This window comes from Panthera onca, chromosome C1 (assembly GCF_046562875.1).
Source record: "Panthera onca isolate mPanOnc1 chromosome C1, mPanOnc1 haplotype 2, whole genome shotgun sequence".
In the NCBI taxonomy this organism is placed as follows: Eukaryota; Metazoa; Chordata; class Mammalia; order Carnivora; family Felidae; genus Panthera; species Panthera onca.
This window is the reverse complement of record NC_138346.1, coordinates 148,104,237-148,392,594: the sequence shown is the minus strand read 5'-3', so window position 1 is coordinate 148,392,594 and position 288,358 is coordinate 148,104,237. Positions and strand designations below refer to the sequence as shown.

Genomic DNA, 288,358 nt, shown 5'->3' with positions numbered 1-288,358 from the left:
CCAACTGTTGGCGAGGATGTGGAAGAATTGGAACCTTCAAACACTGCTGATGGGAATGTAAAATATTGCAACCCCTTTGGAAAGCAGTCTGGCAGTTTCTTTAAAAGTTGAATGTACCCATACCACAGGACCCAACCATTCCATTCCTAGGTATTTACTCGAGAGAAACTAAAGTATGTGTCCACATTCAGACTTGTACACAAATGGTTGTAGTAGCTTTATTTGTACTAATCCAAAACTGGAAACAACCAAATGTCTATCAATTGGCAAATATACAAATTGTGGTTTAGCCAGATGGGATACTATGTAACAATAAAGAGAATGAACTACTGATATACACAGCAAGATGGATAATGTGCGGAGTGAAAGAAGCCAGGGTTTTTTTTTAATTTTTTTTTTTTAATGTTTATTTATTTTTGAGACAGAGAGAGGAAGGCCAGAGAGAGAGGGAGACACAGAATCCGAAGCAGGCTCCAGGCTCCAAGCTGTCAGCACAGAGCCCAATGCGGGCCTCGAACTCACAACCGCGAGATCATGACCTGAGCCGAAATCGGATGCTTAACTGACTGAGCCACACAGGGGCCCTGAAAGAAGCCAGGTTTTAAAAAGAGTATACAATGTATAACTCTACTTATATAAAGCTCTTGGAAGTCCAAAATAGTGACACAAAGCTATGTCACCCAGATGTGGTCACCTGGGATGGGGATAGGGGAGTGTGGAAAGGCCAGCCATGGAAAGGAGGGCTTACAGAGAGGAAACTTTTGGGGGTGATGATCCTGACCGAGATGATTGATATGTAAAAACTTACCAAATTGTACACTTTAATCATGTCTAGTTTATGTCCATTATATCTCAGTAAAACTGTTTTTAAGAAAGAAAAATTGGGCACCTCAGTGGCTCAGTTGGTTGAGTGGCTGACTTTGACTCAGGTCATTATGTCTCAGTTCATAATTTTGAGCCCAGCATCCGGCTCTCTACTGTCAGCACAGAGCCAGCTTTGGACTCTCTCTGCCCCTCCCCCGCTCGATTTCCCTCTCTCTCTCTCTCTCTTTCCTTCTCCCTCTCTCTCTTCCTCTCTCTCTCCCTCTCAAAATAAATAAACTTTAAAAAAGAAAAAGAAAATTTTCAGAAGGCTTACACTATTTCTATTGGAGAATGGTCTTCTCTGTGTTTTTCTCCATACTCAACCTTTTTGCCTAATATATAATTTACTAGGTACCACAAGCAGAAATCAACCACTCCCCTTTTTCTCTTCTTCTATTGTTGGTATTGCCCTCAGTAGTTAGTAACCAGACTTCCGGAGATCTGCCTCCACTCTTAGAATGTATCTAACAGCTGCCAGTGGGTGGAGACCACTTGAGCCCTCAGCAACTGCTCAGACAGCTGAGGGAAGCTGCCCGGTGGGGGCTGGGTGCAGGAGTTAGTGAGGGGCAGAGGGGCTGGGGAGCAAGGAGAATGGCACACACCTGCCACTGGATGCTGGGCTGAAATCCAGCCCCTCCCTCAGGGTCAGATAGGGATGACTTATGTGCCATAGTACCATAGTAAGGAGGCAGAAAACCCATCTTTGATGGCATTTCAGCTCCCTCTTTTTCCGGTCTGATTGACCTCTCAGACTTTATAACCTTTTGGGGGAGCCTGTGTATTTATCTGTCTGCCATTGTCTGAAACTTGCTCCCGGACAAGGGCTGGTTAGCAAGCCTGTCCCTTTGTTTCTTAAAGCCAGAGAAAGAGGATCTTTGACCTCTGTTTCCAAGCACTGTAAACAAAGACCTTCTTGGCTGCCAGTAAGCTCAAAGTGCTCATTAAGCAAGAAGTTTTCTGGCCAGTGGTTGAAATGACATCATGCTTCCTCCTGGAATCCAACTAGAGATAAAAATCAGGTCATTCAATTTACAATGAGAAAATGCTCCCTTCTCCTGACAGCATTCAGAGGTTGCTGGCTTTCAAAGAGATCAAGGAAGAGCAAAGCCTGTTTGAACTCCGGCTTTGAGAATGTCTCCTGAACTACCTCCATTTAATTCCTCATAATATGCAAAAGTTTTCCACTATAAATTGCCTGGTGTCAGAGAGCAGGTGATGCTCCTCACTTATCTTTTCTGAGTTTTCAAACTGAGTGTTTAACCAGACTCGGCAGTGGGCAGGTGGGTTTCATTAGCTGATAATGGGACAATCCTTCAGCGCTCTCTAACGAAGTACCTAGGAGGGCAGGAATTCATTATCTTCATCTTTTTACATCATTGATCACCATATGACACAAGGAAGAAAAATACATTGTGATCTTAAAGAAGTCCATTCAGATTCCTTTAAGATTCAAACAAAAAAAGTACAATTTTCAGAGGATGGTGATATATGTCCTGTGATATTTACTTTTTAGACCACTATAGAGATCTTACTGGCTTTACTCAATTTATGAATCAAATTGCATACAATCTGGCAGATAGAAAGGAACACTGAGGAACTGTACAAAATGAAAGACTTCTTCTACAGGCAGAAAGGAGCAGAACAAAGAAGTTATTAGAGGCAAAAAAAATAGGCTGGTTATTGCAAGGTTAACTTCCTTTAGAGGATGGCAGGGATCTATCAGCCAGATGACCTAACTAGTGCTGATCGGATGATTCCTGATTGACTGGTTTAAGATTTCATTTCTGGGAAAGTCAAAACTGTAATTTAAATCTTGATTTGGTGATGTGGGGCAACTTAGCATAAGTGACTGCATTTGGGTCTTGTCGTCTTGTTTTTAACACTGGTATAAATTGATATTTTTCCAAAGGCTTTTTGCCAATAAGGGAAATCTGAAGATGATACATCTGTAACCAGTTTCCTGATCTAGAATTTACAGATAATTTAACCAAAATACTAGATACACTTAAAAATTAAAACAGAAAACCCAAAACACCTACATGGTAAGAGAAGTTTGTTTTTGTTAGTCTATGTTACATTTTTTTATTCTATGTTAAAATGTGCAGCATTGATTTTTAAAAAGTCTTCAAAACATATTTTGGTTCCAAATAAGTAAAATTATTATTTTAAAATACAACAGGAGGCTTTTTGCAATTCCTCAAAAAATTAAAAATAGAAATACCATATGATCTAGCAATTCCATTTCTGGGTATTTCCCTGAAGAAAGCAAAAACAATTCAAAAAAATTTTTAATGTTTATTTTTTTGAGAGAGAAAGAGAGAGAGAGCGCAAGCAGGGGAGGGGCAGAGAGGGAGACACAGAATCTGAAGCAGGTTCCAGGCTCTGAGCTGTCAGCATAGAGCCTGATGCCAGGCTCAAACTCACGAACTTTGAGATCATGATCTGACCGAAGTCAGATGCTTAACTGACTGAGCCCCCAAAAACCTTAACCCAGGTGCCCCCAAAAACACTAATTCAAAAAGATATATGCACCCCTATGTTTATTGCAGCTTTATTTACCACAGCCAAGATATGGAAGCAACCCAAATGTCCACTGATAGATGAGTGGATAAGGAAAATTCAGTATCTATATATAATGTAATATTACTCAGCCATAAAAAAGAAATTTATTTAGGCAAAAATTGATTTGAAATAGGCATCACCAAATCAGTAGTTAGGAGTACTCCGCATATAGGAGCTAGGGGAAAGACTTATAGAGAAGAGGCAGAAACACAGTGAAGGAATTATTTGACTAGTAGCTTAGGTAGTTGCATTATTTGGGAAACCCAAGTCAACTATTTGTGATTGGCTGTCCTTAGTTTTGTATTCTTAGGCTTGAAGCATTACAGGCTTAGGTTTTAGTTTGCTTATGTAGGTCACTAAAGTGTTAGAATCACCTCAGTCTAATGGCCTCCTTGTTTAATTAGAGGGGGTCATATAGCCTACTACCATTGTGAGTGACATTGGAGTTTAATCCCATAAGGAAACTGCAAGAAACATTATAAAACACACATGTCAGAGTTATCCTAACCAAGGAGGGTCAAGCTGTGGTATTTACACCCCAATTCCTTTCAATCATTTATTGAGGACTATTCCTGGGTAGTATTAATTCTTCAGTACTTCTAGCCTGCTAAATGGCAGTTTTCCTCAGTTCTGGAAAAAGTTCACAAGCTTGAAAAGACCAACACAGGCAGTTAGAAATCTTGGAGTTTATTGAATTGGTAGAGTCCGAGGTTTTGGACAGGGCGCTTAGAACTTTTTCTTTTTCTTTTTTTTTATTAAGCATTTCCACTGGGGCACCTGGGTGGCTTAGTTGGTTGAGCGTTCAACTTCAGCTCAGGTCATGATCTCCTGGTTCGGGGTTCGTGAGTTCTAGCCTCATGTGGGCTCGCTGCTGTCAGTGGGGAACTAGCTTCAGATCCTCTGTCCTCTCCCTCTGTCCCTCCCCTGCTCATGCTTTCTGTCTCAAAAATTAGTAAAAACATTAATAATAATAAAAAAAATAAAGCATGTCCACTTATCAAGAAATAATGTCATCCTCGAGGTAATAGAACACAAGATAAATGCACCAACTTCATCATAAGACAGAAGAGCTTTTATTCTGTGGCAAAATATCCAGATTTGAATCTCTTCATCAAAGGAATTTGCCTCAAGATTAGTCAGATTCAAAGTACTCAGAGCACAATACAGTTGATTTTCTAAAAGAAGCCTCTATTCCCAAACCATTGAGGATTTTCATGTAGTACATTTGCCATCAGAAGTAAATTTAACTACACAAAATGGTAAATGATCTTTTGTAACATGAATGGAAATTTTTTGATCAAATATTTCATTATCAGTTTTTTATGGAGTATATTTAGAATTTCCCATAAGTAAACAAAGACATTTATAAAATATTGTCCCAAATTATTAAAAAACATTTTTTAATGTTTATTTATTTTTGAGAGAGAGAGAGAGAAAGTATGAGCAGGGGAGGGGCAGAAAGAGAGATACAGATTCTGAAGCAGGCTCTAGGCTCTGAGCTGTCAGCACAGAACCTGATGCGAGGTTCGAACCCACAGACCATGAGATCATGACCGGAACCGAAGTCAGATGCTTAACCAGCTGAGTCACCCAGACGCCCCCAAAATTACTTTTTTTTTTTACTTTTTTTTTTTTAACGTTTATTTATTTTTGAGACAGAGAGAGACAGAACATGAACGGGGGAGGGGCAGAGAGAGAGACACAGAATCGGAAGCAGGCTCCAGGCTCTGAGCCATCAGCCCAGAGCCCGACGCGGGGCTCGAACTCACGGACCGCGAGATCGTGACCTGAGCTGAAGTCGGACGCTTAACCGACTGCGCCACCCAGGCGCCCCCAAAATTACTGTTTAAAATTATTAATTTAGTGTGTCTTTAAAAAAAATCTAACAAATATCATTCACCCTAAAAAAGGTCTTCTAGATACTACTTCTAGTTTTATAAAAAGAAACTTCCTGTCTTGTCTGATTGGTAGAAAATGCCCTTGTGAGGTTGTGGAAACTTTACCTGTGGTCCAGCTCAGCTGCACTAGTCTGAGGCTTTTGGAAAATCCCCAGTGAGGCCAACTGGCATGGTAATGTGTCCCATGGACCCAGAGAGTTAGGAAAAATACCCCCACTCAAGTGACATGGGAACAAAATAATACTTAAATCCTGGCCCAGTATGTTTCTGTTTGTTTCCTTGACACCAGATTGGTTCAGAGACCAGGCCTCCAGCCCATAACTACAAAATGAGATTTCTTTACAGTTCTGCCCAAATTATAAGGGCCCGCTGGGACTTCTACCGCACACCCCTTGCATTCACACACACACACACACACACACACACACACACACACACACAAGTAGGAGCTCAGCTCTTCCCCTAAGTCCCTTCCCCCTCTCCCCAAGTATTTCTTTTTTTTTTTTTAATGTTTTATTTATTTTTGAGAGAGAGAGACAGAGCAGGAGCAGGGGAGGGGCAGAGGGAGAGGGAGACACAGAACCTGAAGCAGTCTCCAGGCTCCGAGATGTCAGTGCAGAGCCCAACACGGGGCTTGAACCCATGAACCATGAGATCGTGACCTGAGCCGAAGTCAGACGCTTAACCGACTAGCCAGCCAGGCACCCCTCTCCCCAAGTATTTCTAAAAGAGGGTTCATGTGCTCCATGAAACACTCTATGAGCTGTATCACCCACAGCAGCCACCATGTTCTTATTTTCTTGCTTGGATCCCACACTATTTCCTGTGAACATCTGTCCTCTGGCCTTTATCCCCCTCCCAAGCCTCACAGACACTGGCTGGAAAATAATTCCTTCAATTTCTTTCAACCAAAGAGACCAGCTGGGAAGGAGATCTCTACCATCCATCTTTCCTCCTACTTCACCTCTTCCTTCCCCCTTCTCCTCCTCATCAGCTTCTCCTCTTTTCCTCCAATTGCCTGTTCACTATTCTGTATCCTTCATCAGAGTTATAACTTCTTAAAGGCAAAGATTATGTTTTATTCATTGTTGTCCTATTCCACATAGAGTGTTTGATATAGGTATTCAAAAACTATTCTTTGAATCATGATAAAAGCTGTACTTACTGTACATTTTATACCCTAAGAAGTAATTACTATTTTATGTCCATTTTAGAGACCAGAAAATTAAGGTGCAGAAAGGGTAAGTTATTAACCAAGATCACACAGGTAGTAATGGCTAAGCCAGAAGTTAAGTCTCTACAATCTGGCTCCAGGGACCACGCTCTCAATCATTGGGCCACAAGTCCTCACCATGGTTACCATAAATAAGACAGGAAGGAAACAAAACACAGCCCCTATTCCTGAGTAGCTTACAGAATTATTTTCAGTTTTTCCTGTGGTTTTTCATGTTTTGGGTAATACCCATTTGGTACTTTATCTCCTGCAGTCTCATCTGATATCTCTTCTATTCCTATCCTGTATTTGTTCTATTTATCCTGTAAATGTCTCATCTCCCCATTCATATTGGAAGCTCTTTGCAGGCAGGGGCTAAGACTTACCCTTCTTATTAGTGCCCATGCATTGATCAACACAGTTTTATTTGCAAATAAGAGAAAATCCACCTAAAACTGGGTTAAACAATCAAGGGATTTTTGTTGATTCATAGCACAGAAGGCTCAGAGGTAGGTCTGACTTCCCATAAGGCTTGATTCAAGACAACAATGTCACCAAGGTCCCTGTGTCTTTCCTTTCCCCATCTCTACCTTTTTCTTACAGACGGCTTTTGTAGTGGTCCCAAATATCTGCCAATAGCAACTAGGATTTCTTGCTTCCTTAGTCACATGTAGCAGAGAAAAGAAAGTATTTGTTTTAATAACCCTAGAAAATTCTTGTAACTTAATCTACAGGGACATGCCCAGTAAAGACTGGATTAATCATAGGTGTGTGTGTGTGTGTGTGTGTGCACACGCGCGCACATGTGTGTGATGAGCTAACTGGCATAGTCCAGGTCACCCACTGGCTCACGCAGAATGAGCTCCCAGAATCGTGCGGGGCGTCCAAACCAAACTGGGGGTTGCTGAGAAGAGAAAGGAAGGAAACGGAGCAGCAGCACCTCTCTGCTGTGTTCTTCACACAATTTCAAGATTGGAAGGGACTTTGAAAGTGGACCAATACAATGTCCCTGATGATGCTTCTACTTCCTAAAATAGCCCTTTCCTTTGAACAAGTCAGCCGTTTAGAATACAGATATCTGATTTTAGACCCTGGTGGTTAGATCCACCCCATGGTGCAGGTTCACTCGGAACAAACCTAATCTCTCTTGACCGTAATGACACTCTTCACCTTAGAGGACCGCTGTTCTACTTGCCTTCAGGAGTTTCAGGTGGCAGGGTTTTATGTTCCTTCGACACCTGCTTGCTTTTCTGGGAAGCCCTTAGGAAGCCCTTATGCTGGGAATACTGGAGCCTCCGTTGGAATGAGCTTTGTCACCTCCGCCCCCGCACCACTGCTTTGGGTCCTGCTCTTGGTGGCAGGGAGAATCATTTCTCATCGTTTCTCACCACTGCGGCCCACGAGGTTCTCACTGGGGTTGTTGATATCCCTACTAAAACATGTCAGGGCCGGCAAGTGTCAAGCTTTCAAAAGCATATCTGTGGCTATTTTCCCCTCTAACTCATTTTTTCACTCTCTGGACAAAAGGGAAAATGTGACCACAGTTCTCTCTTCTGTTGGTGTCTGGAACAAACAGAAACGTCTAGCTGTTACAGAGAGTACTCAGAGGAAAGAAATCCATTTGTGGTTTTAGGAGCCGTTTGCAGAGGGCATGAGGGTAAACACGCATTGCTTATGTTCAGAGGGCCAACTTGGTCCTCGATTTTTCTCAAAACTGTTCCCCTCCCTTGAGCTTTCCCTTGGCTGCAGTCAGGGGGAAGGGGGGCAAGTGAGAATACAGATGTGAGTGAAGTGCAGTGCAGGGAAAGCAATGGATCACCTGGGGAGGGGACAGCTGTGTTCTGTGCCTGGGGCCACTGGGACTTGCAGGTGAGATTCCGCTGCTGGGTGCTGAAATTCTTTTGGATGCCAAAGCAGGCAAGAAGAGGGAAGAATCAGCCTTTATCAGATGAAAGGAGACAGCAGAGAAGGTTTTTTGTTTGTTTGTTTTTTTAAACATCCTCATTCCTGACTTGCTTTTTAAAAACTGTAATATCACTGCTGAAGAACCAGGTTCTAGCTTAAAAACTGGGTGACAACAGTGAGGATTCCTCCCATCTTCACAGCCTGGAAAGCAATGGAATACAGCCTTGCCTCTTGGCCCTAAGCATAATCTGCTTATACTGGCTTTTTGAAGGGGACAGTGCAGACTATTGTACCAGTCAGCCTGCTGCTTGGGATTCAATAAGATTCATAACCCCAATTGTTCCATCATGAAGGAAACGATGACTGGGCTTTGGACGGAGTCCTGCTCTCTAGGAAGCACGAGTGCCCAAACTTAGGCCCCTCCCTCACTGATGAGTAGAAAATTGAATGGATTTCTGGATTTATGGTTGATACATTCTCATCAGCTCTGTTGAGACCCTTCCTTCAGGCGCCTTTACTCAACATTCTAGACACACCTATTTCTCTCTGCCCTTGATTATATTTAGCATCTTAGCATTTGAACCATCTGTTCTAATTATTTCTGTCCTCAAAATCTGTAAACTCTCTGAAGGAAAGGGGGAAATATTCATTGAGCCCTCGCTATGGACCAGGCACAGGGCTTGACATGTTTACATCCATTGTCTCTGTTTTACAACACCTCTGTGAGACATTTCCTCTTATCCCTATTTCACAGAAGAGAAAATTTTAAGTTGTTCACCCCAAATCCCAGAGTGAATGGGTATAGAGTCAGGATTTTAACCTAGTCCCCAGGGCCTCTCTCCCCACTCCACCAGCAGGATGATCTCATGTTTTTAAAATTCTCTTCAGCATGTCTTAGGTATGGAGTAATATTTAATCACTGTTTATTAACGACACATTTAGCATGCCTATTTGAAAATTCTGAGTTGTGGTTAGGAATATTTATAAATGAAAGAGGGTAAGAAATAATCTTTTTAGTATCTAAGGAGGTCTTAGAACTCATTTCACATTATTTACTTGTCTAGGTAAGTTTTTGTTCATATCCATGAATTCTACCCACTTCGTCTACTTCCGGGAACCATAGAGGTAGATAACAACCTTGATGACTTCCACTTCCAATCTCTGCATTCTCTTACGCTTTTATTCTAGTTGTTCCTGTGAGGAATAAAAATGGCTCTCAACTCTCCTAACCCTAAAGATGAAGGATGAACAGTTACTTCACCACAATGTCAACAGACTATAGTATTTTCTGTGTGTGTGTTTGTGTGTGTGCGTGCACGCACATGTGCACATATATGTGCCTCTACAATTTAGAAAGCAGTTACTATGGACCATGCTAGGGTCTTCACTTTGACCTTTACCTGTGAGGTAGGTACTGTTGCCCAGTTTAACAGTTGTAGAATCTGATGCTCAGAAGATTTTAACTTATTTAAGGTCCCATAGCTAGGAGGAGGCCATGGTGACTCAGACCCTGGCCTGCCCGATTCCAAAGCCATCTCTTAATTGCTGTTTATATAGCTACCTCATTTCCCACAGGTGGTAGTCATCAACCCCTTCAGACAAGATTGGGTACGTTCAGGGTGGTACGGCCGTAGACTGCCATCAACCCCTTCAGATTAAAGACACTGAGAAGAGTCAAAGATAAAGCAAAATATAACGAAGAGGTTGACAGCATATTGAAGACTAAGAGTATAGGAAAACATTTCCCATGTGTAAAAATATAAAATTACTTTCTGAATATTAAGCCTTGTACAAATAGTTTTGTGAAACCAGTGACTGATAAAAAACACATTAACATGGAGAACAGGCAGCAGGTTAATAATCTGCATTTTAAAGAGGCTTTTTTTCTGACAGCTCAGAATTGTTTTATAAATTTTTAAGAAATGTTAATAGGTGTCTGACATGAACGATTAAAGGGGAACTATTTAGTATTGCAAAATGAATTAAAGCTTTAAAATGTCTCTACACAATTATGAGTAGAAGCAAACTGCTAAAATTGAAATAATGAATTGGGAAATTTGCCACTTCAAAAAAGAAAAAAAGAAAGATCTGATCGTTATCCCTCTGCAAATAAAACACTCTTAACTGGGATGGGCCCGGAAGATGTGGAGTTTATAAACCTTAACAGGAGACACTGATAGAAAATGGAGCCCAACTCTGCTGACAGCTCAGAGCCTGGAGCCCGTTTCAGATTCTGTGCCCCCCTCTCTCTCTGTCCCTCCCCTGTTCACGCTCTGTCTCTGTCTCAAGAATAAATAAACATTCAAAAAAAAAAATTAAGAAAAAAAAGAAAGAAAATGGAGCCCAAGCCTCAGTGTGGTGAGGCACTGTGACTTGTGTAAAGGATCAGGGACGGCATCTTGACCCAATGCCACAGGCTCCTCTTTCTCTTTCTCCTCCCCTGGCTCTTCGGCCTTTCTCTCCCTTCTAGCAGTGCACGAGAGCATTCACTGCTTCTCACAGGCTTGATGACTCCTTCCTCATATATGTAATACTGTTTTCCAAAATTGTCACTTCATAAATGTAGTGCTTTTGGAATCATAGTTCTCCGTTGAAAAGTATTCATGACAGTACATACTCCATAATAACTTCATTCTTCAGGGAACATGAAATGAGCTTGGGAAAATGGTTATAACACAGGATGTGTGTCTTCTTCATGTGTAACCATAAAATATAGAAGTATCACTGACACCAACAACTTTGTTCTGTAATTTAGAACAGGTTAAAAACAAAAAACAAAAAAACAAAAAAATGACCTCCCAACTCTCTGTGTTTCTTAGGAGAACATCTTAGAATTGTTCACTCTCTGTCTTTGGAAGGAACCTAGGAGTTCATCCACAGCTCTGAACTCAGGAGGAGCCCAAATGGCAGTTATTCATTAAATGTCACCCTTTTTCTTTGCTCAAGTGGTTATTTTTCGTGGTCGTGAATTTAATAAAATATTTGATGGAGAAAGACACTGAGCTATTTATAGGACCAAAGGTCTTCAGGAGTCTTTGGGAACTGAAGAATTTTGGATTTAATTCTAGTAAAATAAATGTGACAGTGACTGAGAGAGTGAAAACTCTCTCGACTGATTACCTCTAACTGCCCTTTCCCAGATACGTCTCTGAAGACAGACCTTGTCTAATTTGGGGTGGATAGTTTAACAAATCGTGACCCATCTATATACTATGAAGCCATTAGAAATTAAGATGCAGAACGGTTGTTTTCATGTCTTTTTAAAGCAGCTTTAAAACTGTTAGGGTCAGGCATAAAGCAGGGTAAAGATAGGAGTCACAGGCTAAAAAAATTTAACAGTCAAAGGCTTTATTTGGGAACTAAGGTCTCAGGCGATGTTCCATGACTGGGAGGGGGTTGGGGGGCGGGGGGGAGACAGAGGAGTCAGGGAAGTCGCCCCCTGTGGTGGGGTGGGGTTTTTAAGCTGCAGCGGTTCCGGGTTTAGGTCCGGGTGGGCCTTTTTCGCGTCAGGTCGTGCTGTCGCTGGGTGATTGGTTGACCTCCAATTCCTTCTGGCAGCTACTAGGGGCTTTTCGATGGGTTGCGCTGGCAAGATGGCCGTCCCCTCTACTGTGGTTCCAAGGACATCCTAACAAAAACATCTCACACAGAACCCTAAATCCTACTAGAAACTAAAGGGAAGAGCTCTAGTGTAACCCAAGTGGGGAATCTGGAACACTGTCCATGTGTTCTCTTGGGTGCTGGGAACTAGACATGCCCATATGCCAAGGAGTTCTCTCCAGCAATTTGAAAATCATATTCTACAACAAAATGCAATTAATGGTTACCCATGAAAAATGAGATTAAAGGTGATATTATTTATTTCACTTTTTTCTCTACATCTTTTTTTCAATTCCCACAAAATGTATTTTTATCAAAAAACACTTAATTTAAAAAACATATATAAGGAAACAAAGAAGTATAGGACTCAAGCTTTTGCCTCTTATTAGAAGACACGTAAGTGACAAAATAAAGGTCTCATTCTGATCACTTTAGGGCCACTTGACAAAGAAGAATGTAAAAGAAGCGTGGTCCCCCCATGCTCAAAGGCTCATGGTTTCTTTTCCTTCACCTGGAGATGTGAGTGGTAAATAGACAATGTTTACTTTGACTCTGGTCTGGGTGCCCTGTAGTGGCCAAGTCCACTCTTCTGCTCTTTAAAATCCAAGCACAAGTCTGACTTCACTCTGGGAACTCCAGAACTCTTGTTACTTAGCCTTCTAGGCACTGAAGGAAGACACTTGGGGAGTGTGATGCAAACTGCCTGCAGCTTTTTCCACTTGAAGTGGTTCTGCCCTTTCTTTTGTCAAGACGCTACCATTGTCTCTTAAACTCTGACTCTCTGCCAACCCCTTTGTTGAATCAGAACTATCTCATCTCAGTGCTGCTTCCTGTGCTGTTTTGCCCTTGTCCTGATTTCCCAGCATGCTCCAGCCCAACCACATCTATCACTTGATGGGGTTTGGGTTGACAGTAAGCTTAAAGAGTCAATAGAGTGTTGAGGTCATCCCAAGAGCAAATAACTGAGTAGTGACAAAAGTAGTAGCTTTGGAGTCAAACAGTCAGACAAAAATTCCTGCTCTGCTGTTTACCTGCTGCATGACTTCTACTGGATAACTTAATCTCTGTAATATTCAGATCTTTCATTTTTAAAATGAGGATAATATATAATACCTGCCTCACAGTATTGCTTCAGGGCCTTGCTCTAAGGATTAAGTGAGATCATTTATGTAAAACACTTAGCATGTTGTTTGGCTTATAAGAAAAATTCAAATGGAATTATTACCATTATTATTATTATTACGTGTTTAATATTTAGATTCTAGGGGCACCTGGCAGGCTCAGTGGGCAGGGCATGCAACTCTTGATCTCAGCATTGTGGGTTTGAGCCCCACATCGGGTATAGAGATTGCTTAAAAATAAAATATTAAAAAAATAGTTACCTTCTAGATTCCAGAGCAAGAAAAAGATGATAGTGTGGTGGAAAGAGCACTGGACTAGTCCAGGACACATGGGTCCTAGCTGCTGGAAAGTGAAGACACAGTACAAGAAGAGGATCTCATCACACAGGGTCCCAGCAAGACCCTGATGGTGCACTCACAGGGTGAATGAAAGAGAGTTTAATCAGGGGATTATTTACAGGAGTATGAGCAGGATAACGTGAACCAGCAATAGAGAGAAGCATCCAGGGACTCACAGCAGCAGGAAGTTGTTACCACCAGCAGCCCGAAAGGGGCAAGAGTAGGGGACGATGTTACTAGAAGCTGAGGAGAGCTGGAGCCCTGGAAGAGAGGCCAGCCCACAGGAGGTATGGTATAGAGGAACTCAGGCACTACCAAACCCCAGCCCAACAGGACGGAGCTAAGGAAAACGTTCCAGACTTCTCTTTCCTCGTCACTCCAATCTCCTGCTGGTGCCTCATGTTACTAAATCCAACAGGAACCCACAGGGCATGGAAGCCACTATGATGCACAGAGAGGACAGAGAAGGGTAGATAATGAATGTAGAGGAGAAAACAGAATAATCAGCCCAGCAGGTTTGTAAATCCACAAGTGTCAGAAAGTCCTTCTCTGCACTGGCCAGATCAACCTGGGCTGGAGTGAAGTGATGCAGTAGGCTGAGGCTGGATGCTCTAACCCCACCAGGAAAAGTAAAATCCGAGTTGCTGATCTGTAGTCAGGAAAGGAGGATCACACATCCTTGGGATGAGGACTATGACTAAGAATGACCAGAGAGGCAGTTTCAAAAAAGCAAAACCCAAACTACAAACAAGGCAGATCGTCACGCAAAGGTGTCAGCCTGAAGGAGCTGAGCAGAGAGTCAGAATCCTAGGAAAAGAAAAAAGAAGAGCCCTTAGCAGCTGGATTGATGATGACCTTTGAATGGCCATACTAGCTGGGACTGGTGACTTTCTGAGATGCTGAAATTCAATCTTCAGGGGTCTTCTGGGACTTCTGTGGTTCAGGCATGGATGGCACGGGATTTATTTGCTGCCTCATCAATCCATTCAGTCAACAAGTGTGTATTGATTACCTTGCCTGTGCTAGGCAGAGTGCCAGGTACTGAGGATAGGACGATGAGTAAGACACAAACCCTGTCCCGGAGGAGTTCAGGGCTGGTAGGGTCAACAGCCAATCAAAACGCAGTATGTATGCCAAGCGGTCTGGGATGATGCCCTGACTCCAATTCAAGAGTAGGTCAGAGGCTTAACCCACCGAGCCACCCAGGCGCCCCTGGCTTGTTTTTTTATGTCTGCTTTTTAAATTTAATTTTTCTAGTGATGCATTTTTATTGTATTTTACAAAATTATCAGCAGTTAAAATTTTAAAAAAAGCGAGTCTTTCATCACAGTGGAGAAGCACCGTTTCAGAAGACACTGGGAACCACACAAGCTCAATGGCTGTCAAACTCTGCTGCCCATTTTAATCTCCTGAGGAGCTTTAAAAAAATACAGATCCTGGATCCCATCCCCAGAGATTATGATATAATTCCCCTGGGGAATTATTCCCCTGGGCGCTGGGATTTTAGAAAGATCCCTAGGTGATTCTAATGTGTGTCAAGGTAGAGAAGCACTGTGCTGAGGGAAAACTTATGCTCCCTGGTGTTCTCAGTTTCATTCTCCCACACCTAGGCAAGAACCCAACATGGGGATGGTGGTTCTCAGCCCTGACTGCTCCCAGGAATCACAGAGCCACTTTTTTTTTTTAATATAATTTATTGTCAAGTTGGCTAACATACGGTGTATACAGTGTGCTCTTGGTTTTGGGGGTAGATTCCCATGATTCATTGCTTACATACAACACCCAGTGCTCATCCCAGCTAGTGCCCTCCTCAATGCCCAGCACCCATTTTCCCTTCTCCCCGACCCCTCCCATCAACCCTCAGTTTGTTCTCTGTATTTAAGAGTCTCTTATGGTTTGCCTCCCCCACCTCTCTGTTTGAAACTATTTTTCCCCTTCCCTTCCCCCTGTCTTCTGTTAAGTTTCTCAGGATCCACATATGACTGAAAACATATGATATCTGTCTTTCTCTGATTGACTTATTTCACTTAGCATAATACCCTCCAGTTCCATCCATGTTGTTGCAAATGGCAGGATTTCATTCTTTCTCATTGCCAGGTAGTATTCCATTATATATATAAACCACATCTTCTTTATGCATTCATCATGTGATGGACATTTTGGCTCTTTTCATAGCTTGGCTATTGTTGAAAGTGCTCACAGAGCCACTTTTGAACGGACTTGTGCCTGAGCCCGACCTGAACCAATGAAATCAAAATCAGTGGTGGTGGTTCCTGGACACTGGAATCTCAATACAATTATTCTAGGCCAGAGTTGAGAACCACTGGTTTGGGAAATATGGTTGCAAATGAGACAGATAAAAGCGGGAGGTCAGTTCATTGCTTTCCCCAAGACCTAGAGCCAGAAGTAGCCCTTGGGATTTCTAATCCTTTACTTTTTATCAGTCTACACAGGCAGGCAGCCATGGCTGTAGCCGGGGACACTGGGGCGTGGGGGTGGGGTTCACCACAGAGACGAGGGAGAGGCTGAGGGGTTCTGGCATCAAAAGCATCCTGAGTTCTTGCTCTCGGCCCCCATTCTCCTCCTCACTGGTGCTACAAGTTCTGGGAGGCACTACCACATATGTTTTTTTTCCACTGAACCAGAGTGACCCAGAAAGGTAGATTTTCTGAAAGAGGGAAAACTGTATGGCTCTTTATGCCCAAAGTCGTAGCCCTTTGTGCTGAGCAACCACTTTGAGCTCTTGCAACAGCTGTGTGTCAGCCTGTTCCATCATTTCCTGACATGCCCTCTGAGAGGGTCCAGCTGTTTATTCCTGTCAGTCACTGAAAAGGATGCCCGTTAACTCTGGGAAAGCACAAATGCATTAGGACTTTGCATCTGAGAGGAAAACAGGGGGCGAAAAGGGAGGCACTATATATAAAGACTGACTTTGACATTGGCTGGTAGAAGCTGGGGGAAAATAATTACAGTTATTTTTACAAATGCTTGTAGGAGAATGATGGGACAGGCCTGGCATAAAAGAATACACCCAGTTTGTTGTCGCACTGGTAGGTGTGATATTTCTCACAATGAATCTCTGGATTCATAGGCATCATCTTGGCTATGTGGCCAACATCAATCCTACCAAATGCGGCAGGACAGTGATTCTTTTTCATTGTCTTGAAATACAACTTTGTATTGAAATTCTTGTTTAAAAAATCTGTTTGAAATAACATTAGACTCCAAAACCAAAGAAATGTTTAATAACAGTAAGACTCAATAAATGAGATCTCTTTACCCCAGGCACTTAGCCTTGGAAAAAACTCTAAGAAGCAAATTTATTTAAGGTATCAAAATTTGGTTTCTAGTTGAAAAAGGTCACAGGTGGTTTGGGCTATGTAGACACTGCTAACTGTTTAGGTGGTGACCCCTTGGTTGTGTTAAAAACTGTCTAATAGTTGTAATTTTGCTATTCTTGCTTACACGATTTACTCATTTATTTTAAAATATGTTAAGTACCTACTATGTGCTAGACATTGTGCTAGGCCCCAGGGGTTCAATCCACAATGAGCAAGGCATACATGGTCAATGTCTCCGTGGAGTTTAAATTTTAATGGAGAAAAGAATATTTAAACAAATAATTATAATAGTGATAGAGAGCAGAGGTCCATTAAAAATGTGTAGGACTGTCTTTTCCTCTTTCCTTTCCCTCCCTTCCCTTAAAAAAAGGGGTGGGGGTTGGCACCTGGGTGGCTCAATCGGTTAAGCGTCCAACTTCAGTTCAGGTCATGATCTCACAGTTTGTGAGTTTGAGCCCCACATCGGGCTCCACAGTGCCACTGCTCAAGATCCTCTCTCTCCCTCTCTCTGCCCCTCCTCAGCTTGCGCTCTCTCTCTCTCAAAATAAATAAATAAACTTAAAAAAAATTTTTTTGGGGCGCCTGGGTGGCGCAGTCGGTTAAGCGTCCGACTTCAGCCAGGTCACAATCTCGCGGTCCGTGGGTTCGAGCCCCGCGTCAGGCTCTGGGCTGATGGCTCGGAGCCTGGAGCCTGTTTCCGATTCTGTATCTCCCTCTCTCTCTGCCCCTCCCCAGTTCATGCTCTGTCTCTCTCTGTCCCAAAAATAAATAAAAAACGTTGAAAAAAAAAAATTTTTTTTTTTAAATTTTTTTAAACCTGCCTGTCTGCTTTCTTTTTTTCCTTCCTTCCTCAAGGCAGGGCCAGACAAGGTAGGCAGGCTGAGTGGAGGAGGCAAGCCTGAGCAGGGACTGTATTCTGCATGAAATGGGGACAGCACTGCAGCAGGTTCAGGAGATCAACTGCATACAGAAGACTGAGCAAATAATGACATAGACTGAGGGTAACTCTGAGTCAGTTTTCTCACAAAGGCAACACAAATATGCAAAAAAAGAAAACCTAAAATATATCCTGTGGTGGTAAATTAGAACTGTTGACGTCATTATGAACTCCTGTTTTTCATTATGTACAGTAGATAGAGAAATGTAAATTTCCTGGCCCTGTCACCTGAGAGGAACTGGACTCTCTGTGATACCCTAGTAGCAATGAGCACACGCACTGCCCGGATCTTGGTTTCCAAATATCCCTCTCCACCAAAAGGAACCAGGGCTCCTTGGAGAAATGGCTGATTCCAGGGTTGGAGCAAAGAAATGACAAGATAAGCCTGGACTACCTTTTAACAGGAAGTTAGGGGGGCGCCTGGGTGGCGCAGTCGGTTAAGCGTCCGACTTCAGCCAGGTCACGATCTCACGGTCCATGAGTTCGAGCCCCGCGTCAGGCTCTGGGCTGATGGCTCAGAGCCTGGAGCCTGTTTCTGATTCTGTGTCTCCCTCTCTCTCTGCCCCTCCCCCGTTCATGCTATGTCTCTCTCTGTCCCAAAAATAAATAAAAAACGTTGAAAAAAAAATTAAAAAAAAAAAAAAAAAAAAACAAAAAAAAAAACAGGAAGTTAGGAAGAGCTCAAAGAATGACAGGGAATGTTAAAAGGACACAAAAGGCAACTTCAAAAGGTTCCCACTGACCAAATCTGGGATGATTTAAGCATCAAAATAACTAGCAATAATAATGAATCGTAGTCTATGGAACAAAATAAAGAATATCTGAAGTCCACAGTGATATAAATAAGTGAATGAATGAATGGATCGACAAATGGAGAGAAGAGAAAGCCTCCCCTTACAGAAAGCCAATTAATAAATGTAGAAAGAAAGAATGATAGAATTAGAAAATCACCATTTGGTATCAGTAATAACAATAGTAATAATTATTCAGGCAAGAAACATCAATGGATGCTAAACCTCATAGGTAAAAGTGGGATAAGTAACAGAAGTTTCCATAGTCTCAAGTATCTCTCCACAAAACTTTTATTAATTACCATGGGAGGCAGCATAACAGCCCCTCAAAGATGTTCACATACTATCCCAGAACCTGTGAACAGGTACTTAGCAGATGTGATTAGATTAATGGTCTTGCCATGGGGAGTTTATCCAGGTGGACCCAATGGAATCACAAGGGTCCTGATAAATGAAAGAGAGGTGGGAAGGGGAGACAGAGAAAGAGATGTGAGAGCAGGCGCGGGTGGGGGTCGGAGTCAGAGAAAGACTTGAAGATGCTTCCCTGCTGGCTTTGAAGATGGAAGGAAAGTCCGTGAGATAAGGATTTCAGGTGGCCTATAGATGTTGGGAAAAGTGAAGAAACAGATCCTCCCCTCCGGCTTCCATTAGTGACACAGCCCTACTGACATTCTGGTTTTAGATCAGTGAGACCCATCAGATTTGTGATGTCCAGAACGGTAAGATAACAAATTTGTGTTGTTTTAAATCTCTAAGTTTGCAGCAATTTGTTACAGAAGCAACAAGACACTAATACAATTACAGAAAAAGAATAATTTCACAGTAATCTGACAGATATTCTTTATGAAAGTGATCAAAACTAACGCTATCAGGGGCGCCTGGGTGGCTCAGTTGGTTAAGTGTCCGACTTCAGCTCAGGTCATGATCTCACAGTTTGTGGGTTCAAGCCCCATGTCAGGCTTTGTGCTGACAGCTTGCTCAGAGCCTGGAGGCTGCTCCGGATTCTGTCTTCCTTTCTCTCTGCCCCTCCCCCGCTCACACTCTGTCTCTGTCTCTCTCAAAAATAAATAAACATTTTTTAAAAATTTTAATAAAAATAAAAATAAATAAATAAGAACTAATACCATCAGAAACAGCCAAGTAGACATTTTGTACCAGCAGATAGGATACAACGAAAAGACATAGCATATGTTATATTTTAGCTCAAAATGCATAAACTGGGTTTTATCATGAGACAGTATCAGACAAATGCCAAATTGAAGGACATTCTACAAAAATCTATTAAAAAATGCCAAGATTATGGAAGTAAGTCATAATAGATCTTCAAGGAAAAAAGATGAATGTTCCAGATTGAACGATACTAGAAAAACATGACAAATGGAACAACGTGTGATCGTGGATTGACTCCTTTGCTGTGAAGGAGCTACTAGAACGATTGGGAACACTTGGGTGAGGACTCTTCAGGAAGGATACAGGGGACTTCTTTTACTATTCTGACAACTTTTCCAGTGGTATTGTTTACCAAAAAAAATTCATAGTCCTAGACGCTTGTCATGGTAATCTGAGTTTTGTGCAAGTCCTTAGTGTGGATGGAAGAATGGCAGGGAGGTTGGTGGCAGACGGGATTTGGGGCATAGGAGGAAGGAGGTGAAACACCTGACTCCAGGCAAGATGGCACCCTAGGAGAACGGGAGGAGGATTAGTTTAGGTATAATGGTTTGAGAGGTCCCCTGATTTCACTTGGGAGGTGACATGGAAATTCACCTCTGTGTTCCTCAATGGAAATCAGCTGCCAGCCACGTTTGTCTGAGCCCTTTACCCTTGAACCAAGGCCTACAGACTCTCTGGGTTGGTCTGTCTGCTCACACTGCCTCTGGGGCAGTTACTGAAGACGCCCAGGAGGCAGTGCTGAGAAACAGCTGGAGGTTCCTTTGGAAACTTGGAAAACATCAATGTGATCATTCTAACTTAATTTGGCCAGCAGATGGCAGCAGGCAATTCAGGGAAAAAAAAAAAAACACCCGAGAGTTTTCTGAAACTAGGAGTTCCAACGTTGCTGCCTCAAAGTCAGCCAGGAGAGGGCAAGGGCCTGGCTGGCTCATTGAGTTGTTGGCGGTCTTTGAATTAAAGGGCTCCTGCCAGACAAAACCTCAGGCAGTCCAACCTCACTCCCAGGAAATAATGGGGGAAGGAGGAGGAGGAGGAACAGAGAAAGTCTTCATTGTGTTCTTAAAGAAAGAAGCTTTTATTTCTTCCTCATAATGCAAAGAGAAAAAAGAGACGCCCTCATTTAACAGACCCTGAATTAGACATTTTGAGGGTCCCAAACCTTAAAAAGAAATGAAAGCGTTGGACTCACAAGTCATGGGGCCTAAAGTAGCATCAAGTATTTGGATAGATGAATTGCAGTCCTATTTTTATTATTATCCATAAAATAGGGAAAGGGGGAGAGTTGAGAATCAGGTGAATGAATTTATGTAGAGCATTGAGAACAGTGCCAAATGGTAAGCATTCAATAAAAATCAGCTGCAAATATTATTTACTGAGAACCTACTATGGGCCAGGCATTGAGCTAAGTGTCTCATGTGCTCTTTCATTCCTTACAACAGTCTTGTATATGATCTCAAAATTAAGTTTTCTAAGCCTGAATTAAAAATAAAGTCATATGCTTAAATTCATTCAAGCATTTACTGCCTGCCATTATAGATTCAGCAGGAATAAGGACAGGCATGGTCCCTGCTATCCTGAAACTTACTGTATAGCTGGGATCATATAGCTACTTAGGAGCAGAGTTAGGATTTGAACCCAGGTCTGTCTGATTCAAAAGCCTTGCTTCCAGAACCCTCCAGAAGAAAGAGCTTTTACTGAATGCTTATTGCGTGCCAGGAACCCATGTTATTTTTCTCACATTGACCCAATGAGGTGGGAATTATTATCAGCATTTTACAAATGAAGAAAATTTACATGACTTGCCCAGTGGCCATACTGTTAAGGAGTGTAGTCAACAGTTCTTTCCATGGTGACACACTCCAGATGCTTCCTACGATCAGAAAAGACCAGCATCCCCTTATTCTGTCCAAAAGTTACATCAGTTACAACACAGGTAGATCATGAAATCAGAAAGGTTTCTTTGTGGTTGTGAATCCTCCTCAGGTCTTCAGATTCAGCACTTTGTGTATGTTGGTGAGACAGCTTTTGTATCAGCATCATCGATTCAAAATCAAAGATCCAAGTTGAGGCTTTGCTCTCTCTTTCATGAGCTGCATGACTTTAAACAAGCCATGTAGCCTTTCTGGGACTCCAATTCCTTGCTCATGAATTGCAAATAATATGTACTGCATTGGGTAACTAAAGATGCAATGAGATAATTTGTATGAAAGTGCTTTGTACACCCTAAAGGAAATTCTAAGAATTATGTCAGTCCTTGCAAAAATTCCTGCTGTTGAATCCAGTTCAAAATCTGGTTATTCAAGGTCTTTTGTGCTCTGGTTTCAAACTATTTATCTAGTCTTATCACTGTTTTCTTCTACATGTAAACCTAGAAATCCCAACTGAAACTGGCTTAGGAAACATAAGAGGTTGTATTGATAAATGTAATAATTGGTTCATGGAACACTCAAGGATTGCTTCAGCTTCAGCAGTTAGATAAGAAACCAGTTTCTCTCTCTCTCCATCTTTAAGATGACTTTCCTCTATGCTGGCTTCATTCTTAGATTTCTCCCTCCCTGTCACAAGCTGGCTACAGTAGCTTCTGCCTCTACATCCTCTTCATCCTCTTAACTCTTAAAGTTGAATTCCCACTAGATCTCTGCCACATTCCAATAGAAGTCCTGTATCTGATTTTCATTGGTCTAAACTGGGTTACAAACCTATCACTGAACCGATCACTTTGGCCTGTGGGCTAGACTATGCTGATTGAGACCAATTGAGGTCCACCCACAACCTACCTGTCTCACATCTAATCTGACACTAGCGAGGGGTTACTCTTGATGGACAATATGTAGTTTCATTATATACTAGAAGAGGATGAATAGTTGTAGTTGTTGAGTGGTAAAAATAATAGATGTCTGCCACACAGGCATTATAGTCAAATTGAACTATTTATAGTGTCTGAAGCACATTCTATGATTTCCTCCTAGTGGGACTGGTGAATGAAATTCTTCTCGATCTGAAACACTCATCTCCCTCTTCTAAGCTCTACCAACCAATCCTTCCTGGACCTACAATTTAAATATTATCTCCTTACTGTGTTTCTTTCTCTGAGCGTAATTCTTCTCACATTTCTCCTATTGCTCCATTATTTTTAAATAATTTATATCTTTATCTTAATCCAACTAACCCTAAATTTTGTATTGAATTTCTTATGTTAATGAAAAGGCTCTGATAATCTGCAGAGGCAGGAATTACCATACTTAGAAATTCCAATCAGTTGTGAAGATGAATATTTTAATGAATTAAAATCTAAATCGGTAGAATCCAAATGAATGAGAATTCATTTTAGAAACCTATTATATTTTAACAGTAAAATTTATATTCAGAGTAACTAAAGTTAACCAGACACATTTTCATTGCGATCCTTATTGAAAGATTGATTCTGAACTGTCTTTGATGCTGCAGGATATCTCTGCAAGTCTGAAAGAGAATCATGAGTATGATAGGTAAATTTACTTGTCTTTCCCTCATGGGTCTGTAAAATCCTTGACATTAGTGCTGGACCTATATCTCCAGAGTCAATCCAAATGCCTAGAACACGGGTACTCCATGATGTTTGTTCAACAGAGAAGTAACAAAATAAAAGCAACAACAATCGGGGAAAAGTATGTGCTTATTCTTTTAGATATTTGGGGTGAAAATACCTAGATGTCAGTTTTTTGTTCTATCTTTTGCCTACTTTTGCTTTACAAAGAAATTCTGATAAAGGGTTTTGAGTCAAAGGCTGAAAGAATGTTGGAGCTGAAAGAACTATCCACTGTCAAGTGTACCTGGCATTTAGCAGACATTTAAGTAATATGAGAATGGATATGGGGTAGGTGAACCTATGTTTATTATGCATGGAATCATAGATCCTGAAATCCTAATAGATCATACAGCAGGGTTCTGATGGCCCACTCAAAATGGACAAAGGACAACGATTTAAAGAAGGGACAATTTACAAAAGTATAGACCTAAACTAGACACATTTTCAATGCAACAAGTTTCCAAAGGATAATTATGCACCCCAGGGCTAGCAACAGCAGTGAGCCATTACCACCTCTAGACCAGATGGGGCCACAGAATGTCACATTCTCCTAAACCTGAAGAGGGCCACCCAATAGGAGCTGTAGTCTTTGAACTTAGCCACTGAGAATTAATAACCCAACCTCTATCTCCTTCCCTCCTTTGTGTTTCTGGTACTCTCTTCTATTGACCAAACCAAAAGGAAGCCATAGGACAGGGAACATGTTGATGCAGTCCATACAGGTGAGCTTCCCAGGACATAGAGCAAAGTGGAGAAAAGCAAAGGTTTTGTAAGAATAAGCAGAGCATATTGGTAGAGATCTTGGAGACCTACAGGTCTCATGGTTAATTTTTTTTTTTCAATAGAAACATGTTTTGTTTTGTTTTGTTTTGTATATTAGACTTAAGAAAGCAATGGAAAGGATGCCATGGAATGAGATGGAGGGAGTACTTGTTGGGTGTCCCTTCAGTCATCAGGGCAGACTCTTAAGACCCTGCTGTACGAGCTCTTATGCTCTGTAGACCGTAGTTCTATGTGGTTCTAGTAATTTAAGCTTTTCATTACAGATGAGGAAACTGAGATTCCAAACTTTCAGAAAGTAACTTGTTAAAAGTCTCCCAGTGAGTTAGTGACAGAGCTGTTCATTAGAACTAGGCCTCCTGGTCCCCAGTTCAGTGCTCAAGCATTATTCAGGCACTGAGGGTGTGGTAGGAGATTCTCAGAAATGTGAGGCTCTACCAGGTTGGGGAAGGAAGTCAGCACAATTCAAGTGCAGAGTTAAATCAATCTAGGCTCCAATTCTGCTGCTGGGACTTTTAACTTTTAACAAGTTGTTAAACCTCTCATCCTTCATTAGTACTTCATTAGTTACTTCATTAGTAAAAATGGAAATAAAAATACCTAACTTTTAAGAGCTGTTGGGAAGATAAATGAGATAATGTTTATTAAGTGCTCAGAATAGTGTTTGGCCCTGAAACATCATCAATAACAACTGATTATTATTAATAGTAATTCCTTAAGGGTCTATGAAATCACATGAAGTTCTCATTGACAGACCTTGAGAAATGTGACCAACCATTTGTGGGTTTTGCCTTCCTAGCATGCTTCCCCCTGGAAAGCCTGCCCCTTATTTTCAGTCCCTGCAGGTTGGAGGTGCCTGACCCAACCCCAGCAACAGGGCTAATGGTGTGACACAGGCCCAAGCCAATCCGTGTAAATCCATCCTCCTAGCGACAAGGCATCAGTCCAAGGATGGGAATCTCACCCAGGTTGTCAGTTGAGAGTAAATCCTAGAACTTTTGCAAGAGTTACTGGAGACACATATGAAGCCAACAAGTGAAACCATCTCAGACAACTGTCATAGCCAAGAGCTAGAGAACCCTAACGATCTTATTTGAGCCCCAAGGCCAGAGACTGGCAAGCCTTTCTAGAAAGGGCTGCTTAGTAACTAAATTTTGCAGGCTATCAGATCTCTCTTACAAGTACTCAAGACTGCTGTTATAGCTTGACAGCAGTTGTAGACCATACATAATGTCAGTTAAACTTTATTTACAATAGCAGACAATGGTCTACAGTTTGCCAACTCCTGCACTGTGGCCATGCCTAAAGTTGGACAACATTGGGGCTTCTCAGTTAGGTTTGCCATTGAATTCTGTTTTTGGCTTAGGCTAGTTTGAATTAGGTTTATGGCAATTAAATGGAGAGTCCTGATAAAAGCTTCCATTTGATCAAATATGACCTTAATCAATCTTGTATGTCATAGATTGATTGCCTAATGGTAGAGAAATTGGTCATTTCTCTCAAGTGGAAACTTCTTTGGTGGGGGTGGGGAGGGTGGGCAGGGGAATTCCCTACGTCCATTCTGCAATTGCTAGTTGTTTAAGGTCATGTGTCTTTGCCTCTAAAATTGGGTTTTAACTGGTGTTTATCTCCTTCATGTCACGAAAGAGGAACAAGTATCCCCATGAGGCTTTGCCTTAGAGCAGGAAATCCACAAGAGACCAAAATATGCCTTTGAATGATCCCAGAGGGTGCCATCTGCAAACACTAATAACCCCATAGAAGGGTTCTTATTCTGTCCATGTCAAAATGGGAGTGGGGGGTGGGCATTGTGTGGAGGGAAAGAATTGAATCTTTAGGAAAGACCTAATATTCCTGTCAAGGAAATTTATCACACTTCCTAGGAAATGACTCTCCTATGAGGAGGATCTTATGGTCCTTAGATCGGGGTTGCTTGTTCTATCCTTTCTGACTCCTTTCTTGCAGTTACTCAGACTTTCCTGGAATTAAGTAGACTTATTTGAAAGCTAAACTGCAGTCTTGATCCTCAAACATAAATGGAGTTCCTCCTGGCAAGTTGCAGATATTATAAATAAGTGTCTACTTAAGGGTGCAGTGTGCACTAAGCAACCTATTGTGTTAGGAGCAGCAAACACTTAACATCAACCACGTCTTTACCTGAAAACTGAAGGGATATCATCCTTGTGGGATATATTCAAACACTAAATTGTACACAACAAACTTGACATGTCATCCCCCTTCAGAGAATGAGATTGTCTTTGTTCAGCTGGCTGCTATAACAAAATACCGTAGACCAGGTGGCTTAGTAAACAACAAACATCTATTTCTCACAGTTCTGGAGGCTGGGAAGTTCAAGATCAAGGTAGATTTGGTATCTGGTGAGAGCTTGCTTCCTGGTTCCTAGATAACCATCTTCCTGCTGTGACCTCACATAGGTGGAGGGGTAGGAGAGCTCTCTGTGCTCCCTTTTATAGGGCACTAACTTCATTCGTGAGGGTTCCACTTAAATGACCTAAACATCTCCTAAAGGCTTCACACCCTGATACCATTACGTTGAGGGTTAAGTTTTCAACATATGATTTTTTTGGAGAGAGGAGGAGGACACAAACATCCAGTCCATGCAGAGATGAATGCGGGCTTGAGAATTTGGAGATGAAAAGTCATTCTTGATAGAATTATTGGGACAAAGACCTGACACTGTGAATGACCATTTACTCTGACAAGTACTTATGAAGGACTTCCTTTGTGCCTGACACTGGACACAGCCCTGCAAATACCATGCCAATAAGAGGAACCAGGTCCCTTCCCTTGCGGCTCCTATACTCTAGCGGGGTAATGCAGGGAACACTTGGGTAAGAAACAAAGTTGTATCGATTGTCACAGAATAGTTGGAGAGAAAGAGCAAGCAGATTAGCCCGCAAAGGATAGACCTGAAGTAACTGCTTCAAGAAAGGACTTGATGAAAATGCATGGTATTTTAATCTTTGGTATGCAGAGGGATTTAGATAGGGGACACAGAGGAATGCAGTGTGGGAGGACGTGGGAAGCCTGAACTTTGCCCTTAAGCTTCTTCCTGTGTGTGTTTTTGTCTGTTAGCTCGTTAACCTGGGTCCTCTTTTATGTCAGACTAAGGTTGGCTTATTCAGAACCTTGAAGAATGAGGAGCAGCCAAACCAAACTGGCCCTGCTGAGCTGGCAATCACACATTATGGAAAAGCAGCAGTATCTTTTTATTCTCACGTCCATAGAATGATCCCTCTGGTGTACATGTAGCAGCATCAGCAAGCATGAAAACTATTTAAGACTGAATCATTTCAAGAACTCTCTCAAAATAGTCTATGTTTTTCAATGTCTAGTTGGTTTAAGAATAAAACACCTTCCGATGTAGGATTTTCATGCAGATTCTTCTTTGAACATTTTCTCAGAGAAAATTGAACTTCAAGGAGAAAACATGTTAAACACCTAATCATAATGCTAAGCCCAGGAAGATAGGATCTTCCAACACTGCACAGGCAGAGCATCAAAAACTATATCTAGATAAACAAGGTGAATTCTTCCCTTGTTATGAACTATGATGTTCCCTCATGAGCTCTGCCCAAGTGTCACAAGTACAGTATAAGTGAACTCTGAGTGGGTGACACCGAGGACCTCAGGGTACATGGAGGTGACACTTCTATGTTACAAAAGTAGAAAGGGCCCTTTGGAAAACTTTTAAGATGTAAATGATGTCACTGCCACTTAGTAAAAGGTCATTTACATCATGTCAAACAAATTTAAGTGAGCCTCCAGAGAAGTCTGTTTTGTAGACTAAAAGTAAATCCCTGTTGGGCAACTTACCCAAAGCCCCTAAACTCAAAGTCAGGAATGATTGGTCTTTAATTATACAGGGGTTAAGTGGTCTACAAAACCCCCTATAAATGGGTTCTGTCCTCAGAATCCTGGACAGGAAGGCTGGGGGCCTGAGAACAGCTCTCACTAAACAGCTGTGCAATCTAATGCAGTCCATGAAAGGGCTTTTGGCCAAGGTGGTGTTTAAGTTTTCAATTATGGGTGTTCTTATATGGGTATGTATGTTCTCTTTGCCAGAATTCTTATCACTTCCTCTTAATTATATCTGACCTGCGTGTGGCCCACCTGGCCTGGACCCTGCTGTCATTGGAATCTCTGACACCTGCCAGAGGGTGGGCAATGGAGGGAATCTGTAGGGTAGGCAGAGGAGAAGTAACCAATGACGGATAGAAGAGAACTAGGAAAAGTGTGCTGGAAGCAAAAGGTGTTCAAGACGCAAGTGAAATTGGTATGAGAAGATCAAGTAGAATGAGAACTGGGATTGGCAGGGAAGAATTACTGTTGGAGGCAAGAACCTAGACTAGGTTGTAACTGGGTTAAACAATGGAGTAATTGAACTAGTTCTAATAGCTAGTGGAACTTTGACTGAAAAAATCATGAATCAGACTTGGATTCCAACCTGCTCACTGATCCGCAGCAGGCAGCATAGAATAAAATAAATTCTCACTGATGAATCTTAGCTACATTATCATACTAACTCTGTGGCTGATGGAAGGACCTTAACTAAGGTCACTGGAGAATATGAAAGAGCTGCCAAGTAGAAAACAGGTTAATTTCTTAGCACAAGGAAGCATGAGGTCTTCTAGAAGCCACTAATGCATTTTACATGATTGCTTAATTTCAGGAAATCCTGACTCACTGCCCCTATAGAGTAAGCAGCAAAGACTGGTCTCAATTTACAATCCTGTAAACCAGCTTTGAGTAGAGCAGAGGTTATTCTTGGCAGAAATATGTCTGTTCGGTGCCTATTTTAATTTGAAAATGTTTTGGTCCGTGTGGCTTTTATTTTCTTTGAGAAAAGGCAGGCTTTATTCGGGATGTTCTGGATATAGTTAAGACTACATGGGCAGGCTTAACTTTTGAATGAAAAATGGGAATGCCATTATCAAACCTATACAATCAAACAAATGTGCCCTTGATAAATGGCCCGGGTGAAGCTTGAATAAAGAAAAATGAGAAGTTAGAACTAGTTAGCTAAACCAGAGTGCTAGTGTTGAGTAATACAAGAAACAGAATGCTTTTTTTTTTTTTAATTTTTTTTTTTAACGTTTATTTATTTTTGAGACAGAGAGAGACAGAGCATGAACGGGGGAGGGGCAGAGAGAGAGGGAGACACAGAATCGGAAGCAGGCTCCAGGCCCTGGGCAATCAGCCCAGAGCCCAACGCGGGGCTTGAACTTGCGGACCGCGAGATCGTGACCTGAGCTGAAGTCAGACGCTTAACCGACTGAGCCACCCAGGCGCCCCAAGAAACAGAATGCTTTTAACATCATTGAAAATTAAACCATTTTTAGGGCATGTGGGTGGCTCAGTCGGTTAAGCATCTGACTTCAGCTCAGGTCATGATCTCCTGGTTCATGGGTTTGAGCCCCACACTGAGCTTTGTGCTGACAGCTCAGAGCCTGGAACCTGCTACAGATTCTGTGTCTCCGTCTCTCTCTGCCCCTCCCCCACTTGTGCGCAGGCTCTCTCTCTCTCTCTCTCTCTCTCTCTCTCTTTCTCTCTCTCTCTCTCAAAAATAATTAAAATGTAAAAAAAAAAAAAGAAAAGAAAATTAAACCATTTTCTTATTTGATCCTCATGGTAGCATGGAGTGCTTACAGTAGCTATCATTAACCCTATTTCACAGATGAGAATAACATGAAAAATAATCAGATCATTTAGCCAAACTCACATAGGAGGTTAGTGAAGATACAGGGTTAGACTCAAGTAGGAAAGATCAATGTGACTCTAGATCTGTCCTCCATCTACCTCTTCTCTGCTTTCCTCAGCAACTATTCTAAGCCAATTAAAAAAAAAAAAATTTAATGTTTATTTTTGACAGAGAGAGACAGAGCATGAGCAGGGGAGGGGCAAAGAGAGAGGGAGACACAGAATCCAAAGCAGGCTCCAGGCTCCGAGCTGTCAGCACAGAGCCTGACGCGGGGCTCGAACTCACAAGCCACGAGATCATGACCTGAGCCGAAGTTGGGTGCTCAATATCTCTTCAACTCCCTTCTTTCCTTACTCCCTTGAAAATACGTTTCTGGCAGTGTTATGGGCTGAATTGTGTTCCCTCTTCCTAACTTCTTTTTTTTTAAATATTGATTTTTGAGAGAGGGAAAATTGGAAAAGAGAAGAGAGAGGGGGACAGAGGTTCCAAAGCAGGCTCTGCACTGACAGGCTGACAGCAGAGAGCCCAATGTGGGGCTCAAACTCACCAACCTTGAGATCATGACCTGAGCCACTCAAATGACTGAGCCACCCAGGTGCCCCTTCCCCTTCCTAACTTCTATGTTGAGGTCCCAACCCTCAGTACTCCAAAATGTATGAGCGCATGGAGGAGACAAAGCTCTTACGTAGCCAGCAATTGAGAAAAATCAGTATGATGCCAAATATTAAGAGGGCAGAGGGACTACTTTATAGATGACTGGCACCAAGGAGTGTGAAACTGGAGCAAATTTGTAGACTAGGCCAGGGGAAGTCACAGGGAGGGCAAACAAAAGTCAGATACCAATGGAAAAAATGACAGGGAGTAAGGGACTCTCCAACTGTCTGTACAGGTTTTCCCACTCTGTTGAGTAACAGGATTCTAGCAAATCACATCCTAATGAAAATCTGAAGATGGCCCTTGCTTTGCTCTATCTTGATGATGAATTGAAAATTTTGGAAGTATTCATACTTTTCTCAAATGGACACACATAAAATCTAAGAGAACTAAGGGATTAGATCAAATTTTTTCTACTTCACAAATAACCATATAATGTCAGACAAACTAAGATCTCTGGCTATCCTGAGGACCTCTCAATCACCCACCGACTTACCAAACACCGATTAATTACCAGTCCTACCATCACCTATCATTTGATAGTACAGTTCTAGGAACTGACTCATTTGATGTGCAGTTCAGAAAGTTTAAAATGTATATGGTAGTACATCAGGTAAAAAATTCGGTTAAGTGTTGATGCTCTCTTGGGTCTAAACCCATGGATAGCATCAGTAGACTAAAAACATGGGATTTCTGTGTTATAGTCCTTTCTTGATTGATTATTGAGACAAAATATTATTATTTTTTTTAATTTTTTTTTTATTTATTCTTGAGACAGAGAAAGAACATGAATGGGGGAGGGGCAGAGAGAGGGAGACACAGAATCTGAAACAGGCTCCAGGCTCTGAGCTGTCAGCACAGAGCCCGACGCGGGGCTCGAACTCACGGACCGTGAGATCATGACCTGAGCCGAAGTCGGACGCTTAACCGACTGAGCCACCCAGGCGCCCCAATATTATTTTGATTAAGGTAAACAACACAGTGAATAACAAGTCTTTACATAATGATAACTTCACCAGAAGCATAGCTACCGTCTGTCCCGATACCACACTATTACAATAATATTGGCTATATTCCCCATGCTGTGCCTTTTCTTGCCATGATCAGTTGATTCCATCAGGGGAAAATCCTGTATCTCCTATTCTGCTTCATTCACTTTGCCCATCTCACCACCCCTCTGGGTGGTCTGGCAGCTATCGCTTTGTTCTCTGCACTTAGAGGGTGTGCTTGGCTTTTTTGTTGGTTTGTGTCTTCACTGGTTTTGTGTTTTAGATTCCACAAGAGGAGTGAAGTCCTAGGATATTTATCTTTCTCAGTCTGACTTCTTTCACTGAGCACAGTGCCTTCTGGGTCCATGTTTGTTGTTGCTGATGGCATGGGCTCATCTGGTGTGTGTGTGTGTGTGTGTGTGTGTGTGTGTGTGTGTGTGTGTGTCTATATCTCATACCACTGTGTGTAGATAGGTACTGCATCTTCTGTAGCCATTTCAGCTATCGATGGGCACTTGAAGGACTTCTACATCTTGGCTATTGAGAATAATGCTGCAGTTATCACTGGAGGGGGGTGGGATATCTTTTCAAATTAGTGTTTTTCAAATTTTTGAAATGAGTGCTTTTGTTTTCTTGGGCAAATATGCAATAGTGGTGTTACTGGATCCTATGCTCTATTTGTTATATTTTGAGGGCTCTCCACACTGTGTTCCACAGTGGCTGTGCCAACCGACACTCTTAACCGACAGTGCGTGAAGGTTCTCTTTTCTCTGCCTCAGAGCCAACTCTTGTGATTTCTTTTGATTCCAGCCATTCTGACAGGGGTCAGGTGGTATCTTATGGCGGTTCTAATTTGTATTTCTGAGACAATTGCTGCTGCTAAACATCTTTTCTTGTGTCTGTCGGCCGTTTGTACATCTTCTTTGGGACAATGTCTATTCATGTCCTCTGACCATTTTTTAATTGGATTGTTTGTCTTTTTGGTGTCAAGGTGTACAGGTTCTTTACATATTGGAGACAGAAGACCTTATCACATATGTCCTTTGCATTTATCTACTCTCATTTGGTCAGTTGCCTTTTCATATCATTGATGGTTTCCTTGTTGTGTCAAAGCTTTTTTACATTGTTGTAGCCCAGATATTTTAGTTTGGTTTTGCTTTGCTCTGCCTTGCCTGAGGAGCCACAGCTAGTAACCTGTTGCTAAGGCTCATGTCAACAGGTGTTATTGCAAGATATTGTGCCAAGGTGTTGTGTGTTCTTGCAAGAGTCTTCTGATTTCTGGTCTCACATTTAGATCTTGAATCCATCTTGAGTTTATTTTTGTGTTTCATGTAAGAAAATGGTCCCATTTCATTCTTTTGGATGTCTCTGTCCAGTTTTCCCAGCACCGTTTATTGTGACGACTGTTTTCTTCCCCTAGTATATTCTCACCTTTGTCAGAGATTAATTGATCATGTAAGCATGGGTTTATTTCTGGTCTCTCTGTCCTGTTTTGATTCTTGTCACTCTGTGGGATTTGGGATGAGGATACGTCCAGCTTTGGTTTTTGTTCACATCCCTGGAATAGATTCCACTTGGTTGTGGTGAGTGATCCTTATAATGTGTTGTTACATGTATTTTACTAATATTTGGTTGAGGCTTTTTGTGTCTGTGTTCATTGGGGATAGGGGCCCATAGTTTTCTTGTTTCGTGTGAGGGTAATGCTGGCCTTGCAGAATGTATTTGGAAGCTTTCCTTCTGCTTCTGTTTTGGAGTTATTTGAGGAGAATAGGGTAATAAGTCTTTTTTTTTTTTTTTTTTTTTTTTTAATCTTGGGTAGAATTCACCTGTGATGTCATCTGCTTTTAGAATTTTGTTTAGTTTTGAGTTTTTTGATTACTGACTCAATTTTGTTACCAGGAATTAGACTGTTCAGAGGTTTTACTTCTTCCTGGTTCAGTTTTGAAAGATTGTATGTTTACTGAAAGTTATTCATTTCTTCTGGTGTTCTAATTGGTTTGTCTGTAATTTTTTGTAATAATCTTTTATAACCATCTTTGTCTCTGTGGTGTCATTTGCTGCTTCTCCTTTTTCCTGTCATAGTGTATTCATTTAGATGTTGTCTTTTTTTTTTTTTTTTTTTCTTGACTAGTCTGGCAAGAGAGTCGTCAATTTTGGTCCCTTTTTAGAGAACCAGTTTCTGGTTTAATTGATTCCCCCTCCTCCCCCCATTTTCATTGTTGTTGTTGTTGTTGTTATTATCTTTTTCCCTTTTTTGATTTTTTTTTTCCTTAGTGTCTACTTTTTTTGTGTTTTGTTTTGTTTTTTTGTCTATTTCTTTTTTGGTGTCAGCACAGAGCCTGACTCAGGGCTCGAATTCACAAGCCATGAGATCATGACCTTAGCCAAAGTTTGACACTTAACCGACTGAGCCACACGGGCACCCTGAGATTTTCTTTTTAAATTTTCTCTACACCTAATATGGGGCCTGGACCCACAACCCCAAGATCAAGAGTCTCATGTTCTACTGACTGAGCCAGACAGACACCCCCCATTTATTAATTTAAATTTCCTCTTGACCTGCTTCTTGTTAGTAGCATGTTCTTTAATTTCTACTGTTTTGGGTATTTTTTAGCTTTTTTTACTCTAATTTATTTCTAGTTTCATATCACTGTGTTCAGAATAGATTCATATATCCCTCAATATTAAAATGTACTGACACTTGTTTATAGCCTTGTTTGATCTCTTCTGGGGAATGTTTTGTGTGCACATGAATAGAATGCATATTTTGTTATTCGTCAATGGAATGTTCTATATATGTTTGTTAATTGAGTCTGGTCTAATGTGTTCTTCAAAAACATTGCTTCTGCCTGGATGATATATCCTGTGGTGTATGTGAAGTGTTAACGTCTGCTACTATTACTGTATTACTGCGTTTCTCCCTTTAGGTCTGTTAATGTTTGCCTATGTATTTTTGGTGCTAACATATTGGGTCCATATTTATTTACAGTTATTAAATCTCCTTTTTGTTTTGAGAACTTTACCAGTATGTAATGCCCTTTATCGTCTCTTGTTACAGCCTGTTTTGGAAAGTCAATTTTGTCTGACATAAGTATTGCAACCTGTTTTTGTTTTGTTTTCTGCTTCTATTTGCATGGAATATTTTTTCACATCCCTTCACTTGTATATGTGTCCTTAGTTTTGACACGAGCTCGTTGTATGCAGCATATAGATGGGTTGTTTTTATTTTTGTTCATATCCTCATCCTATGTGTTTTGGAGCATTTAGACCATTTACATTTAAAGTAATTTTTGGTAAGTTTCTGCTTATTGCCATTTTATTAATTGCTTTTGGTTAGTTTTGTTCTCTGTTCCTTTATTTTTCTCTCTCTTGTAATTGAATTTCTGTAGTCTTACACTTGGCTTTATTATATATGGATCAATTATAGGTTTTTGATTTGTGATTATTGTGAAGTCCATATATAACATTTAAGTATATAGCAGTCTGTATTAAATTGATGATTATTTAAGTTCAATCTTATTCTTTTAAAAATTTTTTTACGTTTATTTTTGAGAGGGACACACACTGTGAGTAGGGGAGGGGCAGAGAGAGAGGGAGACACAGAATCCGAAGCAGGCTTCAGGCTCCATGCTGTCAGCACAGAGCCCAATGTGAGGCTCGAATTCACAGTTGTGAGATCATGATCTGAGCCGAAGTTGGATGCTTAATCACTGAGCGACCCAGGCACCCCTCAACCTCATTCATAATGTTATTTTTACTGTTTCCTCTGTTTTATGCATATTTTTTATATTCATCTTTTTATTTTGTGATTAATCTTAACTAAATTTTTAGGTATACTTAATTTTACTTTGTCTTTTAACATTTATACTAGCTTTATAAGTGATTTTGCTGCTACTTATTCTGTAATGCTTGCTTTCACTCGTGAAAGTTAGCATTTGCTTCTAACTATGGTCTTTTCTACTTAAAGAGGTTCCTTTAACATTTCTTGTAAGATTGGTTTAGTGGTGATGAATTCTTTTAACTTCTGTTTGTCTGGGAAAGTCTTTTTTTCTATCTCTCTATTTCTAAATGATAACCTTGCCAGGTGGAGTATTGTTGGTTGTAGTTTTTTTTTTCTTTCAGCACTTTGCAGGCCCGAAGAGAGTGGAAAGATAGTCAAAGTTTATGCTGGAAAAAATCAGCTCAAAGCCTTACGAGGTTTCCCTTGCATGTTACTAGTTGCTTCTCACTGCTTTTAAAATTCTCACTTTATCTTTAATCATTGACATTTTAATTATTATGAGTTGTGGTGTAGAACTCCTAGGGTTTATCTTGCTTGGAACTCTCTGTGCTTTCTCAAGCTGAATGGCTTTCCTTCCCTAGCTTAAGGAAGGTTTCAGCTATTATTATTATTTTTTTAAATACATTTTCTGTCCTTTTCTCTCTCTCTCTCCTCTTTCTGGGACCTTTTCATGTTAATGTTTCTTCATTTGATGATGTTGCCCAAGAGATCCTTCAACCTCTCCTCATTAAAAAAAAAATTTTGGGGGGCGCCTGGGTGGCTCAGTCGGTTAAGTGGCGGACTTCAGCTCAGGTCATGATCTCACGGTCCGTGAGTTCGAGCCCCGCGTCGGGCTCTGTGCTGACAGCTCAGAGCCTGGAGCCTGTTTCAGATTCTGTGTCTCCCTCTCTCTGACCCTCCCCTGTTCATGTTCTGTCTCTCCCTGTCTCAAAAATAAATAAAATGTCAAAAAAAAAAATTAAAAAAAAAAATTTGGGGGGTTGCTGGGTGGCTTGGTTGGTTAAGCGACCAATTCTTGATTTTAGCTCTGGCTAAATGATGTCATGCACTGTTTGTTAGATCAAGCTCCGCATTGGGCTCCACGCTGACAGCGTGCAGCCTGCTTGGGATTCTTTCTCCCTCTCTCTCTGCCCCTCCCCTGCTCACTCACTCTCCCTTTCAAAATAAATAAACTTAAAATAAAAATAAAAATAAAAATAATTTTCTTTTTCCTGTTCAGCCTGGCTGCTTTCCATTACCCTGTCTTCCCAATCGCTGATCCCTTCTTCTGCATCCTCTAATCTCCTGTTGATTCCCTCTAGTGTATTTCTTATTTCTTTAACTCTGATTGGTTCTTTTTTATATTTTGCATCTCTTTGTTGAAGTTATTCTCTTCAGTCCAATGAGCATCTTTACGACCATTACTTTGAACTCTTTATCAGGTAAGTTGGTTATCTCCATTTCCTTTAGTTCTTTCACTGAGGTTTTGTGGTTTTCTTTTGTTTGGAGAATATTCTCGTTTCTGATTTTGCTTGACTTTCTGTGTTTCCATGAATTAGGTGGAATAACTACTTCTAAAATTGAAAGTGGTCTGTGTATGGTTGTCCCCTGTGTAGACGGTCTGTGCTTAGTGACTGCTGTTGTCTGCCTGAGCTGTGGCTGGTTGGACTGGGGGTCCTGGGGCACTCTCTGCTGGGGCTGCCAAGATGGGATGGTCAGAGCTGAAGTGGGCATGGGATAGCATAGAACCAGGGCTCTCCACTGAGGGTTCCCTGGCAGGACAGCTGAAATCTGAAACAGGTGCATGTCAGGGGCCTACAGGGCTCTCTGTGCAGAGGATGCTCTGGCAGGACAAGTGAAGCTGAAGTGAGTATAAGCCAGTGGGTCCTGGGGCTGTCTGCACTGAGGATGTTTTGACAGGATAGCTGAAGTTGGTGCAAGTCAGGTTGTCCTGGGGTGTTTAGTGCAGGAGCACCCTGCTGGGGTGCCTGGAGCAGAATTGGATATGGTGCAGGGGGTCCCAGGGCGCTCTACACAGGGGGTGTCCTGGCAAGGTGGCAGGAGCCAAGGCAGGCTTGGGCCGGGGAGTCCCAGGGCACTTTGTAAAGAAGGCACCCTGGTGGGATAGTTAGAATAGAAATAGCTATGAGCAGGGAGTTCCTGGGGTGCTATGTGCCAATATTGTCCTGGCAAGTTGTCTGGAGGCAAAGTGATGTGGGCCTGGAGTGTTCCAGGATGCTTTGTATTTGGGTCACCTTAGCAAGACAACTGGAGCTGTAGTGAGCGCTGACCAGGATTGTCCTGGTGTGCACTTTTCTGGAACTCCTTGGTGGGATGGCTTGGGCTGGTGTGGGCTGGGGCCGAGTTTACTGAGATGGTAGGTTGGCCAGGGGATCCAGACCCTGCTCCTGTATGCACTGTCACGGTGGAGGGGAAAGGTAATTTTGGTGCTTGCCAGCCCTTCCGACCTAGAGTTCCAGCAGCTCCTCAGCCATTTGGTGGAGTTCTAGGGCTGGATTCTTTCTTTATGTTCTCATTGCCTTTTAAAACCACAGCTTTTTTCTCTGTGCCCTGGAGTGTCCAGGGCTTGCCGAGGCAACAGGTGCCCAGAGTTAGCTCCCATCTGTACTATCAAGGTGAAGGGGAGAGGTAAACTACGGTGCTCACTAGCCCCTCTGACCTGGACAGAGTTCTAGCGTCTCCCCCACTGTTTGATAGGGTTCTAGGCTCATTCCTTTATAATTTAGTTGCCGTTTTAAACTGTGCCTTTTTTCCTGTGCCCCAGGGCAGATGAATCTGTTCGTGGTCCCTCCGTACTGTCTCTCCCCACTGCAGTTTACAGAATCAGGTGTTGGGGTCTCTTTGTTACTCTGTTCTCTGTCTCCCTTGGCCTTCTCTATATGGTCTATCTTTTATTGTGCAGAAGCTGCAGTCGGCAATTATTTAGGACAAACTGCTCTATAATGAGGTGTAGATTCGGTGTGTCCATGGAGGATGTGAGTTCAGGGTCTTCCTATGTTGCCACCTTGGACTGGAGAACTATCTGTGTTGCTCTATTGAGGCAGAATTCCTTCTACTTCAGGAAACCTCAGTCTTTGTTGTTAGGGCCTTCAAATGAAGGCCCTATTCATTTGAACTATTAATCATATTTGAACTATTTGAATCATATTTGAACTATTAATCATATTTAATAGTACCTTTTATAGCAACATCTAGACTAGAGTTTGACTAAACAACTGGGTACCATATCCCGGCCATTTTGACCCATCACAGGAAGAAATGTTGGCGATTTAAAACAAATCATCATTCTTGGGGCGCCTGGGTGGCGCAGTCAGTTAAGCGTCCGACTTCAGCCAGGTCACGATCTCGCGGTCCGTGAGTTCGAGCCCCGCGTCAGGCTCTGGGCTGATGGCTCGGAGCCTGGAGCCTGTTTCCGATTCTGTGTCTCCCTCTCTCTCTGCCCCTCCCCCGTTCATGTTCTGTCTCTCTCTGTCCCAAAAATAAATAAAAAACGTTGAAAAAAAAATTAAAAAAAAAAACCAAATCATCATTCATATTCATGAATACGAAGTTTATTTCTACCAATTACAGATAAGGTGACCAGATAAACAGAATTATTGAATTGTGCTGGCAGAGTGGGCAGGTATCCTACATCAGGTCTGCTTTAAGGTTGGGAGTGTCCTGTGTGACACTAACTTAGAGATGTTCATGTTGCTTTGAAAATTAGCAGTTCAAAACTGACAAAGTTGCTTTGCTCTAATTAGAAGTCCAAGAGGCAAGTTTTAATATTTTATAAGTGTCTTTATTTAAAGAGAGAGTGTGTGTGCCGGGGAGGAACAGCTAGAAAGGGAGAGAGGGAGAGAGGGAGGGAGGGAGAGGGGGAGAATCCCGAGCAGGCTCCACGCTGTCAACATGGAGCCCAACACAGGGCTCAAACTCTCAAACTGTGAGAACATGACCTGAGTGGAAATTGAGTGGGATGCTTAACCGACTGAGCCATCTAGGTGCCCCAAGAGGCAAGTTTTAGACCTAGAACCACATGTAGCAACTAAGAATTTCTCAAACAGTGCTAAAAGCAAGTCTGCAATGAGAAAAATGCCCCTTAAGGCAAAATAAAAACATACTAAAAAGAGGAGGGGGGGGGGGCAGAAAGAAAAGATCGCCTAAATGCACTGGGCTGTAGGTGAGCAGGTGTGGTGGTTTTAAACATGGCTCCAAAAATCCAAAAAATCATGGCTCTAAAACATGACACTCCTCCACTGAGTTTACGTCTCCTTCCCCTCAATCTAAGCTCTGTGACTGCTTGACTCATAGAATATGGTGAAAGTGACATCATGTCATTTTGGGGCCCAGGCCTTGAGAAATAGGGCTTCACTTCCTGCTTCTTAGAAAGATGCTTGCTTTTGGAACCCAGGCACCATGCTGTGAGAAAGCCTACACTGCCTAACGGAATAGAATTTACAGTCAGTGGCAGTTTGCCAGCTCCGAGTGGCCCATCTTGGAAGTGGATCCTCTTGTCCCAGTTGAGCTAGTTCAGTTGATGCCTGATGGAGCAGAAATGAGCTGACCTCACTGAGCCCTGCCCAAAGTATATATCTGTGAGCAAAATAATTAGGGTTTAAACCACTTAAAGTTTTGGTGTGATTTGTTATGCAGTAAAAGAAACTAGACTAGATGGTTGGCTGGGGTCTGGCTGGGCCTGTGGAGTAAGATGTAGCTAATACCAAGTGGGTAGGCAAAGGGTAGAGATGGACAGAGATGTCATTCCATATGGGAAAGAACTGAGAATTCTGTATTGTTGGACTAAGATGCAGAGATAAAATACCCACTTTAAAGTGGAGGAGTTAGGAAAACACAGAAATCAGATCAGCCTCAGTATCCAGATGTTCAAGCCGGGAAAGAAGAAATGGAAGCACAATTCAGGCCAGGATAATGGATTTCAAAATCTTGAGTGGCAAACAGGATAGTCTAGTTTGGTATTCATGGGCATATGGGCATTCAGGCAACTGGAAAGATCAGGCAACTGGAACCAGGGACTTAGGTGAAAAGTCTGAGTATCGGAGGAGATTGAACCAGTCCCAAGAACTCTGGTAACCGTTACAATGGAGGTGGTGACAGAAAAGGCTTGGATGTTGAGTCAAATAGTTCCAAGACTAGAGCTCCACGGTCTTTTCACTGGAGCTAGAATTGAGATTTGTGCTTAGCTTAAAGATAGCAAGGAGGAATGCCTGAGTGTAGTGTGAACTAAGACACTTCCTCTTAGTTCACATAAGTAGTGAATATTTTAAAAATCCTTTTAGTATGCGCACAAATGAATATTGGACTCAAAGCAAGTTGTATACTAAAGGTTCCCGAAGAGGTTATTAGTCCTTGGTGAAAGCTAAGTGTTTACGCAGGCATAAATATTTGTTGATTGTTTATGACCTTTAGAGTTGGCCTTATTGGATTTTGTCATTCCCCGGCTCAAGGTTTTATTCTGAAAGCAACTTAGAATACAGCTGAATTCTTAGATGACATGTATTGGATCCTCCCTGCCTACCCTCATGACCTCATTTCCTACTACCCTTTCCTCTGGTTAACTTGTTTCCAGACACACTGGCCTTCTTTCAGGTATGTGGCTTCCAAACTTTCTACTAAGCCAGGATCTTTGCACATGCTCTCCCTTCTGACTGGAAGACATTTTAATTCACTCCTTACCTGGAGAGCTTCTATTCATATTTTAGACCTCAGTTTAAATATCACATCCTTCAGAGCTCCCTAAGCTCATTAGTTTCCTTTGTAGTTCTTTTCTAGTAACTTTTTCTTCTTTACTTTTACCATAATTGTTATATTTGTGCTTTTATTTAATTGTTAGCTCTCATTAGAATGTGACCTCTACTAGATGTGGGTACATTAGTTTAAAAAAAAAAAAAATTTTTTTTTAGCGTTTATTTTTGAGACAGAGAGAGACAGAGCATGAATGGGGGAGGGTCAGAGAGAGAGGGAGACACAGAATCTGAAACAGGCTCCAGGCTCTGAGCAGTCAGCACAGAGCCCGACATGGGGCTCGAACTCACTGACCGTGAGATCATGACCTGAGCCGAAGTCGGACGCTTAACCGACTGAGCCACCCGGGACATTAGGGTGCCCCGGGACATTAGTTTTTTTAATGACTGAGGTTGGGAAAGAGAGTAAAGTGACAGTAGGGCAGGTAAAATTGAGAGAATAAAGAACTGAAATAATTAGTCTGAAGACGGGTTAATGGGGGGCAAAGCATTTAACACATCTCAGTAGCCCCTGATGATGAGACTATAAAATGAGTACTCTTAATGAGAGATCAAGAAATTTAGGACCTACAGAAAGTGGAACCCTGTACATTTGCTGGTGGGAACGTAAAATGGTGTAGTCACTTTGGAAGTTTGGCTGTGCCTCAAAAAGTTAAACATAGATAGTATGATTCAGCAGTTCCCTTCCTAGTAATAGATGTAAGAGAAATGAAAGTTAATTCTATACACAAACTTGTACATGAGTACATATAGCTGCATTATTCATAACAGCCCCAAAGTGGAAACAATCAAAATGTCTACCAAATAATGGATAAAATATGGTATAGTCATACAAAGGAATATTAGCCATAAAAAGGAATGAAGCACTGATGACACATGCTGTAATATGGATGAGCCTTGAGGACATACTAAATGAAAGACGTGAGCCAGGTAACCACATATTGGATGATTCCATTTATATGAAATATCCAGAATAGGAAAACCCACTTGGACAGAAAAGCAGGATTAGTGGTTGTCAGGGCTGGGGGTAGGTGGGTGTGGGAGTCACTGCCAATAGGTATAGGAATTCTTTTTGAGATGATGAAAATGTTCTAAATTTAGTGGATGATGATTGCACAATTCTGTGAATATACTAAAAAAACACTGAATTGCATACTCTAAGTGGGTAATGTGAATTGCATCTCAATAAAAATGTACAGTAACAGTCCATTTCCAGTACTTATGGTAGTTCTATAAAGTTGCTGCAAAGCTGAATTTACAGGTAACAGACCCTTGCTCTCAAGGGACATACAGGCAGGGTTAAGTTCCTGGAAACTGTTGGTCACAAAATTTTTGTCAACCTATTTGTGTTACTATTTGAAGACACTTGAAGCATACGGTTGATTTTATCACCACTGAACTCACGGCCCCTAGCACTGTAACTCATGCCTCAACAAAACTCTAAAATGCCTCTTTTCCATAAGGTGCATTGTAGCCTTTTTGCTCGTATTAGGAACACTAGACAGCACTTTAGTGCTCAGCTTGGGGGCCATTTTAAAAGGCTAAATCAACCAAAAGCACAAAAATACAAAAAACGTGGCATTAAATAGACTATGAAAAGGCTATTTGTCTACAGCATGAGAGCTGAAATAAGGCAGTGTCACTTGTTTGACTTTAGCTAGGAATGTGTGCATTGGGGGATTCAAATTTTTTGCTGCTCTGCACACATCTGTGAATGACTTTAAAACTGCCTTGGGTATTAGGATTGTGGGGTTATAGACAGTTTTATTACTTTTTTATTACATTTTTAAAAAATGCTTAATTTTGACAGCGAGAGAGCGAGCAAGCATGCCTGAGAGCGGAGGAAAGGCAGAGAGAGAGAGCCAGAGACAGAACCCAAAGCAGGCTCCAGGCTCTGAGCTGTCAGCACAGAGCCCGATGCAGGGCATGAACTCACGAACCACGAGATCATGACCTGAGCTGAAGTCAGACGCTTAACCAACTGAATCACCCAGGCACCCCTAAAATGCTTATATTTAATCAGCAAAAGTCTAGTCTGAATTTTTGGGCACAAATGCAGGCCTTCTCCCAGAACAAGTCCTCTGTCACCACAGAATGTAATTAGAATGCACTTTAGAATTCTCAAGTAAAAGAACTACTTACCTAGCTGTGCTCCTATCTGGAACCTGTACCCCCTCTCTCCATGTATTTGCTTTCACGTACAAGGTAAGGCTGATTTTACTTTCCAAAGTTTTGCAGTATTTGCTTTCAAAAGCATTTTCTGCATTTTAGTATCTTTTAATTTTAGATTAGCTTTTAAACCTCAAATCCTCTTAAAACAAGAAATGCTAGTTTTTGTTCGTAGTTCCTTTTATGAGGCTTTTGCCAAATTCAGGAATTTAGAGATAAACTGTTTTAGGTTTATGTACCACTTTGGCAGGGGGAACAAATTTATAAGTATCAAGTATTACATATTCATATTTGTGAACATAAATAAGCTTAATCAAATGTCAGAACTGGGCTACAAAATGACACTTTTGGATCAGGATTTTTCTCTTTCCTGGTAATCATTTTTTTTAAAAAGGGCTTTCAGGTATCCTTTGGTCGGAACTGGTGAAAAAGTCAGAATTGGCTGATTCAGTGAACCTCACAGTTAAAATAGTGGAGCTTGGTAGAAACACGGCTATTCATCAACTCAAGAACTTCAAGTTCTAAGATCCTGTGGGGTTCTTTAGCCTTTTTTGATCTCTCATAATAACTTGAATATAATAACTTAAAAGGACTTCTTAAACTTCTCGTCACTGTTTTTTTTTTTAAACCAATGCCAGATACTCATTTAATTGGCTCTCCCTGCCCAGACAGCAGTCCAATTAGTGTCCTGTGCCAATCCAGAAGTTTTGAAATGTCACCCCTTCTACTGTTCATCTGTATGTGGCAGCACCTCCTTGTGCTTTTCCCACTGTCCATGACTGCTTCCCCTGCCTCTTGTTCTGAAGTAACAATAGCCACTGGGAATTAGTGCCACACTATCCAGGGTCTTGTACTATCACAATGATCGTTCTTCCCATTACTCTAAATGATCAAAGGTAGATCACAGTCTGTTTGTCAAGACTTCTCGTATATTGATTAACCAACTTGCCTAGGGTTTATTCTCTTCATGGCTTTAATAAACATACTTAATTTAAAATAGGACAGGATACAAAATGCTAGTAAAAATTAACCAATCTCTATTAAAATATTCTATATACAGTTTTCTGGTAGAGTTGTCTTTAAAGACTTCCAAATATCCTTCATTTAGATGGTTTAATTCTCGATTTATTTTTAAAGTTTCCAGATTAAAATAATTTATCCTAAGATTAAGCTGACATAAGATTAGACCAATTTGATAAGTTAGTAAGAGGTTTAAATGACCTAAATTCATTTGGATGAATGTTGTTCTGAGTGGACCATCAAACAGAGGGTCAAGCAACAAAAATCATTTTTTAAAAATGAATGTTTATTTCTGTGAGAGCATGCACACACATGTGGATATGGGGGAGCGAAAGGGGGAGAGAGAATCCCAAGCAGGCTCCATGCTCAGCCCAGAGCCTGATGTGGAGTTTGAATTCACAAACTGTGAGATGAGGACCTGAGCCGAAGCTTAACCAATTGAGCCACTCAGGTGCCCCAAGAAAAATCATTTTTAATAGTGCATAAAAATTCTGTCTTTTGAAATATTCCTTATAGAAGGTATCAATAAAAATGTGTTCACGGATGAAAGCAATTTAGAGAAATAAAAAAATTGCAAATATAAAGCAACATTACCCACAATAAATTATAAGTTTCAAGCAGTGTAGCCATTTTAATAATCTGGATAAAAAAGGGAGGGCTTCTACGAAAAGAACATAAAAAAAACACTGAGAAATGTATCATTTTTTAGACATGAAAGAACAAATCAGAATTTCAAATTCTCATTGATTTTTGAAACTTTATTTATATTTTGGTCTTAAAAACGATCATTTCTAAATTGGCTTTTCTGTAAGAAGGTAAAGCACAAAAATTTGCTAAATATCATCAGATCCACACAAATCCTCATGAAGGTTTTCTGTGTAGTCTTCATTAATGCAAATCGTTGTGAATGCTTCCCTCTTACTGTAGATCTTGAATCTGTTTTACAATAATGAAGCCATAAAGTTTTAACGCAACACATTCATTATAAACTATAACATTTCTATTCAAAGGAAAGCTGGGTATTACAAAAATATGAGAGAATCTGAGAATCAGGCAATCTGTTGAGGCTCAGTCTATCTTATTTGCTTTGTAGTTTTTTGTTATTACTTTCAAAGAGCACACAGTGCATGGATGAGGCACAGCAATCCTCTCCCTTATTAACCTCCCTGATTTAAAAATCTGTCCTTTGTAAAACTGGACCAATTATTACAAACCATCATTTGCCTAATTGACCACAGGTCTATTACAAAGCATTTTGTTAGTGGTCCCAACAACTATAGGAGGATGGAACTTTATTAAAAATGAGTTTTGTTAAGCGTGCCAAATCCCTGGGTAACGTGAGCTGTGCTGCCACTTCAACTGTTAATTAGATGTTTAATGCCTCACGGAAAAAGAGAAGGAAGCAAAACTACAATATTCTCTAGGTACTATAATATTTCATTTGATAAAGTCACAAAAGGATAGGACAAAATTGAAGCAAGATTTATATGCGTTCCAACTTTTCACTCAGGAATTCCTCTACACTGTCTGTGTTCCACTTGAGGATGCTTAGTTCTTCAGCAATGTTCCCATTGTCGTCCAAAAGCTTTAATACAGGGTCTGAACCACGAACATACTACAAAAAAGAAGGACAATAATGAATCATTATTATCTGCTTGGAAGAGGCTTCTCAGCCTCAACCCAAACCCAAACCAATTCAATCCAGCTTAACTCAATAAAAATAAGGCTTACAGGACATCACAACAGGTCTTCCGGGATTTCAAAAAAAAAAAAAAAAAAAAAAAAAAAAAAGGGAAAATCACATTTACCTCTAAAAAGAAAAACACCTGTTGGTAGCAAGATCATTTGAGATTTAAGATTAAATGTAACATATTTATTGCATACACTTAAACTCTAGATGAGCTTAAAACTTAGAGGAGGAGGCAGACAAGTTCCAAATGAGAATGACTGGAAGTAGGCTGTGCACACAAATTATCAGAATTCTGTATTGGATTTTAAATTTTCTTTAAGAAATCCAATGATTTTGTTGTTGTTATAATTAGTTGACTAATATTTTGACAGAATGGAGAAATTCTAACTCTGGCTAAATGTGATCAACACCATCAACAAACATATCCCAATTCATTTCAAAATCAATCTTCATTGCTAAATTAAGTAGAACTACATAACTAAAGATGTAGCAGTGATGATGAAAGCAGCTCTTAGACCTTTCAGCAATTTATGCTTTAGTTTTTCTAGATTGTGAACTCTAGAGCTGGAGACAAGCTCTGATGTGATTACCAGCATTTGGTATATTCTCAACCCATATAGGCCCTCTAGGTTAATGAATCAATAACAATACTATGTAACCATTTTTGATTAATTATCTACAAAGTAAAAGATTTGACTATTCAAAACCTCATTTTAGTCTACAAGAGATAAACATGTAGAATGTAGTTGTAAAAATCCTCAACCAGGTATTGTCAAATCTAACAATGTATAAAGGAATTATATGCCATGGTCAATTTAGATTTATTCCAGGTATACAAGCCTGGCACAACATTTGAGAATCAATGGATGTAATATATCGTCCCCAATAGGCTAAATAGGAAAAATACATCAGTAGATGCAGAAAAAGACATCCAGTTGCATGCTTCAACCTGGATGCTAAGTGAATTAAGTCAGCCATGAAAGGACAAATACTGCATGATTCAACTCCTATAAGGTATCTAAAGTAGTGAAAATCACATAAACAAAGCAGAAGGGTGGTTGGCCAAGGGCTGGGAGGAGGAGAGGGGGAATTAGTGTTTTATGGGTATAGAGTTTGTTTTGCCAGATGAAAAAAGTCTACAGATTTGTTGCACAAGGTGAATATACTTAATACTACTGAACTGTATTTTTATAGTTAAGATGATAAACTTAATGTATCACAAAATTTTAAAAAGTAGGCTAAAGATCAACAGATATACCAAAGAAGATAAATAGATGGCAAATAAGCTTATGAAAAGATGCTCAATTAGGGAACTGCAAATTAAAACTATGAGATAATACTATGTACTTATTAGAATGGCTAAAATGCAAGGCACTGACTATACTTGATGCTGGTGAGGATGTGGAGTCACAGAAACTCTCATCCTAACTAGTGGAATGCAACATGATACACCCAATTTAGAAGACAGTTTGGGGATTTCTTATAAAGCTAAACAGGCTTACTATGTGACCCAGCAACTGTGCTTCTAGGTAATTATCTAAACAAGTTGAAAAGTTATGTCAATACAAAAATGTGTATGGTGGCTTTATTTGTAATTGCCAAAAATTGGAAGTGACCCAAATGTTCTTCCATTGGTGAATATAAAAACAAATGATGGTACAACAGAATATTAATAATATTTATTGTTAAAAAGAAATGAGCTATCCAGCTACAAGAAGATATGGGATCCAATCTGAAAAGGCTACATACTGTATGATTCCAACCATATGACATTCTGGAAAATGAAAAAACTACAGAGGTGGTAAGATCAGTGGTCACCAAGGGTGACCAAGGGTTTGGGGTGGGGCAGGGAGGAGGTATGAATAGGTACAGCACAGGAGATTTTTAGGGCAATGAAACTATTCTGTAGGCTACTGTAATGGTACATACATGATATTATATATATTTGGCAAAACTCCTAGAACTACACAATATAAAAAAACCCTAATACAAACTACAGAATTTATGAATACTGTATCAATATTGGTTCATCAATTATACCACATCAATGTAAGATGTTAATAAGGGAAGTGGGGATGAAGTAAGGTGAGAGTAGGGAGGGAGTATATATAGGAGCAGTGTACTTTTGGATCAGTTTTTCTGCAAACCTAAAATTGCTCTAAGGTATTAAAAAAAGTATTCAAATATTTTAATTCAGAAAACAATACTGAAGGAAAAAAAAAAGGATTCCATTAAAATCCTCTTACCTTGATTTGTAGTCCTCTGAATAGTTTGGGTTTATCACTCCTGACGAAAGCTTAAGAAAAAAGAAAAAGATTCAAATTGTTCACTTCCAAACTGAAGCTAGCTACAAAGATTAATACGAAAAGTATAAATAAGCTCAACAAAACATTAGATCTTCTACAAAAAAAAAAAAAAACTAAGGAAATTAAAATACATAAATAAGTGGAAAGGCATCATATTATTCAATGGGAAGAATAAATATTTTAAGATGTTGTTTCAAACTAATCAAAATCCCAAATTCCAATGGGATTCTAAGGGCTTGACAAAATGGCAGTAAAGTTCTGTGAGAAGAGTAAATGTGTAAGAAGTCAGGGTAGTTTAGAAAAAGTGAAATATGGGAGAATTTGTTCCATTGTTAACATACTATGTGATACCGATACTAGAATAGTAAAACAGATTATGAAATCTGGAGAAATTCAAATATCTGCATAAGTTGTTTAATATGGTAAAACTATCAAATCAGAGAGGGAAGGAGAGAAAGATTGTGTGTGTGTGCGAATTATTCAAAACACTGGAGGGGTGCCTCCCACCCTTGATTTTGGCTCAGGTCATAATCTCATGGTTCATGAGATTGAGCCCTGTCTTGGGCTCTGTGCTGACAGCACAGAGCCTGCTTGGGATTCTCTCTCTGCCCCTCCCCTGCTTGTGTGCCTGTGATCTCTCTCTGGGAAACAAACAAACAAACAAACAAACAAAAACAAAACACTGGAGAAAACTGTCAAACTATTTGGGGAAAAAAAATGGATACAGGCACCTGTTTTTCTATCTTATATCTAATGTAAGATATATAATCTATTATGTATTATTCTATTATCATATATATCTCAATCCACATGGATTAACATTTTCAGTTCATTCAACAAATATTTATTGCATATCTAACTGTATGCCAGACAACAGAGATAAAGCTATACAAAACATGATTCCTGCTCTTATGGAGTTTACAGTCTGGTGAGGAAGAAAGATGCTAAATAGGTAATCACACTAATAATTTCAACTGTGAGAAGCATTACAAGTTTAGAATACTGCCATAGTATTTAAAATAGATGACTTGAATGTGGAATATAAAATTCCTTTCCTAATCATGACCATAAAGGAAATACTTTATTGATATGCCTCTATAAAAATGAAAACTTCAGGATAGCTAACACCACTAGAAACAAAATTAAAACACTAATATACCTAGGAAAATAATGCCCACCATGTAATGTAGGGAAGAGTTCTTATTAAGTTAAGAAATGCATACTAGATGGAGAAATGGGCTAGGGACAGGAGCATGTAATGTACAAATATACAGATGGTCGTAAACATTTGAAATAAATGTTCAACCTCACTAAAAATCAAATGTCAAAACAATGAAGTGCCTCATTCAGAGTGACAAAAGTTAAACACATTTAGGGTTAGAGAGGGGGTGGAGAGAAGGATTTTTCTGGGGGTTGTGGGAGAAATATAAATGGACACATATTTCCAGACAGGTACTTAACAAAATGAACCTGAAGTCCTAAAATGTACATATTCTTTAAATCTGAAAGTCCCCTTCTAGGTATTGATTCTGAGGAAATAATTGTACAGTAATGCAAAGATCTATAATATATAAGGTCCTGCTAACCAAATCTAGAAACTTGGGGGAAAAAAATATAAACTTGTAACAAAAACTACAGGTTAATAAGTATGTTAATAACATGGACTACATTATAGAATGCATCCAATCATTAAAAATTAATCTGTTTAGTGACATAGAAGCAAACTCATATTTGTAAATAAAGGCCAGAAGCACTATACAAAATCTTAAATTAACCCAGCATATATAAAATACCTGGTATAATACACAGAACCATTTAAAACAAATGTTAACTATTATTTTAATAGGGGGTTGGTTATATCTGGAGTACAGGGTTTGGGGAAGTTTCAAATGAATGCTTTTCCTTTTTAGGGTCTATATTTTATCAATTTTTTAGTAATGATCACGTTAAATTGTTCAAGTGAGATGTTTCACTTAGATACTTGAGAGTTCTTAGATTTTATGGTGACATACATGCTTTTGAGAACTTACTTTTTAAACTTACAATTAACTAGCAATAACAAGCACTATACACATTTCATTACGAAGGTCTTTTATTGTCCTAAACGCAAGTATATAAAACGAAGAGCGGTAAATAGTTTTTCTTTTTAAGGTTAAGAACTTGTCGGAAAAGACCCATATCTGTATTTTCCCTACAAAATTTAGTTCAAAATAAAATTGGTCATTAGTCTGCTTATTAGGATTTCTTCTCTATCAACTTCATCCTTGTCCAAATACTCTGCAGATTCCTGAATCCCCAAAAATGATCTCATGATATCCTGTTGCATTTTATACCATCCCTTTGGCAAAGGCTATATGCACACCTGTGCAAAACACTGCTTAACTTGAAGTGTGTTCTCTACTGCCTAAGAAATCTCTCTGGGGAAAAAGACTACTCTTTTTTTGTTCTAAAGTTGTTGTTGTTGTTGTTTTTTTAAAGTTCATTTATTCATTTTGAGAGAGAGTGTGAGCAGGGGAGGAGCAGAGAGAGAGAATCCCAAGCAGAGTCCCTGCAGTCTGCATGGGGCTCGATCCCACAAACCATGAGATCACGACCTGACCTGAAATCAAGCTGGACACGAAATCAAGGTGCCTGGGGAAAAGGACTATTCTTATATATATTTTTTGTATCCATTTAATAGAGCCTAGTGCATTTAATAGTGTTCATTCATTTATTCAATAGATTTTTAATAGGCTGAAATAAATGAACAAATTTAAATTTAATGTCACTAATGACTATTTTCACTAGTTCTTTGCTCTTTGCTAAGCACAGATCTATAAAGCCTCCTAATTTTGAATGAGGGGAATATCTGTTAAATACTCGGTAGTAGCAACTCACATTTTACAAGCTGGGAAGTAATCTTTTAACAGATAAACTTGACTACTTTTATGTACATACGGCACTAGGATGGGCTATATGACAGTATAAGTAGGCTCCATGCTCTGAGTAGAGCCCCACAGGGTGCTCAATCCTACAGTCCTGGGACCAGGACCTGAGCCAAAAATCCAGAGTTGGATGCTCTACCTACTGAGCCACTCAGGCACCCCCAGAAAATGTTCCTATGCCAACTTATTTGTCAGTTATAAAGGCAGTTTTAGGAATAATCCTTTAAAGTGATCAAATATACAGAAGTGATTAGACAACACATGAAATTTTAGCTTTTCACTCTGGATTCTTATCAGCATGTCATTTATGCAGCAACCCTGTAAAAATAAGAGCTTAGCTGTGCTATACATTATTTCTTGGGAAACTTGCAGAACTCCTGTAATTCAGACTCTTGAGAGTTAAATATAAACAAAAATTAAAAAAAAAATCTATCCTCGTTTCAAAAAGAAGATAAAATTGAGGATGATGGGATAATAGGAAGGACAGTCTCGAAGTTAAAGAAACATGTTTGAATTAATGTAGTTTCAAAGTAAGTAAAAATATAAGTGAAAAAAGACAATATACTTGACTACCTGTAATGATAGGCTTTTGATCACATCACAAGTAGTCATACAATGTACTGGTTTTAAGATTTGAGTATAAGGGCGTATAGCAAGTATGGTTAAAACTTGTGGCTATCACATGAAATTATAAGGAATGACAATTTGATGTTTTCCTGTTAGTAAAAACACCTATTTGAATCAGAATGTATTCTAAGTAAAAATGTTGCATCATATGCAGAAACAACAATACAACAACAGCAACAACAACAAACAGTAGAACTGAATTCTCAACTTTGCTCAAGACAGCTTCTGGGTACCTAAAAGAGTATATCTAAAATAAAGAAAAGATACTATTGTATACAAACCATCTGGAGTGTAGAATTAGGAGTCATGTGGGTCCTCCCAACAAGACAATGTTTTTTTAATTTGTTTTATTTTTTTAAATTTACATCCAAATTAGTTAGCATATAGTGCAACAATGATTTCAGGAGTAGATTCCTTAGTGCCACTTACCCATTTAGTCCATCCCTCCTCCCACAACCCTCCCAGTAACCCTCTGTTTGTTCTCCATATTTAAGAGTCTTTTACATTTTGTTCCCCTTCCTGTTTTTATATTATTTTTGTTTCCCTTCCCTTATCCTCATCTGTTTTGTCTCTTAAAGTCCTCATATGAGTGAAGTCATAAGATTTTTGTCTTTCTCTGACTAATTTCACTTAGCATAATAACCTCCAGTTCCATCCACGTAGTTGCAAACAGCAAAATTTCATTCTTTTTGATTGCCGGGTAATACTCCATTGTGTGTATGTATCTATGTATGTATGTATGTATGTATGTGTGTGTGTGTGTGTGTATACATATATATGGACATTTGGGCTCTTTCCATACTTTGGCTATTGTTGATAGTGCTGCTAGAAACATGGGGGTGCATGTGTCCCTTCGAAACAGCACACCTGTATCCCTTGGATAAATGCCTAGTAGTGCAATTGCTGGGTCATAGGGTAGTTTTATTTTTAGTTTTTTGAGGAACCTCCATACTGTTTTCCAGAATGGCTGCACCAGCTTGCATTTCCACCAACAAAACAATTTAAAAGCACTTAAAAATATCCAGAGAAGAGCAACTTAAATAATTGAAAGAACTTGAGGAGACTGGAGGTACAATAATGAAGACAAACTAAATATATGACTTCTTAGTCCAGAATGATAAAGTCAGAAAAAGAATGTTTGAAGACTATAAATTCATCAGGAATATATCAGCCAATGTACACACAAGCTTTTCACTTGAATTCCACCTGTCAAAAGTGGGGCACCCTTAAATTAGGTAAGTTTCATAAATCCATTCATCCACTCAATAAATATTTGAATTCTTCTTAATACGAGGAACAGTATTAGATAGATTCTGGGCATATTAATGACCAAAAACATTAAAACTCTGTGCTTTAAGGAGTTCCTAGTTTGGTAGAGGCAGAAGACCAACAAAGCAAATAAATACATTATAAAATTAAATAATGGAAACTGTGGAAGATAAAGGAGTGAAAAATTTTGTCTAAAGGCCGCACAAAAACAATGTTTGAATGAAGAGCAGTCTGCCAGAAGAACTGAGAAGGGGCCTAAGTCAGGAGAAACATGCAGTGTGTGCAAAGACTTAAGAGGTCAGAGTTCAGAGAACTGCAAAGAACTAGAGACATGAACTAGAAAAGAGAAAGCACGTTGTGGTGGGTCTTCTACATGATGTTATGGATTTGACATTTATTCTGTATGTGATGGGTAAACTATAAAGGCTTTTAAGCAAGAGGGCCACAGAAACCAAATATGTCTAATGGGAAAGGTCTTTTTGGTAGTTGTGTAGAAGATGCAATAGAAGAAAGAAAAGGGAACAGTGATACCTAGACCAGATAACAAGTAACTAATCCTTCTGGAGAAAGATGCCAAAGGCTTGATTAAATTCCTAGAGAAGGCCAAGGGAGTGAGATTTGAAAGTTCTTGAGGAGGAGAAGAGACAATTTGGTGATTAACTGCATATAACGTGTAAAAGAAGTGAAAGAAAGGTTAATCATGATTATTTTATGCTTTTGCTTGGTGATACTGACATCTGTAGAAAGAGGACAGAAGATAGTACACTTTCAGAAGAGGATTAATTCAGTTTTTGGACATGCTGGGTTTAAGGCCTTTTTACCAAAAATGTGGGCTGCAGGGGCACCTGGGTGGCTCAGCTGGTTAAGCATCTGACTTCAGCTGTGCTGACAGCTCAGAGCCTGGAGCCTGTTCCGGATTCGGTCTCCCTTTCTCTCTGCCCCTGCCTTGCTCACACTCTGTCTCTGTATCTCTCAAAAATAAATAAACATTAAAAATTTTTTTCTTAAAAAATGTGGCCTGCAGCCTGTAGGATATTAGCAAGAAGAATCTCAGGATCCACCCCAAATATACATTCTACATTTAACAAGATCTGATGATTCATATGTAAATAGGCTTAAGGTACCCATGAGATCATACAAACAAAATTGTTCATTTGCAGTCAGAAATGTGATTTCTGAGGCACCTGGGTGGCTCAATTGGTCACACATTGAACTTCGGCTCAGGTCATGACTCGTGGGTTTGAGCTCCCCCCCACCTTGGGCTCTGTGTTAACAGCTCAGAGCCTGCAGGCTGCTTCCAATTCTGTGCCTCTCTCTCTCTCTGCCCCTTCCCGCTTGTGCTGTTTCTCTCAAAAATAAACATTTAAAAATTTTTTTAAAAATGTGATTTGTAACAGCAGAAAGGTGTGACCTAAAAATACAGATTAGGAGTCATTAGGTAAATACTGTAATTGGGACTGAGGGAGTGGGACATTCAAGGGAGTAAGAAAATAAAATATAAAGTTAGACCTTGACTGCAACTAGTATTTGAAAGGTGGGTGGTAGATGAGATGCCAGGAAAGGAGAATGGAAAGGCTGTTAGATGTAGGAGAAACTAGGAGGTAAGAAATTCAAACAAATGAAAGGAAAAGTTTCAAATGCTGGAGTTAAGACAATACCTACCATTTAATATCCTCAGTACTGAACTAGTGCTTGACACACAGTAAGCACTCAGTTAAGTACTCACAGAATTAGTGAATGGTTTACTCTGTATTTGTTGGTGCCACACATACTAAGTAATTTATGTGTGATACTTAATCCTCAAAACAATCTTATTATATAGGTATTATAATTTTATACCATCTATTACCCATTTTAGAAATGAGAAAAACTGATGAAGCTAATACTAAAGAATGATACTGCTAGCAAAACTCCAACGTAGCACCATAATCCTAGCCATCACTACCAATCAATCACAGTTAGTATGAGAAGTGAAAGCCTATGTCCTATCTCAGTTCTGTATTACTTTAAATTTTTTTCTGCCTCCAAAGGTATATCCTTTTTCTAAAAAATTAATTTTGAGAGCGAGAGAGAGAGAAGCAGAGATGATCCCAAGCAGGCTCCACACTGCCACCATGGAGCACACAGGGCTCAAACTCATGAACCACGAGATCATGACCTGAGCTGAAATCAACAGTTGGGACGCTCAACTGACTGAGCCACCAGGTGCCCCTAAAGGTATCTGATTCTAATATGGAACTGGCAAACTATGGTCTGAGGGCCAAAGTCTAGCCTGTTGCTTTAATAAATACAGTTTTACTGGAACAAAGCCACACTTACTCATTTAAATACTGTAGTATGGCTGTTTCCATACTACAAAAGAGTTCAATACTTGTAGCAGAGAACTTGTTGCTGGTAAAGCTGAAAATTTTTATTTAACTTTTCACAACAAGTCTGCCGAGACCTGCAAAATTTGGGAAAATTGATTTTTTTTTTTGAGACACAGATACGTTTAACATTGCAAGACTCATGCTTGAGAAGGAATTATTATTAGTTATGCTACCACAAGTGATAAATCATTAGGTCGACAGGGCCACTCCAAAGTGACTCCTATGCTGGGGAAGGGGAGAGATAACCCCTCACACCAGCATGCCTGTAGTTCATGAAGATGAGCCTCTTAGTGGTTGAACAGGCAGGAAGCCCTGTTCTTCAGTGTGCTTGTAGCTGTGGCAGAGAGGCTAACTGCACACAAGTAGGATGACTGCTGGCCCCACCCACCAATGAGGCCACATCAGCTATAGAGGGACCTCTAATAGCACAGGGAACAAATCTTGTTCCGGTGCGCCCACAGTGGGCAAAGTGGGTGACTGCGATCAGCTGAATGGAAGGCAATCACAGCTCAACCATAATAAGGAGGGCACATGCAGCCCACAGAGGAGACACCCATGGAGCACCTGATTCTGGTGAAAAGAATGGACTGCACCATAGGGCACTGCAATACCACTTCTACACAAGGTTACTGCTTTCCAAGACCAAAAGCTATAGCTGACATACCTAATATACACAAATACAGAGTAAGACAAAATGAGGAGACCGAGGCATATGTCCTAAATGAAAGAACAGAACAAAAATCACAGTGAAAGAGCTAAATGAAACAAATAAACAATATGTCTGATGAAGCTTTAAAGTAATGGTCATAAAGATACTACTTGAGAAGAGTAGACGAAGACAGTGAGAACTTCAACAAAGAGAAAATATAAAAACCAGTCAGAATCGAAGAATTCAATAACTAAAATGAAAAATATACTAGAAGGAATCAACAGATAACAGAATGAAGAAGAATGGATCAGTAATCAGGAAGACAAGGTAATGGAAAGCAACAAAACTGAACATCAAAAGAAGAAATGAGAACTGGTTAAAGGAAATTTTCATTGTCATCCACTGTAACACATTCATATTATAGGGATGCCAGAAAAAGAAAAGAAAAACAAGGGGTCAGAAAACTTCTTAAAAAAATTATAGTTGAAAACTTCCCTAACCTGGGAAAGGAAAGAAACAGCCAGATCCAGGAAGCATGCAGAGCCCCTAACAAGGTAAATCTAAGGAGGTCTGCACCAAGACCTATAATAATTAAAGTATCAAAGACTAAAGATAAAGAGAGAATCTTAGAAGCAGCAAGAGAAAACAGTTATGATCAGGGAAATCCCATTTTTCACAAGAAAATTTGAGGCCCGAAGGAAGTGGCATGATATACTCAACGTACTGAAAGGGAACAACCTTCAATCAAGAATAGGCAGTAAGGTTATCATTTAGAAACAGAAATAATTTCCCAGACAAAAGTTAAAGGAGTTCACCAGTTAACTAGTCTCACAAAAAATGATAGAGATTTCCTTAAGCAGAAAGAAAAGGCCACAATGAGAAGAAAACTAGGAAAGGAAAAATTCTCAAAGGTAAAAGCAAACATATAGTAAAGGTAGTAGATTAAATACTTTAAAGCCAGTATGGAGATTAAAACACAGAAGTAGTAAAATCAATTACATCTACAAAAATTAGTCAAGGGAAGGGTGTCTGGGTGGCTCAGTCAGATAACATCCAACTTTGGTTCAGGTCATGATCTTGTGGTTCGTGAGTTGGAGCGTCACATCTACATCCACATCAGGTTCTCTGCTATCAAGACAAAGCCTTCTTTGGACCCTCTGTCCTTCTCCCTCCCCAACTCGTGCTCTCTCTCTTACTCTCAAAAATAAATAAACATTAAAAAAAATTAGTCAAGGGATACACAAAAAGATGTAAAATATGAAATCATACACACGAAATGTGGAAAGGGAGGTTAAAAACAGTGCTTTTAGTGCTTTTGAATGCTTTTGAGCACATGTTCAAATATAAGTGGTCATCAACTTTACACAGAATGCTATACACAGAGAATGTTATATATGAATCCAATGGTACCTAAAAATAAATCTGTGATATACATACAAAATCAAAAGGAATCCAAGCATAACACTAAAGCCATTAAACCAAAAAGCGACAGAGAACAGAGAACTACAAAACGCAAAGCAATTAACAAAGAAAATACATACCTATGAATAATTAATTTAAATGTAAATGGATTAAATGCTCCAATCAAAAGACACAGGGTGACTGAATGGGGGGGCGGGGCGGGGGGGGGGGGGGAAGACCGATCTATATGTGGTTTACAAGAGACTCTTCAGACCTAAGGACATACAGAGTGAAAGTGAAGGTAAGAGTAAAGATATTCTATGCAAATGCAAGGGGAAAAAAAAGTCGGGGTAGCAATACTTTTGTCAAAGACTGCAGCAAGAGACAAAGGGAATTACATAATGATAAAATAATCACTTCAACAAGAGAATTTAAGAATTACAAATATCTCTGCACCCAAAATAGGAGCACCTAAATACATAAAACAAATATTAACAGGCATAAAGTAAGAAATTGGTAATAATATGATAGGTGACTTAAACACCCCACTTATATCAATTCATAAAACATTTGGACATAAAATCAACAAGGAAAAAGTGGCTTTGAATGACACATTAGACCAGATAGACCTAACAAATATACACAGAATATTCTACCTCAAAACTGCAGAATATACATTCAAGTGCACATGTTACATTCTCCTGGCGGATCATCTTAGGCCACAAACAGGTTTAAATAATTTTAGAAGTCTGAAATCATATCCTGAATCTTTTCTGACAATAAAAGTATGAAACTAGAAATGAACTACAAGAAAAAAAAAACTTGAAAAAGCAAAATACATGGAGGTTAAAAAACATGCTATTAAACAACCAATGGGGTCAACTAAAAAAAAAAAAAAAAAAAAAAATCCAGGAAATAAAAAATACACGGAGACAAATAAAAATGGAAATGCAATGGTCCAAAATCTTTGGGATTGAGCAAAAGCCGTACTCAGTGGGAAATTTAGAGATCTAGGCCTATCTCAAGAAACAAGAAAAATCTCTAAAAACCTAACATTACACCTAAAGGAACTAGAGAAAGAGGAACACACAAAGCCCAAAGTCAGTGAAGGGGAATAAAGGTTAGAGTAGAAATACATGAGATAGAAACACGAAAACAATAGGAAAAAAAAACAAACCCAAAACACCAATGAAACCAAAAGCTGGTACTCTGAAAAGATAAATAAAATTAACAAACCTTTAGCCAGACTCATCAAGAAAGAGAGGACTTAAGTAAAATTTATAAATAAAGGACAAAAAACAACTGACACCACAGAAATACAAAGAATTGTAAGAGAATATTATGAAAAATAACTAACTTCCCAGCAACACACAATGTTCCAAAATAGAATTAGGGAGAAAAGAGAGTATGTATTTTAACGGACCAATCATGTGTGATGAGACTGAATAATTTAAAAACACCCAATGAACAACAAAAAAGTCCAGAACCAGACGGACTCACAAGTGAATTCTATCAAACATGTAAGGAAGATTTAATACCTATTCTCAAACGTTGCCAAAAAATAGAGGAGGAAGGAAAGCTTCCAAATACCGTATATTCTGAGGCCAGCACTGCCCTCACATGAAACAAGGAAACTACAGGCTCATATTCCTGATGAACACAGATGCAAATATCCCCACCAAAATATTAGTAAACCACATGCAACAATACATTAAAAGGATCACTCATTATGATCAAATGGGATTTGTTCCAAGGATGCAAGAGCAGCTCAATTTTCACAAATCAATGTGATATATCACATTAATAAGAAGGATACAAACCTTGTGATCATCTCAATAGATGCAGAAAAGGCATTTGACAAAATTCCACATCCATTCATGATACAAACTCAAAACAAAGTGGGTTTTAGAGGGAAAATACTTCAACATAATATAGACCATATATGAAAAAGTCACAGCTAACATCACACTCAATGGTGAAACACTGAAAGCTTTTACTCTAAGATCAAGACAAGGATGTCCACACTCACAACTTTTTTTTTTTTTTTTAACGTTTATTTATTTTTGAGACAGAGACATAGCATGAACAGGGGAGGGGCAGAGAGAGAGGAAGACACAGAATCTGAAGCAGGCTCCAGGCTCTGAGCTCTCAGCACAGAGCCCGACGTGGGGATCGAACTCATAGACCGTGAGATCATGACCTGAGCCGAAGTCAGACACTTAACCGACAAAGCCACCCAGGCGCCCCACACTCACAACTTTTACTCAACATAGAACTGGAAGTCATAGCTGTAGCAATCAGACCAAAAAATGGACGGCAACCAAATTCATAAAGAAGTAAAACTGTCACTATCTACAGATGACAGGATACCTTATTTAATAAAAATTTTCTTTTGAAAGAGAGAGAGAATGCATGAATGGGGGAAGGGTAGAAGAAGAGGGAAAGAGAGAGAGAATCATAAGCAGACTCCATGCTCAGGGCAGCGCCTAACCCGGGGCTTGATCTCATGACCTGAGCCAAAATCAAGAGGTGGATGCTGAGCCATGCAGGTGTCCTGACATGATACTTTATATAGAAAACACTAAAGACTGGGGCGCCTGGGTGCATCAGGTGGTTAAGCGTCTGACTTCGGCTCAGGTCATGATCTCCTGGTTTGTGAGTTGGAGCCCCACGTTGAGCTCTGTGCTGACAGCTCTGAGCCTGGAGCCTACTTCTGATTCTGTCTCCCTCTCTCTGCCCCTCCCCCACTCAGGCACGCGCGCTCTCTCAAAAATAAACAAACATTAAAAACAAAACAAAACAAAAAACACTAAAGACTACCCAAAACAATTTGAACAGATAAATTCAGCAAACTTTCAGGATACAAAATTAATACACAGAAAGAGAATTAAGAAAACAATCCCATTTAAATTGAACCAAAAATAATAAAATACCTAGGAATAATTTAACCACTGAAGTGAAACACCTATATTGTATTCTGAAAACTATAGGACACTGATGAAAGAAACTGAACATGACAAAAACACATGGAAAGATATTTTGTGCTCTAGAAACTTGGAAGAACTACTATTGTTAAAAATGTCCATACTACCCAAAACAATCTATAGATTCAATGGGATCCCTATTAAATACCAATAGCATTTTTCACAGAAATAGAACAAATAATCCTAAAATTTTCAGAACCGTAACAGACCTTTAATAGCCAAAGCAATCTTCAGAAGGAAAAACAAAACTAGAGGTAACACTATCCCAGATTTCAAGATAAAGCTGTTAGTAATCAAAACAGTATGGTACTGGCACAAAAACAGACACATAGATCATGGAACAGGACAGAGAACCCAGAAATAAACCCATGCTTACACAGTGAATTAATCTATAACAAAGGAGGCAAAACATACAATGGGAAAAGTATCTTCAATAAATGGTACTGGGAAAACTAGACACATATATGCAAAAGAATTAATAAACTGGACCAGTTTCTTACACCATTCATAGGGAAAAACTCAAAATGGACTAAGGACCTAAATGTGAGACCCAAAATCATTAAACTCCTAAAAGAAAACGCTGACTATAATCTCTCAGATATTGGCCATAGCAACATATTTATGGAAATGTCTCCTCAGGTGAAGGAAAGAAAAATAAATTGTTAGGACTACACTAAAACAAAAAGTCTTTGCACAGCATAGAAAACTATCTATAAAACAAAAGGGCAACCTAGTGAACAGGAGATCTGCAAATGACATACATGAGAAGGGGTTACTATCCAAATTATATAAAGCAATTACACTACTCAACACCAAAAATCAAACAATCTGATTAAAAAACGGGCAGAGGACCTAAACAGGCATTTTGCCAAAGAAGACATACGCAGGGCAAACACATATAAAAGATGCTGAATATCACTAATCACGAGGGAAATGCAAAATCAAATCCATAATGACATCACCTCACACCAGAGTGCCTAATATGAAAATGGTAAGAAATAACTGTTGGCTATGATGTGAAGAAAAGGGAACTTTCCACTCATGCACTGCTGATGGGAAAACAGTATGGAGGTTCCTCAAAAAATTAAACAGAAACACCATACGATCCAGTTATTCCACTACAGGGTATTTACTCAAAGAAACAAAACACTATTTTGAAAAGATATATATGCACTCTCTTTGTTTACTGCAACGTTACTTATCATAGCCTAGATGCGGAAGCTACCCAAGTGTCCACTGATAAATGAATGGATAAAGTAAATATGGTACAGGAAGAGTTCTGGTCCAAGATGGCGACTCCGGAAGATCCTGAACTCACCTTCACCATGGCCATGGACACAACAAAAAGAACTGAGGGCTGAAAAGAACAGCTTCTGCAGAACACAAGATAGAGACCACATAGAGAATGGCAGGAGAAGAGACACTAAGGAACTGCAGTGGGGAGGGATAGTACTGAGGGTTAAGTAGATTCATCTGCCCTGTGGATAGCCTGCTGCACTGGCCCCTAGCCCACGGTAGCCCCGGATCCCTTGAGGCACAGAAAAAGAGCCAAGGTTTAAAACAGCAACTAGAACTTCAAGGAACTAGCTCCAGAACCTTGCCAAACAGTGAGGAAGCTGCTGGAACTCTGTCTGGGTCAAAATAGGGGGTGAGCGCCATGGTTTACATTCCCTTTCCACTGTGACAGTGCAAACAAGACCAGGGCTCCCATCCCACACCAGCCACAGAAACCCTGGGGTATAGACAAAAAATGGGTTTAAAGGTTTACCAGAATTTCAAGATCCAGCACTAGAACACTGCCAAATGGTAGGATTGCTGCTGGTACTCTCTCCAGGCTGGAGGGGCTGGGCAGTACCATGGTTTATGTTCTCCTTCAACTTGGATAGCTTGGATGGGAAGAGGGTCCAGGTACCCTAACCAGCCTGCTGCTTCAGTGAGCCCCAGAGCCCACATCAGCCCCAACCACCCCACCAAGCAGCTCTAGCACAGTGCACTCTGGGACACCCCTAGCTGATGTTCACTATAGATCTAGCAGTTGTGCCAAGGTGATGCAGCACTCTGGGCCCACAACCTCTTTGGCTTCAAATGGCTTCCTAGAGCACCCCCAGCACACAGTGCACTGGGGACGCCTGGCTCTCACCTGCTTCAGCTCTTGGAACCCCCAGCGCATGCTGGCCCAGATCCAGTCCTCTGCCAGGACACTCCCTGCACTGAACATTCTGGGACACTCTGGCTTACACCCGCTTCAGCTTCAGCTGTCTTACCAGGATACTTTCTACCTGGAGAGCCCTGGGATAGCAACAACCAACACCCACTGTGGTTTCAGATCTCCTTCCAGGGCACCCTCTACACAGAGAGCTCCAGGACCACCTTGACCAAGCCCACTTCACCTACAAATGTCTTACCAAAATGCCATGTACACAGAATACCATGGGACCCCCAGGCACATGCCCCACCTTGAATCAAGCTGCTTTGCCAGGGCACCCTCTGGAGGGCCCCAGGACACCTCAGCATGCATTTGATCAGCTTCACAGTCTACACAGGGGATGACAATACACAAGACCGTTCTTGCAAGTTAAGAAGTAGCTGTTCTGCCTAATCCACAGAAACAAGCACAGAAAGTAAAGCAAAGTGGAGAGACAGAAGAATATGCTCCCAATGAAAGAATAAGACAGAACATCAGGGAAAGACTAAATGAAACACAGACAAGCCTTGTGGCTGACAGAGTTTAATCATAAAGATGCTTACTGGATTGCAGAGAAGAATGGAAGAACTGAGAACTTCAAAAAGGAGAAAATGTAAGAACCAATTAGAGTTGAAGAATACAATAACTGAAATGAAAAATACATTAGGAGGCATCAACAGTAGGTTGGCAGATGCAGAAGAATGGTTTAATGATCTGGAAGACCTTAACTGCTACAGAAAGCAACTGAGCTGAATAGCAAAAGGAAAAGAATTTTATTTTTTTAAATTATTATTTTTTAATGTTTTATTTTTAAGAGAGAGAGAGAGGGAGGGAGGGGGGGAGAGAGGGAGAGGGAGAGGCAGAGATAGAAGAAGACACAGAATCTGAAGCAGACTCCAGGGTCTGAGCTGTCAGCACAGAGCCTGATGCAGGGCTCGAACCTACAGACCATGAGATCATGACCTGAGCTGAAGTGGGATGCTTAACTGACTGAGCCACTCAGGTGCCCCAAAAAAGAATTTTAAAAGTGCATAGAGCGGTGCCTGGCTGGCTCAGTCTGAAAAGAGTATGACTCTTGATCTTGGGGTTGTGAGTTCAGGCCTCATGTTGGGTGTAGAGAGTACTTAAATAAATAAAACTTAAGGGGCACTTGGGTGGCTCAGTCGGTAAAGCATCCGACTTCGGCTCAGGTCATGCTCTCCCGGTTCATGGGTTTGAGACCTGGTTTGCGCTCTGTGCTGACAGCTCGGAGCCTGGAGCCTGCTTCGGATTCTGTGTGTGTCTCTCTCTCTCTGCCCCTCCCTTGCTCACACTCTGTCTCTCTCTCAAAAATAAATAAACATTAAAAAATTTTTTTTTAAAAATGAAAAATAATAAAAAAATAAATAAAACTAAAAAAATGATGATATTAAGGGATCTCTTTGATAACAGGAACTGTATGCAGCAAACATTTGCATTACAAGGGTCCTAGAAGGAGAGAGAAAAAGAGCAGAAAACTTAAGAAATAATAGTTGAAAACTTCCATAACATAGGGAAGGAAACAGACATTCAGGTTCAGGAAGCACAGAGAGTTCAAAACAAGATGAACCTAAGGAGATCCACACCAGGACACAGAATAATAAAAATGTCAAAGGTTTAAGATAAGGGAAAAACATTAAAGCAGCAAGAAAGTGAAAAATTACATACAAGGGAAACTCCATAAAGCTATCAGCTGAATTTTCAGCAGAAACACTACAGGCCAGAAAGCAGTGGCATGATATAATCAAAGTCCAGAGAGGGAAAACAAGAAAACCACCCCACCCACAACCTACCACCAAGAATATTCGATATGGTAAAATTATCATTCAGAATTGAAGCAAAGACCAAGAACTTCCCAAGCAAAATTAAAGGAGTTTATCAGTACTACATCAGACTTACAAGAAATGTTAAAGGGACTTAAGTGGAAAAGGCCTTAATTAAAAAGTAAAAACAAAAACACAATAAAGAAATGAATACAGACTGCTATAAACTTAGGATATTATATATGAACCTCATTGTAACTACAAACCCCAAACCCAAAACAGATACACAAAAAATAAAGAGAAAGAAAGCCAAGCAAAACACTATAGATAATAATTCATCTGAGAGCAAGGTAAGAAAGAGAAGAACTATAAAAACCAAAAACACAATAAAATGACAAGTACATAGCTACCTATAACTACTTTAAATGTAAATGGACTAAATGCTCCAATCTAAAGACCTAGGGTGGCAAAATGGATAGAAACAAAACAAAACAAAAACCAAGACCCATCAATATGCCACTGACAAGACCTCACTTCACATCTAAACACACATACAGACTGAATGTGAAGGGATGGAAAAAGATATTCCATGCAAATCAAGTGAGAAAAAAAAGCCTGGGTAGCAACATTTTTATCAGACAAAATAGACTATCAAACAAAGACTCTAACAAGAAACAAAGACGGATATTACATAATGATAAAAGAATCAATCCAATAAGAGGAACTAACAATTATAAATATCTATGCACCCAGCAATGGAGCACCTAAATACATAAAGCAAATATTAGGAGAGACTGACAATAATAAAGCAAATAAAAGGAGAGACTGACAGTAATACAGTAAGAGTAGGAGACTTTAACACCCCAATTACATAAATGGATAGATCATCCAGGCAGAAAATCAATAAGGAAAAAGCATCTTTGAAGGACATACTAGACTGGATGAGTTTAACATATCTACAGAACATTCCATTCACAAACAGAATACACATTCGAGTGCACATGAAACATTCTCCAGGATATATCACATTAGGCCACAAAAGAAGTCTCCATTTATTTAAGATTGAAAACATATCACACATCTTTTCCAATCACAAGGAAGCTAGAAATAAATCATACACCAAAAAACTAAAAACACACAAACACATGGAGGCTAAATGACATGCTTCTAAATAACCAATGGATCAATGAAGAAAGCAAAGAGGAAATAAAAAAAAAATACATAAAGACAAATGAAAAGGAAAACATAATGGTTCAAAATCTGTGGGCTGCAGCAAAAGCAATTCTAAGAGGGAAATTTTTATTTATTATTATTTTTTTTCTGAGAGAGAGAGGGTGCAAGTGAGTGAGGGACACAAAGAGAATCCCAGGACGGGCAAAGAGACAGAGAACAGGGGAGTTGGGGGAGAGAGGGAGAGAGAGACAAAGTGGGGTTTGAGCTCACGAACTATGAGATCATGACTTGAGCACAAGTCAGATGCTTAATGACTGAGCCACCCAGGAGCCCACCAAGAGGAAACTTTATAGCAATATAGGCTGCTGTGTAAACAAGACAATAAAAGCCTCAAACAGTCTAACCTTACACCTAAAGTACAAAAAGAAAAACAAAAGGTTAGAAGAAAAAAAAAATCAAGATAAGAGCAGGAATAAATAGAGATAAAAACACAACAGAAAAGATCAACGAAACCAAGAGTTGGATCTCTGGAAAGAAACAAAATTTACAAACCTTTAGCCATACTCATCAAGAAAAAAAGAGAGAGGACTCAAAATAAAATCAGAAATGAGAGAATAACTAACACACAGAAAAACAAAAGATTTTAAGAAAATACTATGAAAAATTAATATGCCAACAAGTTGGACAACCTAGAAGAAATGGATAGTGTCCTAGGAACATACAATCTTCTAAAATTCAATCAGGAAATAAAACAGAAAACCTGAACAGACCAATTAACTTGTAAGGGAACTGAAATGGTAATCAAAAAAACTTCCAACAAACAAGACTCAAGGACCAGATGGCTCCATAGGTGAATTCTGCCAAACATTTCAAGATTTAATAACTATCCTCAAAAAAGAGAGGAAGAAGGAAAGCTTCCAAATACTTTCCACTAGGACAGTGTTACCCTGATACCAAAACAAAGACACTACAAAAAAGTAAATTACAGGCTAATATCCCTGATTAACACAGATGCAAAAGTATTCAACACATTATTATTCAATCATTCGACAATACATTAAAAGGATCGTTCACCACAGTCAAGTGAAATTTATTCTAGGGGATGCAAGGAGGGTTCAATATTCACAAATCAGTCACTTTGGTATACCACATTAATGACAGAAACGATAAAAACCAAATGATCATCTCAACAAAGACAGAAAAGTCATTCTTTGACAAAGTACAACATTGCTCAGGATAAAAATGCTCAACAAAGTGGGTTTAGAGGGATCATACCTCAACATAATAAAGGCCATTATATAAAAACCTAAAGCTAACATCGTACACAATGGTGAAAGTTTTTCCTCCAAGATCCAAAACAAGAAAAGGATGCCTACTTCCTGTCTTGCCACTTTTCTTCCACCTAGTACTGGAGGTCCTAGCTGTAGCAATCAGACAAGAAAAAGAAATAAAAGGCATAAAAATTGTTACAAAAGAAGTAAGGGAGACCTGGGTGGTTCAATTGGTTGAGCAACCAACTCTTGATTTCGGCTTAGGTCATAATCTCATGGTTCATGGGATTGAGCCCCACATTCGGGCTCTATGACGACAGCATGAAGACTGTATGGGATTCTCTCTCTTTCCTTCCTCAGTTAATGTGTTCTCTCTCTCACAAAACGAATAAACTTAAAAAAAAAAAAAAAAACTGTCACTATTTGCAGATGAAATACTACATAAAAACCTAAAAATACCACCAAAAAACTATTAGAACTGATCAATGATTCCAGTAAAGTTTCAGGATATAAAATTAATAATGCAGAAATTGGTTATATTTCTACATATTAACAATGAAGTAGCAGCAAGGGAAATAAAATAATTCCATTTACAATTGCGCCAAAAACAATAAAATACTTAGGAATAAACTTAATCTAGGACATGAAAGAGCTGCACTCTGAAAAGTATAAGACATTTACAATAGAAACTGAAGATGATAAGGGCGCCTGGGTGGCTCAGTCGGTTGAGCATCCAACTTCGGCTCAGGTCATGATCTCACTGCTCATGAGTTCGAGCCCTGCATCGGGCTCTGTGCTGACAGCTCAGAGCCTGGAGTCTGCCTCAGATTCTGTGTGTGTGTGTGTGTGTGTGTGTGTGTGTGTGTGTGTGTTTCTCTCTCTGCCCCTCTCCCACTTGCTGTCTCTCTCTCAAAAATAAATAAAAACATTAAAAAAAAAAAAAGAAATTGATGATGCTATAAAAAAAATGGAAAGATACTATGCAAATGGTCTGGAAGAATTGATGTTGTGAAATGTCCATACTAACCAAAACAACCTAAAGATGTGACACAACCCCTATTAAAATACCAACAGCATTTTCACCAAACTAGAACAAATCACCCTAAAATTTGTATGGAACTACAAAATACCCTGAAGAGCCAAAACAATCTTGAGACTGAAGAACAAAGCTGGCTGTATCAAAACCTTAGACTTCAAATTATCCTACAAAGCCATACTAATCAAGAGTATGGTGCTGGCACCAATATAGACACATAGATCAACAGAATAGAGTACAAAGTCTGAAAGAAAAAAAAAAAAACAACCCACGAGTATGGTCAATTAATCTAAAACAAAGGAGACAAAATATACAATAGGGAAAAGACAGTCTCTTCTACAAATGATACTGGGAAAACTAGACAGCTACATGTAGAAGAATAAAACTAGGCCATTTTCTTCTACTATTTACAAAAATAACTAAAAATGATTCAAGACCTAAATGGGATACCTGAAATCATCAAAGTCCTAGAAGAACACATAGGCAGCATCTGTTTAGCACTGGCCTTAGCAACATTTTTCTTGGTTTCTTCTCGACAAGGGAAACAAGAGCAAGAACAAACTAATGGAACTATACAAAAATAACAAGCTTATGCAAAGAAAACCATCAGCAAAATGAGAAGGTAACCTACTGAATGGGAAAAGGTGTTTGCAAATGATCTGATAATATCTTAAATATATAAAGAACTTCTACAGAACTCAACACCAAATAAACAATCCAATTAAAAACTGGATAGAGGGCCTAAAAAGATTTCTTTACAGGGGCACCTGGGTGGCTCAGTCGGTTGTGTCCGACTTTGGCTCAGGTCATGATCTTGCAGTCAGTGAGTTTGAGTCCCGCATCGGGCTCTGTGCTGACAGCTCAAAGAGAGCCTGGAGCCTGCTTCAGATTCTGTGTCTCCCTCTCTGTCTACTCTTCCCCCAACTCACGCTCTGTCTCTGTCTCTCAAAGATGAATAAATGTTAAAAAAAAAAAAAATTTAAAAAGATTTCTTTACAAAAAAGACAGATGACAAAGAGACCTATGAAATGATGCTGAACATCACTAATCAAGGAACTACAAATCAAAATCAGAATGAGAGATAACCTTATACCTGTCAGGATGGTTAGAATCAAAAGGAAATAACAAGTGTTGGTGAGGATGTGGGGAAAAAGGAACTCTCATGCACTGCTGGTGAGAATGTAAATTGGTGCAGTCACTTGTGAAAACAGCATGGAGGGTCTTGAAAAATTTTAAAATAGAAATACCATATATTCCAATAATTCCACTACTGGGGTATTCATCCAAGGAAAACAAAAATACTAATTTAAAAAAAGATATATGCATTTCTATGTTTATTGCAGAATTATTTATAATAGCCAAGATAGGGAAGCAACCCAAGACTCCATTGATGAATGAACAGCTAAAGATAGAACAAGTATACAAGGAAGGTAGTCAATGGTATTGTAATAGCACTGTATAACAAGAGATGGTAGCTCTGCCCATGTGGGTACAGCCCATTAGTGTATAGACTTGTCAAATCACTACGCTGTACACCTGGAAGTAATGTAAAATTGTGTGTCAATTACATTTTAATTAAAAAAACAAAGTATGGAATTCACAATGGAGTATTACTCAGCCACAGAAAGAATGAGATCTTGCCATTTGCAACAACATGGATGGATTTAGAGGAATTAAGCTAAGTGAGATAAGTCAGAGAAAGAAAAATACCATATGATTTCACATATATGTGAAATCTAAAAAATAAAATAACCAAAAAACACAGACTTTAAATACATAGAACCAGTAGATGCCACAGAAGTGGATGGGGGTTGGGATGGGTGAAATAGATGAATGGAGTTAAGAGCTACCAGCTTCAAGTTATAAAATAAATAAGTCAGATAAAAGTACAGCATAGAGAATACAGTCAGTAATATTGTACAACACTGTATGGTATCAAATGATGACTATACTTATTGTGGTTAGCACTGTGGAATACATAAAATTGTTGAATGAATATGTTGTACACATGAAACACTATGTCAATTATATACTTCAATAAAATATTAAGGATTATAAGAAAGTATTCAGACTGCCCTTTCTACTTAAACAACCAAAACATGGAAGTCAGAAGAATCTTAAGAGCCAGACCTGGAATTGGCTTTGGAATAGAATTTGGGACTTTTTCCCCACAGGCACTGAATGGTTTAAGTTCAATAAAAGGTTTGTTGATGACAAAGACTATAAAGCGATGATGACATGAAAGTTAGTTTGGTATTTGTAGTTACTGCAACAAGTGACAATGGTCCTTCATGCCCTATTCCAGAATATCTTTAGGGAATATAATAATGGTTATACTTAAAATATGCCAGCTTCTCAGGGACTCAGAAAACAATGGCATCATATATAATTATGTTCAATATGGTTATATATTACAGAATTAAACAATCATTTTCATTTTAAACTTACATTAAATATTTATACATAGGATTAAACTCTAATTGTTTTTCAAAAGGAAAAGACAGTATGACTACATGCACCCCAAGTATGATAATTTAAGTATACATAAGAAATGTATATATAATTAATTTCTACTACAAGGTTTGATAAATTCCACTCAAGCTTTTAAAGATTGAACTTCCAACTGTAGAAAAATTATTACCATAGACATAATAAAATCTGTCTATTTGCTGAAGGCCAAAAAAAAAAAAAAAAAAAAAAAAAAAAAAAAAAAAATCAGCGTGAGAAATTTTTTCCCTAAGCAGAAGTAGATATATTCTGTGCTACATTAGAATATGTTTATTCTAACCAAGAATGTATTTAATTAAATGTGTATCTGCTTTGGGCCTTACTATTACATTTCTGTGCCAAAATGAGCAATATTTTATCATAAATAATCCTAGGTCAGCAATAAAGGGCATCTGTGAATACAGGTAGTTTTATAAGATACTAAAGCCACAAAATTATCTTGCCATTAAGATACTAAATCCACAAAATTATCTTGCCATTAAGTGAACAAGGCAAGAAGTCATGAGAAAGTCAGGAGATGTAAAAATAAGCCATATAATAGAGCACTTACATATTTCAATTAAAAAACAAACAAACAAAAGAACTTCTTTACCTTTAGACAATTTTAGTTTTATAAAACTGATTTTCAAATGACAAGCCAGGACAGAACAGAAAAGTCTTAGCCCATGTCTTTTTCGACATGCAAAGCTCCACTACTGTGATGTCAAACAAAAGAACACATTTTCACAATTATCCTTTTACATATTTATCTTTAAAATTCCCTGTGAAGATGTACATGTACATGCAACTTCTTTGCACCTCAAATTTTATGGTAATTAATTCTCTTTTTGACGACTTGTCACTTTGTACAGGTCTATTCTCACTCCAATTGCTCCTTAGGAGAGTTTTATATAAATGAATTTACATTTAAGATATATTAGAATGGTGTGCTATTTAAGGGGATTATATTTATATCTGGTAAAACAAAGGCTCTTGTAAAATTTATACTTGGTAAAGGAAAGGCTCTCCTTTTAAGAAAATAATCACTTCATTATGTGTTACATCATATATTATGCTTGCTTAAAGTAAACTACTAGTATTCAACAATTACTATAAAACTCTACCTCCATGAAGACAAATGTGGAAAAAATACATATAATGTTGAGAAAGTACAATCCTAAAAATTCTTATTCTTGGGAATATTTAATAAAATTATTCTTGTAAAATGTTGACTTAAAATTATTAAAGTGAGAATTTGCTGGAGATAATTTTACATACCTTGGACTTGAGGGAACCTCCCCAATTTTCATCCACAAACTTCAAGGATAGCACCCGCATAAAGCTGCAAAAAGACAAGAATTGAAAAAACTGGTATAGTTTTAAAAATGTAGTTATTTCATAGCATAAACACTGAAGTTAAACAGATAATATGGAATAAAATAAATGTCAGAGTTGGAGAGAACTATGTATTTCCAGTACAACAGAAGAGAAAATAGAGGCCCGGGGACATTAAATGATAGAGGAATTTAGGTTTAGTAGGAAAAAGATTGAAGGAGATATGGAGAATTGATGATGGATTTGAATAGGTAAGATGTCCTTGGAAGTTCTTCACAAAATCCTTAAGATTTCCTATGGATTTTTAAAATGCTATATTGAACACAGGTATGTATTCTATTCATCTATCCAACATACATACTTAATGAGAATTTTTTCTGGTTGCTGTTAAAATTAAGTAATCAGTGTTTTAAAATGAAATAAAAAAAACAAACCTCAGTATTTTTTTTTTTTAATGTTTATTTATTTTTGACAGAGAGAGAGACAGAGCATGAGTGGGGTAAGGGCAGAGAGAGAGGGAGACACAGAATCTCAAGCAGGCTCCAGGCTCTGAGCTGTTAGCACAAAGCCCGGCACAGGGCTCAAACTCACGGACCGTGAGATCATGACCTGAGCCAAAGTCAGATGCTCAACCGACTGAGCCACCCAGGTGCCCCCAAAACCTCAATATCTTTAAAAAATAATTACAGTATGTACTATATAAAGATATTATGAAAAAACCAGTAAAATCTCATTAGAAAGAACTAAAATGCAAATATTTTCCCTTAATGAAATTCACTTGAAATGAATTAAATGGTAAATATTGTTTTTCCAGCTATATAGAACCTGCACAATCTCTTTACAGTAAAAGCTAATTATGAAAAACTCCAATGCAAATATTTTACTGCAATGAATTTAGCTGAAATGGAATCAATGGTAAACATCACTTTTTTTTAAGCTCTAGAACCTGCCCATTTTTTTTTTTTTTTTTTTTTTTAGTGACATGGTAATGCTAGGACTCTAAGAGAAGGCAGGCAATTATAAGAACATACTATATTTTGTTGGCTTTTGCATTTGTTTTTATTTGTTAGCTTTTACATTTGGTTTTTTTATTATAGGTCCAAGAGCTAAAGATGACTTTTACTTTTTAAGTTATAAAGTAACATAAAAATCCCATGTACTATGTATGATTATATTCGATACTTTGGAAAATATAAAAAAGCACAAAGTAGAAATTAGAAATTCATTTTAATTCCACCTACCCAAGTGATAATGAATTTTTAAACATTTTAGAGATTCTGAGCTAAATCAATAATTCTTAAAGTTTTGAGGGTCATAGATACGTTTGAGAATCTGATGAAATTGTTTTAATTCGGACTATTCATGGACTCTGGGAAAATACTGATGAATTTCAGATTAAGAACTTTAACGATCATGCAAAGGATAAAAATTACAGATTCAAAGGGGTACATTTACCCTGATGTTTATAGCAGCATTATCAACAATAGCCCAACTATGGAGACAGCCAAATGTACATTGACTGATGAATGGATAAAGATGTGGTGTGTGTATACACAAAAAGAATAAAAGCTTATCATTTGCAATGATGTGAATGGAGGTAAATTGTATTATGCTAAGCGAAATAAGTCAATCAGAGAAAGACAAATACCATGTGATTTCACTCATGTGTAGAATTAAAGAAACAAAACAGATGAACATCTGAGAAGGTGGGGGGAGGGGTGGGAGAGAAGGAAACCAACCACAAAACACTCTTAACAATAGAGAACAAACTGACGGTTGATGGAGAAGAGTGGGTAGGAGATGGGTGATGGGTATTAAGGAAGGCACTTGTGATGAGCTCTGGGTGTTGTACATAAGTGATGATCACCGAATTCTACTCCTGAAGCCAATATTGCACCATATGTTAACTAAAATTAGAAACAAAACCAAAAAACTCTGATAATCTCCGAAGAGTCTTTGCAGCATTAATAACCTGACATAACTTTATACAGTAAGTCACTTTTGAATAAGATTTAGTTAATCCATTAGACAACCCCTCAGAATATCTTTAAGAATAACAGGCCATATTACCCACAAGGTCATGAAAAGATGTTCAACATCACTAATCATTAGGGAAATACAAATCAAAACGACAATGAGATACCACTTCACACTCATCACGATGTCTATTATTAACAACAAAAACAACAACAACACAAAAAATAAGTGGTGGTGAGGATGTGGAGAAATTAGAACCCCTGGGACCTTATGTTGGTAACTGTAAAGTGGTGCAGCCACCATGGAAGATAAAATGGTGGCTCCTTAAAAAATTAAAAATAGAATTATATGATTTGGTAACAAAAAGTTAGAGGCCAACTCAAATGACAGATGAATGGATAAACAAAATGCGGCATATGCATATAACGAAATATTCAGTCTTAAAAACAGAAAATTATGACACATGCTGTCACATGGATGAATCTTGAAGACAGTAAACTAAATGAAACAAAGTAGTTACAAAACGATAAATACTGTACATTTCCACTTTTATGAGGTACTTACAAATTGAGAGACAAAAGTAGAATGGTGGTTGCCAGGAGCTGGGGGAGGGAAGAATGGGGAGCTACTGTTTACCGAGAATGGAATGGAATTTCAGTTTAGGAAGATGAAACGGTTCTGGAGATAGAGTACTAAAAATAGTTAAAATGGTGAATTTTATGTTATGTATATATTACCAGAATCAAAAAAATTTAAAAAGTTATAAGGCCCATAGTAAAATTTGGTTATTTGATTTATATTTTATTTGCAAGTTTGTGATCCCTCGGAAACTCTAAGTGGAGATTCGATTAGCTTCCGTAGTAACATTTCTCTACACTGCTGTTTCCCAATATTCTTCATATCATGACACGTTAACAACTTTATGGAGTCCTGGGGTAAGAGGCGGCTGCTTATAACAGACGAATAGCTTTTTGGGCCCTGAGCACCACAGTCTCCATTTGGTTGTCACAAGGATTGAAGGACTCCATATCCTAGCACACTTGTAATGCATTCATGGAAAGCCCATCTCTGCACAACGAAACATCAACTGGTTAAAAATGTTAGAAACATATTCTTTAGTGAATAGCAGCTCAGATGTGACCTTCTCCAGGAAAACTTCTGTTTATCTCCTATTCTGTTTGTGGTACTTTCAGTGGAAATCTGTTCTTATGATGTACTATAAATATTCTATAATTTGTGGAAAGGAAATGTCTTATCTATCATAATTATCTCCAGAACTAGATACAAAGCTTCTCAATGTATGTGTGCTGAATGGAGAGAATTGTTCATTTAACAGAATTAAATACCTCTTTTTTCATTACAGAACTTTAAAAACATTTCAAGTTCCTTTGATATCAACTTATAGACTAGACTACATTGTGCTTAGTTTCAGTCTAGGGTAAACAGAAAATTTATCTCAGAGCTGCCTAACATTATTAATATTAAATTCTAAAAGCATTAACTTGTTATGTTAGTTGGTTTTTTTCTTATGAATTTGTTCATAGGACAATACTGGTTTTTCATGATGAATAATTTAAATTAACTACAAATTGTGGTCAACTTTCAGGGACTTATAAAGTAATAATAAGCATCTTTGGCATCACACAAGTTCACATAATAAAATATATACTATTAAGGGGCGTCTGGGTGGCTTAGTCGGTTGAGTGTCCAACTCTTGATTTCGGCTCAGGTCATGATCTCAGAGCCTCGTGTTGGGCTCTGCACTGAGAGAGCCATGTTGGGCTCTCTCTCCCTTACTCTCTATGTGCCCTCCCTCATGTGCTCTCTCAAAATAAATATCAAAAAGAAAAGTTGAAAATATGCTACTTCTAACAGAAATTCTCTAGGGAATAAAGTATGAAAGGATTTAAAAAGGTTAAAAATTGTAACTCCTTGACTTTCCCTCTTAGCATTTGGACTTTTTTTTATTTAACAGAGACAGAGAGAAAAAGTGTGAGGAGCAGGGAGGAACAGAGAGAGGGAGACACAGAATCTGAAGTAGGCTCCGAGCTGTCAGCACAGAGCCTGATGCGGGACTTCAACTCACAAACTGTGCGATCATGACCTGAGCCGAAGTCGGACGCTTAACCTAATGAGTCACCTAGGCGCCCCTAGCATTTGGACTTTTTTTTTTCATGGCTGGGTAATATTCCACTGTGTGTGTGTGTGCGTGTGTGTGCGTGTGTGTGTGTGTGTGTGTGTATCCCTTCATCTGTCAATGGACACTTGGGTTGCTTTCATAACTGAGCTACTGTACATAATGCTGCAATAAACACAGAAGTACATCTCTTTGAATTAGTGTTTTCATCTTCTTAGGGTAAAAACTTAGTTATGGAATTACTGGATCATATGGTAATTCTACTTTTAATTTTGGGGGAACCTTCATACTGTTTTCCACAATGGCTATACCAATTTGCACTCCCACAACAGTGCATGAGGGTTCCTTTTTCTCTGCATCTTTGCCAACACTGGTTACTTCTAACAAGAGGATATAAAAGTGGTGAATATCTCTGCACACAACATGGGAGCAGCTAAGTACATAAAGCAATTATTAACAGACATAAAAAAAGAAATACACAGTAATACTGTAGTAGTAAGGGACTTTAAGATCCTACTTACATCAATGGAAAGATCATCCAAACAGAAAATCAAGGAAACAGTGGCTATAATTGACACATTAGACCACATGGGCCTAACAAATATATTCAAAACATTCCATCCAAACATAGTGGAATACACATTCTTTTCAAGTGCACATGGGACGTTCTCCAGAATAGATCACATTAGGCCATAAACACGTCATAATAAATTCAAAAAGACTGAAATCATATCAGGCATCTTTTCTGACCATAACGGTATGAAAATCACCAAGAAAAAACCTGAAAAGAACACAAATACATGGAGGATAAATAACATACTACTAAACAATGAATGGGTCTACTCAGAAATCAAAGAAGAAATTAAAAAATACATGGAGACAAATGAAAATGAAAACACAATGATCCAAAATCTTTAGGATACAGCAAAAACTGTTACAAGAGAGAAGACTACAACAATACAGGTCTACCTCAAGAAACAAGAAAAATCTCAAACAACTTAACTTTTAAGGCCTAAAGGAGCTTAAAAAAAACAAACAAACAACAAAAAAAAACAACCAACAACAATAAAGCCCAAGCCAGTAAGAGGGAGGAAATAATACAGATTAGAGCAGAAAGAAATAAAATAGAGACTAAAACCCCAATACAACAGATCATTGAAACCAGAAGCTGGTTCTGTGAAAAGATAAACAAAATTGATAAACCTTTAGCAGGACTCATCAAGACAGAGAGAAGACTCAAAATCAGAAATGAAGGAGGAGAAATAACAACCAACACCACAGACATACAAAGGATTATAAGAGATGCCAACAAATTGGACAATATAGAAGACATGGATAAATTCCTAGAAATACACAACGTCCAAAATTGAATCTGTAAGAAATAGAAAATTTGAACAGACCAATTACCAGTAATGAAATTGAGTCAGTATTCAAAAAACTCCCAATAAACTAGTCCAGGAATGGATGGCTTCACAGATGAATTCTATCAAACACTTAAAGAAGAATTAATATCTATTCCTCTCAAACTATTCCAAAAAATAGAGGAAGGAAATCTTCCAAATTCATTCAATGAGGCATTACCCTGATACCAAAACCAGATAAAGACACTACTAAAAAAGAAAACTACAGGCCAGTACCTCTGATGACCATGGATGCAAAAACCCTCAAAATATTAGCAAACTGAATCCAATAATATGTTAAAAGAAAACTATTCACCATGATTGAGGGATTTATTCCAGGAATGCAAGGGTGGTTCGATATTCACAAATCCATGTGATCCACCACATTCACAAAACAAAGGATAAAAACTGTATGATCATTTCAATGTACAAAAAAAAAAAAAAAAAAAAAAAAAAAAAAAAAAAAGCATTTGACAAGGTACAACATCCATTCATGATAACAACTCTCAACAAGCAGATTTAGAGGGAACATACCTTAGGCTATGTATGAATAACCCAAAGTTAACATCATACTCAATGGTGAAAACCAGAAAGCTTTTCCTCTAAGATCAGGAACAAGACCAGAATATATCCACTTGCACTTTTATTCAACACAGTATAGAAAATCCTAGTTGCAGAGGTCAGACAAGAAAAAGTTATAAAGACATCTAAGTTGGTAAAAAAGAAGTAAAACCATCACTATTTGTAGATGAAATGATACTATCTACAGAAAACCCTAAAGACTCCACCAAAAAACTACAACTGATCAATGAATTCAAAAGTTGCAGGATACAATATGTACAGAAATCTGTTGCACTTGTACACACTGATAATGAAGAAGCAGAAAGAGAAATCAAGAATCCCATTTATAATTGCAACAGAAAATAAAATATTCAGAATAAACTTATTTAAGGATGTGAAATATCTGTACTATGAAAACTATAAAGCACTGAGGAAAGAAATTAGGACACACAAAAATGAAAAAACCTATCATGTCTATGGATAAGAATCAATATTGTTAAAATAAACAAGTTCTATAGCTCAACACAAAAACCCCCAAATAATCTATTTAATGGCAGAGGACCTGAAAAGACATTTTTTCAAAGAAGATACACAGATGGCAGACAGACATATAAAGCTACCCACCAGCACTAATCATCAGGGAAATGCATATCAAAACCACAATGACATATCATCTTATACTTGTCAGAATGGGTAAAATCAAAAACAAAAGAAAAAACAAGTGACTTTTACTATTCTTAAAATAAATTTCAGCTTTGGGGTCTGCTGATTTTTTCCCAATTTAAGATATTTTAAGTATTACCAAGATTATTATTTATATGTATCTCAATTGTAGATTCATAAATTTTCCTAATATTTTGGAACAATATACTTCTTTTTTTTTTAATATGAAATTTATTGTCAAATTGGTTTCCATACAACACTCAGTGCTCATCCCAACAGGTGCCCTTGTCAATGCCCATCACCCACTTTCCCCTCCCTCCCACCCCCCATCAACCCTCAGTTTATTCCCAGTTTTTAAAAGTTATACTCCTTTTGATTATAGAAAGACTTCTCTGATACTAATTTATCAGAGAATAATAATTTATTGGAATATAATAATTTTTTCCCTCACATACCAACTTGGCCAACCTCTTGTTTTAAATTTTTTTTTAGTTAGGGCTTATAATGAGGTTTTCATATACAGAAAACAGCCAAAATCTTAATTTTGTGGTGATAACTATTCTGTAATTAAAGTATAACTATGTGGCTATACAAAATGGTTCAAATTAACAGGCAAGTCAAAAAAAATGTCTATACAGTTTCTCACCAGATAACTAAATTATGACATGTTAATTTATAACAATGAACAAAGGGGACACTTTTGAGTTATGTAAATTTTCTGAATTTGCTAACTTTTCTGCCATCGCACTACCACGACAAACCTGTAAACTCGCTCCATGTCAGACATCCTCCACTAATTTTCCCAGAAGGCAGTCTCTTGCTCATAAGAAATAAGAACAAGTGTTGTTGGGTTGAGAAATCAAAAATTTAACTTCAGTGATGCCAGAGCAGCTGGAAATTGAAGGTAACATCAAAGAATGGAGGGAGCCACAAAAAGGGGATACTCCCAAAATCTGTGAATAAATTCTCTTCAAAACTTGGCCTTTCCCAAAAAAATGCACATTTAAGAACTATTGAACTATATTAGGCTAAGAATTCTAGACATAACGATACACAACATTCTCTATGGGCCATATGAGATGGACAAAAATTTCAACAGCTTCACTGTGCTAGAAAGTAGAGCTAGGCAAACCCCTTTGGCTTTTTCATTTAAACTCGATCTGCCACTTCTAAGCCTATGCTAAAGAATTCACCTTAGTACTAATGAAAAAACCGGAATAACCACTCTTTAACAAAGCTAAAAACCAAGACTCCATAAGATCAAGGTATTCACCCATAGTGTAACAGTATGCAAGAGCAAAATCCAATGCTCTTCACACATGATGATATAATCTAGAGACCTAGAAACATATAAATCACAATATCAAGTGTACATTAAAAAGCAACTAGACACATGCAGAAACAGGAAAATTACTGATCTCTGAACCCATCCCAGACAAATTAAATTAGGATACTTGGGGATAAGATCCTGGTATCAGTACTTTAATTACTGTTACGACTTTTAAAGACACCCAAGCAATTGTAATGAACAGACAGAGAGAAGAATCACTGCCTTGGACTATACTCAAGTATTAATAAGGCAAAAATTGCAAAATGACCAAACAGGAGACTAACCAATTCTGAAAGGTAAATCTAGTGGGCATTGGCCAAAGCAAGACAAATGCTGTAATACTGTTTTCTTCCCTTACGAAGCCTTGCTTGCAGCCATATACTCTTATTTTTGAAATCCTCTTAAAGGCAAAGCTTTAGTATAAATACAATTTGGTACATTCAGAAAAAACTATAAAACTTTGAATATTAAGTAGCAATATGAAGAAAATGCTCTAATGTTACACGAACGAAAGGAAAAACTTTTAACAGTTGAATAAAATTCAGATATGGGGGAGTCACTATTTTATAGGTCTACTGAAGGCTTGCCCTTAAATAAAATGTAGGGATTTAAAAATAAGGGAGTATGGCTATAACACAATTAGAACTGAGTGCATTATTTAGAGCTCTTAAATAAAAACAATGATGATGCACTCAAATATATTAAATAAGCCATTCTTCCAAATGGTTAACTGCATCCAGTGTAATTTCTTAAAGTTAACTTTACTCTTTTATATGAAGGACAAAATACACCACACCGAAGCTACTTGTAGCAAAATTTGGTCAGTTAATTCTCAAGAAAAACATTTTCAACAGAACTATACGTTTAGTGACCTGCTGATGTCTTAAATTTTAATTCATTATTCATCATCAAATCATTCCCATAGTTTTTGGTATTTTTTTTTTATCATTCCCATATTTGTTGATATTTTTTTAAAGTGCAGAGTGCTAGAAACAAGTTACAGTTACACATGGACAATTAGGGTACTACAGTTTTTGAGATCTAGTAGTAAAGCTTTGATCAAGATTTCACTTTAAGTCACTGAAGCAGCAGATGTATAAGGCAAATAGTTTATGTGTTGACACTTTCATACACTTTGACTAATGGCATTCTTGCAAAGGAATAATGAATGAATATGGAGGATTAGGGAAGTAAGTTCAGTTTTACAATTATAGAAAACCAAACTGGTAAAGATAATTCTCTAACATTATATCCCTGAGATTACACTATTTATTTTTAGGTGCTTTCTAATGAACTCTGAAAAAACAAAGCAATGACCATGTCTAAGGAAGCTCCCTAAGTTTAAAGCTTATTCTACTATAGTATTAAAGTGCTATTTATTTTTGTATCTTTAGTTTCTGCTCTGAGATTGAGAAAGCTAGAAAACAAGCTAACATCAACCTTAATTTAAATTAAATTCCAAGGAAGTAAGAATACACCAGGGGAATCTTTCATTAACATACAATCATTGTTCCACTGAAAAGCTCAATAAAAATGTATTAAAACAAAATGAAACAAAAACCAAAATATAAAATGTTTGACATCACACTCCAAATCAGATCATTCCAAATATGAAATCTGATTAAAAAAAAAAAAAAAGAACAAGGTTTCTTTCAGTATTGTGATTAATAACAGAATTTGCATATGTACCTAAAACAAAGAGAATTTCATAACCAAGAGGTAAAACTGTAACGACTGGACTGTCACCTGAAAACAAATACACCCACAGATATACTCCCCCTCCCCCTTTACATTTCAGCCACCAGTATGAATGACCCAAGGGCATCATCTGGGAACAACACATTCAATTCTACTGATATTTAGGAAACATCACAGAATGAAATGAAATGACTTGACACACCACCACTAGATTTCCTGAGCTCAAAATATCCAAAGAATTAGTAAAAATGAGCCTAAGCTTGAATATCTTAAAATTTTTTTTAATGTTTATTTATTTTTGAGAGGGAGAGAGACAGAGTGCAAGCAGGGGAGGGGCAGAGAGAGAGGGGGAGACAGAATCCGAAGCAGGCTCCAGGCTTTGAGCTGTCAACACAGAGCCTGACACGGGGTTCGAACTCATGAACTGTGAGATCGTGACCTGAGCTGAAGTTGGATGCTTAACTGACTGAGCCACCCAGGCGCTCCAGCTTGAATATCTTAGTAAGTAGTTTTAAAATAAAACCAACTAGCCCCTTGGTAAAGTAAAAATATTTTAGAAAACGGCTTATTTAGTATATAGTTCCCAATAAAAAATTCAATGTCTTTTTGCTCCTTAATGTTTGAAAAATACATTTTCAATACATTTTCTTCTTGATTTGAAAAACTGAGATCCAGACAAAATATGGTTCAAAATCCAAACATTCAATAGCCTCAAAAACTGACCACAAAGGTGCTATATATGGTAGCAAAAGCTGCTTTTCAAAAGAGAATTAAATTCTGTTGGTGTTATTACCATGTCAAAACTGAACATCATTATTTGTCATAAAATGGGCAATTATGATCATCCTTAAGAAAGGTTACAAATATCCTAAAAAAAAAGTTACAAATATATGAAATATAAAACACAACCAGCACAAACTACATTATGGTTGCACTCTATTAAAACTAAAGAAGGTAATCTCCTTATCGTAAAAAGATACAAAAATAAAGCTGTAATAATCCAGAAGGTTAAATATTTTAAATATTAAGAATGGCAATATGAAAGCAGAACAAAAGAAACTAGACCATTCAACACCTTTTATTTTTTGACAAGCACACTACCAATTTTACATTTCATTAAGGTACTCAGATAAAATCTATGACCTTCTAAGTTAAAACTTTTAACACCTCTTCAGAAGGAAAACTGAAAAGGCAGTCTGTACCTACGGGGTATGCTTTTATGAAAAGTTATCCTCTTTACTGCCCCTTCTCTCATCCCCAACTACTGCCTTTAGGGGGCTACCATGCAAATAGCTGAAGTCTACTGTAGTCTTCTTTTGTTGAGGCTACCAGTTTCTCAAATAAGAACATGGGAAGCATCTTTACTCACCTATTCCCCCTTCCAATCCAGTATAATCAATAAATCCTGAAGGTTTTATTGCCTAAATCTGTTTTAGATCTGTCCCTTCTCCATTTTTACTACCAATATGTTGGCTTAAGCCCTTTTATCTTGCCTCTGGAAAACAGCAATATATTTTTCTGGCAACCGTATTCCCCTCTCTCCTATCAATTTTCCTTCACACTGACAACGAATGTAATTAAAATACAAATCTGACGCCGGTTCATTGTTTATAATCTTTTAATTTTGTCCCCTGCCTATAGAACAGAGTCCAAACTTCTTACCAAGGTACATAGGCCCTACCTTCCTAACCAGCACCCTCTCTCATCATAACCAAGCTACCTGAGATGGCCCTCTTTTTCATGACTTTGCCTTTTCACTATCTTTGTCTTATCACTAGTTTTCTCCTAGTTATTTTCCATGTTATCATAAACAGCAACTTCTACATAAGCAAGTGGTGATATTTACCTGAAATGTCAAAAGGTTATATGCCCTTCTTTCTGTGTGCGTTCATAGCACATAAGTGTATTTTGTTTACAGCATGCATTTCACTGAATTCTTTCAGGAAACCAATGCATCTGGAAGTAATAAAGAAGAAATTGTACAGAAGGGTATAAAAGAAGTAAAAATTTTCCTCTGCCTCCTACCTGCCATTCAATAACTTTTAAACTGTTTTTAGTTCTTCTGTTAGTAATGATTAACATGGTTATATCTACAGTTCTCAATATATCAACTTAAAGAGATTTATTGTCTTCTTTTCAACTTTTAGCTTATTCCTAATTCTTTTAGCGGTTACCTTCATAACACTGGATATTATGCGTTAGTTCAGTAAAATATCCTGCCAAATGCATTCTAGCAGCCCAATTTCCATGCCTATTTCTCTACCTGACTCCTCGATGACAGTGACTATTGTCTTATTTTGACATTCTCAAAGCCCATACGAAGAAGAAATATTTATGGTATAAACAAAGTTTATTTTGACTCTGAGGTAGGTATGTCTAGAAATGTAGTTGTAAGGCAGCCTCGATCATGAATTACTTTAAGGGTTTATTTCCTTTTTAAATATGGTAATCTGCAAATGTGACAAAATGTTTTAATATGCATAGATAGAACCTTGATCCGAACTTGTTAAATACCTAAAACACTGACTACATTTATTTACTTGAAAAAGAGAGAAAGAGCGAGCACACGCGCACGAGTGAGCTGGGGAGGGGTAGAGGAAGAGGGAGAGAGAATGTTAAGCAGGGTCCATGCCCACAACAGAGCCCAACACAGGGCTCGATCTCATGACCTTGAGATTATGACCTGAGCTGAAATCAAGAGTCAGATGCTTAACTGACTTGAGCCACCCAGGCACCCCGACTTCCTGACTTCCTTCCTTCCTTCCTTCCTTCCTCTGTCCCTCCCTCTCTTTCTTCATTCATAAAAAATTTTTTTTCTTTAACATTTATTTATTATTGAGAGACAGAGACAGAGCATGAGCAGGGGAGGGGTAGAGAGAGTGGGAGACATAGAATCTGAAGTAGGCTTCAGGCTCTGAGCTGTCAGCACAGAGCCCAACGTGGGGCTCAAACTCACAAACTGCGAGATCATGACCTGAGCCGAAGGTGGTCGCTTAACCAACTGAGCCACCCAGGCGCCCCTTATTTTTTAGTTGAATATAGATGAAATGCCACATTTAGAAAACATTAAAAAATTAATATTTTCAGTTCAATGAAATAACTACATAAAATATTTTAAAACTTCTCCTACATAAATTATACATTATTTATAACCATTTATTAGCTGAATGACTTTAGGCAAGATCTCCAGGCCTTAGACTCAACTATGAGATGGGATAATAATTGCACTTACCTCAAGAGTTGTTGTGAGGATTATATAAATTAATTAATATAAAGGACTTGGAACAGCACCTTCACATAATAACAAATGTTAGTAGCTATTATTAAGTAAATATTTGTGTTATTATTTTGTACCGTTGCTATGTAGGAGTCTTAGTGATTCTTTCACTGAACTAGAACTGTTGCCAAATATTTAGATCTTTAAAAAAAAGCTTCTTTGTGAATAATGTTTTAATACTATAATTAGAATAATCTACTGAAGACATATTTTTGTTTCCTTTGAAGAAATAGCTCATGTATTGATGCTACAGACACACTACAAAAGAGAAGCTATTTTAAGTAACTGTGAAATTTCTTTAGCGACAATTTCACGCACAGTTAGCTTAACCTCCATTTCATCCTTCTATGTTTTACACACCAGTAGCAGCTCTACCAGTAGTAGATAGGCTAAAGCTTAAAATATGCCACTTTCTTGAATAATGCTGTTTAAGCTGACTTCTAAATTACTCTCAAACCAGCTACAGATTTTCTATGTAAATTGAATGTAACTAAATGTTTTGATGTTCTTTTCCCTGAATTATGAAATATTATATGAAATATTATTGAAAATGTTTGTTTGGGTCTTTAGGCCAAATTGTCAATATATCCTTGAGAGAAAAAAACAAGTAATGGGAGTCATTAAAGTCTATGGTAAACTGAAAAGTAAAGATTTAATAATTTAAAATAAAAACTACCAATGGAATTATGTTAATTATAAATGCAAAAGAGACCTTCAAAAAGTCAGTCTGGTGTTTTATATTTAACTCATTCATTTTCTTCCAGTAAGTCTGTGAAGTAGGTATTACTATTCATATTTCCAAGATGAAAGGGAAAATAGAATAGAGGTTTTTAAAAACTTGGGGCTCTGGAGTCAAACAGACCTGAGGTGAAGCCGGGTTGTGGCACCTGATTGCTTGGTAATTCTGGACAGATAACACCGTAGTTTCCTTTTCTGTTAAATAGGGGCAGTAGTATTTACATTAGAGAGTTGTTGGGATTAAATAATGTAGGTAAGATACTTAGCATATAACCAAGGTATAAAAAAACACTCAGAGGGAAGCCAGTGTAATTACTACAACAAAACTGAAGATTCGAGAGCAACTTGCTAACTCAAAGTCACAAAACTAGTAGCTGAGATAAAAATTCAACTCTTTCAAAAAACTTTTGTAAAAAGAAGGGGATAGACTTCTAATAAACTGTAGATACTAATATTTCCTCTCTACTGTCTCTGGCTTGCTGGGAGTGCATATAAATGTCAAAAGAAGAGTATTGTACACATAGAAAATGGGAATGTTACTATATAAGCTAGTCAATTTACATTAGTCTAACTCTAATTAGGTAATGGAGTAGAAGGGATGCAGGGGAAGTCGAAGGGATCTAACTATATTCTTAAAATTATTTTATGCACTACTTAGGTCCATTTATTCAAATCTAGTGTAATCATTACTGAAGATAAGTATTTTTCAAATATTATCTGACTAGTATATTTTTAGATGAAAATAAAGGCCCTTTATCAAATACCAGAACTGTTGAGCTATTTTCTAGAACCAGTAATGGTATAAATTGATGATCTGCAGACTAGGCTTCTACTTGTATTCTGAGAATGAGACCAAGATGTTCCAAAATTCAAATTAAAAAAAATCTCAATCTGTAGAATTTTTAAAAATCACTTTTAAGCTCTTCTCTTCCAGAATTTTCTTAAACCTTTGAAATCCATAACCATGTATTAGATCAAAAATGTAAGTAGCAGAGGAATGTTAGGAAAAATACTTGTAATTAGTCCAATGACTTGTTTGTTCACAAAGCAATCATTTTTATATTACAAACATACACTTTACTTTCTTATAATGTTATTTCAAAGAATCCCATAGCTTCAATCTGATCTACCATCTGAAAAACTTTGAAAGCCAGTAATATATTTTATTCTACACGGATTTTTAAAAGGGTATCAATTAATTTCTGGAATAGGTTTATCCTAAGAAAAAGCTTTGCTTTATAATGGTTTTGAAATTTTTTTAAGTAGCAAAACCTTTTCTCTTCAAATGCAATTTTTATATGCATTTAATAATGATGAAAATGGTACGCATTTAAAAAATTCGTATTTGCAGTATTTTCCTTATTAAAATACGTCAATCAAAAATTTGAAACCTATGGTTATGTTTGACAATTTATTTCTGTATGTTGTTCCACATAAACAAGTAATTGCAAACGGTAAGTTTTCATACTACCAATTCTGTTATCGTATTTCCTCTTGTTCTTGATTCAACTGATTCAGGAGCTCAAAAGTGGAGTAACAGAAAATTTTGCTGCTAATTTTTAGTACTGGCAAATCTAATAGTTCATGTTGTATTTCTTAACTATTTTATCCTACTTTGCCAAGAGCAATCATTATAATTCTATTCTTGGAGTCCTCCAAATTTTATATTTTTATTTTTCAAAAAAACTTTTTAAAAACTTTTTAAATGTTTATTTCTGAGAGAGAGACAGAGCCCAAGCAGCGGAGGGGCAGAGAGAGAGAGGGAGACACAGAATCCAAAGCAGGTTCTAGGCTCTGAGCAGTCTGCAGAGAGCTGAACGTGGGGCTTGAACTCATGAGCCATGAGATCATGACCTGAGCTGAAGCTGGATACTTAATGGACTGAGCCACCCAGGAGCCCCTTGTTTGCTTTTTTAATCAGCAAATCAGATACCACCACCAGACCCAATTATTTACCTAGGATTTATTACATGCTGGGACTATTCTAAGCAGTGCATTTATAAACTCATTTACTCCTCATAACCACCCTATGAGATAGTAACTATTATCTCCAATTTATAAACGAGGAAATAATCAGAATTATCAAGTAATTTGTCCAAGATCATCAGATGAGTAGCACTTTCTGAACCTAGATAGTCTGGTTCCAGAGCCTGTGTTCTTAAACACCACTCTAAACTCCTTCCTGATACAATCAAGATTGAACAGCAAATTAAGTTGAAATCATTTGCTTACTGGTTCATATTTTTTAATAATTCAGGTAAGTTGATTTTTTTCTCTCAGAAGGTACTCTGGTGGGCGCCTGGGTGGCTCAGTCAGTTGAGCGTCCACCTTCGGCTCAGGTCATGATCTCGCCATCCAGAGTTCGAGCCCCACATCAGGCTCTGTGCTGACAGCTCAGGGCCCGGAACCTGCTTCAGATTCTGTCTCCCTCTCTCTCTGCCCCTCCCCCACCCACACTCTGTCTCTCTCTCTCTCTCTCAAAAAGTGAATAAACATTAAAATTAAAAAAGAAGGTACTCTGGTTTGGTCATTAGCCAAATCTTCAAAATGATCGCTCAGAGATAAGGTAGGTATAAATGCAGAATAGGAAGTACTAAAAACCAACAAAATAATGGATTTAATTAAATAATAATTAAATATAAAATATTTTGAAGGAAAAAGGAAAGCAGTGTAACTACAAGCATCTTGATGAACCAAGATCTTAAAGAGAACAGGTACTAGCTATGGAAATAGAGGCATACAATTAAGGAGAAATATAAAAGTTCTACAATAACTGCGTCCAGAAGAAGCTGAAATCATTAAGATGTGAAAACCTTAAATGAATGAGAAGACAGGAAAAAAGCACCCAGCTTCCTTAATCAAGGTCAAATTCACAGAACTGCAAAGATTATAAAAAGATGAGAAAAATAACCCATCTATTGGAATACTACATTTAATCTTATAAATCTTAGATAATGGAAGCCAAAAAATTTTTTATAGAAAAAAAGTTGATCTATGCTTATCTTCAGGAAAACCCCAGGAAACTTTTAATCTGATGGTCATGTATGGTTTGAAAAAAATACCTATTAAGGTTAGCAGTCAGACTGGGATCACCTGAAATCTGTGCTCACTAACATCTCTTTTTAGATACATTTGGGATGTTTACGAAGCCCTTATAAATAAAATAAACAAATGAAAGATCTACACTTCGATGATAATAACTAAAGTGTTATAAATGGATAACTGCCAACAAAGACAAATCTCATTTTTTATACTCAGCATGTGTAAGTGAAATATATGAAAAAGTCTTTCACAAGTGTCGACAAAGTTCAAGTATATTTTCGGCGTGTGTGTATATACATATATATATATTTTAAATTACCTTTTCTGTCTACCAATACATAGTTGATCAAATAACCCCCTGGCTTACAAACTTCCATGGCTCCCACAGCCCTTAAGATAAAGTCCAGACTTCTTGGCATGACTTGTGAGACAGGATGTCCTGGTCTCAGGACTGTCCTCTGGACTCCTCACCTGCCACCTTGTACTGGGTCCCAGTCTCCTGTAGCCAGAGATGCCACTTTGGTTCCCTTTTCTTCTGCTCACCTGGGTACATTTTCCGTCAATTCTCAAATTATGTTTCACCTCCTCCGAGCTTTGTCTCCTTTCCCTCCAGCACACCACACCTATCACTTCGGGTTTACCTACCTGCTTACTGGTCTACCTCCCCACTGATTGTAGGGACTGCCCTTCAATATTTGTATCAATAGTGTCTGTCTAGGTGTTTGGTATATAAAAAGCTCTCAATACATGTTTAATGAAAAAAAAAATCAACTTTTCCAACTTAGTAAAAACAGTCTCATTCAAAGGCAAAAACTTATGAAATACCAAATGCTAAAGCCTGTGGATTCAGAAATAAACTGTCCTAGACTTCAAACAGCATAATTTACTGGAAGAGAAAAGCAAAATAATATAGTGAAGGTTAAGTGTATATCAAGGTATCCTCAAGTGTTTTTGGGAATACAGAGGTACAGCTAACATAACCTGAGAGTGCTAGTGGTGGATAAGTAAGGGAATTGAAATTAGGGAAGCCTTCCAAAAAGGGGGGGGACAATCGAGCTAAATCTTTAAAGACAGCCCAAGTAGAATTTGTTTACTCTAGGAATTGAGGGGGGGAAAAGTTATCTATGAGATTGCTTACCTAGTCTCTGCTCTTTACTGCTTCATCTGTCTGTGCCCCAGTGCAGCATTTCACATAGCTGCTGTGGGAGCCAACTGGCCTTACATTATTCCATAATCTTAGTTAATAGTCAGTGACCAAACTTGAGCTAGAAAAAAATCCCTGTCTGAAATATTTCAAAAAAAGTAAATGAGGAAGAATTAATCCCCTTCTCATGGGAAGAGTTAAAAGATATAACACTAAGGAACTAGCAGTTACTATGCTGTCCCACCACAAGGAGAAAGCCAGTCAGTAGTGGAAAAAACAAAACAAAACAATGGTCCCTTCCCTTCCATCCAAAGATTCTACATATGGACTAAGCTGAAGTTACTCATGCTACTTAGTAAATACTAACTGTATACATATCCTTTCTTTCATTAGTTTATGTTTTTTCTTCAAACTACAAATTAGTACACCCTTCACAATTAAGCCAACATCCTTTTGTTTGTAAATGGTACTTAGGTACATAGTTATGAGCAAAATTAGTAGGAAAACAGCTTATCAAAAAATCTCATTCTATGAAGACTTAACATAGTCCAAAGTAGGATATAATTTAAAAAAAGATTGTTTCTGGGGCGCCTGGGTGGCTTGGTCGGTTAAGCGTCCGACTTCGGCTCAGGTCATGATCTCACGGTCCGTGGGTTCGAGCCCCGTGTCGGGCTCTGTGCTGACAGCTCAGAGCCTGGAGCCTGTTTCAGATTCTGTGTCTCCCTCTCTCTCTCTGCCCCTCCCCTGTTCATACTCTGTCTCTCTCTGTCTCAAAAATAAACGTTAAAAAAAAAAATTTAAAAAAAAAAAAAAAAGATTGTTTCTTTACAATGTCATGAGTGCCACCACAGATGTATGCATAGAAAGTAGTAAAGGTGTGACAGATATGAGGTCTGAAAAAGCGATATTTGAACTGACATTTAACAAGTAATAAATAGCAACTGTCCAAAAAAAAAAGAAAATTTCATTCTAGCTAGTATTGTGATGTTTAGTAGGTCCTTTATAATTAAAATGGGTAGGGGAGAACAAGATCAAATAAAAATAATGGAGTACACATTTGTAGAATGATAAGGGATTTCAAAGACATCCTATGCTATTAAGTTTTGTTATTATTATTATTTTTTAAAGCAAACTTCTGGCTATCAAAGGCTAAATTTAGCCTGTGAAATGAGTAAGCATTACTAAAAACAATTAGCCTCATCTCTGGAAAGACATATCAGCTCTGGAAAGCATACAGCTAAGCAAGAACCAAAATGAATATTCTGGTTGCACTTATATATAAATTAGGAAAACATTGCTGTTTGATGAATACATTTACAATTTTCTCTCCTAAAGAATTTACATTCACAATGATTTACATATATACACAAATGTATTTAAGTATTTCCAATGTTTTTAATGTAAGGCACTAGTCTATATATTACAGATTTTTCCTTTTAAATTTTAGTTTTAAATTAGAACTAAATTTAACTATGATTTCGTAATTTTTTAAAGTTTATTTACTTGGAGGGGTGCCTGGGTGGCTCAGTCGGGTAAGCGTCCGACTTCGGCTCAGCTCATGATCTCGCAGTTTGTGAGTTCAAGCCCTACATAGGGCTCTGTGCTGACAGCTCAGAGCCTGGAGCCTGCTTGGGATTCTGTGTCTTGCTCTCTCTCCGCCCCTCCCCTGCTCATGCTCTGTCTCTGTCTATCTCAAAAATAAATAAAACATTAAAAAAATTTTTTTTTAAAAAGTTTATTTATTTTGAGAGAGACAGAGGGAATGTGAGCAAAGGAGGGTAGCAAAGAATCCCAAGAAGATTCTGCAGGGTCAGTGCAGAGCCCGACATGGGGCTTGAACTCACAAACCCACGAGATTGTGACGTGAACTGAAATCAAGGTCTGAGCCACTCAGCCATCCCAACTATGATTTCAAAATTAAGCCTTAAGCCAGGGCTAAGATAGAAAAAAATACTGCACATATTTACCGATGATCTTATACCAGTAATCCAGAGGGCAGTACTACACACATTAAATTAAGTACTACTTCTATACTTTAATGTGGTTTGCATCTAATATGCCTTGTCCAATATGCCATACTTTTATATGTCCAGCAATATTTCTAAGAGTTTCTGGCATGTTTTGGTTCCACTAGGCTTCTTAAAGAAAACCACTCATCAATTTTGTGCAGCAGTGTGCTAGCAAATGCTTAATGAGAAGTATATTGTAGTAATTAGGAGTAAGGAGTAAAGAAAATACAATGGAAACAGCATAAAGTCATATTAGGATAAGACCCACTTGTACTTACATACAATAATCATTTCAGCTTGTAATTAGTTAGGCATACTAACTGGAAGACTACTTGCCTACGGTTACTGCTGAGCTGTAAGTGGTCAGAATTATCAAGATACCACACAATTAATGATGAAAACTGAACAGGAATATAATTTGAAGTGTGTGACTCAAGTTTGATTCTAGTAAAAGTATAACATAAAAATGGTATACTATTGGAGGATTACTGAGAAAGGGCAGTAAATAAAAATAGAGTTTATATGCACTTGGTTTACAGTTTAGGAATATTTGATATCACTTAAAGTAGAACCTCTCAATTTACCCTTAATTATAAGACACTGTCTGTGATGAACACTGTTTATTATAAAACATTCCTTGTTCAATTCTTGTAAGTTTGGTATCTTAGGAAAGAATTGTTGTCGGCTAAGCAGTAGTATGAACCATAGAATAAAAGCACTATGGCTAGAGGATGACATATAGATTCCTTCCTCAATTTGTCCCATGTGAATAGCTCATTAAAAAAAAAAAAAAAAAAATTACACCCCAAAAATCAAGTGGAAGGGTTTTACTAAACTAGTCAAGTCACACATTTTAAATCTACTTAAAATTTAAAAAAAAATGTTTTTTTGATGTTTATTTTTGAGAGACACAGAGAGAGACAGACAGACAGAATCTGAAGCAGGCTCCAGGCCCTGAGCTCTCAGCACAGAGCCAGATGCAGGGTTCGAACCCACGAACTGTGAGATCATGACCTGAGCCAAAGTCGGACGCTTGACTGACTGAGCCACTCAGGCGCCCCTACTTAAAATCAAATTTTTAAAACTTCTTGTTTAGACATGACCTACATGCAGTGAAGACTAATTCCTATGTATGGAAATCTTCTAAACATGAAAAAATATCAATGGTATATGTGAATCAAGAAAATGAAAAAACACAGAAGGCTTGGAACCTATTTCTGGGACACCAGGAATTTCAGGTTCACAACTAAGAAATCAAATATTAAAGGGGCACCTGGGTGGCTCCATCAGTTAAGTGTCTGACTCTTGACTTTGGTTTAGGTCATGATTTCATAGTTTGTGAGTTTGAGCTCTGCATCGGGCTCCATGCTGACAGTGGCAAAGCCTGCTTGGGATTTTCTCTCTCTCTCTCACTCTCTCTCCCCACCTTTCTCAAAAGAAACATTAAAAAAATGAAAAAAAAATCAAATATTAAATAAGTTTTGGTTAAATATTAACATTTAAAGCTTGTTTTCTTTTTAGAACTATAAAACTATATTCCGTGTTAGAAACAAACCTTCACTACCTAATAAGATAGAATTACAGTCTGAAAGCTTTCTAAACTCTAACACCTCAAAATAGAATTCAGTATGTACAAGTGAAAGAGAATATTAAAAGGAAATCTAACACAGAGATGTGAACTTTTTTACTTACCCCGAACAAGGGAACTCACTAATTCAGTTTTATTTGGCTTATATAAAGGATCTTTTCAGGCCACCTTCTAATTTTAAAAAGTATCAGGGCTTTGATGAAAAGCTTTAAAAATTGAGCGAGTTCATTATTAATCTGAACAATGAATCAAAACATAGATGATTTTATTGGACAGTTATAACTATCTATCCTTGGCTGTTTTCAGGTGTTAAAGAGGAGATTAGGTATCTGTAAATATTAGTGATAGCTGTGTAAATTAACACAGAGCTGTCTAAATTAACAAAGAATTTTCTTTGTTAACCAGATAAAAAGTTATAGTTTACTGCCTACAATTATGTGCCAGGTAATAGGTGCTATACTTTCGTCTCAAATTTCATTGTAAAGACGGAGTTCTTCTCACAAATGAATATAAGCATCTAATTAATTCTTCTTTGTCATCATGTGGCCAGAAGTTAGGAAGACTGGAGGACTTTAGGATCCAATCATGCTACAATAATTCGGCAACCTCTCTGCTGAACAACCATGATAGAATGAGGTCCTGGTATGTAATCTTACTTTTCCTTCCTGTTTGTTTTAATTGATCTAGTGGGCCAGACAGAAATCAGTTGAGTTTTTAAAAATACAAAATGTAAAAGCTAGAGACTTCTTTATATTTAACTTGATTAAGCAATTTAGTATTTCACCTTATCTCAACTACACCAACTAATGGAAGAGAGATCCTACAAAACAATACCTTTTTTGTTTCAAGTTGTGCTTCTTCCTGACAGCATCCTCTACAGTCAGGATCCAGCTGAAGCAGGTTAAACTGTCCAAGAAGATCACAAGAGCTGCAGAGTAAGTTGCTGGAGAAGCCCAACTCTCTGCAAGCCTCCGATGAAAACTCTGCCCCAAGTGCACACACCTGAAAATAAAAAAAAAATGAGAAATAAAACATTATTCCATATTTGTATCACACAACTTCCCAGAAAGGAAAAACTAGGGTTATCCAAATCTAACACACTGGAGATGAATTTCCGAAATGCCTCATTTAGAGACAAATTGTCAAATATTTTTGAACTCTATAACCTTAGATGAGTCTTTGGCTCTTCCTACTTCCCTCACAATTTTTTTCTTAAAAATTTGCTATTTTTCAGCTTAGCTGAAATATGAATTAATATGCTTTCTTTATGATGTGTATATTACATACAATACCTTTACTAAACACTCACGTTTTTTTTGAAAAGGAATTTCCTTAGAAGATAAACCAATGCCCCTGTTGATATGGGTCTATGGAGTAATTAATACTAACTTCTAGACTTCTCTTCCTTCACATCTAGCAGGGGAAAGGTGAAGAGGATGGAGAAGAGCAGGAGCACATCAGAAATAAAACTATGGGGGCACCTGGGTGGCTCAGTCGGTTAAGTGTCCGATTCTTAATTTCAGCTCAGGTCAAGATCTCATGGTTTAGTGAGCTCTAGCCTCACGCTGGGCTCTGTGCTGACAGTGTGGAACCTGCTTGTGATTTTGTCTCTCTCTCTCTCTCTCTAAAAAATAAACATTAAAAAAAAAAAAAAAAAGAAATGAACTTTGGGGATTAGGTACCAGCTCCATCACTTAAAAGATGTTGTGACCCTGAGCAAGATAACCTCCCTCAGCTTTAATTTCCTCACTGATAAAGCAAGGACAATAATGCTTACATAAAAGAGATTGCAGTAGAGATGAATGAAATGAGTTATGTAACCCATCAAAACAACCGGCAAAGGTGGGTTTATCTGTTCTCATCCCTTATCCATTGTCTCATGCATGTCTCAGTGAATATGGTATATCTTCACCTAAGGTCAGTCTCTCTACCTGTGCTTTGGAGTCTATCTTCTGCCATCTCCACAGGGATTTTAATTTAGTCGGTAACTCAATTCTTCAGTGTATTCAAACCTTATGGTTCTAACCACTTTCCCCCACCTTCTGTCATTTCTGAATTGTTACTATAGTCCAGCTTCTGATCCTACCACTTGACTAAACTTGCCAAAAATCATTAAATGCAAAGACATTCAAAACTGTTCTGGCTCTAGCTGTTCCTTCCATGGGCTTGTCTTCCTTCTTCCTTTTCTATGCATGCATCTCTTAAGCACTTCTGTTTCCCATTCTATTTTTGGCTTTTTCTTTGCTTTACATATAGTCTATAGATGACCGTATCTTTCCCAAGGCTTCAAATACCCACTTATTGAAAACTCTTGAGTCTTTTTGAGTGTCAAACTTCCAAAGCCAACAGCCTACCCAACTTCATTATGTTCCACAGGCATTGCAAATCAAAAAAAAACTCCAACAGTGAAACTTACCTTTTCTGCTTAAATCTATTCCTCCCAATGTATCCAATTATTTTAGTAAAATGGCACCATTTTCCCTGACCACCTAGTTGCTGAGGTCAGTCATTCTACATTCGACATTCTTCACCATTCTTACAAGCAATTAACAAGTTTTGACAATTCTGTTTCTTAAAGAGCTCTCAAATCATTTCTTGTCTCAGCGGCTTTAATGGTCACCACCAGTCCTACCTTTCTTTACTTCTCCAATCCCATTCTACTTTTCAGCTATAACAAATTCCTGGAAGAATAAAACTCCCACTCATACATTTGCTCAAACTTTTCTTACATCTAAGGCTCCTTTTTCAACTTATTTCAAGAACCTGATTAGTATCAGTCTTCCAGGAAGCCTTCTCTGGGGGGTGGGGGGGTAGGGGGGGTGGAGTATGAGATCCTATCTTTAGCCATAGTACTTTTCAGAGGAAGAAATCTGTGCATAGGTCTAAGATGGTGCCACTCATGACACTGTACTATGTGAATCTAGAGTTGTCTGATTCCCTAGTACTGTGAACTCTTTTGAGGGCAAGCATTAAGTTACCTGTTTTAATAGCACTTGTGCTAGTTCTCATGTGTACTGAACAAATGAATTGGTCAAAACTACAGCCTCAAGTCTAGAGGAATTTCAGATTGTTTGACTGCAACTGGTTCATCTTCTAGACCAAGGGTGTTCAAACTTTCTGTAAAGGGCCAGATTAGTAATTGTGTTAGGTTTTGGTGGCTAAATGGTTTTGTTGCAACTACTCAACTCAGCCATGGCGACACAAAAGCAGTCACAGAAAAGAACAAATGAGTGGGTGTCTGTGTTCCAATATAACTTTACATAAACAGGGCTAGCTGGATTTGGGCCACCAGCTGTATGTGGTCTGTCAACCTTCTAAGCTAACCAGGTAGATCAAAATCCAAGGACATCTGCCAATATAAAAACTAAGTAGTGCTGGCATACTCTCCCAAAATGCTGATCATCCCACTGGTCTTGTGTTAGTCAATACCCTAATTTGATACTTTATACATCTTTTACCTTATCTCAGTAATAATGTGGGATGTGTATAATATTCAAATAGATCAAGTATCCCAGTCTTATGGGAGGCACCTAAGATATGTGCTACTCTACTATGAATAAAGTATTTCTTCATTAGTAAAGTGATATGCTTGATCTACTTCACAGGTTAATTTGTATTTTTCAAAGATGGCCACACGAACATATGCATCATCCCACACGATGTTCTTACAGTGTGACTGGCAGTCCTCTACCGCAGAGTAGGAGTCTATTTTCCCTCCCCATGAATCTGGACAGGGGCTTGTGACGGATTTGACCCGAGTGCAAAAGAAGTGACACTATGTAATTTGAGGGTAGGTCATAAAAAAGGAAACAGCATGGCTGTTGGTCCCACATTCTGTGCCTCTGTCTCTCTTGGAACATTCAACTTCGGAACTTAGCCACCATACTGTAAGGTAACCTAAATTAGAGGGATAACATGGAGATTCCCATGTAGATAGCAACTGAAGCCCCAAACTGACAACCATCATCAACCAATAGACATAGGAGAAAAGAATCTTCATTATTTCAGACCCCAGTCTTTCAGCTGAGACACCATGGAACATACAACTCATCCTGTTGTGCCCTATCTGAACTGCTCACCCACAGAATCTAAAGGCAAAACAATTTTTTTTATTCCACTATATTTTATGGTGACTTGTTTTGTAGCCATGGTAATTAAAATAGGCAATAAAAGTGAAATCACTTTGAAACTATGAACTGCTTAACAAATGTCAAGAAATTGTTATTGCCAAAGCAGGTTTAACAAAACAAAAATCTCGAATGATCATGCAGTTGTGTTATTTGGTTTTATTCTGGCATTTATTGAGCACCTACTGACAGGTGGCATAATATGCTAAACAGGTGTTCTGGAGTCTGATGACATCTTGATTCAAATGTCAGCACAGAGCAACCTTACTTCTGAATTTCTGAATAGGAATAATTACTATTTATCTCACAAAATTCTGAGGATTAAAGGAGAAAAAGTACTGGCAGCATCTAGTTTCCTAGCCAAGGCACAGTAGGTACTTAATAAATGTTAGCATTATTCCCACTTTCCAGTGCTCTTAAAAACCTTCTTAAAAAACACAACACACTACTTATGTTTTAATCATTAGACACAGGACAGAGGACAAGTGTAGTGAAGTTACATTCATGAATGAACTACTTTCTAGCTCTTCTTTCATTAGTTTTGCAGACTCAGTGCTTTGAATCTAAGGAGATCGGAACATATTTAGTACTTCACTAATAAATATCAAATGCTAAATAACATAGGAGTTCAAAATTATAAATGTATGATGATCCTTTTGTTAGCAAAAACTGTACAACATTTAAATGGCCACATTAAGGCCACACATTAAATTTTAAAATAATTGGCCACACTTGTAAGAAAGACACAGATTCTAAGGACAGGGTGGGACAACCCTGTTTGGGATAACCATTTAAGTTTAACTTTCCCCAATTCAAAGTAGGATTGACAAGCTAAGAGACTCCATTCTTTCCTTCATGCATTACTCATGATTTTTCTGGTATCACTATTTCTTTGTAGGTGAGGGTTGTTGTCAGGGAAACTGAATCAACCATATTGTAACATTACCTATTCAGGCAGAAGTCTGGTATATACAACTTACTATACATACATATGAATAGTTGTCTCTTAACTTACCCTTAGTCTCAGAAAACTCATAAGTTTCTCATATAATTGTGAACGGATTTCAAATCTGAGACTAAACCAAAGGGATGGGATTATAGATCAACCCTATGAAAATAAATACCAGAAACATGGCCATTATAGCAAGCTCTTACAAAGCACCAGATATTCTGCTAAGCATTTTATATCATTACTCCATTCAATCTCAACCACTCTCTTAAGTAGTTATTATCCCCATTTTACAGAGAAATAGAGGCTTAGGATAGTTAAGGTAATCTAAGATAATACAGCACACAGGAGGTGGCAATATCAAGATTGTAATCCTGATTGGCCCTCAAAACCCTTACTATGAGCTATCATATTTCAAAAAATCCATGATGCACCATTATTGTATGTACCACAAAGAATAATAACAAAAATGCTGGCAATTATAATCCTGTCCCCCAGATTGATGGAGGTGTTAACCTGTGAAGAAAAGGGGAATGAAGTGTTATGTTTCAGAATTAAAGATACACAGTATCGTTCTGTACTGCTTTGGGTATATAGTGCCTTTCAAAATATTGAAGAAATATTATGAATGAGCTAAATGAAGACTTGAATACCACTTAGTTCTGGGTGCCCCAGAGAACAGCTCCCGTAGGCCATACTAAACTATTACTTTTCTAATGCTTAAGCATATTCAGAATGTATTTTCAGATTAAATCACTTTATATCCTCCCAGATGTCACCTCACTGGAATGCTGATAACTATGCATTACTATTAACTTTAAATTAGAGATCTACAATGGCACAGTGATGAAAACTTGTCTAGTCTAAGGACTCAGAGGTTTAAATAAACAAAGAAGGAGCTAAATCCTCTAACCAACCCAGCAGCTCAACCTCAAGGTGCCAAGGAATTCTTTCCTCACTCTCTTTTCATTCATCTGTCAGGTTCCAAAGATTTGGCTTATTGTTACCACCGCCAACTACTTATTCTAGTTGGCCTCCCCCCACCCCCTGGCTTTAGACTAACTGGGAAATGCAGTTTTCTAACTTCTTAGTATTTTACCAACAACCCTCCATGCTTCCCTTTTCATTCTCAAGGAATTTATTGACTTATTTTGTTAAAAATACTACTCATTACTGAAGAGACAGAAATACACCTTAGGGAAGTTAACAATATTTCAACAAGGGTGAATTTCTCAGAACTCTCTATTTTTGGAGTCATTCTTCATTTGTGGGAGTGGGTGGGGTTCATCACCAATCTACACAAACTACAGACATCCTCAGGATTCTGATATCAAGGAACAAACACAAGTGAACTAGGAAGCCATCCACACGTCAGAAGGATTTTAATGATCAGAAAGATTTTAATGAATACATACGAGGAACAATATAAAAAAACAGCCCCCAAAAAAGTCTCTGTATTCCCTCTGGGTACGATCTAATTGGCACAGGAGCTGCGGGAGTGCACAGAGTTATGATGCTGTTAAGACTGTGCATCTGCGTAACAGAGTATAAGATATGATGATAAAATATGCGAGGGAGAGAGTACACCTGGCTTTGCAAATCTGGAAATGGTATGTAAATTAAGCTCTGCATTTTATCTAAATACTCTACTTTAGGCCTGGTGAGGAAGAGCATGGTATGGGAGATATGCTAAAACAAATGACCCCAATTCTCCAGCTCTACCTTTTGGCTCTCGCAGTAGAGGTAAGATTTGGGAATTAAACCTGCCTGAACAAATACGTATCAGGTGAAACAGGCCTTGTTAAGGAATGTTCAAAATAGACTCCATCTTAAAAGCAACAGGGAATCACTGAATTTTAATAATGACAGTTCTAAGTTTTAAAAAGATGACTTTGAATGCATCATAAAGATTGAACTAAAAAGGGGGAAAATGAAATAGGGAACCTTGTTTAAGGAAGCTGTTGTGGGAATTCCAGGCAAGCAAAAATGGTGGCCTGAATTTAGGTACTGCCTATGGAAATAGAATTAAGTGGACTGGCTTGGAAATTTTTAAGGGTTTAATGACTAATGAATGAAAGAGAAGAATTTTAAAATGACTACTTGCTGGGTTGGGCAATTGGGAAGCTGGCAAAGTCAACCATTTAGGTTCTGATAATTATAAGAGTGAGCCAGGAGGCTGTTATTGCTAAGGAGAGAGATATTGGTGGCCTGAATGAGGGATTGACAATAAGTGCATGGATTTGAGAGAGATTTAGGAAGTAAAATCAACAAGACTTGGCAACTGCCTGATGTGAGGGATGTAAAGAAAGGAAAGAATCAAATATCCAACTTTCTGACTTAAATTCTGTGGTCACTGTGGTAGATTATTTAATGGCCATAAATTCCTCCTATCCTGATATGTATATTTCCATATACATATGAGGAGTATGTCACTGCTCCCATTTAGAAGTAGTCTGTTTCTCCATCCCTGAAATCTAGACTCGCCCTATGATTTGTTTTGACAAATACTGTGGGGTAGAAGTGATATATGTAATTTCAAAATATATGTAAAGCCTCCTGGGCTTCAGGAGGCATTGCAGCTTTTGCTCTTTAGGAGTGCTGCCCGGAGACTGCTATGAAAAGAAGCTGGGCTGGCCTATTGGAGGCCAAGAGGTCACATGGAGGAGAACCAAGTTATCCTGGCTAACAGCACCAACTAAGAATGAAGCCATCTTGGACCCTGCAGTTCAGCTAGCTACTAGCTAGCTAAACAGAGCTGCATATATGAGCACAGGAAATCAACAGTTGAGGAACTGCTCAGCAGACCCACAGAATTATGAGAAATCCTTGTTATTTTAAGCCATTAAGTTTTGGGGTGGTTACACAGCAGTTGATAATTAAAGTGAAATGAGGGGAAGTCAACGTGAAATGTTATTCCTTATCTTTGCATGGTGGTGGACTCAAATTACCCAAGATAGGCAAAAAAACAAACAAACAAAACAAAAAACCACCCCCCCCAACACAAAAACCAACCTCCAGTAGAAAGTTCAGAGAGCGGTCTTTCAGTAATTTCTAAGGCACCAAATGCCTGAATAACAGAGTACCGTAATATTAATCAGAGAAGTAAAAAATCCGCCTTTTAGGTATGGTTGCAAAAACAGGCAGGATCTTCAAACCTTTTTTTTCTAATTTGACTTTTTATTGTATTTTTTGAGAGACAGAGCAGGAGCAAGGGTAGAGAGAGAGGGAAACATAGAATCCAAAGCAGGCTCCAGGCTGTCAGTACAGAGCCCGAAGGGTTTGAACGCAAGGACTCAAGATCATGACCAGAGCTGAAGTTGGACACTGAGCTACCTAGGTGCCCCAGGATCTTCAAACTCTTTGAGGAAAGTAAAGCAGGGGTGTTTATAGAAGCCTTCGGTATAGGTCCTAACTCCCTCAAACCTTGGATAAACCAATCAAACCAGGTCTCCTTGGAGAAAAATTTTCAGCAGGTTCAGAAAAATAAATACCTGAAGAATTACGTTGATTAATGAAGCATGTAAAGGCTCCCACAGTGCCTAGAAAAAAAAGTTATTCATTCACATAGCAAAACATGGACTGCAAGATTCTTGGGAGGAATTAATCAATATTAAGTTGTACCTAACCCAACAGAAAAATAAGACAAAATTAGCCCTATCCAGTTCAAAGATTGAGAACGCATCTGTTGTGTTAATGGAGAAAAACTAAATAAAAAAGTTAACACTGCCCGATGTTAAACGAGATGAAGGCTATCAATTTTAGAAAATCAATTAAAAAAATTGTGCTTTACCACGGAGTAGTTCCTTTAATTGAAACGTCAAAAACCACAAATGGCACTAAAACGCACCCAACAGCACGTGAATAACATATCAGAGATAAAAAGGTTTGTCTAACAGTGAATTAGACACCACTAACCATTCAGGGGAAAAAGTAAACAGAAAATGTACCCTGAACCAAAGACTTGGGGCTTTCTTCTAAGATTTAGGGAGCCTTGTCACAAGGAACGGTAGATAGTCCCTCGTATTTCGTCCATTTAAAAACAATCTTCATTCCTTTCCAAGGTCTATTGCCTCCCCAATACCCCCCCCCCCCCCCCCCCCCGCCTCACTGTGTGGTTTACAGACTGTTATTAGCTGGAGCTCTGCAAAAGAAGATAAATACTACGCAAGATATTCTGAAGTCAGGAGAAAGAACCGCTAGAAACCCGGGCGGGAAAGGAAAAACATCAAATCAGGAATGAAGCCACGTAGCATTCCGGCCACAGCGGTGGCTAAGGAAACCCAGACCTCCCACCCTTTCCAAGTGTGGCTCCCATTCAGTACTGAATGTTTCGTCTTCCTCAGAGCAATATCCCCCACTCGCGCCTAGGATGCCGCGGAGATGATCTTCACTCACCGCTTGAAGTACAGCCGCCAAGAGCAACCGCAGCCCAAACGCCGGCCCCAGCCATCCACCAGGCCCAGCCGCCATCGCTACCATCTTCCGTAGGTCTCCAACTGCCCAGAGGACCCCGCAGCTAGGGGCGTCCACTCCAGAGCCTGATCCAAAACAGGCTACTAATGGCCGTTGCCATCAAATCTCTTACTCTGCAGAGACGCGTATTACCTAAGGGTATATGGAAGCTTAAAGATGGTCGAATACCTTTATATTTCATATAAATATAAAGTCGCTGGGTCCTTTCGATAACCCCTATCAGGCATTCCCCTAAGCTCCCAAACTTATGAAGCTCCGCGTTCCTTCCTTTTATTCACGACATTTCGTCAAGCAGCCAAGAAGCTCCGCCTTTGGCAGTCTAGGCCTGCCTCCTTCTCCAAGTTTACCCAATCGAATGTCGCTTTGGTTGACACCTGCGGCAAAGGAAACCAACCGTAACACGAACCAAGAGCAAAGCTCCGGGGTTCTTCGGTCCAATAGGCACAACAGAACGGGAGCAGAGGGTGGAGCCTCTGGTTGCCGAGCAGCGTACGTGGATGCGTGCGCGTGGTGGCTGAGGGGGATGGGCAGGGGGCGGAGCCGAGGGCGGCGCAGCCGCAGCCGCAGCGCTGGCGGAGGAGCGCGCGGCCGCGAGCAAAGGAGGGAGGGAAGGAAGGAAGAGAAGGAGGCGGGCAGGCAGGCAAGCGCGGGGGTCGGGGACTGAGGCAGTAGAGAGAGGCGAGAGCCCGGCAGCCGCTTCGCGCTGTGTTTGCTGCGCGGGTTTTTGGAGGGGGCGACCGTTGAGTCGGTCCAGGAGAAGCGGGCACCGGCGGCGTTGGTGCTGGCGCCTGGGGGCGGGGGACTGGAGAGGCAAGAAGGGGGGTCGCTGCGGTGGTTCTCTAGCTGTCGCGCTCTCCTTGCCTTTCTCCCGGCTCGGTGGGCTTCCCCCGGCGTCTCACTCGCCTCCGGGGCCCCGCTCCCCGCCCCCCGCGGTATGTCTTGATCCCGAGCAGCGGGTTTCATGGGGCTCCTTAGGATTATGATGCCGCCCAAGTTGCAGCTGCTGGCGGTGGTGGCCTTCGCAGTGGCGATGCTCTTCTTGGAGAACCAAATCCAGAAACTGGAGGAGTCCCGATCGAAGCTAGGTAAGGAGCAGAGCCACTCGGGGCTGAGTGGTGTAGAAGGGGTCGGGCCAGGGAGGCATGGCAACCCGAGCAAGTGGGCTTTCGTCTAACCTGCGGTCTGGCTCGGGGGCAGGAAGCTGAAAGAGCTTGCAAAGAGAGCTGGGACTGGGGGCATCGAGAACACAAGCTCCAAGAAAGGTGTGAATTAAGCTTGAGTGGCGTGCTGTGCTCGCGAGGTCACGGGGCAGAGGTTGCTAGGGTGGGCTTTCCCGTGCCTAAGGGTTACCCAAAGTAAGCATTCCAAGGGGGAGACCGCTAAAGAAGACCGAACTCAGTAGGGAGCGGGAACTGCTGGAGGAGGCAGAAACGCTCAGCCTTGCGTGTTTTCTTGAGTCTGCCGAAAGCCCTGGCAGTGCCAGTCCAGGGGTGTGCTAATTGAGACGTTGGCACCTGGAGACAGATCTTTTGGGGATGGGGCGGTTCACGAAGGGATAGATGCTCAGAAATGGAGGGAGATACTGGGAATGATGGTGAGTAAAAGAAATACACTGTAGTGAGTTGCACTCTTGTGCTGGGGGCAGCAGGGGACCACACAACTGATGGGGGAAATAGGCTGCCAGGTAGGACAGGAAAGCAAATAAAAAGCTTTTCAATGAGGTACTGAAAGGAGGCATACAGGCATTTAAACTTTTTTCTTTTTTTAGTGGAGCTGAATTTTGTTAATATTTTGGGCTTAATGGGAATGTTGATGTACGTGGTTCCCGGCAATGTTGATGTAATGAATTTAGAAGAGGAGGGAACGCTAAAGGGGAATTATAGTGAGATTGAAGTTTGTGGAAGGAAAAGTAAGATTGTACAACAAATTAACCATATCCTTAAGTATCTTAAGGAGTTAACAGTGATTACTTTAATGAGAGAAGAGGTCTCAAGTACAAAATGTTGGAGTATGAAGTTGTGAAAGACCAGAAAAATGCACAGATAATAGGTACTTTCAGATTAGTAAAGAACTTTGGCATTTGGTAGGAATTTTGGATGGATGTAGGGAGTGTTAAAAGAATGTCTGCGATACATTTTGATTAAAAAATGTACACGGCATTTAAAAATCAGCTCAAGAGGCTATAATTTGAATATGGAAAAGAAATGTGTTTTTATGGGTACACTTTCACCTGTTGTTTTAAATACTTTTTGAGAAGCAAGCAATAAAATAGCAGCAGCAAAATCATTTAGACTGAGTAACAGCTAGATGCTGCTGTGGGTGATTATTAATATTAAGGAAAATGTATTAGCAAATAATTGTTACAAGTATAGCTTCCTATTTGCAGTTTTGGCAGACTTTGCAGAAAGCCTTGGAAACATTTTGAAGAGCAGTCTATCAAAGAGCATCAGATAAATCTAACTGAAGTGCAACTAAAGTTGAAGGAGGAGCTAAGGATAATTCCAGTCCTGAACTCTAGGGTAAAACTATACAGTTTTGAAGAGAGATCACATTTATTTACCATGATTTTATTAATATGTATCTTGTATGATGGAAAAATTGTTCACCTTACATATTGAAGGTTGGCCAGTACAGTTTTCCTTTTTGTTTGGATACACTTCGCAGCATTCAGGGTCATATTCTGGCCTCTTTAATGACCCAGCTTTACAGAAAAAAAAAATGACTCTAGGAGAAATTTGAAAGTTATATTAAAATTTAGATTTGTACTTATTCTTTGTTATATTGCTAGATTTCTTAGGCACATTACGCTGGTAAGGATAACCTCACTTTTTTATGTTCCTTTTTTGCCTCAGATTTTCTTCATAATACTTGAAAGTGAGTTCCATAGACACAACCTAAATTATTTTAAAAAGAGGATTATCTTAACATGTAGAAAGCCACGGGTAGAAAACAATGTGGTTTTTTTTCATTATATTTTGTAAGAAACCTTTAAATTCCATCAGAGGGAGTAAATATGGATCAAACCAAGTACTCAAAAATAAGCTAACAAGAGGAGCTCAGGTACAAAACACTTGAAGGAACTAATAATAATGCTCTGGAGCTGCAAAAACATGGCAAATAAAATGTATAACTTTATATCACTAGTTTTTATTTTTTAAAAAGAAAAGTCTTATAAAAAGCAGTACTAAAACGGATGTTACCAGTTAGTAATCTTAGGGAAGGAATGCAGAGAAGGCATAGTTGATAATCAGACTCTGTACTAGGCACTTCCATACGGGATATTCTTATGTAATTTTCCAAGAACACTATAGAAGACTATTTTTACAGATGTGGGAATAGGCTCAAAGGTTATATAACTTGACCACAGAGCTAGTAGTGGCAGAGTCAGGATTGGAACCCAGGTTAAGTGTGATTCCACACCAAGTGCTTCTTTAATTAGACCAGCCTGCTTAGGGCTTTGTACTGACGCTACACTAAGATTTAGCAGTTTGAGTAGAATTTTTAAATGGTAATATCAATGTTTAATTGCGTTTATTGCTGAGAATGAATATAATTCTGAGAAAATCTAATTTCTGACACGAAGAAATTGGTTTACTGTAATGTCTGCTCCTTGTTTATATCCATATAATGAACATAATTATATTACCCAATGAAACGACTGCAATAGTTTATTTCTGTTTTAGAAAAAAAAAGCCTGTGGTTGTTTTCTGTAAGTGTAAAGCTTTCTGTTAGCTTATGCAAAAGTTATAAAATTTACACAGGCAAATCTATCAACTTAAGCCACTAAGTTTCTTCTGTTTCTTGAAGACTTTCCCCAACCAAGATTATGTACATTCTCTAGATTTTGTTATAGTATTTTATAATTTTTATTTCTTACATTTAGTTCTTTAAAGCATTCATATATTTGTAGAGATTTATTGTAATTTCTCTCAATGAACAGCCACTTATGGCAAATATTAATAAATAATTCATTTCCCACTGTATGTTAGTTTTTTTTTCACATAGTTCCTTTTTCATACATTAAATTTTTTTATGTTTTAGAATTGATTTTGAACTCCATGTTTTTTCCTAATTTAGAGATTCTTTAAATCTCAAAGGACCTGTATATAGACTTCAAGGTACCCATAAATTCCCTGAAATTATATGCACAGCTTTTATTAGATTTGTGAAGGCATATGCGATCCCCTTAATAGTGGGAATCACTGACTTGGAGTAGATGGTTTGTATTTAAGTGTGTTTTTTATTTCTTTGTTTCTAATATTAACATGCAGCTTGTGAGTTACATTTAGGATATGAACACATTAGTTAGGAGAAAAGGTCTTTGGGATGTTATGTTGAAGAACATAGTATTTAAGTCATTTTATTAAAATGTATACTTAATTTTTCTAATGTAACATGACATGGAATCAATGAAAACTGTTACTTAGCTTAGTATTTACTTAGCTGTTAGAGCTGCAATTTGTTGCTTTTACGAAGCGTTTTTTTCTAAATCTTCAGAGACACGTGTAGCTAATGCTGACTGATGGAACTGCAATGAAACCTTTGTTACATAAATATTAGAATTATATGCTTGATAATTTTATTGTCTATAGGGTCTAAGCATTTAAAATAATGTTTGTTGTTTGACTACTTCTAACACCACTACGTGAATTTACAAATACATTAGGATATAATCTTTTAAATGAGGACAGTAACTCAGAATGGATTGTGTAATCCTCTTCACTGGATGAAAATTATGTTACTCTCTATGTTCTTAAAATCCCCCTAAACTTATGAACTAATTCCGGGACTAAAGTTGATACTGTTCTTTGGAATTTGGTAGTATTTAAAGTGCCTGAAACCGTTCAGCGGTATCTGTAAAATGTTCCCAAGAATGATAGATTTCTCTACTTTTGCAAGTAGAAATTGTTTGCAAAACTCATGGTAGCTACTGTTTAGAGGACTTTGGATTAATTGGAATGCAGTTATTGTAGAATTGCTAATTAGTGCCTCACTTATGAGTCCTGGATAGGATATCTAGTGCCATAGAGTAGTCACTAGAAATAGTTGGTCTCAATTAAGGTAACCCCAGGATGTCTGCCTACTACTCCGTTAAGACTTCTAATAGCTTTTTGGTACCTAGTGGAGTTGGAATAAAAATGAATATTCAAACACTGCTTCCCGAAAGACCACTTTTGAGCCATGGTCTTACACATATCTGGACTTTACAATCATGGTTCACTATAGCCTAATTATTTACAGTTTTCTACCCACCCACTAGTAACTGTGTTTATGTACTTTGCCTTTCTGCCTGTTAACTATGGATTAACTGCCTGTTAGGTCATTTGTGCACCTGATCCTGTTCCCTAACCTACAAGGCATGGTTCCAGAAGTTTTCCTTTGTTCTCCTATAATCATCATGTCTTCTCTTTCTGCTTGAATATTCTTAAGCAGAAATAGCCTATGAGCATGCTATTATTTCTCCCATCCAAAAACCAAAACAATACTTTCTCTTGACTCCCCTTTTCTCAGCCAACCTCTGTTCCATATTTTGGCTTCCCTTTGCAGTATAACTAAAAACTTGTCTTACTGACTCCAATTGCCAAACTCACCAGTAATTTCTCTAAATCCTATGCTCAATTTTTGGTCTTCATTTTATTTGACCTATCAGAATTTGACACAATTGATCACTTCCTCTTTTTTTGATAGATTTTCTTTACTTGGTTTTCAAGATACCATAATCTTGGTTTTCTTCCTACCTCATTGGTCACTTCTCTGAATCCCGTGTTGGACTCTCCTTTTCTCTTCAACCTCTTAGCATAAGAATAACCTTCTCTATTTACTCTTCTCTATTTACTCTCCCTTAGTTGGTGATTTATATGCTGACAATTTCCAAATATATAATTCTTTTTTTTTTTTTGAAGGCACATTTTTTAAATAAATTTTTAAATTTACATCCCAGTTAGCATAGAGTGCAATAATGATTTCAGGAGTAGATTCCAGTGATTCATCCCTATGTATAACACCTAGTGCTCATCCCAACAAGTGTCTACCTTAATGCCCCTTACCCAATCAAATATATATTTCTAATTCAGGCTTATTTCCTAGTAATTTGGCTGCCCACTTGAATTTGTCTTTGAGTAATTAGTAGACATCTCAAGCTCAGTGTTTTCAAAATGGATCTTCTGATGTCTTTGTCCACTGCCTCATCCTAAATCTATTTTATCTTTTACCTTCCCTATCTCAGTCAGTTGATGGCAGCTGTATCCTTTCATTTGCCAGGGTTTTACTTGCCTTTTCTTTTTCTCACACACTGCATCTAATCTGTCAGAAAAATCTTGTTAACTTTATCTTCAAATATTTCTAGAATATAACTACTACTCAGCACTCGCACTGTTATCACCTTAGTTCAAGATACGTACCATCATCTCTTCCCTGGATTACTGCCATGTCTTAACTAGAATGCTTCCACGCTTGCCTTTCTACAGACTATTCTTAATATAACAGCTAGAGTGATCCTTTTAAAATGTAAATCAAATCATGTCACTCCTCTTTAGAAACTTCCTGATTTAGAGTGATGCTAACTCCTTTTAAAACAAAGCCCATAATTTTTTTTGACTGAACACAGTAAATGACTGTTTTTCCCATTCATATATTAAATGATCATTTTGGTGGATGGTTTTCCTTTACGTGGGTGATTGATTCAGGGTCTCAGGTACCTCCTGCCTTATAATTCTACCATCCAGTCTTTGGAAGTTTTCTGCTGTCATCCCTGGGTAGGGGCAAGAAAGGAGTGAGGAGCCCCCCTTTCTGAACTTTTTTGGCCTCTTGTATCCTCAGTTTATTGATGAAGACAATTCTTTATCCATATGCAAGGGGGGAGGTTGGGAAATGGGGTTTTTAGCTGGCAGTTACTTACCAGTTCCAACTGTGTATTATAGAAGAGGGCAGCATACATTTGAATTTTTTGAATTTCTTTGCATAAATCCTAAAATTTATTTATTTTGTTTTATGCCTCAACATATAAACTGTCTCAGTAAGTGTTCTATGTGAACGTGAAAAATGTATATTCTGTTGCTGTGGGGGTGGAACATGCAGTAAATGTCAGGTCAAGTTGGTTGGTAAAGTTGTTCTATATCCTTGATTTTCCTTCTGCGTACTTGTTCCATTAATTATGGAAAGAGGGGTTTTGAAGTCTCTGATAATAATTGTGAATTTGTCTATTTTCCCCTGAAGCTCTGTTACTTTCTGCTTCATGTATTTTGAGGTACTATGATTGGTACATAAACGTGTAGGAATGTCATGTCTTCTTGACTAATTAACCTCCTTTTCATTATGAGATGGCCCTTTTTATTCTTGGTAATATTCTTTGCTCTGAAACCTAGTTGGTCTGATTAGCCACTTCAGTTTTCTGTTGATTAGTGTAAGCATTGTAGATCTTTTCCCACTCTTGATATCAACTGGTTTGTATCTTTTTATTTAAAATGAATTTCTTGTAGGCGGTACATAGTTGGGGCTTTCATCCAATTTCATAATCCCCATTGTAAATAGTGGTGTTTAGAGCATTTACAGCTAATGTAATTATTGATATGATTTGGTTTACATTGCTGCATTACTATTTGTTTCTTATTTGTTGCATCTGTTCCATTTCCTTTTTTGCTGCCTTCCTTAGGATTAACTGAGTATTTTGTTTATTCCATTTTATCTCATTTGTTGACTTACTACCAGTGCACTTTCTTGTGATTTTATTTTATTATTTTTTTTGTGGTTGCTGTAGGGTTAATGGTATATATTATACTATGTTGTGTGTAAGAACCTTAATCATTATACTTCCATTTCCTCTCTCCTGGATTTTTGCTATTGTTATTATATATTTTACTTTTACATGTAAGTTCTATTATACATTATTTTATTTTAAACAGTTATCTTTTAAAGAGATTAAATGTTCCTGCTTTATATTTGGTCATTCATTCTCCATTCCCAGTGCTCTTCACTCCTTTGTGTAGATGCAGGTTTCATTTGGTACTATTTTGCTTAATCCTGAAGATTTTTTAAAAATTAGTTATACTGAAAGTCTGCTGGTGATGAAATCTTTTCACTTTTGTATGTCTGAAAAAGTCCCTAGTTGCCTTAGATATTTTTGATGGGTATAGAAATTCTAGGTTGACACATATTTTTGTTCTTTCAGTACCTTACAGATGTTCCATTGTCTTTTGGCTTATGTTGTTTCTTATGAGGCTGCCATCATTATTCTTTCTGTCCAGCTGTACATAGTGTCCTTTTTTTTCTTTTGACTGCTTTTAAGATTTTCACTAGGTTTTAAGTAACTAAAATGAGCCTTGCTGTAATTTTCTTCATGTTTTAGTATGTGTTGTATGTATGTATGTATGCATGTATGTATTTATTTATACTTCCAGAATTCTTTTTTTATTAATAATTTATTTATTTTTTAATTTGCATCCAAGTTAGCATATAGTACAACAATGATTTCAGGAGTAGATTACTTAATCCCCCTACCTATTTAGTCCATCCTCCTCCCACAACCTCTCCAGCAACCCTCTGTTTTCTATATTTAAGAGTCTCTTATGTTTTGTCCCCCTCCTTGTTTTTATATTATTTTTGCTTCTCTTCCCTTCTGTTCATCTGTTTAGTATCTTAAAGTCCTCATATGAGTGAAGTCATATATTTGTCTTTCTCTGAGTAATTTTGCTTAGCATAATACCCTCTAGTTCCATCCATGTAGTTGCAGATGGCAAGATTTCATTCTTTTTGATTGCCCAGTAATAGTATGTGTGTTATTTTTGTTAATATTGTTACAGTATATATAACAGTATTTTGCTTAACAGTAACTTTTAAAAAAATAGAAATTAAAAAAAATCTGGCTGCACTGTATAAACATCATAACTAAAATCCTACTGCAAAAAATGAATTCTTCTTTAGTCTTAAGAGAGTTGTAAACTCTACCCTATTTTTGTTCTTCAGAAAACAGCCTCGTGATTCATTAGAGCTATCTGTGGTTCTTTCAATTTCTTCTTCTTTTTTTTAATGTTTGTTTATTTCTGATGTGGGGCTCGATCCAACAAATTGTGGGATCATTACTTGAACTGAAACCAAGAGCTAGACGCCTAACCCACTGAGTCACCCAGGTACTCCTCTTTCAGTTTCTAAGGTGTGATGTAAAAGGACAATATCTTAAGTAGTCAGTGATGAGAAATACAATATTTTGAATATAGGGAAGAATGTTCGAGCTTTGAGTAAAATGAGTTATTGAATTAAAATAAATAAAATCCTCTTTCAACCATGCATTTGACTTAGTTGTTTTAGTTTTGTTCATGTCATACTGAAATTAGTTCAGCAGTTGGTTTTGACGTGAAGATTCTTTTTTTTTTAACTTATTTTTGAGAAAGAGAGATAGAACAAGCAGGGAAGGGGCAGAGACAGAGGGGTACAGAGGATCTGAAGCAGGTTCTGTGCCGACAGCAGAGAGCTCAATGTGGGGCTCGAACTCGAGAACTGTGAGATCACAACCTGAGCTGAAGTTGGGTGCTTAACCAACTGAGCCACCCAGGCACCCCAATGACATGAAGATTCTTGATCAAATATAACTGAGAAGTTTGTGATTATTTTGTATTTAAATTATTTTGTATTAAATCTACTTCTGATTGTCAGGATTTTTAATTTCACCATAGTATTGTTTTTTAACAAAACACACCCATCTCTAATAAAGTGTTGCATATTCCCTGTGTGCTATACAGCTTTGGCAGAAGGCCAGCGTAGCTCAATTGTTTCCTCCATAGAAGAGCTTATTAGAAAACCTGGCTTGACATGATCTTAAGGTATAGGTTAACGGACAGCTTCTTCGTTTTATTATATAGGATAGAATAAAAACCATTCACTGTTGTCCTTCACGTTTTGAAGATTAAAATAAAAGAAGCAAACACGCTTCTAATGATATTTTAGTGTCTCAAGATAGATTTCTCAGCAAGGAAAATTAGGGGTGTGTGTGACTTTTGATCCTGAACTTGGGAATTATTATGATAGTCTCTCTCTGATTTGGGATGGACCTTTTCAGGAATGTGTGATTGATGAGATGCCATAGAGTGCGCTTTTTGTTTTGTCCTAGGTTGGAGCCCTAACTAATTAAGCCTGTGACTAGCTACCATCTAATCTAACTCATGACACTCTGACTTCCTTTTGGTCTTTTTTTTTTTTTAAGTTTGTTTGTTTATTTATTTATGTTGAGAGAATGCACAAGCTGGGGAGGGGCAGAGAGAGAATCCCAAGCAGGCTCGCACCTTCAGTGCAGTGCCGGACACAGAGCTCGAACTCAGGAATCAAGCTTGAACTCAGGAATCCTGAGATTGTGACCTGAGGCGAAACTAGGGAGTCAGATGCTTAACCGACTGAGCCACCCAGGCGCCCCTGCTTTGGTCTTTTTTTTCTTACTTGACTTGAATTTCTTCCTTCTTTACCATTGTGCCCATGTTTCTTCAGTGGTTTTCTGCTTCTCCCACTAGTGGCAAGCCTCATGACCTCTGAACCTTCATCTGTAACAGACAATAATAATAACTAACATTTATTGAATACTTATTGTAAACTAGAGATACTTTAAGTGTTTTATCTGTATAACTGCATGTAATAAAAATGGTGCTTACTTCTGTTCTCAGAGTGGGAAGATAAAATGCTCTTCAAATGATATAATGAAAATGTTTGTAAACTATAAAAACTACAGTTATAAATTTTTAATAATAATAATATATTTACTTTCTCTTTGTTGCTGTTGTCTTTTAGTGTAATGTAGTTTTGAGTTTACATTGTTTTTTTTTTTTTTTTTTTTTTTTTGCTGCTGTCGGCTTTTGCCCTCCGCCCTACCTACCCAGTGCCTATACCCAAGATTATAGTCATCTGATATATAAATCAAATGATGATGTTACAGGAGTTAAAGTTTTCACACTCAGGCTGTTTTTTTCCTCCTAGGAAGGAGTAAAAATCACTGGCAGTTCATATTATTGTTCCTAAAAATAGACATCTATTTACTTTCATAAAAATTATAGAAAAGCCCTTTATAACATGACTAAAGTTTCTTCAGTCTTTCTTCCTAATTTTTGCCAAGTTGGCAGTTTAAGGATAGATTTTTATAAAATGCACATTAAATTTGAATTGTGACAGGAATTTCTGTGTGTGTTTGTGTAAAATAGTTCTTTAGCTTGTAAATAATTTTTTTAAGTGTTGATAGTCAAATTAGTAGAGGGAGAAAGAACCTAAGTCTATTTCTCCACTATGGAACAAGTTTTATGTGATAGTTCCTTTATTGTCAATATTACCACAATGATTCATTGTCATATTCTCAAATACAAGGGAAAAAATGTGTTTTGTATCCTTTAATTTAGGAATTTCAACTTTTTCTTATTTTTTATTTGATTGTATTTATAGCTTTAATGCTGGGATTATGAGAATCTCAAAGAACAGAATTCTTGACTCTTACACAGCATCAGAGGCTTTTCAACCTTCAACTACACTTAAATAGAATGCTTCAGCTTCTGAGGTAAATTTTGGAATGGTAGCATATTTGCTGCCTTTTCTTTAGGGAATCAGGGAAGCATTCCATACTTGCATTTGATTACACAATAAAAGCAAAGTGGGAACCTCTTAATAATTTAGTAATGACAAAGATTGGGAAAATTGGGCATCTAATCATGAGGTTATAATATTATAGCATAAATGCTTTGTGATAATGCTCTGTGATTTAAGGTTGTTTTCACTGTAAAATCCATTAAGGTAGAACCATATATGTATTGATTATTTAACTGCATTTTGACAGAGAATTTAAGACCATGTTGATTATTTAGAAAAAGATTATTTATGGTATGTAAATAATCTTTTTATTCAGTTTTTAATTTAAGAAAATCTGATAAAATGGTTTGTAACTTATTCACGTAGCCATGATGGCTAAGAAAAATATGGATTCAGTTGGCATTTTTAAGCTACAGTTTTCAAATAGGATTTAAAATAAGTATTGTTAGATTAACATTAAAGGCTAAAAAGAAATTGCCAGTGCTTAAATGAAAGATAGTTTTGAGGAGAGCTGTTGCTTTTATTTTTAATATTTTTAAATCATTTTTTATTATTTATTTATTTTTTCTTACTATTCCTCTGTTTATTCACGGTATAGTACATACAGTTTTACTTTACTAACTTATTTTATAGTCCAAGCAGTAGCAACCTAATTATCTTGGATGGGGATGAAAATATTTCTGAATAAATAAAGTGATGCACAGAAAGTCATACAACATTTTGTTTTAGGTTAGGATCATGATCAAATATATAAACTTAAGATTTATAAAATTAAGATTGTTGATTTAATAAGTAGCAATGCCTAATAGTCATTTTTCTTTATTAGAACAGCATTAATGATAGGAAATAAGTAAGGTAGTTACTAAAGGCACAAGTACTGTGAGTCATAATAAGTGGGAGCTCTTTTCAAGGGAGGAGACCGAAGAGGGCAGGAAAAGTGTAACAATCTAGGTTAAGTTAAAATGGTTCACCTGTCTTCCTTAAAAGCTTCTGAGCGTAGTTCTGAAGGAAGTAATGCAGTTATGGTATGCTTATAATAGGACGCGATAATAATATTATTTGTCAAAGTAGTGACCTTGAGAAAGTTATACATTAAAAATAATGTAGTTGCTAAAAATATTTTTGGAACTGTATGGAATTGGAGTTAGAACTTTTAAAACTACACAAGATCATTTTTATTTCTTTATGGATATAGTTTAAAATTATAATATAAAAATTTAAATTATAGGGGTGCCCGGCTGGCTCAGTCAGAGGAGCATGCGACTCTTCATCTCGGGGTTGAGTTCAAGCCCCATAGTAGGTGTAGTGATTGCTTACAAATAAAATCTTAAAAATGTTTAAATTATACAAGTAATTATAGATTATTTGGATAAAGGGGAAAGAAAAGGTAATCCTTATTACACATACTAACAAGTCTTTGCAAGTTTCTTTAATGTAGGTTTCTTAGATAAAAGTGATTATAATATTTTATCTTTTCATTTAACATCAGATCATAAACATTTTCCTAGGTTGCTATCATAATAGCTAACATAACAGTGTAATGGTAAGCTCTCTTTTGAACAGGGGAAATAGACTTATTAGGGTTTTAGCCTTTCATTATGGTAAACTATGAAGTAACCACTTGTACTGATTTTGTTTCATTTAGCTGTAATACTCTAGAATATTTTTTTTTTTTTAAGGTTTTTAAAATTTTTTTTTTATTTTTGAGAGAGACAGCATGAGTGGGGACGAAGGGAGCAGAGGGAGAGAAAGAGAGAATCCCAAGCAAGCTCTGTCAGCATGGAGCCCAAAGCAGGGCTCAAACTCACGAAAACCTTGAGATCATGACCTGAGCCGAAACCAAGAGTTGGACGTTTAACCAACTGAGCCACCCAGGCACCCCAATTCTAGAATATTTATAATAAGATATGAGTTTCAGAACCTCCTTAGTTGGATTAAAATTTAAAATCCCAATCTAGGATGCATTTGACTTTATTCTGCTTTCCCTCATGAGTTTCATCCAGCGTGGATTCAAGTTTCGTGAGGCCTCAAACTTTTATAATTTCTGGGGTCCTTTTTAAGGAAAAAAAAGTACAAAATTATGGATATAAAATCATGCCTATGACTTTTGGATGGGACCATGTCAAGTGTATGAACTGAAAGTTTAAACTTTATTAGCTTTATAGTGTAAATCCATGTGTGATTCCATCCTTCTGATGCCTCATGATACTCAAAGTCCAAGAAGGAAAGTGCTCTCTGATATACTAAAGAACTATTCTTTGTTTTTCTTTAAAGCAAATTTTATGTCTCTTCATCTGTACATTTCTTTCTCTATACCTACACCCTAGCCCTTTTAATTGTGAATATTTGGTTTGCGAAACATTTAGATGAAGTTATAAAACATGGTTGATGTTGGAGATAACTGCTTTGGTCTGGGGAACAGATAATTAATATACCCACCCTCCGCCCTGTTGAATTCTTTACCGATTGAACAAATACATAAGGAAATCAGATGGAGATCAGAAATTTGCAGGTGGAGATCAGAATTTTGGTTGGATAAAGCTGGATTGGAAGGTTTGGTGTAGATATGTCCCCACAATGGCCTTCCCAGTGCTTCATCTCTGATTAAGATTTATCCAGCCATTTACTGCTGTAGACAACTGCAGTCCTCTTGCCAAGGGCCTGAATGCATACATTCCTTTAAGTCTATAACACAGAGCAGCAAAAACTGTGCATCTGCAGATGAAGACTGGCTCTAAATGGGAAGAAACCTATGTAACACTGAACAGAGCATGCCCAGTTCCATCTCCCAAATTCACTAGAGGTCTTTTACTTTCTCCCTCCCCACACTGTTTTTTTTTTTTTTTTTTTTTTTTTTTTAAGGTATTAAAATAAAGGAATTAAGACTATTAACAACTTTCCTTAGATAGTAATTGGCTTTTAGTTTGGTTCATGGTATTTTTATGTATGCCATAGATGGTGATTTTGAAATAGTTAAAATTATTCATCTTTTAGGGTTTTTGCCTTTGGTTATATATATATTTAAGTAAAGATGTATATATGTATATAATTCTATCTAAGTGTGTATGTGCTTAATGCTATTTTATTTTTATTCTTTCTGTAAGAGTTTTCATTCTTTATATAAACCTTGTTGCTAATACTTAACATTTTTTATCTCCGAAGAAGTTTTAACATTTCTTGCAGGCAGGTCTGCTGGTAACAAATTCCCTTAATTTTTGTTTGTCTGAGAAAATCTTGATTTGTCCTTCACCTTTGAAGGATCATTTTGCTGGGATGCAGAATTCTTCGTTGGTGGTTTTTTTTTTTTTTCCTTTCAACACTTTAAAAATATTTTACTTCAGTCACTTCTTGCTTTCATGGTTTCTGAAGAGGATTGTGATGTAATTCTTAACTGTGTTCTTTTAGGTAAGGTGTTATTTCCTCTGGTTTCCTTCAAGATTTTCTCTGTCTTTGCTCTTCTGTAGTTTGACAGTGATATGCCTAAGTGTAGATATTTTCAGTATTCTGTTTCATGGTGTCTGAGCTTTATGGATCTGTGATTTGGTATCTGTTATTTTGGAAAATTTTCAGCCATTATTACTTCAAATTTCTTCTGTAGTTTTGTTTTCCTCTTCTAATATTCCCATTATGCATATGTTACACATTTTGTGATCATCCCACAGTTCTTGGATACCCTGGGGTTTTTTTTGTTTGTTATTTTTTTTTTTTTCTCTTAGGTTTTCAGTTTGGGAATTCGTACTAACATGTCTTCAAGATCACTGATTCCTTTCTTGGCTGTGTCCCATCTACTGATGAACCCATCGAAGGCATTTATTTCTGTTACAGTGTTAATGGTAATTTATCTTTGTTGTTTTCCTTTGGTTCCTTCTTAGGGTTTCCATATCCCTGCTTACATTACCCACCTGTTCCTTCATGGTGTCCACTTTTTCCATTGAAGCCCCAGTATATTTATTATAATATTAAATTCTCAGATATGGTAATTCTAAAAATATCTGTTATATCTGAGCCTGGTTCTGATGCTTGAAAATTTGAAATTAAAGTGTACATAGACTTTTCTGTATGACCATAGGACCATAGGGGTATGTTCTAGCACCATTGCTTAATTTTTTAAATGAGAATCTTCTTTCCCAATACATAAAATATCAATCACTTTCAATTAAGTTGCTGTGAATAATTCCTCCTGTCCATTTCTGTTAAGCTTTTTCATTCTTTTCCCAGTTGAGTTCTTTATACTCACACTCTTTTGACAGGGCTTTTTTTTTTTTTTTTTTCCCCTTGGAAGGCAAGGACTCCCTATGTAGCTTTTGTGATAGCCCAGTTATGAAAAACAGTGGGATAAATGTTCACATTATAACTTCCTTTTATTGGCTTAGGTGGTGTGGATTAGTAGAAAAGCAAAAACAAAAAACAGTGAACACTGGCAAGCGTTCAGGTATTTCTTTTGTATCATTCACCTTGGCTCCAATCAGTGACTGCTTATGAGTAAGTTTTCTCAGCCTTAGAAATAAGGAGTTGAGAATAATGTGTGGCTAACTGATTAGTATCCACCTCAGAGAGGTGTTGACAGAGAAATGTCAAAACAGTATAAATGCAAACTATTATGATAAAAGCTGTTCTGGAAAAAAAAAAAGGAATTGAACTTGTAGAAGAATCTTTAAGGGAGAGATTGGATTTGAGTTTCTGTATGGTCTTTATTTCTGAATACTAATTAATTCTTGAGCATATGTAAAACTTCTATATGAAGCATATGAAAAACTTTCTTAAAAAAAAAAACTTTTTTTTTTTAAGTTGTGAAGTGTTTATGCAAATAGGTTCAATTTAAATTTCTTGCCACATAAAATGTGTAGGAGGGCTTCTTGAGATTTGCTTTCAGACTAGGTGTTTTCTCATTGATAGGGCTGAACCATTTTCATCATTAGCTTTTGTACTTTTATTTTCTTTAAGAACAAGAGTTAAAATGTAAGTCCTTAGGAAAAATAAATGTTTCATGTCACACTTATTTCAGGGTACAGACTAGTTGCAGCTCTATGAAATAATTAGTTGTAAAAGGTGTTTCCATTTCTCCCAGATCTGTGGGTTATTTCTTATTTGTTCAATTTGTTGACTTTGTTCTTGTGATGGAAAAATTAATTTGAGCTGAAGTATGTCAGGATCACTTAGGAAAAAGTTACTGTGTGTTGTGCCACAAAAAAAAGACTACTTGGTTTTTTTGCTCCATATCATATATGTGGTTGCATTTTCTGTTTGTGGAATAGTGAATCAAGTTTATACTGTTAGAATCTTTCATGATTCTCAACGTTAGTAACTTGCTAGAGTCACCTCAGAAGCTTTTGAAATGGTGCTGGCTGGGTCTCACCCTCTAAAGATTGATTTGATCGGTTTGGGGTGTGGCCTGGGCTTCATTTCCCTGGGTGATTCTCCTGTGCAGCTAAGGTTGAAAGCCTCTGTTCTAGAGACTCAGACTGAATCTACTTATTTTGAACATATGCTGATGTTTTTTTTAAAATTAGCTCCTAAAAATTCTTGTCATAGTTACTACTATTATGAATATTTTAAATTATGTTTTTGAGTTTATTTACCATGGTCACCTTCAAATGAGCATTGTTGATGCTACCTGTATCTGCAAGTTTACCGGATTTGGTCAAAAGATTAAAAGGCTTAACAGTTAAATTACTTTCAAAATATAATAAAAACATAAGTAGAAAAATACTGGGGTTGTTTTGGGGGGGGTTTGTTTCATAACTTCTGTAATTCAGGGGATGAATATAGTCCCCGTTAGTACATTTGCTGTCAGCTATACGTTTTCACAAGGTGTTTTGTAAATCCGTCAAATGTATTTTAGTTCATCCTTTTTCTCTCATTTTCAAAATTGGAACAGAGATTTTTGAAGTTGTATGTGCAAATGTTATTAAAATAGCTTCATGATTCTAATAATACTTAATTACTATTTACTAAAGCTGCATGTTTAAGAGCTTCTTTAGGTGACTTCATGTAGGTTTCTAAATTTGATAGGCTATGATAGGAAGGCCAATTAGATCTAAACTGACATTTAATCTTCTATTCAGAGCAGCTGATGTTACTTGGGGAATGGTGACTGTCTTATTTCAGCATGTTTGAGTATGGGAAAATTTACTAAACCAACATATTTCATATGACTTTGGAAAATGATGACTAATAAAAACACACTGGAAGGTAGATAAGCTGTTCACACACTGGTCAAAGGTATGTGACCCAAGCATCTGTAATCTGCTGTAGAATTGGAAAAAGATGATATTAAGGATAATTTTAGAAGCATCTCCATGGGCAGTTATTGATCCAGGCTGATTGATTCTTAGAAAAATTACGTCATAGTTCGTATTGGGTGCTTGCCTGTTTCTGGAGTCTTTCCTACCCTGTCTGTTGTGCTGCGACACTGTTCCTCCCAGTCACTTTCTATAAAGTGTCTGGCCTATGAAATGTATAATATTCCCTAAATTTCTTCTCTCTTTGTAACCAAAATTTCTCTTAGCCATAGAGTTTTTACTGGAGGTGAGGGGTAGGAATGATGGGTTGAGAGAGAAAACAATTCATGAAATTTTCCCCCTAACCATATATTTACCTTATAGCCTGTATACCCACCATTTGGCCTTAAGTATTAATGTATTTCCACATTTATAATAAAACATTACAGATATGTCAAAGCCTCTGGTATTTCTAACTGAACCCATTTCCCTCTTTTCCTCTGCATGGATAACCACTGTGTGGATTATTTTTTTTCCAAAAATTTTTCATAAACCAAATCAATCTCTTAAGTAATAAATCAAAATGAGGGAAATTTGAGAGGGAAATGTTTATTTTTTTAATTTTTATTTATTTATTTTTTAATTTACATCCAAGTTAGTTAGCATATAGTGCAACAATGATTTCAGGAGTAGATTCCTTAATGCCCCTTATCCATTTAGCCCATCCCCCCTCCCACAAACCCTCCAGTAACCCTCTGTTTGTTTTCTCTTGATATATATTTTTTAAATCTTTATTTATTTTTGAAAGAGAGAGGGACAGAGTCCAAGCAGGGGAGGAACAGAGAGAGAGGGAGACACAGACTTTGAAGCAGACTCCAGGCTCCGAGCCATCAGCACAGAGCCCGACGTGGGGCTCGAACTCACCAACTGCAAGATCATGTCCTGAACCAAAGTTGGACGCTTAACTGACTGAGCCACCTAGGCACCCCTGTTCTCTATATTTAAGACTCTCTTTTGTCCCCCCTCCCTGTTTTTATATTATGTTTGCTTCCCTTATGTTCATCTGTTTTGTATCTTAAATTCCTCATATAAGTGAGGTCATATGATGTTTGTCTTTCTCTGACTGACCAATTTCGCTTAGTATAATACCCCCTAGTTCCATCCATGTAGTTGCAAATGGCAAGATTTTGTTCTTTTTGATTGCCAAGTGGTACTCCACTTGTATGTATATACCACATCTTTATCCATTCATCCGTCGACGGACGTTTGGACTCTTTCCATACTTTGGCTATTGTCCATAGGGCTGCTTGCTATAAACATTTGGGTACATGTTCTCCTTCGAAACAGCACACCTGTATCCCTTGGATAAATACCTAGTAGTGCAATTGCTGGGTCGTAGAGTAGTTCTATTTTTAGTTTTTTGAGGAACCTCCATGCTGTTTATTGTTTTCCATAGTGGGGGAGGGAAATGTTTATGAGCAGAAACTTGATACCCCACTTAGAGGTTATTTTTAGTGATAAAACCAATTCTGCCACTAGATTTTTTTCATCCTTCTGAATCTGAATGTTCTGTACTGGTTGTTTAGAGACTTTCCTGTTAAAAACTCGTAAAAAAGCTTGTGAACATAGCCTGTAAGGGGACACAGAGGATTAATTCTACTTTGTTAAAATCTAGTAATGTGTGTCAAAATGTGATTATGGCTTGTTGACAAGGAACCATTGGATGAACAGAATTCAGTGTTTATGGGACTAGGTTGTTGGCAGGCACAATTAACAGTGCCAGCATCACCATAACCAGCCAACTCTTTTATCTCTGTCAAATAAGAGATCAGTCCCTTTAAGTTTTAGATAATGAATAGAATTCATTTAGACTGTAATTTACAGTGCACAGCTGAAATAATTTATTGTTGATTAGATTATCCTGATAATGCTATTCTATTTGGTTCACATGAAAAGGGCTGAAGTAATGGAGAAGAAGATAAAACAAAGATTATAAACCTTTTTAGAATTCAAAAATGTAAGTAAAATTATTTCAGAATTAATGGAAATATTTTGCATTATTTCTAAGAAAATAAACTTTTTGGAAGACTTTTCCTGTGGCTCTCGTTTAGCTGTTTGTGGGAAATGAGAAAGGATCCATGTATGGGTTAGAGATAGATTTCCTGCTTTAAGCTGAGGCAGTGAATAGCCTCTTCTCTACTCCCTGCTCCCCCAGCCCCCATGCATCTCTCTAAGAAGAACTACACTTCTCTTCATTATTAAGGTGAGGTTAGCATCACACTCCATTTACTCAAAATGACAACAAAACGACCTTTCTTGCTTCCACTCTTCCTGCCCCTGAATTCGTTTCCCTTTAGAGCTCTACTTTGGTTAGTCCTTAATATTTCCTTATCTCCTAGGCTTGAAAGCTGGGAGTGATTCTTGACTCTTTCCCTTAATGTATAGTCAATCACCAAACTTCCTGGATTCTGTTCTTTCTCTTTTAGGCTTACTACAGGCTTACTGTAAGCTTTTCATTTCAAACAAGCATGAGATGTTTGAGGGTTCTTCCAACTTTAAAATACTACATGACCTTTACAATCTAAAATTAAATGTTAGAATGTCATATTAAAGGCTTGTTGAAGGAATATTAATAATAAATTTTGAACAAAAGTACTGATTTTAGATCAGACTCCTCTAAAAGGATTCTAAAAATTGAAAATAAGACATTTAGAACTTTGTGCTTAGTGTGAAGTCTTGGTATTAATGTTACATGTGAATCATTGAATATTAATAAGGTTTAAATGTCTGATACTGAACTTTGTATCTCATTTTTTTCTGGAGAGAAAACTTTGAGTTCTTATTGAAGAGAGAAGAGTAAATTTACTCTAATATTATATTGACCAACATCTGGGCAAATGGGAGGACCTGGTCCCCAAGGAAAAAAGGTTTTAATTGAAAATTTTTATTTCTGAAGTCCTCTTTCAAAGGATTTCAAAAGTCACTTTGAAAGATTTATAGTGTGTTGTTCATTTCCTTTGGGGATCATACACCGTGAAAAGAGACTATTGGTTTGGTCTCTTTATGAGAGAATTATGAAAGAATTTATTTGATAGGGGAAGATTTCTGTGAGAGTCTAAACAAAGTTTTGAGGACGTTAGCTTTTGAGGATTTGACTTTTGAGGTAGAGTGGGTGGTTAAATTTGAGTAAATTAGAAAATATTAAAGGCCAGAATGACATAAAGATTTTTGACTTAGTGATTAAAAAAATGAAACTTTAGGGGTACCTGGGTGGCTCAGTTGGTTAAGCGTCCGACTTTGGCTCAGGTCATGATCGTGTAGTTCATGAGTTCAAGCCCTGTGTAGTACTCTGTGCTGACCGCTCAGAGCCTGCAGCCTGCTTCGGATTCTGTCTCCCTCCCTGTCTGTTCCTCCCTGCTCGCACTCTTGTCTCTCTCTTTCTCTTTCACTCAAAAATAAACATAAAATTTTTTTTTTTTTTTAAATGAAGCATTAGTGAAAGTTGACATATATTTCTAAGTGGCATTTTGATAATTTAGGTTTTTTTGTTTTAAATGGTGGAAAGCATATTTACTTGAAGGCTATAAAGGCTGTTTTGGGCCTTTTTCTCTAATGTAGCTAACCTAGTTCCTGAACCTGCAAAGAAGGGTGAAAAATGGTATTTTTAAATTCTCAGACTTGTTTCCTTATGTTCATTAACTCAGATAGTCATGAAGGAACTCCACTGGATACTGGATATTTTGCTGTCTTCGCCCCACTTTTGTTACAAGTGTAGCTTCAAAATGATCTATTATTCCTTTGGCTTATTTCTAATGTTCGGACTGCTAGTTTCTTCCTTCTAAAAAGCCAGCACCTGTTATCTCTTATAGCTTTCTAAATTTTCTTGGGAATTAATAATTTGTTTCCCTTTGAGCACCAGCTGCAAGCACCAGCATTCTGACTGACTTTCTTAGAGGAGTAGGTGTTTGAAGTTCCTTTGAAGGAGAATGGAATTTGATCAAGGATTTTAAGAATGGATAGGAATTTGACAGGGGAAATTCAGGCAGAGTATGGCATGATCAAAGGTATGAAAGTGGAGGCACATACAGTATATTCAACATATGGGATGTGATATGGCATAGTAAAAATGTACAGTATTGTTAGGATATAGGAGGGGATACCATTGGGAAGATAAGGAAAAGATTGTAGAACTCTGTGAGTTCCAGGTCATTTAGTAATATTATCTATCACTTATTGACTACCTACTATGTATTCAAGTCTGTGTTAAGCCCTTTATGAAATAATCTCATTTAATTCTTAACAAACAACTATCCTACGTGGCAGGTAATATCCTCTGAAGAAAGTGGGGCTTAGGTTAAATATGTTGATAAGACTCAAAGAGCTAATAAGTTAGATTTGAATCCATATCTCTCTTATGATATGTTGCCATCATAGGCCTTTCTAGCTAATTAAAATTGCTTTGTAGTGACCTGTAGATTTTATACAAGAAATGTGCAGTGGTCTTGAACTTCATTCTCACAAACTAGACAGTTACTGTTACATTGGACTGAGTGAAGAGCCATGATTATTAGTGTACCAAGCTTCAGAAGAACTTTAAATATAAATTTGCTAGTACAGGGTCATGAACCGATGGCCCCAAAGAGAAGAATGTGTTTATTTTGGATAACAAAATAATTTCTTTTTTTTTTTTTTTTTTTTTAACGTTTATTTATTTTTGAGACAGAGAGAGACAGAGCATGAACGGGGAGGGTCAGAGGGAGGGAGACACAGAATCCGAAACAGGCTCCAGGCTCTGAGCTGTCAGCACAGAGCCCGATGCGGGGCTCGAACTCACGGACCGCGAGATCATGACCTGAGCCGAAGTCGGCCGCTTAACCGACTGAGCCACCCAGGTGCCCCAATAATTTCTTGATATCCAAGACTTTTTAAAATAATAGAAAGCCTCTGGGACAAATGCTCCAAACTGTATGTTCATGGAGACGCTCATCACTCTGTCTAGGCTTTAAGTATTTGACAATTTAGGTCTGGGGCTGAAAGCATCTGGTTTTACTAATGTGGCTATGTACCTTTTGGCTTCTTGATTTTAGAAGCTGATTCATATGTGTGTTTTAATTTTTTCTAACCCAGAAGTGGCATTCTTTATATTTTAAAGGAATGCCAAACAAGTATTTTTGTTATTGTTGGAGCAGGTGAAGGATTTCCTTTGAACCACAGCAATTTTAGTAACTGATAGCATGAGAATTAAAGAACTTTGGAGTTGAAGTTACTAATAAGTAATTGTCTACTAAATTCTTCTTGTACAGGTAAGGCAAATGAAGCAAGGAATTAGATGATGTGGCTGCAGTTACTTAATTTGAGGCTATTAGAGCTAAAGCACTTTTTACCAAACTGCGTTACCCCAGTGCAGCTAGCTACCCTCTTATATATGTAGACCACAGCCGTAACCGTCAGAGTCTCTTACTGATTATGAGGCTGGCCTCCTAAAGCAATGGTCTTATCTGGTTGAGATATATCTTCTGGGAATCTTTCACAAAATACATGTACTTTTCCTTCTTTGAAAACCACTTGGCTAAAGAACCCATCATATGAAGAGCATCTTTAACCATTAAGTGTAGGCCCTGTGTCTATAAAACATGCAGAATATTCTTGTGTTTTGGAAAAATATGTCTGAAAACAGGCAGCTTAATAACCTAATGACAGCATTGCAGGTGGATACCATAAAGTTATCCTTTCCAGTGTTCACAAAAGACATCCATATATGTTCTGGAAAACTGTAAGTAAAAAAAAAAAAAAAAAAAAAAAAAAAAAAAAAGATTTGTGTTATATTTGATTCTTCCACATGATTACTTATACGTATATATGAATTCTGAGATTTTATTTTAAGCCAGCAAGTTAGAGTGCCATAGTTTCTTGGATGCTGGTAAGAAGACGTGAGTATCAGCATTTTGTACCAGTTTCCTGAGCGCCACCTGGCATAGGGTGGCATGAAGTGAGCTGGATGACAACTGCACACCAGTGAGGTGTGTTACTGCAGAGCAGCCCTGAGTTTAGGGAGCATGAGTGTTTGCTCCAGAAGGACACATTATTTCTGTCTTCTAAGGCCATTGCTTTACAGCTGCCCTTGAAAAAGTAGTCTCGACCAAACAGCGGTCACTGCCTCTGCTCACAGAGCATGCAGAAATGTGATAGGCCAGTGGAAAATTGCCTCCTAGTAGGCATTGTATTATATTAGACAAACTAGACCATTGTTTATTCTCAATCTAAATGAAATATGTTAAAAAATAAACAGGGTGTCAGGAGTGTGACCTCTGTGCGCTTTGTTTTTATTTCGAGAAAAAAACCTTTCGTTTGCGTATTACATACCCCTGTGAGTATAGTAACATGAAAACTAACTTCCTTAGTTTTGATGTTGGGTATTCTGTTTAACTGAATTTTCTCTTAAAATATTCAAATTCCTGTATGCTGAAAGAACATACCCTGTCCCTTTATTTCCCTTCCCTGTTTTTACTTCAGACCATTTTTCCTGTGTTGTTTTGTTTCAGCAGATGCTTAAGAGTGTGCCCGTCATAGACAAGGTACTGTGTGCTAGCTTTATATATAGATATGAAAGATTGTCCTTTATTTGGGGTTGTTACATGCCAGACATTTTAGTTTTTATTTAATTCCCACACCATTCTGTGCAAATTGAGGGAAGCAGACAGTGTAGGCTAAAGGTTAAAAGGGTATTCCTGGGCGAGTGGACAACATATACACAAGGTTTGGAGAAGACAGGAAATAGACACTAAAGGCCATCCTAAGAAGAGGAACAACATATGTTGAAGGTCTAGAAGAAAGAATATAGAATTGCGTACTTCATGATACTGATACTAAACTCCTTTTTAAACTAAAGTTCCAAATGTAAACTGTTGAGGATTTTGCAAATTATACTCGGTCAGGGAGTAAAGTTCTGATTTTATGGATCTCAGTGTTTGTGTTTATCATGTATGAAACCTTCCATGCAGACTTTTCAAATCTCTTTTGAGGAGGAGAAGAGGAGTGGGAAATATTTCACCATGGATCTTAGAATGTTAGAATGCTACAGAATCAAAGGCATCAGTGTGTGCAGGAAACTCCTTGTGAGTTTCCTGTTTAAAGCATAGTTTTCTTTCTTGAGTAGTTATGTATCAGTAATAACATTTTCAAAATACCCTTATTTAACTAGACTTGGGTATTTGTTTATTGACCAGGATTGTGGGTTTTACATTTGAAAAACTTACCACTTGATCCAGTCACAGTATGGTCCATATTCTTAAGCTGTCCATGAAATTAGGAATTAAATAAGGTTTTCCCTCTGCCATTTCTTTTTAATCCGAATAGTAAAGGTGGTGGTAATTTTTTAAAAAGTCTACCAATTAGAGTTGTTTTACTCTGGTATTAAAAAATTAGTGTATTAAAATACAGATGCAATTAATAGTTTAATGGACCCTAGCCTTTCTAAATGTATTTTGTTCAAAAGAACTATGCTCTAATTACATGGGTAATTTCCTTATGAAACATTTCTTGAAATGGTATACTCTTGATTAGAAGGTCATAGGACTAAATGAGAATACCTGTAAAGCATCTTATGTAAAATTCGGCATTTAGAAAGCTCTTAAATGAGAGTTACTACTTCTTTTACCATATTATTATTTTTTAAAGCTGCTTTTTTTTTAATGTTTATTTTTGAGGTCTAGAGAGCTTGCACGCTTGTGTGAGTTGGGGAGGGGCAGAGAGAGAGGGAGACAGGATCCAAAGCAGGTTCCGCACTGTCAGCACAGAGCCCTGTGAGGGGCTTGAACTCATGAACCATGAGATCATGACCTGACCTGGAGCTGGATACTTAACCGACTGAGCCACCCAGTGGCAAGCTATCCTAGAAAATGACGATACGGATTTTAAAACGGAGATTCTCTAAACCTGTGTTGTTCAATACAGTACCAATAAGCCACATGTGGTTATTTCAGTTGAAATGAAAAATTCTGTTCCTTGGTCCTACCAGCCACCTTTCAAGTGCTCAATAGCTGTGTGTGGCTAATAGCCACTGCTGATGGTGTAGAACATTTTCATCTTTGCAGAATGTTGAATTGGACAGTGCTATTCTGAGGTAGTGGTTTTCAGTATTTCTCCCCAATTAGTAGAACCCTTTAATCATGCAATTTTAAACAGAATCCCATATAAAAGGAGGTAAGATGCAGAGATGGTCCAAGAGACCCCAGAATCACTTCAGTTAATCTACCCTTGTTTTGTCAGGAAACAGGACCTTTAGGTTCATAGTTGGACCATTTGCTCTGTCTTTCTCTTTTTGAAAGGAAATAATAAATGTGGAAAGAATTAGAGAAATAGAAAAATCTGTAGAATAAGCACTACAGAAATATTTGATTGAGGTAAGATGCTGAAATCATTGGGTGGGAGGATAATTAGGATAGGATATGGAGAAATCTTAACAGTTTATGTAAATAATCAGACTTAATATTATAGGATGAACTGATATTAAATGTTTGTTGATGTGATACACTAAGAATGCAGCTTCACTTATGTAGTACTTATTCTAGTTTTTTAAAATGATAATGTGGGGCGCCTGGGTGGCTCAGTCGGTTAAGCGGCCGGCTTCGGCTCAGGTCATGATCTCACGGTCCGTGAGTTCAAGCCCCGCGTCGGGCTCTGTGCTCACAGCTCAGAGCCTGGAGCCTGTTTCAGATTCTGTGTCTCCCTCTCTCTGACCCTCCCCCGTTCATGCTCTGTCTCTCTCTGTCTCAAAAATAAATAAACGTTAAAAAAAATTTTTTTTAAATGATAATGTAATGAAAAAACAACTAGAAAAATACAAAAAGGAAATTTTTCTACCAAAAAATTGGCTTACCCTCTTCAGAAATATTGGTATCATGAAAAACTAAATAGGAAAATTAAAGGAGACTACAGAGACCTGGCCATAACTGTCGTTTGCTGAATCCTTCGTTGGGTCTTGGATTGGAAGGTCAGACAGATTATAAAGGACATTTTTGGAGTGATTAGAGAAACTTGAGAATCGATAATAAATCATCATCATAGATTTTTCTGAGTGGGATAATTGTATTGATGATAGTGGAAAATACCCATGTTCTGAGGGGTTAAATACTGACATATATAGGAGTGAAGTGTCATGATGCTACAGGTAACTTTCAAAGGGTTCAACCAAAAAGAAAAAATGGTGTATGTGCGTGTAAAGAGAGAAGGCAAATGAGGCAAAATGTTAATAATTGGTCTGTCTAGATTTCACAACCTTCTTGTAATGTCTAAGAGTTTTTCATCCTGAAGAACCAGTTTTGCCCTCGTTGAAACTGAATGATCCGATGAAGGATGTAAGGGTGTTCATTGTACTTTCTTATAACTTATTTTAGGTTTGAATTTTTTCAAAATAATAAGTAAGAGAATAGCCTTGTTCTGTCTGCTTAGCAGACAATTCCAGGAAATGCTCCTCCATTTTTCCTGTCTTATGATTGCAGTGGAACAGATTTGTCTAACTTGCATAGTCCTTTCAAGAGAAGGTGGTATTGAGCTGAACCTCTGATGAGGAGTTGTAAGTAAGTTGGTTCAGCCACCTAATAGGAAGATAAGCATTTCGGGCAAGGAAACAACACAAGTTAAGGCACTTTTTAGTAGCTTATATGTTTCTCTTTTCTTTAAGATTTTATTTTTAAGTAATCTCTACACCCAATGTGGGGCTTGAACTCAAAACCCTGAGATCAAGTCGCATGCTCCACCGACTGAGCCAGCCAGGTGCCCCAGTAGTGTATGTTTTCAATATTTGTTTCAATTCAAATTTATTGGCAGTGGATTATTCAGATTTGTTCTTTCCTTTTATGGCAAATTGGAATGCATATGAGAAGTGTTTGCATATAAATTCTCTTAATAGCACTTACCCGACATGCTGTCGATGTCTCAACTTTATAGCATTTTGGTGCCCAACTAGATTCAGATATTTATTGTAAATAATATTTGGTTGAGATTCTTGAATTAGGATTTTAAGATAAAGACATTTGTCTGAGAATAATGTCTCCATGTACAATATGAATGCATGTTAATAGATTTACCAAATTGTTTCATTGTACACTATTCAAGTGATTATAAATATGATGTATGCATAAGCAATTAGCATGTATTTTATTCCTCTTTCTAGGAGATAATTCACTGGTCAGGATTGGCTGTGTCAAAGCCCCAGTCTATTTTGTTCTGCTTTCTTCTCATGTATGTTGTAGGGCCTTTCCAGGTGACCTCTATCAGGGGAAAATGAAATAGATGGAAAAGGAATAAAGTTGTAGGATCAGAGCAAAATATAAATTAGACTATAAAGTCAAGACTACAGAAACAGAACACATATGCTGTCTTGGAGTCCTTAATCATTTGCTGAGTTTGACCTGAAAAAAACTTTTTTGAGTTATAACTTATAGTAAAATATATAAATCTTGTGTACAGCTTGATGAGTTTGATCTGGGAATTTGGTTCTGAGAGTTTCCTTTATCTAAAGTAAAAAATAAAACACAGTAGTTCCTTAGAGGGGGCAAACATTTTCCTTGTGCATATTTCTGAAAGAACTTGAACAGGTCTTCATGTAGGGAGTACTAAATGATGTAGTCGGCTTCACAAACTGTTTTCTTACAATATCCTAAGTGAAAGATGAGGTCGTGATGCTGAGGTGTAATAAGGGGTGGGCATCTAAATAAGTCATCTTTATTCAAAAATAAAACGTGGAGTGTATCAGGAAACGGTTGACCTGTATATCCTTGAGATAAAATTTCTTTCTCTATGTATGTATATGCACATTTATAAATTATGGATAAGTAGGTGTATGTTTGTATACATGTGTATTATATACATAACTATGTATTATACATAGGTATGTGTATGTATATAATTTCTCTAAATCTCTTTGATAAGAATTGGTCAAAGAAAGGGCTTGAGCAACAATGATTTGGGATTATCAACTAGGAGTGGATTCATTGCTTTAAGGAATAAACATGCAAGTGATAATTTCTATAAAAGAACAACTCACTTTTCCACTTTCTGTGTAGAGAAAAAGCCCAGTTCTTCCCTCCTGTGTCTTTCTCTCTGACTTGTCTTTAGTACTTAACACGGAATTCATATTTCTCGTCACCAAATGTGTGGAGGTTTTTCCCCCACAAGAGGAAATTCTCTGTGACACCAGCTGGATCTCCTACAGTTGAACTCACTGACACTAGTTCTGACACTATCTGCCTGGAGATAGATAGCAACAGATCCGACAGGTTAAGGGCAGTAGCAAGAATACCCCTGCTGCCTTCAGATGACAGTCATAGCCCAGGTTACACCTGTGTTTTATCCAGCATCTCGCCCAGAGCCACCTCATTAGAACAAAAGATACTCCTATCACCCAGGAAATTACAAGGGTTTTAAGAGCTCTGTGCCAGGATCTAGGGGCAGAGACCGATACATATATTTTCTATCATGTCACAATTTCCTTTTCTGAAAATTCAGGATTTAAAAAAAAAATTCTTTTTGAATCCAAGGTTGTCCCACATTCAGAGGAAAGTAGGCCAATAGAGAACCTGCATTTGAAGCCAGGATTTTTCTGAAGGAATAATTCTGTGTCTGATGCAGTGCTGAAAAGGAATCAGTCAAGTCCTTAAAATTCTTTAAAACATAGCATGGCCTAGATACGTTTAGCTGGAAGATAGTTTCAAACAATATTCCCAGTTGGCCGCCATAGGTTATAGGAAATAGCAATAGTACTCCCATAAAAATCTGGTTTTGAGCAATGTGAAGCTGCCCAAGAGGAACTGATGGTAAAAGGAACTGTTTTGTTTTTTCCCTTCAGATTATCTACTTGTGATACCTTTATTTCCAGTTTGTATGATCTGACTTTTTGCTCTGCTGTCTTGACTTGTGATTTTCTTACAGGAAAACCTGCAGTTTAGGTAGAAAGGATTGGCTTCTTTATGGGGTGATACTAAGATTTCCCCACTAGGAAAAATGCCACTTAACTCTGGCATCTCCCTTGTGAATTATCCTGTGTTTAGAAGGGCTTATATTGCTGCATGATTTTCTCTGCTTAGACTTCGAGTAACATTTTCTTATTAGTTTCACACAGACCCTTGCTAGTTGAATTTAAGGAATTAGGGAATATATTCAGAAATTGTAAAATAGGATTCCTCCTCATCCCTGAATCTTTGGATAGTAAAAATGCATTGTATTTAACATTGAAATGTGTCTGAAAGGTCATATCCAAACCTGTAGTCATCTAGTTTTTCTCCTGTGTTATCTTCTAGGAGTTTTACAGTTTTGTGTGTATGTTTTTAAAATTTTATTTATTTAAGTAATCTCTATACCCAACCTAGGGCTCGAACTCATGACCCCGAGATCAAGAGTCTTATGCTCTTCTGACTGAGCCAGCCAGGTGCCCTGAATTTTATGGGTTTGTGTTTTACATTTAGGTCTGTGATCAACTTTGAGGTAATTTTTGTAAAAGATGTAAGGTCTGTATTTAACTTATTTTTTATGAGAATATCCTTTTGTTCCAGTACCATTTGTTAAAATCACTGTGCTTTTCCCATTGATATATGCCGTGGCTCCTTTATCAAGGATCAGGTAACTAGATTTAAGTGGGTATATTTCTGGACTCTCTGTTTTGTTTCATTACTTTGTCTATTGTTTTACCAAGATCACACTGTCTTGATTACTTTGGCTTTATATTGAATCTGGAAGTCCAGTAATGTCTATCTTCCAGTCCCCTTGTAGTCTTGAATCTGATTTTTGTCCCTGGATTTGCTCATACTGAGTGTGTCATGTGAAGGGATCCTACAGTGTATGACCTTTTTGTCTGACGACTTTCACTTAGCATAATGTTTTCAAGATTCATCCAAGTCGTGGTATATATCAGCACTTCATTGCTTTTTATAGCTGAATAATATTCCATTATGTGTATATACCACAACTTGTCCATCTGTTTATCCATTGAGGAACATCTGGGTTTCTACCTTTTGGGAATTAATAGTAATTCTGCTATAATTACTCTGTATACATAGTTTTATGTACTATAATGTATGTAAGGTATATGTATATATATATATGTATATACGTAATAATGAAAAAAATAAGAAAAAAAGATTTCATTGATGCCATATTTACTGTCATCAGTGGCATTGTGCTGAATATTGAGAAATACAAAAATAAATTAAGCATGGTCCTGTTCCCAAGAAATTTATAAATAATTCGGCATGTGGAATTTTACTGTAAAAGCTGTAAACTGACAGTATACATTTCAAGAGCTACAGCACAGAGTTGAGACTACCCATGAAGTAATTTTAAGGTAATATAGATTGAGTTAATACAGTTATATGAAATTTGCACACAGGATATTGGTTAGGATATTAAGCTAAGCATTTGTGATTACAAGTGAATTACAAGTGAAAATCTGATAATTGATTTTTCTTCCAAGGTTATGATTCTCTTTTGCTCCACAGCCCCTGGATAATGATGATGGTATAGGAACAAGTGGTTTTGCTGTATTTATTTTTGAAAAAACTGAAGGATAGAGGCTACAGTTTTAGTTTAAAACAAAGAGTTCCAAGAAATTTTCATTGCCTTTCTGTATGTTTTTCTGGCAAAAAGTGAGAAAAATTGTCAGAAATTTAAATCTTAAAGCTGAAATATTTTTCAAAATACTCAAGTAATTTTCTTTGCATTCTTTTAAAAATAATAAACAACAGTTGTTCAGTGCCAGTCTGAGTGTTAAAGGTATAATTTTTGAGTTCAGTGTATTGTTTATATTATGTGGTTCTAGGTGGGGATATTGGTAGTAGTAGATATATTTTCTTCATTTATAAAGGATCACAATGTCCCGTATGCTTAGAGCTGTTCTTCTGATTGTCAAGATGGATTTGTACTGGTAAACTCCCCACTGGACTCCTTTTGAGTATCGTGTATTTGTAATATTACTTTACTAATAGTGCTTCTAAAGTACTAAGTGATCAGATAGCAGAGGTTAGATGAGTCTGGATCATATTCTAATTGATTCCTTTAATCTCAGTCTCATTTCAAAAAGGATTTTATTCATTTTTCACTGATACAGTAAGATAAATAGCTAAGGAAATCAGGATGACTGGAAAATGAACATGAGGAAGATAAAGAGTTCTAAGGATAACGTTAATGCACAAAAATGTATGTCATAACATGCAACCTTAAAAGGCTCAGAAAAAATGTTCTTAAAAGCTCTGAGTTTCCTCATGGCTAATGAAAAGAAGGATTGGTTTGTAAAATATGAGATATGCTTTGTTTTCTTTTGCCAAAATATATATTATAGGTTATAAATAGTTGTAGGTGTTTCTGAATTGGAACATCAAGCTCCACCCCCTCCCCCAAGCATCCTATAGAAGAGGGATATGAAGTGTTATACTCATGGCTAAAGGTTCTGTAGTTTTGATTTTAAAATACGTATATGTTCATTATTATAGAATACTCCAGCATCTCATATTGGTGTGTCATATTATGCTGTCCAAGATTTTTTTTAAGCTACCTGTTTTATACTAAAGTTACTCTATTTTTGTGAATTACAAAGCCACCTCTCAAGATTCACACTATTTTTCTAGTTCAGCTAAGATTTTTATTGTCGAAGATGGAGGCTTCAAGAAACTGATCTAACCTCTGCCTTCTTATTTTGGAGAATTACGTGCTGCATGCTAGTGACTCTAAACTTATCCTCTCTATCCCTTAAGTCTTTTTTGTGTCAAGAACTCTTTTGACATTTCCTGGCACTCTCTTGTTTCTTCAAATCATTGTTTGCTGGCTCATCTCTGCTTGGTTCCCCACCATTCATTAGTTTCCACTTGAGGCATGATGTTTCTCCCCAAACACTTGAATCTCCATGGGGTCTTTCCCTGAAGACACCTCCTTAGCACCTTATTTTCCCATGTGTGGCTTTCCATAACAGCTCCTTGCTGCCCTCTTCTGGCTGTGACTTCAGGGTGTCACTGAGCATATTTTAGTTTTTAATCCATAGAATTCTAACAAGATCTTGTGTAGACCAGTGGTTCTCAAGCCTAGTTGCACATTAAAATCACTTTGGAAAGTTTTAAAGAAACTGCCAGTGCCTGAGTTCCACTTTTGGAGATTCTGATATAGTTGGTCTGGGGGCACGGTTGGGGGAACTTGGCATTGTTTTTGTTTTGTTAGATGATTAAAATATCTAGCCAGTGATTTAAATCTAACCAAGATGACCCTTGAAACCCTGTAGGGCTTGAACTACTTAGAAATAATCTTTACATTTTTAGATAGCATAATGAATTAAAAACATTTCTACCCTCTTTAGGAAAAGGTTTCGTTTAGACAAGGATATGACATAAATGATAAAATATAAGGTCTATATGATATCTACTAATACCAGAAGAGATTTTTGGGTATATTCTGTGTTGTCATTTGCCTTTTAGCTTTTAGATTCATTTCTGAAGTTTTACTTCTGTCTTTCTATCTCAGGGGCTTATGCATGGATTTAGTGACTGGGAGATACTCATACTAAGGAGTATGGGGGGAAAATTCTTACTAATATTATTTCTCTGTTGGATTAGAAACGTGATAGGAGGTATATTTTTATAATGAACTTCTTAAATGAAATTTGCTGTTAAATATATTTGTAATCATCTTTTAAATGATGCTTCTTGCCCATTAACTATTTTTAAAAAAAAATTATGTTTGTTTATTTTTGAGACAGAAGAAAACAGAACATGAATGGGGGAGGGGCCAGAGAGAGAGGGAGACACAGAATCTGAAGCAGGCTTCAGGCTCTGAGCTGTCTGCACAGAGCTCGATGCGGGGCTCAGACCCAGGAACCACGAGATCATGGCCTCAGCCAAAGTTGGAGGCTTAACCAGCTGAGCAATCCAGGCACCCCGCCCATTAACTATTTTCTAAAGAATACTGTTAGCAGTACTGTTTTTGTTTTTTTACATTTTGACCCATGATATACATCTCTTAGTAAACTTTAATTTGGATTATTTAAAAAAATAGAATGTATTCCATTCTTCAGGGATTTTAGATCAGCACTCTAGTGTACAAAGGAGTTATTTCAACAAGAACCTTTATTTTCATTTTGAAAGGAAGATTTATAGTAAATTATATTACCTTGTTTGTTAGAGCATATTACTGAGAATTTATCTAATTGATGGTCTTTTTTTTTTTTTTTTTTTAACCACCAGAGATCTTGGGAATGTAATACTAAAGCAGCTAACACTTGAGATACTTGCTAAATTTATCAAAATAATTATAGTTCTTTATGTAGTCTTTGAACAAGTTTTAGGATCTTTAGTTTTTTAAGTGTCGTATTAATTAGTTCGCTAATATTCCCACTTCACTGTATTTCTTCTTCTCCAGAGATTTATTTATTCAGAGATAGGCTTTGCATGATATCCAAAGCATATATATGTATTTGGTAGCAGAGTTCTTGAAGTCCTGGGAAAAACATAATGGGTGTTTGTATGGTTTTGGCTTAGGTCACCTTTGGATTACTTATTTCTTTAGTCTTTGAAACATAAGGCTCCTCTAACCCCTATTTCTAAGGACTGTGTAAGTATCTTTGGTTTGCTTGAAAAAAACAAAACAAAACAAACTATGTGCTGCTAGATTTTAAGATTTGAGATGTTAAAAAATCATATATTTGGAAATTCAACGCTGTTGAAAATAAGTTTTGTAAACTAATTTTATTCTCTGTTGTTTGTGTCGAGATAGGAATAAGAAATCATTAGTACCATTCAGCTGAGTAGTGTAGAAAATTGGATTTTTTTTTTTTTTTTTTTTTTTTTTTGCTGAAAGAATGGAATAAAGACATTTTAATCAAATTGTTCTTTGTACCAATTCCATGTAGGTAAGGTTGTTCCAAATACTTGATTTTTTGACATATTTGTGTCCGTTAGGTAGGAACATGTGTGTATTTCTCACTTTTTCGGGAAAAACCATATACCTTATTTTTTCTACTTTCCCTCCTCATTTACCCATGGCTTCATCATTTCACTCCCTGTTCATGATTACAGACTTCTGTTTTCTAACCAGTTAACTATATTTTACTCCAAAAGTAGGGCAAACACTTCCTGGATACTACCAGTACCTACTGTATTCTAAACTCATTCCCTAGTTCAGGTGTTAGGGTTTCTGATGCTGAATAAGCATGTGAGATAAGGAGGAGAAAAAATACTGTCTTGGTACTGGAGCAACTGAGAAAAAAGTTTCCTGACGTTGAAACTCTCAAACATTTTCTCTTAGACTTATAAAGAAAGAAAGAAAAAGAAAGAAAGAAAGAAAGAAAGAAAGAAAGAAAGAAAGAAAGAAAATAACTATGTCATTGTCATTGCAGCCTGTAATCTCATGTGAAGTATGTCTTTGTAGAGTGGCCTGGGAATCTGATTTATTCATCATTTATAACTCCACTTCATTGGTAAAATGTGTTTCAGAATCTAAAAAGCAAGTTTCCAGATGAACTCTTAAAATATATTTTCTTTGAGGATGAATTAATGTTTGTTTTCAGATTTTTATCAAAAATACTGTGGTGCTGGTGTTAGGGGTAGAGTTATGGACCATGGATACTCATACCATATCTTGGGTGCTTTTGGGGGTTTGGTTTAATTTGGGATTTTTAGTTCTTTGATCTTTCCTGTGTAGTTGTCTTGAATCAAGATGATGGGACTTAAGATTTTTTTCACTTCTGAAAATGATACGGATTTCTCTGCTACCCCTATTTTCCCCCTCCCCTCCCTTCCCTTCTTTTCTTCTCTTCCTTTTCTGTATTCATATACCCTCTGATTTCTTTTCATTCTGTGGATGCCCCAGTGCAGTCCATTTTTATTTGGTCTTTGTACTTTTACTACTTCTGGGTTATTTTTTTCTTTTGCCTGAAGAGATCTTTTATTTTTTTCTTAAACGTAGGTCCGTATTTTGCTTTGTATTTATTGGGCTCCTAGGATATGTGAACTGATTTCTTATTACTTTTGGAATATACATAACCATTATCTCTTCAAATAGTGTCTCTGCTGTATACATTTTATTCCTCTGAACTCCTCTTAAATGTATGTTAGAATATCTCATTGTTTTCTTTTTATCTCTTCTGTACATTCTATTATTTTCTTTCTTCTTTATGCATAGTTTCTTTTGACCTTTTAGTTCAGTAACTCTTCAGATGTATTTAATTTGCTGTTCAGCTCATCTGTTGACTTCTTTAGTTATTCTGTTTTTCCACTGGTTGGTTTTTTGTTTTTGTTTTTGTTTTTGTTTTGTTTTGTTTTTTGAGAGTAAAGGAGTGTGCGAGTCAGGGAGAGGGGGAGAGACACAGGGAGAGAAAGAGAATCTCAAGCAGGCTCCACACTCAGCATGGAGCTCAATGCAGGGTTTGATCTCACAACACTGGGATCATAACCTGAGCCAAAATCAAGAGTCAGACACTCAGGTGCTCCTCTGTTTCTTTTTGAAATAAGCTTAGTTGCTTTTTAGAGTTTTCTAGTTCCCTGCCAGGTTTTTCTACTCTTTTTAAAAAAATTCCTTAAACATAAGCCTCATTGGTTTACAATCAATGGACAGTTCCAATATCTTGAGTACTGGTAGGCTGTATTCTGTGCTTTTTTTCATCTACTATTGGCTCTTATTGGGTAGTCTCATCTCCTTTGACTATATGTTAGGCTCCGTATTTAAAAAATTATTTATAGAGATAATTTGAAGCCTTGGATGTTGTTATTTTCCTCCAGGGAGCATTTTCCTGTGTTTACCTGGGCCAGGTACCTTGGGAGTACTAGCACTCAGAAGCACCTTCAGTTTGGAGACTTCAGATTTTCTAGGTCACGGAGATGACTTAAGGCCAGGGTGCTGTGGGCTGTTGAAGGACTGTTTTATTTCTGATTCACATGATTATTTCTCAAGTGCAGCCCTTTAGAGTCCTAGCCCAAAGCACGGCCCCCTTTTCTAAAGCTTTCTTTCACATAGTTTAAGCTTTTCTTATGTCAGGTTGAAGGGCATTCCACTTTTGCATTCCTACCATAATCAACCAATCTCCCAAAGAGGAACCCTGGCATCTCAGCTCTTCTTATCCTCAGGATAGAGCTTTGATCATTGACTTTGGATGTAGCAGCTTCATGAACCTTACCCCCCTTTTACTCCTTTTAATCTCATGGCCTTGGTTAGTTCTGATTCTTGACTCCACAGTCTTTTTTTTTTTTTTTTTTTTGCCTTATGTTTCTCTTATCTAATATGTTGGCTAATGGGATTCTTTTTAAATTTTTTTTTTTAGTGTTTTATTTATTTTTGAGAGAGAGAGAAAGCACGCTAGCAAATGAGCAGGTAAGGGGCAGAGAGAGAGAGGGAGACACAGAATCTGAAGCAGGCTCCAGGCTCTGAACTGTCAGCACAGAGCCTGATGTGGAGCTTGAACTCATGAACCGTGAGATCATGACCTGAGCCAAAGTTGGACACTTAACCAACTGAGCCACCCAGGTGCTAATTAAATTCTTGATTGTTGATAGGAATTGCTGAAAACTCATGTAAAATATCTCCTTTCTTCAAGACTGTTACTATTTAAGGCTGTGGATCTCAACCCTGTTTCCACCTAGAATTACCAGAGGGATAAAGAAAAATTATGTCTGAGCCCCATACTGAGAGATACTGATTTATTTGGACTAGGATAAGGATGCCTCTTAAGCTAGAACTCTAGGTTTGGGACCTGGGTATTGGTATGTTTTAAAAACTGTCCTTGTAATTTTTAATATTCAGCCAAGATTAAAAGCCAGTAACTTAAAGCTTAAGTCTTTATTGGCCGTATCAGAGTTCTATAAAAAACATCTGTAATTATCTTCCTGTGCTTTGAGTAAACATCTGGAGTAGATGTTGCAAGCAATGATTAAAAACAAAACTACAGCTTTCCAAAGGTCCAGTTGACCCTTGAAACAAAACTGATTTAAAATGCGTGGGTCCACTTATATACAAATTTTTTCCATTAAGTACAGTACTGTAAACGTGTTTTCATTATGATTTTTTTTCTTTTTTAATGTTTATTTATTTTGAGAGAGAGAGCATGAGCAGGGAAGGGGCAGAGAGAGGGAGAAAGAGAGAATCCCAAGTAGGCTTTCATTAGCACAGAGCCAGATTCGGGGCTCAAACCCACAAATTGTGATAACATGACTTGAGCCAAAATCAGAGTCTGGACGCTTAACTGACTGAGCGCCACTGCTCCCTCCTCTCCCACCCCCCCACCCCCCTGCCATGCTTATGATTTTCTTAATAACGTGTTCTTTTCCCTTGCTTACTTTATTATAAGAATACAGTATATAACACATATACAAAATATGTGTTGATTAGCTGTTATTATCAGTAAGGCTTTTAGTCAACAGTAGGCTATTAGTAGTTAAGTTTTAGGGAAGTCAGAAGTTGTATGTGGATGTTTAACTGCTTGTGTGTGGGGGGGGGATCAGCGCCCCTAACCCCTGCGTTATTCAGGGATCATCAGTACTGAAGATACACCCCAATCAAGATACAGTCCAATCAAGATAGTAACCTCAGTTTTTGCAGTGTTAGTTTCATACCTATGGTTAAAAGCATTGGTTCTGGAACTACATGGGCTCAAGTCTTGGTTCCTTCTTTCTCTGGTCATTTGATTTAGAGTAGGTTATTTTATCATTTCATTTTTAAAATGGAGAAAATAAAATGATCTCTTTTATGGAGTTGTGGGCTAAATGAGTTCGTATGTTAAGCACTTAGAACAGTGCCTGGAACTTAGTAAAGCATTATGAAAATTGTTAGCCATGATGATTATGGTGGCAGTGGTGTGATATTCTTTTGTGTTGATTACTATTTTAATCAGTCCTCTATTTGTAGACATATTTCTAGTTTTTCAGTATTATAAATACTGCTATGACAGACAGCCATTTACATCAATTTTTATAAATTTCTTCAATTCCTAGAATTAGTTCATTGATCTTGTATAGGGTGGGAGTAAGTGTTAAAAGAAGCTTCTTTGAACCACCCCTAATGAGGATTATTTTGTTAGATTGGTGTGGTTATTGTTAATCCAAGTTTGAACTTTAAATGGGGATAACTAATTGGTCCTTAGAAAAATGCCACAACAGTGTCTTTATGTAATGTAAAAAAAGTTTCCCTCACTTTATCTAGCTATTTTTAAAAAATTATTGCCTATATTGAGGTCTGTGTGCCGAACACAATTCCAAGTGTTTTGTAATATTACATTGATATTTATAAACCTGTGAGGTGTTTACAAATTAGGTAATTGAGACATAGAGAAGTTAAGTTCTACAGTTGATACAAGGTCTGCCAGGATCAAAGGTAATTTGATTTTGCATTTAGTGCTCCAAAATTCTAAGTATACTTTTCTTACTTGGCTTATAGCAACTTTACTTTGATCTACTTACAGATGTTTATTTACTTTTGTGAGAGAGAGAGAGAGCGCGCGAGCGAGCACAGGAGCAAGAGCAGGGCAGAGAGAGAGAGACAGAGACACAGAATTCGAAGCAGGCTGCAGGCTCTGAGCTGTCAGCACAGAACCCGATGTGGGGCTCAAACCTGCAAACCGTGAGATCATGACCTAAGTCAGACGCTTAATGGACTGAGCCACCCAGGTGCCCCTACAGAGGTTCTTTCTTAAAAGCCTGTTCATAAACAAAGTTACATGAATCTTGCAGGTTTAAAGTTGCCTTTCAGGTGTAAAATTTTATTTCTTAATTCTATACCTAGTTACAAGTATCTAGTTAGAGTCTTTAAAACCTCAATTGGGTTTTCTTTTAAGGATCAATTTGCCTTCTGTGCCTTCTCTTTCTGCAGCAGACATCTTAATTTATCTAGTGGGGCCCATCTCTCTAATTCTGACTTGCTCAAGTAGCTTTATAAACGTTGTGCTTATGCACGAAGATGTTGAGGGGTGGGAGGGTTGCAGCTGCAAGTCATTCTTTCTCAGCGAATTTCCTATAATTCTTCTCAGTCTGAAGGTTGGAATGATTTAATGGTTTTCTTTCCAAAGGGTAGACTTTTATAATGTTCCATTTTAAAACACATATTATAAACAAATAGATACCCATGTAGGTACTCTGAAATTTGGAATTATGGTCATATGAATTGGAGGAGCTTATGATATAAATTTATAAAAGCACAATTTGATAAATCTTTGTTTACTTGGCTTTTGCTTTTGAGCTGTGCCAATTAGATTAAACTTGTTTACTGACAAGATGGAGTTGTATAAAATCTTTAACAAGTTTTTTAAATTAAGAGTGTTCAGTACAAGAGATAACTAATATTTCGTAACAATGATTAAGCCTTTTTTAGGTTATTCATTCTACTAACGCATGTTTTACAAATAATAGTAAACTAATGTAAATAAACATGATTAAGATAATTTCCTGTGTTAGTAAATGTAACAATACTCAGAAGAATCTGAAAGAAATATAGATCATTTTTGAATCAAAAACTGAATGAATAAATCTGCATAATGAAATGCAAGTTAAAAGATTTTAAGCCTAATTTTAGCACTTACACTTTTTATTTAGTTTTGGCAGTAGTGGTGTGGGTGATTGTCCATGTTTAAAGTTAGTTTGATTCACACATTGTTTTTGAGAAAAAAAAAAAACAACATAAAATTAAGGGATGATACAAATATGCAAATCTAGAGGTCTTCAAGTGTACATAAAAAATGCCTTTCTTTGGTATGATACAATAATTTACGGTCAAATATTTTAATATTTGTGTATCTTGTAAGTACCCTTTAGCATCATTTACAGGTGTCTCATTTATGGAAAACTCCCCCAGATGGCATCAACCTATCTAGGATCAAGGGGTAGATTCCTGAAATAACCTGGACCAATGGCATTTTCTTACCCGGGAATTATTGTAGCTAATGTATCTGTTCATTCATTCACCAAATGTTTATTGAGGGCCTGTTATAGGATAGACATTGTTCTTTTGTTTTTTGTTTTGGATAAACATTGTTTTAATTGCTAGAGATATAATAGTAGAAAAGACAGATAAAACAAAGTTCTTGCCCTCCTGAAACAAATTAAATTGTGGCTTGACATAGAGATGGTGGCATTCAAGAGGGAAGACCCATAAATATGTGCTGTCATGGTCTGCAGAACTCCCCTGGTTCTGTCATCCTGATGATTTAATTCTTTCTTCAGTTCTGTGAACTGGAGTTCTTACTTCAGTATCCTTCCAGTCTTTCCAATAAAGCTGATTGCTTCCCTCTCTTACTTATAATTTCTTCAATTTGTTTTAAATCAAAAGAGCTTAAATATAATTGGGCCTGGAGTAGGGTTTTATGATGGACTCCACTTAGGTTAGATGTCTGCTCAAGACTGGACAGACAGCTTGCCCATGAAGATGTGGGATTTGCATACAAATGGTAACTTCTTAACAGTTTCAATCTTAAGAACAGAGAGATGAGCATTTTACCGCAGAAATTTGTTCTGTTTTCTCTATAGACGAAACAATGTCCCTACAGCGCATACCAATGTTGTGTTGTGTTAGGATTTTCAAATTGTATTCTATAGTATCTCATGTTTTTATTAAGAAGTTATAAGAACTTTCTGGACGTTAGGATCTAGTACTTATATTTAATAGTCTGTCTGAAGTTGACTTCTTCGTTCTCAAAAGGTGAAAAAAGCAAAAATATTCTGGTCTCAGAAGATATAAAAACTATTACTTTTCACAATAATTACTTTTGTGTGTTGAACTAATGCTTTCAAGATTTTGGCCTTCAACATTTTGTATTTCTCATAGCTCACTTATTAAATCATTAATAGCTTGAAGGCTGTCACCATGTCACCACATTCTATATATGCCATCTTAAACAGAGATGATGTTCAATAAATGTTGGCATGATTTGAATTTAACAAAAATTGACCATATATAGTTTTATCACAGGTTTGGTTTAAATGAATTCATTATTACAAGATTATGAAGTATTTTTTAGTTGCAGAAAAATATTCAAGGTCCTCTCTTTTCTTTTTATCTTGAACTGATTTTAGACAGAAAAGTTGCAAAAATAGGACAGAGTTTCTATATATCCCTTACCAGCTTCATCTAATGTTAACGTCTTGTGTAGCCATTGGATGGTTATCAAACCTCAGAAAGTAACACTGGTACAATACTATTAAGTAAACTATAGACTTTATTTGAATTTTACCTGTTTTTCCACTAATGCCCTTTTTCTGATCAGGATCCCACATTGGATTTAGTTGTTCTTTCATCTTAATTCTTCAGTACTTAGAAGTACTTTAGTGCTTTGTCTTTCATGACCTCAGTTTGGTTGTTCAGTGGTTTCTCATGATTATGTTGTGAGATCGTTGAGCACAATGGTCAAGAAAGAATTCTTGAGATGTTTCATGGTGCAAATAGTAAGTTCACTCAAGTAGCATGGGGACAAGACTCATGGGCAGAAAGAGCTGCACTTTTGCTCTCTGAAGCTGGTGGTTTGTGCTTAGTGCTCAAGGGGGAGGGGACATGCAAGGAGTATTAGATCATAAATGTTTTCTTCAGATTTCTACTTGTGAAACTACTTTCACAAGATTTCTCTGGGGCTTATTGTTCAGCTCGATATTAACTATCGGTGAGATGTACAGGCAGTCATGAAACCCTTTAAGAATATAGCAACCAGCACTTACTATCCTCGCAGAAACTATGCAGGCTGTAGGTCATCCTCCTGGGCTAAAGGTGGACATTTTTTGCTTCTATCCCTCATCAGTTAGACTGAAGTTACACAGGTTTGACAAGAATACTACAAAAATGGTATGTGCTCATGAAGTCAATATGTTTTATTTACTGGTGATGTTGATTTTGTTCACTTGGTTAAGGTGGTTTCTGCTGGTGTATCCACTGTAAAGCTACTATCTTTCCCTTTGTAGTTAATAAATTTCTTGGGAGATACTTTGAGACTTTGCAAATAACAGTCAAGGACCCTTTATCTTTCTTTTCTCCCTTTAACTAATGACCATTCAAAATGGATCTTTGTTTTCCTTGGGTCCCACCCAGTTCAGGTCGGCTTCCTTAAATTTAGTTCCTTGTTCAAAGGGTCAGGTATGCAAAATGCTAGGAATGTAAAAATGAACAAGCGCCAAATCCTGTAGTATCACCTAATAGTATACTTTGGCATCAGAAGACCTGATTTCAGATCCTCATTTTGAGTCTTGAGTTGTGTGAAATTGTGCAGTTTGCTTAACTTCACTGAGCCAAACATTCATCTCACAGAATTATTAATGAGAAATAAATATGAAATTCTAGAAAAGGCAAAACTAATCTGTAATGATAGTGCATTATTGGTTGCCTGGGGCTAAGGATGGGAAGCTGAGTTCAAAGGGGGCTGAGGAAGCTTTTTCAGATGAAGGAAATTCCTAAATTTTAATTATTTTTCTAAAACTCATCCTACTGTACATTTGAAGTTAGCATATTTTATTGTATATAAATTATATGGCAATGAAGTTAATTGAAGAACTGAAGTTCTTTTTGAACATGATTTTCTATTTAATGATGCAAGATATGATTACTTGGAATCCATAAAAGTCTTTGGTTTTCAAAATCATCCAGCTCTCCCCTAGTTCAGAGGAGCCTTGTGACACCATGGCCATGTGCAGAGTGATCCAAGAGTTCATTCAGGTCTGTAGTCTTTATAATTTAGTAAGTCTTGGGTCTAAGTCTCTTAAGTCACTTAAAAAAAATTTTTTTTTAATGTTTATTTTTGAGAGAGAGAGAGAGAGGGAGAGAGAGAGAATGAGTGGGAAAGGGGCAGAGAGAAGGAGACAGAGAATCCCAAGCAGGTCCAGCTCTGAGCTGTCAGCACAGAGCCCGACACTGGGCTGGAACTCAACAGTGGGGACCTGAGCTGAAGTCAGATGCTTAAGAAGTTGCATGCTTAATGCTTAACCAACTGAGCCACCTAGGTGCCCCTTAAGTCACTCATTCTTAAGTAGATTCCAAACCCTTAGGGATCTTCTTTGGTGTGATTTGAATCCAGAGCCTTTGGTCTTCTTAGAACCTTTTGAATTAATGATCTGGGAGGGGTGTGTTGATTACCCAGGAGGTCAAGTTGACTGAAATCCACTCTTGAGACTCTTTGAGTACAGAATTTTATGCTTTCCTTTGTAACTCCAGAATATGCTGAAACCTGACAAGCTCCTGGGAATTCTTACTTGGTAATCTGTAGTTTTTAAGATTGGTGTACACATGTGCGTATATACATATGAACTGATGTCTAATTTATTCTTAGAGTGTTTAAGGACTTTAGTAGAGAAATAATTTTTATATGTGTATTTTAAGATCTTGTTCCTTTCCATGTAATTTAAAAGTCATATTCTGTAGAAAGTAGATTAGTATTTTATAATTCTGACTTTTCTTGTTTTGATGCTGGGCAAAAGAAGGAGTGCTGTTAGGATTTGTAGTGCTCACGGTTCTAATTGGCAGCATATAAAGGCCGTTTAATTTTTTCTCTGATTGTAGTAAATTCAATTGGTAGCTCTCCCCCTAGAAAGATCAAAGGCTGAAAGGATTAATGAAAAGATGTATAGTTTTTTAGATAGTAATATATTTAAATAGAAATTCTAAATATGCAGATAAGCTACTAATTGATAGACTGCTTAAAGGCAGGGGCAGAGCTTTTGACTCATGTAGTTGGTGTTTAATACAGTTTTGTTAGTGGTATCAAGATGACTTTGAACTGTGCTGGATAAATTACAATTACATGTTACATTTAAATCTGAAGTAAAAAGTCAGGATTGGATTTTTACCTCAAATTCAGGTTCATTTTAAAGTACTGTATATTTTACACCTTCTGCCAAATATGTTGTTCTTTTAAATGTAACTGATGGCATTTAGTAAATATATACTATGTATGTTACATAGTATGTATGTGTAATATGTATATGCATTATTAATAGAGAAATCTTACAAATTTTGTTTTCAGGTTATATTCCTGTGAGAACCTATTTTGGGGTGGGATACAAGGGCTAATAACTAAAAATAACTGTCTTTCTACTAGGTATTTCTATAGGCTATACACTTTTTTTAAATATATTTTTTAATGTTTATTTTGTTTTTTGAGGGAGAGAGAGAGTGGGAGAGAGGTGGAGAGAGTGGAAGACACAGAATCTGAAGCAGGTTCCAGGCTCTGAGCTGTCAGCACAGAGCCCAAAGTGGGGCTTGAACCCATGAACCATGAGATCATGACCTGAGCTGAAGTCAGATGCTTAACTGACTGAGCCACCCAGGTGCCCCTATAGGCTATACATTTTGACAAATACTTTGGAGGAATTAAATAGCTCCCATTAGATCCAGCTTTACAAACCCAAGCTACGGCACATGTATATTTGGCATATTTATTGGTCTTAATACTCTAGAATAAAACCAAAGTACACTTTATTGAACATATGATTAAGATTAGTCTCAGATATTGCAATTCATTTATCTATAGTTGAAACATAGTTTGGAATGATGGATTTTTAAGCTTCTGTATCTGTTCAGTAGTGGATACTGTTACATATTCCAAGTCAGAAACCCTCATGGTAATAGATTTTGATTGAGAACTTGTCAGTCACTGTAGCAGCTGCTTTAGATTGCATTTATATTCAAATAGGAGAAAGTGATCTGTTTAGAATTTTAAAAGTTGTTGCCATGGCAAAGTAACTTGCTATCTCATCTTTTATCTTTGCCATTGAAGTGATCTTTCTGGCTGCTTATTCCCTTGGGTAGGAAGGATGAACTGTTTGTTCTGTTGGAAAGCTTTCTTTAGGACAATGCTGAATGCTTCCTAATGGGATAGAAGTTAGAAAGACTAAAGCTTAATAAAACAATTGGCTTTGATTAGGTATAATTAGAATGGATTCTTCTCAATTAAAAACTGGCAAGATAAAGCTGGACATTTTTAAAGAAGAAAAATATGAGCCTAGTATAACATTATTTTTGACTAATTCAATGAATAACCTCTCCAAATGTAAGTTATGAAAAGGCTTACTTTTATTTGAGTATTATTTCCAGACCATGAGACAAGTGCAAATTGATCTTTTCTTTATAAAATTGTATAGCCATGATTATAAAAGAACCTATCCCCATGCCTCCTGCTCACCACAGCCTCCACCTCATTTTCCCACTTGTTCTCTTGAAAACCATAGCATTATAATCTGGTTGGTAGAAGTGATTTTTGAAGCATAACTGAATAGTTTGTTTTTCGTTAACGTATTTGTAGGCAGAATAGTAGTTCAACTTTTGCCAGACTAATAATTCTCTATATGATACATATTAACCCTCAACTAAAAATCTAGTCTTTTTCTTGACTCATTTTTGCCCTCAGACAATGTAGAAATACTGGAGACACTCTTCTCACTCCACTGTGTGTGTCTCTGAAAATTCACATTCTTTTATCTGGGAGAGAGGCCTTTGTTGGTAAATGACTATTTTCTAATTGCATTACCCTCAATTTCTGTGATTTTGATTCTTAATGTACACACTGCTATTGGCTGATACATAGTATCCCAGTGTATTGTAAGGCTAACAAACATGTCTTTGATTAATTGGTGGTATTTTGTATCATATTGGCTTGGCAGCTTTAAGACACATTACATATTTGTAATGTCATGTCCTGAGATAATGCAGCTATTGTGGTGACATTTACTGAGGCAGAATTATGATTCCTTGGTCATCTGAGCATGTGAAAGACCATCTAATGAAAGACTAAAAGTCTTGTATTTAAATGAGGATGCCACTTACTACTTAACCTTTCAAATAGGAAAGGCTTTTAATCTCCAGCACAAAAGAAAGCAAGACCATGTCACCAATTTATCAAGTCTCGTTTCTCTGTTCTGTTGGCTCTTTGATAATGTTTTTAAGGCTAAATACTTAAGGGAATGAATATGGTAGCTGAAGGCAACACTTACTTTTTTGTTTTTGAGACATGAAGAAATGTAGAGGTGAATATGGTGGAAATTTAAAAGTAAAAATAAAAGTTCATAGCTTTGTTTTGTTTATTGTTAATACACATGTACAATTTAATAAGAATCTTGGAGAACTCTCAGTATTTTTAAGTTTGTAGAGAGTTTTAAGAATTTGTCAACTATTACATATCTTGCACATTTTAGTCAATAAAATACACTGGGCAGTGTCAAAAGGTGGAGAAAATTCAAATGTATCTGTACTAGACAAGTTTTACTCTAAAAGGTAGGAATATGTACTGTTAGAAGGCAGTTTTCTAACTAGTTTCTTAGGTATAGAATATCAATTTTGAAATCCTTGAGAAATGTTCTTTCCTTGTACCCTATATTCATATATAGCCAAGGATGAGACTTAGGATATTTAAACAGTAGCATCTAAGTCTTCAGATGATATTGTAGTTGAATGCTTAATACATCTCCAGTTGTGTAATTTGGCATGTTGCAGAAGATCTGAACATTGAGAATATGTGATTAGTCACAATTACATTCCTAACTGAACAATTATACATGTATAATAATAGAGATGGAATTATTTGTGATTGAGAGTGTAATACATTGATAGTGGTAAAATCGGTACTGAACTGTGTCTTAGTTCCTTTTGACAGTGCTACCTAAAAGTGAAATCGTTTTCTTTTTTTAAGTTTATTTATTTGTTTTGAGAGAGGCAGAGCCAGCACTAGTGGGGAAGGGGCAGAGAGCGCACAAGAGAATCTCAAGCTGGCAGCACAGAGCCTGAGGTGAGGTCCTAACCCACGAAGCAGGGAAATCATGACTTGAGCTGAAACTAAAGAGTTGGACCCTTAACCTACTGAGCCACCCAGGTGCCCCAACGTTGAAATCTTTTAGTTAGAAAACACTGATTCCTAGGGTGGTTTTTTTTTCCACTATGAATCTTTATTAGTTTTTTATTTTTTGTTATATATATATATATATACATATATATATATATATGTATATATATATCATAAAAGTTTAACATTTTTACCATTTTTAAGCATATAGTTCAGTGATATTAAGTACATGCACATTGTGTGCAATCATCACCACTGTTGCCAATACTTTTCATCATCCTAAACTGAAACTCTACACCCTTTTAACAGTCACTCCCCATTTCCCTCCTCTCTCCAGTCCCTGGTAACCACTGTTCCACTTTTTGTCTCTGTAAATTTGACTGTTTCAGGTATCTCACTTAAATGGAATCATACAGCATTTGCCTTTTTATTCTTAACTTATTTCACTTAACATAATGTCTTCAAGGTTCACACTTGTCACAGTTATCAGAATTTCATTGCTTTTTAAGGCTGAATAATACTCTGCTGTGTGTGTATACTATATTTTGTCTATCCATTCATTCATCAGTGGACACTTGGATTGCTTCCACCTTTTGGGTATTGTGAATAATGCCGCTATGGATATGGTGTACAGATATCTATTGGAGTCCTTGCTTTCACTTCTTTTGAGTATATACCCAGAAGTGGAATTACTGGGTCATATCGTAATTCTGTGTGTAACTTTTGAGAAATAACCATATGACTTTTGCACAGTGGCTGCCCCATTTTACTTTCCACTAGCAATGCACAAGGGTAACAGTTTCTCTACCTCCTGGCTAATACCTGCTGTTTTCTGTTTTTTGTTTTGTTTTGTTTTGTCTTTTGTTTGATAGTAGCCATCCTACTGCTTAGGATTATCTATCCCTCTCTTCATTGGATTTATTATGTTTTTTGTTCGAAAAATTTTGTTCGGCATGAAAGATTACTACACTGCATAAGCGGTTGCTTTAAGGGAGAAGAATTATTTCACAGTGAGAATGGCTAACTGAGTTCCTTCATTCATTCATTTATTCACCAGTATGTATTAAACACCTGCTTCATGCCTGGCACGGTATACTAAGCAGTGAGTATGCAGTGATGAATAAGGAAATCAAAGCCCCTCACCTGAGGTAACGTGGGGTTTAACGGGAGAGACAGACAATAACTATTGTGGAATTTATTTATAAAACATTGTGGCTTCAAACACAATGTATACAGTATTCAGGGAAAATTGTTAATATATTAAAGCATACATATTGCAGCATTTTATGTTGCATATATCCAGTTACAATCTCATTTTTAAAAATGTTTGTGAAAAGACACTGTTAGATAATATAAAACATGGTAACAGTGGTTCTAGGATGCCGAGCCACTTCATTATTTTTTCCCTGAATTTCCTAACATTCCTACAGTGTGCACATATTATATTACTTTAGAAATTACAGATAATTACATATACAGCAAAGGAAAAGAATTTAGGGATGCTGTTTAATTCTTCTTTCTCTTATGTTGCTCAGTATTATAGAGCATTTTGTCCACCTTCGATTCATGCTAAGTAAATCCAGAGTTTATTGTGATCAAAGAAGAATGTTAATTTTAGCTCTGGGAAGGTAGTTTTTAGTTTTGATCAATTTCCATCTAGCATTATCCAAATATTCTAGCCTAAGTAAGGAGTACCACTTAAAAATCACCTTAATTTTACACCCACAAAACAAATAATCCAGCGAAGAAATGGGGGAAAGACATGAGTAGACACTTCTTCAAAGAAGACATCCATATGGCCAGCCGACACATGAAAAAATGCTCAACATCAGTCATCATCAGGGAAATACAAATCAAAACCACAATGAGATACCACCTCACACTTGTCAGATGGCTAACATTAACAACTCAGGCAACAACAGATGTTGGCGAGGATGCGGAGAAAGAGGATCTATTTTGCACTGCTGGTTGGAATGCAAAGTGGTGCAGCCACTCTGGAAAACAGTATGGAAGTTCCTCTAAAAACTAAAAATAGAACTACCCTACGATTCAGCAATTGTACTACTAGGCATTTATCCAAGGAATACAGGTGTGCTGTTTCGAAGGGACACATGCACCCCCATGTATATAGCAGCACTATCAACAATAGCCAAAGTATGGAAAGAGCCCAAATGTCCATCGACGGATGAATGGATGAAGAAGGTTTGGTGTGTATATACAATGGAGTGTTACTTGGCAATCAAAAAGAATGAAATCTTGCCATTTGCAACTACATGGTTGGAACTAGAGGGTATTATGCTAAGTGAAATTAGTCAGAGAAAGACATATCATATGACTTCATTCATATGAGGACTTTAAGACACAGAACAGATGAACACAAAAGAAGGGAAGCAAAAATAATATAAAAAACAGGGAGGGGGACAAAACATAAGAGATTCTTTAATATGGAGAACAAACAGAGGGTTACTGGCAGGGTTGTGGGATGGGGGATGGGCTAAGGTAAGGGGCAATAAGGAATCTACTCCTGAAATCATTGTTGCACTGTATGCTAACTAACTTGGATATGAATTAAAAAAATAAGTTACCTTAATTTTTATTAAGGGAAACTTGTCATTTTAATCAAGAAGAAAGGAAATAGTGGAAAATTGGCTATAGTCCATTCTTTCTGGCTAAAAAAAATATATATATATACACACACACTGGTAAATAAGACCACAGGATATCACTGAATTTTGAATAACCTTGTTGTTCTAATTTGATGTCGCATTCTGATTTGAAGAGTACCCCTCAGCATAGCAAGTGCGGTGTATTACCTAGTAATAAAGTTTCAGAAGGAGCCTCTGGAGAGGAAGCTGTGTGCTGCTATGGCAGAGGAGCAGAGATCGAAGTTATGGCAGGAATGGACTCTTCATATGCCTTTGAAGGAAGAAGAGTGCCAGTTAGTCAGGCTTGACCCTTGCCTTCTCACTCCCCTTTATCCTGAACTCTGGCATTCTGACTGTTGAAGACCACCAGCACTGGAGAAACTGTCAGTGTACTCTTCTCACTTTTTCCTGACCAGTACAGAAAATGCCCCTCCTAAAGAAATGAAGATTTTCAACTGAGTAATAGCCACTTAATGCCATAGAGCACGTCGTGTCTCAGTAGAAGAGAAAGTTGGGGCCTAGCAGTTTTATTCAGTTTTTCTAAAGTCACAGTTAATATTTTATGTTTCAGGTTAAAAAAAAAAAGTACATAAGAAACTTTAGATTAAATAAATGTCCAATAGGCCTAGAAATAGATGTGTTCATAGATTTCTGATATTTGATTCAAAATTATGAGCTACATATTGTAACTACCTAGTTCGCATGATACCTAGCTATGAATTCATTTTGTCATCTCAACTGTCTAGGAGGAAATTTTTTTCAAAAGTCACTGTCCCTTGTTGTCCTCTTCTTCTCCATTGAAATGAGAGAAAGTGGAAGTAAGGTGATTAATTAGGATATGAAAAGGAAGGAAAATGAGAGATTTAAAATATGCTCAGCTTAATCCTGTTTTCTTATGGGATTTTTATAGCTTCATTTGAGTTAAATGTTTAAAAGAAATAAATTATGCCACTTCTTATAGATAACAGTTTAATCCAGTTGAATACAATAAACTATTAAGTAACCTGTTAGCATTTGCAAGAAATTACAAGATGTATAAATCTCTCTCAGTTCCCTAGATGTTGATACCCATGTATTCTGTTTTATTCTTTAATTACTGGTATATGTTAATTACTAGTTAAATACATATTTTAGCTAGGTTTTTCTGTATGGAGATGCTTACTGAATGGTTATTGACAAATAGGGATAGAAACTTTCTGTCTTAGTTTTGTGTATTAATTAATACTGTAAATTGACATTCTGGTTTATAAATCAAGGTCTTCTTTACTGTGAATTAGTTCCTCAGAGTTATTTATGAATCTGTGTAATGCCAATTCTTGGTTAATTTTAAGTCAATTTTGTTTTGACATAATGCTTTTTTTAGGTAAAGGTGTTGGTATTTGTTCATTTAAACCTATTCTATTATTTTGCTTCTGGAATTTGTGGTCAAATAGTTTTTAGAAGTATACATCTTTTTTTTTTTTTTTTTTTGAGAGAGCACATGAAGGAGGAGACAGAGAAAGTGAGGGAGAATCCCAAGCAGGCTCCATGCTCAGCACAGAGCCCAGTGCGGTGCTCGATCCCATGACCCTGATATGACCTGAGCCAAGATCAGAAGTCAGCTGACTGAGTGGCTCAACTGACTGAGCCACCCAAGCACCCCAAAAGTATATACCTTTCTAACCGAATAATCCTGATTCCAATCTTAGTACATATTTACAATTGATTTTTTTTTAATGTGTTGGGAGATTAAATTTCATCCAACAACAACGAAAAAATCCTATATTGTTTACTTGACAGAATATCTGACACCCTCAGTCTCATTAATTCAGGGAGATTTTACCTCTAAAAACATATTTTCAAAGGCCAGAGCTTCTAAAACCTTTTACATATTTTACAGTATTTTACTGCATCCTTCCCCCCCACCTTAATTCATACTACTAATAATTTTTTTTACCACCCCTCACCACACATAATGACACATTGTTTTTTCTTATAACTTTTAATTTACTGTCTTAGCAACTTTCAAATGTAAAATACAGTATTACTAACTGTATCCACATGCTTTACCTCACATATACAGGGCTTATTTATTTTACAACTGGAAGTTTGTACCTTTGGACTGCCTTTATCCATTTTGCCCACCCCGTACCTAATACTTTTGGTCTACAACCACACAAAGGAAACCAACCATTTCTTTCTTTATTTTCTTTTCTTTTTTCCTTTTTTCTTTTTTTAATATATTTTTTAATTTTTTTAACGTTTATTTATTATTGAGAGACAGAGATAGAGCATGAGCAGGGGAGGGGCCGAGAGAGAGAGAGGGAGACACAGAATCCAAAGCAGGCTCCAGGCTCCGAGCCATCAGCACAGAGCCTGACTTGGGGCTCGAACTCACAAACCGCGAGATCATGACCTGAGCCCGAGTCAGACGCTCAACCAACCGAGCCACCCAGGTGCCCCATTCTTTTCTTTTTTTAACCAACCACTTCTATTAACCTAGAAGATAGGAACTGACACCTGGTTTTTTAGAAAGTTACACAAATTATTTTCCTTTTATAAAATCCTTTTAAGTTTATGGACTTTGCATGTTTACAGCATGTTAAGAAGTTCGTTGTCTGTTTGTAATGCATTAATGAGCTTGGCTTTATTTCTTCAGAAATTGAAAAAGCCTCCCAGATTTTCAGAATAGCCCTAACTTCATACAATTAACGATAATTTTCTCTGATGCATTTGGTAAATATTGTTTTACTTCTAAATTTATTAAAAGTGATTGACCAAGTGTATGATGTAAGGTTTATATCATTTAGTGAGTTTTTAAAATAACTTTTTATATAAGTATTTCTGTATGTAGATCCTCAAAGCAAAAAGTCTTTCCTGGCCCACATTTGTTACAGTTAACTTGGCTACATATTTTGTCAACTTGACAAATTAGTTTGAATTAGTTTCATTAGGTTGGTGTCTTACTGCTCAACAATTGTTCCATCCTAAGTATCCTATTACGCAGCCAGTCTTCTGCTTCTCTTGCCTTCGGTAGGCATGATAATGGGCCCCCACGGATATCTGTGTCCTAATATCTGGAATTTGTGAATATATTTCTTTACATGGTAAAGGGGAGTTAAGGTAGCAGATGAAATTAAGGTTTAGTATCAGCTGACCTTAAAATAGATTGTTGTGGATTATCCACCTGTGCTCAGTATAAACAGAAGAATTCTTAAATGTGGAAGAGGGAAGCAGGAGTGTCAATGTCTGAATGATGCCATGTGAGAAAGACTTGACCGTTATTGCTGGCTTTGAAGATGAAACGGGCATGAGCCAGGGTATGAGGGTTCCAGAAAGTGGAAAAGGCAAGGAATCAGATTCTCCCTTTGAGATTCTGAGAAGAAATGCCGTCGTGTTGACCCCTTGAGTTTTGCCTAGTAAGACCCATTTGGGACTTACTTCAGAATTGTAAGATAATTTGTGTTGTTTTGAGCCACTAAATTTATGGTATTTTGTTAAAGCATCTATAGAAATAATACACCACCTAATTCCCAGGACTTTTGGTTTTTGTTAGTCACTCTAGGCCTAGAAAGATGCTCCCTAAACAGCCTGGGAGGGCTTTTCCCCATCTGACTTCAGAGCTACAGTCCCTAGGCTCTCCTTTGTTAGCAGGGTTGGATTTGACAGGATACTGAGTCACAGAAGAGGAATCCACTGTAGCTAGTTTTAGTACACACTTGTAAAAGGTTTTGTAGCATGGGAAATTGTTTGGAGGGCTAGAGGAACAGATTGAGCTTCTAGGAAGGGCTCTCAAAACCACACTGCTGAAGTAGATAGACTAAGTTGCTGCTCCCTGTGCTTTGATCTGGAAACCACTGAATCTGAAGGCTGCTGTCACAGCTGCTGGCTCCAGGTCATTTTGCCTCTACCATGACCTAAATCTTACTGTGATCCACATCACTGTAAACTATCTGACCCTGTTGTACCTTTCTCCTATTCCTTTATCCCTTTCGCTTTGGTCTAGGAACATCGTCTTGTTGCTATTTCTAGACTCTCAGACATGCTTTAGTTACAGGGCATTTGCATTTGCTGCTCTTTCCACCTGGCACCTGCATGATTTATGTCCTCATCTTCAGCTTTTCCATTAAATAACACTATTGCAGTAAGACTTTACTTGCCCACCCTTTTTTTTTTTTTTTTTAATTTTTTTTTCAACGTTTTTTATTTATTTTTGGGACAGAGAGAGACAGAGCACGAATGGGGGAGGGGCAGAGAGAGAGGGAGACACAGAATCAGAAACAGGCTCCAGGCTCGGAGCCATCAGCCCAGAGCCTGACGCGGGGCTCGAACTCAGGACCGCGAGATCGTGACCTGGCTGAAGTCCGACGCTTAACCGACTGCGCCACCCAGGCGCCTCGCCCACCCTTTTTAAGATTGCAACCTGTCTGAGTACAGCTAATCCTCTTAATTTTATTTTTCTCCTTAATATTTGTCACCTTTTTTTTTTTTTTTTAACGTTTTTTATTTATTTTTGAGACAGAGAGAGACAGAGCATGAACAGGGGAGGGTCAGAGAAAGGGAGACACAGAATCTGAAACAGGCTCCAGGCTCTGAGCTGTCAGCACAGAGCCCGACGCGGGGCTCGAACTCACGGACTGCGAGATCATGACCTGAGCTGAAGTCGGCTGCTTAACCGACTGAGCCCCCCAGGCGCCCCGATATTTGTCACCTTTTAATATACTATATAATTTACTCGTTTGGCTTTTAAAAAATTATGTTTCATTCCACTAGAGCAGTTTTTCTTTGTTGATATATCTCTAATACCAATAACAGTGCCAAAACATTATGAGTTCTCAGTAAGTATTTCTTGAAGAAGTAAATGCACATTTCTGAAAGTGCTTTGTTTTTTCAAGAATTGGAAAGGCTACATGACCCATTATATATTTTTTAGTCTCTAGAGGCTTTTTGATTCTAAATAAGACTTCCATTGAATGTAGCTTTATCATTTAATCTACAGGTTAATTTTGAAAAAGTAGTACCTTGCCAGAGTGTTCTGGTAATTCAGAGGAATTATTTTCAATTTTATTTCTACTACTATATTTACTGCCATGTGCCTGTGTCATTCACATCTACATCTTTATTGAACAAACTGGAGTCACTTCTCAAAGCCATTCACTACTATTGTATAAATTCTAGTGTTCATTTATGGTAGAATAGGAAACTTTATACTGATCTGATTTGTCCAAAAATGATATGTAGAGCATTTGAACATAAATTTCAAAAGTTATTTTTGTTTTTGATTTTGTAGAGACCGTTACATATATATATATATATATATATATATATATATATACACACACACACACACATATATATATATATTTTTTTTTTTTTTCGAGAGAGTGCATGTGCATGAGTGTGAGGGAGGGGTAGAGAGAGAGAGAGGAAGAGAGAGAATCTTAAGCAGGCTCTGTGCTGTTAACTTGTAGCCTGATGAAGGGCTTGATCTCATGACTGTGAGATCATCACCTGAGCCAAATTCAAGAGTCAGATGCTCAGCTAACTAAGCCACTCAGCTGCCCCTGGATCCATATATTTTTTTAAAAAAATGTTTGCTTGCCCTGGAAAAAATAAACAATACTGACACTCATTTCAGAATAGACATATAAAGTGTGAACTCACTATTCATTCAAAGAGTGGTTATCCAAATTACAGATTTAAAAAAAAAAAATAGAACCTCTTATTTCTATTCCCTGTGTTTATATGTTCTTTAAAATTTCAGAGGTTAGCAGTGAAAGTAAAGGTTGAATCAGTCCTACAACTTCTTAGCAACTGAAGAAAAGTTTGTGATTGTTGAGTTAGCAGGTAATTGTCAGGATTAGAGTTGTTTTTTTTTTTTTTTTTTTAATTTCTGTTTTCAGTTTTTCAGTTATATACCTTACTATGGATAGCTGAGTAGGTTGCAAGAAATCCTTACTATGCTCTGTCCTTAGCCCTATATTAAAATTCTCTCAGATCTTTGCCCTTTATGTTCTCTAGTAGGAGGAACACTACTCTTTCTTATTTGTTTTGGTAAATGTTGCTTGCCCTATAAGTGATGTTGATCTCTATAAACTGCAGGAATTAATGGTAGGGAGCAGGTTTATTTCAGATCTCCCTAAACCATTCACATGGATCAAATAATTAAGCATTCAACATGAAGAACTATTTATTTTCCAAACTAGTCAGAGGAGGAAAGAGCACCAACTGTTCTTCCCTTGTTTCAATCAGTTTTCAACTGATAATGTCATAAATAATGTCAACTTCAAGATTACCACCATTTTAGATGTGGCTAATGGTGGATGTATTGTTAAGAAGGCTTGGACCATGAGTTGACTGTATCAAGGCCCCTGTGAGGGATCGTGGTGGATCTCAGGCATAACTCATAAAATAAATACTCAAAATTAGTAGACCTGCTTGACGTTACTTGCAGTCCATACTCTGACCTTGCTCTCCTTACTTTATTTTCTCAGATATCCTCAATCAAAATTCTGAGAAATTCCATAGTACGGCCGTTACTATGTTTTAAGAAATGGTGTTGTTTATACTTAATATCTAAGTGTACATGTTGGCATCTGTATTATCTTCTTCCCTCTTTTGTCTCGACACCTTATAGGTCATTCTTATTCCCTGGAATATCTTCATACTACTCAGAACACTCTTCTGCTGTCTTAAGATTGTGCTCAAGAGTATATGCATCTAGCTGGTGCATAGTAACAGCTCATTTGCTCAGTGTGTAAAGAGAAGTTACCCTTAGCCAAACACACACACCTTCTTCCTTTAACTTTATAGCATTATTCCTCCTCCTTTGCTAATTCTTACCATCTCTCTTTTTGCCTTTAGAGTCTGTGGCCACTGACTCTCCATTCCTCCCCTACCCCTCATTACAATTCAGATTTTCAGTTTGAGAGGCTCACTTCTCCTGCTGATCCACATAAGAGTTGCTAGTCTCTCCCTTCAGCTTCATTTGCAGTGAGGATGAAGGTCTGGATGAAGATCAAAAAGACTGTCCTTCTGAGGTCACATCAAGAAGATGGAAAGTAAGATTAAAAAAAAAAAGTCTCCTAAATCTTCTAATGATGCAATTAGAAGCAGAGGTGATGAGGATGGTGGCAGGGTTGGTAGGACACGACATTGTGGCTGTTCAGGACTTTTTCCTGCCTTACCTACTCCTGTGGGAAGAGGAAATTGCAGGTCACAATACAACAGTGCAGAACACAAATGCCAACATAACACCTCAGTGAGTAGTTAGACTCTGCTCTCCTCTCTATAGTGTATTTCCTCTATATTGTCTTTATTGCCTAAACCTCTGGAGTGTTTTACTCTGTCGCATAAGAGCTTCCCTTTCCTGTGTGTGTGTGTGTGTGTGTGTGTGTGTGTGTGTGTGTGTGTGTGTGTCACCACCCACAAAGTCTCCTTTTTAAGAAATGGAATTCATTTCACTACTACTTTGGTTTTTTTTCCATCTCCTTTTCCTTTCATCTCTGGATTTGTTTCCTCTTCTTTCTCTTAACCCATGTTTATCTAGATATGCATTATCCTCTGTTTTTCATTTTGTTCTTTAAGTTAGTTAATGGATCGGCGCCAGTTCTCTTGGGGTGAGGGCTTCAGAAGGTCATGAGCCTATTGTCTTATAGACACTTGCAGTTTATATCACAAATATATTGTACCTTTTGTTTACACTAAGAAATGTAAGGAAACATGACCTCAATTTTCCACAGTTTTAAAGATTTTGACTCTTAGTATATGCTGTGCCTGTCTTTGCTGTTGAAGCTGTGTTTATGCATGTCAGATAAAAAAACATAATGAAGCTGTGTATATGCATGTCAGGTAAAAACCATGTTGGTAGTTTTCTTTTTTAATTGGGTGAACAACTCATTTTGAAAAGAGCTTGTATGTGGAGTAAAACACGCTTAAGGGTAAATCCTAAGCATGCCACTTCCTCTGACAAGAAACAACCTTTCCAAGGCTCTGTTTTCTCATCTGCAAAATGGAAATGATAAGACCTGTCTCATAGAGTGTTTTATGAATTAAGTGAGAAAATGTATAAAAATGTTCAGCATAGTTTGGCCCTTTGATACTCTTATTAATGTATTGTAGGCTAGGAAAAATAATTTTCCCTTCTACCTTTCTGAGTTTTAGTTGAGGCCCCTGTAATAAAAGACGGTTTAACAAGATGAAAACAAACACGTTGATTAACATGGATGCCTTGTGCATACATAAGAGATACCCAGGGAAAAAGGAATAACTCCCTGAAGTGGTTTAGAATTTAGACTTAATTATCATATTTAATAGGAAAAGGGGAAGGCCTTTTAGGGGAGAGTAAAGGGTTTTTAAGAAAGATAAATGGGTCCTTATGGAATAGATACGAGGTATGATAACTTGAGACAAAGTTTGTCAGGGTGTGGTATTGGCTTCCCATCTTCTCTCCTGAGATAGGAGGCAGTCCTCTGGTTGATGAAACTGGGGAGGGGATTTGTGACAGTAGAGTTCTTTCTGCAGATATGTTTTTAGACAGATATGAAAAGTTCAGAAAAAGCTTCTCCCTGCATTTGATGTTTCTCAAGATCTTACAGCTCAAAATAATCAATAACCAAGATAGCATCTATTGGGCTGGCATGTCCTCAAGTCCTAGTCATATTTTGGGGTGGCATACTCTGTTACCCTTCAGTATTAAGAGGATAAAATACATTCAGAACACTTTAAGAAGGAAGATACATTTTAGTAACCAAAATTATTAAATATTCTTTGAGTCTTGAAGAGATTAGATTTAAACTGTCTGGAATACTTTTCCATTTTGAGTAACTCATACTCTGAAAGTTAGTTGGAGTTTTGTAATACTTTAATTTTCTGTTCTTTTATATGTATGCTGGCTTTCATTTAAAAAACTTTTGAATCCTTTGTGATAAATGTGATTCATTTGGACAACCATACTCAGAAATCTAAAACCTGATAAGAGTATGGGGAGGGGTTACCCCTAAATCTATTACATGGGCTTATCTGGTACTTAGATAAAAATTGTTTTCTCTTTGCAAAACTACAGCAGTGTTTTTTGTCTCCTGTTTACATGGCTACAGGAACATGCTATTTTTTTTTTTTCAACGTTTTTTTTTTTTTTTTTTAATTTTTGGGACAGAGAGAGACAGAGCATGAACGGGGGAGGGGCAGAGAGAGAGGGAGACACAGAATCGGAAACAGGCTCCAGGCTCCGAGCCATCGGCCCAGAGCCTGACGCGGGGCTCGAACTCACGGACCGCGAGATCGTGACCTGGCTGAAGTCGGAGGCTTAACCGACTGCGCCACCCAGGCGCCCCCAGGAACATGCTATTTTAAAGTTTTGTTGTCTTTGTTCCTAGATAATTTAAAAATGGGTTACATACCCTTTTGGGGGGCTTATTCATGCACTCTTATCACTAAGATATATATACTTATTTTTTGACACATCTAGATACTATGTTTATTTATTTTTAAATATTTATTTATTTTATGAGAGAGAGAACAAGCGGGGGAGGAGCAGAAAGACAGGGAGAGAGAGAATCCCAAGCAGGCTCCATGCTGTCAGTGCAAAGCCTGACTTGGGACTCGATCTCAAGAACCATGAGATCATGATCTAAGCTGAAATCAGGAGTGGGATGCTTAACCTAACTGAGCCACCCAGGCACCCCCTTAACTGTACTTTAAACACATACACACAATTATATTGATACTGAGACTTTATAAATGTAGTATTTTAAGAAGTATATTAAAGATGATCCTTAATTCCATTTCTGTATGAATTATATTACCTATAAATTATCACTGCACATTTACATAAGTTAACATTTGCCAAATTACACCAAGAGGGAAAACTTAATGTAATCATTTCATAATCATATAATCTATTCAATATGATTGCATTTTCTCTTGATGAAATTTGATAAACTGATGTTTGTATAGATACAAATAAATGTTCCACAGAATATGCAGGTTTACACATTTTGCTTTTCAGTGCTCTTCAGTAGGTGTATTTATGTCGTGTGTATTTATGTGGTGTGTAGAGAATTTGGATGGGGTACATGTTTTCTCTTAATTATGGGCAACAAAATTGGCCTTGTTACCACTTACTGGGTCCCATAGTGAAAACAGCTGCAAGTTGACTGTTGGCTAATTCTAGAATACAAAAGTATTTGTAATAAGAACTGTAATGTGCAATTAAAATTTTCAAAAGTGTCCTCCCTCCTTTGGGAAGATTCAGTTTCTTTTAAAAAATTTAATAATATTGGTGATTTCAGAAGTAGAGTGTAAGAAGGTGCTGTCATCTTTGTGAGATGTGAGACTTTGTGGTGGGATTGCAGTGGTTGAGTCTGATGCTGGGTAAGGAAAGCTAATGTTTTAGGCTCTTGTATTCCAAAATGGAAGCTGTATTGTTTCTTGAAAAATTAATAGACTGAAAGTGCATGTGCTTGTTGCTTAACACTGATTTATAGTGTCATTCCCAAGTGTCTTCAAACAACAGAAAGTACATAGTTCTGTTAAATAATGAAGTTTTCTGTGGTTCTGTTAACGGACTAAAGGTACTTAGAATAGGGATGTGAGGGGCATCTGGGTGGCTCAGTTGGTTAAACATCTGACCCTTGACTTTGACTCAGGTTATGATCTCACTGTTTGTGGGATCAAGCCCCACCTTGGGCTCTGCTCTAACAGCACAGAGTCTGCTTGGGATTCTCTCTCTCTCTCTCTCTCTCTCTCTCTCTCTCTCTCTCTCTCTCTCTGTGTCTGTCTGTCTCTGTCTCTCTCCCTCTCCCTCCTTTCCTCCCCCTCCCCTGCTCATGCACACTCTCCCTCTCAAAAATAAATTAATTTAAAAAAACACTTATTATAAACCATTAAGCATGAATATCTCTGTGTAAAAATAGCTGCTCTTAAGGCATGTGTGGTTACCTTAGTGTTTAAGAGTTCTAATGAGTATTAATCTATTTATCAGGTTATGATCTGCAGTCATTTTCACAGTCTGATACTTGATAGCTCTTAAAAACACCAACGTTTATTAGCAGTTCCTCGGTGACACAGAGATGTGATGAAGAGTTAGATAGAAGGGATTAGATTTGGCCACTTGGGACTGAGCTGTTAGAAATTGGAGGTTTGTCTAAAGAGAAACGAAATGAAAGGGGTTCTCTGTCCCCCTTCCCCAACCTAGTCCCCCCCTTGGCCTTACTACTTTATTTGGAAATTTGAGGTTTCTAACCTAGTTTATTGTTTTAATATATTCCTTTAATATGTGTTGGAACAACTGTACTATGTCAGTAACTGTGCTAGACAAATTCTGGGGATATATTGCTAAACAGGATAGAGAGGCTTCTTGCTTCACTGGAGCTTACGTTGTATTCAGGGATAGCAAAAAATAAGTAAACAAGATAATTTCATAGAACAATAAGTGCGATGAAGGAAACAATGGAGGATGGAGTGATAAAGAGTGATTGGGGGAGCTATTTTAGATTCAGTGCTCACGGAAGGTCTCTCTGAAAGGGGGGTAATTAAGATAATGAGAGAGTACCAGTGGTGTCTGGTTTCTCAAAATGGTGAGCCAAATTATTCAGATCAGCTTTCTCACTAAGAGTAATACACTGGATAAAATATATTTGTAAATGCTTTAAAAATACCGAAGCTCTGAAAAAATAGCTACTTTTTACATAACAGCCTATAACCAGATAGGGACTGAAGAGAGGAATATTCGAGTGCTGAGCAGAATAAGGAATTGAGTGGGAAGATATTTTTAAAAGAAATAACTGGGAAAGTATGGCCGCAGACTGCCTTTCATACATATTTGTGTTGCAGACACATGTAGCCCAGCTTGGCTAGAGATGGTCTGGTATTGTCCCCCCCAAGCAAATGTAAACTTCTCTAGATGAGTCACATTATCTTGCAATGAACCCTTACAAGCACACTTCTGAGCAGGTAGTCAAAGATAAGGCAATTGAATTAACAAAACCAGCAAGAATAAGCAAAATCAGAATTGCATAGACTTCAGATGCTGAAATTATTAGATGCAGATTTAAAGTAACTGTGCTTACAAATTTGACACACATGAAAATATCTGTAAGGAAACCATAAAAAGTACCATAGCAGATTGGAGAAGAAACGTGACTTAGAAATGAAAAACACAGTTAACAAAGTGGGTGAGCCTTCTGGTTCAGGTTGTTGGTTAGCTTGAATCAGATGAACCCTCCTGCTGAAATCAGTTATAACAACAGTTGGGCCGTGGATGTAAAACAACTAGTTGAAGGCCTTGGTGAGCAACCAGTGTAAGCTGGATTTGAGGGGCTGTGCTTCTTCAGAAAAGGAAAGCTCAGGAATGATCTCTGTATTTATTCTGGTTTTTCCCTTGAGGAAATTTTCCACTTCTCAATGCCGGATAGAGCTCAAGCAGAAAGCAGCATTTTCACTGGGCAAAGGGTCCAAAGAAATGAAACTGAGGCCAAATCCCTGAGGCAGAAAACTGCAGAGAATTGAATATTCGACATCTAATATCTGCACATACACTCTTCCTCGGTGTGTTAGTTTAATAACTACCAGGGTCAGAGCAGGACTTTGGAAACCCATCAGACAACATTGACTGAGGATAAAGAGCTGAGCAGAAATTTCAGCAAACTTGGGGAGTACAGATTAGAGTTCAGGTCCACCAAAAACTAGTAAGTGGCACACTTAAGCCATTATCAAAAAAATACATATCTGCTGGATTTACTTAACCTATGTATAGTTATTTTGTTTTTAAGAGCTAATGATGAGAAAATCTGTTTAAAGAAATGCAATAGACCACGCATTGTGATCATTTGTCTTATAAAATAGAGAGGAGTTAGGCTATGCCCAAATGCAAATGTTGCTTGAGTTTTTGGAGATTCAACTATGAAAATAATACATCTCTGAGTCATAACTGCACATTATCTGAAAAAGCAATATATGATTCTTACCAACTTTTCATTTGCTTTACCTAATTGCTACAGGAGGTAAGAAGTACTTAGAGGTCACTGGATATCCATATGTTGGTCTATATATAATTCTGTAAGTCCTTTTGTTTTCATCTTCTAAGAGTTTTCAATTTGTTTTGCTCTCGTATACAACTGACTTTTAAATGCTTAGGGAAATATAATGTAAGCACTAAAATGTCCTCAGAATTGACCAGCATGCTTAATGCATGACCAAATGCATTCAGCATCCACAGGAACATATAGCACTCAGGAGCATGTTTTTTACAGGTCAGTGAATTTTCTACAGAGCTGTTGCTGAGAATTATTTTTAAAGTACCTTCTCATATATGCTTGTCTAAGTCAATAAGCGTAGTGCGCTAGAAAAGTGTTCAAGCAATACGTAAAGCAAAACACTAAACAAATTGTTTCCTCAAGTGACATAATGTCTCTATTTATGTAATGCTCACAGTAGTTATACTATAAAACCATAAGTCATTCCTGTTTTCTTCTCAATGAGAATTATTAATTTCTTGGTTTTTTTATAAGACTGATTTTGTTAGGTCTTGAATTTTCTTAGGTTTCTTTTCCTATACATGTATGTGTGCACGCATGCACACACACACACACACACACACACACACACAATACAGCTTTTTAAAGTTAGTGTTTTTTCTTTATTACAGTGTATGGTTTGTTTTTTTTTTTTTTACCATGTTTCAAGCATCTTCACTTGAACTTTTCAATAAAATTCACAAAGTGTAATATTTGTTACTTCTTTCCCAAGATCTAATCTCATGGCCCGTTTTTAGAAATTCATCTAAAACCTTGATACTCAAACTTTGGTCCTTGGAATAGCATTAATGGCCATTACCTGGGAGCTTATTATAAACGCAGAATCTTGGGTCTCATCCCAGATTTATTGAATCATAATCTGCATTTTAATATGCTCCAGTGATTTTTATATACACTAACGTTTGAGGAACACAGATCTAACAGCCTGTTTCCTAGTGCTTATAGTAAATCTAGCTAACCTTTAAAGGGAAGGACCCCTATACTTTAAAAGCATAAAGATCAGCATTTTTAACTTTTTAATTTTAATTTTTTAAGTTTTATTTATTGATTTTGAGAGAGACAGAGAACGAGCAGGGGAGGGGCAGAGAGAGGGAGAGACAGAATCCCAAGCAGGCTCCAAGCTGTGAGTGTCGAGGAGCTTAAACTCACAAACCAGGAGATCATAACCTGAGCTGAGATCAAGAGTTGGACACTTGACTGACTGAGCCACCCAGGTGCCCCATCAGCATTTTTTAGAAGCTTTCAAGCAATATCTCAGAGGCTGATGTAATCTATACTTTTAAGAAAATAATATTTATTTTGTTCCTAGTGGTTTTACCATGTTTTTTGTTATATACCCTTCTTTTCCTTTCCTTTCTGCTAATCTAATCCAGTCACATGTTTAGTTCTCAGCTTTTTGCTGTAGACTTTTAAACCATTATCAGCCTTAAGTTTTCCATCTTAGCTCTTTCTTAACTTTACATTTCTGACATTCATCGTGACCCAGATAGAATATATTCCATTCTGGGGCACCTGGGTGTCTCAGTCGGTTATGCAGCCAACTTCGGTTCAGGTCATGATCTCACGGTTTGTGAGTTCGAGGCCCCATCTGGACTCTCTGCTGTCAGTGCGGAGCCTGCTTCAGATCCTCTGTCCCCTCTTTCTCTCTCCCCCTCCCCTGCTTGCACACTTGTGTGCACGCTCTCGCTTGCTCTCAGTCTCTCTCTCAAAATTAAACAATGTTAAAAAAAATTTTTTTTTAAAGAATGTATTATCATCCTTTTAAAAAATGCTTCCTTTCCTAACTTCCTTTTATCATATATCTGTTTTAGCCTCACTACATCATCAAATTCTGTGTCTTTTCACAACTTTTCTTGTATACACAGATTTCCCCTTTATTTCTCTAGCCCCTTTTTATCCCTTCTAGAAGAAAAAGAGTTGGAATTCACGTCTTCAACACAACTTCCTATTTCCACATTACTTCTACTTCTGTAAATGAAGTTTCTGACAGAAAACAGCCTTTATTTTATTTTTTAAATGTTTTTATTTATTTTTGAAGGAGAGAGAGAGAGAGAGACAGAGCGTGAGTGGGGGAGGAGCAGAGAGAGAGGGAGACACAGAATTCGAAGCAGGCTCCAGGCTCTAAGCTGTCAGCACAGAGCCCAGCGCGGGGCTCAAACTCATGAACTGTGAGATCATGACCTGAGCCGAAGCCGGACGCGCAACCAACTGAGCCACCCAAGCGCCCCAGAAAACAGCCTTTAAAATACATCTTTTTGGGGGGCACCTGGGTGGCTCAGTCGGTTAAGCATCCATCTCTTGATTTCGGCTCAGGTCATGATCTTGCAGTTCGTGGGATCAAACCCCACATCACGCACTGCGCTGATGGCGTGGAGCCTGCTTGGGATTCTCTCTCCCTCTCTCTCTGCCCCTCCCCTGATTACACACACACTCTCTCTTTCTCTCTCTCAAAATAAATAAACATTTAAAAAATAAAATGCATCTTTTTAAATTAAAAAAATTACTGTAAATTGTTAAGTTGAAAATGTATGCCAGCAAGTATACTTTGCCAATTGGTTGACTGTGAACATTGATTTTTAAGTTTGTGTTTTACAGTTAACAAGGTTTCCATATTATGCAGTAACCAACTCTTACCACAATTTGACTCATCAAAAACCAAAAACTAAATGAAAACCCCAACGACAGAATCCTTCTTATAAAGCAGATATATCCGAGTGTTCATGCTTAGGTACATAAAAAGAGGAATTAACATTTACATTAACGTAATATTTACATAACATGAATGGACAGGTAGTTATTTCTTAAGGCTAATTAAATGATACAAATGGAAACTAATACTAACTTAAAAAAAAAACAATTTTAGAATGGAAGAACATGAAAGATCATAGCCCTCTTATTTTATATTAAAGGAAACAACAGTTAAATGTTTCTATTTAATGCCAAAACAGTATACAGGACACCTCTCTAAGCTTTTGATCTTTAGTCTAAAATCCAGAAGCTTGAAGATGTATAATTTACAAATTACGTGCACTTCCAATCTGGAATAAAAGGTTAACACGTGGCTTAAATGACAGCATTTGGCATCAGACTGTGCACGTGAGTAGTTTTAAACACAAAAAACTTCATGTTCTAAAAAATGATCTAAAGGGTAGGATGTGTCTGTTAATTTGCAGTTAATGGATTATTGGGCATGTCTACAATTGTGTGTTTAAAAGCTTACAAGATTTTGCCAATTTCACTCTTTGCATTTTTTTCTAACGGACCTTTTCTTTGTAAGGTGTGGTGAGCATTTTATAGCTTTTATAGCTTTTGTATGCTTCAGTTATATAGCCCAGTGGGAATGTATTCAGTTTTACACTTAGGAAAATAACTCCCTTGTTTTTTGGGCTATAACTACTAAAACAGTTTTAATAATTTTACTCTCATTTTTTTTTTAATTGAACAGTAGGTAAATATTCCTACTATTTTAGAGGTAATTAAGATACCAGTCACTCAGAGTAAAAACTAATGTCTGTAATATATTGGTTTCCAGAGTTTATTTCCTTTTTGTTGCTGTTTTGACAAGATGTGTGGGTTGAGGTTTCCCATGTGAGCCTGGAACTCTGTGAGGAGTAAGAGAAGCCTCATCCCCATCTGGGGAGGGGGTTTCTGCAGTTGACATGAATACAGATGTGAAAGGGGCCTGAGTCACAGTAACTCCCACTCACTAATGCTCACCCAGAAAACACCCCATCCCCCAGGCATAGGGAGGGCTGGACAGAGAGGGGTACCCGGTGAGCAGCTACACAGAAGCCTAGTCTCAAGTATAATGGGGGGAAAATTTTTTGCATTTATTGAAATGAGCATAATCCTGATAATCTCACTAGATTAGTTTGGGGAATTGGAAAAATAGATAAATCATGAGAGCAAAAATATCCTTTAAAAACATTTTCCTAAAATGCTAGAGTGTGTGGTGGGAACAGTCAGTAGAAGAGAGAGAAGCACTGTGGGTTTACTGTAAGGCTATTTCTTATAATCTGTTGTTTATCTTTTTGAACCAAGTTCTTGTCTCCAAGATATGTCTGTATAATTTCTGGGTTAAATTTTGTTAGTATCAAGAAATTCAAATCTTTATTGCTTTTTGAAAAGTTAAGTCTATTTTAGTGGTTGTTTTAAAATTTTCCTTGCCTTGTCCTTTTCTGTATGGGCTATCTGCAAGGGGGTTATTTGATATCTAAATTTAATGTGACTTCAAGTATTTACTTTTAAGTGATTTTTAAAGATTCAAAACAGTTACGCTCTGAGATTAAGTCAAAGAGCCTTTTAGGACTTTAGAGCTTAGGATAAAGAACTTTTATTTTTATTTTTAATTTTTTTTTTAGGGAGAGAGAGAATCCTAAGTAGGCTCCTTGCTGTCAGCACAGAGCCCAGCATGGGGCCTGGGATCATGACCTGAGCTGAAACTAAGAGTAAGACGCTTAACTGACTGAGCCACCTAGACACCCCTAGAATAAGGAACTTTAAAGTATAATTTGAAAAAGACTAAAAAAAGTTTTTATTGTGATCAATTCCTATTGTATTTTTTTTTTTTTAGTAACTCTTCTGAATCTTTGGTAGACTCTAAAATGGTAAGCCTTTATATCTCACTTATCTCAATGTAGTTTTTAGATTATTACTATGTAAAATTCTAATTCTTTTACATGTCTTTTCAACAAAATACTAATTTCTTTTCTTTTTTCCCCACTGAATACCTTGTGTAGTCCACTTTTTGGTCACCAGCAATTCTGAAAATTCTTGTTTTACTTCTGATTGGACCTTTGGGAACCATTTGAGGTCTTTTGGGAATCATTGCTCAATCTAGCATATAGACTAGAGCAATAGCTCCTCAAAATTTTTAGCAGTGGAATTCTTTAAAATCTTTCCTAGAAGCTTCGTATGTATAAATATGAGACACATTAACGTATTGTTGCTCTTTTGAAGCAGTAGGCGCAGAGGTGGGGGTTTGAGCCCTATCTATTGTGTGAACAAGCATTTCAGACTAAGTCTTTAGTAAGTAATGGGTGTGATGAAGAAGGATCTTTCAAAAGGAAAAGCAAAGGGTGCTGTCTCATAAGTTTTGAGTAAACACTTGGTTGGTTATGGTTGACTTCCTTGAAGTAGGTCATAGAATTAAATCACCAGCTGTTTAAGGTGCTTTTCATCTGTTTTGTGTTAGATATGAAATTAGTTGAGGCTAAAGTTCAACAGAAAAAGATTAATGTTTACACAGTGTTGAAGTTGGGTACAAACTTATCATTAGTATTCATACTAGATGGGATTTCATATACAGTTAACCAAAGTTAAACAGTAAGCTTTGAGGAGTGTGCAAGTTGGAGGATGTGCAACTCTTGATCTCGGGGTCATGAGTTCAGGCCTCAGGTTGGGTGTAGAGGTTACTTAAAAAAAAAAAAAAAAAAAAATCTTAAAAAAATCTTTGTATTGTGTTCACAAACAAAAGCTGTTAAGGTGCTTTTTTTCATCTTTTCATGAATGGCATTATAAAGTTAAATGCTTACATTACCATTGACCCATTTAATCATATGCACTTAGGGGTGCATATTCTGGGTGTCTTAGAACCAAAAGTTAATTTGTATAATTTTGTGCTTGTCTTGAATTGTGGTTGATGCTGTTACCTTTATAGGCACTGTCAGGTATGTAATTGTGTTGCCTTTAGTCAGCAGCTTAGTGTAGTTTGTGTTTTTTAGCAATAGGATTCTTAGTATGTGGCCAAGGCAGATGTTTGCTTATGCCACCAAGCATAGTTTCCAGATACTTTTTGTTATTTACTTATTGATTCAGAAAATACCAAATGCCAGCGGTACATCTCCAACATTTAACTAGGATCTAAATTGTTATTATATGTCATTGCTTATTAAAGAGGTGCTTCTTTGTCAGAGGAGTACATCATATAGCAAATATTGTTTATCAGCTTTTATAAAAGAAATATTTACTGCTGTATTAAAGTCATTGTCATCTGAAGAATGACCAAATAAATATTTATGCACTAAGTTGAGTGTGTTCCCGGAACTCATTGATGTAGTTTGATATGAGAATGTAAAAGAAAAAATATCCTATCTAACAGTATTGGCTGTGGATTCATGAACACTAGGGTGCTAAAGAAGTTCAGGTATTTGAAAGAATATTCAGCATAGATTGAGAGTTAGAAGCTACATAGTCTCAACCAATATAGAAATCTCTGTATTGTTATTTTTTCAATTTTTTTTTTGACAGAGAGAGACAGAGCATGAGCGGGGGAGGGACAGAGAGAGAGGGAGACACAGAATCCGAAGCAGGCTCCAGGTTCCGGGCTGTCAGCACAGAGCCCGACACAGGGCTCGAACTCACAGACCGCGAGATCATGACCTGAGCCGAAGTTGGATGCTCAACCGACTAAGCCATCCAGGCGCCCCTCTCCGTATTATTTTTGACAGGCCAGCATAAGTCTTCTACTTAAAATTTCTAGAAACAGTAACATTAGTAAAGGGTGATCAATTTTAAGTAACTGTCATTGAAAAATTGTTAAAGGTGTCTCTTATTTTCCGTTCTGTGGTCTCCGTTTTGACTTCTGGTGTTAACAATTTTTTTTTTTTTTTTTTTTTTTTTGAGTTAACAGTTTAAGTCTAATCTTATCTCAAGTTCCACATGATGGCAGTTGACCTGTTTAAAGATACTTATCATGTTCCTCCAGTAAGTTTTTTTTTTAAATACCTAGTATATATCTTTTGCTATAATATTCAAATTCAGAAGGATCATTTATCATATATAAATTCCCTTTTGCCCACTTATAGGCAGAATCTCTTCTGTGTATGTTGGTGCTGTCATTTTTCTTGAACTTTTCATATTTTATGCCTTGATAGCTTGAGAAACTTTGGGGGGTAGGTACCTGATCCTGTAATGTTTCTTTCTCTTTGTTTGTTCCTTTCTTTCTTTCTTCCTTTCTTCTTTTCTTTCTCTTTCTTTCTTTCTTTCTTTCTTTCTTTCTTTCTTTCTTTCTTTCTTTCTTTCTTTCTTTTTTTGAGTTTATTTATTTATTTTGAGAGAGAGAGAGAGCACGAATCAGGGAGGGACAGGGGAAGTGAAGAGAGACTCCCAAGCAGGCTTCGTGCTGTCAGTGCGGAGCCTGACATGGGGCTTGATCCCATGAACCCTTAGATAATGACTAAAATCAAGAGTTGGACCCATAACCAACTGAGCTACCCAGTAGCCCCATGATCCTGTAATTTTTCTAATTGTTCAGATTAATCCTGGTAACTTCAGGCATAGAAAATGTTTTAATCTTGTTTCATGTATTTAAAAAATGGACTCTTAAGAATCACTGTATTTAATGATATAGTGAATATTAACGCATAGTCTTTACAAAATTAACTCCAATAAAAGCCAAAACTGAGTGATATTGGAAGTTCTATGTTTAAATAGATGTCAGTACTTTACAGCAGTTGAAAGGATAGTTAACACACGTGATCTCCTTGTAAGCAGTCTTGGATTCAAGAATTAGATAAAATAAGTGTCTACTTTAGTTATCCTTTATTAATGGAGAAAACTAGGGAGAAAAAAATTTAGGAAAATGAAGAGTAGCTATATAAAGAGAAGAATCTTAAGAAAATTATAGTCACAAAATTAACTGAGCAGAGGAATTAATGGCAAGGTTCTGTACATTTGCCTTTGATGTTTTTCCAGCTCACTCAATCATGGATTGTACAAAAGGAGTGGGATAAGTATGTTTAAAATTCCTCTGTTACAGATCATTACTTGTTAGATACAGGAGTATTTAGGTTGCTTTTCTGGTGTTTTTAAGAGACTCTTATTAGAAGAACTGAGATGCTTCTAAAGTGTAATTAGTGAAAGACATCACATGCCAATCTTTGTTCTCTTCTAATTCCATTACCAAAACTTAGGGTGTTTGGAAGAATTCTCTTCTAATGAAATAACCTTTTATTCTAATTTTTTTAGAATGAGTACAATTGCAGAAAAGAGTGGATTTCTATTAGCAGTGTTTCGAGCAGTGGAAGATTACGTTACCTTTGCCTCCACTTCTTTCATGTAAAGAAAATATCCTCATTATGCAGTTGAGTGAAGGGAAAGATGTATTTCTAGAGCCATGTTATTTTTGTTGTTTTTGTTCTTGTTTTAATATAATTTATTGTCAAGTTAGCTAACATACAGAGTATACAGTGTGCTCTTGCCTTCGGGAGCAGATTCCCATGATTCATCACTTACATACAACAGAGCCATATTATTTTTGAGTAAAAGTAGGGTTTTTCATGATATTTTAAATATCAGAACAGGAAAAATTCTTGTCTGATTTGTTATGGAAACAAAATTTTAGGTGAATTTTTTAGTGAAATTTTAAAAATGTGCCGGCAAGTTTTGAAATAGGTTATTTAGCATCCCAGCAAGGTTTGAGAAATACTTCACTGTTTTCCTTGTAATGTTTTCCATTACCTTAAAATGCACCCCTAATGCCTAGGGATAGTAGTGAATTAATAAAAAAATTGTAGCATTGACATAACCCACTCAGCTTACTTTTTGGTGTCAAAATATCCAGGAGAAGACATTTATAATGCTGTGAACCATAGGATTTGCTGAGCTAGTTCCCTGTTATAGCAATACCCAAATATGCAGGGAATCCTTAAATGACATCAAAGTAAATAATGCACACAGAGCATTTAGCAGTCAACAGGGGCTGGTTTGCATATATAGGCAATACCTGCCTGCTGATTGATGAGGTCTATTACCATGAGATTGTATTTATTAAAGGTAACAATTCAGTAATTCTGTGCACAAATGATTAATAGCCAAATAATTATAGATTTTAATTAATTAAAATGGGCAAGGTGAAAATTCTAATTGGAATAGATTGAATCATTTTATTATATTGACTCACTCTACCTAAAATTATTGAAGTTTAAGATTGCTACCTATAGCTAACTCATGCTTTGAGTATTCTAAGTTTGAATGATTTTAGTCCATTTTTCTAATGTTAATATATTATGATCTGAAGTGAATTTCCAAATATTTGCTGACATAAGATGTTGGCTTAATTCCTTTATTAGCAATAATTTTTGTTCACTAGCAGCTGCTGAGTTAGAGTTAAAGATAAGTCATTATTAACATTCTATTGGATAATTTTTCCGGTCCTTTCATTATGTGGTTACTGGTATTTTTTAAATTATAACTTTCTTTTCCTCTATAGTGTAGATTGAGTGAGATAGCAGTGTTATAAAAGAGAAAGCATTTTAAAGTGGTGCTTTTCATCTAGATGGATAAGGCTACCCATTGCATGGGAAGAAGAGTAAATTCCTTTCTAACAATACCATAAAAGTTTGTTGGTTACCAAATTCTGTATGGATTGTACCTAAATATCCTCTTAATCTCTCTTCTTCAGGCCTATGGCCACACCAGGAGCTGGTGGGAACGCAACCATTTAGGAACTCATGTTCAGCAGAGTTTATGAGACTGTTTGTTGGAGCTTAAAAAAAAAAAGAGAAAGCTATGTTCTAGAATACACTTTCATACACATACCCTCACATGTATTCGTATAAAATCCTAATAAATACATACATATGTATCTGCATCTTTCTGTCTACTTTAGAGTTTGTAGTCCTTAGCTTCCTAGCACATGAAGAAAAAGATCTACCAAATGTTTGGAGATCCTGCCAAGATTCCCACAATGATTGTTGGCAGGCCTCTTGGTATCATAGCACACAGAAGAACATGAACTGAAGCACTATGAGTTACACTGCAAGGTTCCATAAAATGTGGTAGAGGAGACCACCTCTTCTGTTTCACCTCTCATCTGTTGTTTTCCTATTTTATTCAAAGTTTTTTTTTTTTCATCTCAAAATATGTGGCACTCCTCTGACATCTCTGGTGTGTCACGCACAGCGAAAACAGTATTTGTTCCATTCTGAGCTTACTCCACAATGCATGGCTCTTCAGTATTTTTTAAGTAGTATGTTGCAGTGTGGCATGCTTTATTTATGCACAACACTAATGCATAATACCATTACTGTCTCAGTGTCCGTGTCCTTGCCTCTCTATCATTTAAACACAGTCACATGGAAATCTCCTTTAAATGCTGTACTTATGATTTTTTGTGTACTTCTGTGTATCCAGTTTTATTTTTTAAATTTTTGTTTTTAACGTTTATTTATTTTTGAGAGACAGAGCATGAACGGGGGAGGGTCAGAGAGAGGGAGACACAGAATCCAAAACAGGCTCCAGGCTCCGAGCTGTCAGCACAGAGCCCGACGCGGGGCTCGAACTCACGGACCGCGAGATCGTGACCTGAGCCGAAGTCGGCCGCTCAACCGACTGAGCCACCCAGGTGCCCCTGTGTATCCAGTTATAAAACTGTCAGTAACCTCAACTATGTTATCTTCATTTTCAGTAAAATGGTACAAATCATTCTGTCCTCTAATCTCATTTACAAATTTAACCCAAATGTAAAAATTGCTTCTTTAAATTGTAGCATATGCCAGCTAAAAGAACTATTCATGTTTCTGAATTGTGGAGAAAACAGTAATGTATCAGGAAGAAAATTGCTTAAATCGAGCATTCTTGGTCACTGTTTTAGGTCTGGGCTTCCTGACAAGTGGTTTAAATCAAATAACACCTGTGTTAAATCTCAGAATCAACTTGTGTAAAATCTTCCCTAAATAGAGTCAACATATATGGGGTGACTAACCAATTATAAGACGTGTTCAACAATTCTTAGATGGAAATGTGTCTCAGTTTTCTTTCCACAACTCATGTTCTTACCGCAAAATAACATGACATGTTGAAGGACATATATACCATTAGTTAATGGCTCACATTTGAAATTTGATAATTAAATTATATCTAGCACTCAAGCAAGAATGAAGACTGTGCCATCTTTTGATAAAGCATTTATGTACTGTGGTATTTTGAAATATATTTGCTGAGCAAAAATGACATACGAACACCTTATTCAATAGCATTTATTCTATCAGTTCTCTAAAAGGTTCAACACATTTCTTTAGTGAACTTTCTAAACTCAGCAGTATATAACCTTTTAGCCCAGCACATGAATTAAAGTTTTGACAAGCCTTTTAAAATGGCAAGTAGGTGAATGTATTATGAAACAACGCAGAATAGAATAAAAAAGACTTTGAATAGATGCAATGACTGTTTATATTTGGCTAGCTATATCTTAAGAAAGTTAGACAAGCCCAATTATATTAAAAATCCTTTACACTAATATTAACTAACTAATTCTATAGCTACTCAAATGCAAAATTGAGAAGGAATTTGAGATTGGAAAATTCCTGTGTCCATTATTGTCAATGGCTAGCTGGCTGCTACCACCTCTGTTGTGTCCAGTGTGCATTATGCTTTTACCTTTCCCCATCCTTTTACCCTGTGTGAAATGTAGTAAGTGTGATTACTGGCTGCCTGTGATCTTTGGAGAGTAGTAGAAAGAAAAGGTAAGTGGGCTCAAATTATATGCTATTGCAGACATCAGAGACACATGCAAGAAAGTGGCAACAGCTGGCCTTGTTAGGGCAGTCTTCTGACATTTAACCAGCTTAGCACTTAGGAATACAGTAATGGGCTTTATGTTGAACAGTTGCCATGGATATGCACCATCTGACTGTTTAATGTCTGCATTAATAATACTGGTTACCTCTCTCACTTGCCATAGATAGGGTGTATTGGAGAGCTTTCCTAAATTGTGATATTATACAACTTTAAAAGCTCTGAGGCTTAATTATTTTCGTGTTATGTATACTTTGCGGATCTGCTGTGGCCCTGCTAGTTGCTGTCCTCATTCTGAGATCTGAAGGAGAAGGAGAAAGTGATGGAACTGTATGATGGGTCTTAAACAGGTGCATGCACTTTCACATGTTTCATTGATAAAAGCAGGTCAAATAAAAGCAGGTCAAATAAAAGCAGGAAATATAACTCTCCTATGGAAATAGGTCTAGTAAAGAGGGGCAGCAAATATTAGGACAGTAATAAAATCTATCTTGTAGGTTCTAAAATTTCCATCTCCCCACCCTTACCAACCAGCCCTTACCTCTACTGTTTATGGTAGAGAAGTACAGATTTTGTTTTAGTTTTATTTGATTCTTGATTTTTTTTCTTAATTGCTATTTACATATGACTGGCCGAGAATTAGAAAGTAACAGAGAAATCAGTGACACTGGTGAGTGTAAAGAGATTAGTTTACAGAGCATATTATGTTATTCATATCCATACTGGTGATGACTTCTGAGTAACTACAAAAAAAAGTTGACAGTAATGTAGAAAAAAATGACCTTTTCCTCCTCTTTTATTTTTTATAGAATACCTTTTAGGAGATTAAGGAACCAGTAGAGAAATTTAGAATAACAAATTACTTTGTATTATACTATGGTAGGATCCCCTCCCTAAGGAATGTGGTGAGAAAAAAAAAGCCTCAGGATAAGGGAAGGCAGCCTGTCTATGTGCCTACATGACATCCATCACGACCCTGTAACATGAGACCACTTCATCAAACTGTATGTCTATATGATACCCATATATGGGAGACAGAGAAGTTGAAAATGCATAAAAGGCTACACCATGTGGCATTTCACATTCAGTTTTTCAGGTACAAACCCAACTGAGCCTGTGCCTCACAAATAAAGTTGCTTCCTGGAAAGAAAAGTCTCGGTGTCATGACTCTCTGTGTGAGAATCCTGCCACAATACATTTTTATATCTCATATTAATAATTTTCATCAGACTAAAAGTAGATGTCTTGCTCTTATTTTCATATGGATATAAATTTGAAATATTTTGAAGTACCAAAGCTTTTAAAGTAAGGTTTTTCATTAAAATTCAATAAAAGCTCATAAAAATCAAAATATACTTCTGTGCTTTCACTTGATAAAAGCAATATACATTTTCTGATTTTTACTGTTAGGTATTTGTTTATTGTCTGGCCCTCTGTAAGCCAACCTGCGTTCTGCGTATCCTTAGTTATTAGTATAGAAATGTTACTGTGGTAATGTGAACTAACTTCCATGTATTGTGTGCATATCTTAATGAAATATTCTGCCTGGTCCTGATCAGAAAGGGGGTATATTTACATAATGTTAATCATGCATTTGTTATTAGCATTTAGAAAAGAACAGTATTGGGGCGCCTGGGTGGCGCAGTCGGTTAAGCGTCCGACTTCAGCCAGGTCACGATCTCGCGGTCCGTGAGTTCGAGCCCCGCGTCAGGCTCTGGGCTGATGGCTCGGAGCCTGGAGCCTGTTTCCGATTCTGTGTCTCCCTCTCTCTCTGCCCCTCCCCCGTTCATGCTCTGTCTCTCTCTGTCCCAAAAATAAATAAAAAACGTTGAAAAAAAATTTAAAAAAAAAAAAAAAAAAAGAAAAGAACAGTATTGTAATTTTAGTACATTAAGTGTATCTGTCACACAAATTTAGTAACCAGCTACTTAAAATACAAATCACTCTACCCTGGAAATTGTCAAGGTTAACTATAAGTTATAGTGTCTTTTTAAGAAAACATACCTTTTGGTGTATTTTAATATATTTTGGGTCTGTCTTCATTTGTAGATTGTGGAGTTTTGTTTTTCACTATACCAGAAGAGTTCTCTGCATTCTTTTTTCCATCATTTGCTGCATCTGATTTGGATACCTTGAATTTATTTATTTATTTATTAAAAAAAATTTTTTTTACATTTATTTATTTTTGAGAGAGAGAGACAGAGTGTGAGCAAGGGAGGGGCAGAGAGAGAGGGAGACACAGAATCCAAAGCAGGCTCCAGGCTCTGAGCTGTTAGCACAGAGCCCAATGCGGGGTTTGAACCCATGAACCATGAGATCATGACCTGAGCCCAAGTAGGATGCTCAACCAATTGAGCCACCCAGGCGCCCCTTGAATTTATTTATTTATTTATTCATTAAAAAAAAAAAAAAAATAATGTTTATCTATTTTTGAGACAGAGAGAGACAGAGCATGAATGGGGGACGGTCAGAGAGAGAGGGAGACACAGCATCTGAAACAGGCTCCAGGCTCTGAGCTGTCAGTACAGAGCCCAATGTGGGGCTCAAACTCACGGACCGCAAGATCATGACCTGAGCCGGTCAGAAGCTTAACCAACTGAGCCATACAGGCGTCCCTGAATTTATTTTTAATTAAAAAGTTATTTAAAATTTTTGCTTGGCTTACATTTAGTTGGTTTAAAATCAACTCGTACATTTTGGAACGTAGACTCAAAGTGCTTTAAATAGCAAAACATTGATTTAGCAGACTATTGACTTTATAATCTTTTAGGTCCTGGGTTCTGAGAAAGACAATATAAATGCTGTAATGGAGGTTGGTCCTAGTAGTTTTATATATTATAAAGCCATGTTCCATTTCAGTTACTAAATTCTTTGGGGTGTTTGGTAACATTATAATGGTCTTACACTTCTGCGTAGGCTTCTTAAGACCGACTCCTTAGAGGCTACCTCATTAGGAAATTGAAACAACACCAGATCTGAAACCGTATTCTCACTAGTTTTCAGTATATTTCTCTCCCCACTGTAAATGGAAAAAGTGCTTCTCTTATCCAGTCAGATTGATGAGATTACTGAGTTGAAGTCACCCCATCTGAACAAAGTCCAACAAAAACTTGAAGGGTACTCCTTCTGTATATAGTGACTGGGGCTTGGTATTGATATGTTTCAAATTGTCCAGGCTTTTCTCCTGCTCATCTTTCATTAAAACAGATTAAAACAAACAAACAAACAAAAAAACCCCAGTGCTTACGTTTCTTAGTCTTTCAGGCAGTTTCTTAGGATTAAAAAAGAAAATTGGTCTTAAGATAGTAAGTACATACAAAACAAAGTTGGAATAGTCAGAACAAACCATAATAAGCCAAATTTTAAATAGATAGCTTTTTTTCCTTTCTTTTCTCCTCAAATCCATGATGGCTTCAGTTAAAACATTGTCAACACATTTCAAATGTTATGATTGTAATAATAAATACTGTGTTTAGTTGCTAGAGTAATTAAAACAGAATTGTTTTACATCATGCAGTCTTCACTAAAATCACTGAATTCCAACTCTAATTCTGCATCACTGCACAACGTCATCCAATCAATGCAAAATATTTGCGGAAATTAAAAAATTTTTCAAGCAATTATATTTAATTTGTTTTACTTTTAAGTGTTATTTTTTAGACATTTATAACTTTTCTGAATACGCAAAGAATTTGGCGCAACTTATGGCTGAGGGGGAAGCAATTTGCACTAGAAAAAAGAGAGTAGTAGGTAAAGATGAAGGGAAAAGACCGAATGCATATATAAACGTTCAAGTTCACATTGTCTATTATAGTTTAAAAAAATTTTTTTAATGTTTATTTATTTTGAGAGATAAAGTGTGAGTGGGGGAGGGACAAAGAGAGGAGGAGACAGAGAATCCCAAACAGGCTCTGAGCTGTCAGCATATGGCCCCCCATGGGTCTGGATCTTTGCTTTTTCCCAAGATAGTCTGTAATATTCCAGCGGACACATCATCAACACTGTAGTGTTTTTAGTTTTCTGTTTGGGTTTTTGTTTTTGTTTTTGTGAAAAAAACACATATAACAAGAGAGTTACTCTCAACAAACTTTTAAGTGTAAAGTAAGATATTTGTAACGGTAAAGCACAATGTTGTAGAGATTATTAGAACTTTTTCATGTTGCATAACTGACACGATACCCAGTTGCACAGCAACTTCCCATTTCCTCCCCCACCCCCATTCTCTGGCAACCACCGTTCTACTTTCTGGTTCTCTGAGTTTGACTGCTTTGGATACTTCATGTAAGTGGAACCATGCATTTTTTATCCTTCTGTGACGAGCTTATTTAGCATAATGTCCTCCAGGTACATCCATTTTGTTGCATATGAGGATTTCCTCCTTTTGTTAAGACTCAGTAATATTTCATTGTATGTATATGCCAGTTTTTTTTAATCCATTCATACCTGGACAGACCTTTAGGTTTTTTCCCTCTCTTGGCTATTGTGAATCATTCTGCAATGAACATGGGAGTGCAAATATCTCTTTAAGATCCTGATTTAAATTCTTTTGGATAAAAACCCAGAAGTAGCATTGCTAGATCATATGGTACTTCTATATTTAATTTTCTGAGGAACCTCCATACTGTTTTCCACAGCAGCTGTACCCTTTTACATTCTCACCAACAGTGCACAAGGGTTCCAATTTCTCCATGTCTTTGCCAGCATTTGTTATTTTTTGTGTTTTGTTTCTTTTTGTTTTTGATAATAGCCATCCTAACAAATGTGAGGTTATATATCTTGTTGTGGTTTTGACTTGCATTATTTCCCTCATGATGAGTGATATCCAATGTCTTTTCCTATACCCAAATGTGTTTTGTATGCCACTTGTAAATCCTTTTTAAAGAAGAGTGTATTCCTTTGCCCATTTTTTAATTAAGATGTGTTTTTGCCATTGAGTTATAGGAGATCCTTACATATTTTGGATATTAATTATCAGATACATAGTTTGAAAATAGTTTCTTCCATCCTGTAGGTTGCCTTTTCATTTTATTAATTGATTTATTAACAAGAAGATTAATTAGCAGAAGATTTTGGTTTGATGTAGTCCTGCTTGTCTATTTTTGCCTTTTGTTGCCAGTGCTTTTGGTATCCTGTCCAAGAAATCATTGCCAAGATTAATGCCATGAAGCTTTTTCCCCCTCTGTTTTCTTCTAAGATTAAGTCTTTAATCCATTTGCAGTTGATTTTTTTGTGTGGTGTAAGATAAGGGTCCAGTTTTAGTCTTTTGCATGTGGATATCCAGTTTCCTAGCATGATTTTTTTTTAATGTTTATTTAATTTTGAGTAAGACAGTGCAAATAGGGGAGGGACAGAAAGGAGGGGACAGAGGATCTGAAGCGGGCTCCGTGAACTCACAGCAGTGAGTCTGATGTGGGGCTTGAACTCATGAACTGTGAGATCATGACTTGAGCTGAAGTGGTCGCTCAGCCAACTGAGCTTCGCAGGTGCCCCTCCCAACATGTTTTGTTAAAGAGACTATCCTTTCCCCATTGTGTAGTCCTGGCACCCTTGTAGAAGATGATTTGACTGTATATGCATGTGTTTTAACTTCTGTTTTATTAGTTTATATTTCAGTCTTTATGCCAATACCATACTGTTCTAATTACTGTAATTTTGCAATATGTTTTTTAAATTTTTTTAAATGTTTATTTATTTTTGAGACATGGGGAGAGACAGCATGAGCAGGAGAAGGGCAGAGAGAGAGAGAGAGAGAGAGAGAGAGAGAGAGGCAGAATCCAAAGCAGGCTTCAGGCTCCAGGCTGTCAGCACAGAGCCTGACACAGGAGATCATGACCTGAGCTGAAGTTGGATACCTAACCGACTGAGCCACCCAGGTGTCCCAGTTTTGTAATATGTTTTAAAATCTGGAAGTGTGAGGCCCTCAGCTTTGTTCTTTATTCTCAAGATTGTTTTGGCTCTTTGGGGTCCTTTGTAGTTCCATATAAATTTTAGGATTCTTTTTCTCTGTTTCTGAAAAAAAAAATGTCATTGGCATTATGATAGGGATTACATTGAAATTGATAGATCATTTTCAGTAGTATGGCTGTTTTAACAATATTAGGTCTTCTAATTGGTGAATGTGGGATGTCTTTCCATTTGTTTGTATTGTCTTCAGTTTCTTGCAACAATATTTTGTAGTTTTCACTATGCAAGTCTTTTGTTTCGTTGGTTAAGAGTTGGGGTGTGACAGAAACTAGTCCCTCAGATATTCCTTCCAAAAAGCCAGAACCTTGACTCCATTCTGCTTCTCCCAGGGAGAAGTTCCAAGCCAGGGCTATTCCTGATGCTGATCTGTCCTGGCTTGGTAGAGGGATTGATGTGGGAATAGTGATATTTTCTTTTTACGCATTTCACAGCTCTTTCTGGCTTTGTAAGCGCTTGCCTGGGGTACTGCAGGTTTTTAACTGGAATCTGGAAATCTTCTATTTTGGTCTTTATTGTTAAATTGATGTTTCTATGGGTAAATGAGGGCTGGGACTTCTTATTCTACAGTCATGTTAATGTCACTCCAATATGGTACTCTTAATTGTTTAAACAATGAACACTAATCAAGTACCTACTATAAGCCAGGCTTTGGATTAGAAGTTTGGGTTATAAAGATGAACTAAACCTCTGGTTTGGAAGACAGACACTTAAGTAGTGAAAAACTGTAAAATGTATTCCGCTATGTTCTAGATGGAAACAAATTACTGTAACTTAATGTCTAGAGGCCTTCCTCTGATGTTTTCAAGGAAGGTGGGACTTGAGCTGGGCCTCTTAGACTGAGTAGGAGGTTTAGAAGGGCATCCCAGGAACAAGGAACAGTAGTTAGAGTGAAGGGAATGATACAAAACTGTGTTAAACAGAGAATAGGGAGAAATCCATTGTGGAGAAGGAAATGGGGATAGATAAACTGGAAATGGTTGTTTGGGGCTTGATTACCAAGAGGTTTGTTTGCCAGCCTATGGAGTTTGGATTTATGACATCAAGAAGTTTTTTTGTTTTTTTGTTTTTTTTCTTTTTTTTTTTTTTCATGTTTGCTTATTTTTGAGAGAGTGAGAGAGAGTGTGAGCAGGGGAGGGATTAGAGAGAGAGGGAGACACAGAACTTGAAGCAGGCTCCAACACTCCCAAGCTGTGAGCACAGACCCTAAAGCAGGGTTCAGACTCACAAATTGTGAGATCATGACTTGAGCTGAAGTAGGACACTTAACCGACTGTGCCACTCAGGAGCCTCAAGAAGTTCTTTTTTGAGTAAGATACACTTGATCTTAGCCAAAAGGCCGAGAAGTGATGAATAGGATAAAATAATAACCTTCCTTCCATCATAAAATCCTATCTCCTTTGTGGAACATGAACAACAGTGAAGAATTACATTTAGGGGAATCAGTTGTTAACATTCATGTTAGGTAGTTTAAAAAGTAAGACTATGACAGTGGCCTTGTAGATGGAAAGATAGGATTTGACAAAGATCTGGGATGAAGCCAAGAATTAATAACTAAATAAAAGTGGGAAGCAAGAGAGATGTTAAAAGGAGGCTATTTGAGGCAGGAAAATAGAGGATAAAGTAACAAATGGAGATTTTAACATATCACAGACAAAAGCATTAGGAAAAAAACTCAAATTTGTGGTGTTTACTCTAATTCTTGAGTTTAATAAAATCTTCAAAATAAAAAGATCAGAATGAACTGTGAATTAATAAGTATTTGAATCAAACTGGATTGAGTTATGTGCCTCCTTAAGCTCAAGAGTATTTATTATACTATAATGCCACCCTGCCTGGCTCTGCTCTTTCCGCTTCCTGCAAGGTATCTACCTGTGTTTTACTCCCTGTGTATTACCTGTGTACTCCCTGTGTATTACCGCATCTGTGACAGTAGATGTGATGAAATAGAGAAAGAGTTCCCAAGTTATAAAAAAAGGTTTTGTTTTGTAAAATTTGTTCTTTGTTTGTAATTCGGAATTGATTTTCCTGTGGAAATTTCATTTAACTAACAATACCAACTCACCTAGAAAACTATCAGCTATTGATGTTAATTACACAGGAAAACAGAAATCAGAAACCTTTCTGCTATCTTAGACTTTTATCTCAGTGCTGTTCATTACCAGCTTTATCATCTTGAATAAGTTCCTAAACCTCTTCATGGTACAATTTCCTCATCTATGAGAGTAGTACCTATTTTATAGCATTGTTGTTAAGATTTTTGAGGAAATTTTTATTTACTTACTTATTTTTAATGTTTGTTTATTTTTGAGAGAGAGACAGATCGTGAACAGGGGAGGGGCAGAGAGAGACTGAGACACAGGCTCCAGGCTCTGAGACGGCAGCACAGAGCCCTATGCGGGGCTCAAACTCACAAGCCCTGAGATCTTGCCCTGAGCCAAAGTCTGATGACTGAGCCACCCAGGCGCTCCATGCATTTTTGGGGAAATTTTTAGGGAGAATAGTGCATTGGTGATAACCAAGTGAGATTTAAAAGAAAAATTACTCTGAATATATTCGGATACGTGGAGATAGTGGCAGTCCTATAACCTGGGAATTTTTCAGGCTTCTTCAAATCTGTTACAGAGAAATACTCTTAGTAATGAACAGCAAATCATTTTGAACATAAAATATGGATTTTGGGGGCACCTGGGTGGCTCAGTCGGTTAAACATCCAACTTCAGCTCAGGTCATGAGTTCGGACTGTCAGCTCACAGTCCGTGAGTTTGAGCCCTGCGTCGGGCTCTGTGCTGACAGCTCAGAGCCTGGAGCCTGTTTCAGATTCTGTGTCTTCCTCTCCCTCTGTTCCTCCCCTGCTCATGCTCTGTCTCTCTGTATCTCAAAAATAAATAAAAACATTTAAAAAAATGTAAAAAAAAAAAAAAATAGGGATTCTGAACTTCCTTTCTGTCAACACAACCCCAGATTCATTATATTTTCATTCTGTAGTTATTAACATTTATTTTTACCAAAATTCTATCCCCAGTATTCTTTGTTTTTAATGTTTATTTATTTATTTTGAGAGAGAGAGAGCAAGTGTAGAAGTGGGAGAGGGGGAGAGAGAAAGAGAATCCCAAGCAAGCTCCCTGGGCACTGTCAGTGCAGAGCCCAATGCGAGGGCTCCAACTTGCCAATGGTGAGATCATGATGAGCTGAAATCCAGAGTCAGAGCTTAACCAACTGAGCCACCCAGGTGCTGGATCCCAAGTATTCTTTTGTCTAATACTCTCCCCACTGAGCTGTTTCGGCTGCTTTCCCCAGTATTCTTTTTTTTTTTTTTTTTTTTTAACGTTTATTTATTTTTGAGACAGAGAGAGACAGAGCATGAATGGGGGAGGGTCAGAGAGAGGGAGACACAGAATCTGAAACAGGCTCCGGGCTCTGAGCTGTCAGCACAGGGGCCCGATGCGGGGCTCGAACTCACGGACCGCGAGATCATGACCCGAGCCGAAGTCGGTGCTCAACCGACTGAGCCACCCAGGCGCCCCTCCCCAGTATTCTTAATACCGTTTGAAAGGTTTAATTTTATAAACTTACTGTCTTTTCTTTTTATTCCTTAATTCACTTATTAATAATAGAATTAGGGCATTGTGTGTTGTTACTTTATAGGACAGCCATCTGTCTTATCTAGCAAAATCAGCATAATTTAAATCTTAATATCATATTGAGCCACCTCCATCAGGGTAGACAAGAATTTTTCTTATTTGGTAGCAGTACCATCCAAAGCTAAAGGTAGTTTGTCAAAATGACAGATCTAGGTCTCAGTATGTACTTTGAGGAATTGTTGCTGTAACTTTCTTCTTTATACATGATTTTGGAGATGCAAGTAGCATACCTAAGACATTAGTTTATGTATTTTTAGTGGCTAGGAAGGTTTTAACTTGAATTCTCAATTCATTTTTTGTATCTGGGTAAGTGTTCCTTCAGTATATGGGCAGTGTATTTATTCATAACTAATTGATTCACACCTCTCCATAATATTGTCTTCCAATGCTTTTCAGAGAATAGAAATTGCCAGTAATGTTTAGAGGTTGTCCACATTTTTTTTCTTCATCTGAGAATTACTTCCCCATAAGTATTTTTACCTTTTTACTGGCACTTGTATCCAAATCATAGATTTTTCTATCACTATTGTCAACATTCATTTCACAAAATGAAATTTCAAAAGAGCTATTATTACATGCCTTTACTCAGCAGTACCTTTTTTTGGTATCAGGCTTTAGGTTAGGTGTTTTCTAGAAGGGCATTTGGAAGGAAATACCTTAAGATGGCCCATCCTAGTCTAAGTTAAACTTTGTGGTTTGGAGTGATACAGTTTTGAATTTTATATCACAGAGTTGAAAATTACTGCCAATGAAAAGTAATTTAGCTCTTTTTCTCAAGGAGAATAAATGTTTTTCTAGGTACTATATCTTGATTTAACTCAGATGTTAAAGCCAAATGTGTCAACCCAGTCTGGACAGACCCAGTTAAAAACAGAATGCCATGGGCTCTGGGAATCTTAGTTTATCATCAGTGATGGTTAATCTTCAGGTCATTCATTACCCTTTCACCACCAATTAGACACCTGGATGGGAGAAGTCAGTTTTAGGGAAGTGATAATGTAATACAATTGTTTTCCAAATTAGTAAATTAATTAATTCCTCTCCTCTTTCTTCTCCCTCCTTTACTTTTTTTTTTCACGGCTCCTCCCATACTTCTGTCTTCCCTCCTTTCAGTATAATTCTTTTTCAAATAAAATGTTAGAAAAACACAGTACAGTCTATTCTGTTGCAGTGTTCATTTTTGGCTAATACACATTGGTAAATAAGGGAGTGATGTCAGTGTAATATGGAAGTAGGTTGGTTAATGTCATATTTCTCAGCACCTCAAAGTTGCAGCAGTTGGATGAAAACATTAAACTGAACCTTGAGACTGAAAACCTGCAGCTCATTCACCCCACACTCTACCTTTTGGTTCTGTTTGACCACCTGCTCTGTCTGAACGGTATTTGTTCTCTGTGCTCCACAGTTTTCATTCATTTTGCCCATTTTCTTATAACTCAGCTGTTTCTCACACCCCCACCTCTTAGGCCAAACTCTCTTCAATTTTATTTTTAAAATAATGCTCTGTATTTACTATAGTAATTATTTATAATTATTCATTAGGAACTTACCATGTCTTTTTACTTGAGTCATTTTTACATCTTTTAGTTCTCTGGTTCAAATTGCATTGCATTTAAGTGGCCTTTAATACCCTGTCTTTCTTCCCAAGGCCAATTATTTACAGTGTGTGACTTTGTAGAACACAAGATTTTTTCCTAGGACTCCTGTTAACACCTTGTGGCTTATGCCGGTATATAAACACAGAGGTAGAGTGGCGCTGATATACTAAAGGGATTAGAATCCCACCTTGTCCTCTCTACTTTGTGCCCTATATCAGCCTGCCTTTTTGACATTCTGGGGGAACTACTCAGGATCTAAGGACTAGAATGTAGAGCATTTTGTTCAAAGAACGGGCAATCCATCCTTCCCTTTAGGCATTCTAACTCTTTTCCTTAGCTCCATTCCGGTTCCTGAGAGAATATAAACTTGGACCAAATCACCCTGGTGTTCTGTAAAATTATTGTACTATGCCTCAGTTTTATACTTTTCCTTTTTTTTTTTTTTTTTTTTTAAGTCTTTGGAAAATCAGCTTGTGAATTCTCTTTACTTACTGGAATACTATTCAATTTTTTTTTTTAATGTTTATTTATTTTTGACAGAGAGAGACAGAGCATGAGTAGGGGAGGGGCAGAGAGAGAAGGAGACACAGAATCTGGAGCAGGGGAGGGGCAGAGAGAGAGGCAGACACAGAGCCCGACGCGGGGCTCAAACCCACAGACCGCGAGATCATGACCTGAGCCAAAGTCGGACGCTCAACCTACTGAGCCACCCAGGCACCCCCAACTTACTGTAATTCTATTGTTGAGGACACTGCTCATTGTATTATATTATTTCACACATGACAAGTTTCTCAGAGAGTTTATTTTGGGGTCAATCTTATAAGAAGTGGCATATTTCCTCATTTTTGATAATGAAGATTTCTGTGAAAGAGTGAATTTTCTTTTTTGCCGTGAGTGCTTAGAAGCTTCACAGTTATGGCAGGTATGTTGACCCTTAAGACTGACATAGTTGCTTTCTTTTTCTTACTTTTTTTTCTTTTTATTCCTTTTTATCAATCATATTGAGATGTCTTTTTAAAATAAGGTTCTTGGGGTGCCTGGGTGGCTCAGTCAGTTGAGCATCAACTTTGGCTCAGGTCTTAGTCTCGTAGCTCAGGAGTCGGAGCCCTGCATCGGGCTTGCTGCTGTCAGCATGGAGTTTGCTTCAGATCCTCTGTCCCTCCCTTTCCCTCTGCCCCTCGCCACTTGCGCTCTTTCTCAAAAACAAATAAATATTAAAAGAAATTAAATTAGTTTCTCTTTGGAAAGAGAACAAGGGTATAAAAATATTCAATACTAAGTAAAGGTGCTGGAGGCAGACACACTAGTAGACTCTAATAATCTGGGCATGAGATGGTGAGAATCTGTTTGGGGGCAAGGAGTCAAGTGTGGTTGTATTTCTGTTCTAGTAGCAAAGGCACTCTGGAGGTATGATTAAGAGGAATTGGATGAGAGAAAAATGAGACATATGGAAAAGTTCACAAAGAACTATATAGTTTACATGTGCATATCTGATTACCTAAAACATAGGAGGAAGAATACAGTTAAGACCAAAGCTACTAGTTTCAGTTCTAGGTAAAACCAAGGTACGCGTTGAAATAAGAATGTTTCTAAAGTTTATTTATTTATTTTGAGAGAGACAGAGTGTGTGTGCGTGTGCATGCACACACAAGTGAACAGGGGAGGGAGGGGCAGGGAAAGAGGGAGAGAAAGAATCCCAAGCAGGATCCATGCTGTCTGCACCAAGCCAGATGCGGGGCTCGCATCCACAAACTGAGATCATGACCTGAGCCGAAATCAAGAGACGCTTAACTGACTGAGCCACCCAGGTGCCCCTGAAATAGTAATTTGGTTTTTTCCCCTTTAATCTATTTATGTAATAAGTTAATACTGAGTTTTTCAATTAATAAACCATCCTATCATTCTTTGGATACACACTTCTTAGTCTTTTTTCCAGTTTTACTGAGATATATATGATTGACATATAACATTATATTAAAGGTATACAGCATGAATTGATACATGGATATGTTGTGAAATCACCGTAATACATTTAAATTAACACATCCATTACATAGTTACAGATTTTTTTCTTTGTGATGAGAACTTAAGATTTACTGTCATAGACACTTTCATATATACAATACTGTAGTCACTATGCTATACATTACATCACCAGAACTTATTCATCTTATAAACTAGAACTTCATACCTTTTGCTCATCTTCCCCCATTTTTCCCACCCCTACCTCTGTCAACCACCAATCTACTCTCTGTTTCTATGAGTTCGTTTTTTTTAGATTCCACATATAAGTGAGTTCACACACTGTTCATCTTTCTTTGTCTGATTTATTTCACTTAGCATAATTCCCTCAAGGTCCATGGTTGCAGATGTCAGGATTTCCTTCCTTTTTGTGGCTAAACAGTAATTCCCTTATATATATGCCACATTTTCTTTATCCATAGGTCCATTGGTGGGCATTTAGGTTCTTTCCAAGTCTTGACTATTACAATCCTTTAAAGTCTAGGGGCACCTGGGTGGCTCAGTCGATTAAGCGTCCGACTTCAGCTCAGGTCATGATCTCGCGGTCCGTGAGTTCGAGCCCCGCGTCGGGCTCTGGGCTGATGGCTCAGAGCCTGGAGCCTGCTTCAGATTCTGTGTCTCCCTCTCTCTCTGACCCTCCCCTGTTCATGCTCTGTCTCCCTCTGTCTCAAAAATAAATAAACATTTAAAAAAATTAAAAAAAAAAGTCTTGATGGACTTAACTATTACCATTATTATTAACGTTACATTTAATTTGCCAGTACTTAGGATTTTACATCTGTGTCTATAAGGTATATTGGTGTGCAGAATTCTTTTATTGTACTATATGTGTCTAGTTATATTATTGAAGTTGGTATAAGGTATTAATTGCCTCATAAAATGGTATTCTGTTTTCCTTCTATAATTTCATTCTTTTTAAAAGAATTGGTAAAACTCAGTGGTGAATGATTTGTATCTGATGCCTTTTGAGTTAGAGTATGGTGGAGATTTTTTACTACCAGTTTAATTTCCTTCATAGTTATTAGTGTCCTTTTGTGGGAGGGTGGTGAATTTTTATATATTTTTCTAGGTGCTTGGTAATTTCATACAGTATGTTGTATGTCTGGAATTTAGGAAAGAAGTTAGCCTGGAATTGAAGATTTAATCATCAACAGGGAAGTGAGTAAGGTTTCTAGGCCAAGGCTTTAAAATTCATAGTGAAGGGAACCAAGATCAGATATTGCATCTAGCTGCTTCTTTCTCTTATTTTTTTTTTTTAATTAACATTTTCTTCACTTTTATCATATACTATTGTTTAACCATTTTAACCAGTATGTTATACCTACTTGGTGTGGAGAAATATTTTAAATATTAGCAGCTCACACTTGGCAGTGCTTGGCAGGCAGGATAGCAAAAGGGAATGGAAACAGTCATTAGGTCTTGGGTTTCAACAGGAGCAGACTTGGCAAAAATAGTTATTTGCATAGTAACTGAATATGAGGTTGATGTTTCTGTTTTTTTCACAAGTGTGTTTTTCCCCCTGGCTTAGCTTAGGTTTCAGAGGGAAAACAGGCCCTAAATGAGAATCTTCAGTTTTGTATTTTATTAATCTGTTCCCCTCGAGTAAGTCTTAAATGTGAATGGTTGTTCTTTCATTGTTAAATTAGGAAAACTGGGATTCAAAGAATGGATTTTATCTAAGATTCTTTTGTCCTTGACTCATTCAAATATATCTTTAGTTTTAGTTTTCAAGGTAAAATGTATAGCAGTTTAGAATTCTAGCTCAGTGTTCCACTCATCAATTTATTACCTCTCAACTCCATATTCACCCTTCATTGGCTGCTCAGCAAAAATTGGGGTATCCCTTTTAAATGTTTTCCCTTGACCAGTTGGCATGGTGTCAGGTTTTGTCAGTTGCGTTTGCTGGGACAGTCCCATTGAAGGAGGAAAGTTTCTTTTATGGTTCCAGGGTGTTTGCAGCTTCCCTGGTTCCTGCAGCCAGATGGCCAGCAACTCCCAACAACCAGTAGCTTCCTCCTGTGAGTCCTTTATCACCTTCACCTCCCCCGACCAGGCAGTTTTGTAGCCGACTACTTCTATTGCCTGTAGTGGCTGCAACGACAGTGTCCAGCTTCTGCAGTGTATGACAGCCGGCAGCTTCTGGGTGGTTTCATAATGGAGTGCTTCTGGTGAGACACGCCCCCATGAATGGTTTTTTTTAACATTCTTGAGGATGGATTTCCAGCAAGTTCTGCTGGTGCAGCACCACAGAACTCTACCATCCAGTGAGTCTTAACTGTGACCTTTCCGAAAATATACGGATCTTTGCCAGGCATGGGATGTGGCGTTCTTTCTTGGCCACTCTTTCAGTCCTAGGGCTAGTCGTTGCTCCTTGCATCTGCTCTTTTTACTCTTCAGAGTTCTTTTCTTGGTAGCTAATTTCTTATTACTTAAATACCCTGTTTAGTTAATAATTCTTTATATTAAACTTCCTCTGTTCAAATTGCTGGGTGGCTTTTAATTCCTAACTGGACCGTGACTGTGTGTTTATAAAATGCATGGAGTCTAATACATATAAATTTCTAATTAAGATGTTTCTTTAGATTGCTATTCTTGAGCATATGGAGTATGTCTCATCTTAATGTTAATTTTGATGACTATTGATTTTTTTAACTGTAAGTTCAGGACTCAGAATTTTGATATATGCATCAGCAACGTGACCTTATGTCATGTGGTTAATAGATTAGACATCCATCTACTAAGTTTAAAAAAAAACACCTCTGTGGAATTAAAGTCACTTTGCAGTTTATAGTACTATGCATAAGTTTATTAATTTCCTTAGTAATTTTATGAACTATATTACAAATATCATCATCCCATTTTCTCTAAGAAGAAATTAAGACTCTGAAGTTCAAAGGGTATTCTCTAATACTCTTGGATATTTCTTAACCATCAAGTGTAAGTTCACTGGAACATATATCACTTGATCAGTTAAAACTGTTTGCACAATGCCAGACATGTCTCTTGTAGATAACTTACATATCACTTCTTCCCCAGCTCTGCCCCCACACGTCACAGTCTTCACGAACTTTGTGAGGTACCATTTTAATATTTTCTTTTTCCCTGAAAGCTACAGCACATTAAATTGAAGGCATTTATATTCCTGTGTCACATTAGCATCACTTCAGCTTACTAGATAGTATTTTGTTTTTAGTTGATTGCAAATGTTGATTTCTCCTTTTTCAGTTTGCAAAACTATATGACAGGAAATCTGTAGCTAAATATCACTTTATGATTTCCATCTGCTCACATACAATAGTGTTTATAGCATAGTCCAGATTGTAGGGTGATAGAAATATCCCATTACAGCAGATAGAATTTGAAATGATCATTGTACATTCTAATGAGAAAACATTTTTAAACAAGTACTTCACTTAATTTCAAAGCAGAGAAACTGAATACTACGATTTGATGACAGCATCTGCTCTACAGTGTGTGTTTGTGCTGTCAACAATAAAAACTTTTCTGACTCTCCTAGAAACTGATCAGTTTGCTCATATGTATACTAATAATGGAAGCCAGGCAGGCAGGGAGATAGTATAAGTCAATTTGAATATCCTTAAAAAAATATCTTTTTTCTATTGCCATGGAAAAGATCTTCCATTATTTCGTGTGACTTAACTATGAGAGCGGGTGGGGTGTTGTTACGTGACAGTATAATTTTTGCTAAATTTTATTTTGGGAATATGTTTACGTTTACTGAATAAAAATAGTTTCCCTTATCATATGGAACTCTAGCAGTTGTACATCTCTTTGGCTCTACAGTTAAGCATAGAAAAAAGGAGATGAAAATGATGGTCCCTGGAGTATATAGAGTGTTGAGTACTTCCAACCGATTTTAGTTCCCAAAGTGTACATTTGCCTCTATTACACTTTTACAAATGCACCTCTTATTCTCAGGTCTGATTGGCTCTCTGGTCATTTTCTTTTCTGTTTTCTATGCCTGTAGATACAATGCTACAGCAAGTGAGGAAAACCATACTTCCAGCCATCCGTGCTCTGCTGCCTTCTTTTATTTGTTTGTTTGTTTGTTTAGAGAGAGAGAGCAAGCAGGGGAGGAGCAGAGGGAGAGAAGAGAATCCCAAGCAAGCTCCTGTGCTGTCAGCACAGAGCCCCATGCAAGGCCCTAACCCACGAACCGTGAGATCATGACCTGAGCCTGAATCACAAGTCAGTGGCTTAACCAACTGAGCCACCCAGGTGCTCCTCTGTTGCACTCTTAATCACAAAGTAGCAGTGTGTTTCCTGAGTTTCAAACAGATTTTAGATACTGTTCTTAATTTGATTGTTTTTGTTGTCCCTTTTCTTTAGGTCTGTATTAGTTTCCTAAGGCTGCCATTATAAATTACCACAGATTGGGTGGTTTAAACAACAGAAGTTTATTTTCTTACAGTCCTGGGTGCTAGAAGTCTTGAGATCAAGGTGTTTGGGCAGGGTTGATTTTTTTTCTTTTTTTTTTTTTTTTTCCCCTGAGGCTACCCTTCTTGGTTAATAGCCTTGTCTGTGCCTTAATCTCTTCTTATAAGGACACCAGTCAAATTGGATTATGGCTCACCCATAAGACCTCATTTTACCTTAATTACCTCTTTAGAGGCCCTGTCTCCAAGTCCAGTCGCATTCTAAGGTACTGGAGGTTAGGACATCAGTACATGAATTTTGGTGTGTGTGTCTATAAGGGGACACCTCTTCTGCTTTCTGGACTCTTCTACACTACTGCTACCTTACATGTTTTTCCACACCAACTTTCTAACCTCCAGACACCAAGTGGGTTTTGTAAAGTTCAGTTATGACACCAGTCACCTGGAGTTCATGTCAGACTCCACAGATTAAGGGCTCAGTCTGTACCACTCTCCCTTCAGACGCTAGTCACAAGTTCAAGTTGTTATCTGTGCTTCTGACCAACAAGCTGTAAGTTGGAAATTCCCACAGCTCCCTCCTCAGATTTGATAATTTGCTAGAATGGCTCGTAAAACTCAGAAAGAGTTCACATACTAGATTATTAGCTTATTATAAAAAGATACAGTTCAGGAACAGTGAGATGTAAGAGATGCACAGCACAAGGTATGGGGAAGAGGTGCCAAGCTTCCATGCCCTCTCCAGGTATGCTACTCTCCGAGCACCTCCATTTGTGTCAGCTCCTTTGGTTTGATTTTTTTTAATGGGACTTTATTATATGCCCGGGTGATTAAATCATTGTCCATTAATGATTTACTCAGTCTCGCCCACCACTCCTCCATCCTGAGATTATCTAGGGACTTTCCAAAAATCATCTTATTAGCTTAAACTCAGATGTGGTTAAAAGGGGCTTGTTATGAAGAACTTAAGACACTCTTTTCACCTGTATGGACAAAAAAACAAATATAATAAAAGGTGCTTCTTTCATTCTTTCACTTAGGAAATTACAAGGGATTTAAGGAGCTTTGGCCAGGAGCTGGGGTGAAGAGTGTGTGTGTGTATGTATGTATATATATATATATATATATACATACATACACACACACATGTCTATATATGTCTATATATATATGTCTAGATAGATAGATATGTCTGTATATGTTTCTTATTATATCACTGAGTGGACACAGTTCACCTAACAAGGTCTTTAGCCTTCACCCAAATGAAGCATGACCATTAACAGTTTTGAGCATCATTCTGTAAAGAATATACTCAAGAGTCTTCTTCACCTTTAATATCAAGTTCCTTTGTATCCTGGCTGCCCTTCCTCCATTTAGGATCACCTTTTTCCCTATCTCAGATATTGACTAGGAAGTTAGTCAAGGGGTAATTTAAGGGATTTAGTGGAGAGTGTTTTATCTGTACAAACCTAAAGGTTTGTCCTTAAGTATGAAGTTTTTTCATTACATACAAATAGATCCCCTGTGGGCCCATCCTTCCAGCCCTCTGGATCTGCCCTCCCCACAACTCTTATTTTGAGCTTGCAAGAAGTGCTGAATTTACACCTTGTTTAGAGACCACATGGTATTGATTCATTATTTCAGCCAGTAACTGTATGCCATATAAAGATTCTGTCTTTAATGAATCACTTCTTGAAATAATGAAGTACTGTACCTTTTAAGTCAGGGTCCTCAGCTTACTTGTCATGTATAAGACCCATCTCATAGTTGGTAGTTGACAATATTATTTCCTACACGTGTTGATAACACAGATTCATTAACTGTATATTTCAACCAGAAGTTTTGTTCTCTTTTATTTTGTTAGGAAATGTTAGTCACTCTTCTTGTAATATGTGGTGCTGAAGATCACACAACAGTCTGAAAGTGACAGTTTTATACTTTGAGATAATTTATGTGTGTGGAGGGAGCAGGTATACTATTTTGGCACAGGATTCCTAAAATTCTTTTTTTGAGAGATTAGAAAGGAAAAGTAGTAGAATGGCTGAAGTCGGTAGGTATATTTTGACAGATTATTTTAATTTGACAAATACTTCACTCTTTTGTTTGTTTTGGAGCTTTTTAAGTTTACTTATTTATTTTGAGAGTGTGCATGGGAGTGCGTGCTAGTAGGGGAGGGGTAGAGAGAGAGGGTGAGAGAGAATCTGAAGGAGGCTTTAGACGCAGCACAGAGCCCTGGAACCCCGGAGCCCCGGGAGCCCAGCACAGGGCTGGATCCCACCAACTGTGAGATCATGGCCTGAGTTCAAATCAGGAGTCGGTCACTTACCCGACTGAGCCACCCAGACGCTCCTCACTAGTTTTAATAAGTGGCAAAATGACTATTTTTATTTCTTACGGACAGTTTTTCTTCATATTAAAAATACAACTGAAATGCAAGTTAACCCTAAGGTACCTTTCTTATCTATCATGTTAATAAGATTTAAAATATTTCCAATATGCTTTTTTAATAGGTAGTGGAAAACAGACATCCTCAAAAGTTGTTACAAGAGAGTACGTTCAGTTGTACCATAATTTGACATATGTGTTCCTAAAAATCACTATGCTAATAGGCAAAATCGTGCAATAAAAAAACACAGGGCAGGGTGCCTGGGCATTGGGCGTTGGAAGAGTAGCACCTTGGGAGTTACTGTGAAGTGGCAGAAGGAAGGTTATCTGAAATGGGATGGAAACTTGGCAGTATCAGATGTGAATGAGTGTGACTCGTGACATAAGCAGAAAACTGAGGTACCTGGTTTAGTTTGAGGTGTATGCAACTTGTGTATTCCTACCTTGCTTGGTTCTGGGTGCATTTTTCTGTATTTATCAAGAGCTTCTTAGGGATCAGGTCAGTCCATAAGCAAACACAAAGTTTGTGTCATGCTCACATTGTATCCCAGCATATCAGTTATGTTGCAAAAAATTCACATTTCAAAGTGAGTATTATAGCAGAACAGAAATTTCTGTTATAGCAGAAATTGGTGTAACTTTTATGGATAGTAATTTGAGGATATGTATCAAATTACAAATGTACATACCCATTTACCCACAAATTCTAATTATCCTAGAGATAAGTACTTATGCAAAATGATGTATTTACAAGGATATTCACTGCAGCAATTGCTTGTAATAAAAGATTATAAACATCTTAAATGTCTATTAGCAGATCAGTGGGTAAATAAGTTATGGTTCATGCATTCTGAGGAATACTGTGCTGCTGTGTTAAGGACAACTGCTTCCATAAACTGATGTGTGATGTTCTTTAAAATATGTTTAAAAACAAGAGTTGAGAATAGTATGTGTAATGTGCTGTCACTTGCATAAAAACTAATAATTTTTGTGTGTTTATATGAACGGAATAAAACTGAGGCACATGCTAATATCTTGATAATACCAGACTTGGAATTCCTTAAGGACAAGAACTTTGTTTTATTCATGTTTCTCTCCTCAACAGGGTGCATAGTACCTAGCTCTTACCAGGCACACAAATAAGGATATGTTGAATAAGATAAATGGACATTTCTCCTAACATTCATATCTGTAAGAAAATTTGATACACAGGATATGAAATGAAAAACAGACTGGGGAGGATTGAGTTACTAAGGTATTCATTTGTATTACTGGCTTTTGTTTTTTGTTTTGTTTTGTTTTGTTTTCAAGCAGTGTACTTTTTCCTGCACTTAGAACATTATTCTTTTATCAGGATTTTGATTTAAATGTATCTTTTTTGGTCATGCTACTGCAACATAATCCATTGTAGAGAAACTAAGGGATGAAGAGCCATTGAAGAAATTGGAGAAGGAGGGGAATAGTACAAAGGGCAGGTATGTTAAATTTTTAATATTTGAAGAGCTGTCATCAGGAGGCATTATTTAAGTTCTGTTTTTTTTCAAAGGACAAAAGTAGGACTATAATGGATATGGAAGATACAGGGAGACAAATTTCAGCCTAATGCAAGAGCTAGCTAACAGCTATTAACAATGGAGAGAGCGTTGTTATAAAGCCTTTTGGTAGCAATTGTTTGTATAAAGATTCCTGTCAGGATTAATGGTGAAATGGAGAGATTTGTAGTCCTTTTTTAGAACCAAGCATATCTGGGTTTGAATGCCTTGCCACTTAGGAACTATTGTGACCTTGAGTAAGAAACTTAATAGCTTTTAAAATTTCCTTAACTACAAGACAAGTATAATAAAATGTATCTCATGGGATTGCTGTAAGGATTAATAAAGGATAAAGTACCCAATACCATGTTGTATATTATGCCCTCAATAAATGGTGACTATTGCCATTGAAATAGAAATGCTTTTGGATACAAGGTAGTACAAGATACTATTTGGTTTCTAGGGTCCATTCTAAAACTGATATTTTTGTAAGTTTTATGTTACTGCTTTAAGTATACACTTGTATATGCTTGTGATTGAATTATCATAGCAAAAATCTAATTTGGAACTGGGAGAATTTAGTAAATGCCTCTGGGTATAGTGTGTGAGCCAGGGAGAGGGGCAGAGTGAGAGGGAAAGAAAGAGAGAGAGACAGAGAGAAAGAACATCTTTTTTTTTTTAAGTTTATTTATTTATTTTGAGAGAAAGAGAGAGTGAGAACATGTGCAGGGGAGGGGGAGGTAGGGGTAGAGAGAGGGGGGGAGAGAATCCCAAGTAGGCTCCCCACTGTCAGCACATAGTCTGATACAGGACTTGAACTCTCGAACCATGATATGATGACTGAAGCCAAAATCAAGAGTCGGATGCTTAACCAACTGAACCACTCAGGTGCCCAGAGAGAGAGAGAGAGAGAGAGAGAGAGAAAGAGAGAAAGAGAGAAAGAGAAAAAGAGAAAGAGAATGAATCTTAAGTAGGCTCCTTTCTCAGTGTAGAGCCTGGTGCAGGGCCCATCCCATGACCCTAGGATAATGACCAGAGGCAAAATGAGGAGGTGGCTGTTCAACTGAGCCACCCAGGCACCTCCAAAAGGTGGTGTTTTGTAATACAAACCACAGGAGTAAAGTTCAGTAACTGATGGGGATGAAACGTTACAGATCCTCAACTGAGAAGAAGGGAAATTTTTTTTTTTTGTTATACCAGAATGGGACAGAAGTTTTTACAATATTAAGTAATACTGCCTTATGTTATTTCTGGATATTTTCTGGCATTAACTCCCTCCTACTTCAAAGATTCCTTTGAAGGGCCAAACAATACAGGATAACACTAGAGAATGACTACTTAAGTAGACCGTTCAGATATCTCTACCAGTCAAATGATTTTCATGTCGGGAGAACTCCAGATTGAAACTCCCAACTGAGATAAATCTGAGCAGTGATTTCTAAATAGTGTACCAGGTAATCTCTGAGTCTTACAAATAAATGTGCCTCAATGCCAGCTCTGAGAGCCAGGGTAGAAGCCTGTTGGGCTTCAAATCACCCTTCAAATCAGAGCACTGCCACATTTTTCTGTTGTTATTTGGTTATCTATTTGGTATTTATTTGGTTATTTGGTTATTTGGTATTTGGTTATTTATTTGGTATTTATTTGGTTATTTATTTGCAAAATACTTTACTAGGGGAAGAAAATAATTCTACTGTCTTAAAAAATAATTTGGATAACTGTTGAAGAGCTTTCCCACAAATAACACCATATTTCCTTTATGGTGGGTATACTCAGTTTAGGGAATTTTTCTAAAGAGATTTTGCTCTCTATTCTTCCACATGAAACTGACATTATTTTGTTTACCACCCTTTAAGTAAATGGAAAGATTTATAAAGCGAATTAAAACTTCCCAGTTTGGAAATTTTAACAGTGGGATTGGATACACACATACACACACACACACACACACACACACACACACACATTTGCAGTCTAATTTTGGGAGATGGCAACGTATTTTAAAGGATTTCCTAAAAAGCATATACTCTATTTGAGTGGAAGATCCTATGGACTAAGATACTGTTGTTCTTTACAAAGAGCTAAAGGTAATAATGGCCCATCATTTTTACACTCAATGGTTGAAAAGGATTATATGGGGAAAAAAAAAAAAAAAAAAACTACTGTAAAAATAGGAAAGCTGATTATTTCTGAAATATAGTGCCACTATTCTTTTGTTATTTTTCTATTAAAAAGTAAGTTTCTACTAAAAAGTACAGTTTTTTTTTTTTTTTTTTAACCTCTACTGAAATCAGAGGCTCTTTTATACAAAGGTAACAAAACAAAATTTGCTCTAGTGTTCTATTCCTGGTTGAAATAACTGGGTATATGGGGAACAGTTGGTTAAACATCCTACTCAGGATTTCAGCTCAGGCATTATTTCGCAGTTCGTGAGTTCAAGCCCTGCATCAGGCTCTGTGCTGACAGCATGGAGAGCCTGCTTGGAGTTTACTCTCTTCTCTCTCTCTGTCCCTTCCCCACTCGTGCTCTCTCTCAAAATAAATAAATAAACTTAAAAAAAAAAAAAGAACTGGGCATCTTCAGTTTGGACATCAGAAACAAACGTACCCAAGTGTTTTCTTTTAGATTAAATTCATTGTGGTGGGAGAGGGGCTGGTGCAAAGGGTATTTGGTTGTTTTTGTATTTTGTTTTGATCGTGATAGGATGAGGATGATGATGGTTGAGAGAAGTCAATCAAAAACAGTGATTGTGAAAAATAAAGTATCTAAGTAGTCCTTACCCAGATTTCCAACTTTGAGGTTGTTCTATAACTTCCTTAACATTTAATTTGACTACAGGTGACAATGTTGTTTACATCTCAAGTTCATACCTATCCCTAGGCCATCTCAACTCTTGAGTCTCTAGGACCCCTGTATACAGAGTTAATATGGGCACATGTTGATTTAAAGTTTTCATTTGGGGTTTTTGGGAACTCTTACTGCAAGCCATGCTTCTTTTTTGCCATGCTAGCCCCAACGAATGTTTTCCTTTTGTCACTGCATTGTTCTGTGACATTTGGTATCTCCTTATTTCTAGCGTTGTCAAATTTTAAACTAGTTTTCTAGATCTCCCAGAATTTTATCCCATTCTTTATATCCCTTGAATTTTCTACTGTATTCCAAGCTTCATTGGATCTAAAGAAGTCTCTGCCTAATTCCATTAACATGCTGTATTCATTGCCACCTCTATGCTTTCAGTAATGTTATTCTTCTCTGATGGAATACTGTACTGTGGACTGAATTGTATCCCTCCAGAATTCATATTTTGTAGCCCTAACCCCCAGTGTGATTGTATTTAGAGATGGGGCCTTTGGGAGATGATTAGTTTTATTTTACAATATTAAAAAATACTTCCTTACATTATTTCTGGATATTTTTTTGGCATTAACTCCCTCATGAGAAGATTTAGTGCCCTTTTAAAAAGAGGAAGAGACACCAGAGAACTCTTTCCACCAGCAAAAAGATGGCCATCTTTAAGTCAGAAAAAGAGCTCTCACCAGGAACCAAATCAGCGGCACCTTGAACTTGGACTTCCACCTCCAGAATCATAAGAAATAAATGTATATTGTTAAAGCCATTGAGTCTGTGTTATTCTGTTATAGCAGCTCCAGCAGACTAAATACACCGTGCTTCATTGCTTTCCTCCATCTTGAAATTCTACCCATTTTCCGAAGCCCAGGTCAGATCCCATCTCGTGTACAAAACAATCCTAGGTCTCATTTGTCCCCCTTTCTTCTGAAATGTATAGCTTTTACTACCTGAACCACACAGTCGAATACTTGTTATAAGGTTACATGCTATCTTATATTCTTCTTTAATTTTTCCATGTAGCCTCATTAAAATGAGATAGCTCTCTGTATATTAGAGGCTAAAATAAAAAGGAGAGGCACCCAGTTCATCTAGGGCAGGGCACTTAGGGATAGTGGCTAGAAGATTTATCCAGATCAGGAAGCTGAAGCTCCAAAAGGTGAAGAAACATTTTCATATGACACATACAAATGGGTAAAGGCCAGGTTTAAATGTATTGGTCTTATAAGTAGAACTGAGTTTCACTTATAACATATATACTGCTTCTTGGTTTCATGCCCCAGAAGAAAAGTAGTTCAGTAAAAATGAAAAAAAAAAAAAAAAGAAAAATCAATGTACAGTTTTATTTTCAAATGCAGGGGAAACAAAGCACTCCAGCAGGTACAAGTGTAAGTTCTAGCTTGCTCCCATCTATGCTTTCGCTGGTTTATAGGCGTTATAGAAAGAGTTACAAAGCCCTGGGCTCTTTATTGAAAACATCCTCATTGCTGGCCAGGAGAAGCTGGCTGACTGTTTTCACACTGAGCGTTAAATCAGGAGAGAAAGGTATAAAAGTCCATTTGCCTTTGATGCTAATAGGATCTTTTCAAATTAGAAAAAAACATATGTACACTTGACATTAAAACAAGTTAATTTGTTAATAGCTTGCTGCTCGAGAATTGATGTCAGTATTTTGAAGAAAAGCACAGATTATTTAATTTAGTAATGTCCCCTTTTGCATTTATCTCAGGTAACAGAAATTTATTTGTATCTTAAGGAAGACAACCCAAATTTAACTTAAATTTAGATAACCTAGGGGCCCCTGGGTGGCTCAGTCGGTTAAGCTTCCGACTTCAGCTCAAGTCATGATCTCGTGGTTTGTGAGTTCAAGCCCTGCGTCGGGCTCTGTGCTGACAGCTCGGAGCCTGGAGCCTGCTTCGAATTCTGTGTCTCCCTCTCTCTCTACTCCTCTCCAACTCATGCTCTGTCTCTCTCTCTCTCCTTCAAAAATAAAAAACATTAAAAAAAAATTAGATAACCTAAATTTAACCGTATCATGCTTTCTTTATACTTTATTGTCCCTTATTTCAATAGTTAGCAAAAATCTCACAAACGTTACCATTTTTCCAATATCCTGAATATAAAATAGTGCTGTAATAATTGTAACCAATCTTATGTTCGGTGTGTAGTGAAAAGTTACTGCACTGAAAGCTGGTTCTGTGATTCTCAGGTCTCATAAGCTGGGAATGAGTTGGCTCTCTTAGCCTCAGGGTTATCATGTGTAGAATGGGATGAGCCTAGATCAGCAAAAGTACTTATGCCCCAGGCTCAGCCAGTACTGATTAAATCAGAATCTCTGCAACAGGGCCCAGATGTTCCTGTTTTCTGGCACTTCCCGGTTGATTCTCTTGTGGAGCCAGAAGTGAGAACCACTGCACTAGATCATCTGTAAGACAGTGCACCTCAAGAGTGTGGTCCATGGGTTGCTTGCCTGCCGGTCTACAAATGTTTATTACCAGTCCGTGAGGACATGTGGTGCTAGTGCCAGAATGTAAATCAGCTAAAGCACTAGTGCACCATTGAATTGGGCTGGAAAAAAAAATTTTTTGGTGTTGGTAGCCAGCGTTTGTTGATTAGAAAGGAGCGAATTTAATTTACACTCAGGCACAGGGTCCTCATCTGCTCTCAAATGAGCACTTTGAGTAGGACTTCTCGAAGATCTTTCCTAGTTTGTAAACTGTGACCAAATATTCACTATACAGTCGTTTAAGATTTGCTGATTTAAAGCACTATTGCAATATTAATTAAAATCATAACAAACAGAACGTTGCTTAGATAATGAAAATGGCAGAGTTTGAAAAGTTAAAAATATGGAGTGACAATTTAAAAAAATGTTTTTAATGTTTATTCTTAGAGCATGATCGAGGGAGGGGCGGCGGAGAGAGCAGGAGACACAGAATCTGAAGCAGGCTCCAGGCTCCGAGCTGTCAGCACAGAGCCAGACACGGGGCTCGATCCTACGAACCATGAGATCGTGATCTTAGCTGAAGTTGGATGCTCAACCAACAGAGCCACCCAGGTGCCCCTTGAGTGACAGTTTTTTAAAGGACAAATGAAAAAGTGCAGGTGTTAGTCCTCTAAAATGGAAAATGTTCCACCCTGCTACCATGATACTATAATTCTAATATTTTATGGCATAATTTACTGCTTTAGTGTACCATTCTTTCTTCATTGTCACAAGAGAGAATTGAATTACACATGGTTAATTATTAAAAATGATTGCAGGTCAGTTTTAAAATGTAAAAACTTCTGTGATCTATTGACTAGGACTCCAATGATGATAGCTGAAGAAAATTAAGAACATAGTTGTTCTTAAGTGTCTCAGTTAATCAATAAACATCATTGTGCAAATAGCTCATACCAAAAGGATTGCTCATGAGTGGACTGAGAATACCAGACTCATGAGAACATTTTTGACTATCACAGAAAAACTAAAATTGACTGGATGATGTGCAACTGAAATGTATAAACTTCTCTATATTTGAAGAAGATATTAGTACTATGAACAGTATTGGAGGAAAATTCATCTATTTTGGAGTAACTGGTGTGTCAGTTCTCTTTCCTAATTCTGCATAAATTCTAAAGGTCAAAAATGGAGCTGAATATTAAAATGCTAATTTAATTAAAGCTCTAATTTGAACCACTAACTTTTAAGACAGAATTAAGGTCCTCTCTCTTTCTGTTATTGATATATTTGAGACTTTATTTTATTATTTTGATTCACTTATAGATGTTTATAGGAAATTATTTGCTTTATCTCAGAGCAAATATTGTAGATGATTCTAGATTGGTTAGGATAGCTCTTTACTATCAGGGGTTAATTCCCAAAGTAGTCAGAATTCTCATTATTTATGGTCTTGCTTACTATTTATTCTGAGTTCTCAGTTTGAATAAAAATGCATTTTCTATGGGGCACCTGTGTGACTTAGTTGGTTGAGCATCCGACTTCGGTTTAGGTCATGATCTCACAGTTCCTTAATTCGAGCCCTGCATGCATTAGGCTCTCTGCTGTCAGCACGGATCATGCTTTGGATCCTCTGTCCCCCACTGTGCATCTCACCCACTTGTGTGCACGGTCTCAAAAATAAATAAACATGAACAAAAAGATTTTAAAAATGCATTTTCCTTTTCTTTTTATTGCTGTTTCCTCCCTCCCCCAGTTATTTTGATAATGAAGGTAGTCCCAACAACAGATATTCTTGGCCTAAAAAGCTATGAAATGTATATATTGGAAGACCAGTGTAATTAAAAGTTTTGAATAGGCTCCAGATTAACTCCCACAGATTGTATGGATGAACAGCTGGTTCCATTTGACCATCTGTGATTACTGCCCTTTATAAAAATAATTTTCTCCCTTTCATCTGACTCATTCCCAGTCTTTGGTTTTCCTAATCCATTTAGTGTGTTGTAAACCCAATCTTCTAATTATGATGAGCCTCTAGATTGAAAAATAATAATGATAAATGCCATTGTTTAAAAGTTTTAATCAGTTATGAAAGCTGAGATTATATATATTTGTGAATCATTTTCAAGAGACATAACTAGAATAGTAAAATAAGTCCCTGTATACTTATCACCAAGATACAGTAATATGAACTCACATACAATCTTATTTCATTTATGCCTCCCTCTGTAGCATATCTCAGACATTGTTATCATTTTATTCATAAATATTCCTCAAGGGGATTATTGGCATATATTTGGCAAACTAGAATGAATCAACTACAAGAACTCCTTTGGCTGTTCAGAGATAATCAGTAATGAAGAATCTTTCCTAGAGAGGAATATGAATTTTCTGCTAGAGTTAAATGGCTGACTCCTATGGTAAACTACATTACTAAGACTCTGCAGTATGAATATGAAGTGCTCTTATATACTCGTTGCCATTTTGTCAGTTTTCTGATTGTTTTTTTAGTTTTGTTTCTTTTTTCTCCTCTTGTTTCTTTTTTTCTCCTCTTGTTTCTTCTCTTCCATTGAGATTTGGTGTTATGTTTATATGGTTTTTCCTTTATTTTTTGTGTATCTATTATAGGTGTTTGATTTATGGTTACCAAGAGGTTCATATATAACATCTTATGTATATAGCAGTCTATTTTAAGTTAGTAGTCTTTTAAGTTCAAGTGCATTTTCAAAGCATTACATTTTTATTCCCCTCCCCCTACAGTTTGTTTGTCATGTCCTATTTTATATCTTTTTATTTTCTGTATCCTTGACTAATTATTGTAGATCTAGATATTTTTACTACTTTTGTCTTTAAACCTTCATACTAGCTATATAGGTCCTTGGTCTTTACTATATGCTTACCTTTGTCAGTGAGATATTTTTTTTCATAATTTTCTTATTGTTATTTATGGTCTCCCTCTCCTCCCCCTACCCCACCCCCACCTTCCCCATTTAAAGAAGTCCCTTTAACATTTCTTGTAAGGTGTGCCTTGGGTGGCCCATTCAGTTGAGCATCAGACTCTTGATTTTGACTCAGGTCATGATCCCAGCTGGGGAACGAGCCCCACGATAGGCTCAGCACTGAGCATGGAGCCTACTTAGGATTCTCTCTTTCCATCTCCCTCTGCCCTCCCCTGCTTATGCTCTCTCTCTCTCTAAAATAAAAAAAAAATTTTTAATTTAAAAAATAAAAACATTTGTTGTAAGGCTGATTTAATATTGATGAACTTTTTTAGCTTTTGCTTGTCTGGAAAACTTGTCTCTCCTTGGATTCCAAGTGATAACTTTGATGGGTCAGATATTCTTGGTTGATGTTTTTCTTTCAGCATTTTGAATATATTTTGCCACTTCCTTCTGACCTGTGAAGTTTCTGGTGAAAGATAAGCTGATAGCCTTATGGGGATTTCATTGTTCCTAACTAGCTGTTTTTCTCTTGCTGCTTTTACAGGGGAAGTAGTTCTTAATCTTGATTAAATCTAAAAAATGAGTAGACTACTACCTACCTTTTAATTTGTTTCCAAGTGTTAAAAATGGGATTTTTTGTAAGTGGCTCAATGAGATACCAGTGAAGACGGTCATAGTAAGTTATTATTCCATGACAAATTGTGAACTCTTTGAGATTGGAAATGTTAGTATTACAGGAAATAGCCAATATATATTGTACACTTGGAAAATCATTATCCTAGAGCAGTTAGGGTTTGTGTTTTTTGTTTTTTGGTTGTTTTTTCTTTCATTTTCTGTGACATAGGGACTCCAAGGTAACTATTATGTATGGTTTTCCCGGATGCTAAAGGGAAGAAAATAAATTAATAATGGATTGATCATTTTATTCTTCAAGCAATTGTTATTCTTTTCATTATGGGATTTTAAATTCACTAAAATTGTCCTGAAGTTGTAAATGTGTTAGTAAGTGACCACTTAATGAACTATATTTTCAAAAATGCAGTTATAGTCTATCAGGCTAGTAGAGTGAGGCTCCAAGAAATCAAAATCTTTTACAAGAATCTTGAACTTTCAAATACGTTACAAATTTTATCAGTTTTACCGAGAATTTATAGTAAGCTTTTCCTTTTAAAAGATTATTTAAAATTGGATCAAAGAATTAGTGTCAGTAATCTTTATAAAATTAAAGAGATAAAAATACCTATTGTGGTAGGTTGAATAATAGTCCCCCAGAACCTTGTGAATATGTTACTTTACATGACAAAAGAGACTTTCAGGCATGATCAAGCATTTTGAGATGGGGAGATCATCCTGGATTATCTAGGTAATCTCAGTGTAATTCCCAGGGTCCTTACAAGAAGGAGACAGGAGTGTCAGAGTCAGAAAAAGAGGGGAGAAGATAGAATCAGGGGTCATAATGAGATACTTAAAGAAGCTATGATGCTAGCTTGGAAGGTAGGGGTAGAGGCCATGAGCCAAGATATGAATAGAGAGAGCCCTTAGAAGCTTAGAAGAAGCTTCTATGGAGTGGACTTTACCCTAGAGCCTCTAGAAGGAAAGCAGCCTTGATAAAACCTTGATTTTAGGACTTCTCATGTTTCCGTTCCTGAGCCACAAAGTTTGTGGTAATTTATTACAGCAGCAATAGGAAACTAATATACCCATGAATAATTTTTAATAGTGGCATTGACCTGTTCATATTATAAGCATTACTTCTAAACATTTTTTTAAATATTTTTTTTCTTGAAAAACTTATCTCCTTTAGGATTCAGAGTGTTCATGTACTCAGATAAATAAGGGAGCTCTTGTTGCAAGTTACTTTTTTCTCTTAGAGATATCACATGGTTGAGTTCCATGGCCCAGATTTTCTGATGTTCATACATGCCTGTTAAAGGAGGATATTGTCATGATAATTTGGCAAGCATTTTCTCTACTTGGTTTTCCACTTGTAGTGTGGATTATATTGATCATTTTTTATGCATCTACTATATAATCCTCATTGATATGGATACTTCATATATGTGTGTGTGTGTGTGTGTGTGTGTGTGTGTGTATACACATATATATACATATATATACACACATACATACATATATGTATATTACAAGTTTCACAATAAGTTTGTAAGTTTGACATTATATATTTTACAAGTGAGGATCTTGAGTATGATCCATGACTAATTAGTTTGAAATGAGTTAATGTTTGTTCTGTAAATCTTTTCTCCCAGAAGGATTTAAAATTCTGTACTGTTGTTTAGGAAGTAATACAAGTTGTTGAGGAAAGTGAATATCTTGTTTTTGGCACCATTGATTTAATTGGGAAAATAAGAAATACCATTCATGGCATAGTTGGAATTTGAGATAGGCTTTGAAGGATGAGTAGGTTTTTGACAGCAGTTGGAGGGAGTATATTCCAAGTGGAATGAATATTGAGCAAAGGCTCAAAGATATGAAAGCATGGACTAGGTTATGGGGGGCATAACAGTTTGGCTAGAAGATTTGTTTAGGGAAAGAGTGGAAGAGAATACTGAAATGAAGTGAAAAAGTGCTTAAGAATTTCCATTTTTGTAGATTTTATTTTTAATTAAATTGATGAATTAACTGTAAAATTAATCAGACTAATATCAAGACTAGAATATCTAGATTGCATGCTCTCTGAAGACAGATCTAATTTGCTAAATGAATGAGTGAATGAGTGAATACTGACCTATAGTTTTCAAGGAAAACCTTGGTTATGTGCAGTATGTGTGTTTTAAACCACAGGGGGGGGTATGTAATTCTTGAGGGATTTTCATCAGAATGGTTAAATTGAAAGGTTTTGATTTTAAAAGGGTGAGTTCCATTTATCTGGAAAATTCACTTGTATATGTCACATCATTTCCCAACAGTATTTGTTAAATGACATATTATACATTTTGGTAATTGAAGTGTTTTTTTTTCCCTCTTCTAATGAAATTAATAATAAAAATTCATTTATTTCTTTGATTATCTAATTTATCACATTCACGGATACTGACATTTTCTTTATCTGCTCCCAACTTTTGCTTTTTTGTCATTTGAATGTGCTCATCTTCTGGGAAAAGAGGTACCTGAATGTTTACTAATTAAATAATACTTTGAATAGTGACTATCTTGGTGATAGTTTGCTTTTGCTTCGAAAGTGAAAAATGTCTCCCTGTGATATGAGACAGCTATTGAAGGTTGCTAAGGTGATTTGCAAGTTGGATAACTATTGTAATTGTTCAACATATCTTGCTGTTGAAAAGCACAAGTTAAAATGTTTTCTAGTCCTTCTATTGTCCTGCATGTTTGTAATTGTAAAATAAAATTCTCTGGCTTAATAAATCCGTACATAAGTTGTACTGAATATTTTTCTTTGGGGGCACCTGGGTGGCTCATTGGTTAAGCTTCCAACTCTTGATTTCGGCTTAGGTCATGATCTAATGGTCATGGGATTGAGCCCCATGTTGGACTCCAAGCTGGACATGGAATCTACTTAAGATTGTCTCTCTTCCTTTCCATCTGCTTCTCTCTCCTGCTCTCACTCTCTCACGCACATGAGCTCTCTCTCTTGCTCTCAAAAAAATTTTTTTTCTTTTAAAAACACATTTTAAAAATTAAGAGAATACAGAAAAGCATAAATAAATCACTCCTATCAGAATTATGAAATATTAACATGTTGGCATACTTACTTCCAGACATTTAGCCACTGCAACATTTTTTAAATTACAGAAATTATTTCTTAAATATATAAATTTCAAATAAAGCTAACACTCCCTTTGATGACCATCTCTAATTCTGATACCCGTCTCTCTTTTAGAAGCGATTATATATTGGATGTGTATTTATCTACTATTTTTCTGGTAAACAGTTTTACTCACATGTATATAACCAGAGAAAAAATATTTTTTATTTGCAGAGATGTTTAACATACTGTATGTGTCATTCTGTATACAGCTTGCATTTTCACCCAATAATCTTTTTTTTTTTTTTTTTTTTTGCCAATTTTAAGCAGTTCAGCTGTCGACATAATTATTCGTTTCTTTGTACACATGAGCAAATACTTTTCTAGTAGGTGCCTAGAAATAAAATTGCTTGGCACAGGGTACACATCTTTATATTGCCAAATTGCCCTCAGAGTGATTGTACCAGCTTGTACTACTCACAACATATTGTGTTTGTATGTGTATAATTTTTATTAAAAGTGAGATTCTACTGTCTATATATTTTTGTGGCCTCTTTTCTCATTTAACATTTTATTGGGAGCTTGTTTCTTGGTCAGTGTTCAGTTCATGTAGTACAATTTGATTCTGGTTGCTTTTATAAGAGAAGGATGACAATGAATAGCTTTGTAGAATTAGTGATCAATATACTTTATTTTAACCAGTGGTGTTTTAGTTATAAATAGACATACACTTTACTGCGCCTGGGTGGCTCAGTTGGTTAAGGGTCTGACTCTTGATCTCAGCTCAGGTCTTGATCTCTGGGCTGTGAGTTTAAGTCCTGCATTGGGCTCCCTGCTGAGTGTGGAGCCTACTTAAAAAGAAAAAAAAGTTATCAAATTATGTTTGGTTAGGTCAGGATCATTTGTATGATTTGGGTGGCTTTGATCTGCTCTGTGACAGTATGCTGTGCTGTTAACACCCAGCAATTACCTCAAAATGAGTCTTTTATTACTAAGGAAAATAGTGAAATGCATTGAAAGTACAGATGTGTATATCAATCACTACCACTGAAATAATTATTTTAAGCACATAATATAATTAACAGTACATGCATTTTATTTTGGGTTTGGGGGTGCCATCTTAGAAACTTATTACACGTGTAAGTAATTAAACTACTCTTGTATATTTTAACATTGACTTTTAAGGTTACTGTCATGAAAAAATGTTAAATTAAATATCAAAGGAAAACATAAGTTCAATAAAATTAATTGAAGTTTATAAAACGAAAGCTAAAAATATTATATGTGATAGATGTTATGGAAAGTCCAGTAAAAATTATGGAGACCATAGAGATATAATCCAGCCCCAATCCTCCATTTTATAGATAAGAGAAAAAAATTTATTGAAGGGTTGTGTCAGCCAAACCTGTTGAAAAGAGGGTTTCGGGGCACTGGGGTGGCTCAGTTGGTTGAGCGTCCAACTTTGGTTCAGGTCACGATCTTGCAATTCATGAGTTCGAGCCCCACCTTGGGCTCACCGCTGTCAGCCTGTCAGCACAGAGCCAGCTTCAGATCTTGTGTCTCCCTCTCTCTGCCTCTCCCCCAGTTGCGCTCGCCCAAAAATAAATATTTAAAAGAAAAAAGAGTTTCTATACCTAAAGCCTTTAGCATTCTTACTATTGTTCTTAAGGATCTGAAAAATTCCATAACTTGATGTATGTACCAGATTATACCAAAATATTTTTATTATGACTAAAGAATAGAAACCAGCTAAATGCCCATCAGTAGGATTGATTGAATAAATTATGGTACATGTACGTAGTGGAGTGCTGTGCCACTTTAAAAAGAAAAAAAAAGGAACAAGGAAGTTCTTTATGTTTTGATATGGAAAAGTTTTAAAAGAAATAAAGGCAAGGTAAAGTATATGTTATCTTAATATTTGAGTCAAAAAGGTATTTATTAGTTTTTGCTCATATTTACATAAAACGATCTCTGAAGGTGTAACTAATACCTTCAGTAATATGGTTACATATTGTGAAGAATGAAAATTGGGCAGATGGAACAGGACCTCTTGAGACTTTTTGTTGCACAAAAAGTATTTAAAAATACTTCTTAATATTTGAACCACTTGAATATATTGCTTTTTTTCCTCTCAAGGTAATCTATAATTTTAATAAAATACCTGTTGTGTACAATTGTAAATCGTTTTTAAATTTTCAATGGAAAAAGTAAATTGGCAAAAATAATCATGAGCCTTTTTTTTTTTAACCCTCATAACAAATTTTGGGGGGTACAGTACATTATTAACTATTAAGCATAATTGTTGTACGCCTGATCGCTAGAACTTTTTTTATCTTACGTAACTGAAACTGTATATGCACTGAACAACAACAGCCCATTTTGCCATCTCTCAGCCCCTGGCAGCCACCATTCTACTTTCTGTTTCTGTCAGTTTGACTACTTTAGATACTTGGAATAAGTGGAATCATACAGTATTTGCCCTCTCTGGCTGGTTCATTTCATTTAGCATAACATCCCCCGAAGTCATCAATACTGTTGTGTATGACAGGATTTCATTTGTTTTTCAAGACTAAATGTTATTCCATTGTATGTATACACCAAGTTTTCTTTATTCATTCATTCACGGGTGGACATTTAGGTTGTTCTACTTCATGGCTGTTATGAATCATGCTGTAGTGAACATATGAGCACAAAGAGCCTGATTTCAATTCTTTCGGATAAATACCCAGAAGTAGGATTGCTGGATCATCTGTTTAATTTTCTAAGCAGCCTACATACTATTTTCCATTGTGGTTATACCATTCTACATTCCCACCAGTAGTGAACAAGGATTGCCGTTTCTCCACACTCCATTCAATACTTACTATTTTCTCTTTTTTTCTTTCTTTCATTCTTTCGTTATGTTCATCCTAACAAGTATGAGGTGATACTTCTTTGTTGTTGTTTGTTGTGATACTTCATTTGCATTTCTCTGATGGTGAGTGATTGCATCTTTTCCTGTACCTCTTGGTCCTTTGTATGTCTTTGGAGGAGTGTTTATTTAGTCCTTTGTCCATCTTTTAATTGGGCTTTTGTATTTTTGCTACTGAGTTAATAGGAGTTCCTTCAGATATATGGCTTGCAAATATTTTCTCCCATTCCATATGTTACTTTTTAATGTTGTTTCCTTTGCTGTGCAGAAGCTTTTTAGTTTGATGTAGTCTGAATTGTCTATTTTTGTTTTTGTTGCCTGTGCTTTTGATGTTGTAGCTAAGAAATCATTGCCAAGACCAATGTCATGAAGCTTTTTCCCTAGGTGTTCTTTTAAGTCTTATAGTTTCAAGTCTTACATTTAAGTCTTTAATCTATTTTGAGTTGCAGTTGCTCTTTTTACAGCAGTTATTATTTTTAAAATAAAAATGAAAAGCCCATTTTCTTTTTATGCGTGCCTCCTTTTAATATTTTTGGAGAGATAGGCATTAGCTGTGTTAAATAGAGAAAAAGTGCTCTCTTGCATTGCCCACAAAACATGTCTAAACATATAAACCTTTTTCCTTCAAAACAGATTAACTTCTTGTGAAGAGAACTTGTGTATCACTTAGTTCTTCTAAAGAACCAAGATGATAAATGTGTCATTCATTGGAGATTATGTGTTTCCATAGTCATCATTAAATAGATTATAATTGGCTGTATTTTATAATACTGTATTTATTATACATAATACTGTATGTATGTTAGGGAATATGTTCAATGAAATACTGTGTAAAAAGTATATGATTCATAGGAATTACCTTTCCGGACTTTTTTTTTTTTTTAAGTTTATTTATTTTGAGGGAGTGAGAGCGTGCATGCAAGAGCCTGGTAGCAGGAGGAGGAGGAGGAGGGGCAGAGAGCGAGGGAGAGAGAGAGAGAATCCCAAGTAGGCTCTGTCTGCACTTTCAGTGCAGGCTGACTGGGGCTCCAACTCATGAACCGTGAGATCATGACCAGAGTCAAACTCCAGAGTCTGACACTTAACCAACTTTTTTTTAAGCTTTACACCACATGAAAAAAATGAGTGCATCCTTACTAAAACCCAGCTCTTTTCATGGTGGCCATCTAAAATGAAAGTGGGGGCCTGGATGGGCTCAGTCAGTTAAGCATCCCACTCTTGGGTTTGAAAGCTCAGGTCATGATCTCGCTGTCGGTGAATTCTAGCCCCAGATGGGGCTCCACACTGACACCGTGGAGCTTGCTTGGGATTCTCTCTCTCCTCTCTCTGCCCCTTCCCTGCTTGCTCTCTTTGTCTCTCAAAATAAATAAATAAAACTTCAAAAAAATAAATGAAAGTGAAGAGGAGCCATGTTCTTGTCTATTCTCCTTTCTTTTCACCTTTCAAGATGAAATTTTGCCTGTGGAAAGCCACATATTTGTGTAAGGAGATGGATATAACAAATGTCTCCATACAGAAAACAGTTCTGTTCATTGTGCCTTCTAACTCAAAATATACTGCAAGGCAAAGATGTCATACTAGGGAGGATCTTCCTGGTAATTTAACACTATTTTGTATGGAGTAGGGCTGATGGGAAGGGGTAATAACCTAGATTTCTGGGTATAATGTAAGAAATTTTGTAACTTTGAGAGCTGTCAAACTTTTAAGATTAGCATTGTAAGGACTAGTCTTTAGTGTTACTTTATATGTGATTCTAAATTAAGGCTTTTAGCTTGAATCCTGTTATGAGACCAGGTAAACCTGTTTAAAGTGCCTTTTACTTTAACTGATTTAGCAATCAATAAAAAAATTTATTCAAATTTATTGTAGTAAAGCAAAACAACTACTGGATTTACTTTTTTTCTGTCTTAAACCGCTGATGGAGATTTGTTGTTTATTACATTCTTATGTAGTCAGAAGTGAAAATAAGTATTTTGTTGTTACAGTCCTGCCTCTTATCCTGCATGGTTAGTCTGTGCCCTGCTGTGAGTATGGTCATTTGGAACTAAAAAGATGTCTTTCTCATTCAAAAAGTGGATGTTTATGTTTTTATATACATAAAAATGCTTCTAAAATAGGACTTTACTAAAGGCATCATCTCTGATTCTCTATATCAGCTTTAGTATTTATCAACAAAAGTGTGTATGTAGCCACAAAATGCATGTATAGAAATATATAGTATTTTGTATCTTTCAGCTGAGTGACTATATTTGTGCCATAATATATTCTGTGAGAATAAATTTTCTGTGGGTTCCAGAAGTAATGTTTATTTTAGAAAATTTGGGAAATAACTGGAGAATACGCTAGTATTTTAAGCCTCAGAGCGGTTAAGCTTTGAAATTTATGTGGAACCATTGAAAGTTGAGCTTAGAACAAATATTTGCCAATCAATAGGCTAAAACACCTGGCAGGAGAAAAGTTTTATAGTATTGAATAATAGCATTATTCAGTCCCATAATTCTGAAATGTGTGTAACTTTTGTTATATGGAACTAGAAAATAAGAACGTAAAGGCCATTAAATAAGCAGCAATTCTGGGCGGTGCCCACATTTTTGGACATTACAGCTGTACTTCCTCTTAGCTTTCTAGTTGACACCATTAACTATTCCTGTCATCTTTATCATATGTTTTTTTTTATTGGTTCCCTAGAATGCAAACATAGGAAAGTGGCAGTTAAGACACCAGGCCTGAGATGTCAGAATTTATATCTGTCTTTACACATAAAGGAGGGTGTTTTGGAAACTCCTTTTGGAAACTCCACAGAGGTCATTGTTTTTTACTGTTCTTTGAAGTGGGAAGTGCTTCGCTAATGCCACAGGTTGTTATTTGAGTTAGCAGCGATTTTCTGGTTGTCTCAGGCTTTCAGAGAAGCTGCTTTTATAGATTTAAATAAGCTGAGGTAATAAATGAGAATAAAGGGAAGAAATAATAGGTCAGACCTTGTTTCTTTTTTTTTTCTTTTTTTTTTTAATTTTTTTTTTTAATGTTTATTTATTTTTGAGATAGAGAGAGACAGAGCATGAACGGGGGAGGGTCAGAGAGAGGGAGACACAGAATCTGAAACAGGCTCCAGGCTCTGAGCTGTCAGCATAGAGCCCAACGCGGGGCTCGAACTCACAGATTGTGAGATCATGACCTGAGCCGAAGTCTTCGGCCGCTTAACTGACTGAGCCACCCAGGCGCCCCCAGACCTTGTTTCTTAAAGTAGCAGTTATCTATCGCCTAGGATGACACTTTTAGGAATCCAGTTTTTAGCCTTTCTTAATTCATACTGTCTTTAATATCTGATTTTCAATTCAAGAAGAGAAATGAATGGCTCTCTCTGTACCTTAGTACAGGTATACGTTAGTATGTACATGTGTGGCTTCTGTGATTTGAAAAGCCTGTGCCAAATGCGAGTCTTAGAAATGGCCATTTTTTTTCAGTGATAAGGGAAAAATAACATGTTTCTAAACATGGGAAGAGGCTGATACAAAAGTGGTTATATGTTATGATTACTGTTTAATAAAACCATAGGAAAAAAAAATAGTGAAGAAATGTTCCTGGATATTTACAAGGGTTATATTTGAATGAGGAACTTATATGTTATTTTCTTCATCTTTCTGGTTTTGTGAATCCATTTTTTTCAGGAGTGTATTAGCTTTTGCAATAGAAAAAGGTAAACTCAAAAAAGACGCTAAATTATTCAATGGGACTAAGCCCATATTTTGTTGTTTGATGCATGCAGGAATTGTACCTTAAATATTTTAATTTCAAAATCTGTAATAAGTGCATTCATTCATGCACATATCAAAACTACAAAATAAATTTTTTTCTTTGACTATAAATCTGCTTGTGGGAGTTCCACATTATTTTTGTTTTATAAAGCACACTTACTATAATACTTAGTCTGTATTTTCCACTTTGGGCTTCTTTAATAAGTAACCAAAAAAAAAAAAAAAAAAAAACAAAAAACTTAATCCTTTGCAAAGCAAGCTAGATCTCCAGTTTTCTCAAGTCTTTTGCAATTGTCTTGTCGATATCGGATTCAAGAGCAATTTTTACTTGGCCTTCCCACAGTATCCCATTTGATTTTCATGGAAGCAACAGCACTCTTAGTTTTTGCACTCATGTATCATTGATTTATACAATTAAAATATTAAATATAACGTGTTATAATCTAGTTTGGGAATGAACAGTTGACCGAATGGTGAACTTTATGTAACTAGCAGCTTTGTTCTTTGTTACTGTATAGTACAGTATGTATTCTTTTGGGGGGGAGTGGGGTTTGGCTTCTTTAACTTAGCACAATATTTGCAATTCATTCATGGTGTATTTGTCAATAGGTCTTTTCCTTTTTACTGAGTAGTAATCCATTGTATGGATATACCCCCAATTGTTTAGTAATTTATTTGATGAACATATTGATGTTTTCTGTTTGGCACTATTAAAAATAAAGGTGAACATTTGGTTACAAGACTTTGGGTATACATTTTTATTTTTCTTGGTTAAGTATGTAGGTATGGAGTGGCTGGGTTCTGTGGTCAAATGTAAGTTTGACTTTTTAAGAAACTCTCGAACTGTTTTCCAGGGTAGTTGTCCAATTTTACATTCCCACCAGCTGTTCAGGAGAACCATTTTCTCCACATTCTTGTGAAGACTTGGTATGGTCATTCTTTAATTTTAGCCATTTATATAAGTCATGTGTTATCTCCTTGTGCTTTTAATTTTCTTTTCCCTGATGAGTAGGAATTTTGAATATCTCTTCACATTCTTATCTTCTATCTGTATCTCCTTTGGGGAAGTGTCCAAATCTTGTCCGTTCAAAAAAAAAAAAATGAGATTGGTTGTTTTCTCTACATACCAGATGCAGAGCTTTTGTTGGTTATATAATTTGCAAATATTACCTCCTCCTCTGTGGCTTTCCTTTTAATTTTTGTGTCTTTTGATTTCAGTGAAGTTGAATGTATTGATTTTTGCTTTTGTAGTTCTTGCTTATGATATATTTAAGAAATAATCCAAACCCAAAGTTACTAGGATCATATTTTTTATAGAAGTTTTATAATTTTAGTTCCTATGTTTAGGTCTATGTTCCATTTTGATTTTGTTTTTCTGTGTAGTGTGAAGTGAGAATTCCACGTATTATGAAGTATGTTTTTAAACTTATGGCTATCCAATTGTTCCTGTATCGTTTGTTGAAAAAGTGATCAGCTTTTCCATTGAACTGCCTTGCCAACTTTGTAAAAAATAAATTGATCATGTATGTGTGGTTGTATTTTTGGATTAACTGTTCTGTTTCTTTAATCTCGATGTCTGTCTTTACACCAATACCACAATGTCTTGATTACTGTAACTTGATAATAATTCTTGAGATAAATTACTATAAGTTCTCCAATTCTGATCTTTTAAAAAATTGTTTTAGCTATTCTAGAGCCTTTGCATTTCCATGTAAGTTTTATGATTGTGTTATAACTAATATTTATACCAAGATGCCTGCTAAGATTTTGATTATATATCTATATATAAATTCGAGAGAGAATTGACATCTTAATAATAGTCTTTCAACCATGAACCATGGTATCTCTCTATTTAGGTCTTATTTGATTTTCCTTAGCGATGTTTTATAATGTCTTACTATGTCTTATGTATCTTTTTGAAAATTTATTCATATTTTTATGGTATTTTACATGGTAGTTTTGAAAAATTTAATATGATTGTTATTAGTGTATAGAAATAAATCGTCATGTGTTACTGATTGTTGTATCCTGTAACCTTGCTAAACTCATTAATTCTCCTAGGTCTTTTGTAGATTCCTTAGGAATTTCTGCAGAGCAACTGTGCTTTCTGCAGCAAAAGGCAGTTTTACTTTTTGCTCTTTATGTGCCACTATTTCGTTTTCTTACCTTACCGCACTGGCTAGAGCCTCCAGGACAGTGTTGCATAAAAGTGGTGAGAATGGACACTCTTGCCTTACTACTAATCTTAGGGTAAAAACACCAGTATTTCAATAATGATGTTAGCTATAGACTTTTCAAAGGTCTCCCTTTATCACTGAGGAAATTCTCTTCTATACCTTCTGTGCTGATTTGTTTTGATCACGAATGGATGTTGGATTTTGTCAAATGCTTTCCCTCCATGTGTTTTGTTGTTGTTGTTGTTGTTGTTGTTGTTGTTGTTGTTGTCTTACCGTTTATTTTTGAGAGACAGAGCAAGAGTTGGGGAAGGGCAGAGAAAGAGGGAGACATAGAATATGAAGCAGGCTACACACTTTGATCTGTACAGAGTCGGAGGCAGGGCTTGAACTCACAGGCCCTGAGATCATGATGTGAGCTGAAGTTGGATGCTTAACTGACTGAGCCACCCAGGCACCCCTCCCTTCATGTATTAAGATGATCATATGGTTTTTCTGTTTAGTTTGTTAATATGATGAATTACATTGACTTCCAAATGTTAAACCAACTTTGAATTCCCACATGGGTAGGATGATTATCCTTTTATGTATTGTACTCACTTAACTAAATGTTAATTTTTGCCTCTGTGTTTGTCTGGGATTTGTTCTATAGTGTTTTGGTGGGGGGGGGATGGGGCATATAATCTTTATTGAGCTTATCCACTGGAGTGGAAATAATGCCTGTATAGAACCAAATGTTTGTTACTGTAACTTCTGCCTCACAATTAAAATCCAAACAGTTGTTTAAAAACAGTCAAGTCAAAAATGCACTACTTCAGTCAGAATCAATAGCTTAAAAAAAAAATTTTTTTTAATCGTTATTTATTTTTGAGGGAGGGAGAAAGAGAGAGAGAGAGACAGAACACAAGCAGGGGAGGAACAGAGAGAGAGGGAGACACAGAATCCAAAGCAGGCTCCAGGCTCCAGGCTCCAGGCTCCAAGCTGTCAGCACAGAGCCCAATGCGGGGCTCAAACTCATGAACAGTGAGATCATGAGCTGAGCTGAAGTCGGACACTCAACCAACTGAGCCACACAGGTGCCCCTCAATAGCTTTTTTTGAAGCCGCAGTTACACTTAAACATGGTTAAGACTTGAATGCAGAGATTTGGTTGGTTGGAAAGCTAATTAAACTTCCAGCTTGACCAAATGGAATTACAAGGCAGAATTGTGTTTTTCACAGAGATACAGTCCCCTGGAATCACCAACACCAGACAGCTGTTAAGAGTATTTAGAGTCTTGAGGGGCGCCTGGGTGGCTCAGTCGGTTGAGTGGCCGACTTTGGCTCAGGTCATGATTTCGCGGTCCATGAGTTCGAGCCCTGCGTCAGGCTCAGTGCTGACAGCTCAGAGCCTGAAGCCTGTTTCAGATTCTGTGTCTCCCTCTCTCTAACCCTCCCCCGTTCATGCTCTGTCTCTCTCCATCTCAAAAATAAATAAACATTAAAAAAAAAAAAAAAAAAGAGTATTTAGAGTCTTGAGATAATAAGGAATCCATGCATCCTTTAAACAGTCTTCTGTTGTCATTTCTTCCCAGAGATTTGTGGATGTGTGGAATGACACCACCACTAGTAATTACAGCCTTGATAAGAGCGTCCAATTCTTCGTCTCCACAAACAGCAAGTTGCAAGTGAGGAGGTGTAATACACTTTACCTTCAAGTCTTTTGATGTATTTCCTGTCAACTCAGGAACCTCTGCGGTGAGGTACAGTAGGATGGCTGTGCTGTGCACCAAGGCAGTCATGCCCACTCGTACAAGACTGGTGGTCCTGGATTACAGGTGTCCATGAATATGGCCCACTGGGAACTGCAAGCTGGCTTTCCACGAGTGGGAAACTGCCTTTGTCTTGGCCTTGGGAGCCTTCCCAGCCTTACCGCCTGCCATTTCAGATTTTGCTAAAGGTTATACAAGCAAGGCAGAGAAGGTACTAGTCAGCCTGTGAGATCCTGCCACCTGGCCCTTCATTGCACTGCCCTTCCAGCTCTGTAGTGTCTTGTAATATCTGTCTCGTTTTGGGTATCACAGTAACGTTGGCTTCACAGAATGAGTTGGGAAGTGTTTTCTCTCTTCAGTTTTCTTTAAGTTTGTGCTGAGTTGGTATTTTTCTTGACTGTTTGGTAGAATTTCCTAGTGAAGCAATCTGGGCCCATTGCTTTATCTTTGGGAAGATGTTTCTTTGTTTTGTGGGAAGGTTTTTAGTCTACAAATTTGACTTCCTTAGTAGATAAAAGGTTATTCAGTTATCTATACTTGAGTGAGCTTTGTTAATTTTTGTTTACCAAGGAATTTGGCCATTTCTTTTAAGTTGTCTTGGCATAGAGTTGTTTATATGTAATATTCCTTTATATTCTATAGTGGCTTATTATTCCAGATATTGATAATTTTGTCTTTTCTTCTTTTGTCATATTAGTTTGGCTACAGATTTGTCAGTTTTTATTGATTTTTTTTTTGTATTTTCTCTTCTCTGTTTTGTTGGTTTCTGCTTTTATTTACTCTTTCTAGTTTCTTAGGACAGAGCTTGTTCATTGATATTAGACCTTCCTTTAAAAAAATTTTTTTAGGTTTGTTTGTTTATTTATTTTGAGAGAGAGAGAGAGAGAGAGAGAGAGAGCGCGCAAGTGATGGGGGGGGCAGAGAGAGAGAGGGAGAGAGAGAATCTCAAGCAGGCTCTGCACTGGCAATGCACAAGCAGGCTCTGCACTGGCAATGCACAGCCCAGTGTGGGACTCAATCCCATGAACTGTCAGATCATGACCTGAGCTAAAATCAAGAGTTGGATGCTTAACCACCCAGGCACCCCTGAACCTTCCTTCTTTTTTAATATGGTAAGTTTCCCTGTAAGCATTGCTTTAGCTACATCTTAGAAATTTCAGTATATTTAAGTTTTATTAGGTTCAAAATGCTTTTCTAATTTCCTTTTTGGTGTTTTCTTGGATTACTTGAAGCTTGCTGTTTAGTTCAAATATTAGTGCACTTTTCTAATGTCTTTTCTGTTATTTTGTTAATTCCATTGTAGTCAGAGAACATACTTTGTATGATTTGAATTCCTTCAAATTTATCAAGCCTTGTTTTTAAGACAAAATATGGTCCATCTTATTAAAAGTTCCAGGTGTACTTGAAAAGAATGTGTATCTGCATTCTGGTTGGAGTGTTCTATAAATACCAGTTGGTCAGTTAGTTGATAGTATTGTTCAGGTTTTCTATGTCTTTACTGGTTTTCTATCTATTTGTGCTGTCCATTATTGAGAGCATAATGGTGAAATAACCAGTTGTACCTGTGGATTTGTCTAGTTTTTTTGTGAGTTTTTTATTTGTGTATTTTGAGACTTATAGATGCACAGGGTTTTAAGGTCGTTATGTCTGCATGATAAATTGACCCCTTTATTATAAATTATGGAATAACCTTTTTTCTCTAGCAGTATTCTTTCTTCTGAAATCCATGTTATTAATCTGATTACTCCAGCTTTATTTTGATTTATGTTTACATGATAAATGTTTTTTTTCCATCTTTTTTCTTTTAAGTTATTTGTTTCTTTTATTTAAGGTAGGTTGCTCGTAGGCAGGATATAGTTGAATCTTGCTTTTTTACCCAGTTTGACAATCTTTGCCTTTTCATTGTAGTTTATAAATTATTTGCTCTTAATATGCAAATAGCTTTCATAATTATAAATAAGGATTTATGAATTTGAATTATTTGGTAGATCCCATCAGGTAACCTTGTTCCTAGATTTTTTTTTTAAGTTTACTTATTTATGTTGCGAGAGAGAGAGAGAATGAGAATGAATCCCAAGCAGGCTCTTCACTCTCAGTATGGAGCCCAACACAGGGCTTGAACTCATGAACTGTGAGATCATTATATGAGCCAAAATTCAGAGTCAAATGCTTAACTGACTGAGCCACCCAGGTGCCCAAACCTTGTTCCTAAATTTTAATTGTCCTTAAGACCACTTTGTTTTATTTAGATTTATTATTTCCAGTTTACCTTCAGCCACCAAAAAAAAAAAAAAAAAAAGCCCAAAATTGAGAACAAGGTGGGACTTCTTTAGAAATCAAATGATCTCCAAAGATGAGAAATTGTGCTATAGAGAATTCTTCCGTAATATGTTAGTTATATAAGGGTAAAATGGTGAATGATAGGTAGAGGGTCATAAACCAAAATTAACAAAAATATATTAACCAGGTTCCAGTGTTTTTCTAGTATGCTTTGTAATGACTCATATTGGTATAGTCTTTAGGTCACCCAGAATCTTCTATCACATTGGGAGCTTTTTAAAAACATCCCCAGTATTGCCCCAGGCCTATGCCCTGAAATCTATTTTAAGATAACATATATAACTCACCATAGGGTTCTTAGCTCATAGGTTTGGAAACCATGGTGCCGCCATGGTTATTTGACCCCTTTAATCTCTAACTTTTCTGCTTCTTAGCCTTTTCTCACACAATCTTGGTACCATCAGAGGAAAAAGCCCTGAGGATTAGGTATGACAAACCTAGAATATCAAGCCTGGAGGAAACAGGCTTGACATGTATGTAGCTTCAGCTTTGACTATGCTGTGTATAAATTGCCAGGTTAGTAGGGATCAAATCACTTCTTTTTAAAAAATTTTTCTTTCTTAGATTGCTCAGTAAAGAATTCTACCTTCTGTATGGTTTAATTTAGTAATACCATGTTGTTTTCATTAAGCAAATTTATTACCTACTCTCTTGCTGGGTAATGGTCATCACCTTCTTTTTGAGAAAGAAAATAGTTTTTTTAAACTTGTGCTTCCTCTCCTTCCACCCCACTTCTCTGCCAAAAAGTCACATTAATTCTACCATGATTTTTTAGTTTCTACAATTTCCTTGGTCTCAGTGTGAACTAGAATGTATTTATTTATGTTTGCCTGATTCAAATAGAATAAGATGACTATAAAATAGGTCAGTTTTGAGTAAGTTGTTTTAAAATACATATTAAAATGACCATTAGTAGTAGTGTGTGGGAAATGTTTGCTTTTCAACAAGATAAAAAATGTTGTACTTGAGAATCTTATCCATATAATACTTGGATTATCTATGTTTCTCATAATTAAAATACAATAAAACACGTGTTAAGATCCAAGTGATTAAATGTTAGTCTTCACTGATGGATACTACTGCTTAGAATTTTCCTGCATCTTTGGTTATCACTGAGAATACCAATCATCGTTGCATTGGGCACGTTGAATCATCAGCTAGTAAGGAATTCTAGTTAACAGGATGCTGGATAATGAGTTTTTGTTATATAAGACCTAAGTAAAGTAGGAGAATTTTGGATTTTGGTGCTTAAAAATTAACTTTTCTAGAATCTTAAAATCTGTAACTGATTTTTAAAGATCTATTAAAAGCATGAATTCATCTAAAAAGCTATAATGTATCCATATCTCAAGGTATGAAACTGTAAGATATAAAAATGAATATCAAAACTTTGTTATTAAAATATAAAAATTAATGACAATGATGATATCTAGTCTATGTGAACTTCAGTTGATATTTAGCAAGCTAAGACTGGAAACCGTTATCTGATCAGAATTTCTTCATCTGTAGTAGAATCCTGCAAAATAAATACCTTTAACATTGGTTCTTGAACTACTGGTTGTATCCAAATCTTATTATTTCAAACTAAAAGGATGGGGGCAGTGAAGGCCAGTCAGAATTAATAAATGTTGCATTTCATTGGGTTTGGTAACAAACAGTTTATTCTCAAGAACATTTAAAATATTTCTCTATATGCCTCCCATAATGATGGTTATAGCATCCTTGAAAGAAGGGACTGCCCAGCCTTAGGAGACCTAATGGTTGGTGGGGAGCAGTGAGGGAGATGGGACATGCACTTAGCCCAGAAGAATCAGTCCCATCAGTTAAAGACTATCTTGACTGGAATACCCATACAACAGGTTTAATTTTTTTTTTTTTTAAGTTTGTTTATTTTGAGAGAGAGAGCACAGACAGGGGAATGGCAGAGAGAGGGAGAGGATCCCAAGCAGACTCCACGTTGTCAGTGCAGAGCCCTACGTGGGGCTTGAACCCACGAACTGTGAGATCATGACCTGAGCCGAAATCAAGAGTCCAATGGTCAACTGACTGAGCCACCCAGGCACCCCCCCCCCCACCCTACCGCTTACAACTAGTTTATACCGTGAAGTTGAGTAGCGTTATTTTTCACAGATCTAAACTATTTCAAAAATTGCTATAAATTCCAAATTAATGGGAATACCAATGAACTATTTACATAGAAAAAAAGGATATTCTAAAACTGTTTTTTCATAAACCAAAAGAAATACTCTATATAACATGATTTCTCGGTTCCTGGACCATCATACCAGCATCACCTGGGAACTTGATAGAAATGCACTTTTCTTGGGCCCTGAGGATTAGTTAACTGGAGAAGGTAGGATGGCAGGAATCTATATTTTACAGATCCTGCAAGTCATTCTGGTACATGCTCAAATTCAAAACTGCTCCTTTACAGTATGACGTACACCAAGCTGTAGTGAAATAATGGCAAGTTTTCAGCATAACGAATTCTAATTTTCAGACAGCTGTTGCATTAGGTTTTAGTTAATGATCTCCAAACCCAGCTGGAGTTGAATCCAAGTTATTTCCTTATTCTTTTTACTTACTAGTCAATGGAGCACCAGGTGCAGTTGTTGAAGTGTGAAAATAATTCAGCTTTGTAGATAGTATTGGCATTTCTTTCTTGATTTTGAAAATGCTTTAGTTTTCCTGCTATGGTATTCAGTAATCAAAGCACATCTATTTTAATGGCAGTTGGACTTACAATAAAATTGGAGGAAACCTCTGAATCTTCCTGCCAGTTTAATATCAAAATTAATATTTTAGCTGGATTACAAAGTTTACATGTAGTTGAGTTCCTCCTATTGTAATTTTCCTCCAGTGTTTACATTTTAGGAACAATTTTTGTCTTCCCTGAATAACTTAACTTTGTACTTTTACATCTTTCATATTACTGCATCTTTATTTTTACTTTTAAAAAGAATGCTAGCAGAGATTTGTTTTAATAAAGTGCATCCTATAGTAATAAGGCCCAAATATATGCTTTCTGAATTACAAAACTCATCAAGTTCCCAGAAGGCATTCCAGAGGCACCTGGGTGGTTGGGTTGGTTAAGCGGCTGACTCTTGGTTTCAGCTTGGGTCATGATCTCGTGGTTCATGAGTTTGAGCCCCACGCTGGACTCTATTCCTGATGGTGTGAAACCTGCTTGGGATTCTGTCTCCCTCTGTCTGCAACTCCTATGCTTGCTCTCTCTCTCTCTCTCTCAAAATAAATCAATAACCATTTTTAAAATTAAAAAAAAAAAAGTGTTCCAAAGGCATATTAGTAAGATGTGAAGCCAAGGATATAGGTCTTAAAATTGCTTTACCTGTTGAAGTGAGTTAAAATGGGTATTTAAAAGTGGACAGTGTGGTCAGAAACATTTAAGATGTTTATTAGTAGGTAAACAGGTAAACACATGATTTTACACTAATATTCTAAGATTCATTTGGGTTGTATTGCACATATATTTAGGTAGTGTTAGTAAAATAAATCTTTAGATCAAAGGCTGATGGTCTTAAAATTCTGTCTTGATGCTCTTTATTTTTAACTCTACTTTATCCTCATGATCTCATTCACTCCCTTGACATCAGCTGCTGCCTTTATGTTGTGACTCCTAAAGTTCTGTCTTTACTTCAGAAATTTCTCCTGTGAGTTGTATGTCTTCAGCAACCTACACATTATTGACTAGACGTTCCATAGACACCTATGTCTAAAACTCATAATCCAAGTTTTCTTCACAGTAGCCCTGTGGACATTTATGGAATCAGAGTTAATAATAGTCTGTTTTTCACATGGTCTTGATCCCAGATATTCACACAGGACCTTATTCTCCATTAAAATGTCATTCTGATGTTTCTGGAAATCTTCCAGAGGTGTCTCAAATGTGTTAAGGAAAAAAGTAAAAAAAGGTAGAACCCCCCCCCCCCCCCCGTCTCCAAGCATCTGCCCTATCAACTTTTTGTCAACTGAACAACCATCTCCAATCAAGCATCATTGTCTCTGCTGCTTCCCCAAAAGGAAATGTCAGAAAGTAGAGCCCTCATGGTGCCAAGATTGATGCTATGTTCCATACAGAAATAGAGAAAATTCTTGTATCCTTCTCGATCCGTGTCATACTTTATCACTTGTGAATCTGATTCGTGTGCCTTTGTGGGGAGGTGGCTGACTATACAACTATTCATGCTTTCCCTCTCATAGTATGTCTTTATTGCTAGGAAGCAGCTGCCCACCCAAGGCTCAATTTTTTACCACCACCCCTACAGCCAGGGATAGCCATATGACTAGTGTTTGCCAAGATAGTTGGGAAATTACTGTGTTTTCTCCACTCTGTCTTCCCACATCTGCTAACTAGATGCAAAATACTTTGAGTTCTTGGAGAAATGTCAAAGTTACAAGAAGGAAGGAAGCTGACTCCTTGAATCATTGTATAAAAGGCCATCTACCAGTCTGGAACACACATTGGTACTTGAATAAGAACTAAACTTCTGTTATGGTAAATGATTGAAATTTTATGTATTCTAGTACTTATTATTTCCCTAACTAAAATAGTACGCCTCTGTATTACAGAGCCCTTCATTAAACGGCTCCTTGGGGCGCCTGGGTAGCTCAGTGGGTTAAGCGTCTGACTCTAGGTTTTGGCTCAGGTCATGATCTCAGGGTTTGTGAGTTTGAGCCCTGCATCTGGCTCTGTGCTGACAGTGCAGAGCCTGCTTGGGATTCTCTCTCTCTCTCTCTCTCTCTCTCTCTCTCTCTCAAAATAAATAAACTTAAAAAAATAAAAACAGTTCCTTTATCATTGTCCTGTATTTCCTTTCTCCAACCCAAACACTTGGGTATATGGCTGTCCATGGGGCTGGGAGAGAACAGCTGCCACATTACACTTTCTAGTTCAGATCTTTTCTGCTCTTTTGCTTTTTCTATCCTGTCTTCTATACCTGTCAGGCTTGGTAGTATTCTTATATAATAAGCTCGAAATAAAAGCCCTTATGAAATAGACTCTTCAACATACCCCCTACATACTTGATTTGTCAGTTTGAACTTCAGTGTAGATTTCCAAATGTCTTGAATTCCTTTCCTCTTCTACCCCAATTGCTTTTCTTCCTATTCCTAATTTCCAAACTCAGTGAAGGGTACCATCCTCCTCCTCAGTATAGCTTAGAAAAAAAGCCTTAACCTCTTCTGGGTTCCCAGGCTTCATCCGTATTGCAACCGCTTTCCTTTGGGTCTTAATCTCCATTATGTCTTCAGCTGATTAATACTCAACTCCAGGGCTATCACCCTATAAAGTGATGCTTCATAGAACCTTGCATTGTGGAGGGATTGTATGGGCTTTTACTTAAAGCTCTTCAAAAATGTCTCTACGTTGCTTGCAAAGAAGTTCTCAAAGTGTGATCCATGGGTGTCAGGGGTTCTCAAGACCCTTTCAGGGAGTTCACAAAGTAGTCCACAACTATTCCATAATAATTCTGAGATGTTAGTTGCCTTTTTCACTAGTTGCCATTTGTGCTCATGGTACAAAAGCAGTCATGACATCAGATTGTACTATTTAATCTTTGTATTCTTTACCACTTTGATCATAGTTACAAAACAAAGTCGTTTTCATATAACGGTGTCTTTTATAAAGCAGTCAAAACCATTAACCTTATTAAATCCTGACTATTTCGTATATGTATACTTTTAATACTGTGTGACACAAAATGGAAGATATACCAAGCGCTTCTGCGTATCAAAGTACGATGATTGTCTTGAGAAAAAACAATTGTGTTGATTGTTTGAATTGTAAGCTCAACAAGCCATTTTTTCATAGAACACTGTTTTTACTTGAAAGAAAAACCAACAGATAAACTATGTTTATTCAGACTTGGGTAGTTGGCAGACATTTTCTCAGAAACAAACAAAGTGAACTTGTCACTTCAAGGAAAACCAACTGACTGACGGTATTTATTGCTATTATAAAATTTGACAAACTGTGGCTGTCACCACAAATATGACAGCTTACCAATACTTACAGACTTTTCTTATGAGAATGGTGGTGATATAATGAATGTGATTTTTTTTTTTGCTAGGGGGCGGGGGATCATATAATTAAATGTGCTAGCATTTGGAGGATCTACATAATGCCATGAGCCAGTATTTTCCAAGTGACAGTACAAGGTAGATCAGTATAACAATGTATGAAAAGTTTAACAATATAGTTTTATATCACATTGCAATTAACCTTTAAGAAATCAACACTTGCTGAGTTTTAATGTAGTGTCAAAGAATATTCCTAAGTGTTTGCAAAAGCTATTAAAATACTCCTTTTTCAACTATGTATATTCATGAGTCTGATTTTCTTCATAGACTCCAATCCAAAGAATATATGTTTACATTTTGAATGGAGAAGCAAGTATGAGAATCCAGTTTTCTTTCATTAAGCCAAACATTTTTTTAAAATGTGCAAAAAATATAAAAACCCTTTACTGATTTTTTGTTTTGGAAAAACACAAAAATATATCATTTATTTCTAACATGTTTTATTGTTATGTGTAAATGAATTAATATTTTAAGTTTTATAATTTTTATTTCTACTAAGATAATGATAGCTACAACCCACATGAACAAAAACTCTGAAGTCCTCAATTTTTAAGCGTATAAAGAAGTTCCAAGATCAGTAGGTTTGAGAACTGCTGACTTAAAAGTTCATATTCCCAACGTGGTGATGAAGATACTATGATCTGGCTTCTGCCCAACTGCCTGTTTTTCCCATATTCTAAGCTTATCAAGAACCACTTTTAGGGTCTAAATGCACCAGGCAGTGTTGTGTGCCTCCAAGCGCTTTTCCATCATCACACCATTTTACATTCCTACTAGCAGGACATGAAGGCTCCAATTTCTCCACATCTTTGTGAGTTGGTTGGTTTGGTTTAATTATAGCCATCCTAGGGGATGTAAACTGGTTTGGATTTCCATTTCCCTAATGACTAATATTGTGTTGAGCATTTTTTCATGTGTTAGTTGATCATTTTGTGTACCTTCTTTGGAGAAATATTAATCAGGGGCTTTGCCCATGTGAGTACTTTCTTCACAATCAGTATGTGTCCATATGAGTAAGTTAACATTTCCCCTTGGATGTATAAGAGAAAGGAAATCTTAAAGTTTGGAGGAAAAAAAAAATAGCACTTAGGAGACTTAAAGTTAAAATGAGGGCTTAGATATTATAATGTTTACATATAAAAATTCCTCTTAAACTTTCACTACCAGCTTATTGTTTTTTGGATATGGATAATACTTGTTGATCTTTATCACAATATTGCATAATGAAATATCCAGAAGAAGTAAATCCATAGAGACAACACAGATTAGTAGTTGCCAGGGGATAGTGGAGAGGGAAATGCTTAATGGGTATTGGATTTCCTTGAGGGTGAAGAAAGTGTTTCAGAACTAGATAGATATGATGGTTGCCCCCATTGTGAATGTGCTAAATGCCACTGAATTGTTCACTTTGAAATGATTAATTTTGTTATAAGAACTTCACTTTTAAAAATCACCAAAAATAAGCAAGTACTCACAAAATCTTACATGAGTTCATTAATACTAAAAACAAAAGCATTTTTAAACTCAACAGTTTTAACAAGCACTTATTGAATGCCTCTATATGCAGTATCTTTTCCTAGGCCCTGTAGATACATGTTTTACGTATACATTATGCTTGTGCATTAATTATACATTAATTCTTAACATTAATGAAAATACATTACAAAAATCAAATTTTCTTTCCAAACTTAATCTCACTGATGAACTGCCACTAAAAATATATTGGTTAATGCTCTTGAGATGATTAGGTAAGAAAATTAAAGTAGCTATTAAATATCCCATCAGTCCGATAACCACCAATATAATTCTTTTTGTTGTTAGGTTACTAAATTAAAGGAATATGAGTTATATTTTACTTAATGTACTTGCCAAACTTGATTATAGGTTTTACAGTTATTGCACAAATTAAAAAATGTGCAGTTCTTTTTTTTTTTTTTTTTTTTTAATTTTTACATTTATTTTTGAGAGAGTGAGACAGTGTATGAGTGGGGGAGGGGCAGGGAGAGAGAGACACAGAAACTGAAGCAGGCTCCAGGCTCTGAGCTGTCAGCACAGAGCCCAACGCAGGGCTCAAACCCACCAACTGTGAGATCATGACCTGAGCCTAAGTCGGAAGCTCAACCGGCTGAGCCACCCAGGCGCCCCTAAAAAATGTGAAATCCTTATACATTACAACCTTTTTTTTATTATCAATCTGAGAAATATACTAATCACCTATATGAAATAATAATATTGGTAGTAGCTAATGTGGAATTCTCATTATGTATTTTAAGTGCTTTATATGCATCATTTGTTCTGTGCATGCTCTGTGGTGAGTGTTTTATATGCATTCTCATGTTTTGATTCTTAAAATAAACCCTAAGAGGGGCGCCTGGGTGGCTCAGTCGGTTGAGCGCCAGACTTTGGCTCAGGTCATGATCTCACAGTTTGTGGGTTCGAGCCCCACATCGGGCTCTGTGCTAACAGCTCAGAGCCTGGAGCCTGCTTCGGATTCTGTGTCTCCCTCTCTCTCTTGCCCCTCCCCTGCTTGTGCGCTCTCTCTCTCTCTCTCTCTCTCTCAAAAAATAAATAAACATTAAAAAAAATTAAAAAAAAAAAAACCTAAGAGGCCCCATTATTATTGTCATCTGATGAGGAAACTTGGTGTCAAAGTGATCACCAGCTGAATACTGATATCAGGATACTATTCCCATGTTAATCTGGCTCCAGAGCCTGTGCTCCACCTTTGACTGGTTGTCTGAGACTTGGTTTGTTTTTATTTTAAGAAGGAATTTAACTGCACAGTTAAATACAGAATGATAATATCATAGAAGTACCTTTTTTCCTCAAGTACCTATTTTTAAAATATGAAATATTATAGTTAGTCATGGGTAAGCCCATTTCAAGACAATTCTTTATGCCTCTCAATCACTTAAAATGAATACTTTGATAGAAGATGGGGACTCCATCTGATAATTCTTCGTATCTTTTCTTGAGTTTTCCCAAGATAGTACATCTCAAAACATCCTCCATGTTTTTACAGATTTCTCAAGTGATCTATTCCTATTTTTAGTTTCCATCAGTGAACAGAAAGATCATTTAACATTATAGTCAGAGGAGTGAAAAGAAAAACTAGTGAAGAAAAGTGATCAGAGCCTTTGGAACTTATGGGACACGATCAAGTGGACCAAAATACTGTTGGTCTTATACTGTTAATCTTATTGCAAATCTTTTATATGTAATCAGTTGTGTTTTTTTTTTTTCTTGCTGTTTTCAAGATTCTCATTTTGGCCTTGGCTTTTAACCGTTTGATTTAATGTGTCACCGTGGATCTCTTTGAGTTTATCCTTCCTGTAGTTCATTGAGCTTAAATGTGTAGATTCATGTCTTACAACAAGTTTGGTGTGTTTTCAACCTTTATTTCTGCATATAAGTCCTCTATATGTTTTGTTAGGTTTACAACTGGGTATTTTTTGCGTAATTATAGATGATTTTGTAATTTTCATTTTTGTGTCTATGTGTTTATTTCTAGTATAGAAATACATTGGGTTTTGTATTTTTATCTTGTATCCTGGAACTTGGTTGACCGCACTTATTCTAGGATTGTTTTGTTTTGTTTTTGTAGATTCCTTGTGATTGTCTTCATAGAAAATCATATCATGTTCAAATAGGGTTAGTTTTATTTCTTCTTTTTCTATCTGTATGTTGCTGCTGTTGTTGTTGGTAATGTTAGATCTTCTAATACTATTTTAAATAAAAGTAATGAGATTATACCTTAAACCTTGTTTCTGATATTAGAAGGAAAACATTCAATTTCAGTTTTTTACTATTAATGTCATGGTAGCTGTAGGATTTTGTAGAGGAACTTTCCCTCCACCTTCTTAGAGTCTTGTGGTTATTTTACATATAATGTCCAGGGTTTTTAGTTGTACATAGTGAGAAGAATAGAAAACATTGGTCTACTCCATCTCCCTTGAAGTGAAAGGTGCTATCACTTCTTTTTTTACAGGATGATCTACTTAAACTTTTAAGTGTTAATGATAGCACAGGCACCCCTTGTTACTGCCTGGAAACCACACAAGAAAGCACTTGGCAGTGTTCAGTGTCCAGCCTTCAGCCTTTCATATAGAAATTTATTTGGTCAGTTCTCATAGTGATTGAGTTCGAGGAGAAGTGATCCAAGCTAAAAATACTCGTAAGAAAATGATGTGATTGAGTTCAGGAAGAAGAGTTCAAGGAGAGTGATCCAAGCTAAAAATATTCTTAAGAAAATGATGTATACAATCAGACAACCACTTTATGTAATTTATAGTGATTGCCAAATGCTCCATCCACGCAGATGAGGTAGTGTTTGTTTGGACAGTACATTCACAGTGAGTGTTGCTGAAGAAAGGATCGGTTAAATAGCTTCATAATAACTTGTTTTTGGTGCAGCTTTGTTGCTTCCTACTTTGCATAGTGCACACATTTTATGGGGAATAAATTAGACTTCATAACAGTGTTTGGGGATTTACACAATTCAGATTTGTCCCTAGAAAATACTGAAGATCCAGTTTAATTCAGTTATTTGATGCGCCAAGCTCTTAGAGCACCGCTTATCTAGCTGTGCAACAGGTGTACTTGCCATGGGGTCCTGATGGGTCAAGTTTTGTGCCCTGCATCCTCACCTGCAGACATTTCTCAGATGAACACTGCCAGTTTCTTCAGTGATTTCTCTTTGCCTACAGGTCTTACTTATGAGTAACCTATTTTTTTTTTCTATATATATACTATCGCCCTAAGGCAGTTTACTATTAGGCTTGCTGTTTGGGGAGTTTTTGGTTTTTGTTTTTTTCTTTTTTAGGAGTAGTTACTCTGGGGTCACAGACCACCCCCTTCCTAAAATGTACCAGTCCGTCTTTCTGGAGAGAGGGTGTCCACAGTATTCCACATATTCTCAAAGGAGTCCATGACCCCAAAAAATCATAATGCCAGTAATACTTTTACTCTGCTCTATCATGCATATATAGTTTAAATCTCTTATAAAGCACCTTAGCTTATTATCTACTGAAGTTTTAATGATGTCATTGCCAATTTGTATGGTTTTTTCTTATAAATATTAAAATTTGGTAATTTTTTTCTTCGTGTTCTTTGCCTTTTATTATTCACCTGTTGTCTATATACTTTTCAGTTTAACATGCAGAAGTTTCAGTATTTTTTTTTTTAAATTTTTTTCTTAATGTTTATTTATTTTTGAGAGAGACAGAGACAGAATGCTAGTGGGTTAGGGGCAGAGAGAGAGGGAGACACAGAAGCAGAAGCAGGCTCCCGGCTCTGAGCTGTCAGCACAGAGCCCGACGCGGGGCTTGAACACACAAGCCGTGAGATCGTGGCCTGAGTCGAAGTTGGACGCTCAACTGACTGAGCCACCCAAGCACCCCCAGAAGTTTCAGTATTTAAAGCAAGGCAATGGATTGCTCTTTCCTTCTGCTATATCTTTTCTCCCTGAAGTCCTAATCTGCTACCCACAGTACAGAAATACTATACTTTTGGGGCATTTGTGAGGTATTTATTTTCTGCTGAGACCATTGCAGAATTGAGCTGTGGCAGGGAGAGATAGTTATATATTCGTGGGTCCTTTAATTTGTATAAACCACAAAACTTATTTCCATACAATTTCTCTTATTTCTCTTTAAATGTGTAGCTTAAATTATTTAGTTCATTGAACATTTAATTACACATTCAAAGAGAAGGGTGTTCCCCAAAACAACTGTAATGTTCAAAACAATCGTCATTAAACGATACATGATTTTTTTTTTTTAATCTTCAGTTCTGTTTTCATCAGTTTTTCTGTAGCCTGATGTGTATACATCTTGGTGACTTCAGTGATGTGTAGAATTTAGTTTGGTGTTTTTAATGCAGCTATAGTGTTTCATATTTAGCTTGATCATTACCTTCTTGCACTAAATAAGGCCTTTAATGCCCTGCCAGTGCAGGAATAGGTAATTACTGCTGTTATGAATAGTCTTTTAAAAGACTTGAGTTTGTTGATAATCTGCCATATGGAAAGGTTCATTGAGCCAAGGTCTATGCCACCTTGCACGGGAGCCTTGAAGAACTAGAATGGCCATGAAGTTTAGCGTCTATCTTTGGTGTTGGGTGGGTGGTTTAGTGCCAGTAGTCCCTAACCCACCTGTAATTTTATGACTCTCAGGTTGTGCCCATGTTGTTTGGAGGTGATAGGTTTTGTGGTGGTCCTGAAATAGCTTGCATAGCAGATTCTGTAATTCATTACTCAAACATGAAGAAAACGTTACTTCAAAAAAGCATCGTAATGATTTTAAATATACTGCCTACATTCTCTAAGTGCACTGCAAATGTGCTGTAACTAATAAAGCTTCCCCACTGATTTAAGAGAGTCTCAGAAGAAGCTGTACTAACTAGATGCAGAGCATCTTTGATAAAAAAAAAAAAAAAAAAAAAAAGACTTGGAACTGTCAAATACTTAGCAAGTCAAGAATATGGCTATATTGCAAACACCCTTACTGGTTTTACATTTGTCACAGGTGGAAAGAGAGTATTTTACCATCAAGAGCTATTACTGTTATTATTCAACTAAGTGAGATTTGATTCTGTAAACATTACTAATAAAAATACTCTTAATTTTCCACACTTTTTATCATTTTATGTTTAGGCATAACACTATGTTACTAATTATCGTGTTTGTTAAAGCAAAGTAAAAACACTTGAAAAATAGAACGTGCATGTAAATATATTATTTAAATGAGGAAAGTAGTGACTCCCATATTTGCACGTTTTTATAGAAATTTTTTAAAGTTGTGTTCAATATACAGTGCATATAATTTAGTACACATGATGAACCAAGAACAGTGATTAATTTTTACAACATGTTTCATGGTCTGGCTAGAGTTTTATCACTTTAAAAACTAAAAAATCCACAGGGTTGCCTGGATGGCCCAGTCATTTGAGTGTTCGACTCTTGATTTCAGCTCAGGTCATGATTTCATAGTCATGGGATCAAGCCCCACATTGGGTTCTGTGCTGAGTGTGGAGCCTTCTTAAGATTCTGCCTCTCTCTCTCTGTGCCCCTCTTCCATGTTTGTGCTTGCTTGCTCTCTAAAATAATAACAAAAAAAATTCCACATACAAAACGATAACTTCTTTTTAAAAGTTTATTTTTGAGAGAGAGCGAGAGAGTGAGCGAGCAGGGAAGGGGGAGAGGGAGGAAGAGAGAGGATCTGAAGCAGGCTCCACACTGTCAGCACAGAGCCCGATGCAGGGCTTGAACTCCTGAACCATGAGATCATGACCTGAGCCAAAATCAAGAGTCAGATGCTTAACCAACCGAGCCACCCAGGCACCCCTTTTTAAAAATATTTTTAATTAATTTTGTGGCTAATTTTCACAGCAGTGATTGAGTATGTAAAATTTTACAAGTAGATGGAATAATTACAAAAACTGTTAATATTACAGAATTTCTTTATATATTCTGTCATTATGTATTCTGTAGATGGAATGGGTACCCAGTTGTGAAACAGCACATAAAATCTTCTTTTCCAAATACTTGGTTTTAGAAAAACTAGTGAAAGTAAATTCAGCATTGTTGCTTGTAGGTGAATCTTTTAAAGGCAATTTTATGCATGTCTGGGCTGCTAGAGGAGACCTCTCACGCTTCTGTCAGCACCTGAATGACAGCAGCACTGTTTTATTTTCCTTTGTGGAAAGAGGGCAGTGTGTGTACATAACAATATCATAATAGTTTTAGACTATGATGACAGTTTGAGGTTGTTTGGGAGATAAGATTTCTTAAAATTATTGAATATAATAACGTGTGTAGGTTCTCAATAAATACTCTTTGAGTTTAACCTGAGACAACCTCCAAATCCTGTGTAGATGCTTATAGCCTCACACATTACCTTGATTTATAGATCCATTTGGGAAGCACTGTCGATTTGAAAAATATTACGCTATCATGTGGCATATGCTTCTTAAAAGTCTACCCTGCTTCCTTTCTCTGTTTCTTCTTAGCCTCATTCTATAGATTGTCTTTATTTGCTCCTTAAATGTTGGTATTTCCTAAGATTCTGTTCCAGAGTCTCTCTCCCATGCTACATATTTTAGATTATCTAGGCAGTTGCATTCATTTCCATCGTTTTCCCAGATGTCTTTCTTCTACTTGAATGTTTATTCTGAACCCTTGACCTATGTGCCCAATTATCTACATAACATCTCCTGGATGGTCCCAGGCAATTCAGTGATATGTTCAACATTAAGCTCATCTCCTTCTTGGCACATTCCCATCTAACTTTTCCAAGGGAAAATAAAAGAACACATGTATTCACATACATATAGAATGTGGACACACACACACACACACACACACACACGCACGTGCACACATGCATATACATATAGAGTATATGGGCTTCTCCTCCTGTTTTGGAAAGCCCACTGCTAATATGTAGCAGGCTTGGAACTTCTATTCAAGTCTTCTGAATGTGAATCCTGAGCTCAGAGTATACTTTCTATAATGTGGTGGTGACCGTGTATTCTGAACCAAAATATAAGATATATGGTTTGACAGTATTTGAAGCCTGTGCTTGTTACTGTAATTATACCTCATTGCTTTTTTGTGTCATTTTATTAAGTTGTTGGCATTATGGTGGACAGACACCAGTAATACATTTAATATTAAAAAATCACAACTCTGATTAGTATGAGACATGTGGTATGTGGTACATATGCATGCATTGTGTGTGTGATGTTACCTAATTAGGGAGATGAGATAATGCTTTGCCTTCAAGGGATGATGAAATTCCATGTGGAGGTTGAGGAGTTCACCAGGCAGCATTAGGGTATGGGGGAAATGGAAGAATGTTCAAGCGAGACAGCTTGCACCGAGATCTGGTGGTAGGAAGGTGCATAGTGTGTGTGGGCAGCTGTCTCTGTGCAAGGTAACTTGTCATCTTGGTAGAGGTTTTTATCCCCTCTTTTCTCTCTTGCCCCTTTCTTATTTCCTTATTCTAAAAAAAAAAAAAAAAAAAAAAAAAAAACCCTCAAAGCTAAAGTTTATATTAAATAGAGAGTAATAGTAATAGAATGCAAAAGGTAACTGCTTTTCAAACCATGTGGTAGTGATTTGAGTTAGATGAACCGTAGAATTTAAGGAGTGAACAGCCAGGACTTAGAATGTAATGCAACACCAAAAATGAAAAAGGGCTTGTGATGATGTAGTTTCTCCTCTTGTTACCAAAAATCACTCTAGCATTTATAACCACTGTCCTGCTACATTTTGATAAACCAGGGAGTAATTAAATCCTAAGTAATAAACTTCAGAATCTCTGCTTAAATTATAAATGATTCATTTTGTAAGTGCATTTTTTACCGTGAAGTTTAGTATGCCATGCAATATGTCTTTGTGTGTTTGAGAATGAATTCAGGCTGTAGAAATTCTATTAGAATGTAGAGTGACTTTTGAACTACACTGATCTCTGGTCTTTGGTATTCTAAACTTAATGACTGTTTATTCTCTTGTTCTGTATATGCATATGTATTATCCTTCAAAGGTAATTCTGAGGTTTGGGTCTTCAGAACATTTCTTCAAGTACTCTTACCCATTTCTTGAGTAGGAAAATTATGTTCTAGAAATGAGAAATTATTTTCATTGTCTTTAAAAACTTAGTTCATATCTGTTTTTCTTTGCAGAAAGGGCTATCGCAAGACATGAAGTTCGAGAAATTGAGCAGCGACATACAATGGATGGTCCTCGACAAGAGGCAGCGCTAGATGAGGAGGAGGATATGGTGATCATTTATAACAGAGTCCCCAAAACTGCAAGCACCTCTTTTACCAATATTGCCTATGACCTTTGTGCAAAGAATAAATACCATGTTCTTCACATCAACACTACCAAAAATAATCCAGTGATGTCACTACAAGACCAGGTAAACACTTAGGAGATGAATAAATGTTTTCTGATACTTCCCCACTCTCTTTGTATCTCAAGAGGAAGGAACATTTTAAGAGATCTGTGTGCTGACTCCAGTGAATTGTAAGTCTCTTGGGGGAAGGACCAAACACACCTTTTTTATAGTTTTACATTTTTCACAGTATTTGATACATTTCTTTGCATATTATATGCATTCAAATATTTATAAAAAGTAGTTTATTAATAGTTTTGGATTTGTGAAGAGAAAATGATGCCTTTGATATCCTTTTAAAAATATGAAAATTTTTTAGCAAGATACCCTGCAATAAAAATCATTCTGCTGTCTCATTTTATGGTAGAGAAATTTATTTATTTATTTATTTATTTATTTATTTATTTATTCATTCATTCATTCATTCATTCACTTACTTACTTACATGTTTGTTTGTTTGTTTGTTTGTTTCTGAGAGAGGGAGACACGGAATCTGAAGCAGGCTCCAGGCTCTGAGCTGTCAGCACAGCTGTGTTCACAGCCGAGTACCTGTGTCCTATATCACTCAGTTTTGTGACTAACCTCCTGAACTTCATCTTGTCTATACTAGTAATTTCTATAATATTAGCTACAAACTTCTGGAGAACAGGAATTGGAGCTTATATGTTTAACATAATCTTGCCTTTTAAGTTGTCAAGAAACTTTAGATAAACAAATGGGTAGCTATGAAATAGATTTAAGAATAATGGAGGAAATTATCTCATGAAAAAAAAATTATCTCTTTAGCAGTGGTAGCACACATTTTCTCCACACCTGGAGTTCTGACTGTAATTATAAATAAATAGAATTCTCTATAAATATTGAAGGGAATGGGAATTGGGCTCGATGAGGAGAAAAGATGATATTTGAAAATACTCTCTAGGATTAAATACCATATTGCAGTAGCCTTATTAGAAAGATTGTTGATAGTCATATAGTTAAGATTGTATTTATCTGTTTGACAGCAGCTGAACTTGTTTTATTTGTCACAGAATTGACTCTAATCCCATTCTTAAGTATACTTAAAATCTTTACACAGAAACAAGAGAGTAACACTGATACACAAGGTTAAGATTTGTTTTCTTAGAGAGCTGTTTGTAAAGACTAATAGTATATGGCATATCATCTGCCCATATAATTCTTGGCTTTCTGCAGTATCCTCAATTACTCTTTTTCATAAAACCAAAAATCTACATCAGCCAAACTAAATAACTCTTCTGTAAATGAGAAGAAACATGAGCTTATTTATCTAAGTGGGTCATAAAAACTATTCATTATGTAATACTGTATATCTCAAGGGCAAGTATCCTAAATAATCAGTTTATATGTAGTGTGTGGTAGATTTTAAATTTCTTGCTTGATTGCTTTTCAAAATGTATCTTGGTTTAAAAGGAACAACTCTTAATACTCACATAGTAATTTTAGATTTAGATTTATTAGTAGTATCTTTTATTATTTCCTTCTTTATTTTTTTAAGTTTATTTTGAGAGAGAGAGCATGTGCAGGGGAGAGGCAGAGAGGGAGAGGGACAGAGAAAGAATCCCAAATGGGGCTCAAACTCATGAACTGTGAGATCATGACCAGAGCTGAAATTAAGAGTTGAATGCCTGACTGAGCCACCCAGGAGCCCCGTAGTATTTTTTTAGAAAAGTAAAGTTATCTTGCTTATTTTGTGTCCAGCATTACAAAGTTTTATGACAGCTACAAGTATCTGACAGTGACATTGACCATTTTTTTTTTATGAAGTAAGAATCTATGGAAGCTCTCCACATATGACATTTATAGGCATCATGTAGTGATACATTTTCCCAGTTACATTTGGATGAGCTAAAGCTTCTGTTTTTCTTTCAATAGCTCATGAGTTACATGTAGACAAAAAGAACATTAAAAGAAAAGCACTATCTTTTTAAAAATTTTTTTTTAATGTTTATTTTCGAGAGAGAGAGAGAGAGAGAGAGAGAGACAGAGCACAAGCAGAGGAGGGGCAAAGAGAGAGGGAGACACAGAATCAGAAGCAGGCTCCAGGCTTTGAGCTGTTAGCACAGAGCCTGACACAGGGCTCAAACCTGTGAACTACAAGATCATGACCTGAGCCGAAGTCAGACTCTTAACCAACTGAGCCTCCCAGGCGCCCTGATAAACACTATCTTAAATGCAGTGGGATTACATGATGAACAGCACTTAAATTGTGCTTGTGTAGAGAAATACTTTTTAGCTCCAGTTCTTTCCTAAATGTATTTTATACATACTGTACTAGGCATTGTACTAAATTGCTCACATGCTTAATTATTTTTCTCAAAAAATTTAGAGGCAAAGTCCAAATATTTTGAGTCTGATCTAAAACTACTGAGTGGGTAATAGCTGTCTATGCATACTCTATCATCCTGAGAAGTAGTTGTCCACTCTGCTTTCAAGTTTTCATTTATTTTTGAGTATGTAGTATATACAGAGTTTGTGCTATATTCTTTGTTGAAATAGGAACGAAAAAGCAAGGCCACATCTTTGAAGAAGCTTCTTTGTAATTTACTCGGAACATAAAACATAGATGCAGGAACTATGAGAACTGTTTAAAGAAAAGATCTGGGGTACCTGGCTGGCTCAGTCAGAAGAGCATGCAGCTCTTGATCTCAGAGTTGTGAGTTTGAGCCCCACACTGAGTGTAGAAAATACTTAAAAATCTTAAAAAAAAAAAAAAAGGAAATATCACTTCATGATATTCTCACAAAATTATTTAATGCAAAATGTTTCTTACCAGAATGTTTAATCTAGACCTAATCTTGAAAGAAACAGAGAAATCCATCTTGTTGGAACATTCTCTAGAATAATCGTCTTGAACTCTTCTAAGGTATCAATATCATGACAACTAAACCAGGTATGGTTGGGGGTGAGGCAAGACAGTCCTCTCTAGAGGTGAGGAGACTAAAGAGACATGAAAACCAAACGTCATATGTGATCTGTAACTGGATCTGTGATCAAAAATGTCTGCTACTTGTTTTCAAATGGTTCAGAAAAAAACTGTGTGTGCATATGGAGAAAGAACAAAGAGATAAGCAAAGGTGGCAAAAGGTGAAGTTAGTGAATCTTAGTGCATGAGTATGCAGATTTTGACCATATTATTCTTTCATCTTTTCTGTAGTTTAGGGATTTTTCACAATGAAGAAATTGGAATAAAAGAAGAGGGAAAGTTAGAACAAGGGATTGGAAAGATAAACATTTGAGAATGTGAGGCGTGGGAAGACGAAGCAATGAGAGTGAGCCAGAGGCAGTCTTGGGAGTTATATTTGTGAGGTGTGCCTTAGTGAATAGGCAGGAATTGGCAAGAGACAGGTAATTTAGCTCTTGTAGTTGGAAAATGAAGTTTACTCTGCTATCATGAACATACTTCTACATTAGAGAACGTCTTGTCTTTAAAGTAACTGTCAAATAGGTGTTAAGTGGCAGCATCTTTTAGGATCTTTCTTAATTCTTTTCTACATTCATATGTTTAGGTTTGTGATCACATTTAGTCCTTTTCTCAGCATTGAAAATATCCAGAATTTGCATTCTGTGTAGGACAACATAGTGATTTTTTTTTCGTTTTAATTCACAGTTAAGACACCTTCTGATCTTTGCATTAATGCCTATGATTTGATTAGTTGCAGATACTGATTTTTCAAGTGTCACTTTAGATGAGTGCTTCTTATCCTGTCATGTGTATATTAACCACCAGTTAAAGTATAGATTCCGATTCAGAAGACTAAGATGGAACCTGATAATGTGAATTTCTAAAAAATCTTCCACCTGATGCCAAAACTGATTCTTCTGGTCCTTGAACTATAGTTTAAGTAGCAAAATATCTAGAACACAGGTCTCAGTGGGGTTATGAGAACATATGTATTATAATCTTCATAGGATAGCGAATCTATGAAATCTATGAATTTCGCTGCTTGTCCCGAGTTTCCCTGCCTCTCCACTCTCCATCCCCCTTCTCTCCCTCTGTCAGGAAGCCTCACTGCAGCTCCCGCTCTACCACTGGCTGCCTTCTCACCTCTCCTGCACCATTCGCCTTGTCAGTTTCTCTTCTGGCTTTCCTCTGCAGTGGACCTTGAGATAAAGGTCCAGACCTTTATCTGGAGATTCTGCTCCAGACCTTGAGATAAAGCTCTGGCTATCATAGGATAGCGAATCTTTAAATTCATGTTCCCACCTCCCCAACAAAATCCAGATTCCTTACCTAGACCAACAGGCTCTTTTAAATCTAGTCCTCGTCCATTGCTGTATCCTCTTGTTTACCAGCCACACACTGGCCTTTTGGTTCATTGTCTGCACCAGTCCTTTTCCACTTCAAGGCTTCTGCACTTAACCATTCCATCTTAGAGTGTTCTGGTTTCTCCTGATTGGCTTCATGTTATCCTTTTAACATTTCAGCTTAAATGACATCCTCTCAGAAAAACCTTGCTACCCATCCTATATATTAAATACTTCTTCCAAGTTACTGTGTACCATCAGCATTCTTTCTGGATCTTTCTTATTACTTACTCATTTGTTTACTATTGGTCTTTTCCTCTGTATAAGCTCCTAAAGGGCAGGAACCGTGTCTGTTTTATTCATTACCATATTCCTTGTGTTTAATCTTTAAATTTTTTAAAATATTTATTTATTTTTGAGAGGGAGTGAGCATGGGAGGGTCAGAGAGAGAGAGGGAGACAGAGAATCCATAGAAGGCTCTGCATTGCCAGCACAAAGCCTGCCATGGGGCTCGAACTCGCAGACTGTGAGATCATGACCTGACCTGAAGTTGGACATTCAACTGACTGAGCCACCCAGGTGCCCCAGTATTCCTTGTATTTAGAATGGTGTCTGAGAAATAGTATATATGCTCCATAAAATTTTTGTTGAAAGAATGAATGAGAGAACAAATGAACTTAGGTACTGAAAGTAGTTCCTAGTTGAGCATAGTACCACTGATGATAATTACTGGCAGAATGAACCCCTTTTATCGATGGCAATGTGTTCTCCCCTTACCTCCGGTGATTTGAGACACACCCACTGAGCCTCCTGCAAAGGAAAGCCTGAACAACACAATCCTGAACTTTGGTGAAGATACTGTGTTCTGTTGCTGCCGAACCTTTCTTATGTTTTATCCAGTTATTATTCACTTTTCCTTTTTGCATAGAAAACTTTCTCTCTAGTTTAGTCTCGAAAAACTACCCACAGCTGTACAATGGATATTTATTTTAAGTATAGGCATGAGTAGGAGTTTGGTAGATAGTAATTATCCGAGTTAATAGTAGTATTCGTTCACTAGGTAGTAATTACAAAGTTGGAATTTGGCCAGGATTGTCAGGATGACATTGCTACTTTTAGATAGTGAAAACAAGTTCTTTCAGATAATCATAATGTTGAGATTAATCTTATTAAGAATGTAGGTCTAGGTGCACTGTTGTGAGATGGTGCTTTCTTCGCTTTTTCCTGTAGCACTGGTTCAGTCTGATTCCACCAGCAAATAAATCACAGCACCACTCCCTACATTGCTTGGGTTTTCCCTAAAGGTCTCCTCTGATTACTTGCTAGCCTGACTCTGCTTGAGATATAAAATCTGACAAAAATCACAGTTTCGGATCTGCTTCAGGCTAGCTATAAAAACATCTCTTTTCATGTAGCGTATCTAACAACTGCTTCTGAAACATCCTTCTTGATAGCCTATTTCAGTGGGGGTATGGAACTACTCTTTGAGTAAAGTCACTACAGTGACATTATGTCTTCTCCCCAAGCCACTGTTTTCAGGGTCTTCCGTCTCTTTAACTTCATTTGCCACTATTATGTTTTGCTCCCTTTGCCCACCCCTTTACCTTTCGCTAGTGCCAAGTATAGTCGGTGAGAGTGCACCCAGTGAGTGCTGTAGAAGCTTGTTCACCTGATCTCGATTTCCACTCACTCCTCTGTATTCCAGAGCTTTATCTCAAGGTCTGGAGCAGAATGCCCCACTGCAGAGGAAAGCCAGAAGAGAAACTGACAAGGCGAATGGAGCAGGAGAGGTGAGAAGGCAGCCAGTGGTAGAGCGGGAGCTGCAGTGAGGCTTCCTGACAGAGGGAGAGAAGGGGGATGGAGAGTGGAGAGGCAGGGAAACTCGGGACAAGCAGCGAAATTCACACTTTGAAAAGGAAACTTTTCAAAAAAGACTGTTCCTCAAAGGGGTTTAAAGGATGGTTATAGAACTTCAGTGGTATGTAAATGATACTTCTAAATGCTCCAACTACCCTGCAGATTAGTCTGAACCGCCACTTGAACCTTATTGACATCATTTGTTTGCTTAGCACTTTTTTTCTTCCCTGTAATGAGAAGGTAAATCTCAGCTCAGCATCTTTTGATTTATTGCTGATTGTAAATCAGCCACAGCTTTATTAGTGAGACTTTAACACATCGCCCTGGTAAAATGTTTGTGAGATGAAAGGAAAAAAAAACACATGCACATACGTAGCCTTCGGTGTTGTCATAGTTGGAGATTAGCGGAAGATTCTGTGTGTTTTGAGAGACTTTAACAGTAATAGTGTAGAGAATTTAAAAGCAATAACTCACGTGAATTTACCTCAGAATGATTTTAGGAAATAAAATTCAAAAGCCCTGCATAGACATTTAAACCAGGTCTCTTACTTTTGACTGACGGTGTTCAGCACCCCTTGAGGTTACCCAAGACAGTAAAAAGGCAAGAGTAAGTCAACGGTCATTGTTGACAAATGGTTGTCCAATGTGAGAGTAATGAACAGGGTGAATTGGAAGCTGAGAGTATAATGAATGTGATCAGGAAAATAAACAGTTTTGAGAGCTTTGTCAACAGCTTTGAGGTCTTGTAGGTTGAGGAGTTTTGAATGACTGGATCTGAGGGGTTTCCTTGGCAGTGGATAAAACCTGAAATTCTCAGTGCCCAAGTTTGTTGATCAGAAACATGATACAAATGCTATTCTCCTTTTCACATCCTTCTGGGTTTTTTCCTCCTTGTTTAAATTGAACAATAATGTATTAAGGAAGTTAGCATGTGGCCTAGAAGGATGATTGGACCAAAATCTACAGTATATGGTTCCTGAGCTCCAGGTTTTTTTATCTATAAAATAAGGGGTACAGGATCTCCGAAGTCCCTTTCACATCTAAAATGCTGATTCTGTAAACAAGAGGGTTTGAGGTTGGTGACAACAGTGGAAGATGCCTGCCTTGTTCTGTTCTCCGCCATCACTAAACTTCCCTGAGTCCAACTGGAAGGCACAACCCTTTTTCTCATTTCTGTTAGGTTTTTAAAAAATTTCTTTTAATGTTTGTTTATTTTTGAGAGAGAGACAGAGTATGAGCAGAGTGGGAGAGAGGGAGACACAGAATCCGAAGCAGGCTTCAGGCTCCGAGCTGTCAGCACTGAGCCCGATGCAGGGCTCCAGTCCACGAACCTTGAGATCATGACCTGAGCTGAAGTTGGACGCTTAACGACTGAGCCACCAGGCGCCCCTCTGTTCGCTTTTAAATAGTGTTTCTTGGAATCCTTTGGTTCTAGTATGCCCCAGGCATCACTGCGTGGGTAGGAGGAGACTGAGTAGGCAGGGTTTATTCTGCCCCTGTCCTCACTTCTGTTTTATGTACTGTGGGAGCTTACAAGGCAGTCTTTAAAAGTTCACTCTATTTCAGTACACTTTTTTCCCTTATTATAAAAGCAGTGAATATGAGATATATCTTTGCTGAAGAGCTTTTATACACCTCAGGGCCTCCTCTGCAAAGCACTACAAAAACAAGCTTCGTGTAAATAAAACCAAGCTGAAGCTCCTGGGCCTACCCATGCTGGAGGCTTGCTTCTCCATGTGGTCCATTGACGTGCCATCATGTGGAGACTTGTTAGAAGTGCAGAATCTTGGGCCCCACTCCAGACCTGCTGAATCAAAATCTGCATTTTAACAGGAGTCCCAGATGATCCATTTGCACATTGAGTTTGAGAAGCCCTGCAGCAGTCCAGATATTATCCAGCTTCCTGGGCTCTTCACCTCACGTTGAAGGACACGTGCTGGATAAAGCATGTTCTTAGGAGGGTTCAGTTTAATCCTGACCATCCTTAGGAAAGGTGGAAGAATGAGGGACGCTTGAAGTTTATATTTATACCTAACTCTTATTTCCACCTGAGTCTTTTACCACAGTGTACTCACAGTTTGTACCATTGATCCGCTCTAACATTTGGTTTATGTAACACTGTTTTCTCAGATTCCAGTCTAGCATCTCCTTTCATTTCTCTCCCACACCATCACATCCCCATTAAATCTAGGCTTCTGGGAAATAAAGCTGAGTTGCTAACTATGCCTTAAGTACCCTTAAACCACCATTTCCCATTCCTTTTCTCTTTTCCTTCTTTTCTGTTTCTCCCTCATTTTTGGCTGAAGTAATGGAACTGATTTTCACAGAAGCAAAAGCTTATATGAAATAATTACTAGTAAATGGCAGTTATAAGGACTTTTCATATTCAACATGTAAAATTTTTTAAGGATTCAGTTTTTGGGTTATCTAATTTTTCATTTTCTGTTTGTTTTTCATTTGCAATTTGATATTTTTATTTTATTTGGTGCCTTCCTTAAACAGATAGGAAACAACATGAGAAGCTCAAATCACACATTTGGCTCTTTTTTTTTTTTTTTTTTTTTTTGGTGGGGAACAGTCATAAATATCTGCTAAAATATAATTTTGTATTTTTTTTGAGAGAGAAAACAAGTTGGGGAGAGCAGGGGGAGAGAGAGAGAGAATACGAGAATACGAGAATATGAGAATCTCAAGCAGGCTCCACACTCAGCTTAGAGCCTGACATGGGTCTCGATCCCACTGGGATCATGAACTGAGCCGATGTCAAGAGTTGGATGCTCAACCAACTACGGGGCACTCAGGTGTATTTTCTAAGGCAACATAATTTTATCATCTACATGATGGTAGTAGTTTCAGATTTAATTTAAGGGTGTTGTGTGTGTATAAGATAATAAGATAAGGTTCGTATCACTTCCAAGAGCTCTGTTACTTCTTTTCTTTTTTAATTTTTTTTTAATGTTTGTTTATTTTTAAGACAGAGCATGAGCGGGGCAGGGGCAGAGAGAGAGGGAGACACAGAATCCAAAGCAGGCTCTAGGCTGTCAGCACAGAGTCCAACGTGGGGGCTCGAACTTGTCAACTGCGAGATCATGACCTGAGCCGCAGTCAGACGCTCACCTGACTGAGCCACCCAGGCACCCCAGAACTCTATTTCTGTTAGCATATGAGTTATTAATGCTTCCCCTAAAAAATAAATTTCCTCAGAACCTTCTGTTTTTCCCTAGTTCACATTCTCTGACATATGGCTGCTTCTGCACTGTTTTGTGCTCTGCCCTACCAACAGGCCTTTTCTAGGAGGCAGCCATCATCATTCAGTGCTATTAATTTATTGACTAATCTGGTAGAAGTGGTCCAGAATATTTCCATATGACTATTCTAAAACGTAAATGAAAGATTGATAAATTGTCAGAAGTATGCAGTTGATAGGCCTGTGCTTTAGAGGCTGTGGTCACAGCTTGCAGATGCTTTCAGTGCAGTTTAGGGTGCTGGGCCCCCTACTCATTAGCCCTTCTCTACCCCCTAACCCGCCCCTACACTATATCTAGTCCCTAGAAGATTCTTAGCCACTTGCTGTTTATCATTCAGAAATTTCCTTATCAAAAACAGATGCCATTTTTCTTTGAGAAATTGTGTATCACTGCTCTTTTATAGCTGGTGATACTTAGGCTTATCAAGTTCTGTATTAACCAGTTCTTTAAATTTTTAAAATATATTTGCAGTAAAAGAATTTTTTATTAACTAATCTTTTGCATACTTTTAATTCCAGCAAATTAAAATAGTGATAGTGACATATTTAGATTTAAAAAATTTTTTTCTATATCACATCTCTAATTTTATTAACCTTTTTTATCAACAATCTTATGATATCTTTAGTTCTTTAAAGTTCTCTGATTAATCATCATCTTTAATCATTTTGGTTTAAGGATTACTTTTTTTGTTTCATTCTTTGAGCCATTAATACGATTTTTTGTGAATAATGAGTTTCTGGGAGTCAAAAACAGACTTGAGCGCGTGTGTTGGTACCCACCCTCCCCTCACCCCTTGTGAATTACTCACTGTGCAGCATTGTAAATGATTGCATTGTGTGGGTTTTTCAGGCTTCTGTCTCACTCTTTTCTGAGTGTGGTGATAATAGCTCTCTCTATGATGAATTGGTAATTACAGATCACACTGTGCTCTCCTTAGTTGAAACCTGTGTTTCAAGCTCTGTAATTGTCAAACTGGTGTGATTTGTTTTAAAAGCCTAAATGGAAACTATTTTACTATCATCAAATTTCATTTTTCTTTAAGTTGAACTTAAGTAATGAGTGTGTTCTCCTATTTTAGGTACGCTTTGTAAAGAATATAACTTCCTGGAAAGAGATGAAACCAGGGTTTTATCATGGACATGTTTCTTATTTGGATTTTGCAAAGTAAGTTATACCTGAAATGACACACTGAAGAATGCTTTGTACCTTAGCAACCTAAAAAGACACAAATGTATTAAATTGTTACTATTTTGATTTTTAAAAATGTACTACTGGCTTGCCTTTGCCACTTTTAGATAATGTAATTTAAATATACCTTCTAGTGTTTTACTGCCCTCTAGTGTTCATAAATTGAAAATTGTCATATTAATTTTGGAAATTCAAATTAGACTAAATGCAGGTAATACTCTTTAAAGTTATTTATCATTATTCTGTTTATGTGTCTTTTACAACTAAATGACACTATTTTAGGAGAGCCCCACGTTTTAACCTAGAGGCCAGTCAGATTCTGACTTAACATATCATTGACCGAGAACTGAGAAAGCAGAGAACCCCATCACACAGTTTTTGGTTTCCCAATGCCTCTGCATTTCAGCCAAGACATAGGAAAGTATACACTTTCTTTTAGGCCACCTTGTGTTTGTTTTAAAATTGTGGTGTATTCAAAAGAGACTGTTAAAAAGATGGTGATTTTACTTTATGGTGATTTGTCTGAAACGAGATAAATAATTCTCATTTTCCATATTTTTGGGGTGGAATGGGTTCAGGGTATTCCTATCATAATTCTCTCAAGAAAAGTTCATAAAACTCCAGGCATTTGCATGGTATGCAAGTCCTGTGTGGCTCCCCCTGGAGTCTGTGCCATATTAAGATACTGTTCCAAAAACTGGGCACAAGGTGTATTCTAAACATGGGCTACTCTGTGAATCCATTTGAATGCTTTTTCACAGCACATAGTGTAGCATTATATAGTAAAACCTCAAATCCAAATCTTTTCCTCAATAACCTGTACTAACTTCAAAGACACATCTAAAATGTATTTTTAAAATGATTTAAGCTCAGACATGGTCCCCTCAGTCATTTCATTAGCAGTCATGACTTCAAAGTAATATACTGTCTTGTGTTTGTCAACTCCAGAGAACATTCTGTGTAAAATTTGAAAATTAAATTGATATCCCAGTCATTTTAACTTCTTGAATTTGAAAAGAAAAAGAGTTGAGTGAATTATTACTGATTCAGATACTAAACCTTAACTTTTTGAAAAGCATGTAATTAAAAGGGAATCTCCAGAATATTATGTACATGAAATAATATATTCTTATTTCTAGCTCCACGGTACTCAAGATGTTTCCGTAAAATGGTAGCTTTAAAGTTAGATGTACATTTTTCTGTAAATAATTCATAATGCAATATTGAAAACATTTTATGGGCAGCTTTAAAATGAACTAATTATTTTTTCCTTGCAGAGGCACTGAACCAATTTCATAAACTCGATTCATATGCATATTTTCCCTGAGGGCTGCATTATCCTTCAATTGAATGTTTGTTACTCTTTCACCTAAATGATTTATTTTTTCCAAATACAGCTTGGTTTCTAATACTTGAGGTTTCCATTATTAAAATAATATATTGAGTGCTTTTGCTTTTGGCAAAAGTCTTGTACTTGAAGCTCTGGTATATGCTAGGGTTCTTGCAGATGAAAAAGTTACAAAATTTCTTGAAAAGATTAATCTCATTTATTAAATACTAACGAATATTTAAATGATTTTGAGTATTTTCATAATGGGTCTCATGCTATTAGAGGTTAAAAATATTGTAAAACATTTCAACAGACTTTTACAAGATTTTAAATAAACACCTAAAAGAAATCACCTAGAGGAAATGTATTTTGATGTATATCATCAAGAACTATGGTAGATGTAACTAGTATCTTTTAAAATAAATTTTAGTGTAGCAGGCATACTCACCATGAATGACTAAGAGGAAAGAAACATAACCTTACTAATTTTTAAAATACTTTATTCTTCAAAATGTATTCTGGACTGCCATAGTACTTTGTGGAGTCCACTAAAATACTTGCCTTTAGGAGAAAACAGTTGAATTTGGTGAAAGAAATATTTAATCACATAGCTTTTCATTTGTTTTAAAAGAGTCCCTGAAAAGCATATAAACTTAGTATGTCCCCAGAAACCCAGGAAGCAAGATAAAGAAATAAAAAATGAAAAGTGGTTTCTGGTTTAGACCAATCACTAAGAAACACACATTTTATATGTAAACCTATATGTGCTCAAGCCATGTTTTGGTTATATTTATCTGGTTTTATTCAGGACTTTAGCATAATAACAGAAATATCTTTGTTCCAAGTTTGTATTCCTGTCCTGTCTTGCTCCTTTCTGTCTTAGTCTCATTCTTGATTTTTTTTTTACTCTCGATTTTTTTTAGCATATTTCCTCATTCTTTTTAGTGTACAATTACGTTTTTTTGCTATTCAGTTAGTGAACACCATAATTTTAAAATAATGCAGATATGATCATTAATGTCATGAATGTAGAAATTTTCCACTTAAAAAATTGTATAGGTTGGACATTTTCAAAATGTCCTGAGTATAGGCCACATGAAGTTGAATAAGTTGTAGTTCTTGTCTTCAGTGAGTTCACTGAAGCCCCATTTTTCCCCCAGAATTATGTTTTATTATAAACAGTGAAAATATTACAGATCATCCTCCCTTTTAAATTCATACTCCTAACCAGCACCATCTATTACCTCCACTTTGACTTTTTTCAGATTTTACAAAATAAAAACATTAGAACATCTCTTTGCTTTATTTCAGTGACATTTGCCTTTATAGAATAATATTCAGCTAAAAGAAAACTGTTCATGCTGGTTTCAATCAGTCTACTGAGATTGTCCATGACCTAGCTACCTATGGCTAACATGTCGGTATCTGTCTTAGCTATTTGGAAATGATTTTTGGTACAGCAGTTTTATTCAGGTACATGTCAGGTGTGTACCTTTGTGGTTGTCCCCAGGAAAGAGTATGGGTTTTTATCACTGTCATTTGGTTTGTCCACATCACCCCTGTTGTCTTTTTCAGAACAATTAAGGTCAATCAGTAAAGCACAGATACGTCAGGACAAGAGACACATAACTGAGTGCTTCACTAGGTCTAAGGTATCCTAGAGAGTAATAAAGTGACAATATTTTAGGCCTAATATAGTTTGTCGGTCTATAGATTTATGTGAGATTGTCCATTTTACCCTGTAATTCTCTCCTGAGCCGGTTGAAGTCAGCACCATTTTCTATAGCTTTCAACAAATACGTCACAACACTAGAGAAACATTCCTTATTTTAATCATTACAGGCAATATGCGAGAGTTGCCATTTTATTGACCTCGTACCACCAGCCCTTTTTACAGCACTGATCCTGTAGACTGCTAGGGAGCTGTCTCTGAAGCCAGCCAGACCTGCAGTTAAATCCCTTCGGTTCCTTACCGGCACGTTACTTCAGGTCTGCGTTTTCCCCGTTTATAAAGTGAAGATAATTAAAGTAACTACTTCATGGTGGTTGTGAGGATTAAATATGACAATGTATATGAAGCAGTAGGTTCTGTGTCTCATGCAAAGCAGTGTTATGTTCTTTTAAAATTCTGTCTCCTTTCATTTATCGCATTGTCCTACCGGTGTTTTCTTCTTCTCCCTACCTGAATCTGTGCTGGCCCTTCCTGTTCCCAGCTAAGGTATTGCTCAAGACTCTTGTCTTTGCCTCCATTATTCCCTTTTGGGAAGTTTCCCCGTGTTTATTTATCAAGACATGGAAGCCAGAACCTAGAGTCCTCTTGGACAACCCTTTTCTTCACCACATACTTTTAATTAGTCACCAGGTCTTTTGAGTTTGGCTTCTTTCACTTAGCATAGACTTTTGGCATGCATCCAATTTATGCATATTGGTAGTTAATTCTTGGATGTGTAGTATTCCATTGTGTGCATATGCCACAGTCTTTATCCATTCACCAGTTTCTGCATACTTGGGTTTCCAGCTTTTGTTGATTATGAATAAAGCTGCGGAAACATTTGCACATAGGTTTTCTTGTGTTTTTGTTTTTTAATCTTTATTTATTTTTGAGGGAGAGAGAGAGACAGAGTGTGCACAGGGCGGGGACAGAGAGAGAGGGAGACACAGAATCCGAAGCAGGCTCTAGGCTCTGAGCTGTCAGCGCAGAGCCCAACGTGGGGCTCGAACCCACAATCCGTGAGATCATGACCTGAGCTGAAGTCGGACGCTTAACCGACTGAGCCACCCAGGCGCCCCTGCACTCAGGTTTTATGTGAACATATGTCTTCGTTTCTCTTGGGTAAAAGCTACAAGTGGGACTGCTAGATTGTATGGTAACTCTAGGACACTGCAGAACTTTTTTCATGTGGCTGTGTTACTCTGCAGTCTCACCAACAATGTATGGGAGGCCCAGGTGCTGTGTATTCTTGCCACCATTTGGTATTGTTAGACCTTTTTTTAATTTTTTTTTTAATTTGGGCTATTTTAATAGATGCATAGTAGATGAATGCCCTTTTTAAGAGATAAATAATTACTACAAAAATCACAACATCACCAGCGGAACCAACAAATACCAACAGGTCATATACTATTTTCAAAACAAGACACTGGGAACCTGCCACACTGGGGAGGATTTGAAATTTCTGTGAACCCTTTAGGGCTAAGAGAGTCCAGAATAAATATATATTAGATGGGAGTGTCCCATCTAAGCAGTGAGACTGCTGCTTTCCTAGAGATGTTACACCTAGTATGAAGCAGAAATCATAAAGCATTGTGCTTCCTGAAGGCTAGTCAGCCCTCTTTGAGATCTGTCCAGCTTGTTGAAAAGGTTCCTTTCAGATGTTCTGGGTATGTACTTGCTCTATTGACAATTCTTGATGCCTGCTCATCTGTCCAAAATATGTAGGGTGTGGTTGTAAAGAAACGAGCCGAGTTTGTGTCCATGCTTTGTCACTCCACATATGCTGATGTGGCAAGAGCAAGGTTCCTAAAATGTCTTCTTACCAACCTGCTGCTCACATTAGACTTTTGCCTTTTGATCTTTATAGAACATTACAGATGCCTACCAAATGATGCTGTTCTTTTCCTAGGAAGATCATGTTCTAACAGGTCAATAATAATAGTTTATATTTTTTGGAATGAAGATGGGTTGTCTCTTCTTCCACCTGAGCCCTCCTGAGGAACAGTTCAGATGCCTGGTCAGGTTAAAGGCAGAGTTTACAACCATAGAACACTTCCCCCTGTACAAAACTACCTGGTTGGCAAAAGAATTAAACCCACAAACCTAAAAGTATGCCTGTTTCCTAACCAGCTGAGCTAAACAGCCCAGATGCTGTTTTTACCATGCCTGTTTTCTGTTAGAATCTCTTGCTTTCTTGTCTATATAGCCATATCCTACCTTATAACCATACCCTACCTTATAAACAGTAGTCTTATCCATCTTCAGAATGAGTTCACATGTATTTCATTGAAATCATACTTCATACAGGTAAATGCCATCCCAAGCCATGTTCCAGAAAGTCATCTTCCAGACAGCAAGGAGAATTTGGTAAAGTGTCATATCCCCTTTTCACTGCCACTTGGTAAGAATTGCTGTCTGTCCCACATGTCGGGGACTAGGGGGAAGGAAAAAAGAGGAAGCAGTGATGGAAGATGATACGGGAAGGAGGTAATTCCCAAGAGAATGACTCAGGGCCGTCAGTGGCTAATAATGGAGAAGATGGTAAGGGGGTTCCCAGGAAATCCCACAGTCTGAAGATTGGAGCCCTTACCCCACGGTCTTGTACTTTCCCTTCCTTGTTGCTTCCTGTTACAAGACTTTCCACTTATTTCATGTAGCACCTGTGTATTCCTGATGCCTCCCCACCTCTTCTCACTACTGAGTGCACTGTCCCACAGAAAGGCTTCCTAAGTGGTTACTTCCCAATAGTCTGTTCAATGTAATTCTGTGATATTTGACACTCGTGTGTCTGGCGCTGTGCTAAATACTAGGAACAAAGCCATGAACAAGAGGGAAACAGTCCTGCCCTCATGGAGCTTCCAGTGTAATGCCCAGTGTGACAGTGCCATATATTTGTAATGATATTGTTTCCTCCTTTAAAACATTGTGAAAAAAAATTTTACTGCATTATTGGTTTTATAGTTTTATGAGTTGTTCACTTAAAAAAATGCATCCCAATTCTGATCAGCAATTCACAACTGTAATATTGTAATTAATGTTTTAGAAAAGGATTCTCTGTAGTTTTCAGTATTTCCATGTGAACACAAATTTTAGTGACCTTAAGTGTTAATGGTGAGAAAAGAACTGAAATTCAAGACAGCTGACCACTTTTTACACACAAAACAGTTCTTGTAGAATACAGCTTATTTGTAGGTTAGAAACTTCCTGTTTAGTTAATTTTCAGTAATTTAGAGACTGAAAGAATCCAGTTATCCAGGCACCTTGCTTTTTCTCTTATCTATAGTCTCTTTCACTACTCATTTGCTTAAGAATTAAGTATAAAACATTTATAGAATGCCCGCTGTGTGTAAGACATTGATTGCAGTAGGCAGAAGTAAGGGGGAGACATGGTTGGTTAGTTTAGCTATTTGCTTTTTAGTGCCTTCGGAAGAAGATTTTAGTAAGAAGGGAAATTTAAATTCTAAGCTATTCACTAAAATGAAGGTTTCTGTGGACAGATGAGTGGACATACCAGGAGTGGTTTAAAAGAATAAGCAACTTTCACTTGTCTCTTACCAGAGTCCTACAACCCAGGCTTAGTTGTATCATTTCTCATCGTGATTCTTATTTTCAGAGAGATTGTTAGTATTTTTCTAATCTTTCAAATTAGTACTAATTAATCAGTGGGCAAGTATTTATGTATACTAGGCCTTGTGAAATCTATAAAAAGAAATGTAGAGTACTGTGCCTATTCTCAAATGGTTGATCATGGTGCTAAGGAGAAAATTCTCCACTTACAAGACAAGCATGAGTAAGATAAGCAGTGGATAGACTTGCCTGAGAGCAGTAGCTCCTGGGTGCAGGTGTCCGTGAAAGCAGATAGTACCGTGTGCCACAGGCTGTCTAGACTTTACAAGATTGCATTATTGGCCCTCTGTGTTTTGCTCCAAAACAGCAGCCAATGGTTGTTTTTCCCCCTCCTGCTTTATTGAGAGATATTGATATATGTTGTGTAAGTTCAAAGTGTACAATGTGATGATTTGATGCACGTATATATTGTAAAATGTTTACCACAGTAAGGTTAGTTAACACATCCTTCCCCTCAAATAATTTCCATCTTGTTGCTGCTGTTATGGTGAGAACTTTTCAAAAATCGATTCTCATAGCAACTTTCAAGTTTACCATACAGTGTTGGTAACCACAGTCACCATGCTGTACATTACATCCCATATCATGATATGTCCCTGCTGACTCAGTCAGGCTGCCGTCCTGATGCTCATAAAGATCTACGGGGCCCACATGATCTGCATTTCCTCCACCCCACCCCCTTCTCTCTCCATTTCTGATTCTGCTGCAGCCAGGCCCATCTTGCTATTCCTTGAGAACACCTGGCACCTTGCTGCTTAAAGGGCTTCATACTCCTGGAGTTTCATCTTCCTGGAACACTTTCATCTACATGGCTCCCTCCTATCATCACCTAATACTAGTGAGGCCTGCCTGGAAAACCCTATTTCTGAATTGTACTCGTCCCACCTCTCCTGGCAGTCCCTGTTCCTTTCCCTTCATTCTTTTCCTTAGTATTTTTTACTATGTTTATGTTGTCTCTCCCAAGTAGAGCATTGGCTCCACAAAGCCGAGGAATTTTTTTTCCCATGGCTGTACTCTTCATATTATAATAGTGCTGGCATATGCAAAAAAGTATTTCTTTAAATTAATTAATGTGACAGAAAAAAATGGAAAAATGAGACTGGCATTCTGGTTAAGGAAGACCGAATGAGCAAAGGCATGCAAGGAGGAAGAGGAGTAACTGTGATAGGTTGGGGGAGGTAGAAGAGGTGGGCCTAACCATAACAGATAGCTGGCTTCTTCTTTGAGGACAGTTAAAAATACAGTTAGGTCAATAAGGTGGTGCCTGAGACATAGGCCAGAAGACATTAGCAGCCAGGCAAAGGAGTTTGGATTCGATGTCAACATAAACAGTAGAGTTATTTATTTCATGTTTCTAAGAAGAGTGATCTAATAAATGGTGTTTTAGGAATATCAGTTGGGAATTGCTCTGAAAGGTAGGTTGGAAGGGAGAAACACTGATGCAAGAAAACCAACAAGGTTATTGCAGTAATCCAAACCGGAGACCTTGGGAGAGGGCGGTGGTGGAAGGGAAGGGAATGATGAGGACAGGTCAGATCTGTGGGGAAGCCAACAGCAGAAAAAAATCAAAGGACTTGGTAACTGTACTAAGTGAAGAATAAAAGAAAGTAGAGATCAAGATAACACGAAGGTTTCAAGACTGGGACAAGTGAGGATGTTAGAACAGGAGCCAGCTGGACAATTCTAGGGGCTGCATGGGTTGCTAAAGTAAAAGCCTTCTGTGTTTCCTTTGTTCCTTCAACTCTTTCTCATTCCCCAAGGAAACAGTGCTGAAACCAAATGGCTTTCACTCTTGTCTTTAAAATCAGCAAGAGCATGGGGCACCTGGGTGGCTCAGTTGGTTAAGCGTCCGACTTCGGCTCAGGTCATGATCTCACGGTCCATGAGTTTGAGCCCTGTGTCGGGCTCTGTGCTGACAGCTCGGAGCCTGGAGCCTGCTTCAGATTTTGTGTCTCCCTCTCTCTCTGCCCCTCCCTAGCTCACGCTCTCTCTTTCTCTCTCAAAAATAAATGAAGATTTAAAAAAATAATAATAAAAATAAAATCAGCAAGAGCAGAAGGTTGACTCTAGTGGTCATATTGTGTGGACTTAATGCTGTATCCGTTGATAATGTTTGTCTGGTTTGGTGGGCCAGAAATGAGAAATCATTGCTATATAAAATTAAGATGTTTTATGTAATTCTTGCCAGTAAAATTTTAAAAAATTATTTTTGTTCAAATTTTCCTTCTTTATCTTCAGCAGTGATTTTTAAATTCTTATTTCCTGGTTATTATGTTGTAACAAATAATCATAAACTGTTTCCTAATCTCCACATAGTCTATTTTATTTAAATAAATGCACATTCTTCTTTCCATATAGAAGTAATACCTCAAACTTACAATTTCAGGACACCCCAAAACAAATGACAATATAGATTTCACCTTTTACGTTTTGTTCTGTTTCAGATTTGGTGTGAAGAAGAAGCCAATTTACATTAATGTTATAAGGGATCCTATTGAGAGGCTAGTTTCTTACTATTATTTTCTGAGATTCGGAGATGATTATAGACCAGGGTTAAGAAGACGAAAACAAGGAGACAAAAAGGTAATAGTTAAGTTTTAAGATGTTTATGAAGGTAATTGTTTATCAACTGCAATGAATAATTGCGTTTAAAATTTATTATTCATTATGAAGGTACTACTAGCTTATTGTGGAAATTTTGAAAAGAACCCAAAAGTATAAAGAAGCAAAAGTAAAATATAGTTGATATTTTGGAGTACACATAATTTTTTGTCACTTAAAAAATATTTTACCTTAGTTCTAGAGCTGAATATTGCTTTTACAATAGTCCTAACTAACCGTTTTCTATGAGACCATTATAATTATTCATTCGTATGATGGTTTTGAGTAAGTACTTTGGTTCTCTTAGTCTTAATGATAGCAGTTTATATTGATTTGTGCTCATTGGCTTAGGAACACTGTTTCGCCAAAGCAGCTGTTTTCTTCAGGCAAGATGCGAATAATAATCTTACTTATTAATAAGCACATTCAGATTTGGGTTGTCTTCTATTTAAGTGCTCCTCCAGAGTAGCACCAGAGTTATTTTTCTGAGAAACCAAACTGATTTGTCAGTTTTCTGGTGGAACACCTTTACTGGGACCCCATTGCTCACAAGTCTGCCCAAGGCACAGGAGACACCATCTGATGAAACCCAAGACCGACTTCTCCTGCCTCATTTTCCCTCAGGCACCCGGTGCTTCAGCCACATGAAATGTCACCGTCTTCCAAACTTATTATTCCTTCATAATTTTGGCACACGTGTTGTCCCCATATTTAGAATGTCTCTCCTTCACTCTGGAAAACTGTCCACTTTTAAGGTTCAGCTCAAATGTTAACTGTTTGACAAAGTCTTTTCTGGTGCCCCTTAAGCAGTTAGCCGTGTCCTTTTTAAGGCTCCCAGGGCACTCCATTCAGACCCTTTTTTAAAGCATTTATTTGTGATATTTGAGTTATTTGTTTACATGTATGTCTTCTCTAAAAGCTTGTAAACTCCCTGAAGCAGGGGCTGTATTTCATTCCTCCCTGTTTCCCTAGTGTTTAGCACAGTGCCCAGTTCATCTGTTAAGTGCCTGGCAAATGAGTTGAATGAGTGAATTCTACACCTTTTAATGTATTCTTTTACGTAAAGAATTGCATAATCATGATGCTAGGTACTGGATATAATAATTAACATCCAACAATTACTTTTTCTCTTAAGTTAGATGGGCTTTCTGTATCATGTGAGCGGGTGATTTTCTTTTATTTACTTTCTTTATAAAATCTAATAATAAAACTTTTGTGACCTAGTACTTTACAGTTTATTGATAGTTATTTCTAAATTCACTTTAATGCTTCTTCCTCCTTTCCTTCCTTTAGTGTTTTAAAAGTTTAGCCTTCTCATTTACACTCTTTTTACTCAGTAAATGTTAGTATTCATCTCCCTCCTTTGACCAAAGGAATATTAATGTCAGTAAGGAAAAGATTTACAGTCACAGAGGTTCCTACATGCACTGTCACTGTCAGCCCTGGATACCATGCTTTAGTGGTTGCTGCCCTATGTAGTTTGGGGAATTAGGTAATAATAACACTTAACAACAATAATAGTTCACATCTATTGAGTGCTTATTGTGCATCAGGTACTGTTTTAACTTACATATATGTATTTTTTCAGGTAGCCTGTACAGCATTTCTGTAGGGTGGGTACTGTTATTGTCTCCACTTTACAGATGGGGAAGTTGAGGCACAGAAAGGTTAAGTACCGTGCCCAGTGTTAATGCTACCAGTAAATGGTAGAGCTGGAATTTAAACCCAAGTACTCTAATTCCAGAGCTCACAGTCTTAAGCCCCCTGTACCCTTTATAAAGGAGGGAGGGAATGCCAGATGCTACCCAACATTTGTATGTAAGAGTTGTTCCAAAGTGGCATTTTCAATGCCCACAGAAAACTTCAGGCATTTTCCTTTCATATTTGAAAGTTTCAAGTAGATACGCCCTCTCAAGCCTAGAGACTTAACCATTCTTCCCCCTGATATTATAGGGCTTGGTTTGTTTTTGTTTTTGTCTTTTTATGTCATCATAAAATACATATTAATACATATCTGTATTTAGATGTAATATTAGTAACATCAACACAATGCTATGACCTTAATTCTCATGAGTACAGGGCCGTATACAAATGCTTTATTACAACAATTACTTCATCTTATGATAGGCAAAATGGACTTTTTGGTCTTGAAACGTATTGAAATATACATTTTTAATAATTTGGCTTCTTTCTCATGATACAAGTGTTGGCAACATTCTCGCACCTAAACCTGTATGATGTTGTTTTATTACAAATATCTCCATATCAAACTGGCAAGAGCTTTCATTAATTAATAAACTCGTATCCATAGAGTTGATAAGACTGCATGGCATATAACATTTTTTAAATGGCAGGGCACTTGAAGATAAGGGGGATTAAAAGGTGGCTGTGATGACGCAGGAAGTACCTGGCAAAGGTTGGAAATACCTTGCATTGGCTTCACTTCCATTAAACTGTATATTGTTGACACCTCAAGTGATGCTTGGAAGCATATCAGATAATATGCAACTATTATGTTTTAAACTGCAGTACTCCATAATCTACATTGCTCCCTCCTTACACTGCCAAACAGTCATTTCAAACACATTTCAGGCATATGCGTGCCTATGACAGCTTTCAGTTGATCTTGTAAGGAACAAAAGATTTTTTGGGAAATTTCAAATACTCTGTTCTTTGTATTTTGTAGCTGGAGTTTTGCTTAGTATAATCTCTGGCCAGCATCTGGAAAGTAGGGATATTAAATAACCTAAAGATAAGCAATAAAAACCTATATGGAGAAATCAGTGATTCTCAAACTTCATAGTGTCAGAACTCCTTTTGCTCTTAAAAATTATTAACGATCTGGAAAAAGCTTTTGTTTGTGTGGGTTACAGCTGTTGATATTTAGCAGTATCAATAAATGTATCGATTTGCTGGGAAATTTAGAAAATATTAATTTAAAGGTAACAGTTGGAAGCCCATCATATGGTATCATAAATAATATATTTTAGTGCAAATAACCATTTTCAAAAAAATACAGAGTTGTATTTTACATTTTTGCAAGTTTTTTTACAATATCTGGCTTAATATGGACAGTTGGATTTTCATATTTGCTACTGAACCAGTCTGTTGAATATGTTCCTTTGGTTGAAGCATATAAAGAAAATCCAGATTTGCACAGATATGTAATTGGAAAAGGGGGGATTTTAATAGCCTTTTTAGAAGATTGTAGATGTTCTTCTTAATATTACACTAAAACCTGGCAAGTAGTAGTTTCTTAAAGTCTTTGAAGTGTGGAATCCGAAAACACAGCAGTGAATTTTTTATGCTCTGCTACATTAAAATCCATTGATACATTTTATACTTTGAATGGATTTTTTAACAGAGCATAATTTTGTAACATCATGCTTTGGTCATTGGAAACATATTCACACACACTGAGTTATGTGGACCTTCCAAATGTTGACGCATTTGATTATATAGTACCAGAATATAAGACTGTTCATTAATATCACCACTGATCACATCAGAGAAGTCTTTAAGTATTGGGAAACTGTCAAACTTACGGTGGCAGATCAAGTTTTCTGAAATTTTATTTTTTTGTTTGAAAGCTTAACTTTTGTCACTGCCACAGAATTCTCAGCCTCAACACTGTTGTTTTGGGCCAGACAACTGCTTGTTGTGAGGGGCTGCCTATACATGTAGGATATTTACCAGCAGCTCTGATCATTGACTAGCAGCATCCCGTCCCCCCCTTGCCTCCCCCGCCACCCACTGTGAAAACCAAAAATGTCTCCAGACATTGCCAGATGTCACCATTTGAAAACACTGGGCTACTAACACTGTCAGTTGTTTTCTGCCGAGTGACAGGTACACTGTTGATTTGGAGAAAATATCTACCAAATATCCAAGTTTGAATAACCATGGTTTGTCTCTCAGTCCTTCTTTCAATGTAGGCCTTCCTGTGGCTTCTGAATAATATTAACTGCACCTATAATTCTCATCACTCACATTTTCTAAATATGTAAAATTTATTTTATAAATTTTTCAGCTTTGAACTCCCCTATAGGTTGTTAAACATTTTTTATTAACTATTGTTTTATTAGCAGAACATCAAGGTGGGGTTATTCTTAGAGTAGTTAACTTGCTCTAAATAACAGTCTGAGAAGGAGAGTCAGTTTATGTTGTTAAGTACTCAGTGGTCCCAGGGATTACAATTCCTACCCCAATTTGTATTCTTTTTATTTCTTACTCTAAATTAACTAGACTTAATTGACAGCTGCTGTATAATAGTGAATTTAGGATATTCTACCTAAAAATATGTGTTAACTTATAAAAGATAGTAATGAGTTTAGAAGAAATCCGTACTACCTGATTCCTGCCATTAACTTACAAAATATCGCCTCCGAAGTTCTTAGCAATTCACAACCCCCTGACCATGGTTTGTATATAGAGCATGAATTTTACTATTCTGTCTCATAAAGGCATGTGAGAAATTACTGTTTGCATAGAAAGTATTTTATTATATAGAAAAAGCATCACAGGAAAGCAATATAATTCTTTACAGCTCAGTAAAAGGTACACAACCCAGAGTCAGCCTTGACTTGTCTTCTTCCCAGGTTTCTGATTGAACCATAGGTGTTTCCTTTCACCAAAAGAGAGAAAACAGGAGTTGAAGAAAGAGATGATGAGTTCAAACTGGACATTATCTTTAGTCATGTAGAAGTAAGTGGAGTTAGCCACTAGAAATTGTATTTGTATCTCAAGAAATAGGTCTAAACTAAACTATAGATTTGGGAGTTAGCAACATTAGGTGGGAATTGAAACAAGAGATTGAATGAAATTGCACTTGGAAGACATATAGAATGTGAAAAGAGGACCAAATGAAAAAGAAAGAAGAAAATGAGGGGGGAGCAAGTATGTAGTTCCGGGGGCTGCTGGCGTTTAAGGGGTAGACAGAGAAAGAGGAGCACGGCCAGGGGGACTGAGGTCCAGAGAATCAGGTCCTTGAATGCGGTCCTTGAAATAGATGGGAAAATAATTTCCATTGCAAAGAAGTTAGCGCATTGGGGATTTAAAACTGTCCCTTAGATTTGTCAATGGGGAGGTCATTAGGGATGTTTGAGAAAGTAATATAAGTAGAATCCAAAGGGTCAAGGAGTAACCGAGAAATGAAGTTAAGACTGAGAGGAAAGACTACTCTTGAGATAGAAGTTTGGCTTTAGAAGGAAAAAAACACATCAGGAAATGTTTCTTTAAGATGACAGACACTTGGGCATATTATGTATCCAAAGGGAGCAGGGGTGATGGATGATACAGGAGAGTAGAGAAAATTGATGGAGCAGGGTCTTAGAAAGGGGTGAGGATGGTGTGCAAAGATAGGAGAAGGAAACACCTCCTTAAAGATGAGGGCAGCAGGGGGCTAGAGATGCAGATAAGCTTTTGTCTAAGCAGGAAATGGAGGGAGCTTACTCTTAGCTTTGGTTTTCTATGTAAGTTCATTTGCAGAAAAGGGTTTGAATGTAAATATAATTGTCATCACTATCAAGCATCAAATTTTGATTAATTTTTTTAAACTTCAATTTTAAGAGTTAAGTATCTAATCTAAATAGTCTAGAGAATATTTGGACTTTCATGCTTTTAAAAATATCTGTATCTTGTTGCCAAAAAATTGTTCTTTCTAAACAGATATGGCTTTTAAGTGAAAAAGGTGATCATAATTTTTTGTTTCTTTGGTGTACTGAACCAGGTTTTGTGGGAGAGGAACAGAGTCTGGAGTGTTTTTATTTGTTTCTGCCTTTTATCTTAAGGACTTGAAATTTTATAAGAGAAAAAGATTTATGTATAGAAAATCCTATTTCTGAAATAGGACCAAATGTGTGCAAAGCTAATAAAAGCTAGCAGGTAAGCAGGAAAATTTTGATGACCATGCATTTGAATGACGTGTTCTGCTGTGAATACAGAAACCCAAGTACTAATGTCACCGTAGAGGAGTCAGTGAAACAGCTCATCTCAATTAAAATCTTCGGGGACCAGTTTATCAGGGTGATGTGCTAAAGATGGCATTGAGTTCTCTTAATTTGGTTTCTCTTGCTACGAAATGCTTTACTTTATTCATCAAATATTTATGTAGAAATGGGAGAATTTCCGTTATGCTAAGACATGGCACACTCATGTACGTTCACCAGTTTTTTATTACTCATAGTCCGTTGTTTCCTCCACGTCTTCCTTGCTACCGGCCATGTTCAGATCGTCTCTTTTAGTTGATGGGAGCAAAACTCTGCCCCCAAATGATAAGAAGGAACCACACAGGAGGCAAAACCCGATCTATTTTTCCACCTTTATATTGTCTAATAAAATACTTGGTAGGTGAATTAGTTAAACTAGATGCTAATCTTCTAAAAGAAAGAAGTCCAAATAATTTAAATAATATTTTTATACTTAAAACCCTAAAAGTGAGGGGCCCAGGCTCTTAGAGCAACTTAGCTCCACACTGTTATTCAGGGACCTAGGTTCCTTCCTTAGTGTTATTGTGCTGTTCTTTAAGACATTGTCCTTATGTGCTTGGTTGAATTTGGGTCACCACTATATCTGCCTTCTCGCTTGTGGGAAGAAAGGAAGTAGAAGGCAAGCAATTTCCTTTTTTTTTTTTTTAATTTTTTTTTAATGTTTTATTTACTTTTGACAGAGAGAGAGAGAGAGACAGACCATGAGCGGGGGAGGGGCAGAGAGAGAGAGGGAGACACAGACTCTGAAGCAGGCTCCAGGCTCTGAGCTGTCAGCACAGAGCCTGACATGGGGCTCGAACTCCTAGACCGTGAGATCATGACCTGAGCCGAAGTCGGACGCACAACCAACTGAGCCACCCAGGAGCCCCGCAGTTTCCTTTTAATAACCAAATGACCCAGAACCTGTTCACATCACTTCTGCCTCCAATGCACTGACAGGAGCTTAGTCACATGGCTATACCTAACTGTAAGAGAAGGTAAATTTCTATGACTCTGGAAGAATGGATTTTGGGAGACTCCCAGAATGGGCTAGCAGATTTAAAATCACTGGCCAAAAGTAGATTTGAAGAATATCTATACATTTTTTTATTTGAAATACAAAAATACTTCAAGAGTTGAGCACAGGAATTAGGAGTTGGCTAACTATAGAATTTAATACATGCTTATTCATTAATCTGTTTTAATTCCAATAGTGGATAAATTCCCAAAGTTGTCCACAGAGCAACTCTGGAAACTTCTAATACTGTAGCATTTAGGGGCGCCTGGCTGGTCAGTCGGTAGAGCATATGATCCTTGATCACAGGGTTGTAAATTCGAGCCCCACATTGTGTGTAGAGGTCACTTAAAAATTTAAAAATTAAAAAAGGAAGAAAAAATACTGCAGTATTTTAATATCCCAGTTTCTTATATTTAAGCAAAATCTTTTTAATGTTTGAGTCTTACACAAAATGGTGGTAGAGATTGTGCATTCACCCACAATCACCTTAATAATTCATTTATTTTCTGTCTGGGACTTTAATCAGATAGAGGCGTAAAGGAGCAGAGCGCTTCTTCTGAGCTTCAGAGGCACCTCACTATGATCTAGGATCTTTTTTAAATTGGATAGGCATGGAGTCAGAAACCTTCCAATATATCATCACTCAGTTCATTGAGCCAAAGATTTCTTGGAAATTGGAACATGGTAGAGATACATACATCAGTTGTTTTATTTTTATGAGCTACAAGTTGGCATAAATGATAATAAAACTACTTTTTAGAAAGTGACTTAGGCCAGCACATCTAAGTCAGACCATCTAGTAAGATTGAGAAATAACATTATGGCCACTAAAATGGGGTTTATTGAGTCTGAAGAGTAAACTGAGGTGTTTTCACTTTATTTGTGTATATATAATTTGTGTTTGTGTATCTAGCTATAGAGAGATCCTAAGAGAATTTGAGAGAACTCTAAGGACTGTCAAAATGCTTCATGAAAAGATGTTACTGCCCCTATCTTCGTCCTCACTGGAACTGTGCCTTTAGTATTTATGTAAGTTCCCTGCAGTGCATTTACAACTACTGATTATGCAGACAATTTGCTTGGCAGTAGATTGTGTGCGGTAAAGGACACAAATGCATACTGCATGATCCCTCAAAGAACTTCTCTTTGTAGTTGAGGAGAGAGAACATAACACACATAAAAAAAAAAAAAATTACATGAAGCAAGTTCTTCAGGTAAAGATATATATGTAGATACACATACCTGGATCCTAAGAGATGGCTATTACAAGGCAGTATATCATTGATTTATATGAGTCCAAAGAAGGTAAGAGTCACTTTGGGCCAGAATCATTGGAGAGAGTAGCTTCATGTAGACTACAATGGTGGAAGGAAGGCACTTTCAGAGGAAGTAAATGTAGTCAACAAAAGTATATAGATTTAAGGTACGTATCACATGCTTGAGAAACTATAAAACAGGCTAATCTGGTAAAGGTGGAAGTTACACATAGAATTAAGCTAGACTAGCATATTGAGGGCAGAGTATGAAGCATTTCTTAAAGCCAGAATAAAAAATTTGGATTTTTTTGTTGTTGTTGACACACCGGAAACCATTGAAGGTTTCTGAGTAGAGGATGTTAGAAGTGACTCCTTCCACTAATCTGATGCCTGTACAGAACAGGTTGAAGGGAGGAAGGTGGGGGAGCCCATTAGAAAGTGATTGTAACAATGGAATCACAGCATTGTGGGACCCTGATAAAAGCAAGGTTGAAAAAAGAAAAGATAGATTGGAAAGACATGACCTCAATGATGTTAGGGGAGAGAGAAGAAGGAAATGTTAGGAAATGTTCTGAGGTCTTCAGTCTGAATTACACAGGCAGTATAGTTCTGTTGCCTGAAGTATTGAGTATGAGGTAATAGTGGAAATTCAAATGAAAATGCACACGAGGTATTAGAAGATGAGAAGTAATGGATCTGGAGGTACAGATTTGGAAGTCCTTTGCCTAGAAATTATAAATGAAGCCAAGGAAGTAGGAAATGTGAATAAGCTAAGGAAGGGAGTGGGCAAAGAGAAGATAGTTGAGATGAATTTCCATAACTATTAGGAGGACCAAAACATGCCTTCAAAGAGGATAATAATAATACATTCAGAAAGGTACAGAGAACCAGCAAAGCCAGAAAGGGCAGTGTCCAATCCAAAGAAGTAAACAAGAATCTCTTAGGGGCAGAGAGACCAGGAGATTTCAGAAAGGAGAGGGTGGTCAAATGCTGTGAAGGTCAAGGAGAACAAGAACCAACAAGACATTGTACTTGACTATTAGGGAGGAGGGGAGAGAGACAAGCACAGACATACATACATTCTGTTTATCAAATGCCTACAGTGAACCAGTCGCTGTGGTAGATTCTTTTACATCCATGATTTTATTTCTTCCTCAAAGTAAGATCCTGTCCTGCTTTTTTAGATAAGGAACAAACACAAAACTTAGATTTTCTGGGTTCGGGGTTCAAACCCAAGTCATAGATCTTTTTACTGTATCATGGAAGAGGTCATCGGTAAAAGAAATGGGCAGATTGTGGACTGTGTTTGCTGTTGTCTTTTGAATGTTGCCAGAATAAAGAGACCACCCAACACTGGGTGTAAAGATTTTTTTGCCCTGTTCTCAGATTTTTGGTTTAAAGGGCCCTTTGAGTTTATCTAATTGCACAGATTAGAAACTGAGGTTTGGAGTCCTTAAAGACTTACTTGAAATATGGTCAAACCTGCTTCCAGAAACTCAAGAGCCTTGACTCCACTCTTTCACACTTTGTCCTCTCGGAAATAACAGGTGGCATTTGTGGGTGTCTCATCACCACAACCCGAGTTCCCAAGTTTGCTCTCTGGTATCTCAGTGTCATTTCAGGTAGACGGGGCCTACTGTTAAAATGCCTGTGGCAGATAGTAAATGCTTGAGGAAGTGGAGTTGATTAATTTTACGTTCATACCCTGTGAGTCTCTTTCCCTTTTAATTAATTCAGTCAGATACCATGGACAGGAGGGCACGCAAGTCATAAGTGTCTGAGGTCATTTCTGCTTTTTGTACAACGAGCTTTTGTTTGCTTTAATGAGAAAAGGAGAGAAGACTTAAGTGTAGCCCTACTTTATATTCTTCTCAAATGGTTATTTCACATAGAGTATCTTTAGCTTTATTTTTATTTAATTTCCTTTCTAAGGGGGATAGAAATTACAAATACACAAATTCAACATAAACCAGTATTTACACTCAAGGACAAATTATCTGAAGCGGGGGAGAGGGTTCAAGTCATGCAGTTAAAAAAAAAAAAAAGCCCTCTTATATACATTGGCATAAAACAAAGACAGGAGGAAAATCCATGTATTTTCCTCAGTATCTTAAGTATATTTTCATTACCCACCCATCTCTTTAGTTCACTAGCTCATTCCACCTGCTGTTCCTCGTGTATTTAATGACTTACTTACCCTGTTAGGGTAGTTGATAGGTGAGACCTGGGTTTAGGGCTCACGTGTGCTGCTTTGTGTTTATTCCAGACCTTTGATGAATGTGTAGCTGAGGGCGGCTCAGACTGTGCTCCGGAGAAGCTCTGGCTTCAAATCCCATTCTTCTGTGGCCACAGCTCGGAATGCTGGTAGGGAGATAAAGCTTAAATTGATGCTCTTCTTTGTTTTCTCTAGCATCTGTATTTCACAAGTGTGAATGTATTCGTCAAGGGCTAAGTATAGGGAAATTAGTGAAAGACCAGGCTAAAAATAACATGTAATTAAGCAATTTCTAATTTTATAGTTACCTTTAAGTGCATTGAAAAGTTTCTTCATACATCTTATCCTTGCAACGTTTTCTCAGTTGCTGGTTTTTATTTTTTTAAATTTATTTCTTTATTTTGAAAGAGGGAGAGAGACAGAATTCCATGGAGGCCCATTTGTGCTGTTAGCGCAGAGCCCAGTGCAGGGCTCAGGCCCGCGAATTGTGAGATCATGACCCAAGCCAAGATCAAGAGTCGGACACTTCACTGACGGAGCCACCCAGGCGCCCCATCAGATGCTGGTTTTTATTTTTTTGTTTTTGGTGTTACATGTTTTGCTCTATTCCAGCAGAGCTCTTCATTTAGAGTTCAGGGGTTATTTCATAAACCTCGTTTTCTCCTAAGCTTATTGTTTTAGCCACTCACGTTAGATCAAGAAAAGGCTTAGTGGGTAAATCATTCACCAGGTTTTACTATTAACTGACTTTTTACTTTGAGAGAAGCCAACATTATGGTTGTGGTCTAGTTTACCAATAAACGTGAGGTGGAAAATAAAAAGATATTTTATCTTCAATAAAGAGTTTATTTCCTCAGCATGTGCAGAGTTTACAGTTTAAAAAAATGACACATTTTTATACATATTTATATGTTCTAATCAATCATTTTAATAGGAAAACTAGAAAGGAACACAAAGTTAGTATCTTCCTTAAAACTGTGGCGAGAAATGCAAAGAATGCCTTCATTCTTTTCCTCATTGTTTGAGACATGTTACTGGATCACTGTGCACCTTAAGTTCTTACTTAATAGATTATATCAGAGCATAATAACAGCATAACAAGCATAGGAAGAACATCTTCTCAATTTTTAGTCATTTCCTTAGAACAGGGATTGACAGATTACAACCTGGAGACCAAATTTGGCCCATCACCTGTTTTTATAAAGTTTTACTAGAACACAGCCATCTCCGTTTATTTACTTATTGTCTGTTTTTATTCTGCAAAAGCAAAGTTAAATAATTGTGACCAAGAACATATGGCCTGCAAAGACTAAGGTATTTATTACTCTCTGGCACTTTACAGAAAAAGTTTGCCGACCTTAGAGCAATAAAGGGTATTGCTCTTTTGGACACTATTGAGAAGATTTTAATTGAACTTCTTTAGTTTGTTCCATAGATTCATAGAAGTGGGAGGGACCTTTGAAATCAAGTACCCCTCTCCCCACGAGGAACATTAATAAAAGAGCATTAAGGCTTTGGATGGACATGTGTTTGTTTCCTCCATAATACATAGGGTCAGGGGCATCAAAAGTTCTTAGCAGATTTCACAGCCAGGTTTTTAATTCCTTTTCTTTGGTTTTAGGAATGTGGGAAGCAGGTGGGCCATGGATCAAGCCAAGTATAACCTAATTAATGAATACTTTCTGGTGGGAGTTACTGAAGAGCTTGAAGATTTTATCATGTTACTGGAGGCAGCTTTGCCCCGGTTCTTCAGGGGTGCTACAGAACTCTACCGTACAGGTATACAAAGGATGGGTTTCTTTTGTAAGCTGTCCTTAACTTTGTTTGCAACTTGAAAAATATGTGTGATTTCAGTTTCTTGAGTAAAGCACAAGAAATAAGTCCAGAAAAGCAAGTATATTGCCTATTTCTTCTTACCATTTTCAATACAAAACAGTGCCTGGCACACACACACACACACACACACACACACACACACAAAATATTTTTTGAATAAACATGCATTAGATGATAATTAAAAGGCATTGTAGGAATAGTGGAAAAACATGATCTGCAGAACCAGCCTTAGTTAGAAATGTGTAATATTAACTAATTGCAGATACCAAACATTGTGACCATATTGCACCTTAGATCTACGGGCCGAACGCTGTTTAAAGTAGGGGTGGGATGGTGAGACTGAGTCACGTTCATGACGATCATCAGCATGTGCTGTGTCTGTCATGGCTAAGTGTGCTTCAGCAGCCTTGACAGTGTGACATATCCAAAAGTGACAGTGCTCTGGTCCAGTCTGATTCTGATTTTTTTCCCCTGTTCTTTGCGAAGATGCAGTCTAGCAACTCTTCCTAGAGTATGCATGGGCCCTAGCTTCTAACACATAGAGAATGCAGGTTATGGTAAAACTAGCATTTAGTTTGAATATTTGAATATCTAACTAGTATTTAGTTAGATATTTTGTCATTTTTTAAAAATAAACTAGTCAGAACACCAAGCATTTGAGACTACAGCATGTAAGGTGACAGCCTACTCTTTACTGATGGTGATCCTTATTTTTATTATTTGACAGCTAATTAAGTCTGTAAACAGGTTGAGGATTTATATTATGAAGGAGTAAATCACAGTTCTAGTAGGTTCAGGGCACCATTTTTGTCTGAATGATATTAATGCAAAACGGTTGTTACCCGCCCTTCAATGTGCCACATTGACTTCATCTTTTCACATAAAGAAGCATCCATCGTTTGTTCTCACAAGTATTTACCTCTTCTCTTTCTCATTTGTAAGTAGGAAAGAAATCTCATCTTAGGAAAACCACGGAGAAGAAGCTCCCCACTAAACAAACCATTGCAAAACTGCAGCAGTCTGACATATGGAAAATGGAGAATGAGTTCTATGAGTTTGCTCTGGAGCAGTTCCAGTTCATCAGAGCCCACGCCGTACGAGAAAAAGACGGAGACCTCTACATCCTCGCACAAAACTTTTTCTATGAAAAGATTTACCCTAAATCGAACTGAGTACAGGTGTGACTGTTCGATTCTTGAACTAAAACTTTGACCCTGTCTTCACCTTAGTTCTCAGCTCTACAGCTCGGTTGCTGATAGGTGTATGAGACAATTTGTATTGAGCCAAGTTAGGAAACAAGACAGAAACACCGAGGAAGTAGATACTGGCTGGTAAGTTTCAGTGGCCTGAGAAGTTTAAGTTTCAGCCTTTTTTTCTTTCTTTCTTTCTTTCTTTCTTTTTTTTTTTTTTACCCCCCTGGTTAAATTTTCATGGGAGTTATAATCTCCTGCCTGGAAAAAGCCTACACATCACCTAAAAATCAACACATAGCAGGTCTAGTCAGAGGCTAAATACAATTTCACAAAAAAGTTCTGATACTCCCTTTTTGATAAAGCATTTTTTTTTCAACTAACCATGAATGAAGATGAGTCCATTTGCTACTTCCACCTTCACCTGGAGGTTCGAGATACACACCTGTACCGAATAGCGTTATTAACTGTTGGGCAGTGTGTGCTTTGTTTTCGTGAATCCTGTCTCATGAAATTTACTGGAATGTTTGATCCTGTTTGCTGAGAATGTCTCTGCTGTAGTTGGAATTGCCCATATTTATGTAGGCCGTTTTAATATTCTTTAAAAAAAAAAAAAAGATCTTTAGTGTTAAAAACCAATTTTAAAATAATCAAAGCAGTATTTCTCATTCCTGTCTCCCCAGTACCTAAGACTGGGGAGACACTTCAAAGAATGCTGACGTTTTAGTTTAAGACTTCCACACATTAATATCAAAAAAGTAAGTTTAGTATTTGTTCCCCCATGGGTTATTTGTAAAGCAGTAAACTGACATTGGTGATTCCATATTATAACTCCATTAGTGAGCTGTGGTATGGGTAGGATTTTCCTACTTCTGTACTTTTAATTGTAGACTATTTTTACTAAGGTGCTTTATAATGTGTTTTAAAGCATTGCATTTACAAAAAAAAGAAAGGAAAATGCTGTAAATATTGCATATTTTATGTATTTGGACCAAAAGGTTAGACGTAATTAGATAAAAGTGGTTTTGCACCCGTTTTATTAAGTCAAGTAAAATCATCAGACCTACTGTTCTTGTAGTTCTCATTTAACTTTACTGTTAAGACATCACTGAAATGAACTTCAGTAACCTTTCAATTTTGATACACAGTACATTGTTCATAATTGGGGCAGTAGCTATAGTGGAAGGAGTACTGGACAAGGAGTCAGAAAATTTGATTTCTGGTCCTGGCTCTGCCGCTTATCAGCTGTGTGATCTCGGGCAAGTCACTTAACCTCTCTTTGCCTCAATTTCCTCATCTTGAAATGAGGATACTAATACCTGCTGTACCTACCTCGCAGGGGTGTTGTGAGGATTACATGAGATGGCATGTGAAAGCACTTTGAAAACTGTAATGCGCTATATAAACATAAGGTATTATGGAAACATCTTTAACATATGGTTTCCTACCATTCATTTTTTTAACAAAGAAAGGGAAAAGTCCACTTATTAGCTGGTTGGGGAAAAAAGTGAATCTTGATAGAAATTTGTGTTTGATAAATATCTTCTCTGTTTTATCTTCTCTGTTTCAACAACTATGGAAATACGAAACACCTGTGAACTAACTCTTAAAGATTCATGAACAGCTGCTTGAGTTCAGGAGGTTCCCTGTTTGAAAAAGACTTTCTTAGCTGACTCAGGGCAGGGTACAATTTGCTCTTCAACTTTGGAGAGACTTGTCTGGTTTTATTTTCCATTACCATTCAGAAATGGTAGCTCTTTTTTACCTCTGGTTGTTCAGGTATATTTTGCAGAGTTTCATTACCCTGTGCATTCTTTGCCATCTTCCCCTTCTTGGAGTAACTGAGATAAGATTTTTAGACACGTTTTCTAAAAGAATAATCTTTACTATGTTAGTTTAAATAAACACTATTCCTGAACAAGTCCTCACAAACTAGGCAAACATTTTAGGCAGACTACTCTAAAGGTTATTAACCGTACGGGAGGTGAGGAGGGAACACTACTTAATGAAAAAACATAGACAGATTTAAAGAAAAGCTAAAGGAAGTTGGTGGAAAGAATCAGTTTAGCGCCCTTCCCTCCCACCTCCAATAATAGGAGGATATTAAGAGAACATTGGCAGGCATACTTTTCTTACTTGGCTTTCTTTCTTTCTTGTGTATTTATTAACTTTTACAGATATTTGTTGAAAATCTATACAAATTATTCCCTTGCCCAAAAGCAAAGCACCACTTTAAGGTGATGTGTTTGACACTTATTCTGCTAAGGAACCCCCAGTATGCAGGTTACTCTTGGAGTACGTGCTAAAATCTTCTTGAGGTGCATTAACTCTTAGGAAACTAGAGTAGTATGGAGTGCCCTACATCATGGGTTCAGTCAACTTTTCCTTTGAAGACACAGAGAGTATATGTTTTAGGCTTTGCAGTCTGTACAGTCCCTGTCAAAACTACTCAACGCTTGCCATGTTAACACAAAAGCAATGATAGATAGCACATAAATGAGTGAGCATGGCTGTGTTCCAATAAAACTTGATTACAAAAGCAAGTGACATGCCAGATAGGGACCATTGGTTGTAGTTTACCAAGCCCTGTAATAGATCATTATTTATGGAAAAACCATTTTTAAATCTGTATTCTAGTGACCTAAAAGTTTATATACTTCCAAAAGCTCCTAACTTCTATCCAAAGAATATCTTTCTCATTTGGGCGGTCTCTCCCACAGATTTCATAAACTTTCATGAGTTAGATTGCTTCCAGGTGAGCATGTTTTCTTTCCCAGTTTAACAGTTTGGAATAGAGGCATTTATTCTGTCATCTTGTAGGATGGGTTAGGGAGTATCCTTCCTGGAGACTGAGAAAGGGTTAGATTTAATTCCGTCTGGTCCAATACAGCCCTAGGAGTCTGACAACCGCAGAGTCCTCGTAATACCTAACTTTATAATAATAATAAAAATAAAAAGAACCACTGAGACAATAATGTATTTTTTAAAAGTGGCAAATGTGGTTTCCTTTTTTCAGCCTTTGCGCTTTTTCAGTATTTTGACCATAGGGAATTTTTTTTTTAATAATACAAAAGCAAATTAACCACTCTGTATTGTAAAAAAACGATGTTATGTGTGTGTGTGTGTGTGTGTGTGTGTACATCTATGTTTATTTCCTAAAAGAGGAAAAAGTACTTTTTTTGTTCAACTTGTATCAACTCCTGTTTTCTAATTGCTGTGAAATGGCAACTGTTGATAAATTATTGTGACTTTTAAAATATAATGGGGAGGATATATTTTGGTTTTACGGAGCTTTAATCTGTAAAGTATCACTTAAATATATCTGATAGCAACACTTAAAATATTGCATGGGGATTACTTTTCTATCATCCATACCCATCTGTGCAACTTTGAACATACTGGGTGCTTCTGAATTCTTGGTGATTGGGTTTCAATTATTGAAAATCAGAGAACTTAAACTTACTGACTTTTAAACTTTAAATTTTATTTTGTAGTCTTAAAATTCAGTTAATGCCTATAATTTGAAATCTGGTGTTGCTCTTTCTCAATATATGTCCTACTGGAAATTCCTGAAATTGTTAGTGCCATCAGTGGTTTACAAACAGTATTTTGATATTACAGATGATTTGCTCATTGTATTTGCATAGTTAGAAAGAAAATAGTTTGTAGACGATGATTCTCTTTTTCTAATAAAATGAAATAAAAGTTCTTAAACGCACTAGAGGATTTAACTAAAGGCTGGTTCCCAAGTGCATAGCTGGTATTTTAATTTATATTCAGATTCTATGCAGAGAACATCTGTGTAAGCCATCTAGGTTTTCCCATTGATCATTTCCAACCACACCTATGGTCCTAGAAGCCTTTATTATGAGAAGTAGGGTATGGTACTGTAACCTCTTATGAAGTTTGCCTGTTAGAGGCCCAGGTGCTTCTACTTTATGGTTTGAAAATCCGCCTCTTCATAAATTAGTGCTATTCACTGTGAGAGGAAGCAGGGCGATCGCTGTGAGAGTTTTGCATCCATTTACCCTCTGCAGAATTGCTGTACCAAGCCCACCGAACTGCTGCTCAGGCAGCCTTTTGAGGGAGAAGCATCCCTGTTTCAAATGCACTGCCAATTCAGCTCCTCTGGAGTAGAGCTTACTTTCTGGTTTCCTGCAGTGGGAATTTTAGAGCTTGTAATGGGCGATCAGTTAGTCAGATTTATCCTATAATTTAGGTTCATGCAGCTTTGTGACCTTTGCAGTACTATTTATAGAAGGACCCTGATGATGATTATCTCTTTAAAACACATTACTGGTGAGCCTATGATTCAGACCTACCGGTGCTGTCGATCTGATTTTTTAGACAGCTTCCCTAGCTTTCTGTTGAGAGTCAGGAGCGTGAGCATCTCTAAAGCAGCATTGAATGTAATTTTGAGGAACATGGGTTGTATATTTTGACTCTTATTTTATGAATGCCACAGACAGCTAAAGAGTGCCTTTTCCCCCTCACAATCCATGCCGGAAGATGCTCACTCCTTCCTCTGTCTCGGCTTTCTCTCCCTTCTCCCTCCTCCCCCATTCACTTGATTCATTTATGCAATACTGTTTCCAACTTGAAGCCATTTTGTCACATCTGTTGGAGAGATAATCATTCCTTTTCCTTAACATTCTGCCAGCTTTCTGTTGTTGAAAAGTGTTTCAGTTGATTACCTAATGCAAAAGCTATAAAATAAACACTCAGTGGGAAGGGGAAAAATGGTTTGGTGTCCTGTTTTAATATTTTCTTCCGTAGCCTTGACACTGATGGACATTTTCCAAGCGGACTCAGTGTTGAATGCCTCAATTATCATTGCCACCAGAAACGTATGCATCATCACTGGTCTGTAATGATTTTTCTGGCTTATTTGTGACATACAGACCGACACTTTTTTTTTTTTTTTTTTTTTTGCTTTGTATTTATCTCCTCATTAGTATTGAAATGTTCAGATAGAAAATTTACAACATGTACTTAGGATATACACTTAATTAGAAGAATAAAGGAAATAAGAAAAGGACTATCAACTTAGAATAAAAAAAATTTTTTTGAGGAGGGGGAGCTAATCTGATTAACATTTATTTCACAGTGTAGACATGCCCATAGTGTTTTTTGAGAACACACATTTCTAATGATTACGTGTCTTTTGTCCTTAAAGGAGAAACTCTCAATTACATAGATTGCCAGTTCCCAGCCACTGGCTCGTTGTTCTCAGCAAGCCATTGGTTCTTTTTACATTGTATGGTATCCTGTTGAATAACATACCAGTTCAGTGATAAACACGGAGTTTGGTCTGCACCCACAGAGCATTGATTTGACAGTCAGAAGGGCCTGCCTTTGGCAGTGTGACATTAGTAGATGGAGAGAACAGTGTTGTGAGGATTGGATATCATGGATACAAAGTGCTGCCCCGAGGCAGACTACTAACTAACAGCTTTTACGTGCTCTGTGAGAATGTGGGGAGGAAGCCGGCCGGCCCTTCTGACCCTGCAGAGGGTTGTGTCACCTTATCGAAGATCTGTTTAGAAATACTGTGAATGGCACTGAATTTTACTTTTTACTGACGAGTTATTATTGCAATGCCTCTTTACGAGCCTATAACAGACATTCATGGTTCCCATACCTGCTCTTGTCTCCATCTACAGACTTCCTATGAGAGAAGCGGGGGATGGGGGTGCCACTCACTGTGCTAAGGGAGACCGGACTTGCCTTCAGCAGTGGCTGTGTCCGCACATCATATGGGAACAATGTGGACTGCCAAGAAGTACTTGTATAAAGCTCAGGATATCTAGACTGAAACGATTCTCCCTCTTTCAACAGGAAAGAAAAAAACTACACTCTGTGAGAAAAGAGAACACTTGCCTTAGTTATAAATCAGCTGATCATGTCAGAATCCCAGGGTTTTAGGACATCTGAAAAACAAATTTAGTATGCAATGATTGTTGCCTCAGCCTTCACATTTTCACTGTACTCTCATCATCACTACCTATTTTTTTTTTTAATAGAATAAGCTAGTGAGCTTTATTATTCTTTTAAAGTAATCTCTGCACCCACTGTGGGGCTGGAACTCAAGACGAGGTCAGGAGTCACACGCTCTACCGACCGAGCCAGGCACAGTCTGTTTTTTTAAAGCAGCATTTAAGCTTTTGGAATTTTCTCCCAGCAGTAACAAGTACAGAAATGCACATTCCAGATCACTGTCTGTCTGTAGGCATCTCCCTACCCATTGCCTTACCTGTCTTCATTAGCCCCAGTCTCACCTTTGTCACCGCAGAGCACACGTGTCTCCCCCCCCATCCCCCGCAACCAAACAAAAAATAACCGCACCACCAACGAAATTCTCTTCAAAATGCAAGTTTGCCCCTTTTTATTCCAGGAATGCGCAAACAAGGGAAGATTTTACAAAGGCTATTCTCTTTATGGTTTGCTAGCTTCTAGATGCATGAGATGGAACATAAAGTTTAAAAAATATTCCAAGGGCCTATTTAAGGTATAATGCACTTGAAGATAATGTAGTTACCGCTTAAGACCTATGAGGGGAAACAACAGGAAAAATGTCGAGTTTGTGGTTGCTGTTGTTGCCTTTTATCTCTGTTATTTTACGAGAGAGAATAAAGTCCCTGGAATAGGTTACTTTTTTTTCGATTTGAAAACGAGAACTGTGGAATTCATGAGAAGATAACCCTCGAAGGTTTGACTGGTTCGTTACTCCTTTCTCCCCACTTTTGGGCCCCATGTTTACTCAAAACCAGATGACCAACCTGGTGAGATTACCATGCCCTGTTTTGAAAAACTTGATATCCTTGCTTTTCACCTTGAAAACAGGTCTCAGACTGTATCTGATCTCTGCTATACCCGTAAGATTCAGGGCCTCCCTCCTTTTCCCCACAGCCTTTCACCACAGACACATTGTTTCTGCACACGCTCCTAGCTGGGCCACTGAAAGTCACTTTTGAAAGATGCAGTTACGAAAGATAGGTCTGTGATTGGCCCTGAAAAAGGCAGTTTTATGGTAGTTATGGTATGGGCTCTGCCTGCCTGGTCTTGAACAAATCAGCCTAAAGCTGAGTTTCCTCCTCTGTAAAATGACACTAATATCAACGATCAGTTTGAGGATTGAGATAATTAATATGTGTGTAAACTTACTTAGCACTTACTTAGTTCCTGTTACCAGTGAGCTCTAAAGTGCTAACATTATCTTCTATGGCAAAGATTCGGATATCCCGTGTTGAGGTGTATATGCACTCAGTCATTAACATGTGCCAGGCACGAGGAATGTGAAAGATGAACAGAGTCCTGGCCTCTGTTTGTTAGGAAGAAAGGAGGTAAAGAAATAAAGAGCACTGAGCAAAAATCTATTTTTTGCCTTCCTGGTAAATCACCTATTTTGTCACTGTTAAGGATTCATAACACCCATCCCAGACCTTTTAATTTAATACACTGAACAGCTCATCTCTTAGTTTTAACCTTGAAATCGCAGAGGTACCAACCTAGCCCGAGTAATCAAGCTCTAGACGCCTAGGACCCATTAGTTGGCTCTAAAATGTAAACCTCCATAGTCATCTATATGATAGGCTTAATTTCATGACAAGTGAACCTGACAACTAATTGGGTTCATAGATTAAAATGATAAGGTTTTACTGTGAGAGGCATTGCTAACATTCAGGTGTAATATTTAATTCTATTATATTTCAATTCAAAAGTCAGTAAAACTAAGAAATACGAATAAGGCAATACACCTAGCCCCGACCTTATAATTGGGTTGTGTTCTCAGAATTTATTAAAAACAGTTCTTTGAAACCCATGTGAAACCAATATACACATGGGCACAGCCCACAAAAGTTGGTTTAATCTAAACACGCAAGGATTTGTCCCTTTATTAGGGCAGAGGGAGCTAAGGGCTATGCCCTTCCTGTTTTTCTGCTGTTTCCCCCAAGGAGATGTTTTAGTCTTGACTCCTAAAGCTAAACAGTTTCTGTTTCCACCTGTGGATGATGGGGTTGTAAGCAGAGGATAGTCACGTTTGCGTTCTTAAAAGATACTTGCAGCAGTGTAGAGAATGGGCTCTCAGGCTGAAACCTGGGAACACGAAAACCTCTGAGGTTTCTGCAGTTGTCACGGGAAGCGATTACAAGGTTGGGGAGAAGCAGTTGTGTCTCAGGGCCAAAACCCCCAATATTTGGCGACAGATGGGAAGTGATCAGTAAATGGAGAGTGGGAGGCAATATTTGGGTTTGCAAAACACGGCAACAGTACAAATGTTCACCATCTCTTGCCTTTGCCCCAGTTATGCAATGATGGTTATTTTCCAAGTGCAAGTTTATAAAACAGGCTAGTGTTTGCCCAAAGAACCTAGGATCACTAAGACAGGATTCACTGTCTCACTATCAGATATTTGACTCCCGTGCCTGTTTTTGCACATTCAGATTTTGTGACCTGGGTGAGGGTTTGGCAAAGAACCTCCCAAACACTTTGCTACCGCTCTGTGGCATCTAGTGAAACCTATCAGTCAACTTTAGCCTCTGCCTTATCTGATTTTCCTAAATCCAAAGCCTCAAAATTAAAGCCATGCCTGGAAATGGCTCACATCATTAGCACTGCAAATTTAAAGGGAAATAGAGAAAGCATAGTTGTTGGATCAATGTTCATTTTAGAACTTCAGCCAAACATTGGGCAACGAGATGACTAGAGCTGTCGGCCTATCAGTGATGCTGAGAAAGGAATGCAGTGGGCTCCAGCAGGTGCAGTAACTATCCCGTGTTCAGGTTTTACTGCTAAACACTCCCTGCCCTCCCAGCAAACAGGCAACATACAGCAAGTATTTTGACCTGTGAGAGTGTTGGGAAATTCCTCCTGCTGGGCCTCCACTGGAAGCCGCAATCCTCTGTGAGGGTGGAACTCAGGCAGATCCAAGAGGGATTATCCCGGGACTCTGGCATCACAGTTTGCTTCTTTCTTTCTCCACCTCCCTCTCTTCTTTCTTTCCAATTTAAATCATTCAATCTCTTAGTAGAAACTTGACATCAAAGAAACTCTGACATTTGAACACCTAATCTGATGTTTTGTTTTTTTAAAGATCGTGCCCTCTTAAAGTAGCAACTTAAAACTTTAGCCTGCATCTCATTGAGTGTTAAAATCTGGCAAAGGGTAGACTTCTGGTCCCCAAGTGATCTGGCTTCTGAACTTTGGTTTTCTCTCACAAATGTGAACCTTTTTGACCTAAACTGGCATAGTTCACATAGCATCCCTAGAGATTTAAAGTGTTTGTGGCAATAACATTTAATTTGCATCCCTTTTACTCATTCGGGGGCCCCCTTAACACAGCCACGTTGAGAGGTAGGTAACAATGTTGAGAGTTTTCGGAGTCTCATGTGTTAGACACTGATGTTTTTAAGCTGCTCTCAAAACTGATTGGCTAAAGTTACCCCTTCTCTGAGCAACAGCTTACCAATAATGCCATTTTGATGAAGTGGGCAGAGCCTTTCTGAAAATGGCTGACTGGAAATAAGTGACATTTTATTCAACCAAGAGTAACCACAGACTTTTTTTCTGCCCCCCTCTGAAAGGTAATTTAAATTCTCTGGTGGACCTGTAATTAGGTCTCTTGGCACAGCATTGTTATCTGATCAGACTGTCATGCCCGTAAACAGTAAAAATGAGGATGTTGGTTCATTCATGTGGTTTTTTGTTTTGTTTTGTTTTGTTTTGTTTTGTTTTTAAAGAAGGCTATGGGCTTTAGGCCCTCTTCTTGCTTTCTCACTCATGCTCTGTTTCTCTCTGTCTTTGTCTCATATGGGGGCTTTTCAAATAAAACCTTAGACAAGAACAATGTTTAAAAAGTGGGCCAGTTACATTTTGCTTCTCCAGTTCTGCCATGCTAATGGCTCCCTTCTTGATCATTTAAAACACTGGTCCAAATCCAGATGGAATTAGATGCCCCTTCCTGCAGTCAGACAGTCTGTAATGTTTGATACGGATCTTCTGAGTGGACAAGATGAGATTAGATTGGTCTCTCTGGGAGCCAACACTATTCATTTTGTAAGAAAGTTATCCTGGAGGCCTGAGTACTGCCAAGAGCAAAGTGGAAACAGAGCCCAGTCTTTCCCTCTTATCAAGATCCATAGTTGGTTCCACATTAAGCAGTGAAGTGCTCGATGGTAAAAGGATTTGAATAATGAGTTGGATCAGAAGCCAGGAAGGAGGTCCCTGCCACCCACGATCGAAATATGAATTTCATGTGTTGTAACTTTATTACCATTTTTTGTTTGTTTAAATATATGACAGAGACCAAAATCTCTGGCGTGGAGTCAGTGGCTATTTTTAGTTGCTGGTTTTTTTTTCATTTAATTAATATTTAATGAGCCCCACTACGTGCCAGGCGCTGCACACAGACCTCCCTATGCACTATAAAGATTAACCCTTAGAATAATCCTCATGTTTAGTGCTTTACCATGGAGGAATGTTATAGTTTACAAGGCTCTTTCACATTTATTTTCTCCCAATATTCTCACCTAAAGGGTGGCTGTCATTAGCCTCATTGGCAATTGAGGAAACCGACACAGCTAGTAAGAGGGAGATGGACTGAGTAACCAGCCCCCAGGCTGCCTGGGCCAGCAAACTGAGCTTCCTCTCGCTGTGTTCCTGTTTCTGTGTGAATAAATGCTCTGCTACAGATTAACTGTTGCAGTGGTTCTTAAAGTGTAGTGCTGTCTCTGGATCAATAGCATCAGCGTCAGCTGGGAACTTGTTGAAAGGCAATTTGCTCGGGCCCCAGACCTTCTGAGTAGAGCCAGCAATCTCTGTGTTAACAAGCCCTCCGCGAGGTTCTGACACAGACAAGTTCAGGAGCCACTAGCCTAGGGCACCAGTGCACGGATGAGATGACAAAGGCCTCCCGTGACAAAGAGCCTGTGAGCTAGGATTTGAACCCAAGTCTGTCTGGCTCCGATGCCGTGTGTTTTCCGGGTGGGCTCCTTAAAGTAATCTTAGATTTTCCATTTTGGTAAATCCCTTTCTGAAATATCCATTGGGGGACAGGAGAAAAGGTCAATAAGAAAAACGCATCTCAGGGGTGCCTGGGGGGCTCAGTCGGTTGAGCGTCCAACTTCGGCTCAGGTCATGATCTAGTGGTTAGTGGGTTCGAGCCTCTCATTAGGCTCTGTGCTGATGGCTCAAAGCCTGGAACCTGCTTCGGAATCTGTGTCTGTCTCTTTGTCCCTCCTCTGTTCACACTCTGTCTCTCTGAAAATAAATAAATGAAACATTAAAAAAAATAAGAGAAACACATCTCTGGATGTAAGGCACAAATTCTGCCCCATCTACTGACTTTCTGGTTTCTGGGTGAGATGAACATTGTCAGGGCGCGGGGGACCCTTAAAATCACCACTAGAATCCCCAAGGGCAGGAAATCCAGCCGTAGAGCAGAGGGTCCCAAATGGCTGCTCAGACTACGCACATTTCACCCAGAGCTTTCCAGGTCCGGTGTTCTTGTTCACTCCTGACGTTTTCCTATGATGGATTTCATGGCAAGAGAGCTCTTTGCTCCCTGCCTGGCAGTATCCGTGGAGGTGTGGGTTCAGGTGGTATGGGAAATTCCTGGTGCCGTCCTCGCTGGCGGGACTTTCCTAGCTGAGATCCACAGCCTGAGGTCACACGTGGTCCCTGTCAGCTGTGTGGCATAAACAAAAGTGCCCACCTGGTTCTCATGAATTTCACCTGCATTTTATTTCTCCTTGAAGCAAGAGCCCAAACGGAGGCTTAGGCCACAGCTCCAAGGGTGTCCAGGGAAACCAGAACTGACCCCACACACACATACACACCTGCGAGGCAAGGCGTTTCTGCCACAGGCTCTAGAGATCAGCAAAGGAGAAGCCTGAGCCTTTCTTTTTTGAAAGAGGAGAACTGTTGCCCACCCACAGAGCACTTCCTAGCAGCTGGTGCTGCACCGAGTGCTTTGCCTACATTATCTCCTCTCACTCTCAGCACTCTGAGGAAGATACTCCTATTATCCCCATCTTACAGATGAGGAAAACGAGGCTCACTGAGGTCCACTTTCCCACAAACACACAGCTGGGAAGTGGTGGAGATGGGACTCAAATTCAGGTCTGACTGCAGACGTCAATCTGTTAACCATTGTGCCACATAGACTCTGACGGCTGTGGCAGGCAAGGGAGAGGCTTTGTACTGAACGTCTGGCTGCACAGCCCCATAGGGCTTGGCAGCGGGAGACATGGGACCTTGGAGCCATGGCACGTACCCATGTGGGCTGCAGCTGTGGCTGGAGCCCAGCAAAGGCCTCCACCTGGACGGCTTTTAACTGGGAGTGGGGAAGGGCGTGCTCAGGCCATTTTGCTTTCGGAAATGCTTCCTCCTACTCTCTATTTCTTCATGATCTTTCCCAGGTCAACAAATGGCCGTTTGTTGTTGTTACTGTCTATAAAGAGTAGCCAGATTAACAGATCTGGCGTTTGGAAAATCACCATAGGTGCCCTGTGTCTGCTTTTCAGTGTACCCGTGCAGCCTGAACCTGAGGCCTTGGCTCCCCAGGGCCAGCTGGGACATCCTGGAAAATTCCCCCAGGGCTCTCTGTTCTAGCAGGGGCTCCGGATGCAAGCCTCACCTTTTGCATAAGAGCCACCATGGCAGGCGGTTGTCCAGGCTGCCCTGGGGAGGTGGCAGGTGCTAAACGTCTTCCTAGGTGCTGCATGGAGCAGACTTGGCTCCATGGTCCAGCTCGGGGACCAAGAAGGCCTAGTTGTCTCCCAGTGTCTCTGCCCCCTCCTGGTCACCCCCTCACTCCCCTCTGTGGCTTATTGTTCACACCCTCCCCCCTCTACACACCCAGGCACTTTCTGCAAAGAGGGCTTTGGAGATACCAATGCCTAGTCAGTCTAACCTTCCCAGGGTGGGAGGGCAGAGTGGAAAATTTGCAGTGTATACAAAGCCTGATGCTCAAGCAATAAAATCTCTGCCTCGTGGAAGTCCAGGATCCATAAGCAAGGAGGGTTGGCACAGTAGCACGTGAGCAGGAGGGCTTCCTGCCTCCAGAGGTTTTGCTTCATAGGTGGCACCTGCCCTGAACTCTCCAGAACCGCCCCCCATCCCACTGTACCCTCTGTTACTGCCTCTTTCCCTCCCCCTGTGCAACTCCCCACCCCCTACCCTTCCCGCTGTGTTTCAGGGAGGTTTCCCAGCACCATTGTGGCTGACAGATCAGACCCATCTGAGTCAGACTGAGCCTCCCATTTAGTCACTTAGGCCTCTGGTATCCGGGTGGCCCAGGCCTCATGCCAATCCCACGACTGCTAATAGCAATTTGATCATACTCACTTTTATACTTAAATTTCCTTTCTTCCAGGAGCCCCAAGCTCTTTAATGAATGCGAGAATTATGCTGCAGGACAAAAAAACAAACCGAGGGAAAATATCCACCGTATCCAATTCTGCTCCTCCTTCCCGGACTTACACACTTGCTCTGAAAGGTGGATATTAGAAATTCATAAACTCTGGTGGGCGGTATGGATCTGGAACGGAGACCTGAGGCTTCATGTTGCCCCCATGCCCCACCAGCTTTCACCGTCTTCTTTCTTGGGTTTGCGGCTCCAAGACCTTGGAACTCCATTTAGATGAGTCTAATAGACTTGTGTCTTAGAAGAAGAAAGTTCGGTATGGTTATATTAGCCTCCTGTGCCCCTAGAGGTGCTCACCAGGCCCAGCTGGTGGTTGTATGCCTTAGAACAGGTGCCTTGGAAGACACAGTCACCTCAAAGGGCAAGAGTGAGATTTGGGCTCCCCCCCGCCCCGCCCCAGCAACCTTGTGTTTAGCACCTGTGAAGCTTTCCAAGGGGTGAAGACAAATACAGAACATGGATGGCCTACTCCTCTATGCCTGGCACCACTGGGTGCGGAGGGAGGGGAGGTAAGCCCGTGGGGGCTTTGGCTAGTACCTGACCTGCCCTTCTTTTCTTTATTCAAAGGTCCAGCCATTTTGTATGATAGGAAGAAAAGGATTAGTCTTGGAATCAGGCATGCAGCTTCTAGTTCTGACAGCCCCCTTTTTCACCAGGGGTTAGGGCAGTATCCACAAGGTTTTGCTTGCTTTCTATAAGAGGAGAGAGTACTATCTAACTTTAATTATCGAGATTTGATCTTCTGGCTCAAACTCATTCTTCACACTGATGACAAAACTGTCTTCCAAAAAGAGAATTTGCTTCCTCACTTGAAAAGTCTCAGTGGCTTCCCACCACTGTAGGAAGGACTTTCACCTCCTTTAGTAAAGCATTTAAGACCTTCTATGATATGTCCCTTATTCCCTTTTCAAGCATGTTTGCCACTGTGACTCCCTCTCAGAACGTGGTCACACCAGACCACTCACATACACTTTCATGCTTTTGTCCATTTTCTTTTCTCAATTCTCTGTGGAAATCCTCCTTACCATTCAAGGCCTGGTTCAAATAGCATCTTTCTGGGACAGTTTCTTTGATCCCAAGAGTCAGAATCCATTGTTCCTGCCACTACACCCACAAAGGCCATTGCTTGTGCCCGTGCTCAGTCATAGAGATGCGAAACGTGTGCTTTTGGAATGAGACAGACTTCTTGGGTTGAAGTCCTGGCTCCCTCACTTTCCTGCCATGTGACTTTTGGAAAATCACTAATCTACAAAGAGTAAAGCCAAAGCCCACCTTACCTAACAGTGTCGTGAGGATTGATTGAGTTCGTGTCTGTGACATCCTTGGGAGAAGAACATCGTGGGCGAGCGGAAGGTGTCAGTGTTTCCTAATATCGCATTCTAGGTCAACCTGCCTGTGTCCTAGGTGGCCAGCTCCAGGTCAGGGCCACGTCGGGCGTTGTGACACTTGCCCCGCCCACCTGCACTAGCACGTCTTGTAAAAGGTGGGCATTCGGTAAGCACTGAAAACATTTGTGAGCGTTTTATTTCTCTGTTCTTCTGTTTCTCTCTCTGGACAGTAGTGACAAAGAGTAGCGAAAAAGAACATTCTGGGGTCTAAAGAAACCCCCCCCAAGCACTCCTCCCAGGATAGAGCCCATTGTTAATTGGAAAATAAATAGCTCTCAGCTGAGCATGGCTTCTCCTTTCATGGGCCCCCCCTGCAAGCAGTGGCTGT

The 288,358-nt window shown here is 37.5% G+C and overlaps 2 protein-coding genes and 1 pseudogene across 5 annotated transcripts; 1 reads left to right on the top strand and 2 right to left on the bottom strand.

The window, feature by feature from the left end:
• Positions 1–44,911: 44,911 nt before the first annotated feature.
• On the bottom strand, positions 44,912–103,086 carry SELENOF (selenoprotein F). Of its 2 annotated transcripts, XM_060624664.3 has the most exons (5): positions 102,691–103,037; positions 94,054–94,221; positions 71,599–71,662; positions 48,105–48,154; positions 44,912–45,783 (listed from the first exon to the last, which is right to left on the bottom strand). In XM_060624664.3, exons 1-5 carry the CDS (start codon positions 102,772–102,774, stop codon positions 45,652–45,654), a joined length of 498 nt encoding a protein of 165 aa, XP_060480647.1. In that variant the 5' UTR covers positions 102,775–103,037; the 3' UTR covers positions 44,912–45,651. The 2 variants fall into 2 exon arrangements, with proteins under 2 accessions (XP_060480647.1, XP_060480649.1); XM_060624666.3 differs by lacking the exon at positions 48,105–48,154 and having other exon boundaries at positions 102,691–103,086.
• A 218-nt stretch (positions 103,087–103,304) lies between these two features.
• Positions 103,305–277,958, top strand: HS2ST1 (heparan sulfate 2-O-sulfotransferase 1). 3 transcript variants are annotated; one of them, XM_060624663.3, is made up of 8 exons: positions 103,745–103,853; positions 105,155–105,287; positions 239,690–239,928; positions 250,354–250,439; positions 259,579–259,717; positions 270,242–270,339; positions 271,812–271,969; positions 272,969–277,958. In XM_060624663.3, exons 3-8 carry the CDS (start codon positions 239,740–239,742, stop codon positions 273,196–273,198), a joined length of 900 nt encoding a protein of 299 aa, XP_060480646.1. In that variant the 5' UTR covers positions 103,745–103,853; positions 105,155–105,287; positions 239,690–239,739; the 3' UTR covers positions 273,199–277,958. The 3 variants fall into 3 exon arrangements, with proteins under 3 accessions (XP_060480644.1, XP_060480645.1, XP_060480646.1); XM_060624661.3 differs by lacking the exon at positions 105,155–105,287 and having other exon boundaries at positions 103,305–103,853; XM_060624662.3 differs by lacking the exon at positions 105,155–105,287 and having other exon boundaries at positions 103,307–103,853; positions 272,972–277,958.
• Positions 221,358–222,026, bottom strand: LOC132672530 (histone H2A.Z pseudogene; annotated as a pseudogene).
• Positions 277,959–288,358: the final 10,400 nt, after the last annotated feature.

What these genes read in the sequence shown, in the direction of transcription:
- HS2ST1 (XM_060624661.3), top strand. Translation starts at nt 103,730, where the DNA reads ATGGGGCTCCTTAGGATTATGATGCCGCCCAAGTTGCAGCTGCTGGCG. An exon ending in TGATGTCACTACAAGACCAG is followed by an intron (nt 239,929 to 250,353) that starts GTAAACACTTAG and finishes CTCCTATTTTAG; the next exon opens with GTACGCTTTGTAAAGAATAT. An exon ending in GGCCACAGCTCGGAATGCTG is followed by an intron (nt 270,340 to 271,811) that starts GTAGGGAGATAA and finishes CTTTGGTTTTAG; the next exon opens with GAATGTGGGAAGCAGGTGGG.